General features: G+C 37.6%; 3 protein-coding genes across 12 annotated transcripts; 2 read left to right on the forward strand and 1 right to left on the reverse strand.

Annotated features, from left to right (window-relative positions):
- The first annotated feature begins 1,830 nt into the window (after positions 1 to 1,830).
- Positions 1,831 to 26,498, forward strand: HCLS1 (hematopoietic cell-specific Lyn substrate 1). The gene is made up of 14 exons (XM_072812548.1): positions 1,831 to 1,984; positions 4,624 to 4,707; positions 5,380 to 5,453; positions 15,238 to 15,367; positions 17,219 to 17,329; positions 19,320 to 19,374; positions 21,795 to 21,905; positions 22,528 to 22,583; positions 23,358 to 23,427; positions 24,046 to 24,257; positions 24,669 to 24,773; positions 25,287 to 25,536; positions 25,676 to 25,744; positions 25,941 to 26,498. The coding sequence occupies exons 2-14, from the start codon at positions 4,624 to 4,626 to the stop codon at positions 26,075 to 26,077; spliced, it is 1,464 nt and encodes a 487-aa protein (XP_072668649.1). The 5' UTR covers positions 1,831 to 1,984; the 3' UTR covers positions 26,078 to 26,498.
- Positions 26,499 to 27,544: 1,046 nt separating this feature from the next.
- FBXO40 (F-box protein 40) lies at positions 27,545 to 85,531 on the reverse strand. Of its 3 annotated transcripts, XM_072812545.1 has the most exons (6): positions 85,437 to 85,531; positions 77,593 to 77,634; positions 46,837 to 46,946; positions 36,071 to 36,103; positions 33,311 to 35,230; positions 27,545 to 30,825 (listed from the first exon to the last, which is right to left on the reverse strand). In XM_072812545.1, exons 4-6 carry the CDS (start codon positions 36,071 to 36,073, stop codon positions 30,610 to 30,612), a joined length of 2,139 nt encoding a protein of 712 aa, XP_072668646.1. In that variant the 5' UTR covers positions 36,074 to 36,103; positions 46,837 to 46,946; positions 77,593 to 77,634; positions 85,437 to 85,531; the 3' UTR covers positions 27,545 to 30,609. The 3 variants fall into 3 exon arrangements, with proteins under 3 accessions (XP_072668646.1, XP_072668647.1, XP_072668648.1); XM_072812546.1 differs by lacking the exons at positions 77,593 to 77,634; positions 85,437 to 85,531 and adding an exon at positions 65,816 to 73,445; XM_072812547.1 differs by lacking the exons at positions 77,593 to 77,634; positions 85,437 to 85,531 and adding an exon at positions 47,058 to 48,929.
- Positions 85,532 to 90,379: 4,848 nt separating this feature from the next.
- On the forward strand, positions 90,380 to 214,333 carry POLQ (DNA polymerase theta). Of its 8 annotated transcripts, none has more exons than XM_072812539.1 (30): positions 90,380 to 90,677; positions 91,352 to 91,531; positions 94,053 to 94,183; positions 95,600 to 95,756; positions 97,380 to 97,488; positions 99,951 to 100,170; positions 102,858 to 103,005; positions 105,485 to 105,631; positions 108,247 to 108,459; positions 112,421 to 112,563; positions 114,400 to 114,604; positions 114,916 to 115,058; positions 132,829 to 133,022; positions 134,115 to 134,239; positions 135,917 to 136,160; positions 148,820 to 151,926; positions 154,749 to 154,892; positions 155,996 to 156,192; positions 163,693 to 163,933; positions 178,616 to 178,809; positions 182,483 to 182,620; positions 183,844 to 184,018; positions 186,434 to 186,563; positions 187,420 to 187,541; positions 192,589 to 192,773; positions 195,121 to 195,232; positions 199,215 to 199,339; positions 210,127 to 210,280; positions 212,543 to 212,658; positions 213,308 to 214,333. In XM_072812539.1, the coding sequence occupies exons 1-30, from the start codon at positions 90,500 to 90,502 to the stop codon at positions 213,419 to 213,421; spliced, it is 7,791 nt and encodes a 2,596-aa protein (XP_072668640.1). In that variant the 5' UTR covers positions 90,380 to 90,499; the 3' UTR covers positions 213,422 to 214,333. The 8 variants fall into 8 exon arrangements, 7 of the variants coding, with proteins under 7 accessions (XP_072668640.1, XP_072668639.1, XP_072668641.1 ...); XM_072812538.1 differs by lacking the exon at positions 213,308 to 214,333 and adding an exon at positions 212,939 to 213,256; XM_072812542.1 differs by lacking the exons at positions 90,380 to 90,677; positions 213,308 to 214,333 and adding exons at positions 94,956 to 95,055; positions 212,939 to 213,255 and having other exon boundaries at positions 91,358 to 91,531; positions 91,660 to 94,183.
- Positions 214,334 to 218,052: the final 3,719 nt, after the last annotated feature.

Consider the following 218,052-nt stretch of genomic DNA (forward strand, 5'->3'; position numbering starts at 1 on the left):
CTTTTTTTTTTTTTTTTTTTTAAATTTTTTTTAAAGATTTTATTTATTTATTCATGATAGTCACACAGAGAGAGATTGAGAGGCAGAGACACAGGCAGAGGGAGAAGCAGGCTCCATGCAGGGAGCCCGATGTGGGATTCGATCCCGGGTCTCCAGGATCGCGCCCTGGGCCAAAGGCAGGCGCCAAACCGCTGCGCCACCCAGGGATCCCGAGAATGCTTATCTGATGTATACTGAAACATCAGACCCCTAAGAATCCGTGTGGGTGGGCCTGGGGCGGGGGAGGGAAGTCTAATAGGGTATAGCAGAATAAGCAGTACTGTAATTTTTATATTAAGTTGCTGGCTAGGAAAAGCTAACTTTATCAAAGTACAGTAAGTGAATTGCACTAAGGTTTTCTGGCCCCAAAGCCCATGCTGTTTCCATGTGCTGTAATTTCGCTGTCTCATTAGAAATGGATGTGGGACATTTGCGAAGGAGAAAGAAGGTTTCTTGGTGTCCTCTCTGATGAAATTCTATGGTTTCTCTAAAGAACTGTCTGGTTGGTGTGTCACAATATCTGGTCTGATCATTCCCCTTTTTGATACTGAATTCAGATTCCAAGTGATCTAAAAGATCTTTTCCCCCTCTACAAAATTTGCTGTTCCTTAAAATAATTTTAGTGCCGCCACAATAAGTAGGTCATGAAGTAGGGAAGAAGAATACACTACCACCGCCCCCACTAAACTGGCAGAGAATCCTTAAGAAGTGACTGAAGTCTTAGTATTTCCAATGCAGAAATCACCTCCGCTGTATCTCAGACCACTCTCATCTAGTCTTCTTGAGTCCACTGAGGAACTCAAAACTGAGCAAATCAGATCGGAACTCCACCTCGGCAGGGTTAGGAGAGACCAGGTCAGATATAGTAACAAACACTCCCAAGTTTTAGTAGCTAAAACAGCAAAGATTACTATTTAGTTACTTGTGTTGTCATCATTCTCGGTTGGGGGACCCTCTCACTTGGTGACCCAGGCTGCCAGAGGAGCCGTTCGAGAGCTGCAGTTTGCCTTGCTGAGCAGTGGGCAGAAGAGCACAACAAAGCTTGCACTGTCTTAAAGTTTCCACTGGAAAGTGATGTATTTCACTTTTCACATTTAATTGGCCAGAATAAGTCACCTGAGCAAGTCGGACTTCAAGAGGGAAGGGAGGGGCTGCAAATCTTGAGCAGTAATACAAGATGCCACAAAACCTTCCCCCATCTGGTACTATCTAGTTCTTTCAGACTTCCTGCTAACTAGAACCAAATCTTTCAACTAGTTATTAGCTCAGACTCCTCATTATCCCCTAAATAATCTCTGAAACTTTCCCCCTCCATGTCTTGCCTTTCCCCTGTGACTTACTGTCTTCTAATTCAACCGATCAGTGTTTATTTGAATATCTGTATGCAAATCCCAGTTCTAAGTGCTATGGCTAATGTAGAATTGAGTTTCTTTTTAAATCTTACCCTTCAAAATCCACATAAAAATCACTTTTTCCCACTTAGTCTTTCTTGATTATTTCACACCAATTACTTTTACCACAAATTCCTTATAACAGATGTAACTGCCCACCCATTTAGGACATGAATGCTGCTCTACAGGCTTCTTTTCTGTATTTTCTGGTTGAATGTGTTGCATCCCTGATGAGATATAAACTCTTAAGAGTAAGACCAGCATTTTTCATAACTTCCCTGTGACTCTCAGAACCTTGCAAAAGACTAGGCACGGAGGCAGAGGCATTTAATCCCTTTTTTTTTTTTTTTTTTTTTAAGTGCCTAAGCAGAAGGAACTGACTCAAACTTCAGGAAGTAGCTATGAGGACAGGGTGTCAGGAAATGACAGAAAACCTGAATACGGAACTGAAGCAGCAGCTCAGAGCTTCTTGCTCTGAAGTGGCAGCACAGAGAGGGAGCCCAGTGACGACGTGAAAAGCTGGGGGCTTAGAGCAGACACTCGCACTATTGGAGGTGGGTACTCTGAGCAATGGGAAAGTTGGGGAGCACTGGGCAAGAGCTGAATTAAGGGGAACCTACCTGGCTCTTAGTCCTCGGTGAGAGACGAAGTCATTGCTAGTAGGCTCTTGACCTTTTATGGCTAGAGGCCTGGGGGTGAGTAGTTGTGGGTAATGAGCATCTGGGGATAGAAACAGAAATGGGGGTCAGGAGCCCAGGGCACAGGATTCAGCAGCAGCTGGGACTCCCTAATTTCTACTGACAATCTACAACTCCCTCCTAAGGCCTGTTGCTCCTAGGCACTGAGGTGGGAGGAGGGCCACAGGAGATGAAGACAAAGTCTCTGTCCTTGGAGAGCACGCATATGGTCTAGCAGAGAAACAGAACTCACATCAGAGACATTGTGACAGAGCAGGAAGTAGTTGCTCCTGTATGCCAGTGCTGAGCACAAGTGCAGATGGAGGCCCGATGAAGGCATGATGGTTTGACTAGGGCTGGTTTCTGTGTGTAGGATCACGTAATTCCAGAATGTCAGAAATGAAGGGGACTGGATGAATTAGCTAGGTTAATCTCTTCATTTATTTTCCACTGGGGAAAACAGTATCAAAGATGTTGGATGATTTACCAAACTAATATTTAAAATTGCATACCATGGTCCCTGACAAGTAAGTACATATCCTATGCTGATTCCCTTACCCCTGTTCCCACAGGTGCTTAGTAGCAGAGCTGGGGTGATCTTCTGAATCAAGGTCCATGTACTTTACTGATGCTACAAGGCAGCCTTGTGATAAGGCCCTTGATTGTGCGCAATCCTGGGAATCAGTCCTCACCAAGTTAATCCCCACTCCCATACCTCTAATGGCACCTCTCACTTTCCTATTTCTGGCCAGTAACTCAAGGACACCAAATAGTCTCTGTATCAGAAACTTCCCTTTGTTTCAAAAATACATGGGGATAAGAGGTTTTTGGGTGTTAGGCTCAGGTCTCAGAGGTACAGCACGAAAGAGGAGAGGACCATCAGTCCTTGTTGGTTCCTTTTTGATCATGAATATTTCAGAGACTTGTCCTTTCCATTTTCTGTATAAAGTTATTTTATCAAAAAGAAGCTCAGGAGCCAGGACCAGAAACTTCTCCACCTTCCCCCCATCCATAATTGTTGCCCTGTAGGAGAAGGCAGTTTTTTGGGCAGGGGCTCATCCCGAGGTATAGCTGATTCAGCCAATACTTCTCCACTGTCCTCTTTGCATCTCTTTAACCAACTTTCCCCCAAATTTCCTTGGGCTAGTTGGTTTCCAAGGAGATTTTCAAAGAACGTGGAGAAAGTGGAGTTTTGAAGTAGAAAGGAAAATCAGAGACTCTGATGGCCTGCGTGGAGACACTATGGAGTCCTAGGAGCAGTTGTAAGAGGGGCTCATTTGGGAGACAGTGAAGAACATAGGAAAAAACAGCAGTGGAATGAGGAATCCAAGGAAGGATGGGCAAGGGAGTTGCCAGCTAGCTAGTGGTACCAGGGTCGAGAGGTCTCAGTGTTCCCCAGAGCAGATAAGCATTGTTCATGGTTTCCTCTTCACATGGAGATCCAGGATCCCATAGATACAGAGCAACTTGCTGCTCCTCATGCATAATTGGCAGGGCCAGTGGAAACACGGGGGAATGCCACAGTGGAAAAGCAGTTTGGCTCCCCTTCATACTAGTGTTCTCAAAATATTTCTTAATTATTTACTTAGTTAATAACAATCTAATAACTCTTAATGTTCAAAATAAGGGATTTATTACATGTTAGTTTTTGAACCAGCTATCTTCCTTAGAAATAGAACTGAACCTTTTTTAAAAATTAAAGAATAGGTGATTCATTTCCAGCAAATGATGTTTCTCTAACGTCATTCAGGGTAGGAATTTCAGCCAACTGCTCTACTGACTTCATGCACCTGTTCAGTAGCTGCTCTTAAAATGGAGAAGGGACAGGAACTTGCACTAGAGTTGGGATTTTCTCTATAGAATTTTGCAGGTTGTAGAGAGGAGTATAGATGTTCACTTTATTAGGAACTGGACCGATAACATTTCAACAGCTATAACAGGAGTCATATGTGGAAACCTGAGTGGGATGGTGCTGTACTTCTAGTGCCCCTCATTGATTGCCACTTCAAGCTACTTCGCAGCTAGCCTTGTGACTCGAATGATTCCAGTAGTTTTGACATGCAGGTTATTTTCTTTTTAAGATTTATGTATTTATTTATGAGAGACAGAGAGAGAGGCAGGGACACAGGAGGAGGGAGAAGCAGGCTCCATGCCGGGAGCCCGACATGGGACTCGATCCCAGGACTCCAGGATCGCACCCTGGGCCAAAGACAGGTGCTAAACTGCTGAGCCACCCAGGGATCCCCAACACGCAGGTTATTTAACATTACCTACACCCATAACTTCACTCATTAGGCCTAGGCCACATTAGTTTGCCTTGACTAAATCCTCCCTGCTCCTGTAACGGAGCAAATAGCAAAAGTATTTTCCTAAAACTTCCATTTGCTTTGCCTCAACTTCTATTTTATTCTAAGAAAAAATAGCAAAACCATTGGACTGCTATACCATTGACTTCAGCATTCTTGTTTTCCCTCTTCTTGATTTTCTCTCCCTAATTATTCCCCTGTCACCCTCAGATGTGGAAGTCTGTAGTAGGGCATGATGTATCTGTCTCCGTGGAGACCCAGGGTGATGATTGGGACACAGACCCTGATTTTGTGGTGAGTTTGGGAATAGCTTTGCTTGGAAAATCAATAAAAGGTAGAGGTGGGGAGGATGAGGCAGAGGCATCTGGGCCACTCTGTCACCTTCAAGGGGACTTAAAAAGGACAATCTGGGACTGAAATAGCCCTAATGGTGGAACTGACTAGTAGGACAGTTGGCTGCCCTGAGTGGGGCATGCATGATAGTTAATGTTAAGGATGGAAGGGAACAGGTGTAGAAGAGTTTGACATTGTGATTGAGAGACTGTGACAACCTCTGGTAAAGGTGAGGTGCAGGTTAACCTGGCTCTCCTTGGGCCTGTGAGCCAGGATATGAGTTAGACCTCTGTAATTTATGGGATTCAGTAATTGTGGAAGACCTGAAGAGGAAAGTAAGAGGGATGTGGAGCAGAAGGGGAGGTTTCAGGGTCCACCAGTTTAATTTAAACATAGCAGGGGGGTGGTAAGGTCAGGTAAATGTAAGGAAGAGTCTGAGTAAAGACCCTGCTGAGTAAATATAGGGAAGAGTCTGAATAAAGATCCTCAGTAAAGATCCTGACTTTACTTTTATAAGAAGTAAAGAGGAGGCAGTAGATACAGGACCTGGGGGGCATGTGTGTCAGCTGCATGGCCTCTCTCAGTGTGGCACATCTCTTGCCATCACTTATTGCTGAATGCTGTCTTTTGCAGAATGACATCTCTGAGAAGGAGCAACGGTGGGGAGCCAAGACCATTGAGGGCTCTGGACGCACAGAGCATATCAAGTAGGTGCCAAAAGGACTAAGGTGCAGGAAAAGGATGTGGGAAGAGACTTGAAAAAACTAGAAAACTCAGGGGAAGGTGAGGGAAGAAGGAAGGAGGGAGAAAACGTCTATGTGTCTATTTCTCAAATCTGTCCCTATGTGTATCTTTGTATATTTCTGTTTCATGTCTCTCCTCTTACCGCCCCCCCCCCAATTTTATTCTCTTATTTCTAAAAACTATGCTATTTCCCTCAGTGGGTCTATTATAAAGGATTTGGAGAGGATGTAGCTCAAATACTGAGGTTGTGTCACTTTATATTCAGATAAAGATAAGTGTGTGTCTAGAAGGTAGGTAACTTCAGATGGACCAGAAAGGATTCAGTAAAACATTGGTAAACAACTCAGAATATTGTAAGCAGAGGACAATATTAGGTTGTATCTGGCCTAGATGATTTTTAAAATAAAAATTTGAATTTGGCTACTTGGCAGAAGTTGGAAACCATGAATGGTAATATGAAGAAATGTAACATAGGGAAACCAGTTGGTTAAAACTATTTTAGTAATGGTATTTAGGGGTCTTAAAGATTATAGCCCAATATTTTATCAGAAACAAAGGCAAAACAATAAAACACGTACACTGTAAGAGAAAAGGAACTTACATAGCCAAAGGTTTCTGTGGTATATATTATATATTTGAATTGGAAGATTCCTTCTCTCCATGGATTGTTCAGAATCATCTAACCATGGCCATCTGCTTTGGCTTCTGCTATTGTGTCAGAATGTTGAATATGAGTAGCAAGGTAGACATAATAAATAACAAAAGCAAAAATTAACAATTACATGCAAATTGGCAAAATTAATACAGCTTAAAATCCCATTTTAACTACCCACCCACACTGTAACAACAGTGTTTTTATCTCTTTTCCCCCTAGTTTTAAAAAAATGTCAGTGGATGGCCACGTTGCACAAACAACACACTATGAAAATTTGGCATGTGTTTATATAATTTGATAATATTCAAAACTATGCATTGTTGTTTGACCAGACATAATAGTTTATCTTAAGTAAATGTAATGAATATTGTTTTTAAACAAACCAAACAATACTGGAAGCAGTTGGAAAAATGAAAAAAAAAATGGAATAGGGTCTTGCAGGAAGTTTCTTGATGCTCATTTGCAGACTCATAGATTTAAAAAAAATTAAAAGGATCCTTTCCTAAGCTGTCCTGAGTAAAGGCTACTCAGCCCTAGCATCCTGAGAACTGTTAAGAGGAAGATACAAATGCTCCTTATACCTTTCCCTAACCAGTGCCCGTCTCATGCATAGTAGGAGCAGAGCATTTTAAGGAGGACTCCCAAATCTTTGCCATGATCTTAGAGAAACAGCTTGAGTTTGGGTATCAGATAGATTTAGGTTCAACTGACAGCCCTGCAGCTACAAGTGATGTGAATTTAGATATAGAACACATCCGAATCTCAGCTTATTTATCAAATGAAGATAATAATGTCTACCCTGCAGAATATGGTTAGAATTCAGTGGGCTAACATGTATCAACTTTCTAATGCAGTATTTAGCACCTCTTAAGCGTTTCAATAATATTTCTCTTGCTTCTCAATGTAGATTAGTTTAAATCAGTTTTTCTTTCTAAAAACCTAGCATAAGCTTGTAAAAAAAATGACAGTCTTTTTCCTTCCTAAGTGGTGTTTACCCGGATTGTTGTGTTACATAATTCTGTATATCCATTACCCAGTCTGTTAACTCTTGGAATCATAAAGTGTAGCGACCTTGGATGTTACCTTGTTAGCCTAACTGGATCACTATATGATAGCATAAATGATGGAAACATTTACACAAAAACCCACTCCCCTCCCCCGTTTACCAAAGCTACCAATGTGTAAAGCCCCATCTCTGCTAGTAGCTAGCCAGGTGACCAATGGACAAGTCATTTTTCTCTCTGATTTTTGGTTTTCCTGCTGGGATCAAAAAGACCTCTGGGATCAAGAGGACCTTCCATTAGTGTAAGTTTCTAATATTCTGGGATCTTCTCTAGCTAGTGTGGGCTAAGCCAATTTTTAAGGTCAAGTGGGAATCACTAAGGGCTTTAGAAAGGAGGGGGAAATTGGAGAGAACAGTAGCAGCAGAGTTGAGATCACTCAGAGCAGGAAAAGGAAGTGATTGTGGTTCTCACTAATCTCACTACCTTCCCCTACATCATAATCTTTCTTTTTAAAGTCTGCCTAAAGTATATTTAGTTTGGGGAGTGGCTTGGTAATTCAGTGAATAGCTCATATGATAGTTTCCATCCCTCATCTCTCATATAGAGGCATATGGGCCGGGCAGCTCCAGGCAACCTAGTGTTCCAAGGACTCTGACCCTTTCCTCCTGCTGCTGCTTCTTTTTTTTCTGGTGATTTTGTTTATTTATTCATGAGAAACAGAGAGAGAGAGAGAGACATAGGCAGAGGGGAAGCAGGCTCCCTGCTGGGACCCTAATGCGGGACTTGATCCCAGGACCCAGGGATCTCGCGGCAGATGCTCAACCACTGAGCCACCCAAGTGTCCCTTCCTCCAGCTTCCGCCACTCTTGCTCTATCATGCGCATGTCAGTATATCCCATGTCCATCCCTGGCTGGGTGTAAACACTGAGCTGCTTCTTGTCACTATACATTAGTCTTGCCTGTTCCAGAATTTTATGTAACTGCAATAATACCGAATGCATTCTTTTATGTCTGTTTTCTTTCATTCAACACAATTTTTTGAGATCTATCCATAGTCTTTGCATACCAGTCCCTTTTTAAAAAGATTTTATTTAAATTCAATTTAGTTAACATACAGTATAGTATTAGTATCAGGGTTAGAATTTAGTGATTCATCAGTTAAATATAATACCCAGTACTCATTACATCATGTGCCCTCCTTAATGCCCATCACCCAATTACCCCATCACCATATCACCCTCAGTTTGTTCCCTAAAGTTAAGAATCTCTTATGGTTTGCCTCCTTCTCTGTGTATTAGACTTTTGTTCTTTTTAACTGTCAAGTAGTTTCCCATTGTATGGATATACCATAGTTTATTTTATCCATTACCTTACTGATGGACATCTGGGTTGTTGACCATTTGGGACTATTGCAAATAAAGCTGTCATGAACGTTTGGGTCCAAATCTTTTTGTTGACACATATTTTTGTTTCTCTTGTGAAATACCTTGGAATAGAATTGTTAAGTCATATAGTGTGTATTTATTTTTTTAAAAATTACCACTGTTTTCTGAAAGGAATTTACCATTTTTTATTCCTACCAATAATGTATGGATTTCAATTGCTCCACATCCTTGTCTACACTTGATATTGTTAGTATTTTTAATTTTTACCATTCTTGTGGGTATGTGGTGATTTTGACTTGTATTTTTTGATGTCTAATTTTATTGAGCATCTTGCTATGTGTCATTCATGTATCTTCATGTATCTTCATTTAAAGTATCTGTTCAAATCTTTTCCTCACTTTCAAAGTAGATCATTTGTATTGTTATTGAGTTTTAAGGGCTTTTTATATATTCTTTTTATAGTCTTTTGTGAGATATGTGTTATACAAATATTTCCTTCCAGGTTAAACTTGTCTTTTCTTTTTCTTAATGGCATCTTTTGAGGATCAGAAGATATTGATTCTAATGAAGTCTATTTTTTCAAACAATATTTTGACTAACACTTTATATATCTGATGAACTTCCATCTACTCCTTCAAATTGTGAAGGTTTTCTCTTATATTTTGTTCTAAAAGATTTATAGGTTTAGCTTTTACATTTACATTTAAATCTATGACCTATTTCAAAGTTGCTTTTGTGTACAGTGTGAGGCAAAGATTGAGGTTCACCTTTTTTGAATGGATATTTTATTATTCCAACATCATAAGATGTTCGTTCATTGGGGCATATGGGTGGCTCAGTTGGTTACACATCTGACTCTTGATTTCAGTTCAGATAATGATCTTAGGGTCATGAGATAGAGCCCCATTTAGGGCTTGTGCTGGGCATGGAGACTGCATAAGATTCTCTCCCTCTTACCCTACCCCTCCCCATATCTCAAAAAAGTCTGTTCTTTCTCCATTTACTTACATAGTATCTTTGACCATATACATACAGGTCTATTTCCATAGTATTTTTTAAAAATCTTTTTGTCAACCTTGAACTATACCATACTGCACTGATTATTGTAGCTTTATGATATGTCATAAAGTCATATCCTCTAAATTTGCCTCTCTTAAAAAAAACTATACTAACCCAGAACTTTACATTTTATTTATTTATTTTTAAAAATATTTTATTTAAATTCAATTTGCCAACATATAGTATAACACCCAGTGCTCATTTCATCATGTGCCCTCCTTAGTGCCCGTCATCCAGTCACCACATCCCCCCACCCACCTCCTTTTCTGCAACCCTTTGTTTCCCAGAGTTAGGAGTCTCTCATGGTTTGTTTTCCTGTAATTTTTCCCATTCGTTTTAGAATAAAAAGTCAATTCCTATAAAAATGCCTGTTCATATTTTGGTTGAAATTCATCGAATCTGTAGATTATTTTAGAGAAAATTGATAGCTTAATGATTTTGAATTTTCCTGTCCATGAACATGTATTTATCTAGGTCTTCTTTAATTTTTTAGAAATATTTTTCAGTGTTCAGGTCTTGGACATATTTTGTTACACTGATGCTAAAATATTTCATGTGATGATAAATGGTATTTATTTTTAACTTTTAATTGATTCCAAATGTCCACGGCTAGTATAGTCATACCTCAATGATATTGCAGGTTTGGCTCCAGATCGTCACAATAAAGTAAATATTGTAATAAAGCAAGTCAGATGAATGTTTTTATTCATTCAGTGCATATAAAATTTATGGTTACATTATATTGTAGTCTACTAAGTGTATATAGCATTATGTCTAAAATATGTACATACCTTAATTTAAAAACACTTTATTGCTAAAAAAAATGCTAAGAGCTTTCTGAACATTCTGTGAGTCATAATCTTTTTGCTGGTGGAGGATCTTGCCTTCATGTTGATGGCTTCTAACTGATCAAGGCGATAGTTGCTAAAGTTGGGGTGACTGTGGTAATTTCTATGGCAAAATTTTGTGCCAAAATTGGAAGATTGCTACATTGATTGACACTTCCTTTCATCAATGATTTCCCTGTAGCATGCAACACTGTTTGATAGCATTTTACCCACAGTAGAACTTCTTTCAAAATTGGAATCAATCCTCTCAAAACCTGCCACTTGCTGTATCATGTAAGTTTATATAATATTCTAAATCCTTTGGTATCATTTCAATAGTTTTCACAGCATCTTCACCAGGAGTACATTTCATCTCAAGAAACCACTTTCTTTGCTTGTCTATAAGAAGCAATTGTTCATCCATTAAAGTTCTATCATGAGATAACAGTAGTTCAGTCACATCCTCAGGCTCCACTTCTAATTCTAGTTCTCTTGCTGCTTGCCCTACATTTGCAGTTAATTCCTCCACTGAAGTCTTGAACCCCTCAAAGTCATCCATGATGGTTGGATGCAACTTCCTCTAAACTCCTATTAATGTTGATATTTTGATCTCTCCCTGCGAATTATGAATGTTCTTAATGGCACATAGAAGGATGAATCTGTTCCAGAAGGTTTTCAGTGTACTTTGCCCTGATCCATCAGAGAAAGCACTATCAGGGCAGCGATAGCCTCACAAGACTTATTTATTAGATAATAAGACTTGAAAGATGAAATTTACTCCTTGATCTATGGGCAGCAGAATGGATTTGTGTCAGCAGGCATGAAAGTGATATTAATCATGTGCATCTCCATCAAAGCTCTTGGATGACCAGGTACATTGTCATTGAGCAGTGATATTTTGAAAGGAATCTTTCTGAGCTGTAGGTCTCAACAGTGGACCTAAAATATTCAGTAAACCATGTTGTAAACACATGCTATCATCCAGGGTTGTTCTTCCATTTGTAGAGCACAGCAGAATAGATTTAGCATAATTCTTAAGGGCTCCAGGATTTTCAGAATGGTAAATAAGCATTGGTTTCAGCTTAAAATCATCAGCCGCCTTAGCCCTTAACAAGAGAATCAAACTCTCGTTTGAAACTTTGAAGCTGCGCTGACTTCTACTCTCGAGCTGTGAGAGTCCTAGATGCCAACTTCTTTCAAAATAAGGCTTTGTTATCCACACTGAAAATCTATTGTTTAGTGTAGCCACCTTCATGATTGATCTGAGCTAGGTCTTCTGGACAACTTGCTGCAGATTCTACATCAGCACTTGCTGCTTCCCCTTGTACTTTTATGGAGATGGCTTCTTCCCTTAAACCTCATGAGCCAACCTCTGCTAGTTTCCAACTTTTCTTCTGCAGCTTCCTCACCTCTCTCAGCCTTCATAGAATTAAAGAGAGTTAAGGCCTTGCTCTGAATTAGGGTTTGGCTTAAGGGAGTGTTGTGGTTGGTTTGATCTTGTATCCATATCTCTCAAATGTTCTCCAAATCAGCAATAAGGCTGGTTCACTATCTTATCACTCATATTTTCACTGGAGTAGTGCTTTTAATTTCCTTTAAGAACTCTTCCTTTTTATTCACAACTTGGCTAATTGTTTGGTGCAAGTGGCCTAGCTCTGGGCCTATGCTGGCTTTTGACATGCCTTCCTCATGAAGTTTAATCATTTCTAGCTTTTGATTTAGAGTGAGAGACATGTGAATCTTCCTTTTACTCAAACACTTAGAGGCTATTGTAGGCTTATTAATTGGCCTGATTTCAATGTTGTTGTGTCTCAGGGATTAGGGAGGCCTGAGGAGAGAGAGAGAGATTAAAAAAAAAAAAAAAAAAGGCTCATTGGTGAAACAGTCAGAACATACCCAACATTTATGAATTAAGTTTACCATCTTATATTGGTATGGTCCATGATGCCCCCAAAACAATTACAATAGTAACATCAGAGATCACTGATCACGGATCACCATAGCAATTATAATAATATATAATAATAATGAAAAACTATGAAATATTGTACAAATTACCAAAAAGTGACAGAGATACATGAAGTGAGCAAATGGTGTTGGAAAAATGGTTACCAATGGACTCACTTAATGTAGGGTTGCCACAAATTTTCAGTGGGTTAAAAACACAATATCTGCAAAGTTATGCCTGTATGTAGAAATGGAATTGATTTTGATAGTGACCTTATATCCTATGAACTTGCCAACTGTACTTAATAGTTCTAGTAGCACATTTGGTAGATTCTTTAGGATTTTCTACATCTATGATCATATCATCTGTGGGTAAAATCTTAATCTGTGTGACTCACCTTTGTGCTTTTACTTTTGTAACAAAAACAAAAAAGATCAGTTCCTTCCCCTAATTCATCTTTAAGGTCCTGGGTTTCCCTTGGTTCCATAAACTACGTTGCTTTGCCAAATCCAAGGTATTTTAAAACTTAAAATAGGCATCTGAGCATCAGTGTGTCAAAAGTTCTTATGTATGCCACTTAGCACATTGAATTGTAACTTTTTATATTTCTTCCAACTGACCACTATCTCCATATACATTAAGCATCTTTGTATCCTCAGAGCCTAACAGTGCCTTATACTCAAAAGTTTATTGAGTGAAGGAGTAATACAATTAAGACCTATTTAGAGTGGCTATATTATATATATATATATATATATATATATATACACACACATATATACATATATATATGTACATATATATATATTTTAATATATAGAAGTCCGTCTTCTTTGGCCCCAAAATTTTTATTTAAATTGTATTATCTATTGGCATGATCTTCTGATTAGCCTTGCGGTCAATCCATAAGGTGGAAATTCCTGAATCTCATTTTTAAATCCCTTTTAAAAACTTGTTTTAATTATAATATAGTTATGATTCATGTGGCAATCATTGGGTTCATTAAAACTTTGCACATTTTCCTCATTTGAAAGTAATTTTTAAGCCCCATTTTCTTCATTCTTCATCTGAATATTTTGGTTGGGAAATAACAGTTATTTACATGTTCTTGGAACCAATTGCTTTTTTGACACAGACATTTCTAAAGTGTCAGTGTTGTTGAACTAGCAACACAGGATCTCTGCCTCCACTGCTGCCAGAGGGTTTAGAGCAGGCACGGAACAGATGGTTCTTCCAGCACTTAGCTTATTTCATCTGGTTCCAAGCCAGCTTTCTAAAATTAACTATGACTAAAGCGTAGAAGGCTTTTAAAAAAGACTTTTGGTGGGCTTATACTACGAGGCCACCAGATGGATCTATTCTCCCATGAAAGAAGAGAATTTCTGCTGTGGAGTGGCCATTCTACCTATAACCAATGTACCTGGTTTCCTGGAGCAGGTGAAGTCCCAGTAACATTACTGTCTCAATTCTATAAACCTCTGTTTCTTGCTGCAGGAAGTCAAAATTTTTTATTAAGGGTTCTCTTACCCAAATGTTTCTAAGAATCCCCAGAGATGCTTATATGTGTTCAGATATCAGTCCTGATTGTCACTCATTGATGCTAGTGCTGGTGCTGAACTATTACTTCATATCCTCAAGGCAAACAGATACGCAGAGGTGCTCTCTATCCTCATGGTGAAGATGAAAGTGAAGTAAGAAGGAGAATGAATGCCTCCTTTTGGTGTTACAGTCTCGTAGAGATAGAGGTGTCCCAAATCAAGGTTATTTGAGCCTTAACATATCACAATAATTAGTGATGAGTGAAATTTATTAGTTTTTTAAAAGTCCCTGATAATGACTTTATTTTTAAATTATTCTTCATGCAGGTAGATTTTTTATTTTAATTCAACTTAGTTAACATATAGTGTATTATTAGTTTCAGGGGTAGAATGTAGTGATTCATAACTGATGAATGCAACTGCATGTAACACCCAGTGCTCATTCCATCCAATGCCCTTCTTACTGCCCAACACCCAGTTACTCCACTCCTTCCACCCTTCCAGCAACTCTCAGCTTGTTCCCTATAGTTAAGAGTCTCTTAGGTTTGCCTCCCACTCTGTTTTTATCTTATTTTATTTTTCCTTCCCATCCCCTATGTTCTCTGTTTTGTTTCTTAAATTCCATATATGAGTGAAATAATATGCTTTTTGTCTTTCTCTGACTTATTTTGTTTAACATAATACCCTCTAGTTCTATCCATGTTGTTGCAAATGGCAAAATTTCCTTCTTTGTGATGGCTGAGTAATATTCCATAATATATATTATATACATAATATAATATATATATTCTCCAAGTATTGTCCATGCAAATTGTTTCTTAGTTTTGCTATTATATACAGTGTTTCAGTGCACAGTATCAGACATTAAGCCTTGCCATGTTTAAAATTATTTCCTTGGGGTAGACTCTCAGGACTAGAATGTATGGGTAAAAGGGTATATAAATATTTTTGTGCTTTTTGAGAGAGAATATCTAAAGCTATAAAGCATACCCATTTAGAAGGAAAATAACTTCCTAGTTACTAGAATATAATTGGCATCACTGTCCTCTAATATTTAGGAGGATGAAAAATGCAACAAATATCAGAAGATTGATTTAGTGGGCAAAATAACAGATTGGAGAAAGTATTATTGGCTTATGAAAAGTTTAAATCACACTATATAGTATGTAGGCCACACTAATCTCTTACTCCCAAACCCAGTATTGATATACTTTGGGGGCTCAGATTTTTGGTAAAAATAAGCAACACCTCTTAAGATTTCCATTTTTCTGGGAAGGATAATTCATTGACTTTCAGTGCTAGATGAGTCTCTGTCATGTGGTTACTTCCAGCATCCACCAGCTGAGGAACAAAGTATCAGAGGAACATGATATTCTCAAGAAGAAGGAGATGGAATCAGGGCCCAAAGCATCCCATGGGTATGGAGGTCGATTTGGGGTGGAAAGAGACCGAATGGACAAGGTAAGTTGAAAGGAAGATCTTTGCTTAAAGACAAAAGATAGATTGATTCGTTTATTGGTATTATGGTTCAAAACTTATTCAAAAGTACAGTTTTCATTTGGGCTTTAAAATAGAATGTCCCCATATTATTTGTTTCATTTTTTCCTGATTCCAACACATAAAATATAAATGGTGGAAAACAGGATTCAAAAATTTAAAAAAGAGTGGCCCATGGTAGGCCCAGCCATACTGTAACTCCTAGGCTAAGGAGATAGGGTCACAATTAGGGAAAGAAAAAAATCTGTTTTAAAATCATTTACTGCTTGTAAATGCTTGTGTGTTATGCTGATGTTGCAACTTATCATTATTTTCTTTACTGTGTTCTTAGTGTTATTTTTGTATATATATTATACTTTATATGATGTGCACATGTGAAAAATATTGATGTTAATTTAATTTTTAGATACCTTCAAATATGAATATTGTTTTCCTTTATCCATTAACTACTATAAAAGTATGATAAAAGTACTTATATTATAAATCAGTTTCCATTGATTTTCCTAACCTCAAAGATAGAGATATATATGCCTATAACAAAAAAAAAAACATTTTATCTCCAAGGAGAAAAAAAAAACTATCCAGTGAAAGCCTTTAGTTCACCCTCAAGAAGTATTTTGTTTTGTCATTGTATAATGCAACATAGGCTTATATTCTTTACAAAATTCCTAGGAAAAAAACTTAGATAAGCATTCATTCATTCTTAAATTCACAAGCAAATCTGACCTACACAAACCTAAAAATACTGCAAAAGATGTTCCCAGGAGCTCATACAGGGCAGTGTTTCATATCAGTCTCTGTTGATAATGTTTATCCCAGCATGAGCTTGGAACAGGAGGAAGGAAAAGCTTTTTAATTTCTTTTTGGTTGGGACTCTGCAAGGTATCATTATTTGGTTTGAGGTACTACCCAAGTTCCAAATTTTTTTTTCCAAGTTCCAAATTTTAAAAGTATCCATATCTAAATATTAGAAGAGATATACCTTTCAAAACCAAATAGAAAATAAAACAATAGATGGAGTAAAAAGTGGGGGGAAATAGGAAAGTTATATGCCCTCTTGGACTACTTGCAGTATTGTCTGCCAACCCCCTTTGGTGTCGAGTCAGTCACTGTTAAATATCAGGGCTCAGTTGGCTCTTCTGAAATTTGATGGACACCCAGGAACAAAGATCCAGAACAAAAGCGCCTGGCTGTTTTCATGAAATACGCAATCTCAGTTGGAGCATTAATTAAGTCAGTCCCCCTTGATCTCTCTTCGATAACTACCTCATTCTATTTTGACCCATATGTCCCTTGTCATTAGCTTTCTTTTTGTTTTTTGTTTAAACACTGTTCTGTCTACTTTGTCTCTATCCTTGGGATTGCCAGTCCGAGCGATAGGAGTTTCCTGAATGATGAGTTCCTAATGGTATTAAGGAAGACTTAGGATGTGCAAGCTTCCAGAAAAAGTAAACTTGTTCTCTCCTCACCTATTCTCTGTGTGATAAACCCATGGAGGCTATGAGAGTGACCCAGAATTGAATTTGTTCTATTCTCACTTTTCAACCATGTCTGCATTATTTCTTTTTTTTCCTTCAAATTTTTATTTAAATTCAAGTTAGATTACATACAGTGTTGTATTGGTTTCAGGGGTAGAATGTAGTGATTCATCATTTGCAGTGATTCACCCAGTACTCATTCCATCAAATACCCTCCTTAATGCCCATCACCCAGTTACCCTGTCCCTCCACCTATCTCTCCTCCAGAGCCCTCAGTTTGTTCCCTATATTTAAGAGTCTCTTACGTCTTTCACTCATTCCATCTGACTTTTTTTAGAGTGCTGTGGGCCATGAATATGTCGCTGAGGTGGAGAAGCACTCTTCTCAGACTGATGCTGCCAGAGGCTTTGGTGGCAAATATGGAGTTGAGAAGGACAGGGCAGACAAGGTAAGTCTCTCCCAATGCTACCTAGCTCACATCATGTGGGATTTATCAACACTCACCATTAATGTGGGCCTATGTTTCTCCTAAAGAAGGAGAGGGCAGTGGACTTAGGTGGGTTCATCATGATGATAGCTCCCATAACCTTCCTTAGCAAATTCCTTGGTGCCACTCTGGGAAGCCACATGCTGAACTGAATAGTGTTAATTTAAATGAGAAAAAGAGTCTCAAACTCTGTTTAGAAAAGAAATCCATCAAATCATTGATTTTTATTATGCTTGTACGTATGAAGAAAAAGGAGGGAAATTTCAAAAGTCCTCTTTTGGTCAAATATTAAAATGTTATAATTATTTCTACCTTTCAGGAGAACATAGATGTTAGCTTAAGTATTAATACCACAGCAGCAAATAATTGAGTACAACAGCTAATTAGGGTTATAATGTTTTTAGAAGGTAGAGGTTACTTTTCACAAGATTTATCACCAAATCCTTGAAGTCCAGGGGTTTTAAAGATGCCTCTGTACAAAAAAGTAGTTTAAAAAAGAGGAGAAAAGGCACAGTACAATTAAAATTATGGAGTGGTCAGGAGAGTACCATTGATAACTCATTAATGTTCTCATTTCACACCTGAGTAGATCAGACTCTTTTTTTTAAGGATTTATTTATTTGAGAGAGAGTAGAAGGAAGATAAGAGAGAGAGAGAGTCTCAAACAGACTGCACTGAGTATGGAGCCTGAGGTAGAGCTCGACCTAATGACCCTGAGGTCATGACTTAAGCAAAAACCAAGGGTCAGATGCCCACCCCCCAGCACCACCCCAAGTGCCTGAGTTCAGACTCTCTGGTCATATTTTTTATGGGTAGAATAGTGTCTCTTCCCTTGTAGCTGCATACAGGGAGGATATTTCCTTCACAGCTAGCTGAGACTTTCTTTTTACCTGCAGTTGTTAATTAGGTGGGCCTGAATCCTTAAAGCTAAGTGTTAGAATATTTGCATTGTAGGGTTTGGGCAGAAAAGTTCAAAATTACTGTAATGAAAAGGAAACACATAGAAGGTGATTTTTTAAGGCATAATGGAATATGGAGCATGGAATGTTCTTCTCTAATGAGGATGGGATTTCCCTTCCATCTCACCTTTGCCTGATCTCTCATTGTTCTTTCTTTCATCTGCCTCATGCACCACACAGGGAATCACCTAAACAATCAGTGTGTCGTGTAAATTAAGAAACCATACATACTAATAGCCCTTGAGATGGAAAATCTAGTCTTGCTTAGAGACCCAAGGTCCTGAGCTAGATGGGGATGCAGCTATGTGATGATGTTAGGTATTAGCTAACATATCCAGTCCTGAAGCAGTTAGGGCCCAAGTTCTCTCAGTTGCCTCTCATCCCACCAAAATACATCTCTGGGTTTCCCCTGCCACTTAGGGAAAGAGAAGAGGTGTGGTATATATAATCCATTAGGAATGGGATAATATTTCTTACATGTGCATAGTGCTTTATAGTTTACAAGGCACTTTTCTAGCTATTATTTTAGTTTCATGAGAATTAGGAAGAAAAGCACTAATTTACTGAATGACACAATACAAATACTTTTTATATACCTTGCCCCACTTAGTACCCACAATATCATTTCTCCCATTTTATAGTTGAGGCAAATAAGTCAGGTTTGCCTATTTTTATTTCATATTTGAGGTGACTGAGGCTCAGTGATATAAAGGATATGCTTAAGTTAAACAACTATAAAGAGGGAAGGTGGGGTTGGGTTTTGAATCTAGAGTTGATGAACCTACGGAGCGCAAGTTCATTGCTCTGTAGCATACAGCCACTACACCAGCCTGCCGGGTCAGGGTTCTTGTCTGTTTCTAGGTTAAACCCCCATTCTCAGCCTTGAGCTCTTGTAAACTAGCTTCTGGCCTGAGCTAGGGGTATGAGTGTGTGAGGGAGGGGAAAAACTGTCAGTTCCAATTCTAACTAATCCACTCTCCTTTTCTCTGTAGTCTGCAGTTGGCTTTGATTACAAAGGAGAAGTGGAGAAGCACGCATCTCAGAAAGGCAAGGACCCTGCGCTCCAGCCTTAGCAACCTGATTGACCTGTTCTACTCAGACTTCACCTCCCAACAGCTGTCATCAACTCCCTTTAGTTGCAGGCACAGTTCCCCACTATTTTATTTTTTTAAATCCAAGCATGTACTTGCTTCTTTCTTATTTACCTTCTTCTAGGAGATTGATCAAGTTTTCTTTAGTCCCCCTTCCCTCTAATGGATCGAAAATAAGGTATTCTACTACTTTATTTTAGGAAGTAGTCCCTAGATTTTAACATTCATCTTTGACTTAAGTTTAAAATTAATCACTATCTCTTCCTAGTAATAAAGGAAATATAGAATAAGTTAATTACATTCCTTCTACATCCTACATTCTTAGTGCCAACTGGCCAATTGTTGTTGCTCAGTATAAGGATTTTGTGTTTTTAAACCCCACAAAAATGAATCATTATTATTATTTAGTGAATATTTATTTAAATTGACCAACATATTTACCAAGTATCTGGTGCATCACTGTTTATTGTATCTGTTTCCTCTTTTCTTCTATTTCCTTCTTACTAAAGTATATCCTTTGATAATTCTTCCAGTGAGAGCCTATGAAAAAACTCCCAGGCTTTGTCTAAAATATACATTTTGTTTCATTCTTCATTGCTATTTTCCCCATCATCACTTTGAGTATATTATTTCATACTTTTTGGCATCTCTCTTGTGGAGTCTAACTCTTGTTCCTTTGTAGGTAACATGTCTTGTCTCTCTGTTCTGTTTGTTTTTTTTTTTTTTTTCATGAAAAGTTTTTTTTTTTTTTCTCTCTGATACCCTCAGATATATCTAGGTGTTGGATCTATTTCTCTTATCCTACATGAGACTAACCGATTCTCTTCAACCTGAGAAATAACTTTCATTATAGAAAGTTCTCAGGCCTGTTGTCTTGGGATAGTGTTTCTTCTCTTTTCTCTTTTATCCCTTCTTCTGGAACTCATATTGATGAATATTGAAGATTTTCATTCTCATTTGATTGTCTCTCTCTTTTTTATTTTTATTTTATTTTTTAAGTGCAGTGGTGAGGGGGAGAATCTTAAGCAGGTTCCATGCCCAGTACAGAACTCGATGCAGGGCTTGATCTCATGATCCTGAGATCATAACCTGAGCTGAAATCAAGAGTCAGATGCTTACTTTCCTAAGCCATCCAGGTACTCCAACCATATGGTCTACCTTGGTGAATATTCTATGTGCATGAAAAAACTATATTCTGCAGTTTGGGGATATAATGTTCTGTAAATGTTAATTAGGTTTTGTTAGTTGTTAATGTTGTTTGGGCCTTCTATAATTTTAGATTATTTTTGTCTAAACATTCTTTCAAATAACGTAAGAAGAGTGTTAAAATTTTCGTCTAAGATCACATATTTTTCTATTTTTCTTTGTTTCTGTCAGTTTTTGCTTCATGAGTTTTGATTCTGTTAATAGATTATACCAGCATACATATTCCTCATTAATGATGATTTGTTCTCTTATTTTTGTGTTATATTTCTCTTATCTCTTATAATGCATTTTGTATTGAGGTCTACTTTGTCTGATATTCTTGCCATCTTTCTGATGCATATTCTTTCTTTAGTATATATTTTTCTAGGTCAGCATTAATTTCCCAGCTTAGAATTCCTGTGTAATATAAATAGTATAAAACTGGATATTTGCATTCTACATACTCAGGGTAGGCCTGGAGTTTCCAAGTTCCATAGGTAAAATTTCCCCCTACCAAATGCTGAACAAACTACAACCCCCTTCACCATTTCCCTGAACAAATGAATAGAATTTTTCTAGAACTCTTTTATAGAAGTGGGCAGACTTCCATTTCTTGTTCCCCAGCCTGCTGTTCTTATCCTAATCCCTAGGGACTAAATTTGGGATTTAAAACACCCTTGGGCTTTCTGAGTTAGCTCATAATTGCCTTCATATTTATGGCTTTGATTCATCTATTTGCTTCTGGAGCCAGGATATTTTTTTCTTTTTTCTTTAGCTTCCCTACAAAAAAAAAAAATGTTATATTTGAGCAGACATTTCTAAGTGTTTATATGGGAATAGGAACAGGCATAAATTTCATATGCCTGTTTTCATATGTATCTGCCTTTTTTCTCCTAAAAGTCTCTCTTTACATTCTCTATACTTTCCCCTTCCCTGAAGAAGGGAGAAAATTGAAACGATCTTCTTATTTTAGGATGGAGGTAAAGGAGGAGAGGAAAGGAGTGAACAGTGTTGAATTACCGCTTACAAAAGATGACTTAGGATACTTGTTTCTTGTTAATCTACCTAGATCCTAGCCCTGCTCTTTCCCAGGCCCTTATCCCTCTGCACCCGTTCCTCCTGACTTCTCTCTTCCACAGCACATTCCTGTGGGCTTAGAGCAGGCTCTCATGACTCCTCCTTCCACCATAGATTACTCTCATGGCTTTGGAGGCCGCTATGGTATAGAGAAGGATAAACGGGACAAGGCAGCTCTGGGATATGACTACAAGGGAGAAACAGAGAAACACGAGTCCCAAAGAGGTAAGTTGGGTTGGAGAGGAAGAAGGTCTCAGAGTAGCATAAAGTCTGCCTTCCTTCCTTTCTGGAAGCTGACATAGAGGACCCAGAAGGGTAAGTGTACGTATGTATGTAGGGGTTGGGGTAGACACCAGGAGGACAGAGAAGAAAATAGCAAGATTAGGAGCAGGATGGAGGAGACCAAAGAGAAAGGGTCACTGAGGAAAGGGTAAACTCAGACGGGCTGGGTGATGACAAGTGGGTGGTTTGGTTATGAGTCTCACAGGCCCCCATGCCTCACAAGGACAGAGAGGTCTCTCTCGGACACATAAGGGATGGGACATATAAGAGATGGCTGGATGGCTCTCCTTATTTTTTCTCATTTCTTCTTTGTATTCCTTCCTTTTCTCTCACTTCTCTCTTTTTTATCTTCCCCTATTCACATCTCTCTCCTGTCCTTTCTCTCTCAGTCCTTTTCTGCCTATTCCCATCCATGCTTCTCTCTATCCTCTGATTCTCATACTTCCTCATCCATCTCTGTTTTCCACATTCCTGTCTTCTGGTCTTTCTTCCTATAAAATCCTCTACCTACATATTCCTAGCATTTTAACTCTTCTTATGACTCTCAAACCTTTGTGTTCTGCAGATTATGCCAAGGGCTTTGGTGGGCAATATGGAATCCAGAAGGACCGAGTGGATAAGGTAAAGCATCAGCACACCAACATCTTTTTTTTAAATAAAGATTTTTATTTATTTATTCATGAGAGACAGAGAGAGAGAGAGGCAGAGACACAGGCAGAGGGAGAAGCAGGCTCCATGCAGGGAGCCTGATGTGGGACTTGACCCTGGGTCCCCAGGATCACACCCTGGGCTGAAGGCGGCGCTAAACCGCTGAGCCACCAGGCCTGCCCAGCACACTCAATATCTTGGGAAGAAGTCCCTAAACTGCTCCTAAAGTACCTTGAGATAGGAAAAGCTAAGTGTCCCGAGCTGTCATCCTACACTCCCCTTTGACTGCTTTCAGCATTTAATGGGCAAGTCTTCTGCAGCCTGAGCTTTAACTAAGGAAAATGGAGCCAGAGAGAGAAATGCAGACACGTTTTAGGGAAAGGTGGTGTTTGAAATTTCATTGATTACTAGGCATTGCTTAATTCAATCTATAATCTCTTCCCACTCCATTCACATCAGTTCTCCTTCATGTATTGGCTGGGGCCATGCTGCATTCTAGGCAACTGGACTTAGAGATGTGAGATGCTAAGTACTCTGGGCTTTCAAAAGGGAGAGCTGAGCCCACCAAGTTAGAACTTCTTTATCCCTCTCTCTGCTGCAAAATAACAATATTGAAATACCCTGTTTAACTATTGACCATCAAATGGTCAGAGATACCTCCTATGAGGGCCCCGATCCCCAATACTGACTTTGGGTCATTATCATTCCCTTCTCCTCTTCACACTGCATATACTCTTCTCTCTGTAGAGCGCTGTTGGCTTCAACGAAATGGAGGCCCCAACCACAGCTTATAAAAAGACGACACCCATAGAGGCTGGTGAGTCTTAATTCCTTTTCTTTATGTTCCTCAACCACCTCTCCCTTCTCATTCTTTCTTATGCCTAGATACCTCTTCCATACCTTTAACTACCTAGACTAGCTGAGATAGACTTGATATTTCCAGATCCTCTCTCCTAAAAAAAACAAAAACAAACAAACAAAAAAACTAGGTTAAGTGGATAGAGATATAGAGTGACATTGGAAAGGAACTATAAGCAGAGAACACAGGGAAGGAGGGATAAGGAGTCATTTGGGAAGAATACAGAAGGATAAGAGCTTGCAATGAGGGAAGAGAAGGTGGGTGGTGGTCAGAGGGCATACAGATTTAAGGAATGTGGATAGAGAAGGATGTTGATTAGGGGAGCAAGGCTTATAATTTAGAAAGGACAAAAGTCTGAGATTGCATGGCCTGGCTATATGGAAATCTGGGCTTTAGGGCTACATCCTCCTCCTATAATCCCCTAGTTCCTCCATTAATACCTCTTTACTTTTCTTCCCATGAGTCCCTCTCCATCTGCTCTCTGCCTGGATATTTAACCAATTCCTTTTCTTCCTTTAGTGCCATCCCCCACCCCTGAGCCAAGACAATACTAATTCTTCTTGCTTGTATCTGCAGCTTCCAGCGGTGCCCGTGGCTTGAAGGCAAAATTTGAGTCTATGGCTGAGGAGAAGAGGAAGCGAGAGGAAGAAGAAAAGGCACAGCAGATAGCCAGGCAGCAACAGGAGAGAAAGGCTCTGAAAAAGATGAGCCATGAGGCTCAGCAGCCAGTGAACACTGTGCGAGAGCCGGAGGTGCCAGCCCCATTGCCCAAGAAAATCTCCTCAGATGTGAGTGCTTGGCCTTCTGGGATTCACATCCAAGATTCCTTGCCCAGATAGGAGCCTAAGAAGTCCAAATCATTGATAGAAAATAAGGCATGGGCCTCCCTGGTTTTAGGCAAAGTCTATAACTGCTATCTCTTCTTTAGGATGATTTCAGTCTGAGTGATTGGGCCTCATATATACCAAAATGTTAGGGGGGGAAAATCCCAGATTTACATATACCAAGATTGCGTATTTGGCTGTGAAGCCAGTCACTGCTGCAGGAACAAGGGGGAAGGAGCTATCACTTCAGGTGGGAGCCCATCTTGAGAGGTGATTGATTTGGATTGGAAGAGACAGCAAGGGGTATTCCGGGTCAGTATAAGTGAGAAGACTGAGGTCTGCATACTTACCAGAGAGATGCTTTATTCTCCCCAGGCCTGGCCTCCGGCAGGGAGCTCTCCATCATCTGAGCCTGAGCCTGTGAGAACCAGTGCAGAACGCCCAGTGCCTGCCCTGCCCTTGCTTCAGAATCCCCCAGAGGTAAGCAGAGCCTCAAAGATTCTCTGCCCCTTCCTCATCTCATGTCCTAGGAAGGTGGGCCCTATAAAGTGACCAACCATCCTGGTTTGTCTGGTACTGTCCTGGTCTTAGCACTGAAAGTCTTGCATTCTGGGGATCGCCTGGTCCTGGGCAGACCAGGACAGTCGGTCAATTCTAGCTGTGGGATTCCCAAAGATGCGAGTTTGCTTCAGTGCTTTCCTGGTCACTCAGTGAATCAGACTTGCTTTCCATTTCCCTCTTCTCACACATTTCACATTTCCCTCCTATTGCCTCTTGGCAGGCGTTTTGAGTGGGTGGGTATGGGAGGAAGTTGAGGAATGAAGATGGATAAAAGACTAGGTTCCCTAGGAGAGGATGTTAGATGGAGGCAAGGATAGAGGGTAGAAGTGGTAGGACGGTGATGGGTGGGGTATTAGCAGTCCTCCATAGGGAGGTTTTAGAGAGGCAGCTCCTGTTGTAGAAATCCCTCTGATCCACACCATCTCTTCCCAGGATGAGGAGCCCCCGGCTTTGCCTCCTAGGACTCTGGAAGGCCTACAGCTGGAGGAAGAGCCAGTGTATGAAGCAGAGCCTGAGCCTGAGCCTGAGCCTAAGCCTGAGCCTGAGCCTGAGCCCACGGCTGAGCCTGAGAATGACTATGAGGATGTTGGAGACATAGACATACGTGAAGAGGATGGTGAAGCAGATGGGGACTATGAGGATGTGCTCGAAGTTCAGAGTCCCTCTTGTCCTACTCCGGCTGGTGAGTGGTGGGGGAGAAACAGCTCCTGAACTGGGTCTAGTCCAGGGGTGAGTAAGAGGAAGAATTCCCCCATTACCCAAAAGGACCTGCTATCCTTCTCCATGTTGGTGAGACCATGTTTATATCTCTCATTATGCAGAATCATCTGGCTACCCAGCTGGGACTGGAGCAGGGATCTCAGCGATAGCCCTGTATGATTACCAAGGAGGTAGGTTTGGAGTGGCCTGAGGGGTCTAGTGCCTGGAGGCCCTTACTACAAGAAAGGAAGGTGGATTCTGAGGGTCAGGGAAGGACTAGCCTTGGCATCAAGAATAGCCCATTTCCCTCCCTGAGGTTTACCATGGGCACAGAAGTGGAAGGATTATTGTCTGACCATCCTAATACTCCATAAATTGCCTCCCCAGAGGGAAGTGATGAAATTTCCTTTGATCCTGATGACATCATCACTGACATCGAGATGGTGGATGAGGGCTGGTGGCGGGGACGTTGCCATGGCCACTTTGGACTCTTTCCTGCAAATTATGTCAAGCTTCTCCAGTAACGGGCCCTCCTTGTCTTCTGCACTGTGACTTCCCATGTCCAGAGTGGTTCTGCATCCGCCTGTGTCCCATTCCTGCTGCAAATATCATGAGTTGCCTGATATTCTAAACAGACTTTCCTCTCCTTCTCCACTAGGGGTTGAGGCAGAGACAGCATGAGAAAGGGGTGGCCTTCCCCTCAGTGTCCTCTCGACCCTAGATGAACTCATGATGTTTCTCTTGTGGTCCTTCCTCCTTCCCTGTGAATGCTCCCTCAAGTACCCCAAGTTCTGCCTTGCTCTGTTTGTGAGCTCTGAACATCCTGGTTTGCTTACATGGGAAGGTATATCTAGCTTGCCTTTCCTTTTCCACGGAGATATTTTTTAAGTCTTCTCTCTGTCCAGTCTTAAATCAGAAATAAAATGGGACTATGATTCATCTCCATGCTGAGGTAAATAGTACTTTTTACACAGCCCTCAATGGCCCTACTCTCATGGCTCCAATTCTCCTTTCCTCTTTCAGGCATATCTAGAGGACTCCTTCCTGCCACTGCCCATTGCCCTGCACCCTGGATATCAAGGGGTGGGCCTTTTCCTTAGACTGTACTTAGACCCAGTCCAAAACAGGTTGACCTGGAAAATAGCAGTAAGGTGAGGGGCCAGGGGACAAGGAAGGGTTCACAGTAAGGCAGTTAAACTTCTACTGGCTTCAGCAGTTGTGAGAGGCCAGTCACCTTCTGCCTGAGAATAATGACTACACTCTTTTAGGACATGATCTTGAGGAATAAACACAAATCAGGGGATTGAAAGGAGGCACAGGGAGATTTTGTCAATTAAAAAAGAAAAAAGAAAAAGAATAGAAAAAAAGACTAAAGCTAAAGGACCACATACTCCAATGAGGTGTTACGAGGATTGAGGGTCAGAGACAGTGGCCTCTACAAGTGAAAGTTCAGGCTTCTTTGTAGCTGGATGACTGTTATTGACGGCCAAGTAGAAGACAGATAAGAAGAAACTCGTGAACATTCTGTGTGGTCCAGGGCCAAGGCTGATAGAAAAAGAGGTGAGTACATTTGGACAGCTAGTGGTGGGCAAAAAAGCAAATCACCAAGCAAATTATGGGGATGAGAAAGAATGAGAGGCCAGGGTGTCCTATGTTTATTCCAGCCCCAGGCCATCGTGTTTAGCAAGGTCTAATAGGACATCCTATAGGCAACATCAAAGTAGAAGTCAGGGATTTGGGGAAAAGATGAAGAAAACAATGGGATGAAGGAGGAGCAATGGGATGAAGGAGGATTAGTGACTGAAATCCATAGTTGCTCTAGGACTTCATAAAATCGGTGAGCTCCTCAAGTGCCTAGAGCACTACATCCCTCATCTGGTTCCTTGGTTTTTCTTTAAGACACACACTCCTTTGTTTACACAATGACTTCTGTGCCAGTGAATCATAAATCTGTCTTTAGACCTAACTTAACAAGATTCACCCAGGTAGCCTTCCAGAGTGCAAAACAGCTTTTATTTCTGCTTCTAGAGACATTGGGATTTCCAGCATACAGAGGTAAGTCACCACAGATATACACAATCTTTCTTCACTTCACTTTGACTTGATATCACACAAAAATCAGACTCTCACGGTGGTTTTCCTGTTACATTTCCAAGTTCCACATTGCTTCTCACTTTTCGCTTCATTATAAGACGGAAACTTCCTTTCTGCTTCAGTTCTACAGACTTCACCCCCCAAGTCTGGCTGGTCTCTACTCCGGATTGACTTGCCTGTTAAAGTGTCTGTTCATAGACACCTCCCTGTCCACTCCCCTCAGCTGCTTCTTAATCTGAAGCCATGTCTAGCTGTCTTGCCTGTCAGGTAATTCTGCTGCTCACACTACTCACCGCAGCCTCAGCCCATGAATCCAGTCATTTTTCTGTGAGATCCGCAGTCTCTCTAGAAGGCTTCCTTTTTGCTCCAAATACCCTCTCACCGTAAAATGTGCTTATTTGTGTAGACCAGTGGATACCGGTAGTACCTGGTTTCCTGGAACATCTCCAATTAGATATCTCATAAAATTGATGATGTTGATCAATTCAATATTGCTCCAAAGGCAGCAACTAGGAAAATAAAGATTGACTGCACAGAGTTGTACAGGCAGTTTCCTGGCTGCTCTCCCAGACCCTGCACTGCCCAGGTTGTGAAGGAAAATCCTCTGCTCTCTTGCTTTTTCTATTATTTCTCATCCACTTAACAGCAGCCCCTGATTTTAATCTCTCTTAGTCAATAGCTTCCCTTTCTCTCTTTTTCTAGTAAAAAAAGAAACACAGAACGGACTTCAGGAGCTTTCTTTCTCCAGATAGGAGGGAACTAGATTCAAAACAAATGGAACTGATACCTACCTGGAGGGCTTTTCCTTTTTTCTCCCTTAGTTATTTCCAGTTACTCATCTTCACTGAATAAAATCACAGCTCACACTCTAGTTGTATTTTTAGAAAATGGTGCCTTATATACAAATGTGAAATATAAACCAAGCAAAAAGGATTAAGAAACAAAGTGATATTACCTACTAGTACCAAGTAGTGTACTATAATGAAAAGATGAGCATGTTTCTACTCTGGGACTTGCTCTAATGCCTCCTTGTTTCCTCTTACAAGTGTCAGCTACTTCATCTATACCAGCTCTGGACCATGTTCAGAGAAAGACCCATGCAACAATAAGCATCCAGATTGACTAAACTCTTTTTCTTTTTGTTGGCTGAATTCTTTGTTCTCTGCTTCCCCATAATACCTGTCCTCCTTTTCCCTTCTTACTTGCTTTGAGGACTGATGGGAAAATGGCACTGAGTAAAGTGAGAGGGAAAGAAACACAAGAGAAATAGTTCAATGTGTTTGGCTTCTGCTACATCTGGAGAGAGCTGAAAGGATATATATTTTTTGCACATGACTTAAGGATGTAAAGCCACACCAAGCAATCAGCTCCATCTGGTTCCCAACTTAAAATGACATCTGTCTAAAACTTATCTAGTAAATAAAGAAGAACTACATAACATCATAACCATTGTTGATCATTATGTAGGATTTTACTGCACTAAAAAGCTTATCCTAAGGTACTGTCACTGGTATCACATTGTGTAGGGTGGTTCTCAACCCAGAATGATTTCACTCCCAGAGGATATTTAGCAATGTTTGGAGACATTTTTGGTTGCTGCAGCTGTGTGTGTGTGTGTGTGTGTGTGTGTGTGTGTGTGGGCGGGGGGTGGGTGCTACTGGTATCTATTGGATAGAGGCCAAGCATGCTGCTAAATATAACACACCGGACACAGTTTCTTATGATAAAGAATTATTCAGTTCAAAATGTCAGTAGTTCTGAGAAACCCTGCTTTAGAGGATGGAAGTTTCTACCAAGTATTTTACTCTTGCTTTCATGAGTATTCACTGTTACCAAAACCCAACAATATCCCCCATTTCTGACAGACTGGAATCATGACAGCAACAGGTAGGAGCAGTTACAGGGAACAACTATGTTCAGGTGTGTTCCTTCCCATGGTCCCCCAACAGGGTACTCAAGTGGTATCTGGGACCTGGTTGCTGGTGCCACAGGAACTGCAGTGAGGCTTGCCTGGACTTGGCCAAGTGTGTGGTCTCTCTGGGCTACCCTGTGCATTCTTGCATGACACCGAAGTTGGTGTTAGGGTCTTGAGATCGTCTCAGCTAGCTCAGGCTGGTACCTATGCTATCTCTAACCCAGACCTAGAATATAATTTTAAGAAGAAAGGAACCTTGACTCTTAAGTCATTTTTGACATGTTTAAAAGTGGTTTGTGGCTTTGGGTACTAATTTTCTTCATTAATACAATGTCTCCTTTGGACTCCTCCTCATTTTGCAAGGTTGTCCTTCTGCATGTTGTTTGCCAAGATTCTCCACAACAAACTCTGTGACCTCATTTCTGCCTCTTGTTCTTTGGCCTGCAGTGCCCTTGAGGCTGCTGTGCTTGGCCAAGGTCTCCATTTTATTGGGCTGTGCCTGGCCTTCCTGGGCTTATAGGCAGTGGAGTGACTAAAAGAAAACCTGGATTTAACCGTGGAGACAACCCCAGCTCCAGAACCATCAAACTGTGTGCCCTTCACCCTGGGTACCCTGGAACACACCTCCGTCCCCACTCGGGCACTTCCTGCCCCATAAATTTGAAAGTGCTCATCAACTCAAATGCTCTCCACAAAAGCACAGGCCTGTGCTGGTTATAGAATTTCACTGGTCTCTCATAAGACTTGGGCTCATCTTTCAAATGGCCTCAAGTTACCTATTTTCTCCTCAGACTTTTTCTTTTAGGAAACAAATGAGGGGATGGAGGGAAGGAAATAAGTTATCAGTATGGCCCTTCAAGCAAGTGTACAAGCCATCACTTAGGAGATTCTTAGACTTTGTGCAACTGCTCAGATTTGGGGCAGTGCATGCTCCAATACACTTAGGTAAGCACATATGCGGTTTACAGAAGAAAGTCCTCAAAATCACACTCAGTCCTACTTTCAGTAACTCAGAGGGCGAATCCAAGAATGGTGGCACCTGAATCTTTAGCAGACATGTCTTCCTCGTGGTCTGGCTCTAAAGGTGGTGACTAAGCTCTCTCGGGGCTGCTCCTGGAGCTGACACATGCTGGTCAAAAGAATTGGGTCAGTCTTATGCTCTACAACATTGAAAGGACAGGCCTTCAGGTGTTCAGACATGGAGGCAACTTCATTAAACTCCCAGCTCTTGATTTTGGAGAAGAGGCTGCTGAATTGCCAGATCTGTTAGGAAAACATGGAAGTTCAAAAGTGAACATTGGAACAATATCCTCAGGCCAGCTTTATTCGAAGAGTATAAGGAAATAACCTTTTTGTTCTTCACATTCTTAGCTTTCAGAGAGTGTGTAGTGGCTGCTGCAGGCAGGCATTTGTTAGCTCTTTCTCCAGCATCCAATTCCTAGTTCACCCTTCCAATTGATCATCTTCCCAGCCAGCCACGCAATTGTGTAGAAATGACTACAGCAATCTGCATATTGACACACACCCACCACCTCCCACCAGCAACAGTGATCAGTTCTAGAAAGACACATGGTTCAAATCAGGACAATTAGTGCCAATGAGACTCTACCCTAGGACTTTTGCTTGAGATATCAAGAAGCAGATTCTCTTTTTCCCTCTGTACTTGAACTGGGAAATGTCAGCCTTAGTCTTACTTGCCACTGGCAGCTACCAGGGACCACCGAGGGAGAACTGTGTCTTAGAATGGAACCACTAGAGAGGAAGTAGTGGTAAGAAATAGAAAGTAAAAAGATCATTCTGGGGCATTTTTGAGCTGCTAGATCAAACCGTACCTGACCCATTACCTTTGGGCCAAAGCTCCTTTTACTATTCATGCCATTTTAAGTTGGTTTTCTGTTGCTTTCAGCTTGAAGCTAAAAGTATCCTAACTGAGAAGAGTCACACTAGAACAGAAACCTCAGGAGAAATCTAAGTGTTTGGTACCCAAACCTCTTTTGGCCTTTCCACCTACGATGTGGTGGCAAAGTCACTAGTTTTAAAATCTGGCTATGAGTATGGGCATAGCCTGATACCCTTTCAACCTGACTTCACCCTCAGTTTCTTATCATTGTTCCTATGTAATAAAAGTGTTTCCTGGGATCTTAGAACTATTTCTGTTTTTACTTTAAAAAGCCATTTTAATATAAGCATCCTTTAGCTCTAACTAAATTCTTTTTTATCCTTTCTAAAAGGAAATTAGTTTGTCTCAAATGATATTCAAGAGTGGTCAGCAATCACTGAATTGGGAGCAAACATGAGCCAAAACATAATGGAATTTCTAATATGTAAATTATATTATTTGCATCTGATTGTAAAGAGAAAGATATTGGACAGTTCTAGAGCATAGAGTTCCTGGGAGCCAGATCCCAGTCTTATTCATGTTTAATCCCTAATATGTGGATGGGTGGCAGTCAGTGTTTATGTAACACATGGATGCAGGCCTGGATACATGAAGGGGGGGGGTCTCATAATTATTTTTTGATGAAGACTGCTCAGGGAATAAATAATGGAAAACATACAAGATATTTTAGACATAATCAGTGAAAATAGGTGTAAACAACTCTAACTCCTCAGTGCCAGTTTGCACACACATTTGGGGAAGAAATTTAACAGTGAGATTATGGAATTATTGACCTAAATGGGTATCATCAATTTGTGGTTCTTATTACCAACATATTTTCCATGGAAAAAGATGCTATGGATATCCCGTATATGATGAATTAGGAGTTCCACTTTTATATGGTATGAACTGATAGAAGTTATGATGCAGTTCAGCAAACATAACTTGATTGGGAAAAAGGAATAAGATTTTTCCACAGAGAAAGATTATTTGATTTATACGGCAGAATTTTTTGAGAAAATAAATAGATATTTGAACCTGAAGAGATCAGTGGACCGAATTATTTTAGAATTTCAAAATGTCCTTAATAAGGACAAAAACTGTTTTGTTGTTTTTTAAATTAGTTGATAGGGGACTGAGAAGAATTTGTTAGCATACTGTATCAGACTCCAGGCAGGAAACAGATGGCACACTTAAATTGGGTAATTTGAAGAAAATTTAAAAAAATGATATACAGATGTGTGGGCAGGGGGTAGGAAAGCCACAAGATAAGATTCAGTACCCAGGCTAGTAACAATCTAGAATGTTAATACTCTGGTCCTGAAAGGGAAGAAGAAGGGAGGTCACTGGAACCAAGAATGAGTAATTGTGTGGATAGGGTCACCTGATACAGTCACCTTCAGTATCATGGCCAGTGCTAAGTGTCATGGAAGGGAGAATGCAAGCAGGGAGGGGGCCAGAGAATGGATATGTCAACTCACTCTTCCTCCCTTCCATTTCCCACTGACACCCTCCCACTAAATTAGCCCAACTGGAAGCTGGAGGGCAAGGCTGCTGACTGAGGCAGCCTGTAGAGATTAGCCTCCTGGAGGACTAGTCCCAGTGGCCAGGGTTGGAGAGTAAACCATGTGAGCAAACAGAAGACATGCAGGCACATCCACAGAGATAAGCAGGTATCACCATCTGTATCGTCATTTGTGTATCTATAGCTCTGTCTTCCCTACTAGACTGACCTCCTCGAGTTCCGGGATTATGTCTTATTCCCAGGAACCTAGTATGATGTCAGTGCCTGGTACAGCGCTTGGCACATAGAAAGCTCTTGCTACATAGTTGTTGAATGAATGAATGAATGAATGAGGGTTTACTTGCCTCTCTGTGGACTTTCCAGGAGGTGCCTCCATGAGAATACCTTTTCTTCTTCCACTGCAGGAGGACCATCCCTCTTTCTTGTAACAAAGTAGCACAGATATTTCTCATCAGCACAGACACCTGGGAAAGCTGGGACAGGCTGATGCTGTCCAAGAACCCAGCGATGTACTGCAAAACCTCCAGGGGCAAGCTGGTTAGAGAATTCTGGTTTTTCCCTCCATGACCTGAAAGATGGCTGTTCTTCTTTCTCTCACTCAGCTCGGAAGCAACCTCTGGCTTGATGGCAAAGGTCTTGAGCTCCTGACTATAGATCACTTTTGCCTTTTGCCCTGGGGGACGGAAATGGTTTTGAATAAATGTACATCCCAAGTAGGCGAGAGGACATCGATGCTGGAACCAGCCATTGAGGCATGACTGGATGTCTGTGTGGACATTCTTGAAATGTAGGGGGAATTCATCCCTCCTGAAGAATTTGTTGCAAGTGAAAGTGAAGGCAGAGCTACTCTTGTTGTGTCTCCTGGTCACACACTCACTGTGGAGTTCCACATGGAGCCCCCCCGGGTTGGCAGTAGTTAGGAGGTCAGCCAGCACCGTCCCGGAGGAAAACTGTTCTGGCTCAAAACTGTAGGTCTGTGTAGCAAAATCCATGAACAGCCCGTCAATGCTCCTGGATTCAGAGATGACATGACCCTTAAGTTCTCTTTCTAAGGCGCACAGGAGGGTGGTCTTGATGAGATCTGATTTGGGAAGGTCCTCCACTGTGATCCCCAAATCCGAAGTGTCTACGGCCTTGTGTTCACTTGGTTTACAACTCAGCATGGCATCTCCAATGCGAGCCCGCTTCCCACAGTAGCTCACGGGAACTTTGAAGGTGTAAACAGTCTTCACTTCCTGAGCCTCGAGGTTGCCATAAACGAAGTCTCTCTCCTTAGGCGTACAAGCGGGCATCTGACCAAAGTGAATGAGCATCCTCCCGTTGTGCACCAGGTACATATTGTAGTCTTTTGCATCCACAGCTGTCTTCAGTCTCTCCAGGACGCCATCCTGCCAAGGGGCGAGCCCCGTTGTTTCCAGGGCTGCAGGCACGTCCCGCTGCCTCTGCTCCTCCCGTGCCTCTGTCTCTCGGAGAGTGTTCTCGCCGGCCCCGACCCCGTTACTGTGGCTGGGAGACTGCTCTTTCTCGGGGCCATCCCCGCCCCTGCCCTCACAGTTGGCTGATGAGCCTGTTAAAGCAGAGGCTGCGTGTTCTTTGCTGAATATATTTTCCCACTTGTCAAACTTGGCCAGGTCCATCCCTTCTTTGGTTTTGGCTAAGGCCTCTCGTTCTTCTTGACTCAGTTCTGCCGTCTGTCCACCAGCGGCTGACAGAGGTCCCCGCGGGACCAAGCCGGCATGGGGTCCACCCACCGCTCCTCCCGGCTCCTCCCGGCCGGCCTCCCCGTTCACGGGAGGTCCCTCCTCAGTGGGCTCTCTAGTTTCCGGGAAAAGGTCTACCATTTTCAAAGATCTGAAAAGGACCTTCTGGTCCTGGAGGGCCAGAGCTGTGTCCAAACACTCCTCACTGGGGGCCTCCTTCATGATGTTCTCGTGCAGGGTTGTTTCAGAGTCCACATTTGGCCAGCGGTTCCACTCCATGGAGCAGCACACCACGCTGGCAGGGCACACTTGCAAGTGCTTGGCCAGCTTGTGGCGGGACATGGAAAGGGGGCAGCCGTATTCAGAGTTGAGGCACGGAACCTCCTCTAGAGGGCAAAGGAGCTCATGCTCTGCCTCCTTGCACATGTGGAAGGTAGCGCCACAGGACAGGTGGCAGTTTATCACCAGACAGGAGACATCAGGCTCCACAGGCACGTGGCAGTGACGGTTGAAGCATTTCTCACAGTGCCTGTGCCGCCCAGGCAGAGGCCTGCGCGCCCTGCCCTAGAGACACCAACAGCAAGGAGAGAGAGAGGACAGGGGAGAGAAGTTCTATGCATGTCTGTGACTGTGTTTTGACTTATTTCCTGTTTTTACAGGCTTATTATAGGAATCTCTACAATCTAGGAAATCATAGAGGTGAAAGCAAAAATCACTCATAACCCTACAACCCAGAAATAACAACTACCAACCCGCCTTTCTTCATTTTATATAGTAGATGTGTTTAGAATAGAAAAAGAGAAAGCTGAATGTGATGGACTACACTGTTGGTAATTGTTTTGAGTTGTGGGTTATGGGTGATTTCTATTACCCTGTTAATACTATGCATACAGTTCTGCATCCTGTTCTTTAACTCGCTGTTATAGCACGAGACTAGGCTGTTTTATTAGTGATTCTTTGCAAATTGTCTTCATAATGGTAGCGTAACATTCCAGAGTGTCTGTGCTGTCATACACTTAACCAACTATCGACCCAGTGCTCGTAGGACAGGGGCCATGTCTAGTTTTGTTCACATCTGCATCCCTACCACTGGGACCATCATAGGTACTCAATTTGCTGAATGAAGGAATTGTCAGCCATTTAGTATAATGCTGGATGGTTTTGTTTTTCATTTTTAAAGTTTTACTAAACATCTTTGCTCACAAATCTTACTCAGCTCTCTGCTTTTCCCCTAACCCATGTCAATTTCTTCTTGATTCTTCTCTAGTGTCTCTAGTTTGGCCTGAAGTCAACAAATATCATCAAACCATAGAGGCAAGTGTGCCAGCTGCTTGGGCTACAGGCTAAATGAAGCCAGATCTGGACCCCTGAAAGATGAAGATCCAATAAGCGCCTGGTACTTACCATAGCTTCCTAATTTCTTCTTGCTTTGTAAATCTAGGGGAAAACATGAAAATATGAATATGAATGATTAGTAAGAAAAGTATTTTGGTTATGTATATGAATAGGAGTCAAAGAGACTTTGCATACTCTGATTTAAATCCTTTTACCATCCTGGAGGTAAATGTCATTGCCTCCATTTTATAGTCCAGGAAATGGAAGCTGAAGATGTTAACTAACTTGTCCAAGGTGATAGACCTGCTAAGCGACAGAATCATGGGTCTTGCTAGCCCACACTCTTCTCACTGACCCACACTGCCCTCTGATGGGGCATCTTATCAGCCATGTTACCTTCTTTTTTGTGTAACTTTTCTTCATTGTCTACCATCCTGCCATTCCATCCATCCATGCCTCTTTATCACTGCCATATACACTTCTGGCCCAAGTTAACCTTCTAGTTTCCTCTCCCACCTAGAGCTTCTTGTCCACAATCTGATATCCAGGTTGCTCAGGGCAGTGTAAAAGTGTCCGTGATATATCTACCATCTGTCCTTCACTATGGTGAATTCAGCTGTGCCCTGGCTAGAGCGGGGGTCAGACCCCAAGGACCCAGAAACAGGCTGAGTGGGGACTCTAGCAAGCAGAAGAGAAGATGTCCTGCCTTCAGGAGAATCTAGCTCCTTGGCTCTGGTCAATTGGTCCAGATTATCTGATTTTTCCAGAGAAACTGGGGATGCAGATTTTTGCGAGTGGTGGCATGTTTAGGAGGCAGACTGTACAAGATTCAACCCAGCACTACCAGCACTAGCAGTCAGTAGTTGTAAAGCTTTGAAAAAGTTACTTATCACTTTGTTCATTGTTTTCTTCCTCTGTAAAGGGAGAATGATAATAATACCAATCTCATAGTACTGTTGTGGGGAGTAAATGAGTTAAATGCCTGAAATTCTTAGAATGGTCCTTATCTCATAGGACATTATCTACACGTTTGCTCTTATAAAGTGTTTTATATTTAATTATATTGCAAAATTTTTGTTACATAATGTATCAAGATTAAAATCCTTGTAATTTTGAAGTTAGCAACCAATTTAATTTTTCTAACAAACAAACAAACTAACCTCTATTTGGGCCAAGGAAAAACGTGTTGGCAAGCTACATAGGGTCTGTAGCTGGCCAGTTTGCAGCACCTGGTCTACAGAATTTGGATCATAACGTTAGCACTATGTTAGTCTGGGGTGAGGTGAGTGGGGTGGAGTTAGCAGCCAAAAGTCAGAAAATCTAGTGTTTTGAAATTTTATTTTACTCTAGGATTTGTCAATTCATTGTGGGGGAGTTTTCCTTCAACTATTAAAAAAAATTTCAAATATATAGGAAAGGTGAAAGGACATATATAATGAACACCCAAATGTACTCTACCTAGATTCAAAAGTTAACATTTTTCCACTTTTCTCTCTCCCCCTCTCTCCACATGCATGCACACACATATACACACATGCACACACATTTTTGCCAAACCACCTGAAAATAAGTTGCTGTTATCATGACACCTCGTCCCTAAGTACTTCAGCATGTATTTCCTAAAACTAAAAACATTTTCCTTTGTAACTGCAATAACATTATCTCACCTGAGAAAACAAAAAAAATTTTCTGATACCATGTAATATGCTTTTTGTGTTCAAATTTATCCAATTGTCCCCAAAATGTCTTCTATTAAAAAAAATTTTTTTTAACTTTTGTTCCTGCTAGGTATTATATGTAAATTTTTAACTTTTGTACCAGGATCCCTTTAAGGTCAATTTGTTATTTTGGTTGGTAAGTCCTTTTACACTCTTTTAATTTGGAAAAGTCCTCTCAACTTTGTCTTTTGGAAGACAGTCTTAAATCTCAAGGAAATTATATTCTGATTTGTTCATGTATTCATTTGTTCGTCCATTTCTTCAATAAGCATTTGTTGATTATGCACAATTTGCCAGCAAGGGAGCTTAAGCATCACCTGGACCACTTATTTAAATAGTTCTTAAACATTTTGCTCAGTAGAATAAGCTGTGATGGCTGTTAAATCTGTAAATCTGCACTATAAGAATGGCAGCCACCAGCCACATGTGGCTATTTAAATTTAATCAAAATAGAATAAAATTAATAATTCAGTTCTTCAGTCCCATTAGCTACATTTCAAGTGCTCAGTAGTCACATATGGTTAGTAGCTACCCTATTGGACAACACGGCAGAGAACATTTCCATCTGCATAGAAAGTTCTATCCGGGAGCATTGCTATACTGGCTGCTGCACATCTGACTTAAGTGAGGGGTGTGTCTGGAATTCACACCCTTAACACATTACCCATCTGATTCTTACGTACTGGGATTATTGAGTGCGAAAGAGGGATCATGGCAGAGAGCTCTATACCCTTAATAGCCTGAATCAGGAGGCAGATAAGAAGTTGCAGGTGAGAATATCAAGGAGATTCAGGGTCCGGGAGAAGATAAATGAAGGTGTCAAAGCCAGAGGGGGAATTGAGCAGAGGGAAGGACTGTGAGGGCAGGACTGAGATGGAACAGAATAGGAACAGGCAAGAGGACATCTTTCAGATGCAAGAGTCCAGCTACTGGACCTCTTAACATACAGTTGAACATTCAGTTAGGCTCCGGCTATGTTCTGGATTGATCACTGCAGAGAAGGAGAGACTAGAGAGCTAAGAGTCAGAACTATGGCCTGATGTAAGGCAAAGTGCGAGCAATAGTCTTGAATGCTGCCTGAAAATTAAAAACAATGCCACTTCTCATGGCAGGTCCCCCAAAGAGCTCTTGCCAGAGCAAATGTGGCATTTCAGCTGTGCAGTGGGACCCTTGCCATTCAAAATGTGGTATTTGCTTCGAGGGGCGGGGGAAGCCATTAAACACATTCCAATATTAGCAGGGCCTGTGCCCTGGCCGGGGGAGTATGCTCATGTGCTTTCTATTCATAAACAACACTCATGAATAAAGATGGAGTCTGGATGACTCAGAGTCCCCTACTGGTTTCTAGGTGGGAAAGAAGAGGCAGATCGCAAATGGAATAAGGCTATGCGAAAGAAGCTGCCAGCAGCAATGGCCAACTTCGTATTTACCAGCCTGGTTCCGTCACAAAGTTGAGACTAGTTTCTGGGAAGGGAAAAGCAGGTCTAGCTAGTTCTGTGTGTTCTGTGTGTAGTGAGAACTCTGCCCCAGCCCCAGGGATATGTCTGGGACAGTGGTGATGGATTCTAAGCCCAATCATTTCTTATCCTTCAGCATCATAAAGAATGGTTCTTAGGAACAGTGCTCTTGAAGCTGAAACATTTGCGGTAGAGCCCTATTGCTCTCCAGGGCTTTGAAGTTATTTGATGGTATCCCTTTAAGAGAAAATAAAAACAATGCACACAGGCAACAAAGATGCTATTTCTTTTGTTTGTTTGTTTGTTTGTTTTTTAATGATGCTATTTAAAGATCTTTTGCCAAGCTCTGGAGCCACCCCAATTAAGTGACTTTGAGAGAGGTCATGTACTGAGCAGAAAGACACAGTAGGTGGAGACCACTCTTTGGAGGAATTTGGCAGTAGAGGGGAGAAGAAAGATAAATATATCCTACGGTCATAAAAAATCACATCTGAACCTTTTGTTGTATATCTAGGGGAAATTGTTCCCACTGAGATAAAGGGACATCCCCCAAATTCTTGATTGTCTGTTATTGCTGGGTAAGCAGTGTGACAATTGTCCTGGTTTGCCTGGGACTCTCTTGGTTTTAGTTCTGAAAGTTCTAGATCCTGGGAAACCTCTTTGTTGCAGACAAACTTGGATACTTGATTGGTCATCTTAGGTTGTAGCTAGTTGGTCTTGCCTTAAGATGATCAAATTATATATATTTATATATATAAATTATATATAATTATATATAATATAATATAGATTTTATATAAAATATTATATATATATATCTCACTGGTTATCTTATGACATAAGATGCCTCGTTCTCCTAATCTCTGCTCTAGTGCAGTGACTGGATCTTTATCCTTCACAGCATTTGTCTGACTTTCCTAGACTGAGTGACTTTTATACATTTTGAATGTCAGGAAGAAAGAATAAGATTTTAGTGCCTACTATGTTTTTATGTGACATCTCACTTAATCCTCACAAAGGCCATGTGATGTGGGTATTGCCCTTTCCACTTTCAGTGGAACACAAAGAGGCCTAAGTTTGTCTGGTTTCAAGCTGTACTCTGCAATATCATGCTGTGTCCCTCAGAGACCCACAGAGACATGTGGAACAAATCATGCCCATGACTAGAACCCATCAGGGGAGAGCCTCTCTTTCTCCAGTTGGGGCACAGACTATACCAATAATCTTTCCAGATGGTAGAGGAGCTGGACGTTCTTCATTCATAGGAAGTTCATAAGAAGCACCTTTGTCCCCACGATGATTTTTTTTTTTTTTGGTCCTCCTCTGGGCCACATCCCATACTGTGCCCCATATGAATAGAGGAAATATGAAAAGTATCCAGGCCCCATGGTTTTGCATTTGAGGTAGTACAAATATGAAAGTAATTTTTTAGGGTTAAAATCTGTAATATAATACAAATTATGAGATTTAAATGGAAAACCAACTAAATTAAAGCATGTACATTATAGAAACTCTTCACTGTGGAGAAACTTGACAAAACTCTATGCCTGAAACAATGTATATTTATCCAGGTGCCATTTCTTCCTTTAGTTTCTATGCTTCTAAGTTCACCTTTAAATTCTTACTTCCTGTCTGAAAAAGGCAGTATACTCCCTTCTCTTAAAAATGAACTTCAATTGGGGGCAGCCCTGGTGGCTCAGCGGTTTAGCAGGGCATGATCCTGGAGACCCGGGATCAAGGCCCACGTCGGGCTCCCTGCATGGAGTCTGTTTCTGCCTCTCTCTCTCTCTGTATCTCATGAATAAATAAATAAAATCTTTAAAAAAGAATGAACTTCAATTGAGTCTATGGTCAAAACACTCTCCCCAAAATGTATTTTAAAAGTTTCCTGGATAGAGGAGACTGCAGTCAAACTACTATAATTTAGACTTCAATAGTTTTAAAAATCTACACAGAACTAGATTGTACTGGATGCAGTTTAAGTGGAATATAAGTAGATGGAAGAACCAGGTACATGAGTTTAAGGGATAGATATTTCTTTACTGAAATAGGGGATGATTTAGATCCTAGCAAGGGAGAAACATTGGATGCAGGTTGTGGTGCTATGTATCTTTTCACTCAGAAAGGAGTAAGTCAGTAAGAAAAGGCAAGTCAGCTAGAACAATGGCCCGTAAAGTGTGATACCCTGACCCACAATGTCAGTGTTACCTAGGAACTGGTTAAAAAAGTAAACTATTGGACTGTACCAAATCAAACCTACTGAATCAGAACTACTGTATCCAGCTGATTTTGTTGTACACTTAAGTTTAAGAACCACCGAGCTAGAAGCTGGTTGATTTTGTGCTCCCAGTCACAAAGGAACTACTACCCAGTTAGATAGGAAGGCCTTGAGGAAAGGCCTGAAAGGGCAGTGAGCACTTTTATCCATTTCTTTCCATCCCCACTAAAGCACCATCACCACTCATCCAGTCTGGTGCAAAAGACTATATAATCAGTCTCGGGATCCCTGGGTGGTGCAGCGGTTTAGCGCCTGCCTTTGGCCCAGGGCGCAATCCTGGAGACCTGAGATCGAATCCCACGTCGGGCTCCTGGTGCATGGAACCTGCTTCTCCCTCTGCCTGTGTCTCTGCCTCTTTCTCTCTCTCTCTCTCTCTCTCTCTCTGTGTGACTATCATAAATAAATAAAAATTAAAAAAAAAAAGAATGTTCTTAAAAAAAAAATCAGTCTCACCCCTCCATTGGATGCTCTGTAATCTATATTCACTAGCAGAAAGAGTGATTTCAACGACTTTTTAAAAATTTTAGTTAGTTAACATAGTTACAATAACATATTGGTTTCAGGAATAGAATTCAATGATCACCAGGTACATAAGTGCTCATCACAGCAAGTGCCCTCCTTAATCCCCATCACCCATCTAGCTCATTCCTCACCCAGGTCCCTCCATCAACCCTCAGTTTGTTCTCTGTTATTAAGAGTCTCGGGATCCCTGGATGGTGCAGCGGTTTAGTGCCTGCCTTCGGCCCAGGGCGCGATCCTGGAGACCGGGGATCGAGTCCCACGTCAGGCTCCCGATGCATGGAGCCTGCTTCTCCCTCTGCCTATGTCTCTGCCCCCCTCTCTCTCTCTGTGTGACTATCATAAATAAATTAAAAAGAAAAAAAGTCTCTTATGGCTTGTTTCCCTTTCTCCTTTTTTTTTTTTTTTTTTTTGAGCCCAAATGTCCATCAACTGATGAATGGATAAAGAAGATGCTATACATGCACACACTCACAGGAATATTAGCCATCCAAAAATGAAATCTTGCCATTTGCCATGATGTGGATGGAGCTAGAGAACTTTATGCTATGCAAAGCAAGTCAATCAGAGAAAAGACAAATAAATACCATATGATCTCACTCACATGTGGAATTTATAAAGATTTCAACAACTTTTAACACTAGGTCTCTATTCCCACTTAGAATCTCCATTGGATTCCCATCACAAAGCATAAACTCTGACATCCTTATCTCGTGGCCACAAAGCCCTGCATGAGTGTCCTCTGCTGGCCTCCTTTATCTCACCTTTCCCTTGAGCACTTAGCTCTAGCACTGTCACTTATTCCTGTGTAGGGCCTTTGCACTTGTTCTTTCTATCAAAATTCTCCCCTCACTCTGTGTTATGGGCTCCTTCTTGCTGTTTAGATTCCAGCTTCTTTGTTACCACCACAAAGAGGCCTTATCTGACACCCCCTAATATAAAGTAAATTAATGAACACTCTCATATGTTAGCGAAGTAATTTTTGACAAGTTAATCTCCCTAAAGCTAATTTATTCACCCATAAAGTGGAACTCATAATAACCGATACAATTATGACAAATGAGATAAAGTAGGGAAAGGGTCACTCAATTGTTAGCCCTTCCCCCATGAGGAAGGTCCTGCCATGGTCACTTCCATGTCCGGGTGTTTATGTCTTCCCATAGTATCACTCCTGCAACTCTTGACTGGCCTTTCAGTGTTCAGTTTCCCCCTCACTCCAATGTATCTTATATTCCACTGCCAGCTTAATAATCTTCAAAGCCCATTTAAGAAAAAAGTCTTACCTTACTCCTTTAAGAATGTGAGTCCCCCTGAAATAGCCCCACCATGGCACCTTGTATTCACCACATTCATTCCTTAAGCTCTTAGGAATTCAAACAGCACTGCACCCAGGCTGGAGGACCTTTCAAATGCCATAAAGGCAGATCGAGGCATCTTGGTTTTCTTTTCTTTTTTTTTTTTTTAAAGATTTATTTATTTATTTATGATATATATATATATATATATATATAGAGAGAGAGAGAGAGAGAGAGAGAGGCAGAGACACAGGCAGAAGGAGAAGCAGGCTCCATGCAGGGAGCCCGACGTGGGACTCGATTCCGGGACCCCAGGATAGGGCCCTGGGCCAAAGTCAGGCACCAAACCGCTGAGCCACCCAGGGATCCCTGCATCTTGGTTTTCTATGCACAGGTTTGTCATGTTTATTGTTAACCTACATACATTATTCTGTTCATTAAGGGAAGAAAGGTGTCAGTTGAGATTGGCTTCTCTCTTGTGATGTGCTGCAGAGTTGGTACGCCCTAGGGGAAGTTGCTGGGATGGTGTGCTTGGGCACGAAGGCCATCAATGGAGCAAGAGTTATGTGGCCAGGGGAGTGTGTTCAGGCAGGAAAGGAACTCTGACTGGAATATCAAGAAAGAACAAAAATGCTCCCCAAGGAATGTACAAAATAGTTTCTTGGAGACTGAGAGACTGAGTACAGCTAATGTGCTACTAGCATTCAATGTTTACTCAATGGATTGAATGGAATGCAACTGAATAGAATCCCAAAGAAAGCAGCGTTTTGAAAGAGCTGTGAGAGCAATTTGAAACAAATTTAGGAGAAAAGTGTAATAATGTCAAATGTATGCTAATTTAGGACTTTTTTTTCTTTTTAGAGATAGATAGTGCACACACACGTGGATGTGGTTAGGTGGCAAAGGGAGAGGGAGTGAGAAAACCCCAAGCAGACTCTACACTCATCACGAGCCTGATGTGGGGCTCAATCCTGGGACCCTGAGACCATGACCTGAGTAGAAATCAAGAGTCCAAAGCCTAACTGACTGAACCACCTGGGCGCCCCACTGGGGCTTTTTTTTTTTTTTTTTTTTAAGGAAGAAAGAGAAATGTTATTAGGTGAATGTAGCCTTTCACTGAATGGAGAAGACTTCTGCAGGCTGGAGTTATAATAGATACTCTGCTGCCGGAATTGTTTTCAGGAGGTTATATTATTTATCCTAAATCCTTGCAGTCATAAATCAAAAATCTGGACCAAGTACATAACCATAAATCCTCTGCCCTGGAGCTTCTGAATCTTCAACATATGTAGGAATCACCTGGGCAATCTTTTTAAAACGTGGATTCTGATCTGGTAGGACTGGGGTGGGGCCCAAGAGTCTTCCCATATAATACAAGCTCCAGACAATGTTGATGGTCCAATGACCCCCCCTTGGAAAGAAAAATGTCTAGTTTAATCTCCTCATTTCCTACAAGAGAAACTGAGGCCCAGAGAAGTGAAGTGTCTTGCCCCTGCTTCTCACCTTGATGTAATAGTGAGATATCTGTGGAAACCACAACGCCACACAGAGCTACCTGTGTAGTGGTGGTGGCCAAGGGCATGTGGGCAGCATAGATGGTACCAAGGGCAAAATAGGACAGAGCCTGGGAGCATGAGGAAGAGGTGGAGTCTGAGTGTCACCGGCCAGCAAGGTCATGAGAAGGCATATAGCAGGTATATTTAAATCACTGACACAAGCAGAAGAGAATGGGATTAACAGATAATAGCTTTAACATTCTTTACTATAATTTTAAAATTAGTAGGCAAACAGGGTTGATGTCAGGGAGATATTTTTAGGCAAGGGGCCCTTTCAGCACCCCTCACATGATGTCAGCAACTAACTATTTTGCCTCCTCATGCCGCTGGCCCTGGTGATAATTATTTATTTCTGAACTTTAACTTTAGTGGAAGTGACAAGGTCAAGAGGTAAAGTTCAGAGATATTCTTTAACTCTTCATCTGTTACCTAGCCTTAATTCGTTATTTTAATGACATATTGTTAAGTTGTTCCCTTGCTATGGCCGTATTTAATTCCAAGGAAAGAAAACGTATAAAGTTAAATACTTAAGTAATCCCTTTGCCTTGAGATTTTAACACAACCAGCTGGCTGATGATAATTCCCACATCTGGGTCCATAATCCTGGGCTTCTGGGCTGTTATTCCAGTATTTTCATTATACCCTAGTTAATTCTCATATCTGGTGCTTCTGTTACTAGTATCAGTATTTTAGATTACTGTTTTGTATTGGCCAAGTGCTAATTAGCCAGATTATCTAGGGGTAGCTGTGAGTCAGCCCATCTGTTTGGTTATCCTAAACCAACACGCCCCAGTCTCACTAGGACAGCATCCCAGCATATACCTTGAAGATGCTGTGGAAACCCTGACAAAATGGAATGAAGTTAGGCAATTATACACAATGCATTATGCCTAGCAAACCAGCATAAATAGAACCTAGCCATCAACAGCACAGTTATGGGATATGTCTGGAGGTTACAGAGGCAGGAAGGAAGGAATCCAGGAGTTAGGGTATCTGGGTAGGTCTCCTTTTACTTGGCATTGGTGGCTTTAGCCTGTACACCGCAAAGTTCAGACTGTACAGAATGCCTTTTGCTGCATAGGCCACTTCCTAGGGTGTCCTTAGCTGAACTATGAACATTAAAGCAAGGCCCAGAGGGAAACAAGAAAATAAGCACTGCCTCCCCCCTTTATCCCTGTCAATTTGTGCATGCAACACTATGCAGTTATTTCAAAAATTAGAGATCTACATTTTAAAGCTTTCGACACTTCAAGTATCATTAATCATTTTCCTGTCGTCCCTCTGGATGTGCAAGCTTCAAGTCTGTAATAATTTTTGGTTTGCATGCAAAAGCCTGTATACGTTTTTCAACTTGTAAAATACTTTCACTTCTATTCCATGGGTGCATTTTGGATTCAAGGGATTTGGGGAGGAGAGAACCACATTTAGGGAATACTGTTAGGAAAAAAAAAAAAAAACAGGTCTTAAGCTCTACAGACAGTTTAAATAGTACATGCAGTAAATACAACCATGCTACGTTAACCGGTAGTGTGACACGGGATGGAATTGAAGGTACATAAAATTGTATGTATGCAAGAATGACTTGCAGTTACACAGCAAATGCTGATTGTTGAAAAGATCACAGCATTTGGACATTAAAAAATAGAAATCCTGGCTTCTAGCCCTTCCACCTATTTTCTCACCAACCCCTCCCCAAGACCCCCCCGCCCCATCCCTACTGTGTAACTTTAGAGATCTCACATAGCCACTGCAGTTGGTTGTAAAGAAAGAACGTAAGCTGTCCGAAAGCAGGTAATTTCCTCCTGCTCCAAGATTTTAGATTTAAAACAAGAGTTTACATATGGCTGGGTCTCATTCTCAGAGCCAAGGGCTTTCTCCACCACATGTGACTAATTTGCTTAACAATCTTCTTGCTCAGGGCAAAAAGGTGATGCTCAGCTCAGCCTCCACCTCCGTGTTCGCCACTCCCGTCCCCTCGGTGCACCGCACCGGCTCTCGTTTGAAAAGCTTACCTTAAGGGCCCGGGCTGAGTCAGCATCTGCTGCACCTGTGTCCCTGGATTGTGAGCAAGCAGATCGCAGGAAGAGGCTGGGGGGCATCAGCTGCAGCAGAGGACAGAGTTCTGTTGAGGAGGCAGGGGAAGCAGAGAAAACTTCAACAGAAATAGTTCAAGTGTTTCGAAGTTAAAAATAAAACTATATCACAAGGGGCAATGTGACCAGGCTCAGCTTACGATTTTTTCTTTCCCCCGTCTTTATCAACACTTGGTCTCTACTGCAGTAGCATTTAGCAGGGGGAGCCGGAAGGGAAGTGAGCTTTTATATCAATAGGCTTTCCTTCCCTTGAGGAAGGGGGGAAAATCCATTCAAGAAGGATCACTTTCAAGGCCAGGATCTTGTGCGTGCGGTCAGCAGATCCAGCTGTGCTCACTGTGGCCGGTGCAGCCCTCGGGCCAGGCGGCTGCTCTAATTATAACCATGCTTTTCACCTAAACCCATCACTGGCTGAAGCAGCAACTTGTGCAAGTGACATGCGGTCCTGTTTCTGTTTCTCCTATTTCTTGTCATGACAAGTAAGTGGCTGTCCTCTCCTGGCCCTCTCCTCTCCCCCCGGGGCTGGGGAAGGGAGGGTTTGTAATCAGAAGTCAGGCACAGAGGAAGTCCCGTGTGAGGGAATTAGAGGAGTAGGACTTAGCTTTCACATAGTCCAACCTCCTTTTTTTTTAGAGGAGGGGCTAGAGGTTTAGAGAAATACACTGTCCATCCAAGGTCACACAGCTGGCTAGTGCGGGAGCCAGAGGAAAGACTCAGTTCTTTTTTTTTTTCTTTCTTTCTTTTTAAAGATTGTTGAGAGAGAGATGGGGAGAGAGAGGGTGAGAGAGTGGGAAGGGGGTTAGAGGGACAGGGAGCGAGAGAATCCTAAGCAGACTCCATCGCCCACCCCCAGCACAGGGCCAACACCAGGCTCCATCTCACGAGCTTGACGTCATGACCTGAGCCAAAACCAACAGTCCACTGCTTAACCGACTGTGCCACCCAGGCACCCCAAGACTTTCCAACTTTTAACTCTGAGTCTTTACCTCCTCTTCAAATTCAGCTATCTCCTGAAGACAGAGAATATATAATCCTAGCTTTGCTGATCCGTGTGTGACCGAGTTACTTAACCACTCTCGACCTCAGTTTTCTCAGTTGTGGAAAGGGGATGAAAATACTTGGTGTGACTGTGTTAATAAGCTAACACACGGATGCATTCCTATGTAGAGCACATGAGTGATGCCCAGCACGTACCAAGGATTCACCAATGCTGCTATTTGAATGTATGGACTGAATTCTGGTGCAATTAACAGATGCTGAATTACCTCTTTCCTCTAGATTCTTCTATGCATATGTGTCTATGTGGATAAGCTCATTTGGGGTGAACAATTAGCAGTGGAAAATTATAAAAATTTTACATATTGATCTTCTATCTGGAAACATTGCTGGACTTGTTTATTAGTTCCAAGAGTCTTCTAATGGATTCCGTAGGATTTTCTATGTACAAAACCATGCCATCTGTGACGAGAGGTATCTTTACTTCTTCCTTTCTAATTCAGATGCCTTTTATTTCCTTTTCTTGCCTGATTGCACTGCCTAGAATTTTCAGCACCATGTCGAACAAGCGTTGTGAGAGTGGCCGTCCCAAATTTGTTTCCTGTGTTTGATCTTTAGGGGAGAAGCCTTCTGTCTTTTGCCATTAGGTGTGCTGTTACCCGTGGATTTTTTGTAGATGGCCTGTATCAAGTTGAAGACGTTGGAGAGCTCATCCTGATTTGTTAAGTGCCCGTCTCATGAAAGGGTGAGGAATTTTGTCAAGTGCTTTTCCGTGCCTGTTAAGATGATCCTGTGGTTTTTGTCCTTTATTCTATTAATATAGTATATTACCTTAATTATTTTTGTATGTTGAATCCACTTTGCGTTCCTGGATCAACCCCACGTGGTCTGGTATATAATCCTTTTTATATGTGCTAGATTTGGTATTCAAGTATTTTGTGGAGGAATTTTGCATCCTTATTCTTAAGGGCTATTACCCTACAATTTTCTTTATGATGTCTTCACTCAGTTTTGGTATCAGGGAAATGTAGTCTCATAGACTCAGGAAGTGTTCTCTTCCAGGTTTTTTGGAGAGTTTGTGAAAGATTACTGTTAATTATTTAAATATTTGGCAGAATTTAGCAGTGAGGCCATCTAGGCCTAGACTTTTCTTTGTGGGAACTTTTGTTCTAAAGATTTTATTTATTCACGAGAGATATATAGAGAGAGGCACTGAGCCACCCAGGTGCCCCTCTTTGTGGGAAGTTTTTGATTAGTTAACTCAATCTCTTTACTTCTTAAAGAATCTTAAAGAATGTCTTTACTTCTTTATTCTATTTATTTATTCATTATCTATTCACAACATTTCTATTTCTTGTTGAGTCAAATTTTGGCATTTTGTATCTTCCTAGGAATTTGTTTAATCTGTTATCTAATTTGTTTTACAAATTATAAAAATCACACAAGTAGGGACACCTGGGTGGCTCAACAGTTAGGTGCCTGCCTCCTCCCTGTGAGGAGCCTGCTTCTCCCTCTGCCTATGTCTCTGCCTCACTCTCTCTCAATCTGTGTCTCTCATGAATAAGATAAATAAGTCTTTAAAAGAATTACACAATTATTCATAGTATTCCTTCATAGTGCTTTTTATTTCTGTAAGGTTAGTCATTATATCTCATCTTTGATTTATTCTAGTAATTTGAGTTTTCATCTCCTTTTTCTTGTCAGTTTATCATTTTGTTGATCTTTTCAAAGAACTAGCTTTTTTTTCCTTTCACTTATTTAAATATTTTTTATTTGGGTATAGTTGACACATAATGTTACATTGATTTCAGGTGTACACCATAGTGATTATCCCAGGACTTCTCTTTCTGTAACTGTCAGCTTGTATCGCCCACTCTCCACTCATTTTGCTTGTATCCCTCCCCCCTCCCCTCTGGCAATCATCAGCTTGTTCTTGTATCTATAGGTCTTATTTGCTTTTTGTTTATTTATTCATTTGTTTGGTTTTTTAAGATCCTACATATAAATGAAATCGTGTAGTATTTGTCTTTTGTGATAACATGGATGAGCCTAAAGGGTATTATGCTAAAGGAAATGTCAGACTGAGAACGAACAAGCTTCTGATTTCATTGATTTACTGTGTTGTTTTTCTATTCTCTTATTTATTTCTGCTCTAGATTTCATTTTCTTCTTTCTGCTTGCCTTGGACTTGGTCTGCTTTTTTTTTTCTAGTTTCTAAAGGTATAAATTTATTGGTTTGAGGGAAAATCATTTTTTTTTTAAGATTTTATTTATTTATTCATGAGAGACACAGAGAGTGGGGGGAGGCAAAGACACAAGCAGAGGGAGAAACAGGCTCCATGCAGGGAGCCCGATGTGGGACTCAATCCCGGGACTCCAGGATCAGACCCTGGGCTGAAGGTGGCGCTAAACCCCTGAGCCACCCGGGCTGCCCCGTTTGAGGGCAAATCTATGGAGACTGTAAAAGGATCAGTGGTTACTAGGAGTTGGGGAGAGATAGGGATAAGTGGGTAGAACACAGAGTTTTTAGGGAAGTGAAATTATCCTGTATGATACTATAATGAGGGATACATGTCATTATACATTTGTCAAAATTCATATAATGTACAACACCAGGAGTAAGCCCTAATGTAAGCTATGGACTTTAGGTGATGATGTGTCAATGTAGGTTCATCAATTGTAGAAAATGTACTCCTCTTGATAGTGGGGGAGGCTACATATCTGTGGGTGCAGCAAGTATATTGGAGATCTCTATACTTTCTACTCAATTTTGCTGTGAGCCTAAAACTGCTCTAAAAAATAATATTTAAAAAATCAAAAGTAGAAAAAAGAGACAAAAAAAAAAAAATCCTGGTCTAAAGGCCAACGTGTCTCTCGTAGGTCTGTAGTCTTGCCCTGAAAAATCCCTCTGCAATGACCCAGAATGTGATGGGTAACAGAGATGGGCAAACCTGCTACTGCTACCAGCTTTGTTAATTTTCCCCAGTAAATATTGATCCAGTTATTATTATTGTTGTACAATGCACTACCAGGTTATTCACCTAATTTCTTCCATGATTTATTAATTACTTAGAAAGGTACTCTTTGGGATCCCTGGGTGGCGCAGCGGTTTGGCGCCTGCCTTTGGCCCAGGGCGAGATCCTGGAGACCCGGGATCGAATCCCACATCAGGCTCCCGATGCTTCTCCCTCTGCCTGTGTCTCTGCCTCTCTCTCTCTCTCTCTCTCTGTGACTATCATAAATACATAAAAAAAAAATTTAAAAAAAAAGAAAGGTACTCTTTAATTTCTAAATGGAGAGATAAGTTGAAGTTACTTCTAATTAAATTGCCTTATGATTTATAAAATGCTTATATGTTGATTCATCAGAGCTTGTTAAGATATGTTTTGTGGTCTAGTACATGATCATTATGTGCTTGAAAATAATGTGTATTCTCTACCAGTTGGATGAAGATATTTACTTACTTCTCGTAAGTCAAGCTTATTAACTGTGTAAACACCTTTCCTATGCATGCTGAATTTTAATGTTTGACTTAGCAATTAAGTGTTGTATTAAAATACTACATTATGATTATATGTTGGTTTCATTTCCCCAAGAATTTTGCTAAATTTTCTTTATGTCTTGAGAATATGTTGTTAAATACATACAAATTCAGAATTATGGGATGCCTAGGTGGCTCAGCGGTTGAGCGTCTGCCTTGGGCCCAGGGCATGATCCTGGAGTCCTGGGATCGAGTCCCACACCGGGCTCCCTGCATGGAGCCTGCTTCTCTCTCTGCCTGTGTCTCTGCCTCTCTCTCTCTGTGTCTCTCATGAATAAATAAATAAAATCTTTAAAAAAACAAATTCAGAATTATTATGTTTTTCAGGTTAATTGTTCCTTTTGTCCTTGTTTGATATACTTTTACTTCTAACAAAGTGTTTTGCCTTAAAGTTTAACCTGATAGATATTAATGTAATTATGCCAGCTTCCTTTCTACTTAAAAAATGGTTATTGACTTGACAATCCATTTTTTAAAAAACATAACCTTTTGCAATTATAAATTTCTTTCTAAGTACTGACTTAATTTCATCTCATAAGTTTTGGTATGTTGTGTTTTTGTTTTCATTCATCTGATTATTTCCTGATTTTCCTTGTGACTTTGTCTTTACCTATAGGTTATTTAGGAGTGTGCTTTTTAACATCCATGTATTTGGGGATTTTATGAATTTCCTGAATTTTCTGCTATTGATTTTTATTTTCATTCTATTGAGTTTAGAGAACATAATTTATGATTTCAGCCCTCTTAAATTTATTATTTTGTGGCCTCAAAAGCCTTTTATCCACAACATCTCCTATGTCCTTTATTCAATTCTTAGATACTTATGTATTTTTCATTGAGAGGTATTTATTTATTATGTTTTATTTTATTATTGATTTGAGAAATGCTATTAATTTTAGAGGTTGATCATGTCCTGGAAAATTTGCAGAACAGTAATTCTAAAAGTAATTCTAAATGTTGATTTTGTCGATTTACCTAGATGATCATCTCATCTTCAAAAAGTGTTTTATTTCTTTCTATGCCAGTTCTTACATTTCTTAGTACTTATGGACTAATACTATATTAAAACTAATGGTGATTTTCCTTTAAATTTTGAGTAAAAATATCTTTTAGAAAACCCCAGTTCCTAAAGATTAGAAACAAAATGAGTTTTTATCCTGTTCCCATTAAAGGTGGATGGCCAGTTCCTACCCCTGATGCTGACTCTCTTTTAAAAGTCTAAGATAGGAATACTATTCAGCTATAAAAAAGAATGAAATCTTGCCATTTGTAACAACATGGATGGACCTAGAGAGTATAATGCTGGGTGAAATAAGACAGAGAAAGACAAATACCATATGGTTTCATGCCTATGTGAAATTTAAGAAACAATCAAAGGGAAAATAATGAGAGAGAGAGAGAGAGAGAGAGAGAGAGGGAAAGCAAGAGGCTGATTCTTAATTCCAGAGAACAACCTGATGGTTACCAGAGGGAGGGGGAATGGGTTAAATAGATGATGGAGATTAAGGAGTGCATTTGTGGTGATGAGCACAGGGTGATGTATGGAACTGTTAAATTACTATATTGTACACCTGAAACAAATATAACACTGTATGTTAACTAACTAGAATTAAAATAAAAACTTGAAGTATTCTCCTCTAAGATTTTTATGGTTTCATGTCTCACATTTAAGTCTTTAATGTATTTCAAATTTCTTTTTGTATATGGTGTAAGAGAGTGGTCCACTTTCATTCTTCTGCATATTACTGTCCAGTTTTCCCATCACCATTTTTTGAAGACACTATCTTTTTCCTATAGGATATTCTTTCCTGCCCTGTTGAAGATTAATTGAACTTATAGTTGTGAGTTCATTTCTGGGTTTTCTATTCTACATATCTATTTTTGTGCCAGTACCAGACTGTCTTGATCACTACAGCTCATCATATAACTTGAAGTCTGGAATTGTGATGTTTCCAGCTTTGCTCTTCTTTTCAAATTTGCTTTGGCTATTTGTGGTTCCATATAAATTTCAAGATTATGTGTTCTAGCTCTGTGAAAATTACAGTTGGTATTTTGATAGGGATTGCATTATTTTTTTTTAAAGATTTTATATATTTATTCATGAGAGACACAGAGACATAGGCAGAGGGGAAGCAGGCTCCCCACAGAACACAGCGGCCAAGTGGGACTCAATCCCAGGACCCCGGGATCACGACTGGAGCCGAAGGCAGATGCTTAACCTACTGAGCCATTCAGGTGCCTGATAGGAAATGCATTAAATATGTTGATTGCTTTGCGTAGTATAGACATTTAAACAATATTTGTTCTTTTAATCCATGAGCATGGAATATATTTCCATTTCCTTGTGTCATCTTCAATTTCTTTCATTAGTGTTTTATAATTTTCAAAGTACAGGTCTTTCATCTCTTTGGCTAGGTTATTCCTAGGTATCTTATTATTTCTGGTGCAATTGTAAATGGGATTGATTTCTTACATTCTCTTTCTGCTGTTTCATTGTTGGTGTATAGAAATGCCACAGGTTTCTGCAGCTTGTTTTTGTGTCCTGCAGTGACCTAACTGAATCTGTGTATCAATTGTAGCGATTTTTTGGTAGAGAACACAGGTAGTAATCTTTTTGACAGTGGCATAGCAACTTCTTTTCTAGATGTCTCTTGAGGCAAGGAAAACAAAACAAAAATAAACTATTAGGTCTTCATCAAAATAAAAAGCTTCTGTCCAGTAAAGGAAGAAATCAATAAAACTAAAAGGCAATCCACTTAATGGGAGAAGATATTTGCAATTGATATATACTTTGGATATTAATCCTTTATCATATAAAGAATTTATAAAACTCACCACCAAAAAAAATGAATAATCCAATTAAAAAAGTGGGCAGAAGACATGAATAGATATTTTTCCAAAGAAGACATACAGATGGTCAATGGACACATGCAAGAAGTTCAACGTCACTCATCATCAGAGAAATACAAATCATAACTACAATGAGATATTACCTCACACCTGTCAGAATGGCTAAAATCAACACAAAAAACAACAGGTATTGGTGAAGATGCAGAGAAAGGGGAAGCCTCTTGCACTGTTGGTAGGAATGGAAACTAGTGCAGCCACCCTGGAAAACAGTATGGTGGTTCCTCAAAAAGTTAAAAATAGAACTACCCTATGTCCCAGCAATTGCACTACTAAGTATTTATCCAAAGGATACAAACATAATGATCCAAAGGGATGCATGCATATATACATATGTATGTATGTATATATCTATACATATATACATATATACACATATACAGTGAAATATTACTCAACCATCAAAAATGAAAACTTACCATTTGCAACAGTGGGTGGAACCAGAGGGTATTATGCTAAGTGAAATAAGTCAGTCAGAGAAAGACAAATATCATATGTGGAATTTAAGAAACAAAACAGATGAACACAGTGGAAGGGAGGGAAAAATAAAATCATATATTTAAATGTATATATTTCTAAACTTACAGTATCTATTTTGAGGTTCATATATGTATGTATTTGAAATAAAATGTATAAAATATTAATTTATAAATATTGATCTTTTTCTATCTATATTTTATTAAATTGTTCTATTCAAACTTAGATATTTGATATCTTCATCAACACCCTGAGTGTTTATGATCTCTAAAACCTTCTAGTTGGCTTTAAAACAAGAAAATAGTTTATTCATTTATTTGGATAAATCATGTTATGGATACACTACAAAATTGAAAATATCTTTGTTCCTCAGCCACCCAATTAATCTCTCAAGCTGTTTTGTTCAATAAGGTAGCCACTATTCAGCATGGCTGTAAAGCATATGAGGTGTGACTCATTCCACTGAGTTACTGAATTTTCAACTTTATTAAATTTTAATTTTAATTTAAAAACAGATAATCCAGCTACTGATAAACTTTTTTAGTACACTCGGAACAATTTGGGTCTTCTTTTTCAATTAAATTTTATGAACTCTAAAAGCATATAAAGTATTTATGATGAAAATTTAGCATCTAGATTGAGATACACTATTAAGTATAAAGTATTCATTGGATTTCAAAGTCTTAATATAAGCAAAAGAATATAAACTATCTCGTTGGACTGTATGTGTCTGTTTAGCAAAGTGTTACAGTTTAAGATTTTAAATTCTATATTACATATACATCGTTTGATTTAATTATGTATTAAAAGTAAAGGTAAAGGCTTTAAATTTGTTAACTATTTGTGTATGCTGAAACATACATATAAAAGTAATTAAAGAAAAAACTTATAGGTGATAAAAATAAGGAAAAGATTGACCTTTGTGTGTATATATTTTAAAGATTTTATTTATTTATTTATTGAGAAAGCACAATGAGTGGGGGAAGGGGCAGAGGTTGAGTAGAGAGAGAATCCCAAGCAGACTCCATGCTACGTGGGGAGCCTGACACAGGACCGATCCCATAAACCTGAGGTGAAATCAAGAATTGGGTGCTTAACTGACTGAGCCACCCAGGTGCCCCTTTGTATATGTTTTTAGCTTTTTATATACTCTTTAATCATTATTGACTTGCTTATGTGTTTATTTGAAATATTCCTTTTAGTAAAACCATAGCAATTTTTTGCATCTAAGCTTTATGCCCATATCTTGGTGTAATAACCAGTCTCTTCTAATATCTATTCCTTGTGTTTTTTAAATGGGTCTTGGAGCTATTGATTGTGTCTTCCTAATTATCTGTGCACAAGATGCAGAAGAAAGACAGCAGAGAATCATCAGGGCTTGTGAAGAGGAGAACCCTCAAAATATTAACACATATACATTGGAAAGTTCAGAAGACTATTCTGAGAAAAGATATTTTCATACAAAAGCTGAAAGAATCCATCACTAGCATAGCTTCACTATAGGGTATGTTAAAGGCCATCTGTCAGGCAGAAGGAAAATGTCACGTATCTGATTAAGGACTTGCACCTGGAATACGTAACAAACTCTTACATCTCAAAAATAAGAAAAAGTCCAATTAAAAATCTTTTAATCCTAATTAAAAGACTTGAATAAGCATTTCACCAAAGAAGATATATAAATGGTCATGTGAAGGACTATGGAGAAATTGGAATTCTCATATACCAATTGGAGATCACTAGTGCGACTATAAAATTATATAGTCACTTTGGAAAACAGTTTGGCATTTTCTTTTTTTAAGATTTTATTTATCTATTTGGGAGAGAGAGTGCACAGAGGGAGCAGGAGAAGCAGACTCCTCACTGAGCAGGGAGCCCAATGTGGGGCTTAATCCCAGGACTCTGGGATTGTGTCCTAAACTGAAGGCAAATGCTTAACTGACCGAGTCACACAAGAGTCCCTAGCATTTTCTTAAAAAGAGAGTTTAACAGCAGTTGACTAAACCGCCAACTCTTGGTTTCGGCCCAGGTCTGATCTCAGTGTTGTGAGATTGAGCCCCAAGTAGGGTACAGCACTTATGTGGAGTCTGCTTGAGTTTCTCTCTCTCCCTCTGCCCCTTCTTCCCTCCACCCTGGTGCTCACACACTCCTCTCTCTTTCTCAAATAAGCTCTTTTAAAAAATTACTCATTTAATATAAACTTAGCATATAAACCAGTAATTCTATTCTTAGGTATCTACCCAAGAGAAATGAGAACATTTATCCATTCACAGATGTGTGCACAACAATTTCTGGCATCATTGTTCATAATTGCCAAAACCTGATAACAATCCAAATCTTGTTGAATGGATATACAAATATGGTATATCCTTACAATGGAATAACATTCAGCAATAAAAAGGAATGGATTACTGATACATTTTACAGCATGGATGAACCTCAAAAATATGCTATGTTAACTGAGGTATATATATGTTGAGATTGCATCATGGACTCATGGGAACTCATTATACTATTCTGTTTTCATTTATATTTGTAATTTCTTATATAACATCAAAAATAAGTAAATACAATGTATGTTTAGCAATGATTTTCTCCAAAAGGAGACAGATACACCCTGAGAGAGAACTGTTATGAGCAGGGACTATGTTTTCCAAGATGAGTAGGTGGAAGAAGTGGAGTGGAGATTCCATAACCTCTGAATCGCTTATTAATGGTAGAAATTTTGTTCAGAAATGTGATTTTCTAGAAATATGATAGGAATGGATTAACTTCTTCCCCTGAGTTTCATAAACCATAAATAGATGATGCTAATAATGCTGTTTTCTAATAAAGTTTATAAATGTGTTACACAAATGTACTAATGTCAGGCATCAATACACACAAAACGCTAGAATGTATGGCACATCATATATACAACATAAATGTTTTCTTTTTAAAATTTTATTATTTTAGAATATTTGTCATTGAAAATGAAGTCTGTTTACTTGAAGTTGTAAACTGTATTTAACATAGGCTATATAACAACTTCATCACATTTCTAATAATCAAATCACTGCCTCTGAACCTACAGATCTTAGAATAATTAACTACCTCAGCATATCAAGTGTAAGTTAGGAAAATATTACCAATTACAATAGTTAGTTTTGTAGAAAACAAATTTAAAAACCATATTACTAATTCTTATTATTTTCCTATATAATGTGATATAGGAAATATACTTTTAAGAAAAACTCACAAAATTATAGTTTATATATAATATGTACAGAGTAAACTATACAAAAATTATACCAAACCTATTTTTAGTGACTCCTTCAGAGAACAAAGAAGGTGGAGGTAGAACTGTCAGGAATGGTCGTTAAGTAAGTACTTGGCTTAATCACTATAATTTTTTTTTTTTCATTTTAGACCCAGAGACACCTACAGGTTGAGTATCATTTTTTTTTTTAAATAAATGAGACCAAGTTATATATTTCTTGTGTGATTTACTTAGAGCATACAGCTGGAAAAAACAACTGAAAACAATGTGTTAATTTTTTTTTTCTTTTTGGTGGTGACATGATGGGTATTTCTTATAGTATTCATTGTTCTTTTCTGTATTTTAAAGAATAGATTTTATTAAGACAACCAGTTATATTAACAGAAAATTTTCATGATCATATCAAAAGATGATAGAAAATTAAAAAATATATTAAAGTGATTTCTGATAAAACTTTGGTCAAGGTATAAATAGAAGGTAAATACCTTCTGTGACCTACAGAGCTCTACATCAATAAGGATATATACTTAATGAAAAGACATTAAAAAAAAGCATGGCTATTAATATAAATAAAGGTAAAAATGTCCTCTAACATAGGCACCATGCAGCCTTGTACTGGTGTACCTAGCAAATGCAACAAAATATGAAAAAGAAATAAGTAGTATAACAAAAAAGCAAATGTGTCATTATTTGTAAAAAAAATAAAAAGTACATTTTGAAAAATCCACTGGAAAAATAATATTGTATAAATTATTTCAACATGCTGGAAAAATGTAAGATTAAGATGCAACAAATAAGTGTTTTAAAGCAAATAAGAAGGCAGCCTAGGTGGCTCAGCGGTTTAGCACCGCCTTTAGCCCAGGGTGTGATCCTGGACACCTGGGATCGAGTCCCATGTCGGGCTCCCTCTGCCTGTGTCTCTGCCTCTTTCTCTCTCTGTGTCTCTCATGAATAAATAAATAAAATCCTTTATAAAAAAGTAAAAAAATAAAGCAAATAAGAAATGTAATGTTAATATTATGTTTTAATTGCTCCTATATATAAGATCCTCAAAATATACAGAATGCTTAGGAATATATCTACATGACATGTAAAACTATATGAAATAAATTATAAAAGTGTACTAAAGGGCATAAATGATCATTTCACTCATGTGGAATTTAAGAAATGAAACAGATGAACATAGTGGGGAAAAATAAGAGACAGGGATAAAACAGGCTCTTAACTAAAGAGAACAGATTGAGGATTGTTGGAGGGGAGGTGGGCAGGGGTATGGGTTAAATGGGTGATGAGATTAAGAGGGGGCACTTGTGATGAGTGTTAGGTGTTATATATAAGTGATGAGTCACTAAATTCTACTTCTGCAACTGATATTACACTATATGTTAACTAAAACTTTAAAAATTGAAACTAAAAACAGCATATTATGTTCTTGAGATAAATGACTATAAATATTAGAAAAACAATCTCTCCTTCCAAATAACTGCATAACTACAGTTTAATCCTAATCAAAATCTTTTTTTGTTCTTTGAACTATTTCTTTTTATTTACAGTTTGTGTTCAATGCAAATCAATTCCCAAACATGAGAAATTACTAAGAATCAAAGCATAAATACACAAACACAATATATAATCCAAAATAGATGTACAGCGTTTAGATATGAAACTAAATGGAATGTTCATTCACACACACCATAGCTAGAGTTCTGTTGAATATGGTTGTTCATATGGAGTATAGGTTCCTAAAGATGGGAAAAAATGCCTTTGATTATCAAGACTATCGTGGCTATATTAGATACTGGAGCATCTAAGCATCAGTGTATGACCACGTGAACAAAAGACGTTAGAATGTCTATTTTTTTTTAAAGATCTTAATTTATTTATTCATGAGAGACACACAGAGAGGCAGAGACACAGGCAGAGGGAGAAGCAGGCTCCATGCAGGGAGCCCGATGTGGGACTCAATCCCGGAACCCCGGGGTCACGCCCTGAGCCAAAGGCAGATGCTCAACCGCTGAGCCACCAAGGTGTCCCTAGAATGTCTATTTTTAAAAAAGCTTTCTGTGCATCTAGGCAGTTGTGAAAAGACTTACTTTCCTGAATCAAGCCCGTTTTAGGCTTAGGACTAGGTTCTAATTTCATCTTGTGCATGAAACTCCAGTAGATTTAATAGACATTCATCATCTAGACAATAGACCGTCACATATTTTTCAGACCAATCAAATTTGGGATGTGCAACATTTTCTGAGTCAATAAAATAAGGTGTGGAATTAGCAAGTGTCAGTGAAGACTTGTTTTTTCCTTGTCACACTGGATATCTAGATGCCATTTGGATTGGGTTGAGAAGATGGGGAAATATAGATGTTGGCCTGAGTCTCTTAAGGGTAGAGCTATAGAAGGGAGAATGAGATCACAAAGAGACTGGCTGTTTACTGCAAAGTACCATCAGTAGCTGTGGTAGTGGTATTAACTGAATTTGGGGAAAGTCCAGGTATTCTGGGAGGTGTTACTTGAAAGTATTGACAATAGTTGTTTGCTTTGAATAAATCTGTGTGGGTAGGAGCAGCACCAGAAGCAGCAGCCCCAGTCCCAGTCTGGTCACTATCACTCTGCCCAGGTCCACTCCACTGGCACTGGTGCCTAGCACACCTCACTGGATGCCAGGGTGAGTGGAGAATCTCTGGCTTGGGGTGGGTGCAGGCAAAGTCCCTAATCGGCATCTTTTAAAAAATATATTTATTTATTTTAGAGAGACAGACAGAGCAAGGGGAGGGGTAAAGGGAGAGAGAGACAGAGAATCTCAGGCAGATTCCTTACAGAGTGTAGGGCCTCACATGTGCTGGATCCCATGACCCTGGGGTCACAAACCTGAGCCTAAATCAAGAGTCAGTCCTTTAACTGACTGAGCCCACCCAGGTGCCCCTTAATCAACATCTAAGTAGAAATTTTTAGGGACCCTACAAGTTGTTTCCAAAATTGAGAGAAGAAATTATCTAAAGATATCTGAGAATTTTTTTTTAATTTTTAATTTTAAAAGGAAGCAGAATGGGCCAGACTGACCTCTAGCATACTCTAAATAGGTAACATATGGAATGCAGCATTATTGGTGCCACAAAGGTTAATTTAGTATAGAATATAGAAAAAACACTAATGTAGTTGGAAGGTAGCATTTCCAGGCTGTAGGAATAGAACAAGTGGCCATTAGTGTACAAGCAATTAAGTTACATTCTAATTCACAAAACTAAAAAGCAATTACAGATAGATTTAAGTTTATTTCTTAACATTTATATTGAAATAATAGAACAAAAACCTTAAATGGTTAAAACAAGTTGCATCAGACTAGAATGAGTTGTAATATATATGAAAGGATTCATATACCTATTTTATAAAAAAAAATTGTTAGGGCGTCTGGGTGGCTCAGTGGTTGAAGTGCCCTACTCTTAATTTTGGCTCAGATCATGACCTCAGGGTCATGAGATCAAGCCCTGTGTTGAGCTCCTCATTGGGTATGGAGCCTGCTTAAGATTCTCTCTCTCCCTCTGCCCCTCCCCATCCCACTCTAAAAAAAATCATTAAAAAATACTGAGAAAAAAAACAAATTCCATCATAAAATTGCATCAAAAGTATGAAAAAATAATGTCTAGAAAAGAAGGTAAAAATGTTTAAAGTGGTGAAAAATGCTCACCTTCACTAGTGATTCATAATGTGTGAATTAACACAGAAATGAATTAATTTTTCTCCCAAAAGACTGGCAAAAATTTAACTATAAATGAAGCTTTATTGTAAGTAGGGGAATACGTACCATTATTTATTATTAGTGGAGGTGTAAAGTGGTACAAAATTTGAAAAGAAATTGATTAATAGCTTTCAGTTTAATAGACTTCATACCATTGAACCCAGAATTTTTACCACCAGGAATTTAAAATGTTCTATAGAATGCTGGTGAAATAATCTTCTGTATATCCATAGCTTCAAATAGGACCCAATCATTTACATTTTAAAAATTGTGGTGAAATACACACAGTATAAATTTTTCTATTTTAATCATTTACTATCTTAGTGTGCAGTTCAGCAGTGTCGAGTACATTCACATTGTAGTAAAACTAATCTCCAGACTGCTTCCATCTTGCAAAACTGAAACTCTATACTCGTGAAATAACAACTCCCCACAATCCTCTCCCCGAGCTCTTGACAGCCACCATTCTATATTCTGATTGTATGAATCTGACTAATCTAGAGACTTCATGTATTTAGAATCATATATTATTTGTATTTTTCTGACTGGCTTATTTCATGTAGCAAAATGTCCTCATGTTTCTTCCACATTGTAGCATGTACCAGAATTTCCTTCCTTTTTAAGACTCAATAATATTCCTTTCTATGTATATAACACATTTTGTTTGTTTGTTTTTTATCCATGTACCTGCTGATGGATACTTGGGTTGCCAACTATCTACCTTTTGGCTATTGTGAATAATGTTGCTATGAACACGGGGGTACAAATAGGTCTTTGTAACCCTGTTTTCAATTCCTTAGGGTAGAATTTCCAGATCATATAGTAATTCTATTTTTAATTTTTAAGATACCACCATACTGTTTTCTATAATGGCTGCACCATTTTACATTCCCACCAACAGTGCACAAAGCTTCCAATTTCTCCACATCCTTGTCAGCAGTTGTTATTTTCTCTTTGTTTTTTGATAGTTGCCATCCTAATTGGTATGAAGTGGTCTTGCGGTTTTGATTTGCATTTGCCTAATGATTAGCTATGTTGAGAATATTTTCACTTGCTTGTTGGCCTTTAGTAGATCTTCTTGGAGAAATGTCCTTTTATTATAAGATTTTGCTGTTATTGCTATTGTTGTTGAGTTATAGTTATTGTTGTCCAGTTATATATATCTGGATATTAACCTCTGATCAGAGAAATAATTTGCAAATATTTCTTCCCCTTATATATGTTGCTATTTTACTGTTGATTCTGTCCTTTGGTGCACAATTTATTTTGATGTCATCCAATTTTTTAATTTATACTTTTGTTGCCTCTGCTTGTGGTGTCATAGCTCAGAAGTCATTGCAGATCCAAAGTCATGAAGCTTTTCCCCTATGTTTTCTTACAGTTTTACCTCTTACATTTGGGATTCATTTGACTGTTATAACTGTCCCTCCTTCAAGGAGTGCTGTGGGCCCCCAGGAGAGGGGGTCAGGCTGGAAGGAAGGCTCACAGCAAGAGAGGGAAGGAGGAGGGAGGGGAGAGACAGGTAAAAGGGAAAGGCAATTACTAAGAACGTTTGGATAACATAGGGCAGCAGTTCTCAGTGTGTTCTGAAGGCTCATATGGGTCCCTGAGACTTTTTCAGGAGGTTCCCAAGGTCAAATAATATAATAATATATACATAATAATATTAAGATGTTTACTTTTTAACTGCCATTTTATCACAAATGTATAGCGGAATACATTTAGAAGAACTTCATGGGGCCCGTGGGTGGCTCAGTCAGTTAAGCATCTGACTTGATTTCAGCTCAGGTCATGACCTCAGGGTTGTGAGATCAAGCCTTGCAGTGGACTCCAAGCTGGGCCTGGAGCCTGCTTCAGATTCTCTCTCTCCCTCTGCCCCTCCCCCACCTCTCTAAAATAAAAACCAAAAAAGAACTTTATATTTGGGTTGCCTGGGTGGCTCAGTCGTTTAAGTGTCTGACTCTTGATCTGGCTCAGGTCATGATCTTAGGGTCCTGAGATGGAGTCCTGCATGAAGCTCTGTGCTGGGTGGAAAGCTTGCTTAAGATTCTCTCCATCTTGCTCTGTCCCTCTTCCTGCTCCCGCACATGTGCACATATGTGCACTCTCTCTCTCTCAAAAAAAAAATTTAAAAATTGAAGAACTTCATAACTCCAACTGATTATTGTAAACCGATATTTTACAAATAACCAGTATGTGCCATTACAAACACATGCATAACTGTAGTAAAAGATCCTCTCAAAGGGCAATGCAGACCAATGGATTTTCATGTCATAGGTTATGCAAAGTTCACTGATATAATTTCAATCACATAGCAACTGTTTTTTTTTTTAAAAATTACCACTTGTTGAGATTGTTTTGTAGTTTCAAAGAATATCCACAATTATCACAAAGACTACTAGAATACTCCCTTCCTTCCTAACACCATAACCACATAAAGCCAGATTTCAACATGATGTGCATAGGCTAGTTTCAGCAAAAATAATATGTCATAAAAGGCAAATGGAAAAGTAGAAGAAAATTGGTGATTGTCAGAGGGGAAGTGGGTGAGGTGGTGGGCAAGACAGGTGAAGGAAATTAAGTATAAACTTCCAGTTTTAAAATAAGTAAGTCATGGACATGAGAAGTACAGCATAGGGAAAATAGTCAATAATATTGTAGTAACATTGTATGATAAATACACTCATTGTGGTGAACATTCATTAATGTATAGAATTGTTGAATCACTATGTTGTATACCTGAACCTAATATAATATCATATGTCAACTATATTTCAAAAAAGAAGAAAAGCAGAAGAGAATTGTCTTTTACTAAGCCAAATAAAGTTACTCTAATGTAAAACAACGACATTCTTCTTACTTTTTTTGTGGGAAAATTAGTTAACTTGTAATGCATTGATCATTTTATGCTGATGTGAACAAATATTTTTTTATTTTTCAATTTTAATTTCTAATGTAAATGTCTGAAGGTATAACCTACAGCAACTAAAGCTCTTTGGAGTCCCTAACAATTTTTAAGAATTAAAGAAGTTGGGACCAAAATGTTTGAAAAGCAATAATAGACGATGGGCCAGGGACTGACATTTAACTGAAGGAAAATTAAACTTAGCTAAGCTTCTGTTCTTCAATATAATCTTCAGAGTAAATGCAGTAATACAATTATGCAATAACATACAATAATAACATTAGAATGTTATTCAACATAATAATAGTCAAAAATGATGATAACATTTGGAGATGTTTCCTATGTACCAGACGTTTAAGTGCTTCATGTGCGTGATTCATTGAATTCTAAAAAACACATGGGGGTAAAGTACAATTGTTAATATCTTCTTATAGATGAAGAGAAGTAGGGTCTTAACGTTTTGTCAGATAGAGTAGCATAACGGGGAAGGAATCAGGTCTTCCCTACTGCCCTATGCACCATCTAAACCCCTGCCTGGCATTGAGAATCTACGGCTTAAACTAGCATTTAAACAAAGAAGCTCCTATTTCAACCCGACTCAGGTGTATTCCCAGGTCAGCGCTATGGAGAGCACAAAACAATTGCCAGCAGGACACTGCATATGCTCGGCAAGTATTTATTACCTGCCTCCCACAAGTGGTCACTTATCTGGGTCTGGTGATTTCACAATGAACAGAACACACCAGAATTGCTACCCTAATGGAGCTTTGTTGTGATGGATATTCTCAGGAGGATTTGCAAAAGCCAGGCTGGTCTAGATTGGGAAAGGATGAGAGCCCTGCAAAAGCAGATAGAGGAATCTTATATCCACCCCCCTGACTTCATGAGGCAATCAGACCTTCTGGTCTAACTTCCGTTCTCAATTTACAACCTTCTCTTTGTTATTTTCCTCCAATGGAAATGGAGCTGAGTGATTTGCATCCTTTAATCTTTCTCCTTTGATCTTTTAATCCTTTTGGACCACTTAAATTCCACATTCTGGACCCCATCATTCTTCCTTCCACTCCCCTGCTTACTTACCTATTATGAACCCCTTTGGAGAGACCATTTTCAAGCCTACTTGATGATGCTGTCTCTGGAAATTGAATTTTTTTTTGTGTGTCCTCATGGTGAATTTACTTATTTATTCATGAGAGACACACAGAGAGAGGCAGAAACATAGGCAGAGGGAGAAACAGGCTCCACGCAGGGAGCCTGACGTGGGACTCAATCCTGGGACTCCGAGATCACGCCCCAAGCCGAAGGCAGACATTCAACCGCTGAGCCACCCAGGCCTCCCTCTCATGGTGAAATTAAATGTTTTTGAAGCAATCAGATCCTTGCACCACCCATATATACCCTAATGTCCCACCGTTCTTTCATTCAGTCATTTATTCACGCAATAATAGTGTGCTTAGAGACCAATGTAACTTAGAGACTACTATAACTGCTGCTGGAAATAATCATTATTCTTTTTATACTCAAATTCTCTACTTTTGACTGACCTCGTGAAGCTGATTGCTGTATTCTTTCGATACCACCATCTCTTTACTTTTATTCTTGCTTTGTTTATAGCTGTAGTTGTGTCTCCTTAAAATAGCAATCTAATCTAAGAATTTTAATGTGGACCACCTATGTTTACACTTGATAGGATCATGATGAGTAATATATTTGGGCTAATTTCTACTTCCTTATCTTTGTGTTTTTTCGTTCTTGTGCTTTTTCATTTTTCCTGCCTTCTGTTGAAATGGTTACATTTTATTCCTTCCCCCCTTCTTACAATAGTATGTAATCACATGCAAGATTTAAAGTTAGCATTATTTTTTCACATTCATACTTGCTTTAAAAAATTCAAAATTAATCGGTTTCTCAGTACTTCTTTCAAATATAATGCTCTTTGGATTGTTGACGACTCCCGTGCCTTCAGGTTTTCATGTTTTTTTTTGTCTACCCTTTTAGATCAAACTTGCTTTTATGTTCTTGAAAGTATTCATTGTTATTTTCTGTCATAAATATTTATTTAGACTTAACCACATGTTTATCATGTTCTTTGGTCACTGGTTGCTTCTCATCCTCCTTTTTTTCCCTCTTGGGAACAGTTTTATTCCTTCTGAAGTAGAATCATTAGTAATTCTTTTAGTGATGGTCTGTTAATTGCAAACATTTTCAAATGTTCTTGGGCTGAAAATATCATTGTCAATCCTCTATGACAGGTTAGATGAGTATAAGACTTATTTGAGAAGTCTGCTGATAGTCAAACTTCTATTCCTTTATAGGTGATCTTTCTTTATTCTCTAGTCACTTTAGAAAGGTTTGTGCTTTGTCCATCATCTATGTGTTTACCTCTAAGTGTTTAGGTAAGATTTGTTTTTATTTATATTGTGTATGTCTTGCTATATGTTTTCAATCTAAACACATTGAATTTCTTCAAGTATGGGCATTTCTGAGCCAGTATCTCTTTGTGTGTTGTCTTTCTTCATTATCTCTACTAGCTTTGGGAATTTTCATTAGATTTATATTAGACCTCATTCCGTTATTCATATTTTTTAATGACTTTATTTATTTGACAGAGAGAGGGAGAGCACAAGCAGGGGGAGCAGGAAGCAGAAGGAGAGGGAGAAGGGAGCCTGATGTGGAACTCTATTCCAGGACCCTGGAATCATGAACTGAATTGAAGGCAGGTGCTTAACTGACTGAGCCACCCAGGCTCCTTGTTCTTCACATTTTTAAACTGCTGTTATCGTCCATAACTTTCTGAACTACAGCTTATATAGCCATAATGCTAAAAGCTTATATATGTATTTAATCACTCTGGCTGATGCTTTTTGTTGACCCTTAATTTGTTTTCTCTGTGGTGCTTTGCCCACCCACTCATGCCACCATCTTCCTTAAGTGGACTAAAGTCTTATTCATTCATTCATTTATTCTTTTATTCACCCATCCATCACTTATTTTCCCCCCAAATTTGTTTGTTTATTGAGTTATAATTGACCTATAACATTATATTAGTTTCAGGTTTACAAAATAATGATTTGATATTTGTATATATTGCAAAGTAAGTCTAGTTAGTATCTGTCACCACAAATAGTTACAATTTTGTTCTTGTGATGACAACTTTTAAGATTTACATTCTTAGCAACTTTTAAATATGTAATATAGTGTTATTGACCTTGGTCTTTCCCATCCCTCCCATCAGCTAGCCCAGAGAGCATAGGTCTTGACTAAGCCATATACATCTAGAAACAAAATACCAGATGCACACTCTGCATCCTACCAAAGAAAGAAGGATATTCACCACATAACAAAGGAAATGTACCCTAAGTAAAGCACAAACACAAGACAATGGACAATAGGAAGGAAAAGATTTAGGAAGTGGGACAATAATTGACAGGTGTTCCAAAACGAACACAGTACAGAGAAATCTTGTAATTTACCCCAACACTGCTCTTAACTTTTTTTTATTCCCTCTTGGTATCTCATTCGCTTTTTAAATGTCTCTTAGTTATCCATGACTACTTATTTGTTATTTCTGTCATTCTCTTCCTTACCTATTGGTCTTCTCTTTCTCCATTCCTCTCCCTCTCCCCTGTTCCTCTTCTTTCCTCCTTCCTCTCTCTGAATCTCTTTCAAAAACTCAATTTCTTTCTCTTATATTGACTTTTATTCTCTCAATTTTTCTCTTAGTCAGACTCTGTCATTAACTCCCACTCAAATTTTGACAATATCTAAGTCTCTGGAATCTCCATTTCTCAACATTTTTCTCAAAATGAACTCATTTTCTGTCCATCTCTGTCAGTCTTTTTAAATCTCTCTTTTTCATCTTTCTTACTCATTCTGGCTACCCAGTTTTTCTCTGTCACTCACTTGCTCTCTCTCTTTCTTGGTATTTCTACATTTCTTTTAGTACTTTTAATGTCTTAATGTTCTTGATCCTTCAATCTTTCTCAGAAACTTTTTTTCTCCAAAGTATCTTACTCAAACTCTTATTCACACTCTCTCTTTTCTTTTTCACAAAAGATAGAAAAAGAAAAAAAAAAAAACAAAAGATAGAAAAAGTCTCAAAATCATAAAGGTAAAATGTTGATATATTTAATGCAGAATCTCAAAACCCAAAGCTTCTATAGCTCAAAGGTTAAAACACAGACTGACTCAAGCTATCATCTGTTCCCTGGATAGTAGCTTCCTCTCTGGTGTCTCTGCCCTATCGCATCTCCTAATCCTGAATGAGCACATATTCCATTCCCCCAGGGCTACCAGAGAACCCAGGGATGGCAAGCACTAAATGACAAGTTGACTGGCTATTTACATTTCAGGGTCTCAAGTTTGATTTATTTGAGTCTAGTATCCCAGAAATATATCCATTCAGTATCTAAAAAATTCAGCTGGACCATAATTTAGTTCACATTTATTTTCTATACATTTTTATCATGCCCTATGTTGTGTAGCATGTGTTGAAGGCTGGGAACACAATGACAGGCAAGAATGAAAAAAGTTTCTGCCCAAAAGAAATTTGTAATCTACCTATTTGCTTGGCCATTAAAGGTAATTTAAAAGGAAATGGAATTTAATCCAGGAATTAATCCTCTTTTGTTTTTTGCTTAAAACATGAATAAAGCCCAGGATTGATGGTGCAGGAGTAAGCACTGACACTCTCCTTCACTTGGGGAATGTTATGATTCTTTGATCTTTTGGGAACTATTTTAGGTGACTGTCATTAAAATTTTAAATATTTATATTTAAATATTTAACTTTTAGTTAAATGGACTAACTTTTAATGGACTAACTTTTAAACATTAAAACATTAAAATTTTTTAAAAATTAAAAAAAATTTTAAACATTAAAATTTTAAATATTTATATTTAAATATTTAACTTTTAGTTAAATGGACTAAACTTTTAATGGGCTAACTTTTAGTCCATTCTTTATATTTGAAAGAATTTATTAAAATATGAAAAGATGCTATAAAAAAATATCTAACTATGCAATGCTATTCATTATATTTTATTGTCAAGATTCTAGAATAAACCTAGATGTCTGTCAATAGGAGAATAGGTAAATAAATTATGATATATTTATTTATATTAATTACGCTGTGGCAATAAAAATGAATTTGGAAACCTATTTAAAAATACAATAAATTAATGTATTTATGTTTATCTCCTTCAAGTGAATTCAAGCCTCTTACATGTACTATTTTTGTTTATTGCTATCTCCCCAGAGCTAAGTACTCAGTTTGGAACAAATTAAAAAAAAAACAATAGTTGTTTTATGAGTGAACACTTGAATAGATGATGGATGAGTTAATAGTTACTGAGATGGGAAGATTCATTGGCATTTTTTTTTTTGACAAGAACATATATTACATTTGAGCATAAAGACCAATAACGAAAAAATAATAGAAAGAAGCAAACTGTTAATAGGGGTTATTTTAAGGGGTTGGGATTCCATTGATCATTCACTTTCTTCATTATCTGTATGAGTCATTTTTCATTTTTCCAATAAAGAGAAAAAAATGAAAGTTAAAAAAAATCACATTTTTTCCATCTCTCTCCCATTTCCAGTCTTCCTAGTCTTGAGTGGACCCAGAGCAGAGGTCATTCCAGCTCTGCCTTCAGGCAGCTCCTCTTTCCTTTGCTCATACCCCTTCCTGGCCAGTTGTGAAAATGCAGATTTCTCCACTGCAGACAGAGGCCAATCTATGAAGAAGTAGGACTTTAGGGTTGTGCTGTATGAGGGAAGAGAATGTACTGGGTAATGATGCCCTACAGCATGATGGCAAAAATTCCCAGTTTCAGAAGTTAGCAAGAGGAAAATTGTTGACTGGGGTGGTAGCACAAAGCATCTGTTGAGAGGGCAGGCAATTGTCTGGTACCCTAGGGACACAACCTTATCCCCTGAGTAGGTCCTGTTTTGGAAAATCTAATTGACTCATTTTTCTTCAACCCCAACATGGCTTTCTTCCTGCTCTTCTCTTCTTGGGCTGAGCAGAGATCTAAGACTCCCCCCAAGTCTTGCTTGACAGGATCCTTGTTCAAGTATAGTAAATTCCTGGCAATTCCTCCAGGAATTGAGATTACCCAGAAAGTTGGTGAGGGGGGCAGGAATAGAAGGAAAAGGGAAATGAAAGTGTGAAAAAGGGCCAGAATGTACACATCTAAGCTCCATCGGGCAAGTTGCTTACTTCTTAGGGTAGTTGTGAGGTTAAAGTATGCAACTGATGAATCACTGAATTCTACTTCTGGAACTAATAATACAGTGTATGTTAATTAAATTTAAATAAAAAACTTTTTTTTAAAAAAAGCAATTAATGTCACTAAATAATTAAAGAAAATGATTAAAATAGTGGCTACCTCAAAGTAGCCCCATGAAGACAGTAGGTCTGGAAGGAGACTGATGAAATAATAAATAAAAGCCTTTATTAATTGATTGATTGGTTGTATCATTCTCCCTTGATGGATAAAAGTATCCTTCTTAAAGGTTTTCATAGTCATTCTTCCATCACCCCAAGAGGAAGAAAAAGGACAAATCAGACTGAAGAGAGTAGGACCCACATATCAAACTCCAGGAGATTCAAAGTTTAGGAATCCTTCTCAAATGCTCACAATTGATGTCTCTTCTATGAGCAGTTAATATTTATCTCTCAGAGAACAGAACATGGCACATTCAAAAAAAGGCTTCCTGAGACTAAACTTCTATTTTTCAAAGCCAATAACAAAACTGAAAAATTTCAGAGAAGAGGGACAGATGGTTTCAATTAAGATCTGAAAGAGGAGATTTTGTCTTTCCTTCATCATGATATTCCAGAACCCAGCAAAATGCTTGACATAGTTGTCACTCATCCATTCCACAAATATTGTGAGTGTCTGCTATGTGTCACACATAGTACAAAATGTTGGAATAAACAGAGAAGATGTCCAAGTTGCTGTCCTCATGAAGCTTACATTCTGGTAAGGAAATCAATCTATACAAATGTAAACAAATAATACATTTTGTAAATGGAATGAGTTAAGGGTCTTAGGAAAAAGAAAGACAAGACATAGATTTAGGGACTGGAGAAGTCATTTTAGGTCCCCAGCTATTTTCATGATCTGTGCCCTAGTCTCTCCTTGCCCAAGCACACTTCTTGCTGAACTTCCTAGAAGGTGTTAGAATTGCAAAGAAACGCAAAAACTCCAGTAGTTGAATATTTAAGGAAGCAAGAGGAATGCAAAAATTATCGTTTCTCTACCAGGCTGAGAGATACAGCCTAACCATATCAGAGATAGTAAATTGATGGTAAAACTCTCAATGCTATTTCAAAAGTAAAGATAGAGCCCAAATGTCCACCAACTGATGAATGGATAAAGGGGTGGTATGTATATACAATGGAATATTACTCAGCCAACAAAAAATGAAAATTTGCCATTTGCAATGACATGAATGGAGCTAGAATGTACTATGTTAAGTGAAATAAGTCAGGTGGAGAAAGACAAATACTTATTTGATTTCACACATATGTGAAATTTAAGAAAAAAAACCATAAACATATGGGAGGGGGGGAAGAAAAAGAAGAGGGAAACAAGACATAAGAGATTCTTCATGATAGAGAACAAACTGAGGGTTGATGGAGGGTGGGGAATGAGCTATATGGGTGATGGGTATTAAGAAGGGCACTTGTGATGAGCACTGGGTGCTGTATGTAAGTGATAAAACACTAAATTCTACTCCTGGAACCAATATTGCATGTATGTTAACTAAAAAAAATTTTTTTTAAGGTGAAGATTGATTTAACACACATCCTTGAGTTGTTTCTTCAGGATTTAAATCCTTGCAGATCGAGAATTGATGCCGACCCTTGCTGGCCCATGTGACTTCAACCAACTAGGACATGGACTCTGGTCAACTTTTGCCCCAATTCTATACTGACCTCTCCTTTGCTAAGCCCTTCATGAATATGCATGCACCTTTGGCTTAAAACCTCCCCAATTCTAGAATTCAACAAGACAAAAAACTTTTGCACAGCAAAGGAAGTAGTCAACAAACCCAAAAGACAACCTACAAAATGAGAGAGGATTTTGCAAATGTCTTATCAGATAAAGGGCTAGTATCCAAGATCTATAAAGAACTTATCAAACTCAACACCCAAAAACAAACAATTCAGTCAAGAAATGGGTAGAAGACATGAATAGACATTTCTCCAAAGAAGATATACAAATGACTAAGAGATGCATGAAAAAATGTTCAACATTACTCAGCATTAGGGAAATACAAACCAAAACCACAATGAGATACCACTTCACACTAATCAGAATGGTGAAAACTAACAAGTTATGAAATAAATGTTGGTGAGGATGTGGAGAAAGGGGAACCCTCTTACACTGCTGGTGGGAAGGCAAGCTGGTACAACCACTCTGGAAAACAGCATGGAGTTTCCTCATAAAGCTAAAAATAGAGCTACGCTATGACGCAGCAATTACACTGGTGGGTATTTACCTAAAGGATGTAAACATAGTCATCCAAAGGAGCACCTGTATCCCAATGTTTATAGCAGCAATGTGCAGTGCCCAACTAAGGAAAAAGCCCAGATGTCCATTGACAGATGAATGGATAAAAAAGATGTAACACACACACACACACACACACACACACACACAATGGAATATCATTCAGCCATCAAAAAATGAAATCTTAAAAAAAATGAAATCTTGCCATTTGCAACAATGTGGATGGAACTACAGGGTATTATGCTAAGCAAAATAAGTCTTCCTCTGATTAGAGATGATTTCAGTTGTATGGAATTTAAGAAACAAAACAGAGGATCATAGGGGAAGGGAGGGAAAAATAAAATAAAATAAGACAAAATGAGAGAGGGAGACGATCATAAGAGACTCTTTTTTTTAAAAATATTTTTTTCTTTATTTATTTATGATAGTCACAGAGACTCTTAATCATAGGAAACAAACTGAGGGCTGCTAGAGGGAAGGCGGGTGGGGAGGTGGGGTAACTGGGTGATGGGCATTAAGGAGACCACGTGATATAATGAGCACTGGATATTATATGATGAATCACTGAACTCTACCTCTAAAACTAATAATACACTATATATCAATTAACTGAATTTAAATGAAATAAATAAATAAATAAATACTTTTATAAAGATGGGGGGAAAAAGAAGAATAAAAAACCTTCCCCAATTCTGTCATTCAGGGAGACACTGCTTTGGGCAATAGTTCTCTTTTACTTGTTGCAAGTAAAATCCTTCCTTTTCCTATTCTTTGGCTTTGTTGTGTCTTTTAGCTTGACATCACCAAGAAGCAAATCTAGTTTCAGGTAACAATTTCAGAGAGTTATAAGTGTTATGAAAGAAATAGAGCTGAGGATGAAAAAGAGATTACTGAGCTAGTGGATGAAATTTAGAAAGGATGGTTAAGGAAGGCTCTGAGAAGGTAACTTTGAAAGGAGACAATTTGTTGAATAACTGTAGAGATTAACGTAGTCTTTTTCTTTTCTCTCATTTATGAAAAAGATGGATGGGCTTCCATCAATGAAAACTTTTATGGACAACAAAATACTTTAAGAAAGCCTTAAATCACTGTTTAAAGATGACCCTGAATAACTGAATGACTCAAAATTTTCAAGTCCAAATAGTTTATTGAAAATTTGTCTTAAAGAACATAATATACTTTATGGGAAGAGATAATTCCAAGATCCTACTGTGTCATCCAAGGTGCTGGAAATATCCTCTTTTTCCCAGGGAGGAAGGGTGAGAGGAGGGATTAAGAGACAGGAGGAATAGAGCAGTAAAGTATAATATACTTCTAATTGGAGCTCTGAAGGAGAGAGACAAGTATAGTTGGGCAGTATTTTAAATATAATATCTAAGAATTTTCCAGAATGGATTAATTCAATACTTAGATTCTGGAAGCTGTGAAACCTCAAGAGAAGATAGGGGAAAAATCCTCATGTGGATGCATTATGAACATCAAAGAGCTTGTTGGCTATCACATGCTGTACATAACTGCAAAGAATGAAAAGATATATAGTCTAAATGGTGGGTTAAAATGGGTCCAGGTTTTGTTTTGTTTTCTTTTCTTTTGCTAGTTTTCCCAGCGGGAGGAGGCAGTAAGAAACAGATAAGATTTTTTGTTTGACTTATGGGCTCCATTGTGTCTTGGCAGGTTCCTATTTATCCTCGATTTTCCCTGTTTCACATGCAGTCTCCTTTCCCAACTGCCAGACCTGCTGACTTGTAGTGACTTCAAACCCACCACTGAAGCAGAGGTAAAAGCAGCCTTCACCATATCCCACAATAAAGTCCAATATCTGTAATAAATCTCTCGTTCTTCATCATTCATACCATTCTGTCTTCTTGATCAAACTCTAATTGTTAGTCTGTGTTTTGGATGGCCATAGGACTAGATAAAATTTTGGAATTTTGTCACTATACCAGAAGATCTGAGTAGCTATTAGGGGTTAACAATTGATTGCAATATCCAAGGGAGAAAACTATAAAGAGTTTTCATCATCTCTACTCATTGCACTTTACTCATTTATGCTATTTTTCTGGCCTTTGTAGGCATAGAAATGTTTAAATTTAAGCAAATTAATGTAAAATATAACAGGTCAGGGGTGCCTGGATGGTTCAGTTGGTTAAGCGTCTGACTCTTGGTTTCAGCTCAGGTCATGATCTCAGGGTCCTGAGATGGAGCCCCAAGTCAGGCTCTTTGCTCAGTGTTGAGTCTACTTGAGATTCTCTCTCCATCTGCCCTTCCTCCCCCTTCAAACAAACAAACAAACAAACAAACAAACAAACAAACAAATCTTTAAAACAATGTAACAGCTTGGCAGACATGGTAAGATCAAAACGGCATGCACAGCTGAATTATGCTAAGGGCTCCAGGGCTTTTGGATTTATCTTCAACCTCTTTCCCTTGCACCCTTTATTGGCTCCATAAGCAATTTGCCTTCAATATAGATGTACTACACAGATGAATAATTTTCACCATTTCCACTGTTACCAAAAGTCACCAATATTTCTTGAATGGAGGATGCCAATAGTTGTACAACCCATTTCCTTCCTTTTGCTCCTTTACATTCCTTTCTTTTTTCCCCTCTCATAAGACCCAGGGCCATCTTTTAAAAACAAACTGAAATGTGTTTTTTCAATGCCCAAAGAATAGAACTCCAACATCAGGGCTTGTAAGGCTGTGCATGATCAAGCCCTTTTCTACCTCTCACCATCATCTTTTGCCAACTTCTCCTACTACTCTCCAGCATGTTGACCTTGCTTAAGTTTCTAGAATTCTTCAAGGTTCTGTTAAAACAAGAGCCTTTGCTCATGTTGGTCCTTTGCCTGGAATGTTCTTTTCTCTTTCAATTTCTCCTAATTAATTTATACTAATCTTTCAGGTTTCAGTTCAAATACTTCATCACAGGAGCCTTTCCTGATGGGTTTCTCTGTTATATGCACTCATATATATAACTCTAAACTTTCCTTATGCACAATGGAAAACAACTGCTTTGTTTATGTGTGTCTGTGTGTATATTCTTCTTTCCAAACACAAAACATATATTTTTTCTGAATGACTTATGCCTGTGGAGTGTGTCTATGTGTTTTTGTTTTCCCACAAAATTTTTATCATAGTTCCTATTAAATTTTGCAGGCCACTTTGTTCACTTTAATATCAAATCTGAGAAATTTTGCTATATTTTGAAGTTAATTGCTAATCAGTCTAGCTCCAACTTTCCACCCTCTAACTCCTCTAACACAAAAGAGATACACACCATCTGCACATACCATTTCCATCTCTACCACAGAACACCCAGGGCAAACAGAATTAAGCATGAGAATTATTCCTCTTATTGAAAACAGGCAAATGCATTATCTTTTTCACCATGACATCATGTAACTGATATCATGAATTTAAAAATTGCACCTGTCTGTCCCAGGATAAAGTGCAAAGGTAGAAAGTGACATTTTCATTGCTGTCATGGAACACCTTTAATCAGATAACAGTGAATCATCATAGATCCCAATGGATCAATGATAACCATGGGTTACAATGGATCATGGTGCAACCACCAGTAACCGGTTTCCATGGACCATCAACTATGAATCATGTTGGAATAACCATGAAACTACTTTGGATCATCATGAGTCAGATTGAGGAGATCCCGGAATCACCATATGTACCACTGAGTGACAACTCTTATATAAGGATGCCTGAAAAGGTCAGGAAATAGGGGAGGGTTGTCTCTTCCAACCTCAAATTTATTCTCCTCTCTTTCCTTCATATATACATAGTTAAAATCTCTGGACTGGAAGTAGATTCAGTCGCCTCCTTGAGGAGTGACTCTGAACAAGTCATGTCAGCTAATTAAGGCTCAAGTAAAACTACGATAATAACAGCCCCAGAGTAATCTATACTCATTCATTAAACAAATATTCATAGAGCACCTACTATTTGCTAAAAACTATTCTAGGCAATGGGAGTACATCAATGAACAAAATACACAAAGACTTTGTCCTTTTGGAACTTATGTTCTAGTGGAGAGCTAGAGTGGAAGAAAACAAACAAGGCAGGAGTTATAGCAGTGAAGTACTAAGCACAGAACCTCCCACAGAAAGTCCTCAAGAGTTATGTGTAAGCATTTTTAGTCAAGGTTACTGCCCCACCTCCAAAGGTCTTTCTCAGATAACACCAGCTCTATTCTCTATTACTTAAGTTTGGATATTGCTTAGAGAAAACCTCAGGACTCTAAGTACATGCAAGTTCAGCATCGCATCCCAAATGGTCTCACAAAACTATGCCCAGTGTTTGAATCTCAAAGATACTTACTTGGGCAAGTTCCAGAACTTCTCTGAAATGTAGCTTCTTTTTCTTTAAATAGAAAAAAAATATATTACTAACAAACTCTGTAAGTATTCTCTCTTTTAATTACTCAAAATGTTTTTTTTATTCTTTTTTCTTGAAAACCTTGTTTATTGTTCTTCTCAAAGAACTGTTTTTTGATTGATCTCTGTTGTTTCTTTGTTTTTTGCTTTTTCAATTTCTCCTCATCTTTACCATGACTTCTTACTATTTCTTTGCATTTATTTTGCTATTTTTTCTCTAAATCTTAAGTTGGTCATCTAGAATTAGAACCTTCTTTCTTTTTCTATGATTTATGTTTAAGGCTAAATCTTTTTTAAAAATTTATTTTATTTTATTTTTTTATTATTATTTTTTATAAATTTATTTTTTATTGGTGTTCAATTTGCCAACATATAGCATAACACCCAGTGCTCATCCCACCAAGTACCCCCCTCAGTGCCCATTACCTAGTCACCCCAACCTCCCGCCCACTTCCCCTTCCACTATCCCCTTGTTCATTTCCCAGAGTTAGGTGTCTCTCATGTTTTGTGACCCTCACTGATATTTTCACTCATTTTCTCTCCTTTCCCTTTATTTCCTTTCACTAATTTTTATATTCCCCAAATGAATGAGACCATATAATGTTTGTCCTTTTCCGATTGACTTATTTCATTCAGCATAATACCCTCCAGGTCCCTCCATGTCAAAGCAAATAGTGGGTATTTGTCATTTCTAATGGCTGGCTAAATCTTTAATTTGGGTACCATTTTAGCCTCATTCCACACACTTTGCTTTCAGTATAGATCAACATTTTAAATATAAGTGTTTTGTATTTTCCATTGTGGCTTTTTCTTTAAGCCATGAAATTGCTTAGAAGTATGGTTTTACTTTCCAAAAAATGAGATTTTTGGGAGGAGAAAGAAAAAAATGTTTTCCCCTTTACTTCTTACTTTATAACATTACAGTCAGGGAATGAGGTCAGTGGGTATGTTTTCTTCGGTATTTGTTGAGCTTCCATTCTGGCTTAGCTTATAGATAATTATCATAAATGTTACATTGTTATATGAACAAAGTCCAAGTGCACTGCTAGACATTACCCAAAGTATACAAAAATACTGATTTGAAGGGACACATGCACCCCAATGTTCATAGCATTATCGACAATAGCCAAATTATGGAAAAAGCCCAAATCTTCATTGACTAATGAATGGATAAAGAGGTTGTGATACACACACACACACACACACACACACACACACACACACAATGGACTATTCCTCAGCCATAAAAAATAACAAAATCTTGCCATTTGCAATGATGTGGATGGAACTAGAATGTATTATGCTTAGTCAGAGAAAGACAAGTAACCATATGATTTCAGTCATAAGTGGGATTTAAGAAACAAAACAGATGAACATCGGGGTGGGGGGAGAGGCAAACCATAAAACAGACTCTTAACTATAGAGAACAAACTGAGGATTGATGGAGGGAGGTTGGTAGGAGATGGGCTAAAGGGGTTATGGGTATTAAGGGAGGCACTTGTCATGAGCATTGGGTGCTGTATGTAAGTGATGAATCACTAAATTCTACTCTTTAAACTAGTATTATACATATGTTAACTAACTAGCATTTAAATGAAAACTTGAAACAAAGAAGTGTTTTTCTTATTATTTGAATTACATATCATATATATTTAAGTGAAGCTTGTTCATTTTATATCCTGATGACCTTGTCTGTTTGATCTATCAGTTCCTTAGAGAGTTATAATAAAGTCTCTTAGTTTGTTGGTAGATATTTTTGTTTTTCCTTTTAATTCTGTCAATTTTGTTTTATATATCTTTACTCTTTGTTTAGAGGCTTATACATTGTAGAAATGCTAAAAATAATTTGTCCGTAGAGTCCCTTTCTTTCTCTCTCCAAGTGTCTTTGTCCAACCCGTAGACTTATATTCCACAAGAGCTTTCACTATTCTCTGCATGTCCCCCTCAACCCTCTCTCTATTTTCTAATTCATATGTGATCTATGATCTTGCCTAAGATCACAACCAAGGTGTGGCAGAGAAAGGTGAGGAAGAGACATGGAGAGTGTAGTTGAAAGGAGTGAGATGTGCTCTGACCTGAGCCAGGCCAAGAGGAAAGGAGTAAGATGGAGGCACAAGGGAACAAACAACAATTCCTGGCTGTGTTTTAAGTAGTATTTAGACAGAGAAAATGATGTATAATGTCAAAAATTTATTTATTTATTTATTTATTTATTTATTTATTTTCAATTCCAGTACAATTAGCATACATTAGTTTCAGGTGTACATTATAGTGATTCAACAATTCTATACATTATTCAGTGCTTATCATGATAAATGTACTCTTAATCTCCTTCATCTATTTTACTCATTCCCGCCCACCTCCTTTCTGGAAATACATATAAAAAATTGCTCCTATCCATTGCTTCTCAATAGATTCCAAACCCTGTGCCAGTGTCTATAAGTGTTTGTCCTTATAGACCTCCACTGATATGTGAGCCAGGTAGGTACATGACTCCCACTTTGCTGATGAAGTCGTTGAGGCTCAGGGAGTTGAAGTAAGTTGAGATTAGCTCTGTCTACCTTGACATCACAGTAACAAATTTTAAAAATGGAAGGAGTGGGATGCCTGGGTGGCTCAGTGGTTGAGCGTCTGCCTTTGGCTCAGGGCGTGATCCTGGAGTCCCTGGATCGAGTCACACATCAGGCTCCCTGCGTGGAGCCTGCTTCTCCCTCTGCCTGTGTCTCTGCCTCTCTCTCTCTCTGTCTCTCATTAATGAATAAATACAATCTTAAAAAAAAAAAGTAAAAATGGAAGGAGTAAAACATAAGAATCAGATGATTAACTCAGAAAAAGTTTGTGGGGAGGTGAGAGGAGGGTTAGGAGATAACAAGTATTCAAACAGCATTAACCGTAAAAGAAAAGATGGACAAATCAGAAAGCATAAACATATTGAGTGTGGTCTCAGCTACAGACTAGCTGTAGTCTCATGGGGAAGCCTTAGAGCACAATTTTGCAGCATTGACAGAGCTCTGGACCTGGCAGGAAGCACGGTAGGGGTGTACAAGGCAGACTTGGACAGCTCTCATTTGCCCCAGGGCAATTCCTCGGAGAAAGAGGCAGCTTTGAGCTATCTGGGTACCTGGGAATTGGGTATATTACCTAGTTAAAGGGATCTGGGTAGAGCAATGACAAAAAACACTATACATGTTGTTTGTAAAAATACCACTAAAAAGAGTGCAGTGAGGCTTCTACTTCTGGGAAGATGAAGTAGATGTATTTTCCCTATTCTCTCTGCTAACTAAAATAAAATATCTGAATATTACATATAAACAATCATAAGAAGACTCTCTAAGGTGGAGAGAAGGCAGATAAACCAAGGATACCCCCAAAATTCACTGTCATAAATTTTTTTTTAAATTTTTTTTTCAATTTTTATTTATTTATGATAGTCACAGAGAGAGAGAGAGGCAGAGACACAGGCAGAGGGAGAAGCAGGCTCCATGCACCGGGAGCCCGATGTGGGATTCGATCCCGGGTCTCCAGGATCGCGCCCTGGGCCAAAGGCAGGCGCCAAACCGCTGCGCCACCCAGGGATCCCTGTCATAAATTTTATGTTGTTTTTCTGCCTTATATATCTGAAAGTGGACACTAGAAAAGCCAGCATCTCTGAAATCCAATGGACACAGATTTTTTAAAAAGCCCCCCCCCCCCAAAAGCCTACTCTCCTGTCGAAGGACCAGGAAAGGGGCAGCCAACCAAAACAGACTTTTTGACAACATGGACTCTACAAAGAAACTACAGCCTAGCTAGCAAAGGCTGAGTGAAAAGCCTAGACTGCCACTTTTTCCACACTGGAAAAATGTATATCCTCCCCAGCTTCTTTACACTTGGGAGGCATCATAGAAGGCTGAGTGGAGACCAGGACTTCTATCCCTATAGGATGGCAATAAGTACCTCTCCTCCCACATGGTGTCAGTTGAGACCCATGTGGGAAGCCTGGAATTCCAATCCTACCTAGTGTTAATGCAGTGTTCCTCCCTCTCCTTGCTGGGGTGGTATCAGATGAGGCTTGGCAGAGAGTGAAGACTTTCATGGCTTCTCAATAGTACCAATCCCTCCTCCACCCCACCCCCCAACAGGTGTCAGTGGGTGCCACATGGGAAGCAATAATGAGGTGTCCCTCCCCTTACCCAGGATGGAATTAACAGAGGCCTACTGAGGAACCTAATCTTCTACTCCCACTTTGTTGTAATGAGTCCCTTCCCTCCCTTCCCCCAGTGTCACGGGAGGCTGAGTGGAAAACCTGGACTTCCACCCCCACTGAACAGTAATAAGGTAGTATCCCTTCCACCCACCAGCTTGGTGTCAGAGGAGGCCTTCTAAAATACAAGATTTAAAAAATATATTTTATTTATTTATTCATGAGAGACAGAGAGAGAGAGAGAGAGTGGCAGAGACAGAGACTGAGGGAGAAGCAGGCTCCATGCAGGGAGCCCGATGTGGGACTCGGCCCAGGACTGCGGAATCATGACCTGAGCCAAAGGCAGACAGACGCTCGACTGCTGAGCCACCCAGGTGTCTCCAAAATACAAGATTTAATAAGATTCTGAGTCTTATAACACAATGAACAAAATGTCCAAGCTTTAAGTGAAAATCATGTCTTACTAAGAACCAAGGAGATCTCATACTGAGACAATTAATAAATGCCAACACTGAGATGACACAGGTGCAAATTATCTGACAAGAGTTTTATTTTTATTTTTTAATTTTTAATTTTTAATTTTTATTTATTTATGATAGTCACATAGAGAGAGAGAGAGAGAGAGAGAGGCAGAGACATAGGCAGAGGGAGAAGCAGGCTCCATGCACTGGGAGCCTGACGTGGGATTCGATCCCGGGTCTCCAGGATCGCGCCCTGGGCCAAAGGCAGGCGCTAAACCGCTGCGCCACCCAGGGATCCCTGACAAGAGTTTTGTTTTTTTTTTTTTTTTAATTTTTATTTATTTATGTTAGTCACAGAGAGGGAAAGAGAGAGAGGCAGAGACACAGGCAGAGGGAGAAGCAGGCTCCATGCACCGGGAGCCCGATGTGGGATTCGATCCCAGGCGCCAAACCGCTGAGCCACCCAGGGATCCCCTGACAAGAGTTTTAAATTTAAATTTTAAATTTACAAATTTTTACTCTTAAAAAATGAAAAACATGAAGTTTCAGGAAAGCAATAGGAAGACTAAAAAAAGCAATAAAGATATAAAGAAGAACTAAATGAAAAATTTAGAACCAAAAAATACAACCAAAAGAAAGAAAACTCAATGGATAGGCTCAACAGCAAAATGGGGGAGACAGAGGGAAGAATTGGTGAACTTGAACAATAAAAGCTATGCAATCTCAACAACAAAGAGAAAATAGCCTGGAAAAAATAAATAGAACCTTAAGGACCTGTGGGACGAAAAGAGATCTAACATTTGTGTCATCTGAGTCTCAGAAGCGGAGTTGGAGGGAGGGCTGAAAAGTATTTTTTTAAAAATGACTAAAACTTTCCAGCATTTGGCAAAAACCATAAATCTACGGGTTGAAAAAACTCATCAAAACGCAAATGGATCAAAAAAAAAAAAAAAAAAAAAAAAACCAAAAAACTCAAATGGATCAAGCCCAAAGAAATTCATGCAAAGACATATCATAGTCAGTCTTCTGAAAACCAAAGACAGATTTGATCTTGAAAGCAGTCAGACAGAATGACACATTATTGAAGGGGAATTAAAGACATTCACAGATGAAGGGAAACTAAGAGAATTTGTTACTGGCAGACCTAACCTAAAAGAATGGCTAATGGAAGTTCTTGAAACAAATAGAAAATGGAAAAAGAAGGACTCTTGGAAGACCAAGAAGTCAGAAAGAACACATAGATAAAAATATGGATAAACACAATACGTTTCCTTCTCCTCTTGAGTTTTGTTTGATGGTTGAAGAAAAATTAAAATGCTCTTTTGCGTGGTTCTCAATGAATATAGAGAAAATATTTAGCATGATTATATTATAATTAGGGAAGGGTAAAGGGGTGTAAAGGAGATGAAGCTTCTACAATTCACTCAAACTATCAATACCAGTTGACTTTGATAAATATATATTATATAATAATATATTAAGAGATTATATAATGCATCTAATTATAATAATTATATATTATAAAATATCTTTATAGATAATATATAAATGTATAATATGATAATATAATACAATAAAGTAACTTCAAATGTAATTATTTAAGTTGAAAATAAAAGGATGAAAAAGATGAAATGCAAACATTAAAAGAACACTGGTATGCCTATCTTAATATTAGACAAAGTACAGAGCAAAGCAAATTACCAAGGACAGAGAAGGACATTACATAAAGATATAAGGGTCAATTGTCTAAGAGCTAGTCATCCTAAATGTGTATGCACCAGAGAACAGAAATGTGAAGCAAAAACGGATAGAACTAAAAGGAAAAATAGACAAAACCACAATTATATTTGGAGACTTGAACATCTCTCCACCAGTGATTGATAGAACTAAATAAGATGATTAATTCCCTCAAAAATTGCAGTAAAAATTTGGGGAAGGAATGCCTGAGAAGCCTTCAATCATCACCATCAGGATATGCCAAGTCGGTCATAACAGACATGATCTCTAACTCCATGGAGCTTATCTCCAGTGGGGAAGACAGGTAATTACAGTCATGCTCAAGTGTAGTTAAGTGGAGTAATAAGAAAATTCAGGGCCCTCTGTCTGTCTGTCTGTCTCTCTCTCTCTGTGTCTTTCATGAATAAATAAATAAAATCTTAAAAAAAAGAAAAAAAAAGAAAATTCAGGGTCCTATTGGAGTCAGAAAAGGATTCTTTCTGAGGAATCATCATTTAAGCCAACCTCTGGAGAGAAAGTATAAACTCTGCAAGTGAAGAAATGGGTAAAAGTGCTTTAGGGAGAGGGAACCGCATTCAGCTATCCAAGATTTGAGAAAACTTGCTCATCAAAAATAACAGTGATTCTTGGGACGCCTGGGTGGCTCAGCAGTTGAGCATCTGCCTTTGGCTCAGGGTGTGATCCCAGGGTTCCAGGATCAAGTCCCACGTCAAGCTCCCTTCAGGGAGCCTGCTTCTCCCTCTGCCTGTGTCTCTGCCTCTCTCTGTGTGTCTCTCATGAATTAATAAATAAAATCTTTAAAATATTGCAACTTGTCTTTGTCTCAAACAGCTAGACTTCCCATTGATTCTAGGATTCTATGTTAAATATACCTCAGAGGAAGATTAATGATATCTATCAATTATTGGATGCTTATTACATGCCAAGTGTGATGCTAAGCACCTTCATATGTTACATAATTCTTACCAAAAGCTGTGATAGAGACATTTTTATGAATTCAATTTTAGAAAAGGAAAAACTGAGGTTGAAAAAAATTTAGTTTTGCCTAAGGTCAAGATGCTAGAAAATGTTGGTTCTGGGGTTCAAACCTAAAGCTTCTATCTATAGTGCCTCTAGCTTGGCGAACTGGACTTCAGGGCAGTTTAGCTGCTGGCCTGCTGTGTTGGGCTGAGCTATATCATTTTCATATTGAATATGGGACATGTTATTTTCTGTTATAGACTGAATGTGTCCACTCCAAACTCATATGTTGAAATCCTAACCTTCAATGTGATGGTATTTGGAGGTGGGGGTGTGGGCCTTTGGGAGGAAATTAGATCATGAGGATGGAACTGTCATGAATGGGATGAATGCCTTTAAAAAGGGGGGCCCAGAGCGTTTCTCTCTCCCTCCCCCCCTCTCTCTTACTTTCTGCTATGTGAGGATACAAGAAATTAGCACTCTGTCATCCAGAAGAGGCTCTCATCAGAACCCAAACATGCTGGTACTCTGGCCTTGGACTTCCAGTATCCAGAACTGTGGGAAAAAAAATTTCTGTTATCTCTGTATTTTGTTATAGCAGCCTGAACTAAAACATCTCCACCTCGACAATATGTCACTTGCCTTAGAAAATGGTCCAATCCAAGTCATATCCTTCAGAGATTTTCCATCATGTTCTGAGTCTGGCAGAAAATGAGAGACTCATGACACAAACCAAAAAAACCCCACCCTTGCTTTGCCCTTGCAGGTGAGGTGATACAGGAGAGGAATATCTGTGTGTCTTTGTCCTTTCCAGTTGCCATCGATATAATCCAGGATGTGCACACCATCAAAATATGCAGTGTAGATGTGATCTTTGTAAATTGGTCCCACTTTGGGAAAGAATGAGATGGAATCAGAAATATATTTATTTAACAATTCATGCTTAAAATATTGTATAATATATAATAAAAAATACACGTAAGTACACCTATGAATCATTTTAATAGCCATTTTATTAACCTAAGAACTACAGGGAAGTGTAAGGTCCCCTTTATCATAGAAGTCTTTCCATGGAGGATTCTCAGTTTATTAAAAATAAATTTTACATTGTATTATGCACAGGTGTATACTACTTTCATAGTGATTTAATGTAAACAGAAAGGGAAGAGGGAAAAATTAAAAAAAAAAGAAAGGGAAGAGGAGAAAAGCAAATACAGTAAAAATGAGGAGAGAGAATTAGGGAAAGAGGCCATGGGGAAATGCAAAAAGAAGACAGGAGAACAAATTCACCCCTGTGAGGCCTGCATCCTCTCCCCTACACCAGAGCAGTTGGTCATAAGTCAATCTACACTCATCTTTCCTATTTGCTGCTGTTGATTTGGCAAAGATTTCATTTAAATAAGAACAGGAGTAGGGTTGAGGGTATGAAAGAAAAAACAAAGTAGCAACTAGGGAAGTCCTGAGAATCTACATGGGCTGATTTAAAAACTGTACACTCCAAGACTGAGATGGCAGACCTGGAGTTCTTGCTTGGGTGTGACCTGACTCCCTGCCCCCATCCCTACCAAACCAATCAGGATATTGTTTCACCAGGCTTCTTTTGATAACTTTTCTCCAGCAGATCACTCACCCATTTCCCTGTCTAATCAAATACTATTTCTACTCCAAAAATCACTTCCTTAGGATTCCCAGTTTTACTGCTTGTCCAACTCTTCCTCATAGCATCCACTTGGTGTTTACTACACAAGCCAGCAACAGTATTGCCATGAGAGGAGTGGGAGCATCGCCTATATATAAATTTGGAAGTTACAGGTTTGTGTTCTTACATATCCTAGTAATTTTGTCTCAGGTATTCACAATTTAGTTTTACCACCTTTAAGTTGGCTTTCTCATGTGTTAACCTAGACCTTTGAGGTTATTTCAATTTTGCTTCCATCCCCATCCATAGCAAGCTATTTCGACTAGTTCTTTGGGACACTGTGGAGAAGTAGGTCTTTTCCAGAGTTTCTTATTGATTTAAGCCTTTTATTAAAACTTTCTAATTGAAGCCACTGAATTCAAAGTCTGCAGCACCCCTTGGATAACCAAAGGTTCTCAATTCCAGCAACATTTTAGGAACACTTGGGGAGTTTTAAGACCTACCAGTGCCTAGGGCCTATCCCAGACCAATTACATCAGAATTTCTAGGTGTAGGACAGTAGTTTTAAAGTTTTCCAGGATATTCTAATGTGTAGCCACTGAACTTGTTCAGTTTAGAACCACCGAACTTCAAACAGAAAATCCTCTTAATTAGTATCTCCTTTATTCTGAGCACATTAGCTCCAATTAGCACCATTTACATCTCATTTCTGAGCTTGTATATTTTCTAGTTATTTCTTTTTCTTTTTTTCTTTTTCTTTTTTTCAAATTACCTCCATTTATGTGAGAAGCATAGAATTTATTTAGTTTGGGTAGATGATTTTGTTTTAGTCAATTGACAAATGTAGTTTCCATAAATTTTATTTTTCTGTATAACCTCTGCAATTTCAATGGAAAAAAATCACTATTATCTGTGCAAACATATTAAAATAATCCAGCGACAAATTTGAATGTACATCTATTGTTATTTGAGTTTCCTTTGCTTCTGTTTGCAGCAATATTAGACTGAACAAGAAACCACTTCTAGTACAGCACACTTTTCTTAAAATGCTGGATGTTATGTAAAAAATATACTTAAAAAATTCATGACTAGACTGGTAAAATCAAAGAATTCCTTGTAGGGCAGAAATGTCAATCAAATAATTAAACATTGTAAAAGAGTAAGTGAAGCACTGGAACCAAAGTTTACCATAGTGATATCTTCGGATCCCTGGTAGTCTAGAGTGCGGACTTTAATGGATTATGTATTCTGGGGGATAGGAGTCTGGGACTCCTAACAGGTGAGAGGTAAGATCTAAACTATAAAAAGCGGGCAGCCCTGGATGGCTCAGCGGTTTAGCACCACCTTCAGCCCAGGGTGTGATCCTGGAGTCCTGGAATCGAGTCCCATGTTGGGCTTCCTGCATGGAGCCTGCTTCTCCCTCTGCCTCTTCTCCCTCTGCCTGTGTCTCTGCCTCTCTCTCTGTCTCTCTCTGTCTCTCTCTGTCTCTCTCTCTCTCTCTCAGTGTCTCTATGAATAAATAAATAAAATCTTTAAAAAAAAAACTATAAAAAGCCAAAACTCAAGAAGGGCAGCACCCTTAGTAAGTAAAGCAGAGAAATATCTGGTCTGCAGATTGAAGTGATAAGGCTGGAAGCCCATCCAAATATGGCTCTGAGTGTCTCAGGTCATTTTACTACTTCTTTATCTTTACAAAACATCAACTCAGAGATTAAAGTGGCCCAGAATTGGTACGTCTCCCAGGTAACTGGCAGAAATATGTGCAAATATTTTTTTTTCTGGAAGACTTTATTTATTTATTTTAAATAAACCCTTATTTTTAAGTAAACACAGTGGGGCTCAAACTCATGACTGGGAGATCAAGAGTCACATGTTCCACCAACTATGTCAGCCAGGCATCCCCTCTGGAAGATTTTAACTCAGATCTTGAAGAATTACAAATAAAAATAAAATCCCAAGGAACACAAGCTCAGACACAATTAAAAGATGGGGAATACTTCTGGCATAGTAGCATTGATTATTACAATATCTGTTACCATAACAAAATTTTAAAATATTTTGGAAAAGTAGCTTTCTTTTCTCTACTTTTCTGAGTTTTTTTTTTTTAATTAGAAACAGATGTTGCATGTTTGAAATAAACTGTAAATTTGAAAATATTCTCTAGACTTCTTACTGGGATGACAGTAACTATTCCTTACATTTTATTCCTAATTATGTTCCTCATTTGATCATAGTTCACCTAATAAAAATAGTGTGAGGGATCCCTGGGTGGAGCAGCGCTTTGGCGCCTGCCTTTGGCCCAGGGTGCGATCCTGGAGACCCGGGATCGAATCCCACGTCAGGCTCCCTGCATGGAGCCTGCTTCTCCCTCTGCCTATGTCTCTGCCTCTTTCTCTCTGTGACTATCATAAAAAAAATAGTGTGAGATCTGTGAGATTTTTTTTTTAGTTTATTTTCCCTTAAGATGCAAGATTTACATGGGAAGCAATATCAGAACGTTTAAATATCACTTCCTTCCAATAGTAATTATTATGTGGAGGGCACTGTTCTAATGCACTCTATACATAATGACTTATTTAGTAAGTCACATGGCTCACTGTTATTATTAATATTATTAATAACTACGTGGTTTACTATATTATGCCTATCATATACACACAAGAAAGGAAGCACAAAGGGCTTAAGCAAGTTGCCCAAAATCATACAGCTATTAAGTCTTCAAACCCGGCCTGTTGGCTCCAGATGTGCACTCTTGACTTGTATGCTGTACTGCATCTCAGAAAGTTCTTGCACGACTACAATGTAAATTAGGAGTCCTCACTCTCCCTTGATCTCAGTGTTCATTTCTGCCTGAACACTACTAGTACAATTTAAAATTATTAATGTGTCTCCTTCTCTATATTCTTTCTCTTTTTTTAAAAAAAAAATTAAAGATTTTATTTATTTATTCATGAGAGACACACAGAGAGAGGCAGAGACACAGGCAGAGGGAGAAGCAGGCTCCATGCAGGGAGCCCGACGTGGGCCTCGATCCCAGGACCCCGGGGTCACGCCCTGGGCCAAAGGCAGGTGCGCCAACCACTGAGCCACCCGGGCGTCCCTATTCTTTCCCTTTGAGAGCAGGACCCATTTCATGCCATTTCCCTTCCATCTACCCTGATGGCCAGTACACAGAAGGTGCTCAATAAATGGTCGAAGAACGCAGGAAAACCGCATAAAAGAGGACGAGGAAAAATGTTTCCTCCACGGAGCAATGTCTCCATCTTGTGGAATTTTTAGAACATTGCCATTCGAAAACATTTTAAAAATGAAGACCCTCGTTTTTTTGCAGAATTAATTCCCAAATGCTATCTCCCAGACTTGTGCTGTGGGGATTTGCACCATAATCTGCAATATATATATATATATTTTTTTTAAATACCAATACGTTAAGAAGAGTCACATCCCTGAGCTACCTATTACGGGCAACGCATTGTATGGAGTCAGCAAATCTTGCTATTCAAACCAGAAATGGACAAAAAAGAAGGTGCTTAGGCCAGGCTGATGACAAGTTCGGGCCATACCTACAGAGCCGTCCGCCCCCCGGCTCGGTCCGCGTCCCTCGTTCTAGGCGCATCCCGGGCCCACCTGCCAACAAGGCGACAGGCGGGAGGTCCGAGACGCCGGCGAGGGCCGCTCCTTCCCCACGACTCTATGGTTCTCAGGGGACTCTCAGCCCCGAGCGCTCTATGGTTCCGGCGTGGGCTGGGAGGCCGGAGTTTGAAAGCCGTGGCGGGAAGATGGCGGCCGCACCTGCCGCGGGGCCGGGTTGCTCCGGAGCGGGAGGACGCTGCGGCTGTCGCTTTCCCTGAATCGCCAAGAAGACTTCGCGATGAACCCTCCGCGCCGGAGTGGGAAGCGGCGGCGTTCAGCCTCAGGCTCGGACTCCGTGTCTGGGAGCGGCGGTGACGGCAGTGACGGCCTCCTGGCCCCCCGCGGACCGGTGCTCAGCCCACCCCCGGGCCTGGGACGCCGCTGCGGGGACCGCAGGCGGCTGGCCGCCGCTGCAGGTACTCCCGGGCCCTCCGGGGGCCGCGGGCCGCAGGGCTAGCGGTTACCGTCCGCGGCTTGCGTGATTGCACAGCCCCCTGGGCGTCTACTCCCGTTCCCGGCTTGTGACTGGCCTGCTGCGGCCGGTCTCTAAGTTAGGCTATGGACGTGCGTAGTGGGCGACAGCCCGGTGATGCTATTCAAGCGTCGTGTGGGTCTTTGGAGCTCTACGGAGACGACTTCCTAGTTGGCCAACTCTCATCACCTGTGTGTGTGTGCCGGGGAGGCTCCCGCCTAATGGCGCCCGGTGCTCCTTGCAGATCCCTCCATTGGAAGTGCTTTATGTCACCATCTGCGTTATCTGGCCTCGGCCCCACACGGAGGTATTTCAGAATACAGTGGAAGACTGACCGCCGAAGTCCTATATTAGAATTAGGTTCAACTATTTTCTTTTTTAGTTTTTTTTTTTTTTTAAGATTTTATTATTTTATTTATTCATGACAGACACACACACACACACACGCACAGAGGCAGAGACACAGGCAGAGGGAGAAGCAAGCTCCATGCAGGGAGCCAGACGTGGGACTCGATCCCGGGTCTCCAGGATCACACCCCGGGCTGAAGGCGGCGCCAAACCGCTGGGCCACCCGGGCTGCCAGGTTCAACTATTAATTACCTTTTCCTTTCCTGAAAGGGGAATGCAGGCAGACGGTTGCTGACGATGGAACAGACCAGCTGCTGTTGGCCAACTGGGGACTGCCCGTAGCGGTGCTGGAGAAGTATCACAGTTACGGCGTAAAAAGGATGTTTGAGTGGCAGGCAGAGTGCCTTTTGCTTGGACAAGTGCTGGAAGGAAAGAATTTGGTCTATTCAGGTATTCAAGTTTGTGCAGATTAATTTCTGTACTATTTTTTAAAGGCATGAATATTAAAGGATACTCTGGAGGTAGTTAAGTAGTTTATTTATTTTTTTATTTTTTTACTTTTTATTTACTTATGATAGGCACACAGTGAGAGAGAGAGAGGCAGAGACACAGGCAGAGGGAGATGCAGGCTCCATGCACCGGGAGCCCGACGTGGGATTCGATCCTGAATCTTCAGGATCGCGCCCTGGGCCAAAGGCAGGCGCCAAACCGCTGCGCCACCCAGGGATCCCAGTTAAGTAGTTTAAAAGGTAGTAGTTAGGAGGTGGTTTTAAAAAGCGGATGAAACAGTACTTTATAACTAGAGAAAGTCTTAAAATCTGAAAAATAGAGTCTCATCGTATGCATGTTAAGATTATGCAAAATTCCATTATATTGGTGGGAGTGGGGAGCAAAAACGAAATTTATTATTTATTTTACTTATTCATGAGAGACAGAGAGAGAGAGAAGCACAGACACAGGCAGAGGGAGAAGCAGGGGGGAGAAAGAGAGAGAAGCACAGACACAGGCAGGGGGAGAAGCAGGCTCCATGCAGGGAGCCCGACGTGGGACTCGATCCCAGGTCTCCAGGACCACGCCCTGGGCCGAAGGCGGGGCTAAACCGCTGCCCAAACACAATTTAAAGAGAGCTGTTCTGCTTGCCATTCCTCTCAACAGACATGTCCCAGGATGAAGTTGCAAGGGAGATAGAAATCTGCTCTTCTTCCAATTGATCTTAGTTGTGCTTTACAATATTTGAACATTCTACGTTATATATTTATACATTGACCTGCTTATACAGGGTTGTATACATGAAACCATAATTTACCTTAGAGAAGACTTCTATAGGCTTTCGAGGTCAACTCTAACAAAATTCATACTTTTTAACCTTTTTACTGTACTGACTTTGGAACTTATCTTTTGATAAGATGCACTTTTCATCAGTTTTTTCTGAAGTTGTGAGTCATCCAGATTTTTCGTTATGGCTCAGCAAATAGACAGTTATCCTTAGGTATAAGGGTTCAGGCTGTGAAGTCAGATTGCTTGGGTTTGAAAACTGTAACACTTGCTGCCTGTGGTAATTCATAGAGAGCGTATTAATAGAAAGCATGGGAGAGTGCTTAGAACAGTTCTTGGCATGTAGAAAGTACATAGTAGGTGCTAACTGGTGTCAGTGGTAGAATGGCCTGACCATTTCAACTGCTTAAACCAGAACCTGAGCACCATTCATCCTCTGGTCACCGGCTTACATTACTCACTAAGTCCAATGTGTATTATCCCAGATATCTTGTTTTTTGTTTTTTTTTTTTTCTTAAGATTTTTCATTTGAGAGAGAAAGAGCACATGCTTGGGAGCAGGGGTAGGAGCAGAGGAAGAGGGAGAGAGAAGCAGATTCCTCTTTGAGTGTAGAGTCTGACGGGGGCTCAGTCTCACGACCTAGAGCTCATTACCTGAGCAGACATCAAGAATTGGAGGCCTCACTGACTGAGCCACACAAATATCTTTTTAGGTGCACTGCCTAGATTATCATTCCCTCCTTTTTTCTTGTGGGTTATATCAATATCTTCTAGATTATGCAACAGCCTTATAACTATTTTATTTATTTAATTTTTAAGATTGTATTTATTTATTCATGAGAGACATAGAGTCACAGGCAGAGGGAGAAAAGCAGGTTCCCTTTGGGGAGTCCAATGTGGGACTTGATCCCAGGACCCCGGGATCACAACCTCAGCCAAAGGCAGACGCTCAACCACTGAGCCACCCAGGCGTCCCTTATATATAGTTTATATTTTCTCTCTGGTTTTGTTCTGCCCCTGCACGCAGAGTTGTCTTTATGAAGTACAAATATGATCTTGCCACTCCTTTTCATAAAACTCACTAGTCACTCTACACTGCTTTCAGGCTAAATTCTAAACTCCTTATGTCATGGAATTATAAAATTCTTTTTCAGGTGACATGTTCACATTTCTTCTCTTAACTCCCCCTGGTTTTATTTCAAGCTTTCTAAATTACTGGCCTTTGAATGTACCAGGCTTTCCTCCAGGCCTTTGCACATGCTGATACTTTTGCTTGGCATTCCTTCCCCTTCCCTTCTTGTAAATTGTGTTTCCTTTCCATAAACTACGTTATAGCTCCTCTGCCTCAACTTTTATCATAGTTCCTACCACAATATATTAAGCTTGTTTATCTCCTTCCTCAAAGCAGGGCTTTTAAACATTCAGTATTTAATTGTTAGATACAAGCTAGGGACTTAGTATTCATTATTTATTGTTCATGAAAGGATTTGTTTATTCTCTGTTTTCAGTGGGAGGCTATCTATAGCGCTGGTTTGAAGTCGGGCGTTTAAGTGAATAAAGTTTTCAGATGCTAGTAGGGGCCTTAATGATAGGTTACTTGAAGGCTCTGTGGTTACTGGATATAGTTTAAAACATTTATTAATGCAGTGTGTCAAATATTACTTCTTGTGGTAACCTTGTGGAATAACATGTTTTAGCTCCTACAAGTGCTGGGAAGACTCTCGTTGCTGAATTACTTATGTTGAAGCGGGTTTTAGAAATGCGGAAGAAAGCTTTGTTTATTTTGCCCTTTGTCTCTGTGGCTAAAGAGAAGAAATACTATCTTCAGGTAATGTTTTCATACTAAGAACATTGTTGTGATAGTACCTATTATTGGCAGCTGTGTTAGCAAAAGTTTCTTCTCTTGCATCCCGAAGTAGCTTTAAAAGTTGACCATTTATGAAGGGAAACTTTATTATCGTGTAAAGGAGAAAGAGTCATCAAATCAAACGAGTAATTGAAAATTGTGTTAAAGTTTATGAACTTTTCCTTAGGAAGCAAACAGAATACTTCAATTAGTATATAAACATATACATTAAGAATCAGCGTTTTAACTGAATAGTAGGGTTAGAGTAAGCATGGAAAGGAGAGAGTATTTAAGGAAACATCCTATTCTAAGTGAGGGCTATTTGGGAGTAGTTAAGGGAAGAATAAGATCCATTGGTGCTTAGGTAAAGCTTAAGGCCTATGGCCTATTTTTCTGCAAAGATGAATAATAACATTTTTCATTTGTGTGATACTCGCTGGTTTTTAAAGCATTTTTACAAATACAGTGTTTCATTAAATAGAATACATTTACCATTGTGATTTCACACAGTGAAAAAGTGTGTTGGAATGGCAAAACAATTGTACTGATAGTCCAAAAAAATCTGGGTTCTAGTCCCAGTTTTGCCATTAACTATGTCTTCAGACCAGGCACATAATCTCCTGGACCTCAGTATTTTCATTGGTAAAAATGAGGATTTTAACCCTAATACTTTGGGTTAACTCAATAACACTCAGAAACATTTTATTGAATGAACAGCTCTAAAGTTCTATGGTTCTATAAATCTTTTTAACAGTTATTTCAGAGGCCAAATAGCCAACAAAGCTGGTCCTACATGGTAACATCCTCTCAACTTAGACCAAAGTAATGATGAAAGGATCCTTTTTATTGAGAAGGTATGTTAGTTACAAGTTAAACTAAAAAAAAAAAAAAAAAAAAAAGGAAAATTAAAATCAAGGTCCCACTGCATTTGACTTATGAAAACTTCCACTGTATAAAAAAAATTGTGGGGATAATGAGAAATTTTTTTCATGAAATATAAATTTGTTTCTTAAAGTGTTATTTTTGTGTTTGAAAAAGGAACTAATTTCCTGCATGTTTATTAGATTAAAAATTTAGTGTTTATGGTAGTTTTTTCCAATTTTAATTTCTATAACTCTTGAAACTGCTTTATTAGTGCTATTGTTAAAATGGCATACTTGTATTTGACTCTGTCTTAACAGAAAATCTCTGTCCTGAGTTTTGTCAGTTCTAAACTTCATATTTTTAGTATATGATTCTAAAAAGAACCAGGGGGTTCTTTTAGGGTTACCTTTTAGGGTTGCTAGGAACAACCAACAGTAATCTAATAAATATCTTTAGAAACTTATGTCTGTGTTCTGGGATAGAACCAATCTACAATTTATGAATTTCAAAATTTTTCCTTTTTACTCAATTCAGAGTCTGTTTCAGGAAATAGGAATAAATGTGGATGGTTATATGGGCAGTACCTCTCCAACAGGGCATTTCTCTTCTTTGGATATTGCTGTCTGCACAATTGAGAGAGCCAATGGTCTGATCAATCGCCTCATTGAGGAAAATAAGATGGATCTATTGGGTAAGAAAAGTAGGAAGCAAACAGATATTTTCTGTTGCTATTTTTTCATGGAGTGGAGCTGTTATAATTTCTATATGTCCCATTTTTTTTTCTTAGTGTCTGTCATCTACTTATGCGTTGAGAATTGGCATCTGTAATGTTAGGAACTCTGTATTTTAAAAAAAAGTTTTATGTCCTACTTCCTGTTACTGACTATTTCCCTATATGTTTACACTTTACAAAACACAGAGGATATCCTTGAGCCCTCAAGTCATCTCTCATTGCTTCTTTTCTGTCTAAACTACCAAGAATAGAGGGAAGAATGCTGGGGCTGGTTCTGCCACATGCAGTTAGTATGTTTGTGTGTTCGTTATCATATTCTGGTGCTAGTATGTAGATTTGGCCTTTCCTAGGAGGTTACCATTTATCAGGGAAATGGTATGGAGCTATAGAAGCTGACATTTGAGTTTGAGACTGTAGGAAGATTTTCTATCTTAATGCTTTATTTATTTATTTTTTACTACTTAGGAAAGTCTATGTAGAGGTAGCAACAGGAAGAGAATGGTTGTAGCAACAACAGAAGCAGCAAGAATATCAGTTAGCTACTTACTGGAATCTGGTGGGCTTAAATGGTAAAGTTGGGTAGGGTAGGAGTAGGGAATGAAACCAAAGATTAGTAAGACATGGCTTTGCTCTCTAAAACTTAGAGAAATCACATTCATCAGTTCAAATCAGAATTTTCTTACTACCTGTGACCCTGTTGGATTTCAAATATCTTGAGGATTGCAATAAAATCTTATTAAGGGTGATATTCAATATACCTAGCACAGTATCTGCACAGAATTTTTTTGAATGACTGGGTGAATAAACTCTGAAATAACTTATCATGCCATATGATTTTGAGCTTACTGATGAGGAAAAGGAGCATCATGTGCCATTAGGATATAGGTCTGAAAGACCTTGATTTAGGTGGGGACGATTTGTCGGGGGGATACCAGTGCCTGTAAAAACCATGATCTTATGACTGTGTTTGAAGAAGACATTGGTTGGCATTAAATTTTCAGTAATTCTTGGGCACTATTCCAAGTGCACAGACTAGTTTGAGTCTCCCAAGTAGTGGAAAGGGGAATCTGGTATACAAAACATACTCCTGTTTTGTCGTAGGGTGACTCACTAGCCTATCATCATCAAACAAAAACATCTCTTAAAATCATTTCTTTCTTGTTGATTTGATTTTGTTTTTCTAAGCAAAGGATCAGTATGGTTACCCTGGCTTTTTCCCTCATAGAAAAGTCAGTACACTGAATAACTATCATAGATGTGTTTGATATCTCATTGTACTATATTTCTACAAGGTTGCCATTACTCAGATATTAATGAGAGGCAGTTTCCTCTAAGTTAGCTAATCATGGATTTTTAGATCCAGACTACCTTATAGTAGGACCACGTATGGTGCCTGAAATGTCTTGAAAAAGGATTGTCTGTTATGTGAAATCTGATTCTTGTTTTATGGTTAGAAATTTCTACCACTTGTAATATATTGTAGTAATGATAGCTTCTTACTATATAAGATACTGAGTTTAAAAAAAAATTTCTTGAAATTGTGAAATTTTGTAAAACCTAGTATCTGGACAATCTCTTTAGGAATGGTGGTTGTGGATGAATTGCATATGCTGGGAGACTCTCACCGAGGGTACCTGCTGGAACTTTTGCTCACTAAGATTTGCTATATTACTCACAAGTCAGCATCTTGGTGAGTACCTGAAATAAGTTCCTGAGTCCCTGAGATTCTAACTTGTGTTAAAACCTTAGCAAAAATGCATATGAAAAGTAAATATGAATTAAAGAAGAAGAGTAATACTTACTTAGAACAAATGCATGTACAGCAGTTCATTTTTGTTCTGAAAGAAGCACTTAAGGCTGAGAGTGATTTTAGATGATTTTGTAAACATTTTAAAATTTCTGATCACTACTTTTATGATAAAATTTTAAAAATTGAGTTTTTGTCAATTATACATCATTCTATTGCAGCAGTCAAGGATAATTTTGAAAAATAGCAGTTCTTCATCACCCCCTTCCCAGAGGCAACTACTTTAAACTCTTACAAAAAAATATAAATAAATAAATAAACTCTTACAGCTTTAAAAAAAATTTATTTACAGTGTTATCTCTGAATATAGCCACTTGAGTTTTTACTTTTACACATATTTGATTACTTACTATGAAAGATGAAGGTCTAGCTCTTTTTAAAATTCATTACTCATCCAACCCAATCTTCCCCCACCTGACTCCATAATCTCTCTTTGTCCTCTCACCATCATCGCTTCTTCAAATACTGTTATGTCGTGACTTTGTTCAGATCAATATTTAGTGTTATACTGTTATAACTATAAAATGCCTTTGCCAGCTGAGCCATGTAGTATATTATGATTACTTTTACTTTCTAAATAGCTTTTGTTTTCTCTGAAATTAATAAATGTCTTTGTTTGATGGCTTGATTTTTTTTATGTCCTTTTCACTGATTGATCCCACTTACGTAAATCTCCATCCAGTATGTTCTAACACATTTGCTGTTTTACCAAATTGATCTTGAAATTTCTCTAAAAGCCTTCTGAGTTTTTCTAATTGGGATAGGTGCATGAACTGCATGCATGTGCTGCACAGCACTTATTTTAGGATCTTTATCATTATCATTCATTTCTATTGCTTTTTACCTGAGTCAGAGTCCCCCTTTTTTGAATAGTATGCTTTTTTCTTGATTTACTTCCTCATTTTGGTGGTGAAATCTTCCAGGAAGTTCCACTTCATTTTAGTATATAGTCTATTATGCATAATTTTTGAAAGTTTGCATGCCTGAAATGTCTTATAATTATTTCATATTGTTCAGATATAGAAGTCAAGATTTTATATCTTTCTTCTTTAAAGTTTTTAAGACATTACTTCATTCTCTTGTTACTATTGAGAAATCCAGCACTTTGCTTATCCTTTGCCCATATAAAATTTTTTAATTCTCTCGGAGTTTTTAGGGGCTCCTTTTCTTTCTCAGTGTTGTGAAATTTCACACTGATGTGTCTTGGTGTTCTATTTTCCTTCATTATGCTGATTGCTCAATGGATTCTTTCAATCTGGAAGCTCTTACGTTTCGCTTTAGGGAGATTTAACATATCTTTTTCAGTATATGTGAAAGCATGGAGATAATTGTTTATATACCAAATCAGTAGCAATATAGAAAATATGATTGATGCAACTAGCAAATTTGACTTAATGGATGTACGTAGGAGAATTATCAAATAGAAGCAGAATATATGTTCTTTTCATTGAACATAGTAAAACTTCACTACACACTGGGCCATAAAGCAATATATTTTAAAGGATTTAAGTCACTTAAAATATAGTCTCTGAAAAATGGAATTAAACTAGAAATAAATATAGGAGAGGCATAACTAGAAAATGTCCACTGGGAATTGAGAAATACATTTTTACATTTTGGGGTCAAAAAAGTAATTGCAGTAGAAATTGGAAGATAGTTTGAATTGAAAGTATATCTCGTAACAAAACTTGTGAAATGCAGGTATGGTTTGAAAGGGAATTAATAGTATAAAATGCATATATTACTGAAGAAGAGAGACTGACAATGTATTATTCATCTCAAGAACATAGAGTAGTAAAATAATGCCACAGAAAGTAGAAAGAAAGAAGTAATAAAGACAAGAGCAAAAATTAATGAAAGAGGAAAGTTATTATCTGGAACATTCAAATAATTCTACAAATCAGGAAGAAAAAACCCATAGTATCAATTGGCAAGCACCTTCAACAGGCATTTGTAACATGGTATCCAAATGGTCCATAAACATGAAATGATGCTTAATCCCATTAGTAATCCAGGCAATGTAAACTACTTCTTCAAAGAGATAGTACCATACACCCTCCAAAATGGCTGACATTAAAAAGATTAGCAATACTAAGTGGTAACAAGATATGGAACAACAAAACACATTATGGATTATGGAGATACTTTGGTACAATCTCTTTGGAAAACAGCTTGACGTCAGTAAAATTGAAGATGATCTATAACCCAATAATCTTACTTCTAAGTATATACCTTAAAAGTGTATGAGTGTATATTCCCAAGGACATGACCAAGAATATTGGTAGCTCACTATTTGTAATTAATACTAAATATCTTTGAACATCATTTTCATTTGTTTTTCACAGCCAGGCAGATTTAGCCAGTCCTCTATCTAATGCCGTGCAGATTGTTGGCATGAGTGCTACTCTTCCCAATTTGGAGATTGTGGCTTCCTGGTTGAATGCTGAACTCTACCACACCAACTTTCGTCCTGTACCACTGTTAGAGTCCGTAAAAATTGGAAATTCTATATATGACTCTTCAATGAAACTTGTGAGGGAATTTCAGCCCAATCTGCAAGTAAAGGTAAGTCGGTATTTTTACATCACTACTCCCAGTACTTTGTATTTGATTGCATTTTCTAGCAAGTTAATATTTTTTTTGAGTTACATAAACTAGGGGTGGAAAGTAGTTGAATATGCCTTACGTATCCATTAGGATTGTTAATATTAAGGTAATGGTTTCATCTTAAATAATTGGTGGTGATGGTGCGAGAAGAAACGTAGTTGTGCCTTCAATTTAAATGATTGTCATTTCTAATAGGTATACTGAAAGATAACATAAATAATAAAAAATACCTAATTTTGTAGATTTTTCTTTTTAACTGGAAAAAGATTCCTTATGGCTTAGTTTACACTAAACACTGATGTGGAAAATTAACCTTTGTTAAGTAGTAGGTATACTATATAGTAAAGGAGAAGAACATTTTTGGAGTCAGAGCTACCTCTGATATATAATAGGGATACTTGATATGGCCAATGTTAGTTGAATCACAAAACCTGTCTGAATATATTATCTTCATCTGTACAATGGGATGTGATACTTATTGTAAGAATGAAGAATGGTTTTAAAAAATTGTCTGGTATCTAGGAAGTGCTTGATGAATGATAAATTCCCTCACACTCCCATAAATACACTTAAAAAATTTCAGTTCACAGTATTTTTTAAGTTTCATTCTTCAATGCTGATGTTAAAAAACTGACTCATCTGTGGAGTGGGGCATCTCTTTTGTGTAGAGCTGTGCCTCTGAATATGGTAACAGCTGGAGCTGGGAACAGGAATAAATTCATGTGTTTCAGTTCTCTCATAGATAGGCATTTGTAGCCTCTGTATGTCTGGCATGGAATCTTATTCCATTGCTTTGCTCTGTACCCCAAATATCACCATACTGTGCCTTGGTACCTCAGTAGAGAGATATATATATGTTATATATGCATATATATATATGTTTTACATATATATATGTAAACATATTGATTTACTCTTCTGTTAATCTTTTTCTGTTGCTATGTCTATGCCTCCACCCTGTTTGTATCACTTTCAGTTCTTACCTGGAGTATTGAAATAGTCTCTTAATTGAGTTCTCTGCTTCCTACCTTCTCCCTTTTCAGTCTTTGCTTAAATCAGGAGCTAGTGATCTATTTAACATGAACATCAGAACACATAACCATTATCTTCCCACACTTGAAATGGTTCCTTGTTGCATTTGGATTGAAAGCCAGCCTCTTTTTGGTAGCCTATAAGACCCTACATGATCTGTCCCCACCCCCTTAGTGCTCTGACCTCACCTACTGCTTTCCTTCTCATTCCCTTCACAGCTTCTTTGCTGTTTCATAATATGCCAAGAATCTTCCACTTCAGGTTCTTTCTTTCTGGAATGCTTTCCCCCCAGGCATCAGTATGGTTTAATCTTTCACCTTTGGACCTTTACTCAAAGTCCTTTTCTGAGACCTTCCTGGCCACCTTATCTAAATTATAGTGTCCTCACATTCCTGGCCCCTATTTTCCATTTTCTTTTTCTTTTTATTATTTTTAAAGATTTCTTTGTGTTTTACTTGTTTTTGTTATTATCTATCCCTTCCTACTAGCATAGTAACATTCTGAGGGCAGAGCTTTTTTTCTACTCTTATTCTTTATCCCCAGTATCTGGGACAATATCTGATACATAGTAAATGTTTGTTTATTGAATGAATGGATGGATGAATTAATTAAACCAGTTAAACACCTCTTCCAGTTTTGAGAGCTCACTGGACTATCACTGGGCATTTATATATGCTTTGTTCCGCCTGAGGTTTTTCCTCTGTCTGCCAGTTACCTTTCAGTGAAATAATGCCTCCTGAGACCCCTAACTCTGGGAAATGAACAAGGGGTGGTGGAAAGGGAAGTGGGCGGGGGTGACTGGGTGATGAGCACTGAGGGGGACACTTGACGGGATGAGCCCTGGGTGTTATGCTATATGTTGATAAATCAAACTCCAATAAAAAAATATTAAAAAATTTAAAAAATTAAAAAAAAAAGAAATAATGCGTCCTCTTCTTCACATCTCAGCTGATTAATTTTTCCAGAGAAACCTTTCTTTGGTTTTTCCTGTCAAGTTGATGTTACGTATGAGGCTTTGACACATCATAAAATTCTTTTATAGTACCTCTAATAATTGTATTTTACATTGATTTGTTTTGTACTTTAGTGTGTTTCTCTAGTGAGACCTTAACCCCCTTAAAGATAGGACCTTGACTTTCTTTTGCTTACCATTGTATCCCCATTGGCTGAGGGATGGAAGTCAATAAATACTAGTTGAGAATAGAAAATATTTCCTTTTCACCTTGCATTTTAAGGAAGTTTATTTCTTTTTTTCTCGTTTTTTCTTTGTTATTGACTTTGTAACTGATTTTTATTATGCCTTTTGGTAGGAAAAAACCTTCCCCATGAAGCAAAAGGAGTGACTGATGTGAAAATGTTTTGAAAGGGCCAGTAGGGGGGCACCTGGGTGGCACAGTCAGTTGAGCATCTGCCTTCAGCTCAGGTCATGATCTCAGGGTCTTGGGGTTGAGCACCACATCGCATAGGGCTCCTTGCTCAGCAGGGAGTCTGCTTCTCCCTTTCCCTCTGCCTTCCACTTCACCTACTTGTGTGCTCTCTCTCTCTGTCAAATAAATAAAATCTTAAAAAAAAAAAAAGAACCAGTAGAGTGACTGTTTCTCCTTCTTTTTTAGGGAGATGAGGACCATGTTGTTAGTTTATGTTATGAGACCATTTGTGATAACCATTCAGTATTAATTTTCTGTCCATCAAAGAAATGGTGTGAGAAGTTGGCAGATATCATTGCCTGTGAATTTTATAATCTACACCATCAAGCCACGGGTAAGTTACTGATGGAAATGAAAGCTTCTATACTCAGTACATTTGCTTGAAAGTGATGTTAATGATTACATAAATAAAGCATGGCTCTTTTTGATCATTGTGCCACCTGCCCACTGGACACTCCTTTACAAAACTGTGGTTTTGTGACTAATTCTCTTTTTATTCTCATTATAGACAGTGTATACATACACTCAGGCTAACCTTAAGATTTTTAAAATACTGGGATACCTGGGTGGCTCAGCAATTGAGTTTGCCTTTGTCTCAGGGTGTGATCCCCAGAACCAGGGATCAGAACTTGCTTCTCCCTCTGCCTATGTCTCTGCTTCTCTCTCTCTCTCTGTCTCTCATGAATAAATAAGTGAAATCTTTAAAAAACAAAAGAAAAGATTTCTAATATGCTGCATTTATACAGGTACATACTAAGATTCTTCATCTAGGATCGATGGGCTTTTGAGAGATTAATCTTTGAAGCCCCTAAATTGTATATAAAGCTTCACATATACATTTTCCTGAAGAAATCGGATGTATCTCTCTTTGTATTTCCAAACTCTGAAAAAGAATCACATACATAGGGCAGCCTGGGTGGCTCAGCAGTTTAGCACCACCTTCGGCCCAGGGTGTGATCCTGGAGATGCGGGATCGAGTCCCACGTCGGGCTCCCTGCATGGAGCCTGCTTCTGCCTCTGCCTGTGTCTCTGCCTCTCTCTCACTCTCTGTGTCTCTCATGAATAAATAAATAAAATCTTAAAAAAAAAAATCACACACATATACATGTGTATGTATATAAACACATTTATTGAGGTTTAATTTATGTATAGTAAAATGTACCCATTTGAAGTGTGTAATTTGTGTACACTTGTTTAACCCCCACTATAATGAACATACAAAACATTTCTATCACTCTAAAATGTGATCTTTGCTCTTTAGCTATCGATCTCTATATTCTGAGCCCCAGGTCAACTGACCTGTTTTCTGTTACTCTAGATTAGTTGTGCCTTTTCTAAGAATTTCATATAAATGAAATCATATAGTATGTACACATGTTGTATGTTTGGCTTCTTTCAGCCTGGTATTTTTAAGATTCACCCAAGTTGTTATATTTATCAATTTGTTTTTTATTGCTGAGTAGTGATGTAGTGTATGGCTGTAACTGTTAGTTTATATTTTACCGATTCTAGGATGAGCACTGTTCCCTCACAACTTTTGCTAGTCTACAGTCCCTTGGGTCCCAGATAAATGTTGGGAAGACAGAAACCAACCAGTTCTGGTAAAAGGAATAATATTTTATGACTTCATTATGCTACTGGAATCCTGAGGACAAGTGATAGATACCCCAAGCTTAGCTCCAATAAATAAACTTTGCTTGAGGTTTATATTTAATAGGTTCTAGTCCAACATTATAATACCTTTTTTATTTCCCTCCTAATTGATGTTTTCTATACTGTGCCATTTATATTCCTTACATTGTACTATAATATGTTAAATTCCTTTAATAACCAGAAACATTATTTTTATCTTCTTTGTTAGAGATTCTGTTATTCTGATTTATAGCAAATCTGATTTATTCCCAAATCCTAGTTCATGGACTGGATCCTGGGCTATGATGAAATTTTCACCAGAAAAATAGAGACAAGACAGTGCATTTTTTGTAAAGCTGAAGTATAAATTCTGAAATTATTCCTACAAATTTTTTTATGTTAAAATGACTTTTTTTTAAATGACTTTTCTTTTGAAATAAATGATAAATGGAGGTTTTAAAAAATTTTAAATTGTCCTTAGCATAATAAAACATTGGTAACTCTGTGGGTCCTTAAAATTTTTTAAAAAGTTTACCTAAAGTATTTTTAAAAATATATAAGATCTCTTAAAAATATATCTGATGAGAAGCTTACTAGTTCAAAAATCTGAGTTTGGGAAATTCCTTAAAGAAAACATAATTCTTGCATCTAAAAAAGTTGAATTCTTACTAGAGGGGCAGTTTACACAGAGAGGCAAAAACAGAAGGTAATGAATGGGCAATTAATTACCACATGGATGGCAGGGGGGCTAGAAAAACTGTCATAAAGAAATAGGCTCCTAGGTGGTTCTGACACTGCTGCTTGGTGGGACACACTTTGAGTAAGGATTTTGATTTTTAGGCTCTGAGTAGTAGTATTTGTAATCTCTTTCCTCAGCTGTATCCTTTGATCCCCTCTTGTGGGTTTGGTCTCACCATAATAGAGTCTTCCTAAACTTTGGTGCACGTTAGAATCATCTGGGGAGATTTTAAAATTCCTTATGTCCAGGTTGCATCCTATTGCACCATAATGTCTAGGAATGAGAGTCAGGCATAAATATTTTTAAAAGATGTCCTGCTAATTATTATATATAGTAGTTTTAGAACCATTGCCTTAATATTTAGCTCTATTATGACTAAGGCAGATAGCACTTAAAGAGGTCCAGGCAGAGGTAAATAGTGCTGTTATTTTTTTGGTGACAGGATTGGTAAGATCATCTGAACTTCCTCCGGTGGTATTGGAACAAAAGGGTCTCCTAGAAGTGATGGATCAGTTAAAACGTTCACCTTCGGGACTGGACTCTGTATTACAAAAAACTATACCATGGGGAGTAGCATTTCATCATGCAGGTATCCATATTTATAATCTGTTATTAAGAAGCCCCCTCCAGACATCTTCATAATTTCATTTTTATATTTGTGTGCATTTAATATCTTCTCAACCACCCTTCATGCTCTTCAATTTCATTTTAAGAAGCGTGTGATTAAGATTAAATAAGAGTAAAACACATTTGGTTTACTTAACTGTATAGTATATGTATACTAGATGAAGCCTTTTTTTTGTACAACTGAGGAAGTGAACCCTAAAATTGTTACCTTTCTATACTTTGTTTCCTTAAAATTTAGGTTAGACAGGTACTTGCTACTGTAATTCTATGCTACTTTCTTTTTATCTTACAGGGTATTGAAATATACTTACAAATATATCAAATATATAAAAAATTAATTTTAGAAGTTGTCAAATTGTATTTTGAGAAGGCTAGAAATGCTTAAAAATCATTTGATTGTCAAAATTACAAGGATTATGTAGTTACTGAATTAGATAACTTCTTTTGGAGAGTGGTCTGTCCATGATCATATGTGCTGGGGATATGATTAAGAATATATAGTTTCTACTGGATCACTTTCTTGCACCATACACAAAAATAAACTCAAAACAGATGAAAGACCTAAACGTGAGACAGAATGCCATCAAAATCCTAGGGAAGAACATAGGTAGTAACCTCTTTGATCTCGGCCATAGCAACTTCTTACTAGGCATGTCTCTGGAGGCAAGGGAAACAAAAGCAAAAATGAATTTTGGGACTTCATCAAAATAAAAAGCTTCTGCACAGTGAAGGAAACAATCAACAAAACTAAAAGGCAACTTGGAATGGTAGAAGATATTTGCAAATTACATATCTGATAAGAGGTTAGTATCCAAAATCTAAAGGACTTAACACCTAATAAAACAAATAATATAGTAAAGAAATGGACAGAAGACATGAATAGATATTTTTCCAGAGAAGGCATACAGATGATGGCCAGCAGACGCCTGAAAAGGTGCTCAACATCACTCAACATCAGGGAAATGCAAATGAAAACCACAGTGAGATACCACGTCACACCTATCAGAATGGCTAAAATTAACAACACAGGAAACAACAGATGTTGGTGAGGATGCATAGGAAGGGGAACCTTCTTGCATTGTTGATAGAGATGCAGATGTCAATCAACTGATGAAAAGATCAAGAAGTTATGGTATATATACAATGGAATATTACTTAGCCATAAAAAATAATGAAATCTCACCACTTGCAATGATGTAGTTGGAGCTAGAGTGTATTATGTTAAGCGAAATAAGATAGAGAAAGACAAATACTATTTGATATCACTGATATGTGGAATTTAAGAAGGAAAACAGATGAACATAGGGAAAGGAAAAAAAAAGAGAGGGAAGCAAACCATAAGAGACTTAATTAAACATGGAGAACCAACAGTGTTGATGGAGGGAGGTTGATGGATGGAGGTGGGTGGGGATGGGCTGGATGAGTGATAGGCATTAAGGAGGGCACTTGTTATGATGACCACTGCATGTTGTATGTGGGTGATAAATCACTAAATTCTGCGCCTGAAACCAATATTATACTATATGTTAACTAACTAGGATTTAAATAAAAATTGGAAAAGAAAAAAAATACAGTTTCTAAAATTAGGAATTTGACCTTTTCAATTTATTTAAAATTTTTATTATGTATACATGAATACATTGTTTTTTAAAGATTTTATTTATTTACTCATGATAGTCACACAGAGAGAGACAGAGAGGCAGAGACACAGGCAGAGAGAGAAGCAGGCTCCATGCAGGGAGCCCGATGTGGGATTTGATCCTGGGTCTCCAAGATCGCGCCCCGGGCCAAAGGCAGGCGCCAAACCGCTGCGCCACCCAGGGATCCCAATGAATACATTTTAAAATATAAGTATATGTATGTATACACATACAAGCATACAGAAGAATATTTATATGGTGTATAACTTATGATCCATACTAATAAGATGACCTGTCACTTAAATTACAAACTAGAGCCTCAGTCCTTTTGATCTTTTGATTTTTTAAATAAAATAAAAATAAGCCAGAAAAGTATATATTCTATATGCTATTCTTCATTTACTCATGTAATTATTCTTTAGCATTTATTTGTGTCAGAACTGCCTGACCACTCTGTTGGATAGGCCCTGATGACAGTGTGATGCATAAGGTATGTCTCTACCCTCAGTGACTTAATCGTCTAGAGCAGGAGTCAGCAAACTACAATCTGTTGGTCAAATCCAGCACACCATCTATTTTTGTGAATAAAGTTGTACTGGAACACAATCATGCCTGTGGCTGCTTTCATGTGATAGTGGTAGGGTTGATAGTTGCAGTAGAGTCTATCTGTCCAGCAAAGCCTAAAATATTTAAGAAAACGTTTGTCACCCCCTAGTCTAGAAGATGAGATAAGAGATTGGCAGATTATACTCTTAAAAAGATAGATCATGGTGACTTCTTTGTTTATAGTCCTAACAATAGCTTGAACAAATCTTTAGAGGCTTATAATAGATATGCTTATAGTAGATTGACAGTGATCAAGTACAGTATTTTTGCTATATTCATTAATTCACATATTCATTAGTAAACGTATGTTATTGTAACTTCCTTTTGTTAGGTCTTACTTTTGAGGAGAGGGATATCATTGAAGGAGCCTTCCGTCAAGGTCAGATTCGGGTTTTGGCAGCAACTTCTACTCTTTCATCAGGGGTGAACCTACCAGCACGTCGTGTAATTATTCGGACTCCTATTTTCGGTGGTCAACCTCTAGATATTCTTACTTATAAGCAGATGGTTGGTCGTGCTGGCAGAAAAGGGGTAGACACAGTAGGTAAGTGAGTTTGAATTTAATTGTAATAGCATTGCTGAAGGACAGTATGCATCTATTTGAAATTTGACTAGTACCTCACAATTCATTTCTTAACAGGCTGCATTTCTTTTTGATTTACTTAGTATTTGTAATGCATGTAAGTTATAATTTTCATACATTATCAACCATTGATTTTCTACTAATGTAGAATTAAGATGTACTTTTATATACAGTAAAATGACTCAGTATTATGCTAGTCAAAATGACTTACACATTAGCTAGAAGATGATTTTTAATTTTTAGTATAATCTATTTAGTGCTAATGAAGGGAGTAATTTTCATGGATTTTTAGTTCTGCTTAGGTGCCTGGTCTAAGATTTCAAATAGGGGGTCTTAGGCTAAGAGTTGGGAAGTGCTCTCACAGTTTGAAAATAGGAACTTTACATACCATCTTTTCTCTATATATTGGTGCTGGTTCTGAAAATACCTTTTTAGTTTTTTGCGTCAACAAGTAATGATAATCTTACCACAAACCAGACAGTTTTATCTTAAGCAATGAGGAAGAGGTTTGTTTGAATTAAATATCAAGATAGCAGCAAATACTGTTTTTAACCTGGTACATTATTCTGGGTGTGACAAAATTGTTACAAGTCTTTTAACATGAAAGAACTTATGGAGGAACATTCTCTGTCATTTTGTCTTCTCTGGGATGTAGTTTATTGATTCCAATATTATACTATATGCTAAATAAACAATTCTGTGGCTGCTGAAGAGAAATTAGGGTACTAGGAGAAAAGGGAAGATCTTAATGGGAAAATAAATGGGATGTTCTGGGCACAAAAAGCTGGATAGTATCAGAGGAAGTGACTTTTAGAATAACTTGTCTCTGTCATCATAACTTCATTTCAGCCATTAGGAAGGGGAGATGAGGGAGTAAAGGGCACATCCTACCCTTTAAGGGCACTTCCCAGGAGTTGCACAAAATATTTCTCCTCATATACAGTCAGCCCGAACTTATCACACAATTGCATTCTCCAATTGCAAGGAAGGCCATATGTCCAACTAACATGTAGAGGTTTTATTAAAGGAAAAATGAAAGAATGGCTGGCTGTCTCATCCCCAGTAACAGATGAATGAATCATCTATCTGTAATCATTGGTTTGCCTCTCTTTTAAGCCCTAAAAATTCTAATGATTAAAAAAAACTCCCAACGCCTTGGATTTCCCCTATTATTGGCATCAAAGAAGTTTATCCTGCCTTTCTTACTTTACTTATAAAATATGCATGTTACATGCGTTTAAGGAAGGTTGGGGAAAGAGACTAAAACACTCCCTATTCCTACTTGCTTTCCTCTGACTTCCCTCTGGCCTTCCCCCAACTCTGATCTCCTAGTAGACTTGCAACTTCGGAGAGTGACGTCTAAGTTCATTTCACACAGCTCCCTTTCTTTTAGGGTCAGAGGGTCTCTAAGGTAGAAGATAGGGACATTTTATTTGCCTCATTGCATTCTTAGCTTGTACTTCTCTTTCTCATGGGGAAGAATAATTGGAAGGTTGGTGCCCTAGTCAAATTATTGAGCTTCAAATCAGGTAACATTTAAACAAAACTAAAATATACCACAATAACTTTGTTTTTGAGGTCTTAGAAACTTCTGAGATTTTGACTTTGGGTAATGCTCCATTTCGGGATGGCAAATGGCTTGCTCAGAACTTCCAACAATAGGGAATGTGTGAATATAGTGTTTCATGTCAATTACAAAGATATGCGTACTTGGTCATGCTTTTTGAATTGTGTAGCATCTTTGTAAACTTTCTGCATTTTTTAAAAGATCTTAATATTTTCTAGACAGTTAATGGTGTTTTATTTAGGTGATACTTTAATATTTCTATCGAATTCCTGGATCCTTCCAGTTTAAGAGGTTGGTGCTTTGTGCAAAAATAGTGATTTGCAAGTTAAATAGTAATAATTGATTTGATTTTAATTGACTTCTCTATTGTGGTATGGATACAATTACCTCAGACGTGTGGCAGCAGGAACCTGGACTATATATATATTGGCATTAATTTGGGGATTTTCATAAACCTTGCTCATCCTGAAAAAGGGTTGTCCATTTTGTTGAAGAATCAAAACCTGAAAGTGGTTTGAACAGCCCAAACTGGTGTTTACTTTGCTAGTTGATACATTTTTGTAGATAACTTTTTGTCTTATGCTGGGATAATTTATAGTGCTTCCAAGAGCCAGGTGATAAATTTTATTCACCTGTTTTTTGTTGTTTTGTTTGATGACACTTATCTTTTTGTAATAATATCTGGGATAAATAATCAATAGTCATCAAAATCATAGTCCCTTATCTTTATCCTGTCTTGGTCCTCAATTTGGCAGTCAGTATTAGGAAAGCAGCATTTTCTCTCTGCCCAGAATGGTTAGTATACTCCACCACAAGGCCACTTTTAGTTTATTTAATGCAAGTGGCCTTCCTTTTGCCCCTGGAACATCTTACTTCCTTTCCCCTACTATTAGATTCACTTGTGAAAAAATATGGTTTTCTCTAATTGTGGTGGCTGTAATAGTAGTTTATATTTGTATAAATTGTATATTTGTATATGTTTATAATGTATAAGTGCTATCACATATTTTTATTCATTTGATTGTGACAATAACCTGAAGTGTTTAGATTAGTAAATGTTATAATGTAATTTCTAGGTTTCTGTAATATTTTTGAATTCATATTATCATGTGCAGCTAATAGTAATTTGTATTTTCCTTTATAGCTTTCAAAATACCTATATTATTATTAATACCTCTATTATTATTATTATTATTATTAAGTAAGAATAGTTCTGTATGGAAGGAAAAAAAACTTTCTGTGCCTGCTTAGGTTCTATGGCTAGTACCTACAAATTAAACTGACAACAGGTTAATAGGAGAGAAGGCCTATATATATATTTTTTTAAGATTTTATTTATTCATGAGAGACAGAGAGAGAGAGAGAGAGAGAGGAACAGAGAGAGAGGAACAGACACAGGCAGAGGGAGAAGCAGGCTCCACGCAGGGAGCCTAATGTGGGACTCGATCCCTGGTCTTGAGGGTCACACTCTGGGCTGAAGGCAGCACTAAACTGCTGAGCCACCCGAGCTGCCCAAGGCCTACATATTTTATTAACTATTAATATTTTCATTTTTTTTTGCATACACAGAGGCCTTTATAGAAGAATAGTGAAGACCCAAAGAAGCAGTTAGATGTTAGGGATATTACACCCTTTTAATAAAAGGAGACAGAATTGAGAAGTGACAAGTCAAAGGAAAAGGGATTTGGGCTTCTAAGGGTGGTAAATTGTGCGAAGGTAAATAGACCAGAATCTAATGGAGGTTAAAGATTATTTAGTAAGGTTTATGTAAATCCATCTTGGTGCTCACTTTCTGTGTACAGTGGTAAGTGATAAAGAGAACATCTTCACAAAGAGAAATTTATGTCTTGCTTCTAGGCACGCAGGGTGAGGACAAAGAGCTCTTTCTGTTTTTTTTTTTTTTTAAAGATTTTATTTATTTATTCATGAGAGACACACACCTAGAGAGAGAAAGAGGCAGAGACACAGGCAAAGGGAGAAGCAGGCTTCATGCAGGGATCCCGACGTGGGACTTGATCCCGGGTCTCCAGGATCAGGCCCTGGGCTTGGGCTGAAGGCGGCGCTGAACCGCTGAGCCACCCGGGCTGCCCCAAAGAGCTCTTTCTATGTTTATTGCTTCCTAAGTGTCTTCAGATCAAAATAATCCTATGTGAAAGTGGCATATTTTGGTGTGGCATATTCTGATCCCCTTCAATCCAAAGTTCAGAAAATGAAAGCATCAGCAATAATTCTATGACCAAAATAACTGCTATCATCTATTATCTTCTTTTCAAATGAGACAATTGAAATTCTTGTTGGCAGATATCTTAAGGAAATATGTTGGGATTTTGCCAATGTATGGTTTTTTGATTATAGGTGAGAGTATCTTAGTTTGTAAGAACTCTGAGAAATCAAAAGGCATAGCCCTACTTCAGGGATCTCTAAAACCTGTGCGTAGCTGTTTGCAAAGACAGAAAGGAGAAGAAGTAACTGCGAGCATGATAAGAGCTATTCTGGAGGTAAGAAAGAGGTCACTAAATTACTGTTTGCTCTCCTGCGCCTATAATATGATGGTAGAACTTAAGTATGTGAAGAAAAATCTTAGCTTTGTGTTTCTTTATGAGATTGTTTATAGTCTTGCTGAGTCTGAATCTCTTCTATTTTTTTATAGTTACTTCCTGGAGTTTAATACAGCTAGTGCTATATCAGTACATTTCAAAACAGTGGAATAAAACCCAAATGCCAGGGGTGCCCAGATAGCTTAGTCGGTTAAGCATCTACTTTTGGCTCAGGTCATGATCCCAGGGTCCTGCGATCCAGCCCCGTGTCGGGCTCCCTGCTCAGTTGGGAGCCTGCTTCTCCCTCTTCCTCTGCCTGCTGCTCCCTGTTTGTGCTCTCTCTCACTCTCTCAAATAAATAAATAAAATCTTAAAAAAAAAAACCCAAATGCCAGATGATTCTTTTTACTTTTTAGATACTTCATTATTTTCTGAATTTTTATTTTTTAATTTTTAATTTTCTTTTCTTTTGAGAGAGAGGATGTGTGCACATGCAGGGAGAGAGAGAGAGAGAGGCAGAGGCACAGGGAGAGAGAGAATCTCAAACAGGCTCCATACTCAGGGAGCCCAACGTGGGGCTCGATCTCAGGACCCCAACATCATGACCTGAGCTGAAATCAAGAGTTGAACAGTTAACCAACTGAGCCACGCAGGCACCCCTATTTTCTGAATTTTTAAAAAAGATGACAAAAATGGACCATAGTTCTTCCATCCAGATACTACCTATTGGCATTAAAATAAAATCAAATTACAAATAAACCTGATTAGAAGTTTCAAACAACATGCAAAGATCTAAAGTAAAAAATAAAATCTCCTCTGCATTTTCAAAGGTAACCAACCTCCTTTTAAGTGTTTTTGTGTCATCCAGAAAAGTCTGTTCATATACTAGTATGCCTTGCTCTTGGTTTCAGTACTGGCACTGGAGGTACTGGTACCTGTGCTCATACTTCTTTTTCCAACCTTTTACACTCCATTTGAAAGAAAAGGAAAGTAGTTGATAGCATAGGATTGTAAGGATATAGAAAGTAGGCATTTTCATATACTGCTGAAACTCTTTTGGGAAGGCAATTTGGACATACCTACTAAGATTAAAAAAGAAACAGGCCCCCAAACAAAACACATAGCCATTTAACCAGTAGATTCACAATTAAGAGTTTTACTAGGGATGTATTTGTGAAATTACATCAAATTAAATGTACAAGAATGTTTATTATAGCACTATTGGTAATAAGAAAAAACTGGAAACAACCAAAATACCGTTAAAACTAAGTAAATCTTGGTAAAACTTTGTTTTATGGCCATTAAAAAGTGTAAGATAGCTCTGTTTAGGATGATTTGGTAGGTTTCAATATGTATGAAATGGAAGAAGGCAAGGGAGAAATAAGTGCATTTAATTAATTTGTATATTTAATATACAAAATACAGGGAGATGATTTCCACAAGACATGACTGACTTCACTTTTTCTACATGCATTCTCATCCCCTTTCTGGGTGGGAAATATTCAATACTAGCATTCTTATATGCCCACATGTTTCAGAGGGAAATGTTTTTGGTTCCTACGTGTCAGATAGTGATTCATTTATGAGAAAATGTTGTGTCTACTTTTATGGAAACTTTTGATGATGTTGTCAGTAGATGTTATCTACATGTATAATGAGTGATGATGGGCAAATTGAGTAAAGAGTCTCTGCATTAAGATGCTGAGAATATTTTAGGACAAACTCACTTCTTTTATATCATGAGGGCCTGCATGTCTTATTAAGAAGTTATAAAAAATTTCAAACCTCTTTTATCAGATCATAGTTGGTGGAGTGGCAAGTACATCACAAGATATGCAGACTTATGCCTCTTGCACATTTTTGGCTGCAAGTATGAAAGAAGGGAAGCTGGGAAGTCAGAAGAATCAAGATTGTGTTCAACTTGGAGCAATTGAGGCCTGTGTGATATGGCTGCTAGAAAATGAATTCATCCAGATTACTGAAACTGGTGATGGAACAGAAGGTAAATGTGACTTCTTAGTTGCAGTTTACTTACTTTTTCATCTTTAGTGACTTAAGACTGCTTAGTAAAAGGAAATTGACTTTTCAAACACTATAAAAGGAAACTGGTTTTTCAAGTGGTATATGAACTCATTTTTAGTAAGTCAGTGTTCTATTTAGCGACACCAGAGAATTAGCATAGAATCTGCTTGTAAATATCCATGCATTGGGTAAAATTTATCAGAGGTCGAAAGGTTAATTGCAGAATACAGAAAGACAATGTTTTATTTTTAACATTTGGTTCTTTATTTCCCTGTTCCTACCCCCAACCAGGAACAGTGTATCATCCAACACATCTGGGTTCAGCAACTCTTTCTTCTTCACTTTCTCCAACTGATACTTTAGATATTTTTGCTGACCTTCAAAGAGCAATGAAGGGCTTTGTTTTAGAGAATGATCTACATATTGTTTATCTGGTAAGTTCTTTTATCTTCAGTATTATGTTTGTGAAAATGGAGAGAAAATATATCGAATCCTAAATATCAAAGATACCCTAAGGGAACATCTTACTTGTTTTCTTTGACTAGGGTAGTAGTGGTGGGAATAGAAAATAGGTAAGAAGAAAGTTGTTTTAAAGTAATAAGCTAAATTTTGCAGTGGCCTTTTAATTTATTTGTCTACTTATCATTTTTCTCTAACCTCCTTTTAAAAAGGATTTGTGGAACTTCATGAAAAACATATTTTATAATGTATAAGAGAATAGTAAAGGACAATTGAAATATAAGTAAATTGAAGATAAGATCAAAATGTTCAACTCAAGCAAAAGTTGGTACATAAATATGAATTCCTTTAAGTCATGTACAGTTCCTGTAGCCAACTTTCGTTTTGAGTTTTCTAGAAACTAGAGTGAAAAAGAAAGCTTGATTAGTCTTAATATTGATAGGATAAAAAAGAAAACAAAACAAATTAGGAAAAGTGGCACTTGGCTGGCTTAGTCGATAAAGCATGTGACTCTTGATCTTAGGGTTGTAAGTTCAAGCCCCATGTTCAGTGTAGAGATTACTTAAAAAAATAAAATCTTTTAAAAAACAATTAGAGAAAGTGTTTCATTTTATTGCCTAACAGAAATTCCATCCTAAAAAGATACTCAGAAACTTTATTTTTTATAAAGTCTCCATAACAGATGCAATAAGGAATTTTAGTAGTTTGTATACATTAGATAGTGTCTTATAAGTATTATTTCTTATAACAAAGAGTTTGATAACAATTGGATAATGTAGAGTTTGAGATTATATTCTCTGACAAGAACCTGGCAAAAAATACTTCATTTTGTCAATTAAAAGCAGATGTGGGGAGTAACATAAGGAAAATGTCAGGATAGAGGTCCCTAGCTCTAGTCTCCATCACAAAAATGTGGATGAGCAGCTAATTGCAGACAAAAATGCATTTCTAAAAATCCCAGAACCTAGTGGTTAGGCTAAATCACATTCTTAGAGCGCTAAAATTGAGAAAAGCCATGTTAGAAGGCTAAGAGGAGTGGCAGCACTTTGGCAGTGTTGCCTTTTCCCCAAGCCAGCACAGTGCCACACTGAGAGGAATCCCTTGGGCCTACAGTTTCTCCAGTGAGAAAAAGAGAGTTTGAGGCTGACATCCAATTTCCCCAGCATTCTGGAGTGTTCTCTGGGAAGCCCGTTTCCATCTCACCTTGTAGGGAACATTAGGGAAATATGCAAAGCTAGACCACCTCAGAGGAGGGCTCACAGGTATCTGTGTGTAGATTAGTGATAGCACTGCAACCCTCCTAACCGTCTTGCCCAGAGAGCCCAGCAAGTAGGGCACCATCTGGCTGTTATGACAGATTGCTGCCCATTTGGCCAGAAAGTAGAGTGAGTGGTTCTGCCAAGCTGGGATCCTTAGGCAACGACCTGGCTGCAGAGCCCAGCCTACCGCTCTGCTCTTGCAGGAAGCCAATCCAGCAGTCCCCTCCACTCCTAAGTCAGAGCTCAGCCTGTAGCCCTGCCTAACCAGGGATTTTTACTGTAGAACACAGCCTAGAGTCCTACATGATCACAGGGTCCATCCTGCAGCCCCATCCAACTGTGGAGTACAACTACTGGCCACACTTGAACACAGAGTCCAGCTAATGGCACCACCCTTCCAAGGAGTCCAGTCCCTGGTCCTTTCTGACCAGAGAGTCCAGCCATTGGCCATGCCTGTCTGCAGAGCCCAGCTAGCAGTCCCACCTGACCAGATGGCTCAGAGAGTGGTCTTGCCTGAATGCAGAGCTGAACCAGTGGACCCACACAACCAGAGACTCTGGCATTAAGCCCTACCCACCCTCCTGTGGGCTTTGTGAGATAGCCAGGGCTGACTAGTGAAGGTCTTTACCTGCTGAAGCAAACCTATAAGGACTAGAAGAGGTGACTGCTGCTTCAAATCCGCAGATACCGATACAAGAATAACGAAAAGTCAGGGAAACATGGCATCACCAAAGAAACTAATAAAACTCTTCTAATAACCAAACCTAAAGAAATGGACATCTGTGAACTGACTGACCAAGAATTCAGAATAATCCTCTTAAAGAAGTTCAGTGAACCACAAGAAAACACAGATAGTCAGCCAAACTAAATTAGGAAAACTGTATATGAGCAGAATGAGAAATTGAACAAAGAGAGAAACCATTAAAAAAATAAAATAAAATCCCAAAGCTGAAGAGTACAGTGGGTGATCTGAAAAATTCAATACCTTCAAAAATAGACTCAATCAAGGAGAAGGATTTGTGAACTCAAAGGTAAGTCATTTGTAATTATGAATTCAGAGGAACAAAAAAACAATGAAAAAAAGAGTGAAAAAAGCCTCTAAGACTTATTGGAACACTATCAAGCAAAATAATGTATACATATTGAAGTCCAAGATGGAGATGATAGAAGATGGCAGAAAGTCTTTTTAAAAAATAATGGCTAAAACTCTGTCAAGTGTTGAAGGAGCTGTGGGAAAGCTCTCCAGGTCAGAGAGACTAGAGAACACATCGTTTACCTTCTCCTTGGAAGTCTGGACTGGAACAATATCCAGACACCGTGGTGGGCATGTCTGGTTGGTCTTGGTGGAGCTGTGACCTCAGTGAGTCCTGGATTCACAGGCCTACACCAGCCTTAGATGGCATGCAGAAGAAAAGCCACGTTTAGAGGGGCGGGGGAATTGAGGGAATGCTCCCTCCTCTTCTGCCTTGATGGTCCAGACCAGTGCAGGGTCTGGCCATCATAAGGATCAGGTTCAGGTGCCATATTTGGAAGGTTCTGACTTCATAACTTGTGGGTCAGATCATCAGAGGGACTTTGTGACCTCAGTAAGCCCAGGGTCCTAAAGCCCACACCAGCCCCAGTTGCACTGGGGCACAGAAGATAAGCTACAGTTTAAAAGGGCCGAGGAACTGGGGAAGCACACTCTTCCCCTCCCAATTTAAAAGTCCATACTGGAGCAGGGTCTGGCTTATGGTGAGCTTGCAACCTCAGTGAATCCAGGCTCCACAAGCCCATACCAGCTGTTCTGTAGTACTTGGGCACAGAAAAAAAGTTGCAGTTTTGTGGGTTTTTTTGCTTTAAAAATTTTTTTTTTTCTTTTTTACTTCATTTGTTTCTTTATTCTCTCTGTAAAAAGTCAGAATTTAAAGGAGTAGTTAGCATATACATCCACAGTTTCAGCCAGCCAACAAAGGCATCAAGCACACACAGTCTGTATAGGGGTCACCATACATGAGACAATTCATTCAACTTTAGGAAAAGTAGCAAGCCATTTCATCTAATCCATAGAAACAGACATAGAAAGTCAAACAAAATGGGAAGACAAGAGTATATGCTCCAAAAGAAATAACAAGAAAAAAACCTCAGTAAAAGAATTAAATGAAACAGAGATAGGCAATTTGTTTGATAAAGAATTTAAAGTAATGATTGTAAAGATGCTCACTAGGCTGGAGAAAAGAATGAAAGAATTTAATGAGACCTTCAATAAAGTGATAGAAAAATATCAAAAAGAATGAACCAGAATTAAAGAAGACAATAACAAATAAAAAACATATTAGAGTTAATCAATAGTAGATTAGAGGATGCAGAAGAACATATCAGTGATCCAGAAGACAGGGTAATAGAAAGCACACAAGTTGAACAGCAAAAAGAGAAAAGATTTTTTAAAAATGAGGATATGTTAAGAGATTTTTTTGAGCAACAGCAAGAAAACAAACATTCACCTTATAGGGGTCCCAGAAGAAGAAGAGAGAAAGATTTAGAATACTTAGTCCAAGATGCATAGAGAGGTCCAAACAAGATGAACTCAAGGAGGTCTACATTACAGTACATAATAATTAAGATGTCAAAGGTTAAAGAGAGAATCCTAAACGCAGCAAGAAGAAACAAAGTTCCCTCCATGGGAAAAGCTATAAGTTGATTTTTCAGCAGAAGCTACAAACCAGAAGGGAGTGTCACGATATATTCAGAGTACTGAAAAGAAAATCCTACAAGAGTACTCCACCTGGTAAGATTATCATTCAGATTTGAAGGAGAGGTAGTTTCCCAGACAAACAAGAGGTAAAGGAGTTTGTCAAAACTTAAAGAAGGCTTATAAGAAATAATAAAGGGACTTCTTTAGGTGAAAAAGAAATGCCATATTTAGACATAAGAAAAATATGAAAAAGAGATGTAAGATATGACATATACATGAAATGTGGAGAAGGGAATAGAAGGAGAAAAGGAAAAAAAACCAAAGAGAGCAAGAGAAGAACAAAGAATTACAAAAACAACCAGAAAACCAACTTTTTCAATGACAACAAGTACATACATATCAATAATTACGTTAAATTTAAATGGCCTAAAAAATACTTGTAAGTGGCCTAACTGCTCTAATCAAAAGACACAGAGCAAAAAAAAAAAAAAGACACAGAGCAGTAGAATGGATTAAAAAAACAAGACCAATTTATGTGCTTCCTAAAAAAGACTTACCTCAGACTTAAAGATGCATATAAAGGGAAAGTGAGGGGATGGCAAAACTTTCACCATGCAAATGGAAGGAAAAAAAAGCCCAGCAAACCAATATTTAGACAAAATAGACTTTAAAACAAAGACTGTAATGAGACAAAGAAAGGCATTTCATAATGATAAAAGGATCAATCCAACAAAAGAGTATAACAGTTATAAATATCTATACTCCAAATACTGGAGCACCTAAATACATAAAGCAAATATTGGTGGACATGAAGAGAGACATTACAATAATACAATAATAGTAGGGGGCTTAATACTCCACTTGCATCAATGGACTTTAATACTCCACTTCCACTTCAGACAGAAAATGAATAAGTGTCTTTGAATGAGATATTGGACCAGATGTTCGTAACATATATACAGAACATTCCATCCTAAAACAAAAGAACACACGTTTTTATCAAGTGCATGTGGAACATTCTCCAGAATAGATCACCTATTAGGCCATAAAACAAGCCTCAATAAATTTAAGGAGATTGAAATCATAGCATGCATCTTTTCTGGCTACAACAGTATGAAACTAGAAATCACAAGAGAAAAAAAGGAAAAAACACAAACACATGGAAACTAAACAACATGATACTAAACAGCCAGTGGGTCAATGAAGCAATCAAAGAAGAAACCAAAAAATACATAGAGACAAATGGAAATGAAAACACAATGGCCCCAAATCTCTGGGACATTGATAGCAGTTCTAAGAGGAAAGTATACAGCAATACAGGTCTACCTCAAGAAGAAGAAAAAGAAAAAAAACAAACAAACCCAAAAAACAAAAACACACAGAATACCTCAAGTAAACAATCTAACCTTATGCCTAAAAAGGAACTACCAAAAAAAAAAAAAAAAAAAAAAACAAATAAAGATTCTCTTTTTTAAAGATTTATTTACTTTAGAGAGAGCAAACTTGAGTGAGCATGAAGAGGGGCAGAGGAGAGAGAAACTTTAGTGGGCTCCTTGCTGAGCTCAGCCTGATGGGGGGCTTGATCCTACCACCCTGAAATCATGACCTGAGCCAAAACGAAGAGTCAGATGATTAACTGACTGGGCTGTCCAGGGTCCCATTTTGTTTTTGTTTTTAAGATAATGGTGGCAATTTCTTAAGACAATGATGAAAGTTGCCATGTCAGTTGACTCATGGATGATTTCTCTGTAGCATGTGATGCTGTTAGATAGCATTTTACCCATAGTAGAAATTCTTTCAAAATTGTAGTCATCCTCTCAAACCCTGCCACTGCTTTATCAACTAAGTTTATTTCATAGTCTAAATCCATTGTTGTCATTTCAACAGTCTTCACAACATCTACACCAGGAATGTTTGTTTCTTTGTTTTTGTTTGTTTGTTTGTTTGTTTAATGGAGTAGTTTCTTTCTTAAGAACCACTCTTTACTCATCCATAAGAATAGAGAGATTGGATGGATACTCCTTATCCATTCAAGTTTTATCATGAGATTGCAGCAATCCAGTTACATCTTCAGACTCTACTTGTAATTCTAATTCTCTTGCTATTCCCCTCACATCTGCACTTACTTCCTCCCCTGGAGTCTTGGGCCCTCAAAGTCATCTATGAGGGTTGGATACGACTTCCTCTAAACTCCTGTTAATGTTGATATTTTTAATCTCTTCCCATGAATCATAAATGTTCTTATGGCATCTAGAATGGTGAATCCATCCTAGAAAGTTCTCTATATACTTAGCCCAGATCTATCCAAGGAATTACTGTCTTTGACAGTGATAGCCTTATGAAATATATAGTTCTTAAATAGTAAGACTCAAAAGTCAAAATTACAGTTGACCCTTGAACAACATGTGTTTGAACTTTGCAGGCCCACTTATACATGGATTTTTTTTTCAATAAATGTAGCACAGTACTGTGTATTTTCTCTTCCTTATGATTCTGTTAACATTTTCTCTAACTGTATTGTAAGAATACAATATATAACATGTATAGTGGAAAATATGTGTTAATCAACTGTATCTGTTACTGGTAAGGCTTTCTGTCAGCAGTAGGCTATGAGCCGTTAAGTTTTGGGGGAGTCAGAAGCTAATGCATAGATTTTTAGCTACATGAACAGTTAGTGCCCTAAGCCCACATTGTTTAAGTGTCATCTGTACTCCATGATCCATGGACTACAGAATGGATACTCTGATAGCAGGCAGGAAGACAGCATTTATCTTGTACATCTCTGTCAGAGCTTATAGGTGACCAGATGCATTGTCTGCAGTAATTGGAAAGAAGTAGGTCTTTTTTCTGAGTAGGTTTCAACAGTGGGTTTAAAATACTCAGTAAATCATGCTGCAAACAGATGTGCCGTCATCCAGGCTTTCCTGTTCCATTTATAGAGCACAGACAGGGTAGATTTAGCATAATTCTTAAGGACTTTAGGATTTTTAGAATGGTAAATGACCATTGGCGGCTTCAACTTCAAGTCACCAGTTGTATAATCTCTTAACAAGAGTCATCATGTCTTTTGAAACTTTGAAGCCAGGCATTGATTTCTTTCTAGCTATGAAAGTCCTAACTGGCATCTTCTTCTACTAGAAGGCTATTTTGACTACCTTGAGAATCTGTTGTTTAGCATATCCATGTTTATTAATGATTTTAGCTAGATCTTCTGGGTAACTTGGGGCAGCTCTACATCAGCAGTTGCTGCTTCATCTTACACTTTTATGTTATGTTTAAACTTCTTCCCTTAAACCTCATGAACCAACCTCAGCTACCTTCCAACTTTTCTTGTATAGCTTCCTCACCTCTCTCAGCCTTCATAGAATAGAAGAGTTAGAGACTTGCCCTAGATTAGGCTTTGGCTTAAGGGAGTGTTGTGGCTGTTTGATCTTCTGTCCACAGAACTGAAACTTACTCCCCATCGGCAATAAAGGCTGTTTCACTTTCTTATCATTTGTGTGTTCAGTGGAGTAGTACTTCTAATTTAAAGGTTCAAGAACTTTTCTTTTGCAGTCACAGCTGGGCTGTCTGGCAGAAGAGCCTAGTTTTTGGCCTGTCTCAGCTTTACACATGCCTTCCTCACTAAGCTTAATCATTTCTAGCTTTGATGTAAAAGATACGGAACTCTTCCTTTCATTTGAACATGTCAAGGCTATTGTAGGGTTAGTAACTGGCCTAATTTAAATATCATTGTGACTCGGAGAAATAGGGAAACCCTAGGAGATGAGAGAGAGAGAGAGAGAGAGAGAGAGAGAGTAACAGCTGGTCAGTAGAGCAGTCACACAATGTTTATCGAGTTTACTATTTTATATGTGTGTGTTTGATACCTTAAAACAGTTACAGTACTAACATCAAGATCACTGATCATAGATCACCATAACAAATATAATAATGAAAAAATTTGAAATGCCATGAGAATTACCAAATGTGACCCAGAGACATGAAGTGAACCAATGCTGTTGGAAAATGGCACCAATAGACTTGCTCAAAGTAGGGCTGTCACAAACCTTTAATTTGTCCTAGAGACAATATCTGTGAAGTGCAGTAAAGTGAAACATTTAAAACAAGATATTCCTGTATCTCCTGTTTTGTTTTATAAATACCAGTAAGCACATAATACATACATTCTTATTCGACCTTCTTTCTTATACAGAAGGCAGTAGGCTGTGTACGTTTTTTTTGTACCATCTTTTTTTCTTAACAATATATCTTGGAAATCACTCTGTATCAGTTCACAGAAATTTTCAATTCCTTTTGAGAATATCTGTATAGCTCCATTGTTTGTGTATGCCATTATTTATTCAATCAATTCTTTATCGATGGACATTTGTGTTATTTACAATATTTTGTTATGGCAAGTGATGCTACTGTGAGTAACTTTGGTGCATATATTGTTTAGTTTTGATGGAGGTGTATCTTTAGGAAAGACTCCGTAAAGTACAATTGCTGGGTTAATTATAAAGGCATATATAATTTTGGTTTTGCAACATTATCTTCCATAAGATTTGTATCATTTTCCAATTTTAACAGCACTATATGATACTGTTTATCTTTCCACAACCTGATGAATAGAGTATATTGTCAAGCTTTTATACTTTTTAGTGTAGTTTTAATTTATGTTTTTAAATTATGCATAAAATTGAACATTTTTTTTCCATTTGTTAAAGGACAGTATGCTTTTTCTTCCCATGAGCTGTCCATGTCTTTTGTTTATTTTTGTGTTTTGGTCTTTTTCTTAAGTCTTAAAGGTTGTTTATATGTTAGAGTAGTGCTTGGTGGTATAAGTTGAATGTTTTTCTCCTAGTTTTTATGTGACTTTGACTGTATTTATTGTGTATTTTACCTCATATTTTTAAAAATGCAGTTGAATTTGTGAACTTTTGTATTGGTGAGAAATGCTTTTCTTGCTCTAAGATGATAAAGGAATTCTCTCATATTCTCTTCAGTAATTGTCTGAGTATGGTTCCTTTCTTTTGAGCTGTGTTTCTTTTGGAGTTTATTCTAGTACAGTAGTCACTCCTTATCCACGGGGATATATTCCAAGACCACCAGTGGTTGCTTGACACCCAGATAGTACCAAACCCTGTGTATATTTTGTTTATTCCTATTACCTACATACCTATGATAAAGTTTAATTTACAAATTAGGCACAGTAAGAGATTAACAATAATAGACAATTATAATATGATGTAATAAAAGTTTTGTGAATGCTATCTTTCTCTCAAAATATGCTATTTACTCTACTCACCCTTCCTATGATGTAAGATGATAAATTGCCTATGTAATGAGATGAAGTGAGGTGAATGCTATAGACATTGTGATGTAGTGTGAAGCTACTATTGACCTTCTGATGATATATCATCTACTTCTGGACCATGGTTAACTGTGGGAAGTGAAACCACAGATAAGCTGGAGGCAAGGGATCCCTGGGTGGCGCAGCGGTTTGGCGCCTGCCTTTGGCCCAGGGTGCGATCCTGGAGACCCGGGATCGAATCCCACGTTGGGCTCCCGGTGCATGGAGCCTGCTTCTCCCTCTGCCTGTGTCTCTGCCTCTCTCTCTCTCTGTGTGACTATCATAAATAAATTAAAAAAAATTTAAAAAAAAAGCTGGAGGCAAGGGGGACCTACTCTATATGATTTTTCAGTTTTATCTTTTTTTCATAGTAGCAGTCTATAGTCACAGTTTCATTTATTACAAGGGTTTTTTTTTTTTTTACAACAAATGAAAAATTTTCTTCAGCTTTTATCTTTACTTTTTTATCCATTAAAAAAAAAAAGATTTATTTATTTTAGAGAGAAAGCAAAGGGGAGGGACAGAGGAGAGAGGGAAGCCGACTCCACTGAGCACAGAGCCTGATTCCAGCACGATCCCATGACCCTGAGATCACAACCTGAGCTGAAATCAAGAGTTGGAAGCTCAACCCACTGAGCCACCCAGGGCACTCCTTTTTAAGTTGATTGGTCTTATTCATGAAAAGGGATATTTTTCTATTTCTTTAAGTCTATTTTTGGGCCTCCAAGAGTGTTCTGAAAATTTTCCCATACATAATTTGAATATATATTTTAAAAATATCTTTGTTGCAATATGGTTTATATAGCATCCCATTTAAAGTGCAAGTCAGTGATTTTTAGTATATCCACAGAACTGTGCAATTAATACCAATATCTAATTTCAGAACATTTTCATCATCCCATAAAGAAACCCTGTATGCATTAGCAGTCACTCTCAAATTTTCTCCAATCCCCTCATCATCCCTTAGTTCTAAGCAACCACTAATGCCATAGTGTACCTTCTGTTTCTATAGACTTTCCTATTCTGGAAATTTCATATAAATGGTATCATATAATTTGTGGTCTTTTATGACCAGTTTCTTTCACTTTGCATAATGTTTTCCAGGTTCGTCTATGGCATAACATGTATTTTTTTTTCTATTTTGGAAAACTTTAAAAAATTGAGTATAGTTGATGTTACATTAGTTTCAGGTATACAACATAGTGATTTAACAACTCTATATGTTGCTATGCTCATCATAAATGTAGCTACCATCTGTCACCATGTAGCCACCATCTGTCACTTCATGTAAATGAAATTGTAGGGTATTCATCTTTCTCTGACTTATTTCACTTAGTGTAATGCAGTCTAGGTCTGTCCATGTTGTGACAAATGGCAAGATCTCATACTTTTTTTCTTCATAATATTTCATTGTATATCTATAGCATATCTTCTTTATCCATTCATCTGTTACTAGACACTTGGGGTACTTCTGTATCTTGACTGTTGTAAAAAAGTGCTGCAGTAAAGCATGAATCAGTTCTTAAGTCCTTTATATTGCAGAATAATACTCCATTGTATGGATATACTTCATCTCTATTCATCCATTCATCAATTAAGGACATTTGGTATGTTTTTTTATTTTTGGCTATTATAAATAATGCTTCTGGGATCCCTGGGTGGCGCAGCGGTTTGGCGCCTGCCTTTGGCCCAGGGCGCGATCCTGGAGACCTGGGATCGAATCCCACATCAGGCTCCCGGTGCTTGGAGCCTGCTTCTCCCTCTGCCTGTGTCTCTGCCTCTCTCTTTCTCTCCGTGTGACTATCATGAATAAATAAATTAAAAAAAAATTAAATAATGCTTCTGTGAACATTCATGTCCAAGTTTTTGCATGGAGATATGTTTCAAATTCTCTTGGGTATATCCCTAGGAGTAGAATTGATGGATTATATGGTAACTTTATTTTTAACATTTTGAGAGTTTCCAAATTCCTCAAAAGCATCTGGATAATATTTACATTCCCACCAGCAATGTACATGGGTTCCTATCCTTCACATCTCCAATGCTTGTTTTTATTTATCTTTTTGAAAATATCCTTATGAGTATGTAGCTCTTTCTCATTATAGTCTGGACTTGCATTTTCTTAATAGCTAATTATGTTGAGCATCTTTTCATGTGTTTATTGGTTATATGATTATCTTAGAAAAATATTCAGATCCTCTGCCATTTAAGTTTTTTTTTTAATTAAAGTAATTAAGTGTTCTTTATATATTTTGGATACAAATCTTGTATAGGATTTGGAAATATTTTCTGTAGGTTGTCTTTTCATGTCCTTTGATGTTAGTTGTGGGTTTTCTGAATCTGCTATGTAACTCAGTGTCACAAGGATGCACTCATGTTTTCTTCTAAGAATTTTATAGTTTTATCTTACATTGATGCATATGATCCACTTGGACTTTTATGACTGATTTAAGATGGAAATCTAACTTCATTCCTTTGCATGTACATATCCAGGTTGTTGTTGAAAATCCATCAATTTTCTTGTCATCCTTGTTGAAAATCAATTGACCATAAATGTGAGGGTTTATTTCTGGGCTTTCAGTGTATTTATGCTTATTCTGATACTGTACTGTTTTGATAACTATAGCTTGGTAGTAAGCTTTGAAATCAGGAAATGTGAACCCTCCCACTTTGATTTCTTTGAAAAAATTTTTGGCTGTTCTGGGTCACTTGCATCTGCTTATAAATTTTAGGATCATCTTCCCAATTTCTTCAAAGAAGCCAGCTGAATTTTGATAGGGATTGTACACAATTGGTAGGTCAATTTGGGAAATATTGTCATCCTAACAATATTAAGTCTTCTAGTGGATGCACATAGGCTTTCTTTTTCATTTATTTAGATCTTTAATATCTCAACAATTTTTAGTTTTCAGAGTACAAGTTTTATGTTTTTTTGTTAACCTTATTATTAAGCATTTTATTCTTTTTGATGCTATCATAAATGAAATTTTTTCTTAATCACATTTAGGGGTTTATTAAAGTATATAGAAAAAACTTATTTTTTATATTGATCTTGTATCCTGTAACCTATTAAACTTGTTCACCAATTTTAATAGTATTTTTGTGAGTTCTCAGGATTTTCTGCATACAGGATCATGCTAGATGCAGTTTTGCTTCTTCCTTTCCAGTCTGGATGTCTTTTATTGATTTTTTTTCTTTTTCCTAATTGACCTAATTGACCTAATAATTAATTTCTTTTTCCTAATTGACCTGGTTAGAATCTCCAATAAAATATGGAATAGATGGGACACCTGGGTGGCTCAGTGGTTGAGTGTCTGCCTTTGGGTCAGGGCGTGATCCCGATTCCAGGATCGAGTGCCATATCAGGCTCCCTGTGAGGAGCTTGCTTCTCCCTCTATGTCTCTGCCACTCTCTTTGTGTCTCTCATAAATAAATAAATAAAATCTTTAAAAAGAATATGTAATAGAGGTAGCAACAGCAGACATCTTTGTCTTGTTCCTTACTTCATTATTCAAAAGTATTGAGTCTTTCACCGTCAATCTTGATGTTAGTTGTGAGTTTTTTGCAGACGGGCTTTATCAGGCTGAGGAAGTTCCTTTCTATTACTAGTTTATTGAATATTTTTATAATGAGTGGTTGTCAAGATTTCTTCAAGTGCTTTTTTTGCATCTGTTGAGATCATGTGGTTTTGTCCATTTTATTGGTACAGTTTATTACATTAATTGATTTTTAAATATGAATCTTGGATTTTCTGGGTAAATCCCACTTGACCATTTGTATAATACTATTTATCTGTTAGATTTGGTTTGCTAGTATTTTACTGATGATTATTGTATATGTTTATTAAATATATTGGTCTGTATTTCTCTTTTCTCATGATGACTTTGTGTGGTTCTGAGAAAGAATTTATGAAAGATTGCTGTTATTTAAACATTTGTTAGATTTCACCAGTCAAACCACTAGAGCCTGGACTTCTTTTTGGAGTAAATTTATTACCAATTCAACGTCCTTACTTATAATAGGTCTATTCATGTCTCCTGTTTTTTCCTGAATCAATTTTGGTAGTTTGTGTATTTCCAGCAATGTGTTCATTTCATCTAGATTAGCTAATTTGTTGGTATTCAATTAACATCACTTCCTTGTAGTCCTCCCTTTTTTTCCTCTGTGCCTTAAGTAGAGGTGTCCCTTCTTCCATTTCTGACTTTAGTAATTTAAGTCTTCTCTTCATTTCTGGATCAATCTAGCTAAAGGTTTTTCAGTTTTGTTGATCTTTTCAAAGCACTTTTAAAACAAGGAGGCCATTAGGTTGAGGTGGCTCTACTGCCTTGATAGTTTACATAAGCAAACCAATACTTAAGCCAGAGGCAGTGCACTGGAATCCATGCCAGATGAGGCAAGTGCTTATGCTGTAACCAATCAAATTGCTTTGCTTTGTTCAGTATCTTTTCTATAAAAATTTTGCTCCTATCTCCTGTTAGTGGAGGATTTCTAATCACCCTTGGTTTGGCACTGCCCAATTCAAATCATTGTATGCTCAAACTCTTAAAAATTTTATGTGCTTCAGTTTGCCTTTTAGTAGAACCAATTTTTGTTTAGTTGATTTTTCTGTATTATTTTTGACTTTCTACTAGATTAATTTCTGCTCTTTATTGTTTACTTCCTTCTTCCTTTGGTTTTGCTTTGTCCTTCTACTTGCAAGTGTCTTAATATGGAAAATTAGGGTATTGATTTGAGACCTTATGTTTTTTTTTAATATAGACATTTGTACATTTTCCTCAAAATACTTTCACTGCACCCTGTAAATTTGGTATATAATGTTTTCATTTGTTACAGTCACTCATTTCAAGGTATTTTGCAATTTCTTTGTAAGATTTTATTTATTTATTCCTGAAAGACACACACACACACACACACACACACACACACACACAGGCAGAGACACAGGCAGAGGGAGAAGCAGGCTCCATGCCAGAAGCCTGATGCAGGACTCGATCCCGGGTCTCCAGGATCACGCCCTGGGCCGAAGGCAGGTGCCAAACCATTGAGCCACCTAGGGATCCCCTATTTTGCAATTTCTATTATGATTTTTCCTTGGCCCATTGTTATTTAGCAGTTTCTTGTTTGATTCTCACATTGTGAATTTTCAAAATTTTTTGTCATTTTCTAATTTCATTCCATTGTCAGGAAACATGCATTGTTTAATTTCAATACTTATAGACACACACACGTACATGTATATATAAGTATACACAAGTGTTTATTAAGCAATCTCTATACCAAATATGAGGCTTAAACCTGCAACCCTGAAATCAAGAGTTGCACATTTCCTGATTGAGCGAGCCAGGCTGACTCAGCCAGCCAGACACCTTTATACTTTTATATACTGAGACTTGTTTTATGGCTGGTATATGGTGGGTCTATGCTGGAGAATGTTCTGTGTGTATTTAAGAAGAATGTGCACTCTTCTGTTGGATGGATGTCTGTTAGGTCTAGTTGACTTAGAATGTTGTCTTAGAAGACTAAGTTGCTCTGCTTAGTTCTATCCATTTTTGAAAGTTAGGGTATTTAAATCTTCAACTATTGTTTTTGAATTGTATTACTTTTATTTTTATTAACATTTTTTAACAGTCTATTTTATGTGATAGTAGTATGGCCACTCCAGCTTTATTATGGTTGTGTTTTGCATATTTTCCTTTTCCTTTTGACCTTTTTGGGTTTGGGTATCTATATTGTATTTCCTACAGAGAACATATAATTGGATTCTGGTTTTTTATGCAGTCTGTTAATCTACCTTTGGTTATTTAATCCATTCACATTTAATGTTAGTAATACAGTTGGAGTAACATCTATGTTTTGTCTTTTTATTTTCTATATATCTTATGTCCTTTTTGTTCTCTTGTACTTCCTTTACTGATTTAAGTTAAGTGAATATGCCCTACTATAACATTTTAATTTCTTTATTTAATTTTTCTCTATTTTTTTGGAAGTATTCCCAGTGGCTACTCAAGGAGATACAATACAGCTTAAAATTTATACTAACTTAATTCCAGTGAGATATAGAAACATTAGTTTTGTATAGTCCTATTCTTTTTTTGTGCTATTATTGTTATACATGTACATATATTTGTTACAAAACCTAATAGTACATTGTTATTATTTATGTAATTTTATGTCTTTAAAGAAGATGAGAGAGAAATGTTTATTTATAGAGTTTGTTACATTAAAATTCTTAAGATTTGTGTTTTTCTTTATTTGTTCCTTGGATTTTAGTTACTATCTCTTGTCATTTCCTTCTCTAACACAGCTTTACTCCATTAACTCTAAAGAGAGGAGAGAGAACTTTAAGTAAAAAATGAATTTATTCAGGAATAGCAGAGGAATTACAATTTGGGACAAGGAAGCTGTGGTGAACCATAAGCAAGTCTAAAGAGGGAAAGTCAGCTTTTATTAGATTTTAGGAAGAAATTAGGGAGCATTGTTTGAACAAAAGTTTATTGGTGAAGAATAAGAGTTTAAGGTTGTGGTGGATTCTGATTGGCTGCCAATAGTTTTTAGTGTGTTGTTGCTAGAGCAGGGAAGGGTTTTCCTTTTTTTAAAGGAAGGAGATAAAATTCCTATGTGAAACGTGCTCTCCTGTGTTGAAATAATTCTTCCTTCTTCCTGCTGGTTATGTAGGCTCTAAAGAGTGGTGTGTGCATGAGCTCTTCTCCCTCAGGGCTTCCCTTCTCTGTGAAAGGGAAGTTTCCTTTTTTATTTGTGTTCACAACTCCCACCTGTCACCTTTCGTCCATTATTGTCAAATGTGTTGCACTTTTATATGTTATATACATGTTTTATACAGTTGCTTTTTAAATCAGTCAAGAGAAGAAAGAGGGAGAAATATGCAATAATACTGTCTTTATAAGTATCTACATAATTACTTTTATTGGCACTGGTTTTTTTGTGTGTGTGTTTGGAATTAAAATACTGTTTAGAGTCACTTTTTTTCAACTGAAAAATTTTCTTTAGTATTTCTTAAAAAGCTAATCTGCTAGAAAAGAATTTTTTTAGTTTTTGTTTATCTGAGAATGTTTCATTGTGCCTTTATTTTAAAAAGATAGTTTCCTTTAGGTAATATTGGTTGCCAGAGTTTTTTTTCTTTAAGCAGTTAGAATATGTCATTTTACTGCCTTCTAGACTTAATTGTTTTTGATAAGAAGTCAGCTCTTAATCTTATTGGGTTTTCCTTGTATACGATGTTTTTTTCTGCTGTGGCTTTCAAGATTTCTTTTTTGTTTTTATACAATTAGAGTATGATGCCTCTGAGTATTGATCTTTTTGTGTGTATCCTATTTGGGGTTCACCTACTCTCTCACATGTGCAAGTTAATGTTTTTCATCAAATTTGACAAGTTTTTAGCATTCTTCAAATGTTATTTTCAGTTATTTTCTATCTTCTTCTGGTATTCTTGATATGTTTTGTTGCACATAATAGTTTCCACGTTTTTCTGAGGCTCTGTTAATTTTTCCTCCTCCCTTTTTTTCTGCCCTCTGATTGCATAGCCTCTATTGATATATCTTCATGTTTGCTAATTCTTCTGTCAGCTTTCATCTAGTGTTGAGCTCTATATAGTGAATTATTTTATTGTACTCTTTACCTTCAGGGTTTCCACTCTTTTTTTTTTCATTTCTTTCTCTTTATTCTTAGTCTCTACTTGATGAGACATTGTCATCATACTTTACTTCATTTAGCATGATTTTCTTTTGTGCTTTGACCATGTTTGTCTACTTTGAAGTCTTTGACATTCCCAACATCTGGAAACTGCTGAAGGTATTTCTTTTACATTCTTTTTCCCTTTTGTTTGGGACATACTTTCCTGTTTGCATGTCTCATAGTTTTTATTGTTGTTGTTGAGCCTGGGATATTTTAGATAATATAGCAGTTGTGAATATTGATTCCTCCTTTCCTTTCCTTTCCTTCCCTTCTCTTTCTTTTCTCCTGATTCTTTCTTGGAAATCATAGAATATACTTAGGATTGTACTTAGCATCAGAATGTTGAGATTGAAAGTGTCTGTAGGGGCGCTTGGGTGACTCAGTCGTTAAGTGTCTATCTTTGGCTTAGGTCATAATCCCAGCATCCTGGGATCAAGCCCCAGGTTGGACTCAGTGGGGAATCTTCCTTCTCCCTCTCCCTCTGCTGTTCCCCCCTGCTTGTGCTTTCTTTCTCTCTCTGCCAAATAAATAAAATCTTTGAAAAAATAAAAGTGTATGTGATCAAAATTCTTGGAATCTGTAATATCCAGTTTGTATCCTCAATTATCTCTTTTCTTTTGGTTATGAGTTGTTTGTGAATAAATGAAATTTCCATATAAATGAAGTGTTATCACATTTAGAAATTTTTCCAAATGCCTTTGTTTTCAATATAAAGTTTACATTTGTAGTTTTGTTCCTTTTGTAATGTAATAGTTTAGCTAATGAATAATACTTTTTCCCTTTAGGTTACACCTATGTTTGAGGATTGGGCTACTATTGATTGGTATCGATTTTTCTGTTTATGGGAGAAACTGCCAACTTCTATGAAACGAGTGGCAGAGCTAGTGGGAGTTGAAGAAGGGTTCTTGGCTCGCTGTGTGAAAGGAAAAGTAGTAGCGAGAACTGAGAGACAGCATCGCCAGATGGCCATCCATAAGAGGTAAATATCAAGGAGCCTGAACTATATGGTATTTAACACAGTTTTGAATATATAGTAGTTCAGTTTATTATAGTCATTTTTGTTATCATTAAAATCAAAGTTTTAGGGGCTCCTTGGTGGTTCAGTTGGTTAAGCATCTGTTTTTGGCTGAGGTCATGATCCCAGAGCCCTGGAATTGAGTCCCGTATATTGGGCTGCCCGCTCAAAAGGAGTCTGCTTCTCCCTTTCCCTGTGCCTCTCTCCTAAGCTTGTACTCAAATAAATAAGATTTTATTTTAAAAAATAAATAAATAAAATCAAAGTTTTTTTGTTTTTTTTTTTTTAAATCAAAGTTTTGACTGAGTATGGTAACTTGTCACTTTCTTGTATTTACTGAATTTATTAATATTTCCATTTCTCCCTTGCTACTTGTTTAGGAGCCATTATAAAGTAGAACATTTATTTCCTTTACTGAAAGATGTGAATTCTAGCTGCCAACTTAGTGTAGCTTCATTTGAGGGTATGCAATCTATCATTATTAAAATGATTGATTATGACCAGGGAAGAGCCAATTAAAAGGTTTAGATGGGGAAATTGAATCATTTTTCTTCTTTAAAATATAATAAAATTATTTTTCTTAATGCTAATCTCTAATAAATTATTTACAACATAAGTGTAACTTTGTAAGTATTTATATACTTGGATTATTTGTGATGCTAGCAAGTCAAAATTGATTTTTATTTTCAAATTCTTTGTTTTGATACATGAATAGGTGATCATATAACTGTGTATCAAATGTTCTTTTAAATTTTTGTGCCATTCTATTTCTTGAACCAAGTCTTATTTCTTGAGGTTAGTTAGCAGTATTGAAATATGGAGATCTTTTTGTTATATAGATATTAGTTTCTTGCTATGCTGTGGTACTAATGTATGTCAGAATTTATTTGATAAATATTGAGCTCAGTCTTTGTCCACTAATCTTATATCCTATTAGGAATCTTCTCAAGAGTGTATAATTCCTCTCTTACATTTTTCTTCTTTCTTGTTTTTCAGAATATGTTATATCTTTATTGTAGATATCTCTTACTATACTTATGGTGATTTACTTTCCAGGTTTTTTACCAGTCTTGTGCTATTAGATTTAATCAGTGAAGTTCCCTTAAAGGAGATTAATCAGAAATATGGATGCAGTCGTGGACAGATTCAATCTTTACAACAGTCAGCTGCTGTTTATGCAGGTCAGTTAAACAAGGGTTTCCACATTTATTTGAAACTCTGGTTTGAGGTCAAATTAAGATTACAGGGATCCCTGGGTGGCGCAGCGGTTTGGCGCCTGCCTTTGGCCCAAGGCGCGATCCTGGAGACCCAGGATCGAATCCCACGTGGGGCTCCCGGTGCATGGAGCCTGCTTCTCCCTCTGCCTGTGTCTCTGCCTCTCACTCTCTCTCTCTGTGTGACTATCATAAATTAAAAAAAAAAAAAAATTAAGATTACATTTTTTTCAAATTCCATTTTATTTTAGGCTTCCTTAAAAGTGAGAGAATCTTGGGAAGCCATCATTGTGTGTAGTCTTTGTCATTATCAGAACACCTAAAGCTATAGCTTCTCTGATTTCAGTTACTCTGCTCCAGAGGATTGGCAGCTAACTGAGTGTCTGGACCTTAGTCCTCCTCTATGGCTTAGCAGCTGCTGATCATCCTCCTTTCTGTTTTTTTTTTTTCCCCTCGTTTTCCCTCTTAGAAGAAGAAATAGACACAAAGTTGTCAACGGTTTCCCTTTTTTCATCAAGTTACTGATTAATATTTGTTATTTAGTAGGAGGATGGCAAAAGGGGCACTATTTCTATTGGGTTCTTTAAAATTCTCTTCTCTAGGGAAGCACTGGTCGCTTAATAAAATTAAACTCCTATCTCTAAGCTAGGAAAACAGAGAAGTTCTGGGTCTGATTTTACCAAGAAATCCTTATAAACCTTTAGGAAGGAAACCCTGGGCTGCTGGATGGAGAGTGTATATATTTATATTTGTAAGAGATTTCACTGTGAAGGTATATGCATATGTGAGCATATTGAGTGACAGGTGGGAGGAGAGGGTTGTAAGAAGGGACAAACTCTTCAACTCATTGGCATGAGAGATCTCAAATTGCCTGTATGGTTAATATAATGAGAAGTGATTTTTCTTAATACCTTGGCATTGGCTCTTCTGACTTATTTCATGAGGGAAGAACTATTGAGCTGGGCAACCTTTCCTTAAAATATCAACGGGAGCTTCACTTTTTGTACTTCTCTCAGCACTTGAATATGTGAGTTAGCTCTCTTATTTTTCTGTAGTTGAAGAGTCCCTCATCTGTTTCTTTTGAGTTCTCTCTTCCTTAAAAAAAAAAGAAAGAAAGGAAGAGAGAATGAGAGAGAGGAATGAAGGAGAGTGAGGGCTTTTTGTATGTTTTGTGCTAACATACTCTGCCTCAGTTTTTTCAAATATCAAGTTCATGATTAAGAATAAATGCGATGGGGCTCCCTGGGTGGCGCAGCGGTTTAGCGCCTGCCTTTGGCCCAGGGCACGATCCTGGAGACCCGGGATCGAATCCCACGTCGGGCTCCCTGCATGGAGCCTGCTTCTCCCTCTGCCTATGTCTCTGCCTCTCTCTCTGTGTGTGACTATCATAAATAAATAAAAATTAAAAAAAAAAAAAGAATAAATGAGATGATGTTTAATATATTTAGCCCATTTACTGACCAATTAGCTAGGCCCTTATAATGTGTCTACTATTCTGTTAACTTATACTTTGTGCCTCTTAAACTTTACAGTTCTTCAGGTAAAATAAACAAAAACACATAGCAAAACAAAAGTAAGCCTAAAGAGATAGAGAATTATCTATAAAGAATTTTTAATTCAGTAAATATTCTATGATTATTCTAGGGATGATTACCGTATTTTCCAACCGTCTGGGCTGGCACAACATGGAACTACTACTTTCTCAATTTCAGAAGCGTCTTACATTTGGCATCCAGAGGGAGCTGTGTGACCTGGTCCGGGTATCCTTACTTAATGCACAGCGAGCCAGGTTCCTCTATGCTTCTGGCTTTCTTACTGTGGCAGATCTTGCCAGAGCAAATATTGCAGAGGTGGAGGCTGTTCTGAAAAATGCTGTGCCCTTTAAAAGGTAAGAAAGTCCTCCTGACTAGTAGATATTAAATGAAAAATCATGTCCATTTGTAAATAATAGAAAATGTACTAAAATATATTTTCTTAGATAATATCATGACATACATGGTGTCAGTAGAAGAAAATGAGGCTGCTTTCTGCCCCCTCAAATTATTGTCATTTTATGTGTGCCTGTGCATGTATGTATAGATATTTTAAAAATTGAACTATAGGTGGTACACAATGATATATTAGTTTCAGCTCTACAGTATGGTAATTTGTTTTTTTTTTATTTTTTTTATTTTTTTATTTTTTTCAGTATTGTAATTTGAAGAGTCCATATGTTATGCTCCACTTACCACTACTATAGCTACTATCTTTAAAATGCTATTAAATACCATTGACTGTATTCCCTGTATTCTACATTTTATCCTCATGACTTCATCATTCAATAACTGAAAGCTTCTGTCTCACTTCTCTACCCTGTCCTCCAACCCTTCCCCTCTGACAACCATCAATGTGTTCTCTGTATTTAAAGGTCTATTTCTGCTTTTTATTTGTTTTATTTTTTAGATTCCACATTTAAGTGAAATCGTATGGTATTTGTCCTCATTCTGACTTATTTTACTTCGCATAATACCCCCTTGGTCTCTCCATGTCAAAAATGGCAGGGTATCATATTTTCTTATGGCTGAGTAATATCCCATCATAGATAGATAGATCTATACATATTTATCCTCTGTCATATATATATTTGTTATATATATATATATATATATATATCACATCTATATCCCTTCATCTATCCATAAACACTTGGGTTGCTCCCATATCTTGGCTGATGTACATAATGCTGCAATAAACATAGAGGTGCATATATCTTTCCAAATTAGTGTTTTTGTTTTCTTTAGGTCAATACCCAGTAGCAGAATTACTGGATTGTATGGTATTTTTATTTTAATTTTTTAAAAAACACCCATGCTGTTTTCCACAGTGGCTGGTCCCAAATTACATTCCCACCACCAGTGCACAAGGGTTCCTTTTTCTCCATATTCTCACCAACACTTTTTATTTCTTGTCTTTTTTTATTCTAGGTGTTCTAACAGGTGTAAGGTGATATCTCATTGTGGGTTTGATTTGGTTTCCTTGATGATTGATGATGTTGAGTAACTTTTCATGGTCTATTTGCCATCTATATGTCTTTTTTAGAAAAATAATCTATTTAGGTACTCTGTCCATTTTTAATCGGATTATTTGGGTTTTTTGGGTGTTGAGTCATATGAATTCTTTATGTATTTTCACTGTTAGCCTGTTATTGGGTATATAATTCGTGAATATCTTCCTCCATTCAAAATAGGTTACCATTTTGTTTTGTTGAGTGTATCACCCACTGTGTAAAAGCTGGTTATTTTGATGTAGTCCCAAAAGTTTATTTTTGCTTTCATTTCTCTTGTGAGAGGAGACATATCTGGAAAACCAAGGCCAGTGTCAAAGAAATTAATGCCTAAATTTTCTTCTAGGAGTTTTATGGTTTTGGGTCTCGCACTTAGGTCTGTAATCCATTTTGAGTTTATTTTTGTATGGTGTAAGAAGTGATTCATTTTAATACTTTTGCACATAGATGTCCAGTTTCCCTCACATCATTTATTGAAGAGGCTTTTTCCCATTGCATATTCTTGTCTCCTTTGTCATAGAGTAATTGACCATATTAGCATGGGTTTATTTCTGGGCTCTGTATTTTGTTTCATTGGTCTATATTTCTTGTTTTTGTGCCAGTATCATACTATTTTGATTACTACAGCTTTGTAGTTTATCTTGAAATCCAGGATTGTGGTACCTTCAGCTTTGTTTTTCTTTCTCAAGATTGCTTTGGCTATTTCGGGTGTTTTGTGGTTCTGTTCAAGTTTTAGTAGTATTTGTTATAGTTTTGTGAAAACTGCTATTGATATTTTGATAGAGATTACATTGAATCTGTAGATTGCTTGGGTAGTATGGACATTTTAATCAATATTAATTATTCCAATCCATGAGCATGGTAATATCTTTCCATTTGTTTTTGCCATCTTCAATTTCTTTTATCAGTGTTTTGTAGTTTTCAGAGTACAAGTTTTTTTGGTACAATTATAAATGGTATTGTTTTCTTAATTTCTGTTTCTATTACGTTGTTATTAGTATAGAAACACAACATATTTCTGTATTAATTTTGTAATCTGCAACTTTACTGAATTTATTTATTCGAATAGCTTTTCGGTGGATCTTTAGGGCTTTCTATGTATAGTATCATATCATCTACAAATAATACTAGTTTACTTCTTTCTTAACAGTTTAGATGTCTTTATTTCTTTTTAGGTCTGATTGCTGTGGCTAGGCTTCCTGTACTATGTTGAATAAAAGTAGGGAGAGTAGACATTTTTGTCTTGTTCCTCATGTTAGGGGAAAAGCTCTGTTTTTTTACCATTGAGTATGATGTTAGCTGTGGATTTTTCACATATGGCCTTTATTATGTTGAGATATATTCTCTCTAAACTCACTTTATTGAGAGTTTTTATCATGTATATTGAATTTTGTCAAATGCTTCTTCTGTGTCTGTTGAGATGATCATATAATATTTGTCCTTTGTTTTATTATTTGGTGTATTGTGTTGATTGATTTGTGAATATTGAATTAATCTTGCATCCCTATAGTAAATCCCATTCAGTCATGGTGGATGATTCTTTTAATGTATTGTTGAATGTTGTTTGCTGATACTTTGTTGAGGGTTTTTACATGTATTTATCAGGAGCATTGGCTTATAATTCTCTTTTTTTTTGTAGTACCTTTGGTTTTGGTATCAGGGTAATGCTGGCTTTGTACACTATATTTCAAAGTTTTCCTTTCTCTTCTATTTTTTGGAATAGTTTGAGAATAGGTATGAACTTTTTTAAATGTTTGGTAGAACTCCTCTGTGAAGCCATTTGGTTGGGACTTTTGTTTGTTGGGAGTTTTCTTTGATTACCAATTCAATTTCATTATTAGTAATTTGTATCTTCAGCTGCTCTGTTTCTTTCTGATTCAGTTTGGGAAGATTGTATGTTTCTAGGAATTATCTATTTCATCTAAGTTGCCCAATTTGTTAACATATAATTTTATGTCTAATTCTTTGTATTTGTTTGGTGTTACTCATTTCTCTTTCATTTCTGATTTTGTGTCTTCTTTTTTTTTCTTGATGAGTTTGTCTAAAGTTTTATCAATTTTATTTTTTTCAAACAACCAGCTCTTGGTTTCCTTGATCTTTTCTATTGCTTTTTAAATCTATTTCATTTATTTCCTCTCTGATGTTAATTTCCTTCCTTCTACAAACCTTGGCCTTTGTTCTCCTTTTTCTATGTCCTTTGGTATAAGGTTAGATTGTTTATTTGAGATTTTTATTGTTTCTTGAGGTTGGCCTATATCACTATGAATTTCTCTCTCAGAATTGTTTTCATTGAATTCCAAAGATTTTTGGTTTGTTATCTCTTCGTTTTCATTTGTCTTCATGTATCTTTTGATTTCCTCTGATTTCTTCACTGGCCCATTGGATGTTTAGTAGCATGTTGTTTAGCCTCCACGTGTTTTTGTTTTGTTTCAGTTTTTTTCTTGCGATTGATAAACTGTTGTGGTTAGAAGAGATGCTTGATATGATTTTAATCTTAAATTTACTGGGATTTGTTTTATGGTCTAATGTGTGATCTATCCTGAAGAATGTTCCATGGGCACTTGAACTGAATGTGTATTCTGTTGTTTGTGGATGGAATGTTCTGCATGTATCCGTTAAGTACATCGGGTCTAATTTGTCATTCAAAGCCACTGTTTCCTTGTTTTTTGTTTTTTTTTTCTGTCAGGCTGATCTATCCATTGATGTAAGTAGAGTGTTATACCCATCTACTATTATTGTATTACTATTAATTTCTCTATATATGTTTGTTAATATTTGCTTTGTATAATTCAGATGTTCTAATATTGGGTGCATAGATATTTACAAATGTTACATCCTCTTATTGGATTAATCATGTTATCATCATATAATGCCCTTCTTTGTTTCTTATTATAGTCTTTGTTTAAAGTATTTTGTTTGATATAAGTATTACTACCCTGGCTTTTTCTTTTTTTTTCTTCACTTTTATTTGCATGGAATATCCTTTTCCATCCTTTCAGTTTCTGTTTTTAGGTCTGAAGTGAGCCTTTTGTAGGCAGCATACAAATGGGACTTGTTTTGTTTTAAGTAGGCTTCATACCCAGCGTGGAGTCCAGTTTAGGACTTGAACTCAGGACCCTGAGATCAAGACCTGAGCTGAGATCAAGAGTCGGGTGCCTAACTGACTGAGCCACCTAAGTGCCCCCTGGGTCTTGTTTTATTTTTGTTTTAAAGATTTTATTTATTTGAGAGAGAGAGAGAACCTGAATGGTTGGAGGGGGAAGAGGGCGAGGGACAAGCCGACTCCTCATCAAGCAAGGAGCCTGACATGGGGCTCAATCCCAGGACCTCAGAATCATTACCTGAGCTGAAGGCAGATGCTTAACTAAGTTACCCAGGCTTCCCCTGGATCTTACTTTTTTAAATCTATACTACCACTCTATGTCTTTTGATGGGAGCATTAGACCTACTTGTACATTTCAAGTAATTATTGATAGATATGTACTTCTTGGCCTTTTGTTAATTGTTTTCTATTTGTTGTTGTAGTTCTTTGTTTCTTTCTTCTTTGTTCTCTTTCCTTTGATGACTTTCTGTTGTATTAAGTTGATTGTCTTTACTTTTTGTGTACCTATTACAGATTTTGGGTTTGTTTTTATAATGAGTTTTATATATAATATTTTAAATATATAGCAGTCTGTATTAAGTCAATGGTCACTTAAGTTTGAACACATTCTAAAAGAAATTTTTTTTCACTCCTTTCCCCCCACATTTTATGTATGTTATATTTTATATCTTTTTATTCATAATTTCTTACTTCTGTTTGTGGCCTTTTTTTTTTTCACTTAAAGAGGTCCCTTTAACATGTCAGTAAGACTAACTTAGGAATGATGAACTCTTTTAACTTTTATTTTTCTGGGAAACTATCTCTCCTTTGGTTGTGAATGGCAACCTTGCCACAGAGAGTGTTCTTGGTTGTAGTTTTTTTTTCCCTTTCAGCTCTTTGAATGTATCATACCATTTTATTCTGGCCTGCAACATTTCTGCTGAAAAATCTGCTGATAGCCTTAAGTGGTTTCCTTGGTATGTAACCTTTTGCTGCTCCTTGCTCTTTTTAAAATTTTTTATCTTTAACCTTTGATGTTTTAATTATATATGTCATTATGTGGAACTCCTTGGGTTCATCTTGTTTGGAATTCTGTATCCTTCCTGAACCTAGATATCTGTTTTCTTCCCCCAGGTTAAGGAAGTTTTTAGCTCTGATTTCTTAAAATAAATTTTCTTCCCTTTTCTTTCTCTCTTCTTTTCCAGGACCCCCATAAGGCGAATGTTTGTTCATTTGATGTCATCCTAGAGATTATTTATCTATCCTCATTAAATTTTTTTTTTTCAATTTGCTGTTCAGCTTAGGTGCTTTCCATTGCCTTGTCTTCTAGATTGCTGATCATCTCTTCTCATCCCCTAATCTGTTGTTGATTCCCTCTAGTGTATTTTTCATATCTCTTACTGTATCTGTAACTTTAATTGGTTCTTTCTTCAATTTCACATCTCTTTGTTGAAGTTTTCATGAGTTCTTCCATGCTTGTTTGCAGTCCAGTGAGCATCTTTAAGATTATTACTTTAAACTCTTTGTCAGGCATATTGCTTTTCTCTGTCTCATTTAGTTCTTTTTCTAAGATTTTGTCTTTTTCTTGTGTTTGGAGCATATTCCTGTCTTTCCATTTTGCTTGATTATCTGAGTTTGTTCCTTTGAATTGAGTAGAACAGCTACTTCTAAACTTGAGGGAAGGAAAGGTATTATGTATGGTCATCTCCTGTGTAGCCTGTGTGTGCCTGATAACTTTGGCTGGCTGGCTGGAACTGTGGCTGCCATGGGCATGGAGTCCCAGGCACTCCTTGTTGGGGCTGCCCTGGTAGCATGACTGGAGTTGAAGTGGGCTTGGGCCAGGTGGTCCCAAGGTTCTCTCTGGAAAGGGAGGTATGCCAGGACAGCTCCAGCTGAAGTTGTTGCAGGCTAGGGCGGTCCTTGGGCTCTCCATGCAGAAAGCACCCTGGCAGGATAGCTGAAGCTGAAGTGAGCATGAGCCAAGACTTTGCAGGGGCTCTCCATCCGCAGGGTTCTCTGAGGAGACAGCTAAAGCTGAAGTGGATGCAAGCTGGGTGTCCTGGGGACCTCTACACAAGGAATCCCCAGACAGGGTGGCTGAAACTAAGGTGACTGTGGGTCAGGAGTTCTTGGAGTACTCTGTGCTGAGGGAATATTAGCAAACTGTCTGGAGCCAAAGTAGTATGGGCCTGGGTCTGGGATGCTTGGCTCCTGTGCCACTTTGCTGCAACAGCTATAGCTATAGTGAGTATAACCAGGGATGTCCAGGTGGGCCCCACATTTGTGCTATCTGGGTAGAATGGCTGGGCTAGTCCACTGGTGTGGGCTAGGGGTCTGGGGCTCATTAAGGTGGTAGACAAGTAGTGCTGGACTCTGCTTCTGTCTGTGCTATCAAGGTGGAGGGGGGAGCATAAACTGTGGCACTTGCAGGCCCTCTCACCACAAAAGGGTTCCAGCAGCTCCCCCAACATTTGGCAAAGTTCTAAGTCTAGAGTCTCTATGTTTTAGTTGCTGTTTGTACTTACGTATTTTGCTAAAGCTACTATTGTTGTGATTATGCCTCTTCTGAATGCCCAGAGCTTTATTGATCAAAATTACTAATTTCAGTATTAGGACAAATCAACATCACATGCCTCCTCATGGGACACAGTAAGAAAGGTACAGCATTACTCCTCGAGTATTCATTTTAAAAATGTCTGACATAAATTTAATTATAAGAAAACATCAGACAAACTTAAATTGGGAGACATTGTACAAAACAGTTGGCTAGTACTCTTCAAAAATATCAAAGTCATGAAAAACAAATACTGAGGATCTGTTTCTAATTAAAGGAAGATAAAGAGACATGACAAGTAGATGCACCACCTTATTCTAGATTGGATTAGAAAAAGGATGTAAGTGTAACAAGTGGTGAAATTTGAATAAGGTGTGTAGCTTAGATATAGCACTTAATGGGATGAGCACTGGGTATTATACTATATGTTGGCAAATTGAATTTAAATTTAAAAATGTGTTAAAAAAGGGTATAGCATTGTATTAATGTTAATTTCTGAACCGGAAACTGATATCTGGTACCTGGCTACTGTTTCCTTTTAGTACTTGGTACTTAAGAGCCAGAAAACCTAGTTAGCATTTTGATTGTCTCAGTTTGCCATTGACAGCAATTCACAATGAATTACCTATGCATATGTGTTTTAATATTATTGGTAATGCTTCTTCAGAGTAAATTCCTGGACAAGGGATTTCAAAAGTTAAGTGCTTATGTCACTTTATTAGATTACAAATTGCTCTGCAGGTTACATTCTCACTAACCTATTACCCCACAGCCTTGCCAGCACAATCTCTTGTTAGAGGTTTTCATTTTACCAGTCTGATGGATGAGAAATTGTATCTCAATTTGGTTTTAATGTGCAATTCTCCAATTGTTGAGTGATGGTAGATATCTTTTCATGTGTTTTAGGATTTTTTTTTTTTTTTTTATCTTTGTGAATTATCTGGTTATGTCTTTTCCTTACGTTTCTGTGGGCATGGTCTTTTCCCTCTCCTTTTAAAGAATCTTTTCTTTTCAAAATTGGTTAGAGTACTTAGCTGTTTATTTTATATGTATATTGTAAATATTTTCTCAAAATTTATAAATTGTCTTTTGACTTTTATTGCATTGTTTTTGCCACACAGAATTTAATTTTACTATTTCTTTTATCAATCTTTTTGTTTTTTGTTTTTTGCTTTTGAATTATCATAGTTAGAAAACTTTCTCTGTACTGAGGTTAAAAAGGAATTCATTCATGTTTTGTTCCAGTATTTGTAGATTTGCATTTGGATTCCTGATGCATTTAGAGTTTAATTTTGTGAATGCTGTGAAGTCTGCATCTAATTTTATCTTTTATCCAATGTCTCCCACTTATAAAAATGTCTATCTTTGGCTTAGTGATCTGGGATGCCATTTTTATCATATACTAAATATCCCTGAATAATTAGGTCTATTTTCTAGACTTTCTATTCTATTTATTCTTTTGTCAATTCACAAGCAAGTATCCTACTTTTAATTATAAAGACTTTACATATGTTTTAATCTCTAGTAGGGCACTTTCTTGCCCAGTTTTTCAGTATTTTTCTGGCTATTCTTGTGTATTTGCCCATACGAAAGTTAAAGTACTTCTTGATATTTTAATGGGATTGGATTGAACTTTTTTTTTTTTTTTAAAGATTTATTTATTCATGAGAGACACAGAGAGAGAAGCACAGACACAGGCAGAGGGAGAAGCAGGCTACATGCAGAGAGCCTGACATGGGACTCGATTCTGGGTTTCCAGGATCATGCCCTGCTGAAGGCGGTGCTAAACCAGCTGAGCCACCTACGCTGCCCTGGGTTGAACTTTAACTTAGAATCGACATCTTTATATTGTTTTGTCAACCTATCGAAGGATAGGTAGCACCTTGAATTTGATCTAGTCTTTATGATTTTCAAGAGTTTTCAAAAGATTTCCTCATACAGGTTTTCAGAAGTTTTAAGTTTTGCTCACACAGGTTTTATACATTTCTAGTAAAACTTATTCCTACATAATCTTTATTGTTATTTTAATTGGTGGCTTTCTTTTACTACGTAGTTATTATTTAAGTATGTGAAGGCTGTTTTTGTATATTTTTTATCCTGTTTTTGGAATTCTTTTGTTGTTTGAATTACTTTCATCATTGATTCTCTAGAATCTTCCAGGGATATTGTCATATCATCCACAAATAGCTATTTTATTTCTTCCTTAAGAATTCATATGCTTTTAATTGATTTCTCTTATTTAATTATATTAACTGATATCTCTAATATGTCTTAGTATTAGGGATAGTAGTAATAGACAGTAGGCATTTTTGCTTTGTTTGTAATCTTAGTGGAAATGCTTCTGGTGTTATTTTAGTAGGATATTGTCTTTGGGACTATGATGTGTGTGTGTGTGTGTGTGTGTATATATATATAGGTTTGTATGTATTTTTTATCATTTTAAGAAAATGTCCATTAATTGCAATTTCCTTGAATATTTTTATCATGGGGTATTGAATTTTGTCAAAGGATTTTTCAGTATTTATGGAGATATTGATAGGGTTTTTCCTCTCCTGTTTCATCTATTTGCATAGTGCATTATTTTAATAGATTTCCTAATACCGAATCAATTGTATGTTCCAAAATAAATTAAATTTGGTCATCTTATATTATTTTATCACATGATGTTAGATTTTAGATTCTATTTGCTAGTTTCTAATATAGTATACTTTTGCATTGTTATAGTTTTCTTGCATTTTGTATTTTTTGCATTCTCTATATTCAAGTTTTGGTATGGATTTGTTTCATGAAAAAGAATTATGAGGTGTTTTTTTGTTTTCTTTCTTTCTTTCTTTCTTTCTTTTTTTAAGATTTTATTTATTTATTCATGAGAAACAGAGAGACTGAGAGGTAGAGAAACAGGCAGAGGGAGAAGCAGGCTCCATGCAGGGAGCCTGACGTGGGACTTGATCCCGGATCTCCAGGATCAGGCCCTGGGCTGAAGGCGGCACTAGACCGCTGAGCCACCCGGGCTGCCCTGTTTTTGGTTTTCAATGCTTTGCAATAATTTGTAGCATCTTGGGACTGGTAGAAAGGTTTGATAGAACTACTATATGAAAGCATCTTGGATAGTGCCTTTCTATTGGTTAGTTCCTCATCATTTTGTCTATTTTATTTTTTTCAGAAATTAGTCTCTGTAAGTTTTCTATCTAGAATGAGGTCAATTTTAGTAATTTGTATTTCCTAGGAAATTATCCATTTCATCTGGATTTTCAAATATATTTTTATAGAGACCTGTAAATTAGTTTCTTAGGAATTCTAAGTATTTCTTTTATTTCAATAGTTATTCCTTCCTTGTCATTTTCTATTTTATAAATTTCTACTTTCTGTTTTTTTCTTGATCATGTTAGCTAGTGGTTTATCTGTTTTTTAAGTTCTTTAAAAATCCAGATTGAGTATGAAAATCTGTCAAGATTTTAATAGTATCCTGTAATACCTGTGTATTGCCTGAACAACAGTCAATTAACATTAAGCTCAGGGACGCCCGGGTGGCTCAGCCGTTTAGTGCCTGCCTTCAGCCCAGGGCATGATCCTGGAGATCCACAATTGAGTCCCATGTCGGCCACCCTGCATGGAGCCTGCTTCTCCCTCTGCCTGTGTCTCTCCCTTTTTCTCTCTCTGTCTCTCATGAATAAATAAATAAAATCTTAAAAAAAAAACAACAAAAAACCATTGAGCTCACTTTCCTTTTTCTTTTTCTTTTTCTTTTTCCCTGCCCTTTTCCTTCCATTTAAAAAGTGCATTATTTCCACTTTGTCTCAACACATAACATTTGTACATTAATTGTCCACCCTATCCCCATCCTTGTAAGGTGTAGAGATGGAAGACTAATATAATCTACATTTTTATTTATTCAAAATGTTACCATTGGTCTTACTGCTGGAATACTCCTAGTCATCTGTTGATTGAATGAAACTTGTTAACTGATAGACTTCTTGAAGGCTAATATGGTATAGAATTCCCCATATCTTGTAAGTTTAAAACTTTTTTTTTTTTTTTTCCTGTAACCTTAATATTTGAGGCACATCCTGGCTGGATATAAACTTTTGGTCCACACTTTCTTTTACTGAGTTTTAGGAAAATGCTCTGTTTTGCATGCTGTTTTTGAGAATTCTAATAGAAATTTAATTATTTTGTCCTTCTAAATATGTGGACCTTGCAATTTCTTTTTTATATTTTTGAAATTTGATAGTTTTACTAGGCTAATTAGCTAGCTAATGCTATGAAACAACTTAGTGGCTCAGGGGTTCCTGGCTGACTCAGTCGGGAGAGCATGCTACTCTTGTTCTCAGTGTCATGAGTTTGAGCCCCACTTTGGGTGTAGAGATTACTTAAAAGAAATAAATAAACTTAAAAAAAAAAAACTTAAAAGAACTTAATGGCCTAAAAGCAGCAGTAAATATATATTAACTCAAAGTTTCTGTGAGTCATAAACTTGGGAGCACCCTTGTTGGTGGTCTAGTTTAAGGTTTAGTAAAGCTATTGGCTGGGACTATAGTTATCTGAAGGATTGCTTTTAAGATGACTTGCACACATCCTGGCAAACTGGCACTCAGTTCTCCACATGAGCTTCTCCATAGAGCTGCTTGTTGTCATACTGTGGTAGTTGACTTCCCCTCGAATAAGTAATCAAAAAGAGAGCAAAATGGAAGCTGCAGTGTTTTTTTTAAGAGCTAGCCTCAGTTTTAGTTGTTTTGACTGAGAGGCTAACTTGGTCCTATTACACCATCCTTGTTGGAAACAGAAGTTTCTTGGCTGTTATTTCTTTCATAATTTTTATGTCTCATCCTGGTTTTTTTTTCTCTTCATGGTACTTCAATTTTTTATATATTTGGGCTTTTAGGGTGTAGAATCTATTACTTTACCCCGAAGAACATTGATATTTTATCAGTCAGCTTCGCTGAACTCAAACTCTAAACTTTGTCTTCCTGTAGTGGACAGTAATTCAAATCTTTGTTCAGTTGTTTAAACTTTTAACTGGCTGCTTGGAGTCTGCCCACACTTGCATAGATTAGAGGTCAGCCAGATATTTGGGCAGAATTTATATGAAGAATTTAGGGTTCTCTGGATCTCTCATTTCTGGACTTTCTCTGATTATTTTCTATCTCTTGCTCTTTTTTTCAAATTCTGTTAATCAGTAAACTCTAGTTTTTTTTAAAAAATGATTTTATTTATTCATAGAGACAGAGAGAGAGAGAGAGAGAGGCAGAGGCACAGGCAGAGGGAGAAGCAGGCTCCATGCAGGTAGCCTGATGTGGGACTCGATCCAGGGTCCCCAGGATCAAACCCCAGGCTGCAGGTGGCGCTAAACCGCTGCGCCACCAGGGCTGCCCTAAACTCTAGGTTTTTATCCGAGATTTTAGTTACCCCTCTTTCCTTTTTTTTTTAGTCGGTCTCCAGTTCCTTTAACTATTTTGTCCAGAGTTCATATTACATCGGAGGATTTGTTTTCAATGAAAGTTTTATGACACAATTATAAAAGGTTTCTGCTTAATGGATCTTAGTGAGGCCTTTTCTAATTATGCTGTTTAAAAATTACAGAACTATCCATCCCTTCCTGTGCTTTATTTTTTGTACACTCTTGTGATCTGTTGACATAGAAGGCATTTTATTTTTTTTTTAATTTTTTTTTTTTATAGAAGGCATTTTAATGTGTGTTTGTTTTCTGATTTCCCCAACTAGAATGTAAGCTCTAAAACAAAATATTTCCCTCCTGTTCAGTGCTATTTCTTTAATTCCTAGAATAGATTAGATTAATGCTTAAATATTTTGGCATGCATGAATGAATCCAGTGCATTAATTTCTTTCTTTTCCTGCCTCCTTATATAGTGCCCGAAAGGCAGTGGATGAGGAAGAGGAAGCGGCTGAAGAACGTAGGCATATGCGAACTATTTGGGTGACTGGCAGAAAATGTTTAACTGATAGAGAAGCAGCAGCCCTTATTGTGGAAGAAGCCAAAATGATTCTGCAGCAGGACTTAGTTGAAATGGGAGTGCAGTGGAATCTACATTCCCTTTTAAATTCTGATACACAGTCATCACCCAGCAGTGAGTCAGAAGTAAAGGAACAGAAATTTGTACCCCAAACTAACGGATCTTGTAAAAGACTAACGTTAAAGAAAAAAAGTAACTTAATGTTTAGTGATTCTTCTGCTAAGCATTCACCAAATACAGTGCAAGATCTAGAGAAAAGTGGAGAGCATACAGATTCCTTTTATTGTAAGTTACAGAATGGGAATCAAGAACACCAGGCACATGCCATTTCCAGGGCAAGAAAACAGGTTTCTTTGAATATAAATAGAGAGAAGCTAAAAACCTCTCTGAACGAGGGAAGAAGACACACTAAGAAAGTAGTTCAGACTCTCTTATTTGAGAAAACAAAAAAAGAAGCTCTGAATTTCAGTTCAGAAAAGATCAGTACTGCCTCTGGATCTTGGAAACATAGTAAACATGTAAAACGATCCAGACACAGTAGCCCTGTGAAAGACACTGGGATGGATAGAATTGATTTACAGGAACAGACTATGTCTAATCCTGTTTATTGTGAAGACTCATTTACCTTAGATGGAGAGAATATGGAATTTAGAAGTCCAGAGTCTTTTGCTAAAAATGTAACTTTCTTTGCTGACGGAAAATATAGCAAAGCATCCTTCTCATCACGAAGAAAACAAAGTTCAAAGAAAAAAACAAAAACTAGTGATATTCGTGTGGAACATTTTATCACACGATCCCAAAGTAAAAAAGTAACTTATCAACCCACTAGCATGGTTAGTGAAAATGGGAGAGGATTAGTTGTTGAGTCAGAAAAAATAAACAAAGAACCAATGGTACAAAATGATTCAAAAAACCAGAATGTTTATATAAAACATGACACCCATTCAATTAACCAGTGCCCAGAAAAACATTCTGATAAACAGACAAACACTTATATCAAACAGAAAAAAGTAATAGAGGGACAAATGCCCTGTGAGACAGGTAGTAGTTATATGAATAGAGACTCAAATGTTATTATCAAGTGTGGAAGTACAAAGTTTAATGGTGAGGAAAATAAAACAAATAATCTTCAGGTACCAGGAGATAATATAAGCAGTGATGAGATACTCAGAATACATCTCCCAACTGGAAAATCAGGCCAGCATGAGAATTTTCTAAATACCTGTAGAACACAAGAAAAAACAGAGGCTTATACAGCAAACAAAACTAAGAATAATTGTGTTTCTGACTTAGGTTTAGCTCCTTGTGAATTTGAAGATAGTTTCTACCTAGATACTCAGTCAGAGAAAATAATACATCAGATGGCAACTGAAAATGCCAAACAAGGAGCGAAGGATGCCAACCTGGCAATAGGGACGATGCAAAAGAACTTAGACAAACAGAGCTCGGTAAGCTCTTTTCAGAATGAGATTCATATTACTTTTCCTGGTGAACAACATTCTCCAGGAGTGACAAATACAGATCATTTGGAACTTAAGACTGTAGAGACTGTGAAACAAGACACTGATTCCCATGGAGTTGGTATCCTGACTCCAGAAAGCTCAATTTTTCATTCTCCAATACTCTTGAGGGAAAATGGCCCTTGTTTTAAAGGGAGTGAACTTTCTGTCACTGACTCTCAATTAAATAGTTTTCTTCAAGGTTATCAAACACAAGAAACTGTGAAACCAGTTATGCCTCTGGTTCCTCAAAAGAGAGCTACCACTGGTATAGAAGTAGAATGTTCGCCAGTTCCTGAAACAAGTTTGAATTTGAGTGATAATTTACTGTTTGACAGTTTTAGTGAAGACTACCTAGTAAAAGAACAACCACCCGACATACAAGTGAAAGAACCCTTTTCTTCTGAACTAACATCAAACTATTTTAGTCATTCTATGTGTCTGCAACCAGAAGGCCCAATGAGAAAATCAAATACGAATGAGAATCAAGATAATCAGCATCAGTTCACTTGTTTCAGTGATGAGTCTGTTTTATTTTCAGAAATAGATTCTGCTCAGATGGTTGAAGCTTTGGACAATGTAGAAATATGTCCTGTCCAAGAGAAACTGAATACTGCAGTATCTCTTAGAGCATTGGAACTAAGTGATCCAGCAACTATAGGCAATGGTTATCCACAAAGAGAAGTAATTGGAGAAGATAAAGATGAAAGGTTTCAAAAACCCATGTTAATTGAAACAGGGGAAAATAATTCATTCACGTGGTCAGGGGCATCATTTGATTTAAGTCCAGGACTGCAAAGAATTTTAGACAAAGTGTCCAGTCCTCTGGAAAATGAAAAGCAAAAATTAACCACTACCAACTTGTCTAGTTTTTTCAAACTAGAAAAAAATACTCAGTTAAATGACAAACAAAAAGTTATTTCAGATTTGGAGCCAAATCAAGTGGAAGGAATCTCATTTTCCCCTAATACTGAAGTAAAAAGCAAGATTGGGACACTGGAGAATAATGCCCTTCATGGTGAAACCTCATCCCTTTTGCCTTGTAAAAAAAACTGTATAGTCGATGATATTGGACTCATTCCTCCTACACCCATTCCAGGATCTGCTTCTAAGCTGGTATTTCCAAGTACTCTTGAAACCTCTGTAAAACTTCGGAATACGCATAGTGTTTTACAGCTTGGTAAAAGTTACTCATTTGGCTCATCTTCAAATATTAAAAACCAAGATTTAAGTTCAGAGAGTAGAAATGGTTTAGAAGACGATGGTCCTATTAGAGATACAAGTTTTTCACTGCAGTTATCACAGGATGGATTGCAATTAACTCCAGCCTCATTCAGCCCAGAAAGTTTGGCCATAATTGATGTAGCAAGTGACCAAACTCTCTTTCAAACATTCATTAAGGAGTGGCAGTGCAAAAATCGATTTTCCATCTCACTGGCTTGTGAAAAGATCAGTAATTTTACGTCTTCTAAAAGTGCTGCTATCGGTGGTAGATTTAAGCAAGGTAAGATTTTTTTTTTAGTTTTTCATATTTTCATATCTATATGTAATATAGTGGGTTAGGATGGGTGTGAGCCTTTTTGGTATTGGATATTAAGTGTAAATTTACTCAGAATTTAAAGTTTCTTCTATGTGGGTTTACCTGTAAAACAGCCTTTTCATTGAGCACAACTAGATTAATAGTAGTTGCTATCTGATAAGGGAGGGGTGACTCTAGGACGTGTGGATATGAGAGCTGAACATTGAGAAAAAAGCTCAAGCTGGGATACTGAACTAATGCAGACCACCAAGGCACTACTCATTCCTCTGGTTCTGATTTACTTTTAACAGCTGTTGTCTAATCAAGCCTGTGTCTGCCTCTTTCTTCATAAGCCACGAATCCTACCTGAATAGCCTTCCTATGGTAGATGTCCATACTAGGTGGTCCAAAAGGAGTTCCAGACTACTCTTTTATCTTAGGACAAGGACCTAGCAGCCAACCTTATTGCTATTGTGACTACCACAGTTGTGGCTGGTTTAGGGGCCAGCACTGGAATAACATTTGGCAGCTTAATCTTTGGGTATATCAGCAGTCTGTCTCTCAAACAGCAGCTCTTTGTTCAGTGCTATTCTGGACTTTGCCCTGTGTCAGACCATGGAGCTCTTTGATTGTTGCCTTCCTTATCTTCTCACTTTATGAGACTCTACAGAGGTCACTTACCTGTCCCTGCTTCCTCAAGTCCAGGCCATATCTGGTGCTAGAGTATGCTAAGATTTACTAAAGATTTACCACTAAACATGATGTTTCTTTTTAAGAAAAATCATATATAAATATATGATTATATATACATATATATATATGTTAATGTTAGAATATAAGTTTGTAAAAACTAATATATATGTTTTGAACCAGTATCACCTTTTTGGTATCTTAATAGTATAGCATCATGGTTTTTATTAATAATCAGTGCTCATGAATTATTTTATATTAAATTGTAATATCCACATTCACTTGTATAATCACAAAAGGACATAGAAAATAGGCACTATATTTTTAACAACGTACATTAGCTACATTTTTCAGTACTTCTCTCAAGTAGGCTTGTATCTCCACTAATGTTCATGAATTCTATGCCAAAATGTTGATCCCAAAGCCTTACTGAGCCCCTCCAAGTTTTAAAGAATTGAACCTTTTGTCAAATAATGCCATGTATGTATATTCCTATCTTGTTTCATGACAATAAGGATTCTGTTTCATGGGGAATTGCTGTAGTCAGCTTGACAACATGCTGTGGAAATTGAAGATTTGATCAGATTTCTTAAATCTCTGCATTTATGAATGAACTTTTTCATAAAATTTGAGTGTTATACTCTATGTTGGCAAATCGAATTCCAATAAAAAATACACATATAAAAAAATTAAAAAAAGAAAACTCTTCAAACTGTCAAAGCAAAAAAAAAAGTTTGAGTATTTGATCTTCAATTCATGGATCATGTGTTTTGTTTTTAATTTTTTTTTTGAGTGTAGTTGACATGCAATGTTATATTAACTTCATGTGTACAACATAGTGATTCAACAAGTTTATACATAGCACTATGTTTACCACGAATATAGCTACCATCTGTCCTCATACACTGCTATTACAGTATTATTGACTATATTCTTTATGCTGTGTCTTTTATTCCCATGACTTATTCATTCCGTAACCAGAGGCCTGTCTCTCCCACTCCCTTTCACCCATTTTGCCCAAACTCTCACCTCACATTCCCTCTTGCAACCATCATCCGTTTGTTCTCTGTATTTATGGGCCTGATTCTACTTTTTGTTTATTCATTTGTGTGTTTTTGTTTTAGATTCTACATCTGAAGTAAAATCATATGTTAGTTGTCTTCTCAGTCTGATTTATTTCACTTAGCATAATACCCTTTAGGTCCATGTTACCTCACATGCCAAGTTCTCATCCCTTTTTTTAGCAGTGTAATATTTCATTGTATATGTATACCACATCTTCCTTATTCATTTGTCTGTCAATGCACACTTAAGTTATGGAGCACATGTATTAATGACAAGTTTTATATACTTTTATATTGATTAGTACTTTCCATTTTTCATTCAACATATATAAAATTGAGCACATTGTGGTGGGGTTAGAGGGATAAAATTGTTCACTTAAATTTAACAAATATGTGCCATTTATTTTCAAGGTATTGGGGATATAATTGTAAATAAGATAGATTGATTTTGGACCTGTATCTCTAAAGTTGGAGATGCCTTATTTTAGAATATATGTTGGCTCCAAATTCAAATTCATATCAGATTCTTCACCAAGAAGTAAGATGTTTGATTTTTTGGAGTTTCTTTGTATTTAGAATGGCTGATTTTGGGGTGCCTGGGTGGCTCAGTTGGTTAAGCACCTGCCTTTGGCCCAGGTCATGTTCCCAGGGTCCTGGAATCAAACCCCATATCAGGCTCCCTGCCCAGAAGGGAACCTGCTTCTCCCTCTTCTTCTGCTGTTCCCATTACTTGTTCTCTCTCTCTTTCTGTTAAATAAATAAATAAATAGTCTTAAAAGAATTGCTGTGAGGTCACTGCACAATTTTTATACTTTGGTCTTTATTCCTGTTTGAGTTATAGCAATTCAGAATGCAGCTTTAAAAAAATGTAATACTACATTTAAAATCTAGAAAGATTTTACATATAACTAAAAATGACCATCCAAATAATGCATATTTTAGGGATCTGGAAATTTTGCCAAATAGTTTTTTATTATAATCATTGCTTTTTTAACATTCAGTTTAATGACTTTGTTTTGAGATTTTTAACTATTTCACTTTTGATTTACTTAGTTAGCTCACCTCAGGAAACCCCTAATAGAGATGATGGCATTCCTGTTAAAGGTTGTGATGATATTCTGCTGGTTGGTCTGGCAGTATGCTGGGGTGGAAGAGATGCCTATTATTTTTCATTGCAGAAGGAACAAAAGCATCCTGGTAAGTAATCACTATTTGGCTTAATCATCACATAATTTTAATATAATCTCTATTAGGATAGTGACCTATTTGTTGAGAATTTGTTGACCTAATTTCCTGATACTTAACTAGAATTTATTTTTACTCTTAAAAAATTGGGGGGGTGGATAGTGGATATGTGTACATTATCTCATATATTAACTAGAATGAATGTCTAAAGGATCACCTTTACTCCTCTCTACTTATTACATGGGCTACTAATACTATTTTTTCTTCTTAGGGGTAATGGAGACTTAGGGACTCCCCGGCCACTTTGAGGGTTTGCTTTTGAAGACTGGAACGTAGGAGTTTCTTCTCAGACTTTTTTCGTGTTATTGACTGGGTCTGGAACTTACCTAGAAATATTAATGAGCTGAACATCTACAGCCTTTGCAGATGTCTGTGGAATTAGAGGATATGATCTGGAAAAGCCTTGTGATCTGATTACAGTTGTTGCATTACCTAGCTGATAGATTGGTTGTAGACAGGAGCAAAATAAATAAGTAAACACTTTAAAGAATGCCATATAATGTCTATTCCTGAATAAGCATGAAATATTTTCGGTGGTTTTGAGGGAGAATGTGTTGTGTTGAGTAGATACTTGAAGTTTTATTTTTTTTAGATGTAACATTATTGTTCATACTAAATCTTTTTATTTTTTATTTATTTTTTATTTTTTTCTAAATCTTTTTAAAAAGGAGTTCATTTAAAATTCCTTTCAAAAAAAAAACAAAAAAAAAAAACAAAAAAAAACAAAAAAAAATTCCTTTCAAAATAACTTTTATGCTTTTAATTCCTTATTCTGAGAAATGTAAATTTAATTTTAGAAATCTTGATATTTAAAAATTTCACCTAATTAAGTAGAGCATTATAAATTACATGGCACATGCCTTAATTTTTACAATACGAAGTACTTCATCTATATAGCCAACATGACTTGAATAAGGTCATGCTCAATTATTGGTTCCGTGGAACTAGACCCTTAGGCTTCTGAGTCTTTTTCAATCTTTTCATTAAAAAAACGCTGCTTCAAATGAATAGATGTAATTTTTGCCTTAAAAGACTTTTTGTTTGTTTCTTTAAAGAAATTAGTTCCAGTTTGGTCCCACCGTCTCTGGATCCAAGCCTGACTGTGAAAGACAGAATGTCGTACCTTCTATCCTGCTTTCAAGAGGAATCTGATAAAAAACGTTCTATTATCATCTATGACTTCATCCAGAGCTATAAAATTCTTCTTCTGTCTTGTGGTATCTCCCTGGAACAAAGTTATGAAGATCCTAAGGTTTCATGTCTTATTTAACTTTTACCTTACTTAAAAAAATTTTTTTAACATGTAGTGTTAATTCTTAAATGACTTGATATTTAGAGTAGTCACTTCTCTATCCAGTTAATCTCATTCACTCAGAACAGAATGTTATGCACCAAATACGTCTGTGTAGATAAAAATAGATTCCAAAAATTCCAAGCACTAAAGTTCATATCTTTCCTCAGAGATTTAAAATTTTTCTGTTTTGGTTGTGTTTTAAATTTTCTGTCTCATAATAAATTAGAAATTAAATGAGAACTGTCAGATTTAAATATATGATAGCAAGATATTTCAAATATCCGTGAAGACAGAAGCAGAAAATAAGAAAAATGTGTAGATATAAGACATCCAAAAAAATAGTAGTTAGGGTCGTTAAGCATAGGGACAGATTACTAGCCCATGAGATCTTCGCTATTATAATAGCAAAGCATTATACACTTCTCATGATGATGACTGAGTTATTAATCAAAGGGTAACTTATGTTATTGTAACATACATTTTGTAGTATAATACATTTTCACAAGACATTTATTTACAATATCATAGTTCTCAAAGAGATATCATTTTTCCCCCTGTGGATACTGGATACGTGAGGCATATGAAACATTAATTTTATTGTTTTTTATATATATATTTTTTTTAATTAAAGTTCGATTTGCCAGCATATAGTATAACACCCAGTACTCATCCCATCAAGTACCCTCCTCAGTGCCTGTCACCCAGTCACCCCATCCCCCTGCCCACTTCCCCTTCCACTACCCCTTGTTCATTTCCCAGAGTTAGGAGTCTCTTATGTTTTGTCACCCTCTAATTTTTCCCACTCATTTTCCCTCCTTTCCCCTATAATCCCTTTCACTATTTCTTATACTCTCTGTATGAGTGAAACCATATAATGATTGTCCTTCTTCGATTGACTTACATCACTCAGCATAATATCCTCCAGTTCCATCCATGTCGAAGCAAATGGTGGGTATTTGTCCTTTCTAATGACTGAGTAATATTCCATTGTGTGTGTGTGTGTGTGTGTGTATACCACATATTTATTCATCTGTCGATGGACATCAAGGCTCCTTCCACAGTTTGGCTATTGTGGATGAAATATTAATTTTGAATTGAGATATAATACTACTTGTTTGTTATTAGCAATATAATCAATAATGGGATAAATTTTGGTTTCTTAGTTTCTTGAGCTTTTTGGGGAAGATTTTCAAAGACATTTTCAGAAAGCTGAAGCTACTGTCCTTTTCAAGCTAGGGTTAAGTTCTATGTAGTTTTTAAACTGACGTTTACTGAATATAAAAAAAAAGTTATCACTTAATTTTGATGTTCCAGAGTCCAAAATGAGAATATGTGTAATATGAGCTTCTTATTAAAACCACTATACCATCTCAGATTAACTATAGCACTTTTTGCATAAACTACTTGAAATATCCCATAATTGGTTTTATCAGTCACAACACTTTTTTTTTTTTAAGATTTTTATTTATTTATTCATGAGGGGCACAGAGAGAGAGGCAGAGACACAGGCAGAGAGAAAAGCAGGCTCCATTCAGGGATCCTGACGTGGGACCCGATGCTGGGTCACCTCCAGGACCATGCCCTGGGCTGAAGGCGCTGCCAAACCGCTGAGCCACTGGGGCTGCCCAATCACAACACTTTTGATATAAGAAGATAAACTATTTATTTTAAAAATCTCTTCTAAGAAACATTTACCAACTTTTACATCAAACTACCTTATTCTATCTTCTCTAAAAGGTTCCTGATGACCAATTTCTAATGTGGGTCCCTGTAGCTCCAACAATTCTCTGTGTATCAGCTGATTATTCTAAAATTGAACTCATTCTGACACTATCTGCCCAGGTCATTACCTGTGCTTCTGACCCATTAGCTATAAATCAAAGGTTCCCACCACCCTCCTCCTTGAGTTCAATTAATTTGCTAGAAGGGCTTACAGAGCTCATAAAACCAGTTTATTCTCTAGATTACTGAGGTTTTTTTTACAAAAAGATATTAAAGGATATGAATCAACAGCCAGATGAAGAGATACATAGGGTCAGGAGTGTAAGAAGGAGCACAGCTTCTATACCTTCTTCAAACACATCATTCTCCCTGCATGTCCATGTGTTCACCAACCTGGAAGCTCTCCAAATCTTGTGTTTTGGGTTTTTATGGAGCCTTCATATACTAGAATGATTGATTAAATCATTGGCCAGTGGTGCAGCCTCCGTCCCCTCCCTCATCCCAGGAGAGGTAGGACTAGAAGTTCCAACCCTCCAGTCACAGGATTGGTTCTCCTGGCAGCCATTCTTCATTCTCAGGTGATGTGACCTAGGGTCATTCAAAAGCTACCTCATGGGATCCCTGGGTGGCGCAGCGGTTTGGCGCCTGCCTTTGGCCCAGGGCGCGATCCTGGAGATCCGGGATCGAATCCCACGTCAGGCTCCCGGTGCATGGAGCCTGCTTCTCCCTCTGCCTGTGTCTCTGCCTCTCTCTCTCTCACTGTGTGCCTATCATGAATAAAAAAAAAAAAAAAAAAAAAAAAAAAGCTACCTCATTAACATAACAACAGACATCTTTCATCTCCCTCTCATTTTAGCAAATTTCAAGGATTTTAGAAATGAAGATGAAGACCAAATACACATTTCTTATCATGAATCACAGTATCACAGTCCACCCCTGGTATTTAAACACGATTATTATAACATGATTGTTATAGCAAAACAATAGTAAAAATCAAAGGAAGTTGGCACATTACTAACATCCCATTCAGTTATTAACTATTCAGTTTATCATCATTATCATATGGAAAATGTCTCCCAGGTTTGCAAGCTTCCATTTGATTTTTACCAGGTTCCAAAAGCAAGAGGAGTGTCCACAATATAGAGCTTCACTCTTTCAGGTATCTGGCATAACTGAGCTAAGAGACAATATCATCTCTTGCTTAGAGCCTCTCTTGAGGTGTTACTATTGGATTTTCTTCATTATATAACCCATTTATTAATTTCTTACTCATAGCTACTATTTTTCCTTCTATACTTTTAACTTTTATGTTACAGTTCCTAAGGGCCTGATGGGGCCGGGTGTGCCTTCACCCCATCTGGCATGATTATAGTTTCTTGCTTAGGAAACAACCATTTCCAGCCCAATACTTGTAGTCCTGGTCCTGTGACCCCTGCATCAGCTAAGAGGAAAAAAGTTGAGGTGATGTGAGGAAGAAAGTATATCAACACCTTCCCCACCCTTAGGAACCCAGACCCGACAGAGAACTATATCCAGTGGGACACTCCTTTAGCCCCACTCATGTTCATGTTGAGTGGGAGCACATACTCATGAAGGTATATAAGCCAGCTCTTCCTGCCTTTATCCCCCCCCATTTTAGACAGCCTGTGTTTTAATTGCCCATTCCAGTTTTCTGTCAAACTAGTAGTACTTGAGAAGGATATCTCTTTACCCATTGTTGAACATTATGGGCTTTGGTCTGAAGAAATGATGGTCCACCATCCAAACTGGTGCAGTGTTTTCTGTTCTGGTTCTTTTATAGGACTCAGAGCATTTGCACCTACAATTAGATAAGCAAAGCATGGTCCAGTGTCCATGTCTGTTCCTATCTGGACGCATTTGTACCTCCCCAAGGCTGCTAGCATTAGTCTCATCTGCCAGCTATATTCCTGGCCTTCCTACTGGGGAATTTGCCAAATAACAATCTGTAGTCTCTCTCTTGTTGACCTATAAAGTAAGTTTGTTTTGGCATTCTGTGCCTCAGTGGGTACAAGAGGTATATGCCTAGATTCTACCCATCTCTGCTTTGATGCAGCAAACCATGTCCACTCATTTCATGGACCCAAGCAACCATCTCAAACGGGCATACTGAGACATCTGCTTGATGATTCTAGTCACCTTATAAATCTAGAAGGGAGTTCTTGTGAAAGGCATTAATGTGCCCTACTTTAATGCACCCCTTCAAATTTCCATAGGACTGTGTCCCAAAAGAGCATCCCTTTAGCAGGCCAGATCTCTGTTGCCATCTTGACTGACATTTTGGGCAGGCTGTTGGGCATTATTCATGAGCCAGTGAAAATCCATATATATAGGGCCTTTTCCCAGCTATTCAATTCTTTCATCACTGCTAGGAAAATAGCATGCAATTCAGCACACCAGGATGATCTGTTTCTATCTTCTTTGAATAGAAGGATGACCTTCCAAAAGAAGGTATTGTTCATTCACTTTGGAACTACTATCTGCAAACCTAGCAGCTCTTTTCAGTCAGTCAAGAGCTGTTTATAGAGCACTGTCCAAGTGACAGTAGAATCCACCAGCTTCTCCTCACACAATTCCAGAGTCAAGCCTAAGAGAAAAGAGGCTCCCTGCTCTTGAGTATCTCTTCTTTGCATTCCCCAGTCAGCATGATCCTGTATAATGTGTTTCCATTTTATTATGGAACTCTACTGGGCACTGCCATCTCCATTAGAGCATTTCTCAGATATCACCCATGTTGGGTGGGTATTTCAGGTTTCAAGGCTATGTTACATCCTTTAGTCATAGAATAGCTTCAATTAATCATGTCAGATAACAAGGCCACAAATACCCTCAAATGGAAATTCTCTTATTTAAAGCCCCAGTAGTCACTGTTGGGAGATGCTCACAGACTCTTGTCATTAGCCCCAGTCTCACATAGGGCTACTGCACAAAGAATTTGTGCCTACCAGCGCTTGAGCTTCATTCTACACTGTACAGGCTCAGGCAGTCTTATTGGTTCATACTGAGCATGTCCATTTAACATTGCTTAAGGGGTAGGATTTATATGCTTTGTGTTTTATAATACTAATTACGGGGCATATTCCTCTGTCAGACATAATGCAGTCAGGTGGGGACCCAACCACCTCATCTAAAGCCTGTTCAAACAGAGATTCTCCTCAGACTTTTTCCTTAATTCTATCAACCCTTATATTTCTAATTATAACCTCCATTAGGATTTCATCAACATGTTTTGGTTTTATGAAACTAGGTAAGGAAGGTGTTCCCCAGACAGATATAACACTTATAACCATAAAATATTCAGATAAAGGAGGTACAACTTCCTTTCTTTTTAAAAAGATTTTATTTATTTGAGAGAGAGAGAATGAGCAGGAAGAAGGGCAGGGGGAGAAGCAGACTCCCTGCTGAGGAGGGAGCCAGGGCTCAATCCCAGAACCTCAAGGTCATGACTTGAGCCGAAGGCAGACCCTTTAACTGAGGTAACTAGGTACCCCAAGTGGATACAATTTCTTTACATAATATCTGCTTAAACATTCCAATTTATATAATCCTGTCAACTGTTACATTTTTACCCTTGTAGCCCAAGTCAGGGCTTCAGTGGGTTTTGGTATCTCAGTTCCTGTATCTCCCATCAAGGAGTCCTGGAAACTTTTCTTTTCCACTTCCTGAAAGTTTTACCTACTCTTGTCTGAAAGGCTTGGAGTCACCAGGTAAGTGTTGAGCCAAGGGACCCCCCCCCCCCCAATCCCTTTTATCAGTCTTTAACTTGATTAATCTGCCTAACACTGATTGCTGGTCAGGTTTCTCATTGTAAAGAGATTGTAAAGAGATCTGTCTTCAAGATTTTGAAATTTCTCCGAATTATGGTAAATAGACCAGTGTTGTTTGGGGCGCTTTAATGTTGGGGGACTAGAAGGGAGTTGCTTTGACCCACCCAGCCTTTGGTGGTGCTTTATTAAAATCTTTTTTTAATCTATCAGTACCCATTTTATTCATCACATTTCATAATAACCATCTAAAGATGTCCACCCTGCTAGGGTAAGTCCTGAGACTCTTCCCTTTCTATTTCCTCTTTTTCTTGCTCCTGTCAATATTTTCTTCATATTCACCTTATTTCTTAACCTTTTAAAAATTTCTACCTTGTTGGGAAGTCTCTTGACCTCTCCCTGCCTCTTCCCATTCTCTTGTTAATACACCTAATGTTTTTATTACCATCTCTAAGGCCAATGAGAGGAAGTTTAGAAGACCAATATAATGAGGCTTTCCAAACTATCCCTCAGTTTTGCAACATTAGGATTATATGGGGTACCTGTGTGAAAGGAGCCACTTTAAACCACAGCATTTACTATGATCTGGGTAATGGGTAGATTTCAGCAGATAAATACCCTAGTTATCATAAAGCAGTCCCATATGGCTTGCATATGAAGAATAAAAGAGGGATAGTTATCTTCTCAAGATAAACGGACTACAATGGCTTTTATCCAGGGCACCAGGCTAGCTGTTCCCATAGGAATAAACTCCCTTGTGTCTGGATCACATACACTCAACTTCAATTGTACCGTAGTGAGATGTGGGTCCTACATCAACCCTGTGCTCTTCCATTCTGCAGCATCCAAAACCAAACACTCCTCCAAAATTCCTCTCGGAATCCATTTTAGTAAAAGTTCCTCAAGAATCTAATAATACTGATGCACTCAGTGGATTACCACTCTTGCCAGCACCTCCGTGTTCACAAACCTTGAAGCTCTCCAAACCCTGTCCTGGCACAATTGATTCAATCATTGGCCATCCCTGATCAGTTCAACCTCCAGGTTCCTCCCAACAGGTCAGGGGGCAAGACTGGAAGTTCTAGCCCTCCAATCACAAGGTTAGTTCCTCTGGCAGCCAACTCCCAGCCTTAAGTAACTTCATTAACATAACAAAAGATACCTTTATCTCTCACAGTTTAGAAAGTTTCCAGGGTTTTAGAAGTTCCGTGCTAGAAATGGGGACAAAGACCAAGTTCATATTTCTTACTGTAATTACAATATCACATTCCCCTATCAAACTACATTCTTAACCTACAGAAGAAGTAATGAGTCATTTAATTGTCAGAATTATGAAGAGGGCTTAGATTTCCCTATTCTAATTTAGCTTTGACCTGCTAGATCACCTAGTATTAGACACTATACACCTAGTATTAGACAGTACAAGTCTTCTAGTCTCGCAGGGGAGCTAAAAAAAAGCAATCAAATGATTTGTTGCATGGTCCTGTTGGCAGGCCCTCATCCTGGGGGGAAAGCCTAGAGGCTTTCTGAAACTTTGAGTATAAACTTTTAATGGTAAAACATTTATGTTTCACTTCTCATGATGTTGAAAAATTTTTAAAAACCTAAAACTTATATAGGCCCATTGTTATTATAGTAGCTTAGCCAAAATCAGCCTTAGTGGAAAAGATTCCATCTACATTTTCAGAAATACGGTTTTAATTATCTGAGAGGCACTTGACTTTCAAGCCAATTTCAGAACCAGATCAGCAGGAATGTTGTAGGAATGGAAAAGTTTTAAGTTTTCCTTCTTTGAAAACTGCTCTTATTAGTGCCAAAAATGAGTCCTGATACAACTTACGATTATTGTTTCCTTCTCCTCTCTTAGGAAGACCACTGAAATAGTATTAAGTGAAAATGAGTGAGATTTCCCCTTCTAATTTAAATGTGCACAAATGTCTTTGAATCCATTCAGGTGGCATGCTGGTTGCTAGATCCAGATTCTAAGGAGCCAACTCTTCACAGCATTGTTTCCAGTTTTCTTCCTCATGAGCTTCTCCTCTTGGAAGGGATAGAGACTGGACAAGGAATTCAGAGCCTGGGGCTGAATGTCAACACTGAGCATTCTGGGCGATACAGAGCATCTGTAGAGTCGATTCTTGCCTTCAATGCCATGAATCAACTCAATTCTTTGTTGAAGAAGGAAAACCTTCAAGGTAAAAACAGTGTTGTTGACATTTTTATGCTGTTACAGACTGGTCATGGTTTTATATTTAGTTTCTTTTTATCACGGTCTTTATTATTCTTTATCACACTTCTAAAGTAAACTCTTGTTTTTGGATTGTCTACTACAGAAGTCAACACACTTTCTGTAAAAGGACAGACATTAAACATTTTTGACTTTGCAGAATCATAAATATTGTCTCAATCATAAATATTCAACTCTGCCATCAAAGCACAAGTACCATAGACACTATGAAAATGAGTATTCCAGTAAAACTTTATTTATGGAAACAGGCACCTGGCCCTGATTTGACTATAGTTTGGAGACCTTAGACTCTATTGTAATGAAGAGAATTAGTGACATTTTATTATTTGTTGCTAATTTTGTATTTGAAATTTATTCAATGATTTTTATTCACTCTTAAAATCTAATCTGTCATGGAATTTAAAAAGTGAACTTTTTCTTTTTAGAACTATAAATAGTTAATTCTCTGGCAAAGGATACTCATGTTAATCTTTTTTTATGTAATGATAAATACCGTGGATTTATTGTGCAGTCTGCTGGCCCAGAGTGAGTACCTGGACTTCAGAGAACATACCATATGATAAAGTGGAACAAAGTTGACTTCATTGGGAGAAGATTTAAACCATGAACTTATTGCCTGATTAATAAATACTAGAAACAGCAGACTGATGAATTCACATAGATCAGGTTTGAAACTAGGCTGTATCACTTATTAATGAGAAGCCTTGGGCAAGTTACTGATACTCTCTTTTTAAATTTTTTTAAATTTTAATTTATTATTATTTTTTAAAGTTTTTAATTTTTTTAAAAAGATTTTATTTATTCATGAGAGGCACAGAGAGAGAGAGGGGCAGAGACACAGGCAGAGGGAGAAGCAGGCTGCACACGGGGAGCCTGATATGGGACTTGATCCCTAGACTCCAGGATCGTGCCCTGGGCTGAAGGCAGAGACTTAACTGCTGAGCCACTCAGGCGTCCATACTGACACTCTTTAAATCTGTTGCTTATAATATTATAAATATTAAATGAGAGCAAACGTAACACAGTGTTTGCCAGAGTAGGTTCTCATTACTGTGTTATAATAGTAATGTTCTCTCCTGCATCACTGGGTTAGAATAATATAAAGGTCAGACTGACTTGTTTGTTCATAGGAGACTTGCTTAAGCGATGTTAATTAGCAGATCTTGAACCTGTGCTGAAATATTTCAAACTCCATTTCTCTCAGCCAGTATAGGCAGGCCAGGGAGTTGGAGTATGCCAACATATGCCACAGGACTGCTTCTACATTAATGGATGATAATGCTGAATGAACGAAGCTCTCTTTCCTACTCAGTCAGTCTGGTCTGCCCTTAGGATAGGTGTCCTGGATAATCTGTGTAGTTCCCAGACACTAACAATTTGGTGATGGTGATGTGGATTAGTCTGTAACTTTTTATGAACATTTGTTGCCCATTATCAGAACTAAAAGCTTTCAATATCTTTGGGAGGGAACTTTCCACTACTTAAAGACAATTTTTCACTTATAGAAAAAGGAAACTGGTTTTCCTTTCCAGAAAAGTAAAAGAAGCCCTATAGACTTGTTATTTTTAACTTTTACAATTTCAGTATGCCTTGAAAGTTCCTTCTGTAGGCGATATTTTCAAAAGTGGGTGCCTAATAGATATTAAATGCATTCTTGTACAGTGCAGAGTCTTTCTTATTCAGAGTCCGTAGAATTGAAGGAAGTACATTGAGATAAAATTTTTGGAGAGAATGTAAACAGCTGTCAAATTTTGTTTGGAAATAATTATTTCAGGATGTACTTGAGGATCTCCAGAATCTTCATCCTTTTTCTTTTCTCATTCTCTTGCCTCTTAGATGGGTATGTTCTGACAGCTGACTTCTCCCACTAGAAAGCTGATTTTTGTTTGGGTTTGACTAAATTTTAATCACAGTGTGTCTTAGCTTGATGTGACTCAGGACCAAATATCCTGTTCTCTTCACATGGATCATTTAAGTCCTTTCTGGAGTGGTTTGAATATAGATGATTTTCTAGGGACGAGAGTGAGTTGGTTTCTCTCTTTTTTGAAGGATCCCAGCTGTACAGATTTGTATTTGTCATAATTTTTCTTTCATGTACAATATCATTGGTCCATGTATAGTCTTTTTATTATTTATTATTATTTTAATATATAATAACTGTTAACTCACATTATTAGTAACAGACATTTTTCTACCTGTATGCTCCTTTCTTGCACATCCCAATTTTTATGTTTATCATTCTCTTATTTTTTATTTTATTTTAAATTTTGTTTTTTAATTAGAAAAAGTTTTAGCACATATATAGGTCCAAACAATATATTATTTGGTTTTGCTTGTTTTTGAACTTTGTAAAACACCTGTCACATTGGGACTTGCTTTTCTTTCTCAGCATCATGTTTATAAGATTCATGCATGTTATTGCAAGAATCTATAATTTATTCATTTTCGTTGTTGTGTAATATATCACTGTGTGAATGTGCCAAAATTAATCTATTTTACTGTTGATGAATGTTTGGGTTGTATCTACTTTTATTTTGTTTTGCGATAGCAAGTAGTTCTGTATACACATTCTTATACATATATCCTAGTACATGTGAGCAAGAATTTCTTTTGAGTGTAAAATTACTCTGTCATGAGAATTGAAATACTCAACTTTATAAGATTATGCTAAATTGTTTTCCAAAATAGTGTATAAGTTTACTCTTCAAATAGCAATGTGAAAGAAATCTTGCTGATTCATATTTCTCAACTTTGCCAATTCATCAGTTATAAAATGTAATTTTTCTTTCTTGTGTTTTGTTTTTGATAAGAAAGTTGCTCTAGTTTCATGGAATGAGTTGATAAATATAACCTCTTTTTTTTTGGAGGAGGAGTTTTTGTATCATAGAAATGATGTATTCCTTGAAATTTTGGTAGGTTTTGCCTACAAACTGTTTCTTTGTGGAAATAAATAAATAAATAAATAAATAAATAAATAAATATATATATATATATATAAAATATATAGGAAATATATATTTTTAAGATTTTATTCATTTATTCATGAAAGACAGAGAGAAGCAGAGACATAGGCAGAGGGAGAATCAGGCTCCCTCCAGGGAGCCTGATGCATGACTCAATCCCAGAACCCCAGGATCACACCCCGAGCCAAAGGCAGATGCTCAACCACTGTGCCACTCAGGCATCCCTGTGGAAATATTTTTAACTATTACTTTGATTTCTTTAATAACTGTAAGATTATTCCATTATATCTTTAATTTTGTTTTGGTGAACTATATTTTTATTATAATAAACTATATTTTTAGGAATTACCCCTTCCATGTAGATTTTTAAATTTATTATCATTAAACTATTGCTCATTTTTAAAATTTTTTTATGTATCTGCGGTTTATCCGTTATCTTTTTCTTTCATCATATTGTTTAATCTTACTTAGAAGTTTATCCAATTTTTCAGTCTTTTTTTTTAATCTAGCAAAGTATTTGGAGCGTATAAATTAAATGAGATATTCATATAATGAGTACTTTTATTGATGTAATCAAAATTTAAGCAAAAACCTGTAAACACATAAAATGATCAATATCATTAGTCATGAGGGAATTGCAAATCAAAACCATAAGATGCCACTTCACACCCATTAGGATGGCTAGAATCAAAAAGATGGCCAAGTATTGACAAGAATGTGGAGAAACTGAAATCACCATTCATTGCTGGTAGGAATGTAAAATGGTACAGCAGCCGCTTTGTGTAAGTCCAACAGTTCCACAAAATAGCTGGGTCATGTGATAACCCATGTGATATCACATGACCCAGCTATTCCACTCCTAGAAATTTCCACAAAACAAACCAGAAAACGTATATCCACACAAAAACTTTTACACAAATGATTTTGGCAGGATTATTCATAATAGTAAAAAAAAAAATGACCTGTGTTCATCAGTTGAAGAAAGGATAAACAAAAAGTGGTACATCTTCACTACTGAATATTATTCAGCCATATAAAGGAATTGAAGTATTGATACATGCTACATGAACCTTGAAAACTTTATGCTAAGTGAAAAAAGCCAGACATAAAAGGCCACATATTGTATGATTATATGAAATGTTGAGAATAGGCAATTCCATAGACACAAGGTAGTTTCATAGTTTCCAGGGGTTAGGGGGAAGGAGTGGGGAGTGACTGCTCCCACATGCAGGGTCCCCGGAACTGACGGTCTCTTTACATTTTGTATTACTTTTCAGCCTCTCTTTCACATCCAGTGTTTCTATCAATAGATTTCTTTTATTTTTTTTTATTTTTTATTTTTTTAAATTTTTTTTATTTATTTATGATAGTCACCCAGAGAGAGAGAGAGAGAGGCAGAGACACAGGCAGAGGGAGAAGCAGGCTCCATGCACCGGGAGCCCGACGTGGGATTCGATCCCGGGTCTCCAGGATCACGCCCTGGGCCAAAGGCAGGCGCCAAACTGCTGCGCCACCCAGGGATCCCAATAGATTTCTTTTAAAACTGTGTAGGTCCTCTGTGAATCTTCTTATGATTCTCTTTAATAGAGAAGTCTACACTCCTAAAGTTCTTTGAGATAAGCCCTTCTCTGCCCTGGGCTTCTGCTGAGGAGCAATACCCCTAAGCTCCTTAAAGCCTCACTGTTTGACTGAGGATTCAATTTTTCAGTCTTTTAAAGACCCAACTTTTGCCTTTAATCTTTCCTATTATTATTTTCTATTTTTTGAATTTTTGCCAACATTATTTTTCTTCTAGTTCTCCTGACTTTATTTTGCAGCCCTTTTTCTAAATTCATAAGTATGACACTAAACTCTTTGGTTTTCAAATCATTTTTTCCTTTTCTAATTTAGGTATTAAAAGCTATAAACTTCCCTCAAGACTCTACTTTCATTATATCTCACAAATTTGAAATGTAATGTTTTCATTTTATCTTAAATATTTATTAACATTTTCTGTTATGACACTTTGATTCATGTTACTTAGAAGGTTGGTTTTCAATTTCCAAATATTTGGAAATGTTTTAATTTGTATTTTTTAATATTCTAACTTAATTGTATTGTGGTTAAGTAACATAACTATGTAATACTCATTCTTTAAAATTTTTGGTGTTGCTTTGTGACCTAAATCCTGAACTATGTGTAAATGTCCTATGTGTACATAAGAGAATGTATATTCTAGTTCTAGATGCAGAATATTTTATTTTATTTTAAGATTTTATTCATTTAATTGACAGAGAGCAAGCACAAACGGGAAGTGGCAGACAGAGGGAGAAGCAGGCTCCCAGCTGAGCAAGGATTGTGATTGGGGACTCCATTCCAGGACCTGGGATCATGCCCTGAGCTGAAGGCAGATACTTAACTGACTGAGCCACCCAGGCGCCCTTATTTTATTATTATTTTAAAAATATTTATTGATTTATTTGAGAGAGAGACAGAGAATGCAAGGGGAGGGGCAGAGAGAGAGAGAGAGATAAGCTCTCCACTGAGCAGGGAGTCTGATGTGGGGCTTGGTCCCAGGACCCTGAAATCATGACCTGAGCTGAAATCAAGAGTCAAATTCTTAGCTGACTGAGTCACCTGTTTGCTTCTGGATGTAGATTTTATAAAAATCTATTAAGTTGGGGATCCCTAAGTGGTTTAGCGCCTTCCTTTGGCCCAGGGTGCAATCCTGGAGTCCCGGGATTGAGTCCCACATCAGGCTCCTGGCATGGAGCCTGCTTCTCCCTCCTCCTGTGCTTCTGCCTCTCTCTCTCTCTCTCTCTCTCTCTCACTCTCATAAATAAATAAATAAATAAATAAATAAATAAATAAATAAATAAATCTTTAAAAAAAATCTATTAAACAAGTTTTGTTTAATACTTGTATCTAAGGGAACCCTGGGTGGCGCAGTGGTTTGGTGCCTGCCTTTGGCCCAGGGCGCGATCCTGGAGACCCAGGATCGAATCCCATGTCGGGCTCCCGGGGAATGGAGCCTGCGTCTCCCTCTGCCTGTGTCTCTGCCTCTCTCACTCTCTCTGTGTGACTATCATAAATAAAAAAAAAAAATTAAAAAAAAAAATCCAACTTGTATCTAATTTTCACTGTAGTTCAGTTTTAACTATAGCTTAACTGTATATATTTTGAGACCATTTTATTAGATGCATACATGTTTTTTTTAATAAATTTATTTTTTATTTGTGTTCAATTTACCAACATACAGAATAACACCCAGTGCTCATCCCATCAAGTGCCCCCCTCAGTGCCCGTCACCCATTTACCCCCACCCCCCGCCCTCCTCCCCTTCCACCACCCCTAGTTCGTTTCCCAGAGTTACGAGTCTTTATGTTCTGTCTCCCTTTCTGATGTTTCCCACACATTTCTTCTCCCTTCCCTTATATTCCCTTTCACTACTATTTATATTCCCCAAATGAATGAGAACATATAATGTTTGTCCTTCTCCGATTGAGTTACTTCACTCAGCATCATACCCTCCAGTTCCATCCAAGTTGAAGTAAATGGTGGGTATTTGTCATTTCTAATAGCTGAGTAATATTCCATTGTATACATAGACCACATCTTCTTTATCCATTCATCTTTCGATGGACACCGAGGCTCCTTCCACAGTTTGGCTATTGTGGCCATTGCTGCTATAAATTTTCCCCATTCTCACTGGTGTGAGGTGGTATCTCATTGTGGTTTTGATTTGTATTTCCCTGATGACAGGTGATGCAGAGCATTTTTCTCATGTGCATGTTGGCCATGTCTATGTCTTCCTCTGTGAGATTTCTCTTCATGTCTTTTGCCCATTTCATGATTGGATTGTTTGTTTCTTTGGTGTTGAGTTTAATAAGTTCTTTATAGATCTTGGAAACTAGCACTTTATCTGATACGTCATTTGCAAATATCTTCTCCCATTCTGTAGGTTGTCTTTTAGTTTTGTTGACTGTATCCTTTGCTGTGCAAAAGCTGCTTATCTTGATGAAGTCCCAATAGTTCATTTTTGCTTTTGTTTCTTTTGCCTTCGTGGATGTATCTTGCAAGAAGTTACTGTGGCCGAGTTCAAAAAGGGTGTTGCCTGTGTTCTCCTCTAGGATTTTGATGGAATCTTGTCTCACATTTAGATCTTTCATCCATTTTGAGTTTATCTTTGTGTATGGTGAAAGAAAGTGGTCTAGTTTCATTCTTCTGCATGTGGATGTCCAATTTTCCCAGCACCATTTATTGAAGAGACTGTCTTTCTTCCAGTGGATAGTCTTTCCTCCTTTGTTGAATATTAGTTGGCCATAAAGTTGAGGGTCCCCTTCTGGGTTCTCTATTCTGTTCCATTGATCTATGTGTCTGTTTTTGTGCCAGTACCACACTGTCTTGACGACCACAGCTTTGTAGTACAACCTGAAATCTGGTATTGTGATGCCCCCAGCTATGGTTTTCTTTTTTAAAATTCCCCTGGGTGGCGCAGCAGTTTGGCACCTGCCTTTGGCCCAGGGCGTGGTCCTGGATATCCGGGATCGAATCCCACGTCAGGCTCCAGGTGCATGGAGCCTGCTTCTCCCTCTCCCTGTGTCTCTGCCTCTCTCTCTCTCTCTCACTGTGTGCCTATCATAAATAAATAAAAGTTTAAAAAAAATAAAATAAAATTCCCCTGGCTATTCGGGGTCTTTTCTGATTCCACACAAATCTTAAAATAATTTGTTCTAACTCTCTGAAGAAAGTCCATGGTATTTTGATAGGGATTGCATTAAACGTGTAAATTGCCATGGGTAACATTGACATTTTCACAATATTAATTCTGCCAATCCATGAGCATGGAATATTTTTCCATCTCTTTGTGTCTTCCTCAATTTCTTTCAGAAGTGTTCTATAGTTTTGAGGGTATAGATCCTTTACATCTTTGGTTAGGTTTATTCCTAGGTATCTTATGCTTTTGGGTGTAATTGTAAATGGGATTGACTCCTTAATTTCTCTTTTTTCAGTCTCATTGTTGGTGTATAGAAATGCCACTGATTTCTGGGCATTGATTTTGTATCCTGCCACGCTACCAAATTGCTGTATGAGTTCTAGCAATCTTGGGGTGGAGGCTTTTGGGTTTTCTATGTAGAGTATCATGTCATCGGCGAAGAGGGAGAGTTTGACTTCTTCTTTGCCAATTTGAATGCCTTTAATGTCTTTTTGTTGTCTGATTGCTGAGGCTAGGACTTCCAGTACTATGTTGAATAGCAGTGGTGAGAGTGGACATCCCTGTCTTGTTCCTGATCTTAGGGGAAAGGCTCCCAGTGCTTCCCCATTGAGAATGATATTTGCTGTGGGCTTTTCGTAGATGGCTTTTAAGATGTTGAGGAATGTTCCCTCTATCCCTACACTCTGAAGAGTTTTGATCAGGAATGGATGCTGTATTTTGTCAAATGCTTTCTCTGCATCTAATGAGAGGATCATACGGTTCTTGGTTTTTCTCTTGCTGATATGATGAATCACACTGATTGTTTTACGGGTGTTGAACCAGCCTTGTGTTCCGGGGATAAATCCTACTTGGTCATGGTGAATAATTTTCTTAATGTATTGTTGGATCCTATTGGCTAGTATCTTGTTGAGAATTTTTGCATCCATGTTCATCAGGGATATTGGTCTGTAATTCTCCTTTTCGGTGGAGTCTTTGTCTGGTTTTAGAATTAAGGTGATGCTGGCCTCATAGAATGAATTTGGGAGTACTCCATCTCTTTCTATCTTTCCAAACAGCTTTAGGAGAATAGGTATGGTTTCTTCTTTAAACGTTTGATAGAATTCCCCTGAGAAGCCATCTGGCCCTGGACTTTTGTGTCTTGGGAGGTTTTTGATGACTGCTTCAATTTCCTCCCTGGTTATTGGCCTGTTCAGGTTTTCTATTTCTTCCTGTTCCAGTTTTGGTAGTTTGTGGCTTTCCAGGAATGCGTCTATTTCTTCTAGATTGCCTAATTTATTGGCGTATAGCTGTTCATAATATGTTTTTAAAATCGTTTGTATTTCCTTGGTGTTGGTAGTGATCTCTCCTTTCTCATTCATGATTTTATTAATATGAGTCTTCTCTCTCTTCTTTTTAATAAGGCTGGGTAATGGTTTATCTATCTTATTAATTCTTTCAAAGAACCAACTCCTGGTTCTGTTGATCTGTTCCACAGTTCTTCTGGTCTCGATTTCGTTGAGTTCTGCTCGAATCTTTATTAACTCTCTTCTTCTGCTGGGTGTAGGATCTATTTGCTGTTTTTTCTCTAGCTCCTTTATGTGTAAGGTTAGCTTTTGTATTTGAGTTTTTTCCAGTTTTTGAATGTATGCTTGTATTGCGATGTATTTCCCCCTTAGGACTGCTTTGCTGCATCCCAAAGATTTTGAAGGGTTGTATCTTCATTCTCATTAGTTTCCATGAATCTTTTTAATTCTTCCTTAATTTCCTGGTTGACCCTTTCATCTTTTAGCAGGATGGTCCTTAACCTCCACGTGTTTGAGGTCCTTCCAAACTTCTTGTGATTTAGTTCTAATTTCAAGGCATTATGGTCTGAGAATATGCAGGGGACGATCCCAATCTTTTGGTATCGGTTCAGACCCGATTTGTGATCCAGTATGTGGTCTATTCTGGAGAAAGTTCCATGTGCACTTGAGAAGAATGTGTATTCAGTTGAGTTTGGATATAAAGTTCTGTAGATATCTGTAAAATCCATCTGGTCCAGTGTATCATTTAAAGCTCTCATTTCTTAGGAGATGTTGTGCTTAGAAGACCTATCGAGTATAGAAAGAGCTAGATTGAAGTCACCAAGTAGAAGTGTATTATTATCTAAGTATTTCTTCACTTTGGTTATTAATTGATTTATATATTTGGCAGCTCCCACATTCGGGGCATATATATTGAGGATTGTTAAGTCCTCTTGTTGGATAGATCCTTTAAGTATGATATAGTGTCCCTCTTTATCTCTCACTACAGTCTTCGGGGTAAATTTTAGTTTATCTGATATAAGGATGGCTACCCCTGCTTTCTTTTGAGGACCATTCGAATGGTAAATGGTTCTCCAACCTTTTATTTTCAGGCTGTAGGTGTCCTTCTGTCTAAAATGAGTCTCTTGTGGACAGCAAATAGATGGGTCCTGCTTTTTTATCCAATCTGAAACCCTGTGCCTTTTGATGGGGTCATTAAGCCCGTTCACGTTCAGAGTTACTATTGAGAGATATGAGTTTAGTGTCATCATGATATCTATTCAGTCCTTGTTTTTGTGGATTGTTCCACTGAACTTCTTCTTAAAGGAGAATTTTAAGAGTCCCCCTTAAAATTTTTTGCACAACTGGTTTGGAGGTCACATATTCTTCAGTTCCTGCCTGTCTTGGAAGCTCTTTATCTCTCCTTCCATTCTGAATGAGAGCCTTGCTGGATAAAGTATTCTTGGTTGCATGTTCTTCTCATTTAGGACCCTGAATATATCCTGCCAGCCCTTTCTGGCCTGCCAGGTCTCTGTGGAGAGGTCTGCTGTTACCCTAATACTCCTCCCCATAAAAGTCAGGGACTTCTTGTCTCTTGCTGCTTTAAGGATCTTCTCTTTGTCTTTGGAATTTGCTAGCTTAACTATTAAATGTCGAGGTGTTGAACGGTTTTTATTGATTTTTGGGGGGGATCTCTCTATTTCCTGGATCTGAATGCCTGTTTCCCTTCCCAGATTAGGAAAGTTTTCAGCTATGATTTGTTCATATACATATTCTGGACCTCTGTCCCTTTTGGCGCCCTTGGGAACCCCAATTAAACGTAGGTTTTTCTTCCTCAGGCTGTCGTTTATTTCCCTTAATCTATCTTCATGGTATTTTCATTGTTTGTCTCTTTTTTCCTCAGTTTCCCTCCTTGCCATCAACTTGTCTTCTATGTCACTCACTCGTTCTTCCACCTCGTTAACCCTTGTCGTTAGTACTTGTAGTTTGGATTGCATCTCATTCAATTGATTTTTAATTTCTGCCTGATTAGCTCTAAATTCTGCAGTCATGAAGTCTCTTGAGTCCTTTATGCTTTTTTCTAGAGCCACCAGTAGCTGTATAATAGTGCTTCTGAATTGCCTTTCTGACATTGAATTTTAATCCAGATTTTGTAACTCTGTGGGAGAGAGGGCTGTTTCTGATTCTTTCTTTTGAGGTGAGGTTTTCCTTCTAGTCATTTTACTCAGTGCACAGTGGCCAAAAACAAGTTGTATTGGGAAAAGGAGAGGAGAGAAAGAAGGAAAGAAAAGAGAAAAAGAAAAAAGAAAAAGAGAAAGAAAAAGAAAGAAAGGAAAAAGGGGTGGGGGAAGTGAACAAATCAAAAAGCAAAAAAAAAAAAAAAGAATCCACAGGGGAGTATCTTCTGATTGTGTATACTTTATGTCCCTTGACTTCCCCTGGAACTTGTCCGTCTAGTTGGTCTTCTGGGTGAGGGGCCTGTTGTGCTGATTTTCAGGTGTTAGCACTTGGGGGAGCTGCTCTGCCCCCTGCCTGGTGCAGGGCTCAGTGGGGGTTGTTTACCCCGTGAGGCCCCAGGAGGAACAACTGCAGTGGTGAGGCCAGCTCTGGAGCCCTGGAGTCAGCTCCGCGGTAACTCCCCGCATAACTCCGTATGCAGGGCCTGGAGGCTCCAGGGCGGAGCTGGAGTGTCCTTGCTGTCCTGGGCCCTCCCGACCTCTGCCTGTCCCGGGGGGAGGCCGGATCCGGGCTGTGTCCCGGTGCCCTGTGCTCCGGGGCCTGCGCTGTTGGATTCGCGCTCCCGCCGCGCAGCCCCCTCCGCGGAGCCGCCGCCCGACCCCTCCGAGCTGCTCCGGGTCCCGCCGTGCGCGCTGCAGCCCTTAGGGAGCTCGGCGCACTCTCCCGGGGCGCAGGTGTCTATTAGTGTCCCAGGGAGCCCGAGGGCTCCCCCGCCCTCCTGGGGTCCTGCTCCACCTCCCTGGAGCCCCTTTCCGCCCGGGGAAGGTTGGTGCAGCTCCTGCTCCTCCGGGACAGAGCTCTCCTGTCCTGGGGACACTCGCCCCGGCCTCAGCCCGGCTCCTCGCGGGGCCCCTCCCCCTTGGAGGCCTTTTGTTTCTTTATTTCTTTTTCCCCATCTTCCTACCTTGATAGAAGCGCCAACTCTTCTCACTGTAGCATTCCAGCTGTTCTCTCTTTAAATCTCAGGCCGAATTCATAGATTTTCAGGATGATTTGAAGGTTATCTAGGTAATTTGGTGGGGACAGGTGATTTGGGGACCCTACTCTTCTGCCATCTTGCCCCTCCTCCTGCATACATGTTTTAAATTGATTTATTTTCCTGATGAATTAAACCTATCAGTATGAGCAGCTCTACCACTAATATGATTTTTAATCTTAGTTTATTCTCTGGAATGGATATAGCAACATCAACTTTCTCTTAATATTTGCTTCATATTTTTTTCTATCCCTTTTAACCTTTCTAGGTCCTTATGCTTTAGGTGTATGTTATAAACAAAGCATAGCTTATTAATTTATTTTTGAAACTTAACCATTTTTTTTTGCAATTTTGCCAATTTATTGTGATTATTGGTATATTTATACTATACTTTCCTACTGTTTTACTTTGTTTCTATTCATCTCTTTTTTATTTTATAAATAATTCACTCATAACTGTCTTCTGTATTCTGTTCTAAGATCCTATATCTGTGATTCATACAGGTCTAAATCTGCCATTTGTTGTTTCTGCTGAATATTATTTGTATTTCTTTGCTATCTTGTATTTTTCATATCCTTTGTGAGTTCATACAAGGTTTGATCAATGGAGCCCTGTAGGCCTAGCTTGGGGAATTCTTTCCTTAAAAAAGGTTTTGCTCTTGCCTCTGCCACATACCACATACACCTCATCCAAGGACCACACCAGCCTCCCTTGAGAGTTTTGGTTTAGAACAGAAGTCTGAGAATTAGCTTCTCCGAAGGTATATATCCCCTAAATCTTTTGGCTATAGAATTTCCTATGACAGTACTGCTCCTTCCTACTGCCCAAGAATCTAGGCTGTCCCTCTGACTTTGCCTGTCACTCTGATTTTGTGGTGCTTTTACTATTCTTGTTCTGACCCTAGTTTCTGATTTCTCTGGTCCCATATCCTAGAATTTCTGCTCTAGGTCCAGGTCCTTAAAAACAGATTCTGACTGCCTGTAAACTCCTCCTAACAATTAGAGGCCATCACTTGTTTGTTTGCTTTTGGTAGGGGTTATGGGTGTCCCTGGACATTTCTCCTGCTGATTGAGACCAGCAGTGCCTCAAAAAATGTGTGTGTGTGGAGCTAGGAAGGACAGGCCAGGATTGTTCAGAGTCCTAGTGATCCATAGTACTGGAAGCCGAGGTCTTTGGTATGGATTTTTTCTTAATGATTTAGTACAGTATTTCCTATAGTGCATTCTATGGACATATACTATTCAGGATGTTAATAAGTGTTTATATAAAACAGAGGGTTTGTGGTCAAATAATTCAGACTTCCAGTTAATACAAAATTAAATAGTCCTCTTTGCTTTTGGTCTTCTCAGAGCATTTACTAAATTAACAGGCATCATGACTATCCAAAAGCAGTATAAAGTGCTAGAAATCGCAGTACACAGTGTCTCTCAACCCTACCCTTTCCATAGAGTATCTTTGAGACTAATATTCCAATGAACATCCTGGATAAACTGATATAACATGACTACTCTATTGAGAAGTGTCAGCAGGGATCCCTGGGTGGCGCAGCAGTTTGGCGCCTGCCTTTGGCCCAGGGCGCGATCCTGGAGACCCGGGATCGAATCCCACGTTGGGCTCCCGGTGCATGGAGCCTGCTTCTCCCTCTGCCTGTCTCTCTTTCTCTCCCTCTCTCTGTGACTATCATAAATAAATAAAAAATTAAAAAAAAAAAAAAAAGAAGTGTCAGCAGATAGAAAAATACTCTGAGGGGCACCTGGGTGGTTAAGTGTCTACCTTTGGCTCAGGTCATGATCTCAGGGTCCTCAGATTGAGCCCTGCTCAGCTGGGAACCTGTTTCTCCCTCTGCCTTTGCCCCTTTCCCCTTCTTGTGCTTGCTCTCTCGTGCTCTCTCGTTCTCTCTCTCTCTCTCAAATAAATAAATCTTTAAGAAAAGAAAAGAAGGGGATCCCTGGGTGGCTTAGCGGTTTAGCGCCGCCTGCAGCCCAGGGCATGATCCTGGAGATCCGGAATCGAGTCCCACGTTGGGCTCCCTGCATGGAGCCTGCTTCTCCCTCTGCCTGTGTCTCTGCCTCTCTGTCTCTCCTAAATAAATAAAAAATCTTTAAAAAAAAAAAAAGAAAGAAAAGAAAAATACTCTAATTTTTACTTCAGGAGTCTTTACTCTCTGGTTGGAAAATAAGAAACCTCCATTTTGAGTTCTTTGTGCAAGCATGCATATCATGGACCCCAGGAATATTGGAAATAATTTCAAGAGATTAACTCATTATAGTCAGTTTAGCAAATAAAATTGGCTCCCTGGCTCTTGCCAAGAGTAGAAGCAGAAACATTATCTTGGGAGAAATGCAGCCTCTTATAATCTAGACCATTCACCAGATTGCCAGTTTTTCTTCTCTCTGTGTAGACAAGGGTAGTAGTCCAGAAAGTGTTTAGGTGATGATGCTAATCTAGTCACTTGATTGATGGATTAATGTTTTAGTTTTCTTTTTTCTTCCAGATGTTTTCTGCAAAGTGGAAATGCCCTCTCAGTACTGCTTGGCCTTGCTAGAACTAAATGGGATTGGCTTTAGTACTACAGAATGTGAAAGTCAGAAACACATAATGCAAGCCAAGCTGGATGCAATTGAGATTCAGGCCTATCAACTAGCTGGACACAGTTTTTCCTTCACCAGTTCAGATGACATCGCTGAGGTTGTATCATGGGAATGGGGAATTTTAGAGTTAAAAATTATTTGTGTGTGTGTGTGTGTGTGTGTGTGTGTGTGTGTGTGTGTATTTCTTAAATGTGTTTGCCCAAACACCAAAGATCAGCTAAAAAAAAAATTTAGTTATCAGAGTACTTTGGAGATAGAGTATTCTAGCATCTAATTTATAAATTATATCTGTGTTTATGAAATAGGTAGTGAAGAAGCCTCCCAGAATGTATACTCCATGAGATTTGCCTAGAACAAAGGAGGTACTCAATCAAGTTAAATATTTGTTGAACAAAAGATCCACAGTGGTTGTTATATAACAGTGCAGTTGTTTCTCCATGAAGTTAGTAATTTCATGAACTTTCACTCCTTCCTTACCCAAAATCCTTCTTTGGAAAATAAAATTAGATATTTTTTCCTCAGTTGTTAATGAAAAAAGGAATTTTGGGGATTGTTTTTTTTAAACCTAAAAAGATTTTTATAAACTTAACATAAATTTGGACACACTCTTTACTCTTATTTTCAAAAGTTGACATTCTATTCTTTCCTCTCCCCACACTTCACAAAGGGTGGTTGGGTTGTTTTAGAAGGCTTACAAATACAGAGTGGATGTTTATACTTGAGAGCTTTGAAGTTCAGGTGTCTCATAGATGCAATTCAGTAATATAGTATGTTGTGAAGATCGTAGGCTTTCAAGTCAGACTTCCTGGGTTTAAACCGTATCTCCTCCACTTATTAACCCTGTAACCTTGAGCCAGTACATCAGGTCTTTGTATCTCAATTTCTACATCAGTAAAAAGGGTTATGATAGAAATACCTCATAGATTTGTTGTGAGTAATACATGTTGGATGTAAAACACTTGGAATAGGGCCCATCTCATAGTAAATGCTCAATACATTTTATATATACTCATAATAATGCCCGCCCCCCTTTTAAGCCACAGGGTTATATGTTTTTTAAAAATGAGTTTTGTTTCTCTTAATCAGAGGGTGCTGTTTGTTTAATATATTTCTTTTAGTTCTTTAGCTCAGAACTCCCCAACTAGTACCCAACTGACTGTACATAAAATTACTTAGGGACCTTATGAAAAACATAGGATCTCTGGATTTCAGTATAAGTAAGTGTGGGGGAAAGGCAGGAATCTGTGCCCTTGTTATTCAGATACTAAGCCCATAGGCCTAGACCAAACTCTAAGCCAGAATGAAAGGCATCACTTTGATTTTAACCGCTTGTTCTTAGGTCTTCATTTTAAGATGGGAATTTAAGGTAATCTAAGTTTCACACATTGACTATTTAAACCTTGGTGATTTTAAGTTGAATCTTTGAACTGGGCAGGATATTACTAATCATCTAGAGCTGTGTTGTCCAATCCAGGAGCTATTAGTCACTTGTGGCTATTGAAATTTAAATTAATTAAAATTAAATAAAATATTTCACTTCCTTAGTTATATTAGCCACATTTCAGATGTTCAATAGCCACCTATGCAAGTGGCTACCATAATGGGGTGGGGGGGTGTGCAAATATAGAATACTTTCATTAGGAGCACTGTGGTGGCTCAGTTGGTTGAGCCTTTGGCTCAATTCATGATCCCAGAATCCCAGAATTGAGCCCTACATAAGACTTCCTGCTTGGGAGGGAGTCTGCTCCTCTCTCCCCTTTACCCTTGTTCATGTGCTCTCTCACTCACTCTGTCTCTCAAATAAAAAAATAAAATCTTAAAAAAAAAAAAAAAAGAACACTTTCATTATTGCAGGAACTGCTTTTGGATGGCACTAGCCTAGAGTGTGGGGATCAGCAAACCACAGCTTGTGAGCCGGATCTGGCCTGCCACCTGTTTTTGTAAATAAAATTGTAGTGGAGAACAGCCATACCTATTCATTTAGTTATTGTCTATGGTTGCTTTTGGTCTATAATGGCACAGCTGAGAAGTGACAGTAAAACCTGCAAAGCTGAAAATAACTGTTACCTGGCACCTTTTGGGAAAAGTTTGCTGATCCCTGGTCTAGAGGGAAGCATGGGTTAGAGGAAAGAAAAAGGACTTTTGAGTTAGAGGACTATGAGTTATAATTCTTAATTTTTCTACTTTCTGGCCATGTAACTGTAACCAAGTTTCTCCAACTTATGTAACCTTTTCAGATGTGTCACAGAATTGTTATATGTATTACATGAGATGACACATCTTAAAGCATCTAGTATGATGGCTGACACAGTGGGTGCTCAATAAATATTAGTGCCTCTTCCCTTCATCCAGTTCAACCCCCTTATTTCACAGATGTATTAATTGAGAACTGGAGGAGTAATTGATATGAAGTTTTCACAATTAATTCTGAGGGTTTCATGAAAAACAGAAATTTAAGGTAAAGAGCTTTTAAGTACATAAATTGAGGTCTTTGAGATATCCTAATTATGGTAGGTGTCTCTGGGATTATTGACTTACTGTTATTTTAAAATAATATTTCATTTTCCTATTCAGTTATTTGATTCTCTTTCCTGCCATTCATATACTCTTTGATATCTGTGCTAGAGTTGCCTGATAAAATACAGGACATTTAGCTAAATTTGAATTTCAGATAAACAGTGGAGAATATTTTGATATACGTATACCCCATGCAATTCAAATTTAACTGGGCATTTTATAATTTTATTTGTTATGTATGACAACCCTGATCCCTATACATGCAAATCTATATAACTTAATTGCAACTGTTAGTTGCAGTTACTAACATCCATAGCAAGCCTCAGTATCTTTTATACCTATGGCTTCAATTATTCCCACTACTTAAAATTAGAACCAGGTCTGCTATTCTGCGGAAGCACAGGCTTATCTTTCCTTCTACCTCTTGCCCAACTTGGGGCCAATAAAGATTCTTAGATAATACAAATGATTTCAATTTTTAGGATTATTGTGGGAAAATAATCCAAGATTCACTAAAGCCCGCTCAAGGTACATGAATGAATGGAGATAGTAGATAGTATTCTGAATTGCCTGAATCTTAAACTTTGTAAATTGAGTTAGTGATTTTAGGTATACTTAGGATATTCCTTCTGCCCCAGAACCTGGATCCCTGGCCTGTGTAGGCTTAGTTTCTTCAGTAGGAACTTATTAGCCACTCTAGCTGTCACTATTGCTACATTGGGTTGGCCACTTTCTCCTGACTTTTTGTGTCCAGGGACTCTCAGGGTCTAGCCTTATGTTAGTGGAAGTAGATGGCTTTTTGGATCTCTTTCTGCCTCAGTGTTCTCCAATTTTTGTGATCATATAATAGCCATAAGGCTGCCATGTTGACCCTCTATGAGGCTTAAATGATTGAGCAGCCATGTTCGTTTAGGAGAGTTCACAGTTCTCAGAGCAACCTAGTCTTAATGTCAATAGCTTATTGTTCACTCTCATTCGGCACAGAGGATACATTCCTTTATTCTTGACTGTTTAAATGCCTGTTATTGGCATTAATCTAATAGTGCCTAGATTAGGGTATAGATAGCCTGCCTGACATACAAATTTTCATTGCCATTATTTATTAAATGTGATAATTTAATAATGTGCAATTAAAAAATTCTCCCAACCCATGTTGACTTAGATGGATTTTCTCAAATAACTTTTAAAAATGTTTTGTGAATGTCAATGCTTATGATTTGATTCTTGGCTAAAAAAGCATTAATTTTTTGCAGGTTTTATTTTTGGAATTGAAGTTGCCACCAAATGGAGAAATAAAAAACCAAGCCAGCAAGAAAACTTTGGGTTCTACCAGAAGAGGGAATGACAGTAGACGCAAGCTAAGGCTGGGAAAACAATTCAGCACTAGTAAGGTGCTCTTTGGGGACAGTCAGAGGGCAGAATTTGAATTACTTTATCAATTTGGTGTCTTGAAAGAATGCTGATGAAGTCAAGATCCAACATAGCTTGCCATTTGAAACGTATCCAGATAAAAACAAATTGGTTTGTGTTTTGGCTGCCAGCAAAAACTGCAGAGATACTCCATCATGGAATATCTGGACCATAATCTGATTTAGCAGTTGTGTCCTTCCTATCGTTAAAATAGTATAATGGTTTATAACCTCAGACTTATAAACATTATTTCATTATTGGCATCCTCTACTCTTGGACTTCCAAGATAATATAATTTGTATAGTATAGGAACGTGAACAAAGATTTGGAAGAATTAAAAAAGAAAAAATACCAGCCATTACAAATGAAACATTTTTTCTTTTTTCAATTCTAGGGCAAAATAGTAAGTTTTCCATGAGTTTGTTTTAAGAATCTAATCTACTAACTTCAAAGTAAAATCGCAAATCACAATCCATGGAAAATGTATGCTTAGGAGAGAAGAAAGTGCTCATTGTTGCATTTTTACTGAATGAATTTTCAATGGAATAATAAGGGTAGAAGGTACAACCATAACCACCGTAGAGACAGCAGTCCAAATTACTATTCTGTAGAATTTTGACCCTAATACTGTTAACTATGACTTGCCTACCCTAGGGAAGTTTCCACAGTTTCATTCTGACACAAAACTTTTTGTTTTATCTCACGGGCCTTCTAGTCTCACAAGTTCCTATTTCTTAGCAGTTCACCAAAACTCTGTAGCATGGAAAATTCAGTTTTGAAGATTGATGTCTTCTGACTTCCTTGATATGGAAATGTTGAAAGTATTAGGGCAAAAAGAAAAGACATGCAAAACTTCCAATCGTGAGAATCGAGGAAGAAAACCTAAACAAAGGAAAGACATGATATAGATTCTTGGGTGGCGTGAGCGAAGGCAGTTATAGTACCTTGCTAAGATGACAATTTTTTTTAAGGTAGATTTAAATTGATACTACTCAGCATTAACATGATTGCATTTTACCATCTATAGTTACTATAGTTTTATCATTATGGTGATTGCAAAAGAAATCCAAACAGTTATTTTGAGTTGAGATACAGGAGTTTACAAATTTAATTTTGAGATTATATTATTTACCTATTAGAGAGTCTAGTTAGCTATGGAATTTGTACAAGTATCTGATCTTACTTCATTATATTTCTTTGGCAGGATGTTTTAAATAAACTAAAGGCATTACATCCTTTACCAGGCTTGATATTAGAGTGGAGAAGAATCACTAATGCTATTACCAAAGTAGTCTTTCCTCTGCAGCGGGAAAAGCGTCTGAATCCTTTTCTTGGAATGGAAAGAATCTATCCTGTATCACAATCACACACTGCTACAGGTAATGAGAAATCTTAAATATGGATAATATCCAATTTTGAAAGAAAAACTTCTTATATATAATGTTTTCTAATGATGACCAAAGAATTCAAGTGTTGATCATTGGATTCTGTGAAGTTCCATAAACATTTAAGAAACACATACTACCTACATCCAAAGCATAGATGGATAGACAGATGAGACTTGGTATTGTTCCGACTTTCAAGTGCTATATAGAGTAACGGGAATGTCTGTGCTTTGGATTAGTATTTATGAGTCAGTGATCTTATCTAGTTTCAGTTCTAGCCCTCTCCTGAACCTCTTAAGATTCTCTCCAAGTTGAATCTAAGTAGTGCTGGGGGGCATCTATATAATAGATGAGTGTCGTATTATACTTAATCAGAAAAGAGCTGTAGAGTCTTTTGGGTGTCTCATAGCACTCTCATGATAGGTATGAGTAATCTAGTAAGGAAAAAAGCATTCTTGCTTCAGGCAGCACAAAACTAAATATTTGCCAAATGCAATGTACATTGGAAGAAAGGGGAGCATTAACTCTCATTGGGGAGACAGATTAGATTGGTGGTATAGAATGTGGGCTTTGATATCTGACTTTTATAAGGTTTGAATCTTTATTCAAGGTTGCTTCATGCCTCAGTGTCCTTATTTGTAAAACAGGGGTATTATAGTCTTACTTCACCAGGTCATGCTGATAACTAAATAGACTGATACCTGTCAAGTGTTTAGAATAGTGCAGGACACTTCATGCATGGCTGCTCACCAGCTGCTGCTTTTATTACAGGTGGAGGTGCCAGAAGGAGCTGCTTTTTTCCGTGCTCCTTTACTCCCTGTTCTAAACAAATTCTTTTCTTTCTTTCCTATTTAGCTAACTTTAGTTCACCCTGGCCATTTTTTGGCTGTGTTGGTGTTTAAATTTCATTTTCAATAAGCCAATAATGTAAACTTGTAATGTAAAATAAATCCTTGGTGAAAAACGAAAATCAGCCCAGAGTTTCTAAAAGTGTTAACATTTAGAACTATAAATAGAACATACAGAACTTTCTGCTTATAAAGTAGAAAGAAAGTAATCAATTCCTTTTTTTTCCAATGGGTTTTCACCATACCATGCCTACATTTAAAGAGTATTTTAGGAGTACAAGCTTACCTGAGCATAGCAAAGCCATTTCATTATTAGAATTCATCTCCATAAAGATACATTTTTGCTTCATAATTTATTTTTGCCATCTTGTTTGTCTGTCAGTGTCAGCCTCATTAATTCAAACAATAGACCTGAATATTAAGTATTATTATGGAAAAGAAGATAGTGTGCTGAGGCAGCAAGAGACTTGGATTCCTTCTTCTGCTATTGACTAGTTTTGTAACATTGAGCAGGTTATTTCATGGTAATAAGTACATTAATATCTGCCATTTATTGAGCACTAATTTTTCTTAAAAGCTAAATAACAAGGACATATCAGAGATTTATTCAGAAAAAGAATATCTTACGTACTTAAAATGTCTGACTTATCTAAAGAAGATGAAATCCTATATACTTAGCTGATGGAGAACCTGTAACAATAAAAACTATATTATAAAAGAGAAGGGTTTATGTCACTATATATGTGTTATAAAAGCTGCAATAACAAGATCAATTACGCAGTCTTTTTTTAGTAATGCTTCCGTATTTTGGAAAAACTCAATAAGTAAACAAATGTAAAATATTTGCAGGGAAACAAAGGCTATTAGCATTAAAACAAATAGCTATCTCTTTTCTAGAAAGTTCATTAACCACTTGATTCTAGTGTCCAGCTTTGTCAGTGCTACCAAAAGTTTTCTTGATGAGTGAGAATGGTGATGTTGAGAAATTGATGTTCCAGTAGCCACTTCTCACTGCTTCATCTCCTACATTAGCTAACACCTTGGGCCCAGGTTGTCTCTTTTCAGCAGTCAGCTGCTCTTCTGCTTCATATCTGCTGTCTGTGTCTTGTGCAGTCCTGGGTTTTGAAGGTTTTGATAGTCATTTTCTCCTAGGATCCATTTGATTCATCTTATTAATACCACTGCTAACGTTGTATAGTACTGATAGCTGGTATTCATTGTAGCATAGGACTCGTTCAACTTATCAGATTGCTTCTTATCATTGGATTGTTTTCTAGAGAAATGTTAATTTCTCTAATTAATTTCTCTAATTAATGTTAATTTTAATATTAATGTTAATTTTAATGTTAATGTTAATGTAAAATATTCTATTGTAGTTGACTCATATGTTCACTTACAGTGGGATTAGTCTTGTACTTATTTTATCATTGTTAAATGCATGAACATAATGAAAAATATTTAAATATAAATTCAGTTTAGCAATAAGGTAGAACATGCATAATTCAGAAATGCAGATCCCCCAACCCCCACAATTTTATGTCTTCATTCTGTTTGATTTTAGGACGAATAACCTTTATGGAACCAAATATTCAGAATGTGCCAAGAGATTTTGAGATCAAAATGCCAATACTAGTAGGAGAAAGCCCACCTTCCCAAGCCCTAGCCAAAGGCCTACTTCCCGTCTACGGCAGGTAGATGCTGTTTCTCTATATTTGCATTAATACAGTTTTGTGAGTATGAATGGCTCAAAAACAGCCTATTGGACAAAATAATGAAGTTAGTTTCATTTTCCGTTCTGGACATACACATTTCTATTCTAGGTACTATCCGTTTAAAATCCTGAGTCTGTCTATAAAGAAAGGTAGTTGATGGTCAAAGACTAAAAACCTAGGACACTAATTAAATCAATCAGCATGGGGATCCCTGGGTGGCTCAGCAGTTTAGTGTCTACTTTCGGCCCAGGGCATGATCCTGGAGTCCTTTGATCGAGTCCCACATCAGGCTCCCTGCATGGAGCCTGCTTCTCCCTCTGCCTGTGTCTCTGCCCCCCGCCCCCTCCATCTCTCTCTCTCTCTCTCTCTCTCTCTGTCTCTCATGAATAAATAAATAAAATATTTTTAAAAAATAAATCAATCAGCACAATAGGCTTTTCTAACTCAGATGCTAAAGGGAAGAGTTTATAACTATGTTAGGAGCATCTCCCCTCCCCACCCCATTCTGTCCTCCACAAACAGACATGATGGAAAGAAAAAGCATAGAGAATTTATATTCGATATGGTCAAAAGAATTTGTTGATTTGAGCTAGATGTCAATAATTATTTCAGAAGCAGTTTGTGGTCAGAGCTGTTAGAGGAATGCCTTACTTGTTTAATTGAATGCTTGCTAAAAAAGAAAATCTAGTGTCTTTGTTAAGCTTTAGAGTGAGTTTCAAATGATAAGGTTTTTAAGTTTCTTAGATGGAACTATTGACTTTACTGAAAAAATGAGATCTTTTTCATATATTTGAGACTGCTTCATGTCCAGCTGCTGATATTGTTTGCATGACAGAGGAAGAGGTAAGAGGAGTTGTGGCCCGAACTCTGGACACCAGGCACAGGTGGAGGAGAGAGCCTCAGACCAAGGAATGCCATTTTCAGTCAGTATGCGACATGCCTTTGTGCCTTTCTCAGGTAAGGTGGCTGGTGGTTTTTTGAACTTTTCCTTGACGTGGGAGTGGTTTTCAAAGCAATGAAAAAGCCTGCATTATGAGTAAGACTCAGAAGTATGCATTGGTCCCTCCATCTTTGCGCTCTACAGCATAGCCTGTTTTTTCCTTTTGTGTTACCAGGTTGTCTGTCATCATTGTCTTCATGATTTGCACTGTGGGCAGCAGCAGTCTGCTGAAACCATATTTTCCATGGTGATTGTAAACCTTTTTGCAGAGTCCAGTGGACTTCCTTGTCCTCTGACTTCTGTGTAGCATGTGTACTGTTAATTAACCCTCACTTTCCTCGGTTTCTGTTCTCCCTTGATCTCTAAGGGCACAGTTTTTTTGTCTCTCTGACTTACTTTGCTCTTCTGCTTCTTCTCTTGTCTCTGCTCTGCTGTTTCCTATTGCAGGGAGAACCTCCCAAGGCTGCCGTCCTCCTGCCTGACCTCTCCTCAGTACTCTAGTCACACACCTTACATGAATGGTTGAACTCTATAAACTCTAATCATGAGACATTTGGAAATCAGGATCTTCTCCCAAATCATTCTTACTATTTGTATATGCATTTGTTCCTCTGCCAGCTGGCAGGTCTGTGTGAGAGTGCAGCTCATCATCTGAATTGATTTTTAATTGTCAGAAACTTAATATTCTCAGGGGGAATTTAGGTCTATGACAGTGTCACCAGGTTGGTAATTTTCAGTTTTGCTTTTTAAGTGTGAACTGTCAGCACTTTATCATTGTAACCATTTTTAAGTATTCAGTTCTGTGGCATTAAGTACATTTGCATTGTTGTGCAGCCATCACCACCATCCAGCCCCAGAAGCTTTTCATCTTCCGTAACTGAAACTCTATAATATTAAACAGTAACTCTCCCGCCACCTCACTCCCCAGCCCCTGGCAGCCACCATTCTACTTCCTGTCTCTGTGACTTTGATACTCAAAGCATCTCATATAAGTGGAATTATACAGTATTTGTCTTTTTATGTCTGGCTTATTTTACTTAGTGTCCTGTCTTCAAGATTCATCCATGTTAGGCTGTGTCAGAATTTCCTTTCCTTTTAAGGCTAATATCGTCTGTATGTATATATTTTGTTTATCTGTTCATCCCTCGATTTATTCTTACCTAAACAATAAATTTGTGTTTAACACGGCAATATTTTATACTGCTTTTGTTTAAATTTTTTAACTTCATTGAAATTAAATGTAAAGGATTAAATCTGAAAATTTCTGTCACTTAAATGTAGTGTTTAGTACATTTACATCTAAAGTAATTATTGGCAGGCCGTTGGTTTAGGTCTACTATCTTGTTTGTGTTTTATTTATTCTATCTGTTCTTTATTCTTTTTTAAAGTCTTCTACTATTTTTTATTTTTATTTCTTCTATTGTTTTCTTAACTATTTTAGATATTTTAGAGTTTACAATATGTATCCTATCACAGAGTATCTTCATACAATCTTATACTACTTCATCTGGAATGTAAAAATTTTTTCCATTTACCCTCTTTTATAATAGATTTCATTTCTATGACTTATAAGTGCTACTGTATATTATTATTTTTGCTTTAAACAGTCTATTATCTTTCAAAGAAATCAAAAAATAAAAAAGTGTCTTTTCTATCTGTCTACCTTTTACCATTTCTGATACTTTGTTTCTTGGAGTAATTTAAGGAATCTTAAAGTACTTCCTCCAGAGTACTTCCTTTAAGGTTTCTTGTAATGCTGTTCTATTGACAGTGATTTATCCCATCATTCCCCTGTCTCTAGATTTCTTTATTTTATCCTCACAGTTGAAAGATAATTTTATTTATTTTTTATTTTTTTTTATTTTTATTTTTTATTTTTTGATAATTTTATTAGACATAGATTTTTTCTAGGTATACAGTCCTTCTCTTTCAGCACCTTAAATATATATTTCTATTAGCTTCTGGTTTGCTTTATTTCTGATGAGAAGTACAACACCATTTTTCTTGTTCCTTGTCTAAACATAATATAACTACATTTTCCCTGGGTGTTTTTTAAATTTTGTTACTCAGTTTTAGCAATTTGATTTGGGCAAGAGTCTTTGGGTAGTTTTTCATACTTTGCTTCTGAGACTTTTGAATTAGCTGAATATCCTGAGTTGGCTTAGTTGTTGTTTTTAATCTATGTGCTTATATTTTTCAGTAAATTTGGAACATTTCCAACCATTATTTCTTATAATTTTTTTAAGATTTATTTATTTGAGAGAGAGAGAAAGAGAGTGCAAGTGTTAGTTGGATGGAGGGGCTGAGGGAGCGAATCTTTAAGTAGACTCCCCTACTGAGACAGAGCCCCATGTGGGACTTGGTCTTATGACTGATGAGACCATGACCTGAGCCGAAACCAAGTGTCAGACATTTAACCCACTGAGCCACCCAGGCACCCCACCTGTAATATTTTTTGTTCATCTCGCTCTCCTTTCTTCCTATTATCCCAAATATACATATACAGTATTACATGGTATTGCCCCACAGGTCACTAAACTTTTTTTTCTTTTTTATTCTCTGCTCCCTGTTTTTTGTTTTATTCTTATTCTGTGCTACAATGTGTGCTTTCTATTGACTGTTTACTGTTCATGGATTTCTCTTCTACAGTGTCTAAATACTGTCACATTCTTCTAGTGAATTTTACATTTAGAATTTTCACTTGATTTGTCTAATTTTTATTACCTTATTGCAATTTGTTATTTATTACATCATTATACCCATGTGTCTTTAAATTCCTGAACATTATCTATGGTAGTATTTAAAATTCCATCATATCTGTAATTTTTGGGTCATTTTTCTATTGATTAAATATTCTCCTGGTCAGTTATATTTTCCTGATTCTTCATATGTCTAGTATTTTTTCTTTTGTGTGTTGGACATTATAGTTGCTACATTATTGACTCTTGGGACTTTGTAGTCTTCATTAATTAATAACATTCTCTTCTGGCAGACAGTTGATTTACTTTCACATTCAGCTCAATCATTTTATAATTTTAAAAGCTTTGTTAGCAAATGTTTAGAGTAGCCTTTACTCTAGGGCTAGATTAGCCCCAATTATAAGATGTGGCCTTGCTGGGGATCTGTACTAAGTGACCAGGATGTGATAAAAGGATCCAGACACCCAGTCCTGTCACAGCTTGAACATCTCTCACATTCAAGAGATTGTTTTTCAAGTAGTTGTTCAGCTGACAACTTGGCCATTTTGTCTGTTTCTTTGGTAACAGTTATTTCTTTAGTATTAGTTCTTTACCTGGTTCTCTGAATTTTCTTGCTCCTTTAGTATTTGGTCAAAAATCCAAAGGGATCACTGTGCATATTTGTGGTGCTCTTTTATGTGCAGCTCCTTTCTCTAAATTTCCATAAATTCTAGCCTGCCTTAGTAGGCACAGACTCTAGTCTCTGCTTCCTTTGTTCAGATCCTAGTACTTTGTTTCCTCTCTCCTTCCCTGCAATGCATTCTGGTCAGTTCCTCCTTTCAGAAACAGTTACATGGCTCACCTCATCTCCTCTCTCCTCATCAATTCTTAAAGATTGTAGTCCTGCACTATCTGTTCCAACATATGAAAACTTAATATTTTGTCAGTTTTTTCTTACTTATGGCAGGAAGGCCATAAAAATTGTGGTCATTTGTTTAAAACTATTACTTATATATTTTTGAAATGTTTATTCATTCACATAGTTCAGAAATCAAAATATATAAAAGGTATGTATTGAGAAGTTTTGCTTCCTTCCCTATCATAGCTATCCTATTTTATACAGCTCTTCTAGATGACTCATGTATGAGTTTCTTATAGATTCTTGTAGCATTTTTATGCAAATATAAGCAAATATGAATATCTGATATTTTCTTCCCTTATTCTTACACAAAAATAAAGATTCCATATATACTGTTGTGTGCCATTTTTCATTTAATGTTTTCATGCTGGAGAATTGTGATTATCATTAAATAAATTTGAACATAAACCAGTTTAATCTCTGTGCAGGTAATCTTTGTAGCAAACTGTGGGTTTGCTGAGTCACAGTAAACAGTAAACCTGTTCAATTTTGATAGATGTTGTTAAATTACAGTGTAATGGGGGGCAGTAACCATTTAGTTCCCAATAACAGTATGTTTCTTTCTCAGCCTTGCCACAGAATGTGCTGCCCAACTTCTGAATTTTTGCAGTTTAAGTAGAGAAAAATTGTTTCTTGCTGTAGTTTTAATTTGTATTTCTTTATTGTGAATGAAGTTGAGCATTCTTTAGTATGTTTAAGGTTCTTTTGATTATTTCTGTGAACCGCTTGTTTATATTTTGTCTTATTCTTGATTTGTAGCATGTCTTTTTTATAATATGGGAATGAATCCTTGGTGATATCAGTTGCAAATATTTTTCCTTCTTTTTTCTAGCCAGGATCATTTAAATTTTGTTTTTGCCATGTATATTGAATCTAGTCATTTTTATTACATAGGTAAATTATCCAAATCCTCTAAGTAACTCTTCACATATCAATCCCTTGATTGTTTCCATTGAATGTTTCTGTTGTTAGAGCAGAGCACGTTTCTCTCCAGCGCACTTAAAATATGCACACATTGCAAACCAGTTTCTTGACTCATTCATTCATTCATTCATCAACAATTTAAGGGGCTATGAAGTGCCAGAATTATGCAAGCTTTTCACAGAATGCAAAGGAAAATTAAGTACCCATCCCTAATGGCTCTGTGCTATGTAGGAGAGGCATGAAAAAACCATTTTAGATTATATGTCAGGTGCTATAGAAACACTAAGGAAAGCACTCCCACAGTGGTTTAAGGAGTGGACGTTAGGGGTGGCTTTACACGTATTACATATACTTGAAATATAAACAGACAAAAAATGATCTAAGTTACAGAACTGAATTGCATCACGTTAAGAGCAAGATTTTAACTTTTGGACACATAGTCTTATGGTTCTACGTTAGAACTAAACTTCTATCATCCTGCTCAATTATATAAAACCTAGACTGGTCTTTGTACTGGCTTTTCTAAAATCATTCCTATTTCAGGTGGTTTAATATTAGCTGCTGATTACTCTCAACTTGAACTGAGGATCTTGGCTCATTTATCTCACGATCGTCGTCTCATTCAAGTATTAAACACTGGAGCTGATGTTTTCAGGAGTATTGCAGCTGAGTGGAAGATGATTGAACCAGAGTCTGTTGGGGATGATCTGAGGCAACAAGCAAAGCAGGTGATCTTAGTGAACATGCTTAGCATAAAAAGAGAATTTTCATGATTAAAAAATTTTAAAAATAGCCTTGATCATTTGCAGTTGAGGAATGACTTCTCCATCTTTGGATCTTTCAAACCACATTCACCTGAGTCTGTCTCATGGTATTCATTATACTTTCCTTCATAGTCAGTAGAAGGAATCAGATAGACTTAGTCTGAGGCTACTTAGTGTGAAGAAAGCCACCTGCATTAGTGGTAGATATTGTGGTGGTGGTAGTTGTTATTTGTGTGTGTGTGAGTATTTTAAAAATGTCTTTCTAGTCTGTAAACATATTTTCACCTTTTTATTTTTATGGGTGCTCTCTAAATGTTTACTGAAAAATAAATATTACTGAGCTGTGGATTATAAATAGTAACTGATAGCCTTTTAGTTTTTTGAGGCCATTGGTTAGCTAACCCACATTTGAAAGTTTATACTGCCTTGGACTCTTCAAGTGGGTCCATATTAGTTCCTATTCCTGGATGACTGTCAGGCACAGGGAATGTCAAAGGTCACATTTACATTACACCATTTCCTGCCTGGATTAATACTCATACTTTTTTTGCCTCGTGGCCTATAGGAAATCTGATGCCATTTTTGAGAGAGTAGGATTGCTGGCTGAGGCAAAGGAATATAACTCCCACCTTTAAGATCCTGCTGTGTTAGTTTTACATTTATACTTCTAGTTACTCATGGCTGTGATTCTTGACTGGCTCATTAGGCATAAAACCCTTCTTCTCACCATTGCCCATTTACCACCAGCCCTTGTTTTTTCTACTCTTTAGAAAGCCAGTTTTACCCTCTCTAATATTAATCTCTGGGGTCCTGCATTCAGCGAGAATTAAACTTTAGGTAAAATAGGTAATGTTCCAATATTTAATCTTCATAATAAACCCATGAAATAGGTGTAATTATTATCCTTATTTTATATAGGAGAAAACTGAGGCACCAAAAGTTAGTAATTTGCTTAAGGTCATACACCTATAAGTGGTGGAGCCAGGATAAGCTCAGAATGCCAGAATTTAGACATTCTGACTTTATAACCTAAACACTCATCCACTGATGATATCTGCCTTTATTTAATAAGTTCTTACATGATTTAATAGTATTCATGTTATACTAAATCACCATGCACTGAACGATCTACTCCCTGGGTCTGACGGAGATCTCAAAAAGGAGGAAAGAAATCTTTCTTAATGTATTAAAAAAAAGCCAAAAACTTCTAGCTGTTTTATCACATTAAAAAGTAATTTGAAACTCTCATAATCATTTGTTGCAAGTTATCTTTTAAAATTATATTTAATTGGAGTACCTGGGTGGCTCAGTCAGTTAAGCGTTTGCCTTTAGCTCAGATCATGATCTGAGGGTCCTGGGATCAAGCCCCACATCGGGTTCTCTGCTCAGCAGGGAACCTGCTTCTCCTTCCCACCTCCTGCTTGTGCTCTCTCTCTCTCTTTCTCTCTCAAATAAATAAATAAAATCTTAAAATTAAACTTATATTTAATGACATTTATAGGAGCTTGCTTTATGTCAGGCAGTTTCCTGAATACTTATAAGTAATAACTCCGTACTCTTCACAATTCCATGATACAGGTATTACTATCCTCATTTTATGGATGAATAAATCGAGGTACAAGACTTTAGGTAGCTTGTGCAAGATAATCTTGTAAGCTGCAACTAGGATTTAAAACAAGCAATAGTTAAATTACAGTTTCTTACAGATCTTGTTAGACCATTTCCCCCCACTACTCCCAAAATCTCCCCAGGAATTTGTTTAACCCAATTGAATTCTGCAGTTGTGAGAATTTGTAGGTGGTGGTGAGGTGGAAAGCATATTTATTTCCAGTGAAATATTCCTTATTATCCAACCATGAAGCCTCCTCTTCCTGATCTGTCATATTCAAGGGCCAGGAAAAGAATGTAATTCTTCTCTTCCTTGACTCCTGGGCATTTCTTTAAGCGTAGAAGTTAATGTGGTATTACAGAAGCAGAAAGCTGCTCTGAAGACTAATGGATAGATGACAAAGAGTCAGAAATGAATCTTCCTTTTTAAATCACTAGGATTTGTTTCTTAAAACACACATTTATTCATGTTCTTCTCCTTCTTTCCCCAGCCCCAAAGTATTGCTAAAAAGCAGAAAAGAGAAAAGATGTTCACTGGGTATCAGGTTCTGTGAATCTAACCTACCAAAAGTAGATCTAATCATTTCTTTGCCTCACTATAAAATAAAAAAGTTTACCAAATTTCAATCCTGACCTGACTTTGTATATTTATTTGCATTTTATATAGTTACAAACTTTACTTAATGTGATGATTTCTTTTCAGATTTGCTATGGAATCATTTATGGAATGGGTGCTAAATCTTTGGGAGAGCAGATGGGCATTAAAGAAAATGACGCTGCTTGCTATATTGAGTCTTTCAAATCCAGATATACAGGTAAACAAACTTTGAATATCAATTATCTTTTAGATTCTATTCTTTTCAACTATCTTGCCATCTTAATTGAAAAAACTAGTGTTACAAAATTTTCTGTTAACATTTCTATTACTCAGAAGTTTTCATCAGGTATTGTTAAATAACATTAGCCTTATGATTGTTTACTAAGATAGTTTTTTTTTTTCATAAAAATAGGAACAGAAATGGAATAACAAAATCCAGGTGATATATATGCTACTGTGTCATTGTGAATATCTCATAAAATCTTCAAATTGTGCTATGCTGTAGGTTTAGATAGCTTTAACTCAAAATACTATACCGTTGATTAAATGTACCAGAAACTATGAAAGAAGGATTGTTGTTATAGAGCAGTTTATTATTGTTTTAAATTATATTTTCTTTTGGCAATTTATTGAGGTACAGTTTACATACAGTAAAATTTACCGTTTTAAGATGTATACTTGTATAAGTTTTGGCAAACGCACAGTGTCAGTTAGCCTGCACCACAACCAAGATACGGAATCATCATCGTATTACCCCAGAAAGTTCTTCCATCCCTTTGTAATCAGCCCTGTCCTCAGTCCCAGAAAGAAAACTTTATTCACACATGACATGATCTTGTACATAGATCATATGAATTCTAAAATCAGATGAATTCTTCAGAAACAACTACTAGAACAAATAACTAAATTTAGAAATACCCCACTGTATGATTTTTTTTAAAGATTTTATTTATTTATTAGCACATGAGCCAGGGGGGAGGGGCAAAGGGAGAAGAAGAAGCAGACTTCCTGCTAAATGTGGAACCTGATGCAGGGCTAGATCCCAGGACCCTGAGATCATGACCTGAGCCGAAGTCAGCTGCTTAGCTCACTGAGCTACCGAGGTGCCCCGCTACCATGTACAAGGTTAATTTGTAAACATCAGTTGGATTGTTGTATATAGTAATTAGTGAATGGATTAAAAATAAAACCATTACAGTAACATCAAAATACATGAAATACATGGGATAAATTCAACAGTATGTGTAAGACTTTTATTGAAAACTCTCAATCTTGAGAGAAATTGAAGAATACTTAGATAAATGTGAGTTTTACTATGTCGATTTACTTGAAGTCATAGTATTATTGTGACAGCATTTCTCAATAAACTGTTCTATAGATTCAGTTTAATAGTTTAATATCAATCAAAATTCCATTAGACTTTTGTGTAGAATTTGACAAGCTGATTCTAAATTTATATGGAAATTCAAAGAGCCTGGAATAACTGGAAAATTAGCAGGGGGGAAAGTACAGGGCTGAGTAGTAACACTCCCTGGGTTCCAAACTTAGTGTAAAACTACAATAATCAAGATAGGCATAAACGTAGATATGGAAAACAATGGGTCACATAAAGCGTTCAGAAATAGACCTAAACATATATGGTAGATTGATTTTCAGCAGAGTTGCCATGGTAATTCAATGGAGGAAAGATGGTCTTGTCAATAATTGGTTCTAGAACAGCTGGCTACCAATATGGGAAAAAAATTAACTTCAACTATTATCTAATACTGTATTAAAAATTAGCTTGATATAGAGCATACACTTAAAAGTAAAAGCTAAAACTGTGAGTTTTCCAGAAGAAAGTTGGGGCAAAGTGCTTTGGGACATTGAGTTAGGCAAGATTTCTTAGGTGATAATTACACTGAATTAAACCTAAAAGATAAACATTGATAAACATTGATAAAAGAGACCATTAAGAAAATCTAAAGCAAGCCTCAAAAGAGAAAATATTTGTAGTTCCTATTATCTAATGAACTTGCATCCGGAATCTCTAAAAAACTTACAACCCAATGCTGAGAAGGCAAACAATCAAATAAAATAAAGGTCAAAAGATTTGAACACTCTACAAAAAGAGAAAAATGAATGACCACATCAGCCATTATCATCATTAGTCATCAGGGAAAAGCAAATTAAAACCACAAAGCGATACCATTACAAAAGCAGTAGAATGGCTAAAATTAAGAACATTATATTTCTTTTCCATTGCTGGTAGGGTTGTTAAATAGTACAATCACTTTGGAAAATACTGTGACTCTTGCGTATAGAATGAAACACACAGTTAATTATGTGTTCCTGCAATTTTATTATTCGGTATTGATCCAAGAAAAATGAAAACATATTCAAAGAAAGACTTATATGTGAATGTTATATGTGGTGTTATTCCTAACAACCAAATGTCTACGAAAAGGATCATGGGAAAAAAAAAATAAAAAAAAATAAAAAAATAAAAAAAAAAAAAAAAGAAAAGAAAAGGATCATGGACAAACAAATTTTGGTAGATCTCTGCAATGGAATACTACTTAGCAAAAGAAAGCAAACTCAAATGAGACCATAGAGTATAATTAAATTGTTATCAATTTTAAGAATACAAAGATTCAGTATAAAGTGTCATGAAGCATGATCTGCTGAAAATGGGGAGCTGACTGTAAAGGTGATAAAAATGTTTCATATCTTGTAATGTACATTTATTAAAATGCATGTAACTGTTCACCTAAAGTGAGTTCCTTCAAGTACTGTATGTAAAAACTATACGTAAGGATTGATTTTTTAAAGTTTTTATTTAAATTCCAGTTAGTTAACATACAGTGTAATATTAGTAATAACTAATAATATTAGTTATTAGTTTCAGGTGTACAATACAGTGACTCAACACTTCCATACATCATCTGGTGTTCATCTTAAATGGCCTCCTTAATCCCCATCACCTATCTCAGCCAGCTCCCACCCACCGCTCCTCTGGTAACCATCAGTTTGTTTTCTATAGTTGCCTCTTGCTTCTCTCTCTCCCTCTTTTTTTCCTTTTGCTTGTTTGGTTTTTTAAAGTAGTTCTTTTAACCTCTGAATATTTGAGGGCCCCTAGCAGGAGTCAGGTAAGAGAATTTGTAGAGGTGCAGTCTCTTCAATCTCATCGTTTTCTTTGCTCTTTACCCAACAATATTGCAGTAATTCTTAAACAGAAAAAAAATGAGAGTCTTACTGTTTTCTAAACTTCTTATGCTGGTGGTTGAGTATCATCAACAGCTTCAGTTGGGAGGGTTTTCTCCCTTTCTTTTCACCCACAGTCTCAAATGTCGCTCCTGTGCCAGCCACATAACAGAAATCCTCAAATGAGGGGTTTTAGTTAGGAGACATTAGTGTTTATTATTTAGGACGAACAGAGCCCTGAGAAAGCAGAGATTGCACATATGAATAAAGATAGGTCAGGACAGTCTCTATACCTGATTGTGTTTTAAATAGCATAGGAAAAGGGTGTTGAGGAGAGAAGACCTTTCTAACTCAGACAGGAATGAGCAGTAAGACATTGATTGGCCCACCTAGAGTAACAAATTCATCCTGAAGATCTGTAAGGCATAATAATGAACAATAATTCAATAATTATAATAAAATAATTCAATAATTGCAAAGGATGAATGCTAGTATATGGAATATGAATGTGTTTGCATACTATACTATAGTCTTTTTAAATTTTAAGAAATGAGTTGTATAGATTCCTAATGAAGTATTTATTATTCATGTATCAATTTCAACTAGGTTTTATTTAGATTGTAGTTTAGATGCTAATAAGGAGCTATTAGAATCTTTTAAGCCTGAAAGTGATGAGACCAAAGAGTAAAAAGATTAACATAAAGAGCAGAAGAAGCCTGTGAAAAGTAACATGGAATAGTCTTAAGATCCTAGGTTTTAGTACCTGCTCTGTTGTTCTGGAGTTTAGTTTCATAATTTTTGTTGGTGATAGTTAGATTATATCATTTCTGAAGTCCCTTTTGTTTTTAACTTTCTGAGTTGACAAAAAGTAAATGAAAGTTTGTATGCAAAGTTTTGATGATGTGATAAAGTGTTAAGAATCATGGTAGGGTTTTGGTATATTTCACTATATTGAAGCTAGTGAATGAGATTAAGAATGGACATTGGTTGTAATTATTTTTGTTTTTTCTTTGTAGGGATCAATCATTTCATGAGAGAGACAGTGAAGAATTGTAAAAGAAATGGATTTGTTCAGACCATTTTGGGAAGGCGTAGATATTTACCAGGAATCAATGACAACAACCCTTATCATAAAGCTCACGTATGTTAAAATGTCTCTGCATTTTTCACTTAATATTTTAATGACATATACTTTTTCAACAATGACTAGACACTGCTAACTTTCCTTTAAGGGATCAGTAGCCCATTAATTGGATCTTCTGTTTCACTAAGGACTTTGAAGTGATGGTATCTACCTATATTTGCTGAACACAGTCCTTAGGAGACTGATGTAAATATGTGTTCACTTAAGAATACTTTAAATACTTTAAAGATGTTCTGTTTCAGTAAGCCAGTTACTTATTAGTTTTGCTAATAAGCTATAAATTTAATTTTTATATTTGCTAATTGTTCTTTGTTTCAGATATCATGTACCAGTTTGTCATATCACACCAAATTGCTGGTGTTTTCAGATATTAGCCAGTCATTAAATTGTGGTTTGTTCATTTTTGGTTCATTCTACTAGTTTGTTTGTTTGTTTGTTTGTTTATTTATTTATTTATTTATTATTTATTTATTTTTAAAATTTTTATTTATTTATGATAGTCACACAGAGAGGGAGGCAGAGACACAGGCAGAGGGAGAAGCAGGCTCCATGCACCAGGAGCCCAACATGGGATTCGATCCCGGGTCTCCAGGATCGCACCCTGGGCCAAAGGCAGGCGCTGAACCGCTGCGCCACCCAGGGATCCCTAGTTTATTTATTTTAAAAGCACTGACTTGACAGAGGTTATTAGGATATCTAGGGCAGCCCGGGTGGCTCAGCGGTTTAGCGCCGCCTTCAGCCCAGGGCATGATCCAGGACATGATCCTGGAGACCTGGGATCAAGTCCCACGTCAGGCTCCTTCCATGGAGCCTGTTTCTCCCTCTGCCTGTGTCTCTGCCTCTCTCTCTCTTTGTTTCTCTCATGAATAAATAAATAAGATTATTTTAAAATAATAAGTATTATAAATATATAAAAATATATTTTATAAATATATTTTATATATAATATATAAATTATATAATATAAATATAATAAATATAATAAATATAATAAATAAAAATAAGATTTTTTAAAGGATATCCAAAAAATTGAAAAAAGGCTATTTTAATACCACTTTAAGTTTTTATTGATGGCATATGCTCAAATTATGATTAAAATCTCCAAAATCATTGGGATCCACAGAAGTATTCTATGTATCTGAACAGTTAAATTTCTGTTATAGTCCACATCTTCCTATTTTAACTGGTTGTGTCTTATCTTCTTCCATACTTTTGCATGTCAGTACCCGTAAACATTGTATGTCATAAAAATACCCGGCCCAATACTGCTGAACTTCTGTCTGGAGTACTAATGCTCTTAGGGACCATGGAGGAATAGTTGGCTTTTTGTTATTTCTCCACTCTGTAGCCTCCCAAATATACAGACATCAAATATGTATCAAGCTTTTATCATATCTCTAAATGAGTTGTCACTTAACTGTGGATAATTTTCTACTGGTCAGACGGAGCCAGCTAGTGGAAGGCTTTTAATGGCAGGCTGAAAAACTTAGACTTGATCTAAAAGAAGTTATTTTTCTTGGGCTTTACGTGATGAAAAGTGGCAGATAGAGTTATTAATGTAAATAAACCATATAAGTTTTTGAAAATTAATTTTTGCACCTAAAAATGTGAGCGTAAGACTTTTCATGCCAAATCCTTAGGAGTTAAAGTTCTAACTGATTCATTATGTTGTTGCTGAGAAAAAAAAAATTCCCTGAATTATTAAAAAAAAAAAAAATTCCCTGAATTATTAAAAAAAAATTCCCTGAATTATTAAAAAAATCTCTGAATTATGAATAAACATAGCCAGATTTCACATATGGATCTGTGAGATTCATTAATGTCATGTGCAGCTATATAGTTCATGCATTTATTTAGCTGACATTGTAGGAACATACCAACAGTTTATTTATCCATTCTAATGCTGGCAGATATTTTGACTATTTCCGGGTTTTGGCTATCATTAATAAAGCTGCTATGAACATTCTTGTGTGTGTTTTTTAGATGCACCAAACCTTTAGAGTGAAATTGGAGAGTCATAGAATAAGCACATTTATATCTTTAGTATATAGTGCCAGGTTTAATATTTTTTCGTTTGGTTTGGTTTTACTTTTTGTTTAAACTTTTATTGTATTAAAAAATATACATAGGAAAACTACAGGAAACAAATGTAAATTTTAGTAAATTATTACAGAGCTACACCTGTGTAACAATCACTCAAGTTAAATAGAATATAGTCAGCACATCAGAAAGTCCCTTGATGATTCCTAATCACTACCCACAGCCTTCTCAGAAATAATTGCTATCGTCATTTCTAACTCTTTGTTTTTGTTTTTTTTTTATTTTTCACTTCTTTATATATCATGTGTATGTATTCTTGTGCCTAGCTTCTTTCACTCAAAATTGCATAGGCAAGTCATTCATGTTGTTTCATTTGAGGTAGCTGTTTTACTCTATTGTAGATATTCTATGACTATATCACAGTTTATCCATTTTTCCATTGATGGGCATTTAGGTATCCAGTTTGGAGTTATTGTGTATCTTGCAAGTTTGAAAATTTTTGTTCAAGGTTCTTGGTGCACATATTTCCATTTTATGTTTGGTAGAGACCTAGTCATAAAATTGCTGCTTCTTCATTTCTAGTAGATAAAGCCAAACGATTTTTTATGGTGATTGAAGCAGTCTGTCCTCCTATCAGAAGAGAGTGCAAGATCTCATTCTCTGCATCCTTGCCAACACTTGCCATTAAGATCATATAATTTTAGCTATTCTGGTGGGGTTAAAGTAGTAGCTTGTTTGGGTGCCTATGTGGCTCAGTTTATTAAGTATCTGCCTTTGCCTCAGGTCATGATCTCAGAGTCCTGGGATTGAGCCCGAATTGGGCTCCCTGCTCCATAGAGAGTCTGCTTTTCCCTCTCCCCCTGCTTGTTCGTTCTCTCTCTCTCTCTCTCCCCCCCCCCCCAAATAAATAAACAAATCAAATCTTTAAGGAAAAAAAAGTAGTATCTTGTTAGTTTTACTTTGCTTTTCTTTGAATAGTAATGAGGTAAAGCAACTTAACAAATATTTATTAGCCGGTAATCATTTTTTTCTTGGGGAAGTGCTTTTTCAAGTTTTCTTGTTCATTTTTTTGTTGTTGGGTTATCTTTTTTTTTTTTAAATAAGATTTTATTTATTAGAGAGCGTGAAAGAGAATGTGTGAGAGAGAGAGAGAGCACAAGCAGGAGGAGGGGCATAGGGCAGAAGGAGAGGGAAAAGCAGACTCCCCATTGAGCAGGGAGCTGGATGTGGGGCATGATCCCAGGACCGTAGGATCAAGACCTGAGCTTAAGGCAGACACTTAACCAACTGAGCCACCCAGGCCCCTCTGTCTTTTTCTTATATATAGTAACTCATTATTGATTGCATGTTTGGAAAGCATTCTCTCCCTCACTGTGTTTGGGCCTTTTCATTCTTATTAGTAACTTTAGATGAGGAGAGGGAATGAATTAGATTTATTCTTAAAATTTTTATTGAGAAATAACATGTGCAGTAAAGAGTACAAATCTTAAGCATAAAGCTGGAAGTTTTACGTGTGTATATACATATAACACCATCCCATTCATGATATAGAACTTTTCCAGCACCCCAGAAGGCTTCTTCATGTTCCCTCAAAAGCAATGTTATCTACTTCCCACTTCACATACATAAAACTATAGGTTAGTTTTGTATGAACTTGAATTTTAAGTGCAGTCATACCATCTGTGCTCTTGGATCTGACTTTTTTCATTCAAATTTAGGTCTGTGAGATTCATTAGCGTCATGTGCAACTGTAGTTCATGTCTTTATTTAGCTGACTTTGTAGGAACTTACCAACAATTTATTTATCCATTCTAATGTTGGCAGACATTTTGACTATTTCCAGGTTTTGGCTATCATTAATAAAGCTCTGTGAACTTTCTTATATGTGTCATTTGGTGAACATATGCATCCAATTTCATAACCTTTAGAGTGGAATTGGTGAGTCATAGAATAAGCACATTTATACCTTTTGCCTAAAAGCTTTACAGAGTGGTTATCCCAGTTAATATTGCCATCAACTCTGTATATCTACATTCTTGCCATTGTTTGATATCATTGGTCTTTTTAATATAGCCATTCTTGGTAACTTTGCAATGATAAGTACCTCACTCTACTTTTAGTTTGCCTTTTCCTGATGACTGGTGATGTTGAGCTTCTTTTTTTGTTTATTGACCATTTGGATATCTTCTTTTGTAGAGGGTCAACTTAAATCTTTTTTTTTTTTTTTTTTGAGTTGTCTGTCTTTGAACTGATTTATGAGAGTCCTTTATATATTCTAGATATGAGCCCTTTGCTTACATGGATTTATCAGTCTTTTGTGTTATTGTGGTATTTTCCTTGATCTGTTTAACAAAGTTTTCTGTACCCCAGTATCAAGAAAATATTCTCTAGGAGTTTTTGGTTTTGCCATATACATTTTTATCTACAATCAACCAGGAATTGGTTTTTATATATTATGAGAGACCGAGGGTCAAGGTCTTCCATCTCCCTATACAAGGGCATACAGTTGTTCCTAACTATTTATTGAAAAGCTTGAGCTTTCCTCCCTATTACTCTTCAGTTCCACCTTTGCCATAAATTAAATTTCCAAATTCAGATGTATCTGTTTTTGGACACATTATTTTCTTTCTTTCTTTTTTTTTAAATAAACCTTTTTTTTTTTTTTTTTAGTTTTTATTTATGATAGTCACACACACACACACACACACACACACACAGAGAGAGAGAGAGAGAGAGAGAGAGGCAGAGACATAGGCAGAGGGAGAAGCAGGCTCCATGCACTGGGAGCCCGACGTGGGATTCGATCCCGGGTCTCCAGGATCGCGCCCTGGGCCAAAGGCAGGCGCTAAACCACTGTGCCACCCAGGGATCCCTGGACACATTATTTTCATCATTGTATTAGTTCATCCTTTAAGACAGTGCCACACTGCCTTAGTGATGCAGCTTTGTAAGATGTCTTGATATATGGTAAAGTAAGTCTTCTTTACCTTCTTTTGTTTGTTTTTCAATAATATTTGTCTATTCTTGGCTCTTTGCATTTCCATATAAGTTGTAGAAGCGGCTTGTGAATTTCTGCACAAACACAAAATCATGTTGGGATTTTTTTGAGATTGCCTTGAATTTGTAGATCAAGATGGTATTAGTGGACATATTTATATGCTTGAGTTTTCTAATCCATGAACATGATGTATCTATCCATTCATTTAGGTCTGTAGTTATTATTCTCTCAATGTATAATTTTGGGAAGGAAATCTTGTATGTTTTTTGTTACATTTATAGCTAGATGTTTGAAAAGTTTTGATGCTGTTGCAGTGGTATCTTTTTTTTTTTTAACTCTTTTCCTTTTTTTTTTTTTTTACATTTTCTAACTCTTAGCTGCTGGCACATAGAAATATAATTGGTTTTATTGTTCTTTGGTTTAAAAATCTTGCAAATATTACTAATTCTAAAATTTGATCTGTAGATACTTTTAGATATTCTAACTTCATAATAATTACCTGCAAAGTAGTTTTATAACTGCTTTTCCAAACTTTATTCCTTTTATTACTTTTGCTTGACTTGCCAGCTAGGACAGTATTGCATATAAGTAGTGATAGTGTGCATCTATGTCTCTTTTCTTTTTTTTTTTTTTTCTTTTTAAAAGATTTATTTATGATAGAGAGAGAGAGAGGCAGAGACACAGGAGGAGGGAGAAGCAGGCTCCATGCCGGGAGCCCGATGTGGGACTCGATCCCGGGACTCCAGGATCGCGCCCTGGGCCAAAGGCAGGCGCTAAACCGCTGAGCCACCCAGGGATCCCCTCTGTGCCTCTTTTCTGATCTCAGAGGGAAATTTTCAACATTTACTACTAAGTAGGACTTCCCTTTAGGTTTTTAATAGTGCCTGTGGCAGATAAAGTAAGCTCGCGTATATATTTGCACGTAGGGTATAGAGTCTCCGTCATACCTGCTTAATTCTGTTCTTATAGGGCAAGCACAGTCATGGACAATACATAAATGACTGTGACTGTATTCCAATAAGACCTTATTTACAAAAACAGGAGCTAAGCCAGATTTGGCCTGAAGGTTTGCCCACCTCTGGTCCAACTGTCCCTTCTTTGAATGTAATCTGCCTTTCTTCTTTAGGTTGCTTTCCATATAGTATTATTCTTTTTGTCTTGTTTCCAACAGATTTTCATGATATACCTCAGTGTATGTTTTTAATTTGTGTGCCTCTCTGTGACTATGTGTGTTTAATTGATGCTTTAATGGTATTAGGACTTTTCCAATCTGTGGCTCGTTGGTTTTGGAAAATTCTTAGTCATTTCTTCTTTAATTATTGCTTCACTGCATTCTCTCCTCTCTTTCTGGGACTCCTATTATAAAATTTTTAAACTTAAAAAAATGTTTTATGTTTAATATCCTCTATTTGGTATTTTCGATGTTTTTATTTCATCCTGCTTAATTCTGGATATTTTCTTCTAACTTATCTTTCAATTTACTGATTTTGCTCAATTTCCTACTGAGCCCAACAGTTGAGCTTTTACGTTCTAAATGATACAGAACTTTTCTAGAACTCCAGAAGGTTTCTTTATGCTCCCCCCGTATCAATACTATCCCCCTTGTGCACACACATCAAATTACAGAGAAAGTACTATTTAGGTGCTTTAAGTTCTGCTTTTTTTTTTTTTTTTTATTGGAGTGTAATTAAAATACAATGTTATATTAGTTTTAGGTGTACAATATAATTCAACAATTCTATATATTCTTCAGTGGTCAAGATAAGTGTACTCTTATCTGTTTTATCTCATTCCCCTACCCACCCTCCCTTCTGGCTGGCAACCACCAGTTCTCTTTTTTTCTTTGTTCATTTGTTTTGTTTCTTAAATTCCACATATGAATGAAATCATATGGCATTTGTCTCTCTCTGATGGACTTATTTCACTTTGCATTATGCCCTCTAGGCCCATCCATGTTGTTGCAAATGGCAAGATTTCATTCTTTTTTTATGGTTGAATAATACTCCGTTGTATAAATATATCACATGTTTTTTATGCATTCGTCTATGGATGGACACTTGGATTGCTTCCATATATTGGCTATCGATCATAATGTTGCATAAACATAGGGATACATATATCTTTTCAAATTTGTGTTTTTGCTTTCATTGGGTAAATACCCAGTAGTGAAATTACTGAATATGGTAATTCTTTTTTTTTTTTTTTTTTTGAGGAATCGCCATACTGTGTTCCAAAGTGGCTGCACCAATCTGTAGTCCCACCAACAGTGCGCAAGTTTTCCTTTTTATCCACATCTGCAGCAACACTTATTATTTCTTGTCTTTTTGACAAAATACAACATCCATTCATAATAAAAACTCTCAACAAAGTGGGCTTAGAGAGAATATACCTGAACATAATAAAGGCCATATGTGGAAAAACCCACCTCTAGTGTCACACTAAATGGTGAAAAACTGAGAACTTATCTTAAAGATCAGAAACAAGACAAGTATGTCCATTCTCACTACTTTTATTCAACATAGTACTGGAAGTTCTAGCCACAGCAATCAGACAAGAAAAATAAATAAAAGGTATCCAAATTGGTAAGAAAGAAGTAAAACTTTCATTATTTGCAGATGACATGATATTATATATAGAAAGCTATAAAGACTCTACCAAAGAACTATGAGACCTGGTAAGTGAATTCAGTGAAGTGACAAAATACAAAACTTAAATACAGAAATCTGTTGCATTTCTATACACTAATAATGAAGTAGCACAAAGAGAAATTAAGAAAACAATCCCATTTATAACTACACCAAAAATAATAAAATACCTAAAAATAAACTAAATCAAGGAAGTCAAAGACCTTTACTCTCAAAACTATAAAATGTTGATGAAAGAAATTGAAGATGACACAAAAAACTGGAGATATTACATGCTTATGGATTAGAAGAACAATTATTGTTACAATGTCTATACTACTCAAAGCAATCTTCCGATTAATGCAATCCCTATCAAAATACCAACAGTGTTTTTCACAGAACTAGAATAAGTAATCCTAAAATTTATTTGGAACAAATTTTGTTTGATCTTTTGTTTGGAACAAAAGATCCTGAATAGCTAAAACAATCTTGATAAAAAGAAGAACCAAGCTGGAGATACAATCCCAGGTTTCCAGATACACTTCAAAGCTGTAGTAAGTTCTTTTTATTTTTCAATTCATGAGTTTCCATTTTGCTCTTATTTTATGGGTATTTGGTTCTCTGTTGAAATATTCAATTTTGTCTTTTGTTTTAGTCAATAAATTGGATAATAGTCTATAGATTAATAAATCTCAAACTTGTATCCCTGTAGTCTGTTCCTATTGCCCTTGTTTTTTTCTTAGTTTTCTACAAAAACTATTGTTTCAACTCCTTGCTGTCCTGGCAATTTTTTATCAGGTGTCAAATGTTGTTTATGAAAGATTATGGGCATAATCTGAAGCTTATATGGTAATGCTACCTTTGTTCAGAAGATTTACATGTGCTTTTGGCAGGAGACTAGAATGACCAACAATCTAGGATTACTTTGATCCAATTTCAGGAGTAGAAATGATTTGAAGCAAAGATGTTAAGTCCAGTCTATTTCTAGGGTGTTAGTTTTGGGATGGCAGCTTGATAGTTTCCCACCCCTCCTCTACTTCTTGCTCCATTTGTTCCCCAGTCCCTTCAAAACCATCCAGCTGTGCTCAGAGTTTCTCTCAGCTGCCTCTTCTGGAATCTGTTGATGTCTCTGGGAGAAATGGTAGCCTCCAATGCCGAGGTCACCTCCTTGGTTTTCATTCTCTCATAGCTCTCTAGGTTCTATAATTTCTCATTTCCTTTTTAACCTTCTGATTCAAGGAGGCATTCTCTGTCCAGCTTTTCCCATTGTTATCAGTGGGATGGTTGGTCCTAATGGCCTAATCCCCCATTACTAGAAACCTATGTTTTTTTATATACATGAAAAAGCCCTGGTTGTAAAGGGACAGAGATTGTTAGACACAAAGCCCAAAGACTGCCAAGTTTTTTTAAATTTTATTTCGGAAAAGAATCAGGGAAGTACCATATCATGAGAGTGAAGTACATATCTTAGTTTTATTTTTATGCTTGCTTATGTCACAGTAAAAAAACTACCCTAAAATTTCGGTGTCTTATAATAAGAAACTTTATTTTTAATTCATGTTAGAGTTTGGCTCTGGGTTGACTGTGGCTCTGGTATGACTGTTGACATATTTTCTTCATTCTGGAATTCAGAATGAAGGAAAAGTCTCTGGGATAAGCCTTTTTTTTTTTTTTTTATGACAGTGTTGGATAGTTCTTAAAATATCTTATGAGCCTGTGTGTCAGTTTTACATTCCATTCACCAAAACAAGTCAAGGCCAACTTTTTAGAGTGAACAACACTTGAAATTACATGGCAGGGGGGAGGGGAGGGCAGCAAGTAAGAGCAACAGTAACACAGTTCACTACACAGAGGCACACGGTTTCAAGGAGAGGAGTCGGTAGACTGAAATTCAATCAGTCTTTAAACAGTGACAACTGAATGAGTTTAGAGAGGATTCACCTGCATCTGACAAAATAATTTTAAAAAAGGAACCAACTCCTGGTTTTGTTGATCTGTTCTACAGTTCTTGTCTCTATTTCATTGAGTTCTGCTCAAATCTTTATTCTCTCTCTTCTTTTGCCAGGTGTACGTTTTATTTGCTGTTCTTTCTCCAGTTCCTTTAGGTGCGAGGTTAGCTTGTGTATTTGATTTTTTTCCAATTTTTTGAGGAATGCTTGTATTGCGATGTATTTCCCCTCTTAGGACTGCTTTTGCTGTATCCCAAAGATTTTGAACAGTTGTATCTTCATTTTCAAAAGCCTATCTTTTTAACAAGTACTTACTACACTAGGATTTGATTGTAGCCCAGGTGACATGGAACTTGTCTCATGATACATAGATCACTCCAGTTTGTAGATCCCACGTTCTGAGTCCTTTTGGGACAGTAGGCATGGTATTCATGGGTAGGTTACCTTGAATGTTAACCCAGTTGCCCATCCCTGCTGCCTTAAGATGATCACTTTTAACAGCTATGGTTGCCTGCTAAGAAGTTCATGGCAGCAATAGCTTCGGCAAAGTTCTAACTTAATATTTAGGAATCTAGGGTCTGCATTTTCACTAGTAGCCAATGATTAGTCCCAGCAGCACACACACAAAATATCTGATTCATACCAGAGGGCTCCAGACCCACTGGGGCCAACCTCTACATAGGACCAAGAATCCACTGATATGGGGGATGTGCTTGGAATATTCTATCTCACATCACAAAGAATGATGATCTATTTATACCTGTTTAGGATTAAGAGGAGTTGTATTTTAAGCAATAGGTTTTTTTAGAGTGAAGTTTAGAACAACTAGAACATTGATATATGTTTATGAAACAATTTCGAGCTGCTAAATATATTTTAAGTGTAATGTAGTTTTTGATTCCTGAATGTTGAAAATTTCTAAATTGAAGCAATCTGGCCTTTTTCTATTTAGACTCTTCTCATGTGAATGATAGCCCAGAATCTAGAGCCCTGGATTATTCTAGTTGTTATTCTTAGGGTGGAGCTTAATAGTTGATGTACTGGGTCCCATCTCGGTCCAGATTTTCAGTTTGGTTACAGATGTGAGCACTGATGTGTGGACACTAAAAGCAGGTCTGAAACCATGTTGGTGTATCTGATGGAGCGCCTGTTAATTGTTATTCTTTTTCATAGGCTGAGCGTCAGGCCATCAACACAACAGTCCAAGGCTCGGCGGCTGATATTGTCAAAATAGCCACAGTTAACATTCAGAAGCAATTAGAGACCCTCCACTCAACCTTCAAATCCCATGGTCATCGGGAGGGTATGCTCCAAAGTGAAAGAACAGGTTTGTTCATAAATAAGGCCCCTGCCATGTCATGTAGTGACATTAATTGTATCAGAAAAGAAAACAGGAAGCATTTTATATATTATTTCTCAGCAGTTTTCAAATGTTTTGTTCTCATGATGTCATTACCCTCTTAGAATTACTAAAGGTCCCAAAGAACTTTTGTTTGTGTGGGTTATGTGTACTAATATTTACCATATTAGAAGTTTAAACAGGAAATTCAAAAACATGTATTAATGCTTTATAATAACAAACTCACATATGTCAGCATAAATAAACATTTTCTTAAAACCAACTACATGTTTTAGAACAAGAGAAAGTTGATGATGAGTGGTTTTAATGAACTGCAAGTCTCTTTAATGTCTGGCTTAAGAGGAGACATTTTGATTCTCTTATATATTTCTATATTCATTTTGTTACGATCTCTGTCCTGTAACCTCTGGAAAGCCGTCCCCACAGTCTATGTTGATAGATGTCCCAGTCTGTGGGAGGTTGATGTGCTTCCCAGGATATCGGACTTTCAGTGCTAAATGAGGATAGTTGGTTACTTTGCTGTGTGCTTAGGAGAGAATGAGACTAAAAAGGGAAAATAAACTCTGAGTGTTATTATTAAAATAATTTTGACTTTGCAGATACTTTGAAGGAATCTTAGGGGTCATCTGGTCCTTAGATAACAACAACATGTTGATTTTCCTATTCACCACCTTCCATGTTCTTGGAAGTCTGGGAATATACACTGAGTTGACTTCCTTGTCACATCCATCTCTTGGTCAGTATTGTGTATCATACCCCACACACATTCTCTCTTTCTATTTACAGAGAATAAATGATCAAACTTATTTGGGGGATAGCTCTGTACTGTGCTGTAGAGGATTTGAAAGTAAAAGTTATCAACCTCTTTTAAATATAAAATCAAAGGGAAGGAAGGAAAGATGTGATTCTTGACTGAAATATTTCCATAACTGCTCACAGCAGAGTGGTGCAGCGCCTGAATGAGCATATAGACTATAGCAGTTGAGAGCGGCAGGAAGGCAATGTGGGTATGTCACTGTGGATCGCTTCCTGGGCTCGGGCCGGGTTAAAGGTGGTGGTAGGTCGTCTGAGCCTGAGGAAGCTGCCCACACAGGGAACAGGAGGACCATAGCATTCATAGTCAGAAGCCAAAAAGCCAACAGGAAATCAAGAGGATGACGGTACAGTGAGTGGAAAGCAGAAGAGCATCTCCAGTGATGGGAGATGAGTGGGGCCCGGTGGGCCAGAGCGGACTTGGGTCAGCTGGCCAACGGATAGGTGCACAGCCTTTGCCGCCCTGGGAAGGAAGCCCCGTGCCGCGGCCTCCCCTGCCTTTGCTCTGCACCCTGTCAGAGCCGCCTGCGAGGAAACGGGCTGCGGGTTGTGACAGCGGAGAGCCCTCGCTGAGGGAAGCACCACAGGCTGAGGAGGACCGTGTCTGTGCTGCCCCAAAGGACCAGCCGGAAACCTGGAGGCAGAAAGAAAGGGCTGCTGTGGATCCGGGCAAATAACTGAGGGCAGTTACTCCAAAGGTGTTAAAGTTGAAGCTGATCTTCGTGATCAGCGGGGCACAATCTGTACGGCTAAGCTCAGCCTTGAAACCGTAGCTGAGTCTAGGACGGTGGAGTTACAGGCTCCTTGAGGATCTACAGAGAGATCATCTTCACGGAAAAATGTACAGATCCCGACTCTTAACATAGAGCTTCAGGGGAGTCATATAGTCTCTGAGGCCCTCATTTGGAGCCCGGGTTTAAAATTAACTTGTCTATGGGAAGCACCGGTTCTACCGCAGGGACACGTCTGGCCGTGAAAATATATCCTGGAGTGTCCTTCTCATGAAACACTGCGTAACAATAGCAGCTCAGTTTCCCTGAGTAGGGCGAGGCCCTCTCCTGTGCTGGTGCTGCTATTCAGAGAAGTTGGTGGTGGGGCTGCCATGGAAAGTGAAGATGCTGGTTGTTTATAAGAATTAAATTTGACGTCATTTGGAGCAGAGTTCTTCAAACTCCGTTCACTGACTTGTTTGTTAGACTCCTCCTTTCTGGGGGGAAGTCGGTAGAGTTTTGAGTTTACCTAAGAGTTGGGAAGTCAGTTATTAGATATTATTTTCCTAATATTTCCTAATATTCTAAATCTTCTGTGTTTTAATCTAATTAAAATTCTCCAGAGTTTCTCAAAATCCCTAAAAACCCTATTCTTCTGTGGCACAGTGACACGCTGATCAGTTTTGCTACTTCTTTCATGGCGTAGGATTGTTACCAAAGAGAAAACAGCAAGGGGTGTTGTATCCAGTCAGAGGAGGCTTTCTCATCCTTCAACTCCACGATGAGCTCTTCTATGAAGTGGCCCAAGAGGATGTCGTCCAGGTATCCTTGCACTGTTTGGGTCCGTTCCACAGAACGCCAAGACGCCGTAGGTCAGGTTAAGATGCATGAGATTCTGGAACCCTTCCTCATTCCCAGGATGGCTAGGGACATGTTGAGTCCTTAAGGGTAGAGAAAGAGCTAAGAATGCTCGGTTCCGTACTTCTTTTTAAAGCAACTTTGGTGCAGGGCTGTTTTTGTTTGGGGGAAGTTAGATGAGAGTTTGGAGTCTGGCCCTGAGGGTTTATTTATTTTATTTTTAATTTTTATTTATTTATGATAGGCACACAGTGAGAGAGAGAGAGGCAGAGACACAGGCAGAGGGAGAAGCAGGCTCCATGCACCAGGAGCCCGACGTGGGATTCGATCCCAGGTCTCTAGGATCGCGCCCTGGGCCAAAGGCAGGCGCTAAACCCCTGCGCCACCCAGGGATCCCTAGCCCTGAGGGTTTAAAAGACGAGTAGTCTCCCTGCAACCAACAGAGCTCCTGCTCATCAGTGTGGTCCGGTTTGAGAGGCCTGGCTCTTTTTTTTTAAGTTTTAAGCACCATGAGATGAGGAGCTCCAGTCTGGCTTATCACCCCTGTGGGTGGGTTGGGAGACATTCTTTGGGAGGAGAGTTTGCTGACCTCTTTTTTTTTTTTTTTCTTCAGGTAGCTCATATTGTCAAGAATGAAATGGAAAGGGCCATAGAACTTTCTGTGAGACTAAAAGTGAGGGTGAAAATAGGTGCGAGCTGGGGAGACCTGAAGGACTTGGATGTGTAGTTGCACGGCTGGCTAAGTTCTCACGGGGAAGCCTGGAGGAGGTACAACCACAAGGAAGAGAGATTACCCTTTCACCTCTTTCCGGGGAACCAATTCTCACGTCTTGATGGATGTGGAATAGTAACGTTAGTGAGAGTTTCAAAATGTACATCAGACTTTAATCTCTGTAGTGTGAAGAAACTGTTTTGAGGCAAAATAATGAGCTCAATGATTATATTCCTCTCAAAGAGTATGGATGAAATTGCCTTTTACAGTTCTTTGGGGCTCTAAACAGGTTCAGAACGCATGATTGAAATATGCACTTAGCACTTAGCACTTTTGGACCCACTTTTGGTCTGGGTCGAGCTTGAAGAGAATGGAATGCTTGCCCCAGGGGCATTTCCATTCTGTCCAAGGACAGACACTTGGGATGCAGACCACAGCAGGAGCCACAAGGCAAATAGAGCTTTGGTGTCTCCTGTGCCACCTTGGCTTAGGCTTTGTGTGTGATTTTTCTTCACTATCAGTGTAAGACTACGAGAGTAGTCTCTGTAAGCGGCATTGGCTAATAAATTCTGGATCCTGTAAAGTGGTAGACGTGGTACGGATATAGTCTAGGAATGGGCGTTCATGAAATGGTGTTTCTTCTCCTTTTCCCTCCTCAATTCATACAGTGAATGTATTTTCAATACTGAGGTTTTATAAAATAAGCTACACCTCTTCAAGAGGTATCCTGTCCTGCAAGATCAGATGTTTACACTGCAGTTTAATTTAATCCTGCCAGAGAAGGAAGACACCCCCATATCCGTCTCTGAGTGCCCCTTTCTGTTTGTGACATGGTGAGAATACTCATACTGGAGAGATGATATTTATGATTCCAGTCAAAAGTATATAATGTTTTTTGCTGTTGAAATAAAATGAATTTATAAGAAACTTTGTCAGCAGGTCAGTTTTTTTAAGTTATGTTTCATCTAAAAGTATTAGAAATCTGTGTTCGTAGTTATTTATTGTAGGGTTTGCATTGTTGAGTTTGTTCAACAATGTCTACGCATGTAGGAAATGGTTCTTATATTCTTAGTCAGTTACCAGAAAAGCTCTTTTATGTTCGTTAACCAGAATTTTTTAAAAAGACAGTTGCTTTATAAACAAAACCTAATACACTCCTAGTAGTTGCATGTTAGTGCATAATCTACTCAGACATGTTTTCTGGGGGGTGAGAGGGTGTAGGTAGAAGATGGCATAGGTAAGAGGGAGACTATGTCGTTACTTCTCGAGTGTTTTCCATGTTCACTTGTACCATGTTTCTCAGGGAGAAGAGCTCTAATGCTGGCAACATTCAGGTGGCCTGGAGACCCAACACAGGAGAGGGCTCATTCTGTTCACTTGTGAGTTTTCTCTAAACACGAGTGTAGACATTTCTACCTTCCTTTACGCAGCGGTGGCTCTGGATTCACAGGCCCATGCATCTTCTCATCCTTTTGACTTCTCAGCTGGACTTAGAACAGGCAGCCCTTGCTTTGCATGGTTCAGTTGTGCACAAATTCCAGTTACCATGGTTTACTGAAATAACACTAGTGCCCCTAGTCACACAATTGAAGTTTCAGCTGCTGTGGTGTATTAGCTGGCTCATTGCCTAAAGTTCGGAATTCGCTGGTAGCTCTTCATTCCACAAGTCATTACATAAATAACAGGTGAGCACTGTGGTAAGCAGAGTTAACACCGCCCCCCCCCGTCCCCATCCTGATCCCCCAGACCTGTGAGCATGTTGTATCACATGTTAAAAGGGACTTTGCTGGGCAGCCCAGGTGGCTCAGCTGCTTAGCGCCGCCTTCAGCTCAGGGCGTGATCCTGGAGACCTGGGATTGAGTCCCGCATCAGGCTCCCTGTGTGGAGCCTGATTCTCCCTCTGCCTCTCTCTCCCTCTCTCTCTCTCTCTCTCCCTCTCTCTTTCTCTCTCTCTCTCTCTCTCCCCCTCTCATTAATAAATAAATAAAATCTTTTAAAAAATTATCTAGGTGGTTCCAATATAAACACGTTGGTCCTTATGAGAGGAAGGCAGATGGTCAGAGTCAAAGGAGGATGGTGAAGATAGAAATAGAATTAGACTGAGATTTAAAGATGTTGTGCCGCTGACTTCAAGGTGGAGGAAGGGGCCATGAGCCAAGGAGTGCAGGCAGTCTCTAGAGGCTGGAAGAAGCAATGGAATAGAAGTGGATGCAGAAGGGACGCAGCCCTGCCAACACCTTCTTTTCAGCACAATGAGACTATATCAGACTTCTGACCTCCGAAACTATAAGATAATCTGTGTTGTTTGTTTTTCCAGTCTTAGTGCGATATAATTGACACATGGCACCGTATAAATTTAAGGTGTACAGCATAATGACATATATATTGTGAAATGATTATCAGAATAAATTAACACCCATCATCTCATTTGGATACCAAAAAAGAAAAAGAAAGAAAGAAAAGATTTTCTTCCTTGTGATGAGAACTTTTAGAATTTTACTCTTTTGGCACCTTTCAAATATACAATCCAGTAGTGTTAGCTGTAAGCACCATGTTGTACATTATATCCCCAGTGCTTATTTATCTTGTAATTGGAGGTCTCTCTACCTTTAGACCATCTTTCTCTAATTCCCCCCTTCCCGTGCCCTCTGCCTTTGGTAACCACATATCTGAGCTCTTTCAATATTCCACGTATAAGTGAGATCATACAGTATTTGTCTTTATCTGTCTGACTTACCTTCACTTAGCATATGGCCCACAAGGTGATCTATGTTGTCACAAATGGCAGAATTTCCTTCTTATGGCTAAATAATATTCCATTGAATCTGTAGTCCACAGTATCTTTATGCATTCATCCACCAACAAACAGGTAGGTTGTTCCCATGACTTGTTTATTGTAAATGATGGTAACAGGGGGACACAGATACCTCTTTGCTAAGTGTTCTTATTTTCTCCAGGTAAATATCCAGAAGTGGAATTGCTGGATCATATGGTAGTCCTAGTCTTAATTGTTTTTCTTTTTTTTTTTTTTTTTTTAAGATTTGATTTATTTATTAGAGAGAAAGCATGAGCAGGGGCAGGGGCAGAGGGAGAGGGAGAAGCAGACTCCCCACTGAGTGGGAAGCCTGACATGGGGCTCAATCCCAGGACCCCAGGATCAAGACCTGAGCTGAAGTTAGATGCTTAGCTTACTGAGCAACCCAGGCGCTCCCTTCTTCATCTTTTTTTTTTTTTTTAAGATTTTATTTAGTCACAAGAGACACAGAGAGAGAGACAGAGGCAGAGGGAGAAGCAGGCTCCATGCAGGGAGCCCAATGTGGGACTCGGTCGGGGGACTCCAGGATCACACCCCGGGCTGAAGGCGGCACTAAACCACTGAGCCACCCAGGGATTGCTCCCCCCCCCCCCCGCCCCACTTCATTTTTAAAGGACAGCTTTGCTGGGTCTAGAATTCCTATTTGACAGTTTTTTATTTCAATATTTTAAGTGGATCATCCCATTCTCTCCTGGCTTAGAAAGTTTCTGTTGAGAAAGTCACCCATAATCTTATGGGAGTTTCCTTGTATTTAACCTTTTTCTTCTCTTGCTGCTTTCAAAATTTTTGTCCTTGATTTTTGACCATTTAATAATAATGTGTCTCCGTGGAGCTCTATTGAGGCTCAGCCTATTTGGATTCATTGGGTCTCATGGATCTGAATATCCATTTCTTTTCCAAGGTTTGGGAAGTTTTTAGCCATTATTGCTTTAAATATATTTTCTATCCCTTTCTTTTCTTCTGGTCTTATCATGGATGTATGAATTGTATCCCATAATTCTCACAGGTTTTCTTCCCTCTTTTTTCTTCTTGTTCCTCTATGTGGACAGTTTTAAATATCCTATCTTCTAGGTCACTGATTTTTTTCTTTTGAATGGTTGAGCATGCTGCTGAAGTTCTCTATTGAATTATGCACTCCAAACATTGTATTTTTCAGCCTAGGATTTCTGTTTTTTTTTTTTTTTTTCTTTGTTGAACTTGTTTTGTTCATGCACTGTTTTCCTAGTTTTGTTCAGTTGTCCTTGTGTTCTTGTAGTTGATTAAACTGCTGTAAGAGTATTATTCTCAATACTTTTTTCTAAAGTAGGCTCCATGCTGGGCTTGAACTCATGACCCTGAGATCAAGACCTGAGCAGAGATCCAGAGTCAGACACTTAACCAACTGAACCACCCAGGTGCATCTATTCTGAATTCTTTGATCTCCATTTGCTTATGATTAATTATTAGAGTTTCACTAGTTTTCTTTGGTGTTGTCATACCTGATTTTTTGTGATCTTTGATTTTGTTTGTTGGTTTTTGTGCATTTAAGGAAGTTGTTTTATTTTCTAGACTTTATGGGTTCACTTTGGTAGAAATAGTTCTTTACTAGTCCACTTGACTTGGTGTTCTGAATGGTCATCTGGTAATGCCATCGGTCCAATAGGGCTTATCATTGTCTGTTTTGGGACAAGATCATTGTCCATGCTTTGAGGTCAAAGGACAAAGGGATGCTGCTTGCTGAGAACAGTTGGATAGGACTGCTGGTTTGGTTCACTGCTAAAGAAGCTATAGGATGGATTCTGTGGTTGACTGTGTTCTCCAGGCTTTCTAGACGATTGGGACTAGGAACTAC

Source organism: Canis lupus, chromosome 35 (genome assembly GCF_048164855.1).
Source record: "Canis lupus baileyi chromosome 35, mCanLup2.hap1, whole genome shotgun sequence".
Classification (NCBI taxonomy): Eukaryota; Metazoa; Chordata; class Mammalia; order Carnivora; family Canidae; genus Canis; species Canis lupus.

Bases quoted from the DNA above. Each gene is read 5' to 3' on its own strand.
- HCLS1 (XM_072812548.1), top strand. From the start codon at position 4,624: ATGTGGAAGTCTGTAGTAGGGCATGATGTATCTGTCTCCGTGGAGACC. The intron at 25,537-25,675 runs GTGAGTGGTGGG...CTCATTATGCAG, and splicing joins CTCTTGTCCTACTCCGGCTG to AATCATCTGGCTACCCAGCT. The intron at 25,745-25,940 runs GTAGGTTTGGAG...TTGCCTCCCCAG, and splicing joins CCTGTATGATTACCAAGGAG to AGGGAAGTGATGAAATTTCC.
- POLQ (XM_072812538.1), top strand. From the start codon at position 90,500: ATGAACCCTCCGCGCCGGAGTGGGAAGCGGCGGCGTTCAGCCTCAGGC. The intron at 95,757-97,379 runs GTAAGAAAAGTA...CAATCTCTTTAG, and splicing joins AAATAAGATGGATCTATTGG to GAATGGTGGTTGTGGATGAA. The intron at 156,193-163,692 runs GTTTCATGTCTT...GAATCCATTCAG, and splicing joins AAAGTTATGAAGATCCTAAG to GTGGCATGCTGGTTGCTAGA.
- FBXO40 (XM_072812545.1), bottom strand. The intron at 30,826-33,310 runs GCAAGTAAACCC...TTTTCCTAACAG, and splicing joins CCTGGAAAGTCCACAGAGAG to ATCTGGCAATTCAGCAGCCT.